The sequence below is a fragment of the Mixophyes fleayi genome, chromosome 5 (genome assembly GCF_038048845.1).
Source record: "Mixophyes fleayi isolate aMixFle1 chromosome 5, aMixFle1.hap1, whole genome shotgun sequence".
In the NCBI taxonomy this organism is placed as follows: domain Eukaryota; kingdom Metazoa; phylum Chordata; class Amphibia; order Anura; family Limnodynastidae; genus Mixophyes; species Mixophyes fleayi.
In genome coordinates this window covers 40,334,807-40,623,164 of record NC_134406.1, presented here as the reverse complement: position 1 = coordinate 40,623,164, position 288,358 = coordinate 40,334,807, and the positions used below count along the sequence as shown (strand labels likewise).

The following is a 288,358-nucleotide window of genomic DNA, read 5'->3' as shown; positions in this document are numbered from 1 at the left end:
CCCAGTTCCCTTATTTTGTAAACCAACCTCTTTTTTTTTTTTTTTCATGTTGAACACCTGCAGTCCTACAACGAACCATTTTATACAAATGACTGATTAATCAATTGATTTGATAACAGTAATGTATAGTATATGGAGAAGAACTAGAATTAGAGTAAACAGAATTTATAAGGAGCTGTTTTAACCTTTACCTTTAATGGGTACACTTTTTATTACAGTAATTTATGTGCAGGTGAATATCAAGAACTACTAATATATATTCACACAGGCGATATTTCCATTTTCAAATCCATCCTTTGCTGTTCATGAGTACATACTGCAGCTGAATGTTGTTTACATTTCTGTACTTTATCATAGATTATTTTTATTCAATGATTTATTGTGACATATTAGGAATATTACAAGTGATTAAAAATGATATCATTAATGTTATTGACAAACTGAAGACGGAAGTCATGAATATGCATATAGGATAGCTGTGTCATGAATCGGGGTCTTAGTCCTGTTTACTCCACTCTGCGGTATCATATCATTGTGCATCTGCCTCCTGTCAGAATACAGCATTCCAAAATTCTGGAACAAAGGGTGACTTTTGTCTGCTGCACTGGAGTCTGCCATTTTGGGTGAGACATTTTGCTACATCCTGTCTATTCTGAGCATCTGACTTCGTCCACCAATTAGCTCCCTCTGTAGACTATAAAAGTCACCTCCTACTCTCAACAAATTGCCAGTGCAACACTTTCCTAGTTCCAGCTTACCACTGTTGTCGTTTATTTGCTGCTGTAAAGACTCATTATTTCTCCTCCTGTCATCTAGTAGTCACGAATAGTGTACACCCTCTCTCCATGAGCAAGGTCCTTATCCGGCCTCCTAGCTTCCACTTTACCCCTACTACAGCTAGTCCCAAGGGTCCCGATATGGATCCCAGAAACCCTATTGCCATGACAAGCTGTAACTTTTATCATATCCAACATGTATTGCTGTGATCTTAGTAGCTCTAACATTTATGAAAAAGACATTTTGTGTTGTGTAGGGGTTAATCAGGTCCCAATTCTAGAAATTAGTTATGATGACAAGGGGAAGAGGGTGTTTTGGGGTGATGGCCATGGCCTTTGAATGGTGATAGAATTTTGCTATGGGGCCCACAAATGTTTATTAACTTTATAGTGTGTGAGTTTACTGAGAGCATTGTAGAGGCTTATTTAGGATTACAGCAATAAATTTTCAGATTAAGTATATCATGTCTTGGACTTAAGTGTGCCATGTACTGCAAACAAATCGGAACATTATATTTTTTTTTTCTTCAGACCTCAGTATTTTGGATTCTCCTGATTTTGGTGCTGGAAGATATGTCATGGTATTGAAGTCAGATAGCTAGGGAGTTTCACCAGCTGTGATGAGCTATATGTCTATTTTCCATTTTTCGAGGCAGGGAAAAAAAAGATTAAAAAATAATAAGTAAGCTCTTTTGAATGATTGAATTAGAGGCAATATTAAACATGGCAGGAATCCTTTTACTCACATTTTATCAGTAGTCAAAAGGACACTTGCAATTAATTGTCATAAAGCAGTTGTGCTAGTTAAACAAACTGTAACCAAAATGATTGACATTATAGTCAATGAAAGCCTGGTTTGTTTTCTAGTGAATTCGTAGCACGCTTTTCAGGCTGTGTGGATCTTTTTGGAAGACGTTTTTTGTGTGTTATTTATTTTTTTATGTTACAATATTTATTTTCCTATGTCTGTTGGTAAAATTGGAAAAATTGCTTTAAAAGATTTAAATAATTCCCTTGTAAACTGCACAGAAAACTCCAAAACTGTAATAATGGCAAACTAAAATCTCAAAAGTATCAAGGGCAATATAGAAATTATACTGGAATCAGAGTATACTCTAGTCCAGTTAAATCCTATAATTTGTGATCCCCGACAACATAAACTCTGTAATAAACCTATCATTATCAATCTGCTGCCTAAGAACAGACACTGACAACAGCTGACTCAACATATCATATTATTTTGTTGGTGCATCTTTGTATGCCATTATTGGACCTAAATTATTCTCACTTGTCCAGCACTGGAGCTTACAGTCTAAACTCTGTGCCACGCAGGGGCGGATCTAGAAAACTGTTGTACCTGGGGCGATTTAGGGGGGAAGGGGATTTAGGTCCCGCCCCCTTACTAACATCTTAGGCTGCCGACGTCTGCACAGTATGTGCAGGTCCGTCCAGCCGTGACAGGCAGGGACAGTGTGCTGCCCGGCTGCTCTGATTGTGTTTTAAACACAATCAGAGCAGCCGGGCAGCACACTGTCCCTGCCTGTCACGGCTGGACGGACCTGCACATACTGTGCAGACGTCGGCAGCAACTGTCTTCTAGGGGGGGCGATTGCCCCGATCGCCCCCCCCCCCCCCCCCCCCTGGATCTGCCACTGGTGCCACGTGAAAACACACACTGGGCTTGAGTCATTAAGGAGAGCAAGGCAAAAAATAAAGAGTAAATTTGATCCTGGACAAACCATGTTACAATGCAAGGGGTGTAAATTAGTTTATTATTTTGCTTGTAAGTAAAATACTGGCTGCTTATTCATGTAGCACAAAAATACTTGCTAGCTTTATTTTTACACTGAAGTTTAAAGTTGATCTAGTACATGCCCTATCCCAACTATAGATCTGTTCTCACATTTTTAATTTACCTCCCCTCCAATGCAACATGGTTTTGGCAAGGTGCAAAGTTACTCCTTTTTTTTTTTTTGCTTTGCTCTCCTTAATGAATCAGACCCACTATGGCCAATTTAGTCTAATGCCAATTAACTACCAGTATATTTTTGGGTCAGATATTACCACCAAATTCAGACTTTCTCTATTACATTTATAGCATGCATTGATAAAAACTGAAAATAACAATTTCAATTATCCATGAAAGTTTAATATAAAACTTTAGAAGACAAGAGGAAGCCTCTCCAGGTGAAATGTGTCTGCTTGGAAGTCGATGTGATAATAACTGATGCTAAGACAAGAACACACAGCTTGAAACGCTTCTTCGGAAATGTTTTTGTGATTTTTTTTTCTGTTTGTTCTCAAAGTGATTCAATGTTTAAAGGATGGATGTGATGCAAAAGGTGTACTCTAAATGGAAAAAGTTATCCTATCTCATGGTAGTTTAAATACAGAACACTTATAATCCACAAAACCTATTTTGGCTAGTAATTGGTGAGTAACAAGAACAAACTCCAACACACAGTATAATTTCCTATCTACGAGTACAAAACAAGCCCCAACTATTAGCTATATAAAAAGGCAGACCAATAACTGCACAGACTACTACTGTGAGATGTGCAAAAATAATTCAATTATCTTCATAATTTGACAAGGTGATTTGGGGGTGTAGAATTTTTATTTAATAAAACATGGAAAGTTTTATTAGCACTCCCAGCAATTTTAGGCATACTAATGGCATTGACATACAAATATTCTTCTACACCCCCAAACCTCAGATAAATGCATTTCACAAGGGTTTACTGAGGTCTATAGAGAATTACATGTAGAAAATCCCCAAAGACTATATACAGTAACTAAAGTATAGCAAATCCAAGTTCTTTAATCAGCTATACCAAACAATAGGTAAACTTTTAAAGCTATAATCAGACTAGAGGGAAGTAGAGAGACGTCCTACTGGATGCTGCAAATCAACAGGGCATGAAATCTAAACCTGCCAAGTTAACATTTCTTTTACAGCGAGATCCCAGTTAGCATGGCATCATTCATGCACCACCAGAATTATTGCTGTGCCGAATTTTACTATGACACTGCATGCCGCAAAAATAAGGTATTAGAATTAGAGCAAAACAATTAAATGAACATGGTATTAGGGCAAAAATGAAATACATGGCAAAACCAATTTCCTAAAGTAGTGTGACATAACAAAGTGACAAAAATATATATTATATACATACATTCAGTAGTGTCAAAAAGTTTTTGCCCCCTTCCTGATTTCTTACATTTTTGCATATTTGTCACACTTAATTGTTTCAGATTTTCAAACAAGATTGAATATAAGACAAAGAAACCTAAGTAAAGACAAAATACAGTTTTTAAATGGTCATTTAATTTATTGGAATGTATAGGAAAAAAGTTTTCCAACATCAATTGACCCTGTGTGAAGCAGTAATTGAGTAGTTACTCATTCAACTAAAGAACTAAATTGAATTCCTAAATTGGTTCAATTAGACTAGACACAATCAGGCTTGATTACTGCCAGCCCTGTTGAATCTAAACATTTTAAATAGAACCTTTCCAGCAATGCGCAGTTGACTAGAAGGAGCAGCGGCACAGTAATCAGGACTGTATATCGCGATCAAAGGAAATTCCAGAAGAGATTAGAAAGAAAGTTATTGAAATATATCAGTCTGGAAAGGGTTACAAAACCATTTCTAAGGCTCTGGGACTCTAGCGAACCACAGTGAGATTTACTATCTCCAAATAGAGAAAACTTGGAAGAGTGGTGAATCTTCCCAGGAGTGGCTGGCAAACCAATATTCCTACAAGAGCGCATCAACAACTCATCCAGAAAGTCGCAAAGTGTTTGTAATGATGACAAAGTAGTCCAGAATAGGTGAAGGATAAACCAGTTTATTGAAGCACAAACACACTGTTGCAGGACCAATGCAATAAAAAAACACAATCCAGGAATAGCAGGTAATAATCAGAACACAGTCCAGGTTTAACAGAATCTGGGTGAGGCTGGATAGAAAGAAACAGTCTCTGAACATAAACAGGATAACAGGTCATTTGCAGGAACAAGGAAGGAGACTTACAATGTAATAGATCACAAAGCATAGGCAAATGCCGCGATCCAGATGCTGAAGGAATCCGGATAAACTGAGAGTATGGAGTGATGGTAGAAGGTAGGAGTTTCACAGAATAAACAATGATAAGCTGATTGTCCAGAGCACAGGATAAGGCAAAAAGCAAACGATGACCAGCAAGGTGCATAGTGAGGGGCAAGAATAAATAGTCAGGGAAGCAGGTGATCCAACAGAGGAACAGCAGCAAAGTGTCCAGCAGCACTTCTGGTGACAAAGAGGTACTGCAAGTCTGATGCAGAATAAGGACAGAGTCCTAACACTCAGATGAACATCTAAGGAACTGCAGACCTCATTCGCCTCAGTTGATGTCAACATTTATAATTCCACCATAAGAAAGAGACTGGGCAAAAATGGTACCAATTGGAGAGTTGAAAGGTGAAAACCACTGCAAACGAAGAGGAACATAAAGGCTTGTCTCACATTTGCCAAAAAACACATTTTTAACCCCAAGCCTTTTGGGATAATGTTGTGGGGTCCAGCTATTCCCAGTGCACCCTAACAAGGCTCACGCTCTGCTCTTCTAAGCATGTGTGGGGGCAGACACATGAGCAGTGAGACTTCTGTCCGCTCACTTCTCTCATATGTCAAGATGTCTCACTGCTATCTCCTCGTGAATGCCCCAATGTTATCGAAAGCTTGATAGGTCTGAAATAGATCTCATCATCTTCCCTCCTTCAAGGCTCTCTTAACCTTCCAACATATCTCTTTCCATGGACAAGACTATGTTCTCCTATTTTCCTCATATCTGATGCCTTGGTGATATCCTTGACTACACTCTCCTTCACTTCCAATGTCCCTCTACCAATCCTGCACTGCCACCTTGAAACATTGCCAGGATTAGACCATGACGCTACAAAAACTCTTATGCACTCTCTCATTCTGCCTCAACTACTGCAACCTTCCTCTCACCCATCTCTCTCCAATTTGATCCACCCTCAACAAGACTGATTTTCCTCTCTCATTGCTTTGCTTCTGCCTCTATCTCTGCCAATGGCTCTCCATTCTCTACAAAATCCAATTCAAACTTATCAACTTAACCTACAAAGTCCTGAGCCTTTACTCCACCCCTACATCTACACCCTCATCTTGCTCCATACTCCCTCCTGACTTCTCCTCTCTACCAATGACAAGTTCCTCATCTCCCCACTGACAACCACATCATACTCCTGCCTCCAAGACTTCTGTGCCGCTCCATATCTATGGAACACACTCCCACCTCCAATCAGACCTTCCAACAGCCTTAGAAACCCTCCTTAGAAACCCACCTGTTCACCAATGTCCACAGTCTTCTTCCTAACGCCACCCTCACTGGCCCTGCCTCATTATACTCATATTCTCACTCGGTGTCACCTCCTATTGTCTCAGCCTCGTCCCTCTTCCTCCTGCTATTTTGTCTGCTTCGACCACATCCACCTGTGAACCCTTGTTTCTTGCCTCCAGCATTTATCTGTTGGTCCTCTACATCTTTGTTATATGCAGGCGCGTGCTGGGAGAGGGATGGCCGGGGGGGCACACAGACGGCTGCATTGCATGAAACTGGATGCGGCCGCGTTATTGATGACGCGGCCGCATCCCCTGCCTGTGCGCTGACGCGGCCGCATCTGATGTAATCAGATGCGGCCGCGGGTAAAAAGGAGATATATTGCATCCGGGGGGGCGGCCGGCCGGCCTACCCCCCAGTCCTAATAGCGGTCTGACCCACCGGGCCAGCCCGCCCCTGGTTATATGCTTTACTTCCCCATTATATACTGCAGATGTTTGTGGTGCCTTATATATAAACAATAATAATATTTAAGAAATGTTGAGCTTTGTCGGCTTTGTTGGCTTTGTTGACTTGTATTTTTTAATAAACTCTTTTCTCTGCTGCTGCTCTGCTGCTCTGTTTAATCCATTTACAGCCAATGTCATATTGTGTTACTTGGAGAAAATATATGTTTCACTGGACTACCATCCTATCTGGGGTCACCACTTGTTTCATTTGCATCCAATGCCATCATCTTGTACTAGTAGTAAATGTCTTGTTTATTAAACTGCCATCTGATTATCTCTCTGGGTCTGTTCTAACAAAGGCGTCTTACCGCTAGCCAAGCCGGTCCTAGGACCCTTTGCGTATTTCGGCTTAGGCATGCTCACAGGAACTGCATTCTATTAAAAAATATATTAAAGGAGTATTTATATAAAGGAAAAAAAAGAAAATTACAATTAAAAAATAGAAAAAAATAATTTAAATTTACAAAAATAAAGAATTTTTTATTTTATTTTAACAATAAGGCTAACACCTTGATTCTGTAGCAAATAGCCTTCCCCTGCTTTGCCCTGTGGTAAATAAGGAGAAACCCTAAATCCTACAAAAATGGGGTTTTAGGGATATTCCCTTTTGATAAGTAGACCCCTTGGTCTGTAGGCATCCATCGACCTGTTACACATATCCATTTGATATTGGGTGTCGACGGGGGCATAGGAACGAAAAGTTTCATGAGGGGGCAAAAGGCCAAGGACTACTATAGATCTTGGAGGTACTCTCACGTTTGGTACCTCGTTTTTACAACAGTTGTAACAGTGACTGTAGACATACAAAGACTCACAATCCTATGTCAATTTTTGCCAGTGTTACAGGGGTTGGCCAATCCCAGTTTATTTTACTGTAAATAATTATTTATACATTATTAAATAAATATTATTATTACTATTACCTACCGATTAGTGCAATAGCTGTTAGAAAGATAGATAGATTCAATTGTTCATCTTAAAAATGTACATTTTTCATAGTCCTTAACCTAGTTTTTAATCAAATTTCGTTGACCGCATAATCTTATTTGATTCGGAGTATTTTAAATCTATAGTCACTGCCTCACTGGTTATGGTATGTGCTATAAATTTAAATTGCTATATCTCATGTGTGTTACTGGACGTACTGCATGAATTTCAGGGTGAAAGTAAAGTAAAGAGTTGTTCATCATCAATACAGGTTATTTATTAAATGTTTATGAACGGAACACTTAGAGGGTTTTTTTAAATAAACAAATCAATCAATTTGTATTAAATCTATACTACGGCAATCTATATTAAAGAACATTTGGCAGTTATACTAAGACAATCTATAATTTAAAAGGTTTCACAAGTTTAGAACAGATACCATGACTTCAGGAAGCAGCATGAAGGCTTTTGTGTAGGAGTTGACAGTTTTAGCCCACCAGACAGAAATCATGGAGGGGCAACTGTTGTAGGTAATGTTTTCAGCCAGGCAGCTCACTCCAGCTAATCGTTTTGCTAATTGTGAGATAGTTATTATAAAATAGATTGTAACTAATGCAGGACTGAAAACAGCTATACATTTTTTTCATTTACATTTGTGTGTGAAATCTAAAATCAACACCAGCCTGGTTTTGCAAATACTACCATAAAAGTTCCACAATGGCTTTGAAAAAAAATCAAAACATGGGGAGGTTTGTGTTTCCCTACAATAAACAGTAAAGCCGTCACATTGTCTGCAACACTCTAAATAGCAGGTTTCCAGGCAACATATCATATACTGTATAGTGATACAGAACAACATGTATATCTAGAGAAACAAGCAGCTTGTTATTGTAATATTACAGTGTTAGATGTAACAACTGTGGTTAAAAATAACTTTTTTAATACACTTAATAGGCTAAATCTGTAATTATTATATTAAGTTCCAAATTCTTTTGTGGCAACTCATAATGTTAAATTATGACATTTTCAAATAATTTCAAGTTCTAAGTAAGAGTGGACTTCAATATTCCATCATATGTACAATAACTTCTTTAGACAGGAAAAAAAAAATCTAAATATTAATGTATCTAGATGCATGATTCATTATAATTAGCGAATATCATTTTTAAGAGAAATGTGGTAGCATGGAAAGTGACTGAAAGATGAAATAATAGATTAATGACACATGTAGAGGGAGAATGTATTAAACAATTGAAGGATAGGTGAAATAGAAAATGAAGCTGTGATGTGCATGCAGGATCAGTGATTAGTTTAATATATAATTTGCTTGTTCTTTCATGATCCATAACAGCGAGCAAACTTCTAAACTGCATTATCATCTATTACAGAGAGAACAAGTCTGATAACCTGTAAAGATTTCACTATTTCACTAATTGCATTTTCTCAATCCCTAGCAGCAACATCCATTTTATTGCAAAATAGACTTTTGTAATAGTATTTTGCTGCCCCCTAGTGTTAGAAATACATATTACATCTTTCACTACTTTTGTTTATCTCACCTTTTTATTCGCATTTGGTGTTTTTACATAGGTTAAATGATAATAGAGTAGTCAAATTAGTGATCATGTTATAGCATTTCTCAGTTACATTGTAATTATACTGACTTGTTTTGAACACAATAAAGAGTGTGTATATATATATATATATATATATATATATATATATACATAGGTCTACAGGTCCTTATAGAGCGTTAGTACTGCTGTACTATCATATTCATGCCCTACTATCCACAGCTCTTCTCCCATATTTTACAATGAAAAATACATGGCCATTAAAGACTAGGTAGTAAAAAAAGGAAATGTAAACAGTTAATAAGAGGAACGTAAAAACATGTCTATGTTGCCCCGTGATCCGTCATGTCCTTGCATGTGCCTAGATTGTTTACACGGTAAATACAGCCATGTGTGATAGATGCTTTGATCAAATGATGTTGCTAATAAAGCTAATTAAATATTATATCTCTTATCATCACTACAATATCAGTAACAATAAGGAGACTTTGGGAAAATGTTCAAATAAGCTTCTCCAAAAGGAGAAGGGACCAGGGGCGCACGCAGAAACCCCTCCCCTCCGCGAACGAACTGCACTGTACAGCAGCCGTGGCGCTGTCAAAGAAGCGTCCGCGGCGGTGCTGTATTGTACTACAATTGTACTACAATACAGCACCGCCGCGACCCGCGGACGCTACTTTGACAGTGCCGCAGCTGCTGTCCAATTCAGAATTGCCGAAATGGAGCTCGCGCTCTCTCTCTAATTTTTTTTTTGGGGGGGGAAGGAAACCCCCCTTAAAAATCCTGCGTTTGCCCCTGGGGACATCTGAAAAATACTATTTACATGGCAATCCAATGAGTCAAAACACCACCCCTTGGGCTTTTAGAGTATGACACAGGTTTCTGCTGACATAGAACACCCACCTGCAGACAGACCCGTTTCAGCCTGCTTTGAGCTCATCAGTGCAGGGCTGGGTGTTCTGGCTAGCATTGTAAGTCAGCATTTGTCATAAACCTTTGGCCACTAGATGGTACTGTTCTTTAGGTGACTATGACCAATGCAGTGTATTATTTTATAGCAGAAGTCCAAACAATTTAATTTATCAATGTAAATAAACATAAAAAATTGATCAACTACTATTTTTGATTGGAACACTGACTTTACCTTTCTTCTGGTGCTTCCTCCTCTTATCCTTAATTGAACATTGGACAGAATATATCTAGTTTAGCTAACTGAAAATATGTTGCATTCCTTAGTTAAATTTTCAGTGTATGTTTTTTTGTTATATTATTGTCTGCCTCAGCACTTTGTGGACTTTACTTGATTGTCATCTTTTCTACCATTATTATACCTGTTTGAGAGTTTCAGAGTTTGAGTCCAGAGACGCAACCTCGCTTGAGGACTGAACATAAAAACGAAAGCTTCAGGGCCACATGTAGAAAGAAAGATAATAAAGTAACAGCAGGAAACAAGCAATATCCAAGCAGCATGATCTGTAGACTTCCATCATAACCACAAGGCCAGAAGGAAGGAGCAGATGCTTTGATTTGCCTTTTATGGCAGCGACTTCTGTCTCACAAGAGGGATAAAAGTATATATATATCAAGGTCAGCAAGAGCACAGTCCAAGAGAGAAAATAGCTTTTAGTAATGTAGTTGTTTTATTTTGTGTGGGTTCTTTAACGTTTTCAATGCAAAACATAGGGAAAGTAAAGTTCCACATTTGCTATACTTACTATAGGTAAGACAAACAATTCAGCATACTTCAGTTTTGGGGATTTTGCCCTTTTAGGGGGGCTTTAATTATATTGAGAAACAAAATGCAGGAAGCAGTGAAGAACCTCTCCTCCAACAGGCCCCAATGCAGACGTTGAGCAGACCAGTCCCAGGTTACGTGGTTTCAGTTGTATGAGAAATATTACTGGATGATGGTATTTTCCATTATGATCAGCTCTCTATTCAACAGGGCTCTGGACTTGCATAAAGAATCACTTAGGCGCTTCCTCATTGTGCACACAGTGCTTACTATGAAAGCTTTATGTACTGTCTCCAAAGGTAACCTGCGGGCAGTGTCGGACTGGGGCATGAAGGGCCCACCGGGGGACTGAAACGCTAGGGGCCCACCAGAGGGGGTGTGGCCAGCCATCATAGAGGCGAGACCAGACACTAAAGGGAGAGTGGTCAGCCCACGAAGGACAGCAAGCACCATAGTGTAGTATATAAAGAATGCAGGGTGCTCATCCTTCTCTTTTAAAATGACAGGCTGACTGCGCACTTAGTTACTAACCTGCTCATGCTCCTCTGGGCGGTTGGATATCCGGAACTCCTACTCTCATCTGCCCTGCTCAAAGTGAAAAAACACACTACCGCACAGGTTCAGAGAGCCCAGACACGACTCTCTGCACCTGTGTGGTAGTGTGTTTAGCGGGAGTGTTTGGCAAAAACGGGGGGGGGGGGAGGAGTTGCGCTCTACCCCTACTGTTGCAAGAGCAGCATTAACACAGGTTATCCCTCCCTACGAACTAATAATATACTGAAAGTTAAGCGCTCATTGACTTATGTATTATTCCAAGTGTAATACTAATAATAAAATTTGTATTCTTTTATCTTGAATACAATTCGTATTTTTCTATATCTTGTATTAGGCTGTGAGCAAGAGGCTCGGTTCAATTAGTGGGATAACATTTAATGTTAGTTTTATTACAATTTATTGAATCCTGGTTAAAATACATAAAAATACATTAATATAGACAAATAAAATACTCCAATTAAACCACAGTATTTATATTATGAGGCATTGATTTCTATATACATACATATGGTATGGCATCAATTGAACATGCATAAAAAATCAGACAACCCTAGATATATAGACCTGGACTAGTCTAGCTACTGGGAGGCAAATGGCAGTGGGTATAAATGCTGCATTGATCCAGATATAACACAGTCACTGATATCTCAATAAAATAATGTTCATAGCATACAAGTCCAGTAGATGGGAATTGGTATTTCTTTAAGTCTCTGCTAGTGAAATAAAAATATTCAGATCACTGTCCACATATATCACATGGTTATTGCTGCGATGCTTTCAAATTTAACTTTATTTACTTACAGTTTCAATGTATATAGAGATGGTGGCCGGGTACCCAGTGTACTGAAATCAGAGGATGTTTCTCGTGGCCCGTGCTTGTTACTGTTGGAGAGGAAGGCGCCTGCGTTCCACTGCGGAACGCATCTGTCCCTTCCTGTTCTCGCATATGTCCAATAGATGAATTGTATGCAAGTCGGGAGTCAGCTGTTTTCTTAGCTCCTCCCTAACAACGAAGGGGGCGTGGCTATAACTAGGGATGAGCGCGCTCGGATTTCTGAAATCCGAGCCCACCCGAACGTTTCGGATCCGAGTCGGATCCGAGACAGATCCGGGTATTGGCGCCAAATTCAAAAGTGAAACTGAGGCTCTGACTCATAATCCCGTTGTCGGATCTCGCGATACTCGGATCCTATAAATTCCCCGCTAGTCGCCGCCATCTTCACTCGGGCATTGATCAGGGTAGAGGGAGGGTGTGTTAGGTGGTCCTCTGTGCTGTTTAGTTCTGTGCTGTTTAGTTCTGTGCTGTTTAGTGCTGTGCTGTGCTGTGCTGTGCTGTGCTGTGCTGTGCTGTGCTGTGCTGTGCTGTGTTCTGCAGTATCAGTCCAGTGGTGCTGTGTGCTGTGCTCTGTCCTTCTGAGGTCAGTGGTGCTGCTGGGTCCTGTGCTGTGTCCTGTTCAGTCCAGTGGTGCTGTGTCCTGTGCTCTGTGCTTCTAAGGGCATAGTTATTTCCCCAATATTCCCCTGTGTTTAAAAAAATAAAAAAAAGTTTTTTTAAAAAATACCAAAAACTACTTTAATATTTTTTAATTACCACAAAATTTTCACAACCAATCCTGCAGTATAAGCCCATTGGTACTGCAATATTACCAAGTTCACACATTCAGCAGTAAAAGTCCAGTGGTACTGCAATATTACAAAGTTTACACATTCTGCAGTATCAGTCCAGTGGTGCTGTGTCCTGTGCTCTGTCCTGCTGAGTTCCGTAGTGCTGCTGGGTCCTGTGCCGTGTCCTGTTCAGTCCAGTGGTGCTGTGTCCTGTGCTCTGTGCTTCTAAGGGCATAGTTATTTCCCCATTATTCCCAAGTTTTTAAAAAATAAAAAAAAAGTAAAAAATAATAAAAAATTTAAAAAAAAAAAAATATATAATAATTATAACCAAATTTGCAAAACCAATCCAGCATTATAAGTCCATTGGTACTGCAATATTACCAAGTTCACACATTCTGCAGTATCTTGTGCTACATATAATGGAGAGCAAAAATTTGGAGGATAAAATAGGGAAAGATCAAGACCCACTTCCTCCTAATGCTGAAGCTGCTGCCACTAGTCATGACATAGACGATGAAATGCCATCAACGTCGTCTGGCAAGCACGATGCCCAATCTCCTAGTACAGGGCATGTAAAATCCAAAAAGCCCAAGTTCTCAAAAAACAGCAAAAAAAGAAACTTAAAATCATCTGAGGAGAAACGTAAAGTTGGCAATATGCCAATTACGACAAGTAGTGGCAAGGAACGGCTTAGGCCCTGTCCCGTGTTCATGACTAGTGGTCCAACTTCACCCAAGGATCAAAGCCCTCCTCCCCCCCCCCTACAAAAAATTTAAGAGAGTTATGCTGTCAGCAACAACAACAAAACAGCAAAGAACTCTGCCTTCTAAACAGATGACATCACAAATCCCCAAGGCGAGTCCAAGGGTGTTGTTGGTTGTGAACCCTGACCTTCCCATCACTGTACGGGAAGAGGTGACTCCATCCAGCATTTGCAGCACGCCCTCTGCATATGCTGGAAGGATCACCCACAGTCCAGTTACAGATTTGGCTAATGAAGGTGTGAATGTTGTGCACTGGGAGGAGGATATTGATGTAGCTGGCGCTGAGGAGGATGTTGATGATTATGATGCAGACAGATACCAAATTGCATTTCTCAATTTCTATTTATATTCTAGATTATATAACGGCTGAAAAGTTTTCTGTTTTACTCCTAGTGGAGAGGGGATCTGATGCAGACAGATACCAAACTGCCTTTGTCCATTTCTTTGTATATTTGAATTGCTAGTTCTACAGTCTATGCAGGCTGCTTTATTTATATTCAACTACAAGTGTAGGGCGGGGGGGGGGCATAGATAGCCACCAAAGTAACGTGGTCCATTTAATTTCACTTTCTAGCTCCACAGTCTGTGCAGCCTGCTTTTTTTTATCTTCAAAGTATTTATATTTACAAGCCTTGCAATCTAAATTAACTAGAGGTAGTGACGTGGTAGAACTCCAAAAGGCAGTTTGGAAGCCCCTGTACAAACTGGCTCTATTTTTTAACTGAGTTGTCCCCCCTCCAGTGTGTACTCGGAAAGAGTTTTTAGTGCAGCGGGGAACCTGGTCAGTGAGCGGCGAAGGAGGTTGCTTCCTCACAACGTTGAAAAAATGATGTTTATAAAAATGAATAATCAATTCCTCAATGAAGTACAGCACTGCCCTCCAGACAGTACAGAGGGACTGTGGTTGTGGAGTCCAGCGGGGACGAATTGATAATGTGTGAGGAGGAGGAAGTACACACTGTAGGGGGAGAGGAATCAGAGGTTGAGGATAAGGACGACATCTTTCCTCAGTAGAGCCTGTTTAGTTTGTACAGGGAGAGATGAATTGTTTTATTGGTGTGGGGGCCCAAACAAACCAATCATTTCAGCCACAGTTGTTTGGTAGGCCCTGTCGCTGAAATGATTGGTTTGTTAAAGTGTGCATGTCCTATTTCAACAACATAAGGGTGGGTGGGAGGGCCCAAGGACAATTCCATCTTGCAACTTTTTTTTTGGCATTATGTGACCATTCAACAGTCGTTTGCCATGTTCAAAAAGTAAAAGAAAATGCCAACAAATTCAATAAATTAAATCAAAAGTTAAATGCCCTGTCATTATTTAAAACAAGAGGTTTTGACGTGCTAGAATTAGTGTAGTGTTAAGATGTTATAAACACTACACTTGGAAATTGGAGGAGGTAATGTGGCCCCGGTATCAAATTGGGTACCGGGGCCACCCCACTATGCAGTCCAGATACTTGTTTGGTGGAATTCCGACACGTGGAGGGTTTTTAAATTATATTGTGGCCTCGGTACCAAATTGTGTACCGGGGCCACCACACTACGCAGTCAAGATACTTGTTTGGTGGAATTCAGACCAGTTGAGGGTTTTATTATTATTATATTGTGTGGACCACTCTATCTATACCACACTACAACTCTATACCACTCTATTTCCTACTTTAATTCTATTTAATTCTATTTCCTACTTTAATTCTATTACTAATTAATTACCATAAAGAGGAACAAAAAAAACCAATTTTACCAAAAGTATAATATGACTTAGACTTACAAACACTACACTTGAAAGATCGTGCCTTTAAATGAAAAAGTCAGTCTTCATTGCACGACTATGTGCAAGTGCAACAGGGACATTTTTTTGGGTTTACAAAGTCAAACAATAACACTACGACCCTGTCTGTCTGGGGTCTGTCAATGACGAATTGTCTGGAGCATGTTTTGAGGAGGTATTGTGGCCCCGGTATCAAATTGGGTACCGGGGCCACCCCACTATGCAGTCCAGATACTTGTTTGGTGGAATTCCGACACGTGGAGGGTTTTTTAATTATATTGTGGCCTCGGTACCAAATTGTGTACCGGGGCCACCACACTACGCAGTCAAGATACTTGTTTGGTGGAATTCAGACCAGTTGAGGGTTTTATTATTATATTGTGTGGACCACTCTATCTATACCACACTACAACTCTATACCACTCTATTTCCTACTTTAATTCTATTTAATTCTATTTCCTACTTTAATTCTATTACTAATTAATTAACATAAAGAGGAACAAAAAAAACCAATTTTACCAAAAGTATAATATGACTTAGACTTACAAACACTACACTTGAAAGATCGTGCCTTTAAATGAAAAAGTAAGTCTTCATTGCACGACTATGTGCAACAGGGACAGTTTTTTTCTTTACAAAGTCAACTAATAACACTTGGACCCTGTCTGTCTTTAACATACTTAATGGGATCTCAATGACGAATTGTCTGTAGCATGTTTGGAGGAGGTATTGTGGCCCCGGTATCAAGTTGGGTACCGGGGCCACCCCACTACGCAGTCCAGATACTTGTTTGGTGGAATTCTGACACGTGGAGGGTGTATTTATTTTATTGTGGCCCCGGTATCAAGTTGGGTACCGGGGCCACCCCACTACGCAGTCCAGATACTTGTTTGGTGGAATTCTGACACGTGGAGGGTTTTTTAATTATATTGTGGCCTCGGTACCAAATTGTGTACCGGGGCCACCACACTACGCAGTCAAGATAGATAGATGCGTATCATAGATAAAGTACATTCAGTGGTGTGGGGCAAATTGAAAAATATTCAAAATGCACTGACATTATCAAAAACAAGAGGTTGTCACACGCTAAAACTCCAACATGTATATGATGGAGAGGATGGAGGAGCAGCCGTATGTGTAGTGTAATGCAGACCTGTTGAAGGTTTTTTATATATTTTATTGTGGTGCCCAGTGCCCACTCCTCTACGCAGTCCAGGTACATTTATTGGTGCGATTCATAAAAGTTCAGGGTTTTTAATATATTGTGGTGACCCACTCCTCTACGCAGTCCAGGTACAATTATTGGTGCGATTCATAAAAGTTCAGGGTTTTTAATATATTGTGGTGACCCACTCCTCTACGCAGTCCAGGTACATTTATTGGTGCGATTCATAAAAGTTCAGGGTTTTTAATATATTGTGGTGACCCACTCCTCTACGCAGTCCAGGTACAATTATTGGTGCGATTCATAAAAGTTCAGGGTTTTTAATATATTGTGGTGACCCACTCCTCTACGCAGTCCAGGTACATTTATTGGTGCGATTCATAAAAGTTCAGGGTTTTTAATATATTGTGGTGACCCACTCCTCTACGCAGTCCAGGTACATTTATTGGTGCGATTCATAAAAGTTCTGGGTTTTTAATATATTGTGGTGACCCACTCCTCTACGCAGTCCAGGTACATTTATTGGTGCGATTCATATAAGTTCAGGGTTTTTAATATATTGTGGTGACCCACTCCTCTACGCAGTCCAGGTACAATTATTGGTGCGAATCATAAAAGTTCAGGGTTTTTAAGATATTGTGGTGACCCACTCCTCTACGCAGTCCAGAAAGATACCTTTTTGCAACGTTTTGGACTAATAACTATATTGTGAGGTGTTCAGAATACACTGTAAATTAGTGGAAATGCTTGTTATTGAATGTTATTGAGGTTAATAATAGCCTAGGAGTGAAAATAAGCCCAAAAACTTGATTTTTAAACTTTTTATGTTTTTTTCAAAAAAAATCCGAATCCAATACCTTAAATCCGAACCGAGACCTTTCGTCAAGTGTTTTGCGAGACAAATCCGAACCTCAAAAATAACGAAAATCCGGATCCAAAACACAAAACACGAGACCTCAAAAGTCGCCGGTGCACATCCCTAGCTATAACGTGGTGGGGCCTACCAGTGGATAGTCCTGCTGCCCTGCAGGCCAGTCCGAGCCTGCCTGCGGGCATTATATGTGACTCTAAACTGGATTAACAGACTGCCATAGAGGGTCACAGGGTCCAGTGATGCCTGCACACAATGGGACTCATGTAGAGTTGGAAGGAAGTCCTTTTTTTGTTTAAAATATACATTTCCATCTGCGGCAACACACCAAATATACATTGTCTGCACATGTCCATATGCAGATTAGGTCGCATATTACACTTGCAACTCCTATGCTTATAGAGGAGAAATGCTGCAGGGAAGAGCATAAGTTGAGTACAGAACAGCCTAGAAGTAATTACAACACAATTAGAGGTGGACACTTCCGCAGATATACATGTCAACCCAGTGCAATCCAATACACAGGGAATCTCTTATTTCTTCTTTCTTGTTTTCCAGGGCAATCCAAGGGTTAAAAACACGTAAAACAACGTGAACTTTCTCCATGCTGAGATGTGTCATAAATGACAGACCGTGGGCCTGTCTGAAAACTACCAGTCGTCATCATCATCATAATTTATTTAGTTATATAGCGCCACTAATTCCGCAGCACTGTACAGAGAACGCACTCACATCAGTCCCTGCCCCATATGAGCCAGATTCAATCATCAGGAGTAAATCAGAGGTTATAATGGGCAGCCCTGTCGGGTGCCATTAGAAATGTTTACCAGATTTGAGGAAGAATGGCTTATATACCGATTAGGATATCTGCAGATCGGTCAAGTGTTTACAACAAATTGCCAACAGATTTGATAAATGGCCTACTCAGCGCCGAGTGAAAGAATACTAATAGCTTTGGATATCCCAGTTAACACTTCAGTCATTGAGTAGTGGAACACACAGAACGTGACTTCCCTTTCGCATTATTCAATATATAAGTCTTCTTTATACCAAATTTCTATTCTTTGAAACAAGATTTACAGTAATGAGACCATATCAATTAATGTGCGCTACCATTGAAAAAGACCCATTAATGAATAAGATGCCAAAACAACATGAGGCACTTATTGAAACTTCCCGTTATAGATTGAGTAATGCAAACTGGAAGTCACGTTCTGTGTATTCCAGTACTCAGTGAATGAAACGCTAACTGGAAGCTTTATTAAATGCCTTGACCTCTATTTATATTCATGATGTCTTTGGTGTAAATGTAATTTATATTTGTTATTATATTTTTTATATTTCAGAACAAGTGGGAACTGTAATATTTTTAGTGTTATATTGAGAGCGCCAATTCATACGCTTTTTGAATCTCTTTATCTTATTTTTAGTGGGGTGACATTGTGTGTATTTGTGAGGCACCACTTTTTGTGTGCTTGGGAAGTTTTATTTGAGATTACACTTGAGGATAATAAGGATTTTTAATACCTATAGTGCATTATATTGCGCCCACATTCCTGGGCACAGGTTCGTCTTGCTTTAGTTCCCCAACTCTCCTCCCTCCCTTTTCCAGTTTCTAAGTCTTCTGGAATTCCCTTATAACTCTTTGCCCAGTGTACCTTTCCTCAGCTTGGTTGATAACTGTATTGTCTTTAGTTTTTGCATACCCTGTATGCCATGTTCTGTTTCGTCCTATGCTCTCTGTACGGCTCTGCGGACCCTTTGTGGTGCCATATAAATTAAAGATATTAGTAGTAAAATAATAAATTGCATTGCCACACAGCTGGTACGATGTATAACATGCGATTAACCAAGCACAGGTTATTTCTTCTCTTGTTTTGTTTCAAAATATTGCTTTGTGTTATTGTAGTAGGTGTCTATCAGGTCTATATAAGGACTTTTAGGTGTGACTTACAATTCAGCCCTGGCTACATGTAAGCCCCTATACCTGAGAGGTGAGTACATCTGATTTTAACTGCATTTTAATGGTGTGTGAAGCATATAGGTCATTGCAGGACCTACATACAATGAGATACCCTTATGAATTGTTTGTTATGCAGGCTTAAATGTTTTCATGAAAATATCAACCAATGCATCATGTTTTCATATTGCTTGATACACACATATATGCAGTGTTAAGGGTACGGAACTGTCTTTCTGCTTTACCACATGTTCAGTCCTTGGGACAGCTGAGTATGGGTGAGCATATCACTCTCTATAGTAAAGGGGGCTCCAATGGGTGAAACCACATGTAGGTGGTTCAAGGGGACTCATCCCAGTTTCTGATGATTGGCATCAAATTTGGGGATAATGATTGGAGCAAAAATGCAGATGAACTTATTAATTTCCATCATCACCACCCCTTATTTTCAACATCTGTATTTTTATCCCAGTGTAAGTAAAATCCATATGTCCCTTCTTGTTTTTCCTCCCCCTCAATATCATCATAATTATCTGCAGATCAGAACTTTTCATTAGCTCTTCAGAATTGGGTAATTGTGCACTTTGACGTTCAATGATGTTAGCATTTTTTGTGATCACTGTAATGTGTGGTTTGTCTGCACTAGCAACACCAGTAAATAAATGTCTTCTATCTTAATCAAAGCTGCTGTTTTGATGCTTCTGAGTTTATGTCAAAAGGGACAGTACATGAGTGCAGTATATCCATCTGATTTGCAGGTGCTGCTGCTAAGGGAGGAAGAGGATTACTTAAACCAGCTTGTTCCATGGAACCTGTGTGGCTAATTTCAGCACAAATATTTTTCTCCTCCTTTTGCTCCTCGTTCCAAATGTATTTCTGCTGGGACTGCTCAAAATAACAGTACTGTATCTGCATTCCTTTGCATTTGATTGCTTACATTTTAGTCAATGAGTTCTCTTAGCAACAATGGTTTGGGTCTGCATTTTCACCACACTCCTTCTTCTGTTTAGTCATACTTGCCAACTCTCCCGGAATATCCAGGAGACTCCCGCATTTCACGAGATTCTCCCGGACTCCCGGGAGAGTGTGGCAATCTCCCTGATCTGCCCACTTCCTAGTGAAGTGGGCCGAATTTTGTTCACACGCCGCGATTCACCGGGAATCATGGCATATGGCCCCGCCCCCGCTGTAAAATTGATGCGATTTGCATCATTACATCACGGGGCGGGGCTAAAATGACACGATTTTTGGAGCCCCGCCCCCTACACGCCCACCTCTCTCCCGCAAGCCATATGAAAAAAGTTGGCAAGTATGTGTTTAGTAAATATTACTATTGATAGAAAAAACAAAATTATATACCGGAAAAGGTTTCTGAAACAATAAGAAATTACAATGTATGAAATGTCAAAACAATGACAGAGCTATTGTCCTAGTGATTAATAAATGTGTTAGCAACCAGTCTGCAGGCAAAAAATAAATAGCCAGTACTAGTAATTTTAATTCTGGTGCACAGAATTCAGATCAATTGTATGAATTTGAGCTGCTGTACATCTGAGTAACTATGCTGTTCTTAACAAGCAGTACTGGATGGCAACATGGCACTGTCTGAGAAAGTGATAATGACCAGCAAGTTCAACTTACAGCCATTTGTTCATTTGTAACCCTATTCTACTAGGGATACACTGACAGGAAGATTGAGGTAGTGTTGCGATAAAAGATGGTTTATTGAAATTCAGCAGCAGACAGGGAATAAAGACACAGTACTGTATTGGCAATAATGATATGCAGGCAGGGCCAGATTAGCAATGGGCCTGATGGAGCTGCAGTTGTGGTGGTCGAGTACTGATGGGAAATCCTTCCCTTTCCTTGTCTCCCAGACATGAGTCAGGTTCTTTTCTCTTTTGGATATCCAGGGGTCAGGACATAAATACTTCAATGAAAGGGACAAAGATTGGTCAAACAACTTGGGTTTATTGAGAATGCGGTAAGGATAGTTTTGGTAAGCCACCGCGCCACTGACCCCTTCAGCTCAATGGTAATGACAAAATAATGAGTCTGATCAGCATAGAGCACAATAGCATTTAACATATAACATACACCTGGTGAGTATAAGGCAGAATAACGATAACATCTTCAATACACATTTGCTAATAAGGCACACTGGTAATCACAGTTACTACTTTCACGTTAACAATATCTGACTGGTGATGATGCAATAACCATCAATAATAACCCATCAAGACTCTTGCGGTCACTACCGCGCCAACTAGAGGGCTACTTCTTATTCAGGTGTTTGGGGTACCGTGCTATTCCCTATGGGTCAGGCGCCCCACTTTTAGCATCTACTGCTGAGTTAACTTGAATTGCAGTGGTACCACTAACACTGAATGTCACACCTTCAATATTAATAAATCAATTCTTAGGTAACGTTACCATATTTTCCACTCAGTCCTGGGCTGACCTGTGCACAGGAATTTGGGTAGTGTTCCAATGTCCTGCAGAGGTTTCCATCAAGGGTTAAGTATTATAGTAGAAAGCAGAGCTGTTGCTCATTTCAGCCACAAGATGGCGCTGTTCTGTCAACAGTCAATGAATCTCTATCAGCACATGTACTCTGCAGCAGGGTATAATGTCCAGATATCAGCACACACACACACAGGATATAGCTGAAACGACCGTCTTAATTGTTCCCTGCAGCCTGTGTATAGGTATGATCTGGGGGAAAAGCTCTCACAATCCTTCCTTGTACAAGAATGCAATGTCAGTTTTGGATAGATTCTCTCATCACTCTTCCCTCTGACACTGGGGTGTGTGCAATACACTGCAGGCTAGGGTTTTACCTGGAGACGGTTCTGCAGTTAGTGGAGACTGTCTTTGGCGCCCCGCTGCGTGTCCCCAGCTGTTCTCTGTCCGCTTTGCTGGCAATATCACAGTTCTGGCAGCAGCTTATCTTCTCTCTGCTCGGCTGCACATCCTCCCCCTTGTTCCTTCCACCATGCTGCTCTCTCTCCCTCCTCCTTCCTGCACAACCTCTTCCTGTTACTCCCCCAGCCAATCAGGGCCTTCATCCTCCTCCTGTCAATCACTCCTGGGCACAAGTTTTCAGGAGCACAATTAACTCCTTGTAGCACTGCATTTTAAAAGCGTTTATGCACTCCTCTGTGCTGTTCAACAGGGCTTTGGGGTACCACACAGTCCCAGGCCTCTCAACAAAAATAGGCCAAGGTCAGCAGGGTGGAATCGCTATTTTTTTATGTTATTATTAGGTAATGGAAGGGGCGGGGCTATTCATGGCTAGTTCTGTCAGTTTTCTAATTGAGACAGGCAGCCAGGCAACAAATCAGGCTGCTGCCAGGCTAGCTGTTTGTGCAGAGCGCGGTCGTGGAGCTATTAGCCATCTAGAGATGAGGCTTCCTTTCCTGCAACTTTCACTCATGGATGTCAGCAGGTGAGTACAATGGGCTGGTGTTTGAGAGCGTTATATGGCTGGGGGAGCTGGTGTTATATATGCCTGTCATTGTGCATGTATATTGCAATGGGTTTTGTGTATGTATGTGGTATTCTGTGTATGTATATGGCACTGTGTGTATGTATACTGCATTGGGTTTTGTTTATGTATGTGGTATTCTGTGTATGTATATGGCACTGTGTGTATGTATACTGCATTGGGTTTTGTGTATGTATATGGCATTGTGTGCAGGGGCGCTGAGAGGGGGGAACTGAGTACAAATTACCAGGGTCCGGCCTGCCTTGGGGGCCTGATGTGTCTAGGGAGGTTATGCTGGGCTGGAGGGGTTTATGATGTGTGGGGTATAATGTGTCTGGGGGGTTATGATGTGTCTAGGGGGAGTTATGATGTGTCTGGGGGGTTTATGATGAGTCTGTGGGGGAGTTATGCTGGGCTGGGGGGCTTATGATGTGTCTGGGGGGCGTATGATTTGTCTGGGAGGGGGTTATGATGTGTCTGGGGGCTTATGATGTGTCTAGGGTGGTTATGAGGTGTTTGGGGGGCTTATGATGTGTATAGGGTGGTTATGATGTGTCTGGGGGTTATGATGTGTCTAGGGGGTTATGTGTCTGGGAGAGGATTATGATGTGTCTGGGGGGGTTATGATGTGTCTGTGGGGATTATGATGTGTCTAGGGGGGGTTATGATGTATCTGGCGGTTATGATGTGGATAGGGGGGTTATGATGTGTCTGGGGTGCTTATGATGTGTGTAGGGGGGTTATGATGTGTCTGGGAGGGGGCTATGATGTGTCTAGGGGTTATGATGTGTCTAGGGGGGTTATGATGTGTTTGGGGGGGTTATGATCTATCTGAGAGGGTTATAATGTGACTGTGGGGGTGGCATGTTAAATATTACATTTTATTTTAATGTATGTGTTATATTCCAGCCTGACATGTGCAGTTTATAGTTCTAAGAATGCTCTGTTAAACATATGAGCATAAGTTGTTCAGCACAATTAACTGTTTTTTCATTTACTAATATAATAGCATGCATGTTGTTTCCGTCACCATTGTACACTTTTTCCCGTAATGGACACAATATAATGACTAATATCTGTCATCATAAGTTAGATACAATCCATAGCCAACAATGTATGAAGGGGCATTCACATAGAAAATGATTTTGTAGGGCTTGGTAAATAAAACAAGTTGGCGCTGAAAAGAGGTAATTCATGTAAAAATTTATGCATGGAGTTTGGTAGCTGCCGATATATAATTTTATGCTGTGGGAGAATAAAATTGCTACTGTAGGAACATTGTTCAAAAAAAGAGAAATACAATTGTAAGTATATGTTGTATACATCCTCATTGTGGATGCACTGAATGTGTGTGTTCCCAGACAGGACATGTATATGTGTGGTTTCAGAATTTTCATACTTTTATATGTATTTGGCCAATATAAATGTGTTGTATATGTGTGTCCAGAGTGTGTAATATATAGGCATTGCGTATATGTGTGTCCAGAGCAGTTATGTTCTTTATGTGTGTGTCCAAAATGCATGTGTTGCACATGTGTGCTCACACTGTGTATGTTCTATATGTGTGTACACCATATGGATGGGTTTTGTAGATATGTCCAGTGTGCAAAGTGGGTATGTTCTGTACTTGTATCCTGATAGTGTTAGCTCTGCTTCTGTAGTTTTGACCAAGTAAATAACTCAGATTATTACACCTGCTTAGACATTGTGTAACTTACATTTTAAAATAAGTCATAAAAGTTGGGCTTAAACATGACCTTGCAAGTTTGTACCTAGAATACATGAGTTGCACACAGGTTGAAAATGCCACCAAACTGGGCACATATTTATATATCGTAGGCATACACAGTAGATGAATGACACAATGCAGAAAAAAAAAAAAATTATTCTGGGTTTGTTCACCATTAATGTGCCCTTGCATTACCAAAACTGTTCCCTAGCACAGTAGTCTGCTGAACAAATAATTTGTAGTTTGTTTGTTAAGAATGGATTTTATGACCAAATCTACCCTTCCTATTCAATAATCCAATTTATGTCAAGGGATTCTGTAGGTGTTCAATTGCTATTGCTTTGGATGCACTTTAACTTTAAATACAACTTGTCTTATGGGAAGGTGTGATGTGACATACTACTTTCTGTGTTGCTATCAGGCTGTGAATATAGTTCAGTTCAGTTTCACAGTTTATGTGTCTATGCAGAAGTGCTGTGCATGGTGGTGGCTGGGTCTGGTGGGTCAGTTCGCAGCAAAGCAGTGTGTGGGTTCCAGGTTGGACCCCGCAGTGGAGGGAGGGGGATATATTACACCAAGGGTGTGTAATTGTGAAGTTACTAAATGGATTGGTGTTGAAAATGGCAAGTGAATGCCAAAGAAACAGAAAAAGTCTAAATAACCTGTCATAGGTATACAAGTTATAATGGCTCTTGTTGAGTTATGTCCAAGGTATTTGACTTAGATCATACCATTTTTACTGAGTAATGTACATATCACAGGTACCTCTGTTCATCTAAGCCAAACACCTTGGACCTAACTCAACAAGGTCCATTATACCTTGTATACCTTGGGCAGTTTTTATTTTAGACAGTCATCATTCTATCCAGCGTGGGCTGATCTTCCTGTCTGTTTCATTTGCATCCAAAACCATTTTGTTTCAGTAGTAGTAGGAAAAACTTCTTGCCATTTTCACATTTCGCAACCAAATACAGAATCCTGCAACCCAAATATAATCTGAAATGCCACCAAGGTGTGGAAATCCACACTTTATATGTGTCCACAACGTCAGGAAACATATGAGAATTGCAACAATCCATCAAGAGCTTCACAGCAATCCATAAGAAAGGGAGATCCTACCCAAGGACATTGCCATCTCCTTATACTATTAAGAATGTGTGATGGTCTTTCCTTTCCTCGTTCCAGTGCTGTCTCCTTTGTGCCGTGATCGGCACTTCCGGGTAGCAGCTCACATGACTCGGCTGGTGGGCGGCTTTTTTAAAATCTGCTTCTATAAAATCTCAGCACTGACACTTGCTCAGTGTCAGTGCAACTTGGTTGCTGTGCATCTGACTCCCATTCACTGCTCCTTGTGTGGTGCTTTCTGCTGGATCCTCTGTGTACCATTTCTGCCTGTCTGACTATGTGCTGCTGGATCATCCGTGTACCAAACTTAGTCTGTCTGACTATGTGCTGCTGGATCTCCCTGTGTACCAAACTTGGCTTGTCTGACTACTCTTTGCCGGACCACCCGTGTCCCAGACCCTAGCCTCACTATTCGCTGCCTGATAATCAGTGTACCAGATCATAGCCTGTCTGACTATTCGCTGCCTGATAATCAATGTACCAGATCCTAGCCTGTCTGACTATTTGCTACCTGATAATCAATGTACCAGATCCTAGCCTGTCTGACTATTTGCTACCTGATAACCTGTGTTTCAGTTCCAAATCTGCCTGACCTTCTGTACTGGTTATTGTGTGTTCCTGATTTTACTCCTTGTAGCGGTCTCAGCTTTCTTCCAGGAATCCTCTGTCTTCCTCTTTGGGCCTTGTGTTACATTCTGAGGTCGTCCAGAGGGCCATGACCTGCGAGTTCCTGGCAACATAGTCCTTCCTGCCTTGCGGCGGTTCTTGGTGAATACCGGGGAATCCATTAGACTCCGCGTCTCTGGTCTGCTAGTGCTAATTGGGATCGACACCGGTACCCTTCGGAGTTGTAACAGAATGCCAACATGTATCTTCCATTAAACTGACATCCTACTATCTAGATGGGGCTGCTTTTTTCGACTTTTTCATTTATGTCCAATGTCATCATTTTGTACTATTATTAAGAAATGCTGGGCTTTGACTATGGGTATTTTTTATTAAACTTGTATCCCACAACGTATCTGACTCTGTTCTGTCCATCTGTTTCATTTGCATCCAATGCCATCTTCTTGTGCTGTCCTGGGCTTTGACCACTTGTTTTGTTTATTAATCTTTCATACTACTATCTATTTGCTTTTTCATGTTTTATTTACATCCAATATCATCTTCTTGTACTATGAAGATATGTTGGGCATTGCCCACCTGTATCTTTTATTAAATATCCTTCCGACTATCTAATTGAGTGTGCTCTTTTTATGTTTTATTTAGGTCCAATGCCACCTTCTTGTATGACTATTAACACATTTTGGGCTTTGCCCAACTGTTACTTTTCTTAAATTGCTATCCTATCTGCCACTGCTCTGTCCCTGTTTCACTCATTAGCTTTCAGTGCCATATTTGTTATATTTTATTAAACAGCCATGGAACTACCCATATGGGCTGTTCTGAGAGTCTATTTTATTTGTGTCCACTGGAATCTCCTAGTAGCACAAAGACAGAACATTGCCTTGCGGCTAGGAATTTGCTTAGCTACACATCTCACTACACTCAAAATGTTGCTTATTTTGAGGCGAACATTATAAAATACTCTAAATTATATACACACTAAAGTAGGAACAAAGAACATCTCCATATGAGATTTTTACTATTTACATTTTGGGGAGAAGTACAATAACAAAAATAAAACACCAGTCTCGTATTGCTATAAACAAAACCAACACCAAAATACAATTATAGTTTTGGAAACAAAAACCAAACACAGGGTGGTAAGCTCCTCTTTAGTTGTTAACACAATGCAAGACATTGATTTAGACAAATGTTTCACAAACCCAGTCCTCAAGGACCCCTAACAATGCAGGTTTTATAGGCAACAAGTCAAATAATTAGTATCATCCGGGGATCACTCAAAATGTGTCAGTCACTGTGCTCCAGCAGAGAGTTACTGTTAGGGGTCCCTGAGGACTTGGTTTGGGAAACAAGGCTTTAAACAAATTGCAAAATGAGCTGTGGCATGGCTAATTCAATGATATGTAGATAAATGTTAGGCTATGCATCTAGGCTGTGGAAATAACTACCCTATGTACATATTAAATGGAATACAATTAGTGAAAACGGATATAAATAAAGACTTATGGAAAAATTTCTGGATGGATAAAAAGGAACAATATGCAAAATATTACAAACAATGTATAAGGCACTAGTTAGAACACATCTTGAATAGTTTTGCGCATGTCACCATAAGAAGGACAGAGAAGAACTCAAGAAATGTCACAGATGGGCAACCTCAATAATAAAGGAAACTGAGAGCTAGATCATAAAGATGTTAGTTCAAGCTAGGTTTGTTAACATTGGGAAAAACACCTTTGAGGTGACCTAATTAGTGTGTAAATATATTTAACGTCAATACAAAGATATTTATGTGCTGCTAATTGGCTTCATACATTACATCTTCTAAGCTGAATTGTAGGTAAAAATCCCAGCCTAGAGCAATGGTGTTTGTTACTTATTTCAGGGAGGAGGAGGCAGGCTGTTTTTTGTTTTGTTTTGTTTTTTAATTCATTTATTTATTTATTTTGATCAATGTGATGATGTTTGTATCTTTAATCTGATTTCATTGAGATGATCATGATGTGGTCACATATATACACTGTATTTAGAGTTACCCAGATCTTACGATACATGCAATTCAAAATACACATGTAAGGCCACAATATTGTAGGCATATGCTTATGTTCAGTCTGTATTCTAATTAATGTCATGTATCACCACGTAATTAGATAAGGAATATTTCTTCTTCTTTCTTTTTTTTAGCACAGGATACTTTCTGTGACACAAAACAAATATAGTAACACAAAATACATATGGTAGCATAAAACAGGCTTTTGTAGTGTAATATATTTTTATCATGTACAATTAACTTTTATTGTCCTGCAATGTTTTTTCATGCAACAATTTGTTGTAAACTTTTATTCAGTTGGCAATGCCACGTAATATACCATGTGTCGAGGTGTTGCAAAGAGTCAGTATTTTGGGGATTAGTCTGCTGCTGTGAAATTGTCCAAACTTTCTAGCCTTACCCATACTTGCCAACTTGCTGAAGTTGGCTTCCGGGAGCCTAACGGGGGAGGTGGGCGTGATGGGGGCGGGGCTCCAAAAGTTGTGTCATTTGGACCCGCCCCCGTGATGTAATGACGCAAATGCGTCATTTGACAGTAGGGGGCGGGGCCAAATGCTGCGATTCCCGGTGAATTGCGGCATTTTGGACCTAATTATGCCAGATGCGGGAGATTGCCCCACTCTCCCGGGAGTCCGTGAGACTCTCGCAAAATGTCCGGGAGTCTCCCGGACATTCCGGGAGAGTTGGCAAGTATGGCCTTACCCCAGGCAGCAGTTTATTAATGTTGCCTTTTCTGTTCAAACTTAACTCACTACATTCTATAGTAATTTTAACTTTTTTTCTTTATTCAAACAGTGAATATTTCCATGCTTGTTTTTTAAAGTTCAATATCCGCATTGAAAGACTGTTAAAAATACTGTGCAGGGGAGTTATTTAACCTCAAACAAGCTTGAACAAGGCCAAACCTGCTCGCCTTGGTCAAATTTAGCTAAATCTTTTTAGTATCTCTATACTTTGAGAATCTATTGCAACGTTAACTTTACAACCAGTTCAAAAAGTACTTTCAAACATCTCAACCAACCCTCCTTTAGTCCATATTTCATTTGCAATTTCCATGATTATCCACAAGATGGGGCTGAATAAACCAAAGATTGTACCAACATAACACACTCCTCAAATATAAAATCAGAAATGTCTTACGTAATTTTCTTTGTTTTCTATTTTTCGACTCCCCAAAGGACAAATCAAATTGATTTATATATATATATATATATATATATATATATATATATATATACATACATATATATATATTTATATATATAAATACAGGTAAAAAAAAAAGAAAACCTTGGCATTACTGTGATAAATGATTTACCTGAAACAGGGACAAGTAAAAGATTTTTACAAGGGCATTCTAATTAATAATAATTAGAATAAATGCAAACCAAAAAACAAATTAATAAATATAATGAGAAAGTAAAACCACAGAAGACGAAAAACACACATAGAGATTGAACTGTATTGAGTTCATATAAACGTCATACTTACACAAGCAGCACAACAAGTCTGAAAGTTGCATTGTGATGCCACAAAATTGCATGGATTTGTGTGACAAAATGTCATCAATTGCAGAATCAGCAACTCAATTGCAGGATGATAGATGTGATAGATTAACTGAAAAGGAAATACTGTAGGTGGCAGAAGAAAATATTTACATGATTAGGAAAGAGATGGAGATTACACCTCTCAATAATTAGAAAGGTGGAACAGGGGAGGGAATTGATAGGCTAGCCAAGTACAATAAGGGTATTTCATTCAACTTACGTACTATGTATGCGTTGAAGCAGACTCAGATACGCCTCTAAAGAGATGCATGTGTTGCACCTGCTACTCCTCTGGTGCAAGATATGTGCTGATGATGGTGAACATTCACATGGATCCTGTTTTGGTTTTGGCCAAAAATCCTCAGTGTTTTGGTTTTGGATATGGAATTCATTAGACATTGTGAAAAACAGGTAAAACCATGTAATTTTGAGCTGATTTTGTTCCTATATTAGTATTTCTATAATTAACATTCATTTACAGTCATTTACAGTCTATTTTCTAATAACCTCTGCACAACTGTCAATATTTTCACCAACATTGGCCAAAGGCCGCAGCGAGCTGGTTGGCTAAAATTAGTAACAGAGCAGCGACACCAATACATGGCAGTTTAATAAAAGACGCAAACCCTATAAAACATAATGCCCAGAACAGGACTATATGCCAGTGAACGCAGCAATATCCAATTAATCTGCGAGCGAGTAACCCTTAATACAGCCTGCGATTTCGGGCCGGGGAAGGGCATACACACATGCATTGTCAGTGTACAATAAGGGCGTGCCGTGCTCAGGCGAACGGAGCAACGGCCGATTCAAGCTTTGGACATCTCAATGGTATGCGTTTCTGTCGTACCACTTGTACCAGCTACAGGGCAGTTGTAAGTGCCGAGTGATAGTGGTGACAATCACGTATGGATGCTCTTACATGTGTTTGTAATCAGTAGCAACTGTAAAAATGAATTTTTTGTACAGTAGACATGAATAACATTCTATTAAGGGGGGGGGGATTCGATTAGTTGCGGAGTGTCTTGTCTTGCGACCATTCCAGAGAAACTTCGTGGCAGAGATTTTGATAGAAATCTCTGATCATTTTTCCTTGCGCTCCATAAAGGTGTGAGGAAAAATTAGATTTGTACCGTAGTAGATGGGAAAATGCGCAATGGCGATGTTCTGAGGAACATCGCAGCTAATTGAATTCGCTCCATAATGTATTTTATGGAGAAAGAAATATGGGGGAAAAAACCTTTGTATGTATTGTTTTGTCATTAATGACTATGGGCCTGATTCATTAAGAAAGGTTAAGCAAAAGTAAGTAAGGCAAAACCATGTTGCATTGGAGGGGGAGTTAAATTTCAAATGTTGGGACAGATTTATATTTGGGGTAGGGCATGTCCTAGATCAACTTTAAATTTCAGTGTACAAATAAGCTATCAAGTATTTGTGTGCTACATGAAAAGAACAGACAGTATTTTCCTTATGTGCAAAATAATAAACTAATTTGCACCCCTTGCATTGCAACATGGTTTTGTCCAGAAAACTTGAGTAAGAAAACTTACTCAATTTTTTGCTTAACTTTCCTTGAATGAATCAGGCCGTATATTACTAACAGGTGACATTAATTGAATTAATTTTTTTTTCTGTGCGTTCTGCTGGGATATTATATTCCACGTAGATATTGAACGTATCCAGAAGTGTATTGTCTGTCATACAGAGCATACCTAGAATCGTATTGAAAAAGAGATGTTTCTGCAGATCCACTCCTTGCTGAATACAGATGTGTGTATGCCCGTTTTTTTTAAAAAACGCAATTACCGGTACTTTCGGTTTGAGTTCTTTAATGAATCAGGCCCGATGTTTGTTCCTTTATAGACAATGAGGAATCCTGTGGAGAGTCTTAGCGGTGTGAACCATTTTGTTATGACATTCATGAGTTTTTTTCAACAGATTGACACCGGTATGCTTCTTAGTGAAGAGTAGCTTCCCTATGTTCAACTCTGAGCAGCACACCCAAATCCAAACAACTTTTGCCAATCTCAAAGTAAACATAAGCTCTTGATGTAAGTATTAAGGGAAAGTTGCAAATTAAGGTGGTAATTTGTCTAAAAAAAGTAAAATAGCTAACAATCCATACACCACCTGCAGCGGCAAGGAAAGGCTCAGACCGACACCTCGTTTTTGTTAGTAGTGGTCATGTGACTGCTCTCACAAATACTAGAATGCCCATTGCAAAAGCGAGTGCCCCACATGGTACTGCATCTTCTGTAAGTTCACATGCACCACTGCTGATTGAAACTCTGATTTGATTTTAAAAGCAAGAAAGAATATTTTTTGTCCACTCCTAATTAGTTTACTTATATACTATTACAACCAGTGGCCACTGCTTGTCTACTCTTCACTTTCTCACACCCAATTTATGAGAACACATTTCCAGCAGACTGATCTGTAAATAAACTGTTAGGGTTTGTTCAGTAAAACCACAGCTATTTCAATATACATTGCCTCTTTCACCATGTCAACTCTTTACAAGCCACTTTATGACCACAGAATGGCAGCAATTGTCCTACACAATGCTTCAATTCTAAAACGGCAGCTGAGAACAGTAGGGAGGGCTATATAGAAGATTCTGTCATTCTACCGAAAAATACATTTTGCCTCATTTTCAGATCCAGATTTGCCACGAGAAACAGTGTCATTACTCTATTCAACTCAGTACCCCGAAAATTGGATCTGTCGGATTTCTCCGAATCCGAACCACTAATCTCTAGTATTTACTCCACTTTACTATGGTCAGTTGCATTTAATTTCCCATTAGTGTAATTAACTGTTGCCTATTTTATTGGACAGTTTCTTCAAGTCTTTCTGTCTCTTTGCATATTTAATTCCGCACGTTGTACTTACAGCTCTGCAGCTTGATCACGTAAATCTGTAGACATTCCCCTACTACAGTATTTCTGATCAGAAAGGACTTTCTGTTCCAATAACTCTTACAGTTATGTATGAAGAAACTCAGGTTGCTGTCCAGACTTGTCTCTAAAGCATGCTCAACTTGTTGCTTCTCCCTTTTTTTGTAAGGCTTTAGTCTTTTTATATATTTTTTTTTCTGATTTCCCCATCAGATATGAAATCTTCTTTTTCATTCTCTTGTACAGATTTTATCACTTTCTTTCTGCTTAGCTCTGTTCAGCTTTTTTCTTTATGGTAACAGCAATATGTACACAATGTCCTTGACCAGAGGTAAACAGATCAAACTTTTTCATTATTAAAGTAATTCTATAGTTTTCAAATAAGCATTGCATAAACGCTTTGTGTTTCCAAAGCACAAAGTAATTTATTTTAGCAGATGCAAAATTTAACAATTCAATACATAATTATAATACAGTACAGCCAATTCCAAAAAGATACATACACACCGCGCCCGCATGTGCTCGCTAAGCTGCGCTCCTACTGGTACCAGCGTACAGTACTTCACTCCAGAATACTGTGGTCAGAGACTGACTGAGGCCAGTGCCAGTTAGAGCTGTATTATATACACTCAGTGTTACAGTGAAAACAATGCAGATGGTGTGGCTTGCTTCTATTGGTCCAGGTATCAGGAAGGTCCAGAGTGCTGCAGGTCATAGGCCAGTTTAAACCAAAATATCCAAAGGTGTGGGTCATCTCTCCAGGGGTTGTGCTCTGACTTTCCCATCAAGAATCTAGTTACAACTAGTCTATTAGCATTTTATAGTCAGTATTTCTTTAAACATTTATTCCCTAACATCGCTAACTAGAGTATGCAATGTGCCATCTCTTCGGCGAAGCAACTGGACAACTGCTGATGAATAGGGGATTAAAATGATACCAGACATGACACGTTTCCTGTAGCCTGAACCTTAAATAACACTAAAGTGTACATATAATCATAATATATAAACTAATAATAAACTAAATACTATCTGCTAACAAATCACAGTGGAATGGAATCAATATAAATATGAAATATATAAATAACTAAATGTTGCAGTGCGAGTGTGTGCGTGCGGATTTTACCGTGTGATCGTGCCATGTCACGTGTAGCGTGGCATACCGATTGCGATCGCACAGTAAAATAATATTAACCAATATACTTTTGCTCATCCAATTATACGACTTCGACATCATAGACAATTTAAACACATTATTTATTCAACGTAGCAAATTTAGTCTTCTTTATTACTGACCATAGTCATACACACTGTCACTATCATACATCCTTCCCCAATACTTTCTGGACCTGCAGCTTGGTCTACTACATTATATGTGTCTTTAAGGATTTCTTTTGGAGGCCTTCCCTAAATGACAACTCACAATACCTAGGTAGTAATTAGGGATGAGCGCGCTCGGATTTCTGAAATCCGAGCCCACCCGAACGTTGCGGATCCGAGTCGGATCCGAGACAGATCCGGGTATTGGCGCCAAATTCAAAAGTGAAACTGAGGCTCTGACTCATAATCCCGTTGTCGGATCTCGCGATACTCGGATCCTATAAATTCCCCGCTAGTCGCCGCCATCTTCACTCGGGCATTGATGAGGGTAGAGGGAGGGTGTGTTAGGTGGTCCTCTGTGCTGTTTAGTTCTGTGCTGTTTAGTGCTGTGCTGTGCTGTGCTGTGCTGTGCTGTGCTGTGCTGTGTTCTGCAGTATCAGTCCAGTGGTGCTGTGTGCTGTGCTCTGTCCTTCTGAGGTCAGTGGTGCTGCTGGGTCCTGTGCTGTGTCCTGTTCAGTCCAGTGGTGCTGTGTCCTGTGCTCTGTGCTTCTAAGGGCATAGTTATTTCCCCAATATTCCCCTGTGTTTAAAAAAATAAAAAAAAATTTTTTTTATAAAATACCAAAAACTACTTTAATATTTTTTAATTACCACAAAATTTTCACAACCAATCCTGCAGTATAAGCCCATTGGTACTGCAATATTACCAAGTTCACACATTCAGCAGTAAAAGTCCAGTGGTACTGCAATATTACAAAGTTTACACATTCTGCAGTATCAGTCCAGTGGTGCTGTGTCCTGTGCTCTGTCCTGCTGAGTTCCGTAGTGCTGCTGGGTCCTGTGCCGTGTCCTGTTCAGTCCAGTGGTGCTGTGTCCTGTGCTCTGTGCTTCTAAGGGCATAGTTATTTCCCCATTATTCCCAAGTTTGTAAAAAATAAAAAAAAAGTAAAAAAAAATAAAAAATTAAAAAAAAAAAAAAAAATATAATAATTATAACCAAATTTGCAAAACCAATCCAGCATTATAAGTCCATTGGTACTGCAATATTACCAAGTTCACACATTCAGCAGTAAAAGTCCAGTGGTACTGCAATATTACAAAGTTTACACATTCTGCAGTATCAGTCCAGTGGTGCTGTGTCCTGTGCTCTGTCCTGCTGAGTTCCGTAGTGCTGCTGGGTCCTGTGCCGTGTCCTGTTCAGTCCAGTGGTGCTGTGTCCTGTGCTCTGTGCTTCTAAGGGCATAGTTATTTCCCCATTATTCCCAAGTTTGTAAAAAATAAAAAAAAAGTAAAAAAAAATAAAAAATTAAAAAAAAAAAAAATATATAATAATTATAACCAAATTTGCAAAACCAATCCAGCATTATAAGTCCATTGGTACTGCAATATTACCAAGTTCACACATTCTGCAGTATCTTGTGCTACATATAATGGAGAGCAAAAATTTGGAGGATAAAGTAGGGAAAGATCAAGACCCACTTCCTCCTAATGCTGAAGCTGCTGCCACTAGTCATGACATAGACGATGAAATGCCATCAACGTCGTCTGGCAAGCACGATGCCCAATCTCCTAGTACAGGGCATGTAAAATCCAAAAAGCCCAAGTTCTCAAAAAACAGCAAAAAAAGAAACTTAAAATCATCTGAGGAGAAACGTAAAGTTGGCAATATGCCAATTACGACAAGTAGTGGCAAGGAACGGCTTAGGCCCTGTCCCGTGTTCATGACTAGTGGTCCAACTTCACCCAAGGATCAAAGCCCTCCTCCCCCCCCCTACAAAAAATTTAAGAGAGTTATGCTGTCAGCAACAACAACAAAACAGCAAAGAACTCTGCCTTCTAAACAGATGACATCACAAATCCCCAAGGCGAGTCCAAGGGTGTTGTTGGTTGTGAACCCTGACCTTCCCATCACTGTACGGGAAGAGGTGACTCCATCCAGCATTTGCAGCACGCCCTCTGCATATGCTGGAAGGATCACCCACAGTCCAGTTACAGATTTGGCTAATGAAGGTGTGAATGTTGTGCACTGGGAGGAGGATATTGATGTAGCTGGCGCTGAGGAGGATGTTGATGATTATGATGCAGACAGATACCAAATTGCATTTCTCAATTTCTATTTATATTCTAGATTATATAACGGCTGAAAAGTTTTCTGTTTTACTCCTAGTGGAGAGGGGATCTGATGCAGACAGATACCAAACTGCCTTTGTCCATTTCTTTGTATATTTGAATTGCTAGTTCTACAGTCTATGCAGGCTGCTTTATTTATATTCAACTACAAGTGTAGGGCGGGGGGGGGGGCATAGATAGCCACCAAAGTAACGTGGTCCATTTAATTTCACTTTCTAGCTCCACAGTCTGTGCAGCCTGCTTTTTTTTATCTTCAAAGTATTTATATTTACAAGCCTTGCAATCTAAATTAACTAGAGGTAGTGACGTGGTAGAACTCCAAAAGGCAGTTTGGAAGCCCCTGTACAAACTGGCTCTATTTTTTAACTGAGTTGTCCCCCCTCCAGTGTGTACTCGGAAAGAGTTTTTAGTGCAGCGGGGAACCTGGTCAGTGAGCGGCGAAGGAGGTTGCTTCCTCACAACGTTGAAAAAATGATGTTTATAAAAATGAATAATCAATTCCTCAATGAAGTACAGCACTGCCCTCCAGACAGTACAGAGGGACTGTGGTTGTGGAGTCCAGCGGGGACGAATTGATAATGTGTGAGGAGGAGGAAGTACACACTGTAGGGGGAGAGGAATCAGAGGTTGAGGATAAGGACGACATCTTTCCTCAGTAGAGCCTGTTTAGTTTGTACAGGGAGAGATGAATTGTTTTATTGGTGTGGGGGCCCAAACAAACCAATCATTTCAGCCACAGTTGTTTGGTAGGCCCTGTCGCTGAAATGATTGGTTTGTTAAAGTGTGCATGTCCTATTTCAAAAACATAAGGGTGGGTGGGAGGGCCCAAGGACAATTCCATCTTGCACCTTTTTTTTTGGCATTATGTGACCATTCAACAGTCGTTTGCCATGTTCAAAAAGTAAAAGAAAATGCCAACAAATTCAATAAATTAAATCAAAAGTTAAATGCCCTGTCATTATTTAAAACAAGAGGTTTTGACGTGCTAGAATTAGTGTAGTGTTAAGATGTTATAAACACTACACTTGGAAATTGGAGGAGGTAATGTGGCCCCGGTATCAAATTGGGTACCGGGGCCACCCCACTATGCAGTCCAGATACTTGTTTGGTGGAATTCCGACACGTGGAGGGTTTTTAAATTATATTGTGGCCTCGGTACCAAATTGTGTACCGGGGCCACCACACTACGCAGTCAAGATACTTGTTTGGTGGAATTCAGACCAGTTGAGGGTTTTATTATTATATTGTGTGGACCACTCTATCTATACCACACTACAACTCTATACCACTCTATTTCCTACTTTAATTCTATTTAATTCTATTTCCTACTTTAATTCTATTACTAATTAATTACCATAAAGAGGAACAAAAAAAACCAATTTTACCAAAAGTATAATATGACTTAGACTTACAAACACTACACTTGAAAGATCGTGCCTTTAAATGAAAAAGTCAGTCTTCATTGCACGACTATGTGCAAGTGCAACAGGGACATTTTTTTGGGTTTACAAAGTCAAACAATAACACTACGACCCTGTCTGTCTGGGGTCTGTCAATGACGAATTGTCTGGAGCATGTTTTGAGGAGGTATTGTGGCCCCGGTATCAAATTGGGTACCGGGGCCACCCCACTATGCAGTCCAGATACTTGTTTGGTGGAATTCCGACACGTGGAGGGTTTTTAAATTATATTGTGGCCTCGGTACCAAATTGTGTACCGGGGCCACCACACTACGCAGTCAAGATACTTGTTTGGTGGAATTCAGACCAGTTGAGGGTTTTATTATTATATTGTGTGGACCACTCTATCTATACCACACTACAACTCTATACCACTCTATTTCCTACTTTAATTCTATTTAATTCTATTTCCTACTTTAATTCTATTACTAATTAATTAACATAAAGAGGAACAAAAAAAACCAATTTTACCAAAAGTATAATATGACTTAGACTTACAAACACTACACTTGAAAGATCGTGCCTTTAAATGAAAAAGTCAGTCTTCATTGCACGACTATGTGCAAGTGCAACAGGGACATTTTTTTGGGTTTACAAAGTCAAACAATAACACTACGACCCTGTCTGTCTGGGGTCTGTCAATGACGAATTGTCTGGAGCATGTTTTGAGGAGGTATTGTGGCCCCGGTATCAAATTGGGTACCGGGGCCACCCCACTATGCAGTCCAGATACTTGTTTGGTGGAATTCCGACACGTGGAGGGTTTTTAAATTATATTGTGGCCTCGGTACCAAATTGTGTACCGGGGCCACCACACTACGCAGTCAAGATACTTGTTTGGTGGAATTCAGACCAGTTGAGGGTTTTATTATTATATTGTGTGGACCACTCTATCTATACCACACTACAACTCTATACCACTCTATTTCCTACTTTAATTCTATTTAATTCTATTTCCTACTTTAATTCTATTACTAATTAATTAACATAAAGAGGAACAAAAAAAACCAATTTTACCAAAAGTATAATATGACTTAGACTTACAAACACTACACTTGAAAGATCGTGCCTTTAAATGAAAAAGTAAGTCTTCATTGCACGACTATGTGCAACAGGGACAGTTTTTTTCTTTACAAAGTCAACTAATAACACTTGGACCCTGTCTGTCTTTAACATACTTAATGGGATCTCAATGACGAATTGTCTGTAGCATGTTTGGAGGAGGTATTGTGGCCCCGGTATCAAGTTGGGTACCGGGGCCACCCCACTACGCAGTCCAGATACTTGTTTGGTGGAATTCTGACACGTGGAGGGTGTATTTATTTTATTGTGGCCCCGGTATCAAGTTGGGTACCGGGGCCACCCCACTACGCAGTCCAGATACTTGTTTGGTGGAATTCTGACACGTGGAGGGTGTATTTATTTTATTGTGGCCCCGGTATCAAGTTGGGTACCGGGGCCACCCCACTACGCAGTCCAGATACTTGTTTGGTGGAATTCTGACACGTGGAGGGTGTATTTATTTTATTGTGGCCCCGGTACCAAATTGTGTACCGGGGCCACCACACTACGCAGTCAAGATAGATAGATGCGTATCATAGATAAAGTACATTCAGTGGTGTGGGGCAAATTGAAAAATATTCAAAATGCACTGACATTATCAAAAACAAGAGGTTGTCACACGCTAAAACTCCAACATGTATATGATGGAGAGGATGGAGGAGCAGCCGTATGTGTAGTGTAATGCAGACCTGTTGAAGGTTTTTTATATATTTTATTGTGGTGCCCAGTGCCCACTCCTCTACGCAGTCCAGGTACATTTATTGGTGCGATTCATAAAAGTTCAGGGTTTTTAAGATATTGTGGTGACCCACTCCTCTACGCAGTCCAGGTACATTTATTGGTGCGAATCAAACAAGTTGATGGTTTTCTTATTATATATATTGTGGTGACCCACTCCTCTACGCAGTCCAGGTACATTTATTGGTGCGAATCAAACAAGTTGATGGTTTTCTTATTATATATATTGTGGTGACCCACTCCTCTACGCAGTCCAGGTACATTTATTGGTGCGATTCATAAAAGTTCAGGGTTTTTAATATATTGTGGTGACCCACTCCTCTACGCAGTCCAGGTACATTTATTGGTGCGATTCATAAAAGTTCAGGGTTTTTAATATATTGTGGTGACCCACTCCTCTACGCAGTCCAGGTACAATTATTGGTGCGAATCATAAAAGTTCAGGGTTTTTAATATATATTGTGGTGACCCACTCCTCTACGCAGTCCAGGTACATTTATTGGTGCGATTCATAAAAGTTCAGGGTTTTTAATATATTGTGGTGACCCACTCCTCTACGCAGTCCAGGTACATTTATTGGTGCGATTCATAAAAGTTCAGGGTTTTTAATATATTGTGGTGACCCACTCCTCTACGCAGTCCAGGTACATTTATTGGTGCGATTCATAAAAGTTCAGGGTTTTTAATATATTGTGGTGACCCACTCCTCTACGCAGTCCAGGTACATTTATTGGTGCGAATCAAACAAGTTGATGGTTTTCTTATTATATATATTGTGGTGACCCACTCCTCTACGCAGTCCAGGTACATTTATTGGTGCGATTCATAAAAGTTCAGGGTTTTTAATATATTGTGGTGACCCACTCCTCTACGCAGTCCAGGTACATTTATTGGTGCGAATCAAACAAGTTGATGGTTTTCTTATTATATATATTGTGGTGACCCACTCCTCTACGCAGTCCAGGTACATTTATTGGTGCGAATCATAAAAGTTCAGGGTTTTTAAGATATTGTGGTGACCCACTCCTCTACGCAGTCCAGAAAGATACCTTTTTGCAACGTTTTGGACTAATAACTATATTGTGAGGTGTTCAGAATACACTGTAAATTAGTGGAAATGCTTGTTATTGAATGTTATTGAGGTTAATAATAGCCTAGGAGTGAAAATAAGGCCAAAAACTTGATTTTTAAACTTTTTATGTTTTTTTCAAAAAAAATCCGAATCCAATACCTTAAATCCGAACCGAGACCTTTCGTCAAGTGTTTTGCGAGACAAATCCGAACCTCAAAAATAACGAAAATCCGGATCCAAAACACAAAACACGAGACCTCAAAAGTCGCCGGTGCACATCCCTAGTAGTAATACATAAAGTCAACACCCTCATCTCCACCTTGTCGAACATCACCCGCTGCCTCTTCACCATCGTCAACTCACTTCTCTGCCCCCCACCCCCATGACAACAGTCCCCTTACTCACCACCGAAGACTTTGTCACTTGCTTTAAATACAAGATTGGCACTATCCACCACAAAACCTCCCCCTACCAGATCCACTTCTAGCTGCTCTGTTCCTGGCACCTACTCTGTTCAATTTACACCACCTCTCTTGGTGAACTCATCCGATCCCTCAGTTCCCATACCACTGCTACACTGACAACACCCAATTCTACCTTTCTTCCCCCTACAACTCACTCTCTTTTCTAACACACATTTCCAACTGTCACTCTGCCACCACCAGGTGGACCCAATGCATTCTTAAACATGTCAAAATGCTCATTATTTCCCACCTTGACTACTGTAACCTCCTCCTCAGTGGCCTCCCCCATACCCACCTTTCACTTCTTCAATCCCTTCTGAATGCTGTGGCTAGACTTAGCTTCCTCTTCCACCGCAACTCATCCAATTTCCATATCTGTAAATCACTTTACTTGCTCACTATTGCCTCAAAAATTAAGTTCAAACTGCTCATTGTTAACAAGGCCCTCACCATTGTTTCCCCTCCATGTATCTCTGACCTCCTCATGAGATAAGCCCCAGCACATCCATTCCACTCTGCCTCTGACCTTCAACTCATTATCTCTTACCATTTCTGTCTCCAAGACTTCTCTTGCTCTGCTCCCCACCTAAGGCTCTCAATGCCTTGTCCTACAAGATTCTCTCCCCAACTTTCAAATGATCTGTCAAGCTTCACCTCTTCATGCATGCCTACCCTAAAGCCTTACATCCACCACCTCTGCCTAATCCAATCATCCCATTTACTTTGGTCCCATTTGCACCTACTTGCTCCGTTTACACCTTCTAGAATATAAGCTCTCACAGAAAGGTTTCTCTCCACTGTTCTTGAGAGCCATCATATTATCCTCTACAAAAGCCTTGACCTCATTGGCTAGTTTTTAACACTTACCCTTCTGGGCCTGGTTGACCTCTCCTAGGTTCTCTATCATCCATTTTCATTGTTCTAGATGCTAAACCACTTGTGCATGTTTGTGTTTGGGCTTAATGTATTCACACTTCTTCATCAGACCTTACCAAGTCCTCCATCTTTTCACTCAGTTGCTTGTTGAGTTTTCCTAATTCAGCCTTAAGCTTCAGGGAAGTGAGCCAATGCCAATGCTTCAGTTTCTTTATCACAAGACTCTGCTTCTGCACAGTCACATTCTTCTGCATATTTGGCAGATATAGTTATCCCCTCACTGAGTAAGTGAGAGGAAAAGTTTTTTTCTGAAATTCAAAATCACTGAAGGTTACTTTATTTTCTTTTTGCCCCATTATCAGGGTATCATTTAACATTTTTGTAACTGTCTTTCTCTTGTTCTCACTCAGGGAGAGTCTGTAACAAACAAAGGGATTTATTTTTTCCTCAAAGCACTGAGAGTCTCAGTTAGTGTTACAACATTATGTTCACACTCTCTGGGCTATATTTACTAAAGGGCGGTTTGCTCAAACCGCCGCTTTTCAGCTATTTTTATTTATTTACTAAAGCCCAAACCGACATTAAAATGGCCAGAATTGACATTTTTCAAAACCACCAGTTTACAAACTGCCATCCCGATTTTAACAATGATGAACATACAGACAGCCGGATTTACTAAGCTGGGGTTTTCAAAAACGCTGCAAAACAGCCATCTAAACGGCCAAAATGAAAGAGGTGGTTGTGAATGGCGAACAGCATGTTGTTTGAGCTATTTTGCCATTTAGAACATAAGAGAAAGCATCATTAACATTTTAATTATTTGGAAAATCGTTATTTATTGATAAGGGAGCAAAATAAATGTAATAACTTATGAGAGCATTTTTTTTTATATATATTTTTAAAGGGACACCATTATAGCATTATATTAAGTGGGGAATTTGAATATATAATATTACTAACTGATTGTTAAAGGTAGATATAATTAATTATGTTGCACAATCTGTCATTACATATTGTCCAAATAATATAATAATTAAATAATTTTATCCCCTTTATATAATGAATTTTTTTCCCCTCATAAGTTAATATTTAATTCATTTTGTCCCTTAATCAATAAATAATGATTGCCAACATAATTTAAATGTCAAACCGCCAGCAAACTCGATTAGTAGTAAATCTAGCCCCTATGTTTTACAGTAAGATTATATTTTTCTACCATACACTCCAAAAGCCTCAGTTGTAAGGATTCAATTAAAGAGTCTCTTTCATATATCATCAGAGGTTAATTGGCCCCTTTTTTCCTGTGACTCTCGGTTTCTCTCTCTTGTTCCTTTATTCACTCTCTTAATATATCCATTTCTTGCTGAACTATAGTATATATAATATAGTGTTTTTGTTCAAAATTATTTTATGCTCTCTATCTGCTATCATCAGGCTTCATTTATGCTCTCTTTTCAATACTTCATATTCCATAAGAGAATTAGCCATAACTATCTGCCTGTCTCCTTACAAGCAGGGATAGCTGTCTCTTTCACTTGTTGGCTATGAAGAACACTCTCTTTAACAAACTTAAGGATGACAAATCATTTTGCAATTTTTCAATAGTTTAGTCCTGTAATATCGCCCTCGCCCCTGGAATATACTGCAACTTTAAACCACACATTTCTTTTTTGACCATTTGTTTTTGCTCCAAACACCACACAGTTCTATTAGACAGATCTTGGTTCATATAATTAAACTTTTCCATAGTGATATAGTCATACTTGCCAACTCTCCCGGAATGTCCGGGAGACTCCCGCATTTTGTGAGAGTCTCCCGGACTCCCGGGCGAGTGTGGCAATCTCCCGAATTCTGCCCACTTCACTAGGAAGTGCCCCACTTCCTAGTGAAGTGGGCAGAATTAGATCCCAAACGCCGCGATTCCCGGTGAATCGCGGCGTTTGGCCCCGCCCCCGCTGTCAAATGACGCAATTTGCGTCATGACGTCACAGGGGGCGGGGCCGAAATGACGCGATTTCGGCCACCCCGCCCCTTCACGCCCCCCTCCACTGGCTGGCTCCCGGAAGGGAGCTGAAGAAAGTAGGTAAGTATGGATATAGTTCACTACAGGCAGCGTCCAACACCACACTGACCACAATTATTTTCAGATTTACGTTGCTGTTGTTCTTTCAAACACATTCCTCATATTCGATCATAGCACAGAGGTGCTCAAACCACTATCATGCTACAAATCTCCAGTCTGCAGAACCTGGTTTTGGATCTCTGTAAACTGAGAGTGAGGTGCTGACACCCCAGTGTGCAATCTGGCATTTTTTTTTAAAAACAGCAACTTTCTTTTTCTTGCTCATAGTTTATAATGGATTAAACATAACATGAAAACGCAGGTTGTTCTTGCATTAATAACTTTATTGTTCCAACAGGCATGGCACTAAAATAGCCAGCATGTATTACAGTAATTTCTATTAACAGACATTACTTATCTCAACAAAAAAGAGTTTTTGTTTGCACAGAGTTCCGAGTCACACCCAACTCTTGTGTATGCAGATTCACACACTTCTGAAACTCTCATTTAAGTTTTCTGTCCTAGCCCTTTCCTTTCAACTGTAACTAAACACTTTCAAACATCTCTGCTGCACTACAGCACTAACACAGCCCAGACCATGAAATCCTTATCAAGATTTTTACTTTCACAAGTTTAAAAACATTAGCTTTCTTGTTTCTTTCACTTTTACACACAAAGCATTCATTAAAGAGTACTTGGCAGTTCTGGCATTCGCCACTTTCCTTTGCTTGTCTCATAGTCACTGACGCACTTCTTTTATTCCACATGATTTTGCACAGATATTTACCTGCTTGCATTCTCCACCAGACCTTGGCAGAATTAGACTCAAAATTCTTGCGATGCCTGAATCTCATGAGCTTCAGACGGTGTTGACTATTCTTTACTCTGGTGTGTTTGACTCTTTTAGTCTTGTTCAAACATCATGTAATGTTTAACTTTAATATAATAATCTAATAATACTTAAAATGTAATAAATCAATATTTTGCAGCAGACTTTGCAGAGCAGCAAGCAACAAAAAATATTTTGCTGTAGGAAGAGGCAGATCAGGTCAGGAGAAGGTAGTCCTGCAGGAGAGATGGGCTGAAAAGTTCACAGTGACAAAGGGCTAGATTTACTAAGCTGTGGGTTTGATAAAGTGGGGATGTTGCCTATAGCAACCAATCATATTCTAGCTTTCATTTATTTAGTACCTTCTACAAAATGATAGCTAGAATCTGATTGGTTGCTATAGGCAACATCTCCACTTTTTCAAACCCGCAGCTTAGTAAATCTAGGCCAAAGAGTTGGCAGGGGGTTGAAGACTGGGGGGATATTAGAGATGAAAGGGCAGTCTTGTAAGATGAAAGGATGAATTTAATGTGGAGTGACTTTGGAGTGAATTTTCCTCCAGTGGTGCTCAGCAATGCAGCAGGTGGTGTGTCTGTTCGGTGTGCCATGGCTGAGGTTTAGATTGTTTGAGTCTATACGTGGAGGCTGCAGTTGCATTGGTTTGGGCTAATGTGAGTATTTGTTGTATATAGAGGCAGCCTGATCAGGACAGGACAGGGTTGTTATGGGAGAAAATAATTATTTTAGTGAAAATGAGAAGTGGATCAGTTCCAGAGTATTTAGGTGTCACTGCATATATGTGTATTTGGGTGCTGCCGCTCTATCTGGGTCTGCTCTGCCATTCTGTTTCTGTCGCATTTAGTGCCATCCCCTAGTAGCTGATTGAGATAAATTTAGGCAAAATATTTGGTTTATAGGCAAGAGAAAAAAAATACTAGGTTAATGTGTGAAATCTAGAGACAAGTCTAATTTCCCATTGACCTGTAACACAAATACACTTAATAGTGGGTGTGGGCAACATGTTCAGCCAGCTCACTGCAGCCTTTGGCCAATATTGCTAATGGTGGTCTTTACAAGGTCTTTATAAAATATACTTAAATGCGTGTAAACATTACATATACTGTAAATGTGTATAAACATTACATATACTGTAAATGCGTGTAAACATTACATATACTGTAAATGCGTGTAAACATTACATATACTTAAATGTGTGTAAACATTACATATACTGTAAATGCGTGTAAACATTACATATACTGTAAATGCATGTAAACATTACATATACTTAAATGTGTGTAAACATTACACATACTGTAAATGCGTATACACATTACATATACTTAAATGTGTGTAAACATTACATATACAAAAGCAGGAACAAAACAAAAGCTCAGAATTAAACAATTTCATGAGTTTGTTAGAGGGCACATGGTAGAAATGTATTCAGCAATTGGTCACCCATCGCTTGAAAATTACTAATAATTACTGGGTTTTAATTAATATTGTAGCCAATTATAATACCCATTGTAATCAAATATATTGTAAAATATATTGTTGTATTCAGTATGCTTAAATTACACCACATATAAAAATATATTTTACATCTTGCTTCCAAAACCTTCTTTCTCCAGTCTCAGGGGTATGCCGTACAAAATTTAAAACTCACTGCTAGGTCACTATTAAGGCGCCATGCTAGGTCAGTATACAGGGGCCATGCTAGGTCAGTATATAGGGCCATGCTAGGTCATTGTATAGGGACCATGCTAGGTCAGTGTATAGGGGCCATGCTAGGTCAGTATACATGGGCCATGCTAGGTCAGTGTATAGGGGTCATGCTAGGTCAGTATATAGGGGCCATGCTAGGTTAGTATACAGAGACCATGCTAGGTCAGTATATAGGGGCCATACTAGGTCAGTATATAGGGGCCATACTAGGTCAGTATATAGGGGCCATGCTAGGTCAGTATATAGGGGCCATGCTAGGTCAGTATATAGGGGCCATGCTAGGTCAGTATATAGGGGCCATGCTAGGTCAGTATACAGGGGCCATGTTAGGTCAGTATATAGAGGCCATGCTAGGTCAGTATAAAGGGGCCATGCTAGGTCAATATATAGGGGCCATGCTAGGTCAGTATACAGAGACCATGCTAGGTCAGTATATAGGGGCCATACTAGGTCAGTATATAGGGCCATACTAGGTCAGTATATAGGGGCTATGCTAGGTCAGTATATAGGGGCCATGCTAGGTGAGTGTTTAGGGGCCTTGCTAGGTCAGTGTATAGGGGCCATGATAGGTCAGTATACAGGGGCCATGCTAGGTCAGTATACAGATACCATGCTAGGTCAGTATATAGGGGCCATACTAGGTCAGTATATAGGGGCCATGCTAGGTCAGTATACAGAGACCATGCTAGGTCAGTATATAGGGGACATACTAAGTCAGTATACAGGGGCCATGCTAGATCAGTATATAGGGGATATGCTAGGTCAGTATATAGGGCTAGGTCACTATACAGGGGCCATACTAGGTCAGTATATAGGGCCATGCTAGGTCAGTATATAGGGGCCATGCTAGGTCAGTATATAGGGGCCATGCTAGGTCAGTATACAGAGACCATGCTAGGTCAGTATATAGGGGCCATACTAGGTCAGTATACAGGGGCCATGCTAGATCAGTATATAGGGGATATGCTAGGTCAGTATATAGGGCTAGGTCACTATACAGGGGCCATGCTAGGTCAGTATATAGGGGCCATGCTAGGTCAGTATATAGGGGCCATGCTAGGTCAGTATACAGAGACCATGCTAGGTCAGTATACAGAGACCATGCTAGGTCAGTATATAGGGGCCATGCTAGGTCAGTATACAGAGACCATGCTAGGTCAGTATACAGGGACCATGCTAGGTCAGTATATAGGGGCCATGCTAGGTCAGTATACAGGGGCCATGCTAGGTCAGTATATATGTGCCATGCTAGGTCAGTATACAGAGACCATGCTAGGTCAGTATACAGGGGCCATGCTAGGTCAGTATATAGAGGCCATGCTAGGTCAGTATACAGGGGCCATGCTAGTTTAGTATATAGGGGCCACGCTAGGTCAGTATACAGGGGCTTTGCTAGTTCAGTATATAGGGGTAAAGCTAGGTCAGTATATAGGGGCCAAGTTAGGTCAGTAAATAGGGGCCATGCTAGGTCAGTATATAGGGGCCATGCTAGGTCAGTATACAGAGACCATGCTAGGTCAGTATATAGGGGCCATGCTAGGTCAGTATATAGGGGCCATACTAGATCAGTATACAGGGGCCATGTTAGGTCAGTATATAGAGGCCATGCTAGGTCAGTATACAGACGCCATGCTAGGTTAGTATATAGGGGCCATGCTAGGTCAGTATACAGGGGCTTTGCTAGGTCAGTATATAGGGGCAAAGCTAGGTCAGTATATAGGGGCCATGTTAGGTCAGTATATAGAGGCCATGCTAGGTCAGTATATAGGGGCCATGCTAGGTCAGTATACAGAGTCCATGCTAGGTCAGTATATAGGGGCCATGCTAGGTCAGTATATAGGGGCCATACTAGGTCAGTATACAGAGGCCATGCTAGGTCAGTATATAGAGGCCATGCTAGGTCAGTATACAGGGGCCATGCTAGGTTAGTATATAGGGGCCATGCTAGGTCAGTATACAGGGGCTTTGCTAGGTCAGTATATAGGAGCAAAGCTAGGTCAGTATATAGGGGCCATGTTAGGTCAGTATATAGGGGCCATGCTAGGTCAGTATATAGGGGCCATGCTAGGTCAGTATATTGGGGCCCTGCTAGGTCCGTATACAGGGACCATGCTAGGTCAGTATACAGGGGCCATGCTAGGTCAGTATATAGGGGCCATGCAAGGTCATTATACAGGGGCCATGCTTGGTCAGCATACAGGGGCCATGCTAGGTCAGTATACAGGGGCCATGCTAGGTCAGTATATTGGGGCCATGCTAGGTCAGTATACAGGGGCCATGCTAGGTCAGTATATAGGGGCCATGCTAGGTCAGTATATAGGGGCCATGCTAGGTCATTATATAGGGGCCATGCTAGGTCAGCATACCGGGGCCATGTTAGGTCAGTATATAGGGCCATGCTAGGTCATATTCAGGAGCCATGTTAGGTAAGTATACAGGAGCCATACTAGGTCATTATATAGGAGCCATGCTAGGCTAGTATATAGGGGCCATGCTAGGTCAGTGTATAGGTGCCATGCTAGGTCAGTATATAGGGGCCATGTTAGGTCAGTATTCAGGAGCCATGTATTCAAGATACAGGAGCAATACTAGGTCATTATATAGGAACCATGCTAGGTCAGTATACAGGGGCCATGCAGGAAGCAACTATTGCACCATGTTCAGAATGCAGGAACTTGTAACAAGGAAACCATGTTTCCTGAATTGGGAGCTCTCCTAGACTCCTGCATAACTTTAGACAATGTAGAAGAAAAGTTAACAGTCTATACATAATATCCCTGTAGACCAGAGGGGACATTCATCCTACCAAAATGATGTGATTGTATGACTGCTAGCATATATTTATCACAATCAAGATGTATGTAGGTATATTAGTGTATATATTTTGTTAAATTGTGTATATAGTACCAAAATTGAACAGGGTGTCTTAAATTTGAAGAAGCATCCCGGGGTAAATACGCTTACATTAAATTTTTAAGTTTGAAGTTGGTACTGGGGTGTCAGAAAGTGTTTGAAACTACCACAAATTAATATATAGTACACTTTTCAGTGGTCAATGATCACACATATTACAAGGGTAATGATTCCTAGGAATAAACCAGAGGCCACCTCAAGGTGCAGTAATATTATATATCTGACTGGCTCAGTGCATTGAGTTTTGTAGTGATTAACCGTATCATACCCATGATCGCTGATTAACCACTTTTTTGTTGATTGAAAAATATCTTAATAAAGTCTTGCCCAATCAACAGCAGGTCTCGTTTAAATAATATATAGCCAATAGAATGTGTATAAATGTGAATAAGTTTTTAGTATGTAACCAAGGAAAAAATAAATTAATAAATCTTATAACAAATCATGATTTTAACAGTCACATTATACAGAAAAATAGTGTCAACGGATAACATAAAACCGTTTAAAAATGTGCATATTATATATCTTAATAAAGATTTTATAGAAATGCTGAAAAGGTAAACATTTAGTCATAGCAGGAAAAAGGTGATAATCACAATAAATTTCATTGTCCAATAATCTAACGTATTCAAGATTCTAAAGGATAAAAATCACAGGTCTTAACAAAGGCGCATTAAAACAGAATTAATTTAAGTGATAATAATCAACTGTGCCCAACATACTATTATCTGGAATACTATAGTTTCTCATTTCACTCCACAGCCCCCCCCCCCCCCCTCCCACACACACACATCTCCAACCTCATCCCCACACTCCCTCCTGCCCTCTCCACTCAATCATCAACCAATGCATCAACTCCCCAGTGATACACACATCACACTCCTGTATCACACAAGTATCTGTGGCCGCAAACACGGATTATACACTGATTATATCACAAACACACCTTTAATATACTCAGTCTCTGCTTGCATACCCCTTCCCTCCCCTGTTCCACCTCTCCAGGCACAAGTCAAGGGAATGCAAAAATGTTAGTGCGGACATACACATTGCCATTTTTGGTGCACTAAACCAAATGAAAATGCATATCTAGCGCAAAAAACTTGCATCCAACAGAAGGCAATTTAATCAGGTATAGTAAGATTTTGCTAAAATTCAGAAGTATCCAATATTCTAAAAAAATTTAGTAAATCTTGAAAGACGTATCTCACTCTGGATTCTACAGGGTAAACATTTAAGGAAAGTTTGCGAATAGTAGTTGTGTGACTGTAATTTTTAAAAAAAAGTAACTTGAAGGGTTAAGCCCCTAATATATGTATATATAGCCTTATGATAGACCATTTCATGTAAACCTCTTTCTTAATAATTCTATTTACCCACAATGATATTCAGGAGATGCAACATAAAGAGTGAGCTAATGTCATATTCTGACAAGTGTTTTCCTAGAGACCTATTTTGCATGAAAGCACTATTGCTGCTTAAGTTACATGCATGAAAAGCTGAGAGCTCAAACATTATCACACTTACTTGTGCGTGCACATCACTGGCCTCCAGGGGCCTCTAACAGGGTGGATGTGCGGAATTTCCTGAATTGTCTAATTTTCTTGTAACTAAGCACCTTCTTCTCTTCTGTGCTATAAAGCAAAACGTCCAGGTGTGTCTTCCACTGGAAACATGACCTGTTACATGACAAGAGGGCATTGATTATTCAGCTCTGCTGCCCGTATCCTGCTTAGCCAATGAATGTCGCAGTCTCTTTATAAGAAACTAGTCATAGCAATTAAAACCTTATTCCTACCCTCCAGTGTAGATAAATGGTGTTCTGCTCTTGCTCCATTTGCCAATGAGAGCGCTTGTATATTAGGCTAACTCAGTTCCTGAGTCGCAGTGCACTGTATATTCTTCACTTCCCATTATTGTTCTTTTTGTTAAGTAAAAGTGTAACATTTTAACCCAAATAAATAATTGCAAATATAAATATCGATATATACAATCTGGGACAATTATTTTACACATTGGATGACAACAAGGGGACTCTTTCCTTGTGTTTCCCTTCCTATCACTACACCTCTAGGCCTGTCTCCCCAGCCATGTTTCTCAAGCCCATGCTCCTGAGGCCAGGTCTACTTCACACAGGTGCTACTTATCACTAAGGCTTATCCTTATAACGAACTAAGGATCAAATAGGGCTTTGGGTTACCATAGGTTAAAAAATAGGCAGACTAGATGGGCCAAGTGGTTCGTATCTACCGTCAAATTCTAAGGCTCATTGTCAATAGTTGGATCTGTAATTTTGTGTGCCTTATGGAACCCTTGCAACTAATAATTGTAGTACCAATGCTGTAATGATGATGCTAAGATCCAATTAGCTCAACTCTACAAATGCAAAAAGTCAAACTATACTGAATTTGTTGCTTGATGGATTACATGGACCCTAATAAGTGTAGATAGCACATAGATCCAGAACTAGCATTGGCAATCAGATTTTTCAATCTAGCCAAACATATATGATAAAATTGCACTTTTGATCATATCAGATGTGGCAAAACGAGTTACAATGGTGGTCTGCTTGGGTCAAAACTGACCATCTTGGCTGACAAAATCTGAGTATGTGTCCAGCATAGATGTGATAAATTGATTGACATAGTAGCTATAAATAAATCCTAGTACTGAAGGATTCAGTGACTGGACTGTGAAATGTGACATAGAAGCTATTGCACTCACGCCGTTCAAAGGAAACTACTGTCTTTATTACAGTTTGATGCAAATAGTATCAAGGGTAAAATTAGGTTAGCAGGTCAGCTAGAGGCCTAACTAGAGTTGTGCCTGCAATGGCGTTTTCCTCAGGGGCATGAACTATGATATGTTGGTGCAAGAAAAAGGGCCCCTTAACAGCACATTATAGTGAGCTTCCTGTGAGCCTAATGTATATGTTATACCAATCAAGGCAACAATTGGCCATATCATGACCCATCTAATATTTCCCTCATATTTCCAGGCACACTATCAATCCTACAAACCATGATTTAATATAAGAGAGGCCACTTCCTCAAATCAAGAGACGCCACCACCTTTTGTCAATGGTAAATCCGGACTGCCCGACATAAATTGGCACTTTTTTATATCTTGTCTAGGAAGACTCAGCTGTTTGAAGTACTTTTCACATAAATGTCCTATGCAAACAGAGAGTGAGGGTCTAGACTTTGGATCCCGGTGTGAGGATCATTAGGGATCCCAGAGTGCATGCTTTAGGTCAAGAGGATGGTTGGGTCACAACTGTTGTTTTGGGATTGCTAGAGTGAGATCTCTAGTTAATTTATTAAGTCAAGTATGTGACTGCAGGAGCAGTTGTTTCATGGCCAACACACAAAGTCTACACAACCAGGGCCACTTTAAAAGACTAATAGGCCATATAGCTGTTATGGGGCTCAGAAGCACAAGAAGCCCCAGTGATACTCAGGCCCCTAAGCCTAATGGCTTTGCAAGTCCATGTACATTAGCCTAGGGAACTTTTTTACACTGTGTTTTCATGCACAAATAAGGTATACGCATTCAAAGTGGTCTGAATGCATATACTGCATGGTCTGGCATACCAGGACTTCCTGGACATTGTAGTGCACCAGCAAAAAAATACTGAACTATCAATATGTTACCCCACACCCACTGCCCCAGTGGTGTTTGGGAAAGGCCTTAGTGCTGTCTTTCGGGGGGGGGGGGGGGGGGTTGCACATTATTTTGCCCATGCTGAACAGGCTATGGCTGGTTTTCCTGTTATAGTGTCAGCAGCCCAACCTGTCATAGTATATCGCTGGTAGCAGTGGGTAGGCTTTGAGCCCTCAGACACCTGCAACAGATTCGCCTAGTGACAGACATATCTGCATGACCCTTGTCTGCATGTGTGTAAATATGCCTTTACTGTGCTCAGAAACTGCTCTTCCCTCCCTCTGTGTTGCCTCTCCAGTCTTAAGGATGTGCAAATGTCAGATGCAAAGCAATCTGTATTTGCGCATATGCATGCGTTCTCTTTGTGTTCTCTTTCTGGCCATGCGAAGGCGTAAGTCCCACTCTCTATCAGCTACATCTCTGATGTTAAATTGAAAATATCATCTTTTTTTCATTTTCAGGCAAAAAACTTTTTTTCTACCCACTGGAACATTCATAGCTTTTCGTATACATTCAAGATTTTGTTTTGCTATATATATTATGAGAATACACAACAAAAGGTTTCATGCTCCAAGTATTTTACAATAAAGACCAAAAATACAGAAACCCAGTTCTTTGCAGCAAATCCTCGCCCCAAGATCACTTTATCTTTTAGTTCACACACATCAGAGTTTGGGAATGAGAAAGGTCTGAGTCCAATTAGGTTGAGTCCTGGGCTACCACACTAGATGCTGCTTTTATAATCCACTACTTAGCTACAGACTTCTACACGTTATCTGTTGTCCTACTTGGTCTATTCCCGTAACATTGGATTTTTTATGAGATACAAGCCATCCACAAGTATTTGGCACATACAGGGTATAACAGATGCAGGGAAGGAAAACGTTGTCACAATATAAATCATGCAATTAAATATTCTTCCATTGTAGCTTAACTGTCACCACTCTCAGGTCTATTTTGTCCCTGGAAGCGTTTGTCCATAACCATGTCATCACTGTGCAGCATCCGATCCATCATTCCTCCACTCTTTGATCATACTCAGACATATACTGACACAACTGCATGATATGGATACAAACTGTCCACAGCATTTATGTAACATAAAATGGGGAAGCAATTAGTTAACAAGCAATTTAACCTACTTCCATATACTTATTTCAAATACCCTTTTAAAGTCAACTACTCATTAAATAACCCTTTTCTTTAACCTACTGTCCCACTATGTGAGGCCCAGATATAACCAACCAATACCAGGGCCCTCTTAACAACATTATGGGCCCCCGGGCAAAGCAGTGCTCCGGGGCCCCTATATATATATATATATATATATATATATATATGTAAAAAAAAAAAAAAGTGATATATATATATATATATATATATATATATATATATATATATAAATATATATGTATATATCACTTTTTTTTTTAACTGTTTTATTATACTTACCTTGCGGTCAGCTGGCGATCCGGCTCCCTCCCTGGTCTCCTCCTCCGTGCTGCGCTCCACAATGGATGTCGGGTGTGATGATGTCACGCCCGACATGCACTGCGAGCGCCGCACGGAGCAGGAGACCAGGGAGGAAGCCGGATCGCCAGCTGACCGCAAGGTAAGTATTTTATGGGGTTTTTTTTGCAGGAGTTTTTGCTTCAGTGCTGCCTCGGACAGGCCCCTGGGCACCTGCCCATTGTGCCCAATGGAAGAGACGGCCCTGACCAATACCAACTTTGACCACTCAGTTGCGATATACCTAACTCAGGGGGCCCATCGCACTAATCACATTCCTCTATAATGAGCCCTGCCGTTAGGGGTAGTTTACCAATAACAAAAGGACTCCTTATTTAAGAGAGGGTAACCCACCTTTACCAAAGATCCTCCAGGACAACTGCACATCAAGCAGATTTGACCTCTTACATCTTAATGCCTCCATCCACCATAACTGCTTTCTCCAACACACCATATAGCCAGGCCAATCTCTGTGATATTGCCCCCTTTACTTCAAAAAAGGCATGTCCTTCAAGCTGCATTTGCCTAATGATCACACACCCATGATCTTGATACACACATGGTCCACAGGTTTTTGGGAACATCTTCAATCTCATCCTGGGCACTTTTTTCGGAATAAACAACTTCAAATTGGGAAACAGGGACCATAATCGCAGCATATGCTCATAATTTTTTTAATTAAACCCCTCATTGGCACCAGGCCATCACATTCCCCCAGTGTGAATGACCAGCACATCCAGTTCCTTAGCCACTTCTGTATGTTGCATACATAGCGATAAAATCATTTAACCACTGTGTCATCTCTCCTATATGCCAGCTGCCGGCTAACTGGTCAAACCACTGTCTCCCATGATGGCCAGAACACTTATTCCACACCACATTCTTGTGTAATTTTGACTTTCAATGCAATCTGATCTCATCCAAACTGTAATTTTAAATATAGATAATCTAATTAAACATAAAACACACATCATTTTTAGTCGGTCATACATTTATTGAACACACTGAGGGTTATTAATTAACACACATTGCTCAAAGTTAACAATATCTGCTAAAACCATAGTAATGAACAAGCAGGAGTTTGCTACCTGTCTAGTATAAGTGAAGGACCCACACATGTATCTTAGGTGATATAGGTTAATTGGTCTCTTATCTTACCACATGTGGGCCGAAAAAGTCCAACACATGATAACCATACTACTGAAATCGACAGTATCATTATTAGTCAGAGCTGAAAATACAGTCCACAGATGACCGCAGATGGCCTGTGTGCGATCATCTATCAACTGCACCAACATTGAAGCTGGAATGACCCTAATGCTTCAGACCACATCCAATTTGGCCATCAACGAACCTTGGATCAAGCAACAGAATCATTCTATGTGTGGCCAGCTTTACACAGTTAAAACAAATGTCTGATTGGTTGCTATGGATTTTGCACAGTATTGCATCATTGAGTGATGTTAGTACATAACCCTAACTCAGAGTTTCTTAACTCCACTCCTTACGCATCCCTAACAGCTCATGTTTTCAGGATTTCTTTACTCATGCACAGGTGATTTAGCTTGGTTGGGTTAGTAATTACCCCACCTGTTTCCACAGACAGAAATCCTCAAAACATGAGCTGTGAGGGGTGTGAGGACTGGAGTTAAGTAACACTTCTCTAACTGATCAACCAACCAAGTCCAGGATAACCTGTTGTATTAAGAAGGTAATTTAAGTTTCACTTCATGACATGGCAATGTACGTTGAGTTCCCTATCCCAATAATAAATAAAAAATAAACTTTGGTGGTTATCATCAAAGTATGTTCTTCACAAAACAGGTCTGTGGAAGTGACTATCTGAGGACCCCAAGAAAGTTATTGATGTTCATGTGGCTTAAAACAGTTATAAAACAGTTTATAAAGTCTTTCACCTCCATCAGTCAAATGTTGATCAATGTGCAAAACATAAACTCAGCACTGTGATTACACTTGTTTAGAATGGTCATCTAAAAAGAACTCCATCATCAAGAGTGTTCACAAAGAAGCCTAGGTTAATGGGATATTTAGGCCTATGTTACGTTGTCTAAAGTAAGTGTTCATAAGTCTGCCATAAGGAATACTGGGCAAGAGTGGCTTTTACTGAGGGATACCAAGCAGGATGTCACTTCATTACAAAACATTAACACCTTCCTCAGATTTACCAGGAAAACATGGATGGTGTATATGATATGGAAAGAAATTGGGCCTGATTTATTAAGGAACTTAGGCAATAAATTTCTTACTTAAGTCTCCTGGACAAAATCATGTTGAAATGAAAGGGGTGAAAATTAGTTTTCTATTTTGCACATGTTAAATACTGTCTGTTTTTTTATGTAGCACATAAATACTTGATAGCTTATTTGTACACTGAAATTTAAAGTTGATATTTGTGTGCTACATGAAAAAACAGACAATATTTAACTTATGTGCAAAATAGAAAACTAGTTTTCACCCCTTTCATTTTAACATGGTTTTGTCCAGAAGACTTAAGTAAGAAATTTCTTGCCTAAGTTCCTTAATGAATCAGGCCCAATTGTGTGGATAGATGAGACAAAAGTAGATATTTGTGGCATAAATTAGAAACATTATTTTACAAGAAAGTTTAACTCTGCACTCTGAAATTACCCTTAGCCCATCCACAAAGCAAAGAGGAAGGAATATCATGGTTTTGGACTGCATTGAAACCTCAGGTCCTGGACACCTCAAAATCTGTGAGGAAAAATAATAAATCTGGATTGAACCAGAAAACTGTACAGAAGACAATTAGAAAGTGGGTCATGCAGTATGGCAACACCACTAAACCAAAATAAAAAAAATAAAATAAAATGGCTTAAGCAGAAGCAATATTATGTTTGGAAAGGTTGACATAAGATACTGTCTTAACTCATGTGAAATATTGTGGCAGGATCTGATATGTGTTAATGCAAGAGAAACCAAAACTATCAATGAGTTGCAGAAGTTCAATAAGAGGCATGAGCAGAAATACCTCCAAGCTAATATGTGGTATTTAGCAACATGGTACAATAAATATTTTGCTAACATTATTGCTGCTAAAGCAGGTGCAACAAATTACTAAATCTAACAGTTCACATATTTTATCCAACAGTAAATGGAGGATGAATGCATTCAGTAAAGACATGGAAATGTAGTTTTGTATGTAACAGATTTAATCGTTTCCCAAATATCTATAAGGAAATTAAAATAGAGTATCGGGAATGAGGCGGCCGGTCGTAGCTGAGATCCCGAAAGGTAACTGAATATGCCCTATTGTAACAGATCCACAGATAGTATAAATATTACCGTTGTCACCTGGAAAACCTGCACTGTTAGGAGTCTTGAGGACTGGGTTTGGGAAACACTGGCACAGAGGACTTACGCTCTTTCCCTTACTACTATATGTAAATTTACATTTTACCATTCATTCTTTTCTCACCTAAAAATAACATTCCGTAAAATCACCAAACATACTGTAGGGATCAGGGATACAGGTGTATTTGTTAGGAAATGCATGAACATGTAGGGCCTGATTGAACAAGGGACATAAATGCCAATTCTGTGGGTACACATTGCAAAATCGCTCTTCCCATTCCCAGAACCAAACCATACACCAAAGAATGCAGCAATGTTCAATTCAGTTTCGAGCGCGAAGGACCCTTACTACTATTTCAGGGAGGGAACAGGGCGGGGAAGGGGCGTTTGCCCAAAGTCAATGTGCAGTCAGGGGCTGCCAATCTGGAGTGCACGCAGCAGCGTTTGATTCAAGCTCTGGCCATCTATAAGGTATTTGTTCTCTTGCTCCTGCTATAGGTCTAGTCTAAGTGCCGATTACTATTGGTGACTCTAGAATGTAAGCTCTCGCTGGCAGCGTCCTCTACCTATTGCCCCACGTCTGTCTACTGTCTGACTCGCTCGTACATCCTGTCATGTATTTTGCTGCACTCTGTGTGAGTCCCCATAGCATTGCTCACACTCATCTGTGCAACTTATATGTATTACCACATTTATGCTTCACTTGCTTCTGTGTTCTGTGTCTATGTCCAGTGTCGGACTGGGGCATGAAGGGCCCACCAGGGGACAGCAACGCTAGGGGCCCACCAGAGGGGGTGTGGCCAACCATCAAAGAGGCGAGACCAGACACTAGAGGGGGAGTGGTCAGCCCACAAAGGACAGCTAGCACAATAGTGTAGTATATAAAGAATGCAGTGTGTATAAAGAGTCCAGTCTTGATCTGCACCTTAGATTGGGCAGAACAGTCACCAAAAATCGGGATTATCCCACTAGACCAGGCTTGACTAACCTGTGGCACTCCAGGTGTTGGGAAACTACAAGCCTCAGCATGCTTTACCAATATATAGCAGCCTATTGCTGGAAGGGTATGCTGGGACTTGTAGTTTCACAAAACCTGGAGTGCCACAGGTTAGCCAAGCCTGCACTAGACTCAGAACATTTGACAGACTGTCCTACCTGTTCTTGTCACCACCTGTGGCTGCTGGTTTCTTTAGCTGCGGCTTGTCTGGATCCTGGAATGTTGAGGGGTCCTATTTGGAAAAAATAATGGGTACATTTAGAAAATTGCAACCAGCCCCGGCGTTAAATCAATAGGACCCACATTTAATACTTAGGACTTCCTCCAGCCCCAACATAAAAGTAATAGTATTCCTATTTAATAAACCTATTTCCCTCCCAACAGACAGCCCCTGCAATAAATTAATCACATTTACATATAATAAATATACCTATTTCCTGCAACCGTCACTGCCATTAAATAATTCATATTCACATTTAATAAATATACCTCATGCTCCTCAAACTCAGCCCCACATTCAATTAATAGCGCCCAAACCACCCCATCTTAAATTAATAGTCCCCGCTATAAAATTAAATTGCCCCATCTTCACCCTACAAAGAAAAGAGCACCCATTATTTAGCCACCACCTACCACACACACATTACATTGCCACAAGCCCGTTGTGCCATCACACACACATTACTGCGCCCCTTCATCACTATGATGTGCCTCCTTATAATCACACTGCACCCTCCATGCTGCTTTTGCTCCCCCCTTCTCCTGGCTCCCCTTCACACACTGCCATACTGTCTGTGCTCCCCCTTCACTCTGCCATGCTCCCCCTTCTCTGTTCCATGCTCCCCTTCTCTGTTCCATGCTCCCCCTTCTCTGTTCCATGCTCCCCCTTCTCTGTTCTATGCTCCTATTTCTGTTCCATGCTCCCCCTTCTCTGTTCCATGCTCCTATTTCTGTTCCATGCTCCCCCTTCTCTGTTCCATGCTCCTATTTCTGTTCCATGCTCCCCCTTCTCTGTTCCATGCTCCTATTTCTGTTCCATGCTCCCCCTTCTCTGTTCCATGTTCCCCCTTCTCTGTTCCATACTTCTATTTCTGTTCCATGCTCCCCCTTCTCTGTTCCATGTTCCCCCTTCTCTGTTCCATGCTCCTATTTCTGTTCCATGCTCCCCCTTCTCTGTTCCATACTTCTATTTCTGTTCCATGCTCCCCCTTCTCTGCTTCATGTTCCCCCTTCTCTGTTCCATACTCCTATCTCTGTTCCATGCTCCCCCTTCTCTGTTCCATACTCCTATCTCTGTTCCATGCTCCCCTATCACTTACCTTTTCTATCTGCTTCTTCCTTTTCTTCTCCTCTGTCTTGCCGGCGCTCCTCACTGAACGTCGGGCGTGATGACGTCACGCCCGGCATTCAGTGCGGACGGAGCCAGCGCTGCGGTCACGTGAGTTTTTTTTTTGTTTTTTTTCTATTAAAGTTTCTAGCTCCCCCCACCAACGAAGAGGGGAGCGATTCAGGGTCGGGGCCTATCGGTGGATAGTCCGGTCCACCGGCGGGCCAGTCCGACCCTGTCTATGTCGCCTTATAAATAAATAAATAATAATAATAATGACGGCTGAGTATGCAGGCAATAGCTTGCGCTTGCAATCAGGTGCAACTGTAAAAATGTATTTTATTTAGAGGAGACATTTATAACATCCTAATAAATTTGTTTTAAAACAAACGCACATTGCACTCAGTCTGCGTGCCTTGAAAACCTCAGTGAAGAAATACCCAGACTCCTTGACCTCCTTTACTGTTGACATATTTGTCTATTTCTATTCAGTATCCATCCAGTTTTCCAGTGTGACTTTGAGATGTCGTTCAACGACATTTAAAAGTAGAAACCACCTGTTGTACCCTTGACAGAAGCTCAGTTCAAGAGCAAGTAAACTCTGCTTAAAAGCCCCCACATACCATCATAAGACTATTTCCAACAACTATAGTGGTCAGATGCATTCTTGCTTTACACTGGTTTTGTAATCTGCCTGTAAGATAGTGCTAGTTATGAACCAAATGAGTAGTGGCTCTCCTTTCATTTATATATGGATATCCTAATCTGATGCAATACATACACATTTGTACACTGAAGTCCATGATGCAGATCTTAAAAAGATGGAAAATATAAAGTACATGTTAATACAATACGGAAATGTCATCACATCCACATACATGCCAGCAGCAAATTCAAGTCTTGCTTTTTTGCCTATGTAGGATAGCATGTATAAGAGTGTTTACATTGCCTGCTGTGTGCAGGCAAATGAACCTGTAACCACCAGCGGGTAAATGTATCAAACTGAGAGTTTTCCGGCGGGTTTGAAAAGTGGAGATGTTGCCTATAGCAACCAATCAGATTCTAGCTATCATTTTGTAGAATGTACTAAATAAATGATCGCTAGAATCTGATTGGTTTTTCAAACCCGCCGGAAAACTCTCAGCTTGATACATTTACCCCCCTGCTTTCCTGGGATAACATATGCAGGCACTCAAACCACCTGTGACAAGCAGTCAGCAAGACACTTTACTACTCATTTAAAGGCTTTATCCGAAAAAGGGTTAAAAATGAACTATGTACTGTCCATGGGCGGTAGGCAGTGATAGAATCATAGTTCCACTTTTCAGGAGTGGGTTCAGTGTTGTTTTGACCTGTTAAGCTCAATTTTAGCCTTTGGCTCATTTTAAACACCCCTCCAGCGCTGTTTGCTCTTTAACCGTTTCTCACAAACATATAGTTCTGTGACTGTGTAAAAGCCAATCAGGTCATAAAACCAGTAAAACCTGAAAAAACAGAAATTGCTTTGTTTATATGGTTAATTACACTACAGTCCACCTCCCAGAGACAGCTAAAATAAACGAGCTATTACTGATGGTTCTTGAGCAAAACACCAGTATGGTAAAAAAGAAAGAAAAAAAAATGGGTGAATATATAGGGGGGTATTCAATTGTTAGCGAGTTTGTAATTTCGAGCGAGTTAAGTCTTTTTTTCTTATTTTCGAGCGCGGAAACTTCTCCCGCAATTCTAATCTTTTTTTTTTTTTTAGCGAAACGGTTTTATCGCGCTCCAACCGTTTGTCAATGTTAAAGTATAGACTGGATGCGAACCCTCAGCAGAAAAAGCTATTCAATTGTTTTTAAACGCTGTGGGTGAAACAGGCAAATCTGCTGTTTCATCTCGCACCTCCTTGGTCTGCTCAAAGAAATTTTTTTTTTATTAAGTTAAGAAAAATATACATTAAACTGAAAAAATAGGTGTGAAAGTTCATAAAAATAACCTAAAAACTGAAAAGTACTATTTTTTTAAAAGAATAACAGTGTAATAATTAAAAAAAAAATTCAAAGTTCCCCCTTTAAAAAAATCCATTAGTGGTGCATGTATTTAAACTTTATTTATTTTTTCTTGGGGGGGGGGGGGGGATGTTGTGCCTGACCTCAGTCAGCTTTCATCAAAATTGTGAAAAGTAGCATGTTATTTATTTATTTTTTAAAACCAAAAGCGTTTGCTCCCCACTCTATACTTTAGTCTTAACCCTAGTGCTGGCAGGCTATTGCTGTGTGTGTTTAAATTTGAAATTTTTTGCCTAGGGTTCCCCCTGTTTTCATTGAACCAGCACTAGGCAAACCAGCCGGGGTGATAGGCACTATAACAGGGGGGGGGGAAACGCAGTTTGGGTCCCACAGCCACAATGACTAAACACCCACAGACTGTTCAGCGCTGGCCTGGATTCCCTAGGGAGTGTGGTCCACTGAAAAATGTAAGCGGGCCACCCCCCTAGGGACACCCAGTCCAGTGCCGATAGCACTAGGGCTCTTCCTACTACCCCTGGGCTGTGGGTAGTAGGGTAATAAATGGGGATTTTGTATGAAAAAAAAACTAAAAAATTTTTTTTGACTTGTGAAACTACATGTCCCAGCCAGCCATGTTGGCCTAAATAGTGTGGGCATGCTGCTACTTGTCTAACTACAAGCACCAGCGTACCCATGGCACCCAGCGCATGTTTGCACTTGTAGAACTACAAGTGCCAAAATGCTCTTACACCCACGGCTGGCTGTGATCTGTAGTCAGGGCCGGTGCTAGGGTCCGTGGCGCCCTAGGCACACTTACAAAATTGGCGCCCCCCGCCCAGCACATTTTCAAAATCGGCGCCCCCACCCTGCACACTTGCAAAATAATGTGTAAGTGTGCAGGGTGGGGGCGCCGATTTTGAAAATGTGCGTCTTTTCTTACCTGGTTCTAACTTGCCTCCTGTCTGCTCCGTCTGCTCCCCTCCACTCACTGACACTGTCGGGCCGTGATGATGATGTCACGCCCGACAGTCAGTCAGTGAGTGGAGGGGAGGAGACGGAGCAGAGAGGCGGTGGTGGTGAGCAATAGTCCCCCCCCCCTCCCTGTGGATGTATGTGAAGCTGTGCGGCGGCCGTGAAAGGTATGGTCAGCGGTCGCCGCACAGTTTTAAAGAAATTTTTAATCTGTGGCGCCCTCCAGAGCCCGGCGCCCTAGGCTAGTGCCTAACCTTGCCTAATGGGAGCGCCGGGCCTGTCTGTAGTTCCACAAAGCAAAATGTTAAATAAAAGCACAACACCCTCATTACAACCACAAATCTTTATTAAAAATAATAAAACCTCAAGAAATACAGTAAACACCCTCATGTACACCATAGATTTTAATTAAAAACAAAATACTCACCATGGACGAAATCCTCAGTTTTCTGCTGCTTTACCTACACACACTCATTTACGCAAAGTCCCAACAAATATTTGTACCTTATAAATGTCAATGCTTGGCCAGTGTTCACGAAATGTTTGTAAATGGCAAAAAATTTACCTACTTGTAAAATCTATCTGCTGTCAGGGGGGGGGGGGGGGGGGGGGGGCATTGTTGCTTGCAGTGCTGGGGCCCTTCTTGATTGCAGTGTGGGGGCCCATTCTCTTGTGCAGTGCTGGGGCCCTTCTTGATTGCAGTGTGGGGGCCCATTCTCTCGTGCAGTGCTGGGGCCCTTCTTGATTGCAGTGTAACCACTCCTCATTTCAAACTCGCTAGGACCAATAATAGAGCGCGAGGGGGTGGATGCAGTGTTAACAATTGAATTGAGCGGGTTTTTTTTTTAAACGAGCGCTCGAACAGGAAAAAACGAGCGCGGGTTTTTTGGTTTTTTTCAAGTGTGGGATTTTCACCCGTCTCGCTAACAATTGAATACCCCCCATAATGTATTATAAAATAAATTATGAAAATCAGTATATATTTAAATCCCATAGATTTGTTGTTAATTAAGCCTAATTTTACACCATAAATTGCACCAAATTGATGAAATCTTTGTGCACATTTAAAAAAAATAAAAAGCAGAAAACTACATAAATTGAGCACTTTCTCAAGAGTATCTTGAACGATATATGATTATAAACAATTGTACCCATTAGCAAAACAAGACATTTATTAGAGACTGTTCGACCAAGATGGTTTATATCTTGTTCTATAATATGCCAAGGCTGCTTTTCTTCATTTTATGTACTCGTACGTCTCATTGTGACCTTCATCTTTATACATTGATATACTGGTGTTCTTTTAATGAGGAGAAGCAGCAGTGGTATATTATAGAACAGGATCATTTCCACTTGAGACGATCGGCCCCTAATAATCAGGAGCAGGTATTTGTAATGAACAGCAACACTGGCTTTTATGTTTTCATTTTTTTCTCACATTGGATTGAAAAGACAGAAGAATTTCCCATTGTAATACAAAGACAGAAGAATTTCCCAATGTAATACAAAGACAGAAGAATTTCCCATTGTAATACAAAGACAGAAGAATTTCTCATTGTATTACAATGATGAACAATTGAAGATTTTATTGTATAATAAAGTGGTGAATGAAGCAAAAACAGTTGGGGAATCAGTCCAGCTCACAGTTAGAAGTGAAGATTTGAGTTTTACTTGCAACTTTCCTGTTCTCCAAATCCCACACTTTCTTGTGACTTCCAGCAAGCAGACAATTCCATTGACCTGGGTGAAACTTCTAGAGCAATAATTGGAACTTTGGGTGTGAAAAGGTTCTGTGTTTTTGCCACTACACCCTATAGTGTTGGACTGAATCAACCCCTATGTATGCATTTAAATCAGTTGGCCTAGACGATTACTCCTGTCTTAATTGAGAGTTGATATAGATTTGCACTGCAACAGCTTTTAATTACAGTACATTCCAGTAGCAGGAGATTATTGAAGTAGAGCCTCCTGGGCAGATAGCAATGTGTTTATTTCAACCTGTACTTGGTGTTCTGTACCTTGCAGACTAGAGGAACTCATCATTGTTTAACTATAGCCAAGATATTGTATTTTTGTAGAATATAGATTGTGTCTATGGTAGTGGATTGGATAGCTGCATTCCTCTGAATATTGGTTCAGCTCACAAAATGTTCAGAAATGTGTTATAATTGGAAACCTATCTAATTAATTGTGCCCATTGTTGAACAGTATGATTTCACATATACACTCTGTACAGCCATAGAATAATATGTCCTCCAGCATGATATGGGCATGAATATAATTGCTTGTATTCGATATTAAATGTTCACTATATATAAAGGTCACAGCATCTAATGGAGGAATATTTTGAAAACTGAATACAGTTAAAAAGATCAGGGATCTCTGTATATTGCCAATTTATCTCCTTAACGTGTCTTTAATTTAATTCTGGTGTCAATGTATATGACACAAAGCTGCTCTCTAAATACAGTTATATTCAAGGGAGAGAAAACAGCAGAACTGAATCTTACCGGGAGCCATGGAACTAACAACAATGCTTGATGATGTGAATACATAACTGAAAAGCACAGATGGTGCCAGAAGGAGAAGCTCAATGGGCATGTACAAACCATACTTGCCCACTTTTAAAAACTCTCCTCTGGGAGATCCTGGAGGGGTGGTCATGTGATAAGTGTATGAGGGTCGTGATGATGCCACTGCGTCACCATGGCCCTGCCCCTGCTATAAAATGCTGAATTTGTAACATTGAGTCCCGCCTCCACCACGGCCCGGGAGAATGCCTACTCTTCTGGGAGCCCAGGAAGTCTCCCGGAAATTCCCGGACAGTAAGCAAGTATGGTACCAACACAATACAGTCATACTGTATACATACAGACAGCCCTTCATCATTTGAAAATGAACATTTACAACCTATATACTGAAACGCAGCTGTGTTCACTTTTGCCAAATGAGGTTTGTTTGAGCATGAGTCTGTCCTCCTGCGGTCCCCACTCTGCTCTTGTCCTCCTGCGGTCCCCACTCCGCTCTTGTGAGCATATGCCAGGGCCTGCATATACACAGTGAAGTCCTGTATATTTAATGCGCTTGCTCTATGATTTTAATAGGCAGTGGCAAAACTATTGCTGTTTCAGAATATATGTCGGCAATGGGCCCACCTTCACCTCTGGACCCTGTAGTCGTTGTACCAACTGCAACTGCGGTACTTTCGCCACTACATGTAACTCTCCAGGTGTTACGGAATTACTAGAATGCCCTGCCAACTTCTGGCTTACACAGCATGTAGAGGCCTGTAGTTCCATAGCGGCCTCTTCTGTAGTATTATATACATTACCATCTGTGCTCTATATCAGTGCTCCTCAACCAGTGTGCCACGAGATGTTGCTAAGTGTGCCACCGCGCAATGCCTCCAACAGGAGAAAAAACATAAGAGTGATGGCAGTAGACGCGTCATACTATGGTAACTGGAAGGAAATAATTTCACCAATTTTTCCATAGGTTTTCATTGTAAAATATTTTGGTGAAATAAAGAGTTATTTATTATTATTGTTTCGGGGGTGACACTCGTGAATGTATCGCGTACGTGGGACGTTCCTGCAAGCGTGTTCATTATCTCTCTGCTGCTATCGCTGCCATAGTTGCCAATTCCACTTATAACAAGCATAATTGGGCTTGTGTTTTTTTTTGCAGGTTGCGGGTTATTTGGTGAGTTACACGGGTTGCAGGTTATATGTGTGTCAAGCTCAGGTCTCTCTCGCCCTTGCTTTAGGTACTGCCTGAGAGTCTGAGATACTCCTAAATTTCTGCCCCTCCTCTCTCATGTATGTTCCTATCCTAACTTCCCCTCCCACTGTACCCAGAATTCCTGCTCTCCCCCCTACTTATCCTTTCCCTGGGATTGGAGCTGGGACTGCCCCTTTCCTGTTTCTTGCTGTGGTTATCCCAGTTTGGTGAATTTATGTTCATATAACTTTCTCTCTTTTAACCACTGATCTCTTCCGTCTCTTCCCCCCAGCAGTCTCTTCCTTTCTCTCCCACATCAACAGAAAACCGACAGCACAACAACGTCGGCAAGCAGCGGCTCTCTTTGTCCCCAGGCTTAAAGTGCTTGCTCTTCGGAACACGGATGTCTGCAGTCACTTCCTTTAGAATGTTTCATATTGTGCAATGAAACTGGTGTACTTATCAGAGTTCATGTAAACAGGGCTCAGCCTGAAATACCCTCTGCAGTTCAGCATCATCATTTAGGCACTGTTAAAATGATCACATAGAATATTATTGCTTTTGGGAACTATGTCTTTTACTTTATACTGCACAAATTATCTGGTTTCCAGCTAATTAGAATGTACTGTATTTATGCTAGCTGTAGAATATGTAGAAGGGCCTTGACCAAGAACTTTGAGTTGCTCTGTCAAATATCGAGTTGAATATAAATCTATAGTGTTCATTAAAACAAGCACAGGTATCACATTAGCTGTAGTTAAAAGTTAATATTATAGTTATAAGCTAACATAATGAATATTAGTTATAAGAAAAAAAAATGTTATTAGCTGCGATGTTAAATTTATCACATAAAAAATAACAATTAAATGTAATTTCTGTGTATGCACTTTGTAAGTCCTGCTTTTTTTGTTTATTTTTGCTTTTGGTGTGCTGCGGAATTCTGGGAAGGGATTAGGTGTGCCGAGGGTGAGAAATGGTTTAGGAGAACTGCTCTATATTATGATATTTAGCAAATAATGCACCATGCTTAATATAACTGAGTGGGTATGCAGCCCTCACCAGACAAAACGCACAAGCTATAGACATCAGGCTAGAGTGGAGCATACTGGAAGAGAGACAGTGATCGCTTGCCACGACAAGCAATGGCAAGTTCTGCAGGCACAGCTGCACAACCAACACCCCCAGGATTATAATATGGGGAGGGGAGCCCAAGCCCGGGTGGTCACCCTATTTGTCCCTATTATAATCTGCTTGTGCTGGTGCTCCAAAGCTAACAATATTTTGAAGGTAAGTTATCAAAGCTCTAAGCGAGTGTTGTTTCCTTATAATAATGACACTTTCAATTTTGATATGTAGCATCTTATTAAACACCAACTCATGATTGCAACTTTGATGGCTTTGCCTATGAAAAATTCCACCACCTCAGACCGTCCGAAATTGCATAGATGTCCTCTTCCTAAGCAGTGGTCCCCTTTGCGATAGTGACCAAGGGGAGAACAGTTAAGTTGTGATTAATCGTTTCCCCATAGTCTTGGATGGCTAATGCCAGCTTCATCTATGATATCTGCTGCAATGCCATATTAATAAATTACAACTTTACTTTAAAATGCGGCTGGGGATTTTGCTCTAAAAACAGATTAATAAATAAGCCCCTAAGTCTGTGACTCACCTTCACTAGCCATCGATCAGTTTTTAGTTACTAATGTAATTCTTTTTAATTATTTTAACATTGACTACAAACCAATTATATTATTGTGAAACAAATGTAAAATGTGGGACATGTACAAAAGAATATTAAAACAGGATTAATAATTCATTAGTCATCAGAAAGACAATAATTGCAACCTAATCATTATCATGGCAACCTACTGCTCTATACTGTGAGTCCACAGTTACCAACATTTAATATATTTCCAGCTACACTGAACAGTTGAGTCAGTGCATAAAAGCAAGCAATGCATGATCCTGCCTCAGTGGACCTCTAAGAACAATTCCTGGCATGCCATGTTTACAGAATTTGAGTCTAGCAAACTTTTTAAATTTTAAATATTTCTACTCAGTAAATATTAACTTGCAAAGCCGAGAGAATATGAATGAGCAGTAAGAATTGCATAAAACATGCAAAAAAGAGGAATTTGTTGATCACTAGTACAAGAGGTTCCCTTTCACTGTTCTCAGGGCCATAAATATTCCAGTGTCAAATCTTTAAAACATTTGAGTGTCCTAGACAATTAGGGACGTTTAGCAACTATGCAGATCCATGTTTTGGCTCCAGACCTATAGGATAACCGCTTCCAGAGCCTGTAACTTAAACTTCTAGCACATGGAGCGAGAAGTAAAAATGCTGCACCCAATTTTAATTAAATTAATCTAAAATATTCATAAACCGCGCTCCCCTTTAGCGTTGCACCCTGGGCGGTCGCCCCTATCGCACAGCTCTAATTACAGCCCTGACAGCTCCTAGCATTCAAAATTATTTATATAGAGAATTTCAAATTACAGAAGTGGAAGTTGCTCAATCAATTTATAGGCTCATAGCAGGTGCTTGAAGGCACCTTGAAAGCAAAGTGGGGTTATCCTAAAAGGAACAAACACACAGAAAATTACTCCAGAACACTGCTATAGCCAGCAAAAGCATACCTGCCAACTACTCCCGAAATTCGGGTCAGTCTCCCAGGCTCCTGCGAGAGCTGCCATTTCTCCTGCATCCCGGAATTCACAGAGAATCGAGTCAAATGACGCGATTCTCGGTGAATCACGCCATTTTGGAGGGCGGGAGGGGGCAGGGGCGGGCAATCGCATCATTTTGGCCCCACCCCCGTGACGGTTTTTGCGGGGACGGGGCCAAAAAAACGCGATGACATCGCCCCGCCCCCTCTCCCGGAAACTTGGCAAGTATGAGCAAAAGACCTGCCATTTCTATTGTAGGTAAAAATGCAAAAGCCTTAGTTGCACACATTTGCAAATGTATATTAAAGCCACCTGCCACTCCACGGCACTTTTGCTAATAGGGTGATCCTAACTCTAAACAGCATTTCAAATTAGTCTGTAAATTAATAAACTATCAATACATCATTTGAAGCTCGGTTTGAGTCATTGTTAACCAATGCTGCAAAAAGATATGTTAGTGCTGCCTATACATAGTAATATTCTAAATCAATTAATCAATTATTATTCAAAGTTAATTAAACATAGCAAATACAAGAGCTGGATCATCCACATATGCCCCATACATCCAGGGCCGGATTAACCCGAGGTCTAACTGGGCTATAGCCCAGGGGCCTCGGGCATCCAGGGGGCCCTTCAAACTCCTCAGCAGCATTATTGATCGGTCGGGGGCGGGGGCGCCCCCGGCCCGATCGATGCTGCTGAGTACTGTCAGTGCAGTTCTCCGTCCCGGCGCGCTGTAGTCTGCTTACTGAGGATAGCTCGCGAGAGTTCATGAACTCTCGCGAGATCTCCTCAGTAAGGAGCTTACAGCGCGCCGGGACGGAGGACTGCACTGACAGGTAAGTGCTTGGGGGGGTCCTCGCGGGGGGTGGGGGCCGGCGGACGGCTCACATTGGGGGCCTCGCGGGGAATGGAGGGCCCCTTAGCCCAGGGGCCTCCATTCCCTTAATCCGGCCCTGCATACATCCATTAACATGACTCTGACAGATTTATAAACTACAATTTTTCTGCTACCCCACACTTTATCCTTTACATGTTTTGGATAGCTCAGTTGAGATAACAAGCAGCACGTCAGTGTCAGAGCTCTCCACTCCTGGATGTCTCTCTAGTGCAGCCCTGTTTACAGCTGACTAGAAAGAGCCTCAAGGGGATGTAAGCCCCGCCCACTTCCCGGCATCTGCATCAGCAGCCAATCACTTTCCACTTCGCATTCTCCTGGTCGCTCTCCACTTCTGACAGATACTCTCCAGGGGGCGTGGTTAGCTGGGGTAGGGTGTGGCTTCGTGTCGGTCTCTCGGTTGCTCAGCAGCAGTAGTGTCACAGACACGGCAGAGAAGAGGAAAAGGAGGAGTGACAGGCTGCTGCCACCCTCACTCCCTCCGTGCTCATCACAGCATACTTTATTTATTTAATGAACAGTTTTATTTTTTCTTATTGCACGAAAGTAATTTTAATGCTATGAACCTATATATTTGCAGAACAGCTAGAACTGAACTTGTTATATAGATACGTTATATATAGAGAGATATATATTGAGAAAGATATAAGAGTATATGTATATTTATTACTGATAGTATTTAGTGAAGGGAATTGCAATCATGGCACAGCCACAGAAGTTTTTTGAGAACCTGTCGGGAGTCGGTAAAGCGATAGGTGTCCTGACCAGCGGAGGAGATGCCCAAGGTAAGGAAACAGCCATTATGGATTGCTGATCACTGTGTGTTATATCCACCATAGAACGACTGTAAATTTACAACATGATTAAATCCATGGTTGTCTTTCATAATGATTATATATACACTATACTGTGAGCAAGATATTTTTGCTCAGTATTACTGACCCATATAATCCCTGTGCCCCAGTAGGTTAAGTATGTCATGCCATGTGCCCCAGGTGCATTCAGACTGGACATTTTATTCTGCCGCTGGGAAATTGCCCCCTCCCCAAAAAAAAGCTCCCTCTGCGTCAAGTAGCCCTATAGAAATGTGTGGACCTGGAGACAATTCCTAACCCACCCATAGGTGTAATATTGCCCAGTGGGCATAGTTTGCTAAGTGGCCTAGGTACCAATGTGGCATATGGGGTGATGTATGTAATATTTTTGGCCAATCAACTTGGCCCTGCCCCGAGTATACTGATAAAACATCTCAACCAAGGCTCAAAATTGCATCTGTCCAGTGGTCTAAACATAGATATGAGTCCTGCCTGACAGCCCAGGAAATATCCTTCATTTCTGAGAACTAGCCTCTTTCAGATGGAGGATGCTTGTACCTTCCTCCAGTGAAGTCTTCTGTCACGTCTGTAGAGAACAGAAGACCTGGAGTCTCATCACTTACATGTTACCATCCATAGCCAGGACATGGTCCCATCCATAGCCAGGACATGGTCCCATCCATAGCCAGGACATGTTACCATCCATAGCCAGGACATGTTACCATCCATAGCCAGGACATGGTCCCATCCATAGCCAGGACATGGTCCCATCCATAGCCAGGACATGTTACCATCCATAGCCAGGACATGGTCCCATCCATAGCCAGGACATGGTCCCATCCATAGCCAGGACATGTTACCATCCATAGCCAGGACATGGTCAGGTGTGGCTGTGAGGTCCATATGAAAGCAGTCACATAGACAGGTCATGTATGACAGGAGGCGGATCCCAGTCTGAGCTGTGTTCTGGTGACTCGATGCTGCACTGCGGGCTTTTCCTGCTATGACTAGTAACAGATATAAATACATGGACTCGGCAACATGTGGATCTCCTGTTGTTGTGGAACTACATGTCCCAGCATAGCCGTCCATCCAGGAACGCTGGTACTTTTACTTTGACAGCAGCTGCCTGTAAAGCTACATGAATTACTGCACAGTGACCAGATGCACCGTAGCGTCACCTCTGTAGCACCCAACACGTTACAATAGCGCCACTAATTACATAGTCTACTCCTGGCTACTAAGTAGATTGCATTAATACAATCAGACCACTACCTACCGCTAGCAACGTATCTGATATAATTCTACACTGCGACTTGTAAGTCTGTGTTAGGATGTAACACTCTGCATGCATAGATACAATGTATAGATACAATGTATAGCACATCAACCTTAGTGTAATAAACCTTTTCCTTTACTCCCTTTTCTATACTCCCAAATCGGTCTAATCCTATTATTATAACGCCAGTCTACCATTATGTCCTTAATACCGATGTCATTACTCATGTCATGTACATTAATACATGTAAATAAGGCATCTCTTGGTCTCTACGTCATACTGTAGCAGGCGGCATGGTGTTGGGAAGTATGTCCCAGCCTTTGCATTAAACACCCAGTCACAGTATCTTCCATGGAGCTTCTTCATGCTATAAATCTCCTCCCTGTTCCCATCCTCCTCCCCCCGACTCTTGATGTGTGTACGTGCGACGATGGTTGTCCTTGCAGGGCTTCCTCTGAGTCACACATTCCGGGAGAAAGCTGTAGCTGGGTAGCAGCAGCAGCATCATCCTCATCACCTCTAAATTTCAAGGTCTCAGACTGACCCACCATGCAGCACCACCCCCACTGACTGCCCAGGAGCCCTCTCTGATTTACTACTAACACACAACACTATGCATAATAATTATTAAATCACCAGACATGCCTGATTGACTAATATTTTGGTTTAACTTATTATTAGCTGGAGGGTAGTTGGCATGAAGTTGTGTAATGTGATATACAAATGTTTATGTGCTTTATGTTCAACCCCTTGGCAGTTCATTGATAATTAATTAACTGTTGTCCTTGAGGTAGGGACACAGATTTGAAATATTAATGTATGTATATCATCTATGTAAGTGGAAAAATGACAGATAGTAATTTCACTTTCATTGTGTCTCACTACCTTTTTCAAACAAGGAAGTTAGATTGGCTATTTACATAACTGAAACTAAGAAGAGAAGTCTTTTTGGTTACTGTTACCAAACTCACAAATTGTTTTTGTGAAATATGTAGTTTTGCCAGGAAAGAAATCTAAAGTGAACGTCAGAGCTCAGGAGGTTGAAATATTAAAATAATTAGATTATTGAACTGAAAAAAAAAGAAGGAAAGTCACTCAAGTCATTAATGCCTCTAAAGATTGAAATACTTTGAAGGTGAATTGATCAGTGGAGGAAGGACAGTGGATAAAAGGATGCATTCAGGAGGAGCATCAGGTGTCTTAGTTTGTGTACAATCATGCAAGGTCATTAGGACTGCAGGATGGCATATTTAGAAAAGAGATTGCATTGTGGAGGTGGGGCTTATTCTGTCATTGGAGCCTGTTGGGAAAAATAAACCAGAAGGCCCTTGGCTTAAAATAGACCTTTTATCCTCCACATTTAGAATAAGGATATATTGTTCTACTGCCCAGACATTTGAAATTGAAGCAGAGCTCTGCTTTATTTCCTCTGCTAATATATACTTGGCAAGTATCCAATGTATGCATTTAATTAAATATTTTAAAATGTATGCTCTACATAAATGCCCAATGTTTTTTAAAAGCAAATACAAAATTACCATCAGGGATCTACCAACATCTGCAAGGTAAGGGAGTATGCCATTCGCATAAAGTTATATTACATAATATTTTAGAATTTTCATACCTGTATTGAGAAGATTAATCAGTTTATATTACTACTTAATGAACTCCAGGTACAAGTGCAGCATTATATAACTCCAATTGCCTGGGGACTAAGCCTTTGCTCTCTAATTTATATACCTCAATTAGGACACCATCTGTTTCTGGGCAAAGTAATAGTGTGCCACATGGCAGGGCACAAAGAGGCACCTTTTGCAAATATAATAGATTAAAAAAAACAACAACAACTTGAGCGCTCCTGTAAAAAAATATTTTTATTAAAAAATAGTAAAAGATCTGTAATCCGTCACAACCCTGCTCAAGGGTGCCAAACCTGGTAAACCTGTGGATATACCACATACAGGTGTAAGCTGCCGGAAGATATATCACGTCAATTTCATCCCTACGAAAGATTTCCTGCCTATGTAGACCGAACATTGGGCTGTAAGCAATTAATAAGGGGCGGGGTTTTCCCCCAAACAGCCTGAGTTCCCACTACACACTGCCAAGACTGTGGGCTCCAAGAACACATCGGGCCTGATTCATTAAGGAACTTAAATTAAGAAGTTTCTTATTTAAGTCTCCTGGACAAAACCATGTTACAATGCAAGGGGTGCAAATTAGTATTCTGTTTTGCACATAAGTTAAATACTGACTGTTTTTTCAGGTAGCACACAAATATCAACTTTAAATTTCAGTGTACAAATAAGCTATCAAGTATTTGTGTGCTACATGAAAAAACAGACAGTATTTAACTTATGTGCAAAACAGAAAACTAATTTTCACCCCTTGCATTGTAACATGGTTTTGTCCAGGAGACTTAAATAAGAAACTTCTTAATTTAAGTTCCTTAATGAATCAGGCCCATCGTGTCCACTCATCATACTACTGCTTATTCGGGACCCCTGTCTTTGGATATACTATTAACATTGTACACAGGTTACACATTATCCTGATTATTACCATTTTGACTTATACGTATGTCCAGGATTTGAGTCACATATATAAGGTGTACTGGCCACACACCTTGTTACCATTTAATATGAGAACTATATTCAAGTCTAATAGACAGTACTTTGTTTATTTGGACATTTTATTTGAGATTAGAGGTATTATGTCATTGCATTAGTGGGTTTGGCACATTCCACTGTTGTTTATTTTATTTTCTATTTTATTATAATAATAAACTTAACTATGTATAACGGAGTCCGCCATCAGCTATTGTTATTATAGAATATTGACATATGACCTGTGAATTTGACATACGCTTATTGTTTATTTATTCTACCTTTTGCAAATATTTTTGAATATCTAAGGGGTCTCATCTATCCTAGTTGTATATAAATTAGCATAAACTTGGGTGCAATTTTTTTTCAGGGTCAACTGTACCTTGCCCCCATTTATATTGTATTTGGATTCCCAATATTGGAGCAGATTCCTCTGTAGCTAAATATGCTAATAAACTGCTTGCTTTATCACCATGTTGAAATATATTTTGTTGTGTTACCAACAAGTGTTTACACATTCTTTTCTGCAGTCAAAGGACATATACCCTTGCAATGATTTGCCCGTGTGTTTAATTCATACTTGCCCATTCTCCCGGAATGACCAGGAGACTACTGAATTCTGGGTAGGTTTCCCGGAATCTTGGGAGAGCTGGCCATTTTTCCGCATCCTGCCCATTTTACTAGAAAGGGAGCCCCCATGACACGTTTTGCGGTGAGTCGCGTCATTTTTGCCCTCCCCCTGTAGCAAAAGGGGGGGTCCAAAATTACGCACTTTGTGCGCCCCGCCCCCTCCGTCCTCACACTTCACCTCCCCTCCAGTAGAAGGAAAGAGTAAAAGGTTGGTAACTATGGTATAATCTATCTTTGGAGGTAATACATTTTGTTGAACATTAAAATGATCGAACTCCAGAGGGTAAATGTATCAAACTGAGAGTTTTCCGGCGGGTTTGAAAAGTGGAGATGTTGCCTATAGCAACCAATCAGATTCTAGCTGTCATTTTGTAGAATGTACTAAATAAATGATAGCTAGAATCTGATTGGTTTTTCAAACCCGCCAGAAAATTCTCAGCTTGATACATTTACCCCCAGGTCTTTCCCTTTGCCTGTTTGATTGTCCTGAGAGTCTAAGGAATATATTGACAAATACCACATCCTGCTATACATCTCAGACTATTTGTGGGGGGACAGTGATCCTATTGATATTAATTAATCAATAACCTCATTCCTGGTTCTGTTAGCCAGGTAGGATTTATGATCAACATACAGTCTCCGCTAGGTTGATCCTTAGTCAGAGGTGCCCTTGTGAAAACTCCAAACCATGAAAAGCAAATCGGATGTTACCAAGGTGTAATCAGTCCTTTAAAAAGATTTACGAGTAGCAGAGAACCAGGAGTGAACAGCTGTGTGCGCATGTTTATGTCTCCATGCTTCCTGTAGATTGTAAGCTTGCGAGCAGGGCCCTCTTATCTCTCTGTAATACCCAGTCTTGTTTTATTACTGTGTTTTTTCCCAATTGTAAAGCACTACAGAATATGTAGTAGGCGCTATATAAAGAACTGTCAATAATAATAACTAGGCCTGATGACGCGAGAAAGGCAGCATGTCCCAGAGGGGAGGGGGCGTATAGTATTAATTTGTTTAGAGATTTAGCAACAATATTGTTAAAATCTCTAATAAGTAATATTAGAACTCTGCCACTTTATTAAATATATTTAAAAGCATTATATTATCATATTGAGTTGGAAAATACACATTCATGAGGATGGTCTTAACTCCCCCAATTCCTCTTGCATTTAAAGAATAAGGAGCATGATAGCACTTCCAAATCCAGGGTCACACCTTGGTACCAAAAGCTGCTTAATAATATCAGGGAAGTTTCTTTTAAAGTAGTCAAATACGTCACTTCTTTTGAATTTATGCTTTAGGCTCCTGACATTCCAGGAGATTATTATAGTATGAAGGCCATAAATCAAAGGGTGAAGGAGCCTTATATTGCATATCTTGTTGCCTGTGGCAATTACAGTTTACTTGTTGCTAATAATATGTGCATATAAGAAAGGAGATAAGGGAGTAATAGGTACAAAGGGACAATTCAAACAATGAAAGAAAGGAGGAAACATTTTTAAATTTTAAGAAAGTCAAGACACACAATAAAGAAGACTCTGGACACCCCCATTGGTAAACACTTCTCTGGACCAGAACACAGTATGACAGATTTAAAAGTCTTAATACTGAAAGGTTATTTTAAAAATGACAAGGAGAGAAAAATCTGAGAATTCAAAGTGATAAGAACATTCCAGTCATTGACTCACATACTCAACCTAACACCTGGATTTAAGACCCACTACATGGACACACTACACACCCCAGAGCAGATTGACTCCAGATCTCTGAACTCCTAGGACTTTTACTCTTCCATCCATAACGAAAACCTCTGTTTTATTACTTTAGCTTATATTAATGATGTATCCCCCCCTGTACAAATTGCTTGATGTAACATCTCTTAAATGTTGTGCCCTTTTCTCAGTCATTCATTTATAAACCTGGCTGATGAAGGGGCTTCTGTGCTCTGAAAGCTAGCAAATATAAACATTTATTTTGGTTAGCCCATAAAGGTATCACTCCTATAATACTTTTGTCTTTTTTGACACAAAAGAATTCAACATCACAAAGAAAGTCAAGCAAAAGTCATGGGTAACATTTACCCACTTTACCTACTTTGTATCGTCTACCCCAACCTGAATAAGTTTCACTTCCAGCATAACAGCCGTCTATGCCTCTCATTTTGGTGGTACTACGTCAGCTCACACAGGCCTACAGAGTTCACCAAACACCTGTAGATGACCAGTAAAAGAGTTTTGGCCCATTGTAGTCGACTATCTGAAACATGCAGAGCTACAGCCAAATACGTCTGTGAACATCACGTGACCACCTTAAACGGGTATTTTTACAAGTTGGGCACAATTTTCTGATGCTGAATATTTTTATACTTATTCCGTCAACACCAAAATGGTGACACGGTAAATGTCGATTTAGTCTATCCACATGTTTAAAATGTAGACATTGTGAATGTTGACAGTAGTAATGTCGACATTAAAAGTGCAATACGCTGGCACAAAACAGTTATAAAAAAATACACAAATTTTAAATAGACCATACACCTCGTTTCTCTATTAAATTTATTTAAAATAAATTTTTAAAAAAACAGTAATACTCATCAACCACTAGGATCTTTCTTCATCTGTAAGAGTTCCAATCTTGTAAACCTAATAAAAATAATCCTAATGGTCCAATGTTGTCCAAAAAAACACCTAATAAAATTAATTCCAGGTTGGCAAAAAAAAACTTCTTTTGTTCCAGCTTGATAAATCCAAATAATCCACCATAACATTGGCCATTTAATTTCGACATTGTGACTGTTAACATTACTAACGTCACAATGTCTACATTTTAAACATGTCAGAATGAATATATCAACATTTACACATCACCATTCACATATTCAGCGTCGGAAATATGACCATTTATATGATCATTTCTCTGCATAAGGAATAGCTTGGCATGAGTTTTAAATTAGGTGTCACTAATAAATGTATGCAATTTAGAGGGTAGTTAGTATAAGCAAATACACTTTAGATCAATAATGGGGAACCATGTGCGGCCCTCCAGCCTTCTAAACCACCACCGTTTTAGGATGTACTTGGTGGACATCATCATCATCATCATTTATTTATATAACTACACTAATTCCGCAGCGGTGTACAGATAACTCACATCATGGAGTTTACAGTCTAAATTCCCTAACACAGACAGACAGACAGACTATGGTCAATTTGTTAGCAGCCAATTAACCTATCAGTATGTTTTTGGAGTGTGGGAGGAAACTGGATCACCTGGAGGAAACCCATGCAAACACGGGGAGAACATACAAACTCCACACAGATAAGGCCATGGTTTTAATGCTACAACCAATTTTTTTTATTTCATATCCCAGTCTCTGTATTTGGTGGGTAATGCCAGACATCTGTAATCTCCTACACTACACTGTATTCAGATCTGTCAAGAAGAATTAAAAGCTGATTACAAAAAATATAGTCTGTTTTCTTTCGACACCTAAAGAATTGTGTGTTTTTAAGTCGTGGTAAACAAGTTGTCCTTTACTATAAGATATGGACGGGTCCAGTTCTCTTCTTTTGAATCAGGAAAACATAAGGCCCACTACAAATCCCATAATCTTATTACACAGGCATGTAACCTGCAGAAGTTGTCAGCATTACAACTACTTAGGATACAGTAGACTCATTGTATTTTTTTTTAAAACCTTTCCCTGAAACCTTTAAATTCTACTTTTAAATATACAAAAATGAAAGCTAGTATGCATTGGTTATATGTTTCTAATTAAATATATAAGTGTTTATAGTGGTATTAAAAGCATATCTCCTAAACATCGAAGCTCTTATGTGACTAGTGTAATTTATATTTATAACTTCCAGCCACATGTACTACAGAGCAGTCCTAGCTGAGCACCTTCAGTCTGTGCACAATGACTCACTGCTAAATTGCAAACTTTCATCCAACCTACAGCCCATAAAATTAGGTACAGAGTTTGGGCTGGCTTTCATCCAGCATATAAACACAATAAAATCTATACAGGCCTGCAACACTGAGTTACTGGAGAACAGAGGGTGTGATTTAGGCTGGTTACCCACTAGTGTTAGGAAAATGCCAGTGACTCTGCATGTCAAACATGATCGCATTTGACATGTGGTAATGTACGAAAAAAATCTTTTAAATAAAGTTTTTTGTCTATTTTTTTTACAATTTTTTTATGCTTTATTATTATTATTTTTAACGAATCTGGAAGTTCAGTGCGCATGCGTGAGCCAGCAAGCTGGTTCATACATGCACAAAGGAACCCTGCAGTGGCCTGGTGAGTGACAATAGTCCTCTCACCGCTGGCAGCCAGCATCACCAAGGAGCTGAGCATTGCTTTGCTGTCCTGGTGGCATTTTATTGTTAAATTGGGCTATAGAAGATTTTCTGGGATACAAAATCTTCAGTATCACCCAACATTGATAAATGGGGGTCTAGGGCAGAGGAATAGAGAGAGAATACTCTATCACACTGTTAGACTGACGGTCTGATCACCAACTCACAGAACAAGATGGCGGAGGTCTTCACCTATAGCAGCCGCCTTTCCCTTAGAGTTTGATATGCTCACCGGTACTCAGATGCCCCCAGGACTTAACTTCAGGTGTAGTGTGAGTTGGTAATACAGGCCCGTACCGGCAGGCCGGGCGGCTGGATAGAAGGCAACGGATAGTCAGATGGTAGCCGAGGTCGAGGGTCACAGGCAACCAGAGTAATCAATAAACACGCCAAAGGGTCAGGGTCACAGGCAAAGTAGCAAAGTCCAAAGTACAGGCCAAAGGGTCAGGGTCACAGGCAAACAGGCAGAATTCAAAGTCCAGGCAGGGGTCATACACAGAAAATCCAACAGAGTATCCACAGGATACAACAGACAGGAGCAGGTCAGCAAGACTGGGTCAGAAGCGCTATAACCGGCAGGAAGGCTAAGCCCTCCCTGCTTTAAATACTTAGAGCAACCAATAGGAACCTGTCCTCAACCCACATTCAGGTGCAGGCTAACAAATGGAGTGAACTACTTAATCAGCCAACAGGCTGTGAGTGACCCTGCACATGCACCCGGCTACCCAGCTTGCCGAAGCGCATAGAACTTGTCTTCGACGTCCGCCCGTTGCCCTGCAACTTCCGGAAGTGACGTCCCGGTCGTCATAGCGATGGTCGGGATGCCAGAGAGAGGGCCGGTGAGTCGCAGCGGTGCCCGCGGCCACTACGGCTCTCTAACACACACTTTACTTTTTATTATAACTGCAGTGAGCAATATCGAATAATGCAAGAATAGTTACACATTTTTTTAATAAGAGCCTTTTGCCAGTTCTTTGAAAAATGCATACAATGAACTGTACCTTGTATGTCACTTAAATGTACATTTGAAGTCTAACATGAAAATTGTGTCAGTAATCTAAACAAAGTAATTTAAAAAACAAAATTATATATTTAACTGGTATTATCATAACAGATTTTTCTATTTCTTCCAGGTATGAATGCAGCTGTTCGTGCTGTGGTTCGCATGGGAATCTATGTAGAAGCCAAAGTTTACTTCGTCCATGAGGTTGGTTTAATTGAGTCTACTCTGTTTGTTTTTTATATGATTATTTAAATGGAACTGAGTCATAAAATATTACTGTACAAAGTCCACTTCCTTTGAATGTGTGGTATTGTGAAATGCAGATTAATGTTCTAGGCAGCATTGTGTTTGTTCTTTGAAACTTTTCATGTTCATTCTTTGTAAGAATCCCAAATTTCAAGTGCCACCTCGGGCGACATGTCTCAGTGCAATTTACCGGTATTTGAGGTGTAAAAATCATCACTCATTTTTGCTTGCACCCAGGCCCGGCGCTCCCATTAGGCAACCTTAGGCAGTTGCCTAGGGCGCCGGGACCTGCAGGGCGCCGCTGACTAGATTTTCTAATCTAGTCAGCGGTTCAGCGGCACGAGAGATGCACAGCGGTCGGCATGATCACTGACTGACGTCAGTGATCATGTGATAGTCTGTCCGGCAGCGCCTCTGAGGTATCACACTGTCTGTCACTGACAGACAGTGTGAATAAAGTTCTTCCCCCCTCCTCTCCCCTCTCGGCATGCATCGCGAGCAGCAGCTAGAGAAAGAAAAGGTAAGTAAAATCTAATTTTTTTTTATTTAGTGTGTTCGGGGTTCGGCGGCGAAATTTTGCCTAGGGCGCCGAGAACCCTAGCACCGGCCCTGCTCGCACCTCTATGGGGGGAATTCAATTGGCTGCGTTACTGTTAAAAGTAACGCTGCCTGCGCATTATTACCGTTGTTACTGTAATAGTGCACGTAATTACCATTATTACGGTAGTTTTAACGCCGGCTTTATGCTCGCAGCTCAGAAGGTCGGGTTAATATTACCATAATAACGGCAATATCTTTAGTGCGGCGGTACTTCGGGTGGAATTGAATTCCCTCCTATGAGACACATCAAATGGAAGCACATCATACTGATTATTACCATAAGCATCAAACAGAGACACATAGGGGGATTCAGTTAGCCGTCAGGTGACGCGATGTGTCTCTGAAGCAGTCCGCTAAGACGTATTGCATCAGAGTTTTATCTAAAATCTCAGCTCATTATCCCTCACGTCCCATAAAGATGCAAGGGAAAATGAGCGGATGTTTCTGTACTGTATTAGCTGGCAATGTACGCATCTGGACATTGAGGCGACGTCCGGCGGCACCATGCGGCTAATTGAATTCCCCACATCCCTACGAATTGAATCAGCCCCAAAGGCATATGACCATAGTAGCAGTGGATGCAGCTACTATGGGAATACAGGTGGGGTAGTATCATCTACTGTTAAAGCATGGGGGTCTGACTCATCTAGGCATCTATCTGCCGATTTTTATGTATCGTACGCGCATGCCCAGAACCAGACCATACACCAGTAACTGCAGCAGTGTCCTCTCCGTCTTCATACGCAAAGGACACTTACTACAGCCTATGTTTTTGGAAGGGAACAGGGCAGAGAAGAGACGTTCACCCGCAGACTATTTACAGTAAGGGTGCGTCAAACTCATGCGCAAGAAGCCACGTCCAAATCAAGCTGTGGGCATCGCAAAGATACTTGTTTTTCTGCCATATCTCTTGCTCCAGATACAGCCCTGGTCTAAGTCCTGAGCAGTAGTGATGTCCCGTAAGCATTCTATAATATGTGTTTGCAGTCAGGAGCAAGTGTGAAAATATATTTCATGGAAAAAAATAAAATGAAAAAACAAACACTTTTTTGAACTGTTTTATCATTAATGTCTACATTATTAACAGGTGACATTAATTCAATATTGGGGTTTTTTCTGTGCGTTCGTTTGTGAATTTATATACCATATAGGTATTCGGTATATTCTGCAGTGTCTTGAATTCATTAGCGCACATATCTTGAGATCCGTTCCTTCTTGAATTCAGGAGTGCATAGTGCCAATTTCCGTGAGTTTTAAAAAAATCAGTATGCGTGCCTTGATAAATCAGGCCCTGTGTGTATACATGTTTTAACCCTTGGCAGAGGTACATGGGGGCCCTTATATAATGGCTTTGTGACGCCCACAAATGTCTGGTTACAACCATGATTATTCAGTATTTTATTCTCTAAACTGCTGAAGTTGCTCTCAGGTCATACGGAATACACTGTAAGGGATAAGATCTTGTACTTTGGAGTTGTCGTACTGTAAGTGATTCAGAGCTTCTGTATTGTGCGCTCTACTTGTCATTTATTAAACCTACTATTGGCATCAACACCACACAATATTTCATCTATTTCTCAGAATTATTTCTAATTGCTGACAATAAAATGGCTTTATGACATGGAAGGTTTGTTTTACCCTTGAAGTGTTTAAGCGCAGTGCAGGTTATTTCCCTGCCATTGTGGGAGTGTGTCTTTGCCACATTCAGTATCTGAGTCTTCCAACAGCACTACATCTCCCAGGATGCTCAGCAAACTGCTTCATTACTTAGCACATGATGCTTCTTGCTGGTTTGAAATGTTATCATGCGTTCCTTTATTTGGTTTGTGGGCACCGCCCAAAGCCTCAGTGCTTGCTCGTGTCTATGAACTGACTATGGGCAGCACGATGGATTACTGGTTAGCACTTCTGCCTCACACCACTGGGGTGATAAGTTCCCGACCATGGCCACCTGGGTGGAGTTTGTATGATCTCCCCATGTTTGCGTGGATTTCCTCTCACACTCCAAAAACATGCTAGTAGGTTAATTTGACCCTAGTGTGTCTGTGTGTATGTTAGGGAATTAAGACTTGAAACTCCATTGGAGCAGGAACTGACATAGTTTTCTTACTAATCTGAAGTGAAATTATGTTTCTTGAATTTGTCAGAATAGTTTTTGTGAAGTCAGAAAATCTGTTGTGTGTGTATTCGGTGACTCTGCACATCCCAGTGTTAGAAGATAGCAGTATCACCTGTAGCAGCTTCAAAGGCCCCTGCGGTGAGATATATCCTGACACAAATTAGTTTTTGGTCACCTGAATAGACTTTGTGGGGCCGGTCACAGCTTGACATCGTTGCAGACAAAGGCAGCATTTGAAGGCAGACTATACAGGTATATAGAAATATGAACTTCAAAAAAGGAAAATGTTTTCATATTTTGGGAAATCTGTGTGCTACTCCATACTGAGGGGCAGAAATCACACCAGAGATGTGAATGACAGGTACTGTCGGTATCAGGGAACAGTTATAATCACATGTCTCTGGGTAAGGTATGCCACATTGTCATAATTCCATCATGGTTGGTATTTAAATGTGTGGGAGATTATGACCGGCTTATTGAAGGGGGAGTTATGTATCTGGGATGTAGAGTTACCAAAGTTCAAAACTTTTGGAATATTTGTGAGCAAACTATAGTGACACAGAGGGGACATCCCTGGCCCCCTATTAGCATCAACACTACCCCTGTGAAGGCCATGCCATTTCATTTTGCTTAAAAAACCTGTGTTGGGAAGGGGCAGTCTTTTGGGAAAATCAATCCACATTGATAAGCTGTCCATCTTCCAAGTCAATTTTCCATGGCACAGATTACACAATTCATGTAAATTATACTCTGATTGTAATCCCTTTTATTTTAAACTGTTTTGCTTGTGTATGTAATGTCAGTTGTTTATTGTTTGTTATATCAGAATGCCCTGTACCTTTGTATATCTATAAATGTAATAAGTGGCGTCCTTGATACTCTAACAAATCTATTAGCCTGTTAAGAAGAATATAGCTTGACCAAGTTAACCCTTTGAATGCCAGTGTGTGATTTGATAATGCATTTGACTAAGAAGCCTAGTGTGTGCCTACATTTACATTTGTTTAACAGTCTGAAGGTGTGACGAGTTAATCCTTTGATTGCTGGTGTGGGCTTTGCTAACCTGTGGGTAGCCAGAAGCTTTGTGTGCCAGTGTGGGACAGTATATTGGGGTCCTATTGCCTGTATTTAATAGGTGGTGGCAAACCTGAAGAGTGTGGGGGGTGTGAGAGTGCTGTTGTGGGGCGAATCAGCAGGTCTATAACCTGTGTGATAGGTAGAGAGAGACTTGAGTGCTGGAATCGTGTGTAACCTCATACAGTAAACACCCAAAGTCACAGAAGCTGGGAGAGTGTTCATGAAATTAGCATTTAAAAACAACAACTCTTAAGCATGTTTGCGATGAATGGCAATTAATTTGATGCATGATCCAGTTTTGGCAAAATAATTTCTGCTAAACCAAGGCATTAAAACTAGCGGTAAAGAGACATCAATAATATGGCGAGGAAGATAAAGATTCAATAGAGTTCTTTTAGAACAGAAAACCATATTTTAATCAACATGACCTTAGTACTGATTTTATATTTCCTACCTGACTTTTAGTTTTATATTAAACAACTGGGGGAAGAAAGCAAGAAAAGTTTTATGTTTCATTGGAGGATCAGTTGTTTTATCATTACACGTTTTGCACAAATTGTTACCTAAACTTACATGAGTAACTTTACATACATGTGCATAGTCCAATCTTTGTTTGATAGTCGTGCGCATGCAAGGTTCTAAGTGACAAGTGCTTTGTTTGAAAGATCAGGCAAGTACAATAGCTACATTTGGTTTTTGGCAAAGCACACTTCCTAGGAAGAAAATGTGATGTTTATTTTATATGTATTTAAACAGTTGTGAAAGTTTACTTCTTAAATAGCTTGTGTTCTGTTTGGCATGGAAGGCATGACGTATAAAAACATAGAACAAATTTAATAAATAACTTTTTTTAAAATTACATCTGTGAAGGTTCATCACATAGAGATGCTCTGTTAAAAAAAAATTATAATAGATTTCTATCTGCATGGAGCTGTAAAGTGTCAAACTTGTACAGTATTACAGGTGGCAGATAACATTGTTTAATTTGTCTTATGATCTTATCATTCTTATCGATAATGTTAGATCTTTTATACTTCATATTATCAGGGCCATCTTAACAACATTATGGGCCCCCGGGCAAAGCAGTGCACGGGGGCCCCTAGATATAGATATAGATATAGATATAGATATATAGATGTATACAGATACAGATATAGATATATAAAGATAGATAGATAGATGTACTTGCTCAGTGACCCTTGTAGGTTTTTTTGCAGATTTTTTTTCTTTTGCAGGATTATTTATTCTCATTAAGAGCCGTGCCTATGGGGCCCCCTTGCCTGTGGGGCCCCCGGGCAGTTGCCCATCGTGCTCAATGGAAAAGATGGCCCTGCATATTATGTTTGCAGGGAATAGTGTTCCTTTGTAGCAGTAGTATATTAACTGTTTGCAAATGCAGGGCCCAAGTTGTCACACTCACCTTGTTACAGACATGTGTTGATAGTCATGTTTCTGTTTTTCTTTAACTGAGCAATTTATTTTCAGAATGGTATATTTGGGTAAATCATACTTGCCAACTTATGGCAGTTGGCGTCCGGGAGCTGCAGGGGGGATTTGGGCGTGTTGGGGGCAGGACTCAGAAAATTGTGCAATTTTGGCCCCCGCCCCCATAATGTAATGATGCGTCATTTTACTTTGGGGACAGGGTTAAATGTCGCGATTCTCAGGGAATCACAGCATTTTGGATCTAATTCTTCACTAGGAAGTGGGCAGATGCAGGCGGCTGCCATACTCTCCTGAGAGTCCGGGAGACCCATCCGGAATCCGAGAGTCTCCCGGACATTCCAGGAGAGTTGGCAAGTATGGGGTAAATATGCATTATTAAATGTGCTCCAGGGCTCCATTTTTCCAGTTTGTTTATGACACATTACAAATGGCACTAATCCTCTAGCTCAGGGCACATTGGCTAGCAGATTCGGAACTGCCAATTCTCTGCGTTTTGCCATAATTTTTTAAAATGGCAATTTATTTAAAAACATAGCCCATTGGGTTTTGTCTTTACTAAAATTGCTGTTTAAAATAAATGGTGGGAAAGTGCTGAGAATCGTAACTGCCGCTTAGTAAATATACCCCTTGGTCTTTTTGGTGAAGCTCCGTCTACTTCAGTGCCACCTCTGCCTCTTTTGAGGTCTGCTAATCGGGACTGTACCATCAAAATCGGGACAGTTGGAAAGTATTTATTTCTGCTGTTAAGGAAACCCTACTGATAGGATTAAAGTCACCAATTGTTCAGTTTCTTACCCTAATTAGACAAAAATTGCATTTATTAAACAGGGCAATTTTCCATCCATGTAGTGTGAAAATGTCAGAATGACTGTACCAATAATCTTTCAATTAGTATTTTTTTTGTTTTTGTTTGAACGCACCAATATGGCCTGGATAATGTTACATCACACTGCTGACCTGACTGATTCTGGTGTTCTATGTAGAAATGTTTCTTTGAACTGTTCTCATGACATTTAGAAATAGCCTACAGTAATAAATATATTAGTGTCAAATGACCACCTGCATTTGTTATAATGTTGTAACTTGCTGACTTTTCATATTTTTACATCCGGGAGATCCCGGACGAGGGGGTGTGGCTGGAGGGTGGAAGGGAGCATGGCGATGGAGTGATTTGGCCCTGGCGACGAAATTAGCATTTTGTTGCAGGGCAAAAATAACGCGATTCCCCACAAATCTCGTTACTGAGGTTCACATCCTGCCCTGTTCACTAAGAAGTGAGCAGGATGCGGGAAAATTGCCTGTTTCCCGGGAGTGCGGGAGACCTACCTGGAATTCAGGATTCCCACGGACATTCTGGGAGAGTAGGCAAGTGTGGTGTAATTGCTGTTTTTGGTGAAATGATTATTTGTCTGGCCTGCCTTTCTGTCTCTAAGGAAGCTAAATTTAGCATCTACTAGCATGACAAGTAATATTCTTTAAGCAGCCTCAGCTATTTACATAATATAATCAAAAGTCTTGGGTCTTAAAGTATAGAGGACAACCTTATCAATTTTATGTTACTAGAGAGTTTTCAACTGTTAAAAAAAGTCTCACAAAAGGAAGTGGTGCACAGCATCAATTCCAGAAAATGTAGACAAGTACAAATACAATGTTATAACTGAGGGTATTAAGGAGAGCATTAAAAAAGTACTGTTTAATGTAATAATCCTAGCATTAACCATTCCTTGGCTAAGCAAAAGGTGCACATATATTAAAATACACTTTTATTATTTTGTTTCCAAAACTATGTAACATTTTTAGGGATATGTAGGTTGTTTTTTCTGCATTCGTTCCACTGTTCCTTAAAAAATTATTGTTCTCTTTCTGGGATTTTCGTGCCCCTTCACCAATATCTTACACACCGAAAATATACAACTGCTGCAGATTTATAACCCACTCTTTCTGCTCCATAAAAACCTGTCAGCAAGTTTAATATGATTCTGTACTTTCCAACATGGCCCCTTTCACTTGGTACACAATGCCCCTTTTAATTTCAGTTATTTGTGCTGAATTAATTGATGTGGAAAAACAGCCTTAATATGAATTAATTAGTTCAGCACAGATTACTATCACTGAAAATGAATTGGAGAGAACGGGAACAGAGCATTGTGAAATGGGTGATGTTGGGAACTCTCTTACTCCTGTGTTTTCTAAAATACTTTACTAAATGTGACAGATGCTAATCATTCAACTTTCAAAGATGAAGGATTAATCAGTAATAGTTTTGCAAAGTCATCCTTTGTCATGTCTTCACAAGTAATAGATTGCATAACATTACTTAGGTAGATAATCCATATTTAGTCCTAGTATAGTGCATTTAGCCTTTAAAGTTCTTTAGAGATATTCTCTAAAAAGAAAATCTTTGGCAAGTTTTTTACTCCACCAAATTGGCCCCAGAACTTTAGCCTAGAGGAGGAGAGAAGTTTGACCTTGCTGTTTTCTAGACTTACATCTAAACACAACGAAATGCCTAAGTGGAAATGGATAAAATGGGGTGAGGTGAGGGACAGTAAGAACACACAGCTGATATAAACAAAAATGTCAAAGCGGATTAAATCAGACGACCATGCAAGAATAAAATGGGGCATTTAAAATTAGAAATTTGTGCTTTGACGTTAGCAGTGAAGAATGATTTCCTAATCATCTTTAAATGACATCTTCTGCATCTTATTTTGTATTATATTTATTTAGTATTGGTATATTGTTCCCCGTTTTGTATGTAGTAATGTTTTCTATACTAGTTATGCTCTCATTGATCTTATTTTTTTTTTTTTTTTACGTAAGACATTATTGTACAATCATTTAAAATGCACTTAGTGAATGCAGCCAACTCAAGAAAGAGGATTATAAATTCACTAGGAACCGGTGATATCAAACAGCGAATTGATACGTTGCTTTCTCAGTGATGTCACTGGTCCCTAGGGAATTGATAGGCTGATTCGTCAGTTATAGCAACGCTTCTCATAAAATTGATAGGCTGCATTCTCAGTGATGTCACTGGTTCCTAGGGAATTGATAGGCTGGTTCGTCAGTTATATCAATGCTTCTTATAAAATTGATAGGCTGCATTCTCAGTGATGTCACTGGTTCCTAGGGAATTGATAGGCTGGTTCGTCAGTTATATCAATGCTTCTCATAAAATTGATACACTGCATTCTCAGTGATGTCACTGGTTCCTAGGGAATTGATAGGCTGGTTCGTCAGTTATAGCAACGCTTCTCATAAAATTGATAGGCTGCATTCTCAGTGATGTCACTGGTTCCTAGGGAATTGATAGGCTGCATTATCATATATACTAGAGATTACAGAGAGTGTCAATTGAAAGTACCTGGGCCTCCCTCAGAGGTGCCTCAGTGGCAGAAATGATGGGGTATTTTGCCAGCACCATCAGAGTCGGATTGTGGTTGGGGGGAAAGTGACTGCTCAGACCAACAGCCTGGTTTAGGGTTCCGAGAAGCGGTTGTACTGGGCTCAAAGTTTCTATTCGCTGCCCTGTATATATTGGTTAATCCCAGGAAATGGCTGCATTCCATGTGTGTTTGAGTCACCAATTGTTCAGTTTCTTACCCTAATTAGACAAAAATTGCATTTATTAAACAGGGCAATTTTCCATCCATGTAGTGTGAAAATGTCAGAATGACTGTACCAATAATCTTTCAATTAGTATTTTTTTTGTTTTTGTTTGAACGCACCAATATGGCCTGGATAATGTTACATCACACTGCTGACCTGACTGATTCTGGTGTTCTATGTAGAAATGTTTCTTTGAACTGTTCTCATGACATTTAGAAATAGCCTACAGTAATAAATATATTAGTGTCAAATGACCACCTGCATTTGTTATAATGTTGTAACTTGCTGACTTTTCATATTTTTACATCCGGGAGATCCCGGACGAGGGGGTGTGGCTGGAGGGTGGAAGGGAGCATGGCGATGGAGTGATTTGGCCCTGGCGACGAAATTAGCATTTTGTTGCAGGGCAAAAATAACGCGATTCCCCACAAATCTCGTCACTGAGGCTCACATCCTGCCCTGTTCACTAAGAAGTGAGCAGGATGCGGGAAAATTGCCTGTTTCCCGGGAGTGCGGGAGACCTACCTGGAATTCAGGATTTCCACGGACATTCTGGGAGAGTAGGCAAGTGTGGTGTAATTGCTGTTTTTGGTGAAATGATTATTTGTCTGGCCTGCCTTTCTGTCTCTAAGGAAGCTAAATATAGCATCTAGTAGCATGACAAGTAATATTCTTTAAGCAGCCTCAGCTATTTACATAATATAATCAAAAGTCTTGGGTCTTAAAGTATAGAGGACAACCTTATCAATTTTATGTTACTAGAGAGTTTTCAACTGTTAAAAAAAGTCTCACAAAAGGAAGTGGTGCACAGCATCAATTCCAGAAAATGTAGACAAGTACAAATACAATGTTATAACTGAGGGTATTAAGGAGAGCATTAAAAAAGTACTGTTTAATGTAATAATCCTAGCATTAACCATTCCTTGGCTAAGCAAAAGGTGCACATATATTAAAATACACTTTTATTATTTTGTTTCCAAAACTATGTAACATTTTTGGGATATGTAGGTTGTTTTTTCTGCATTCGTTCCACTGTTCCTTAAAAAATTATTGTTCTCTTTCTGGGATTTTCGTGCCCCCTCACCAATATCTTACACACCGAAAATATACAACTGCTGCAGATTTATAACCCACTCTTTCTGCACCATAAAAACCTGTCAGCAAGTTTAATATGATTCTGTACTTTCCAACATGGCCCCTTTCACTTGGTACACAATGCCCCTTTTAATTTCAGTTATTTGTGCTGAATTAATTGATGTGGAAAAACAGCCTTAATATGAATTAATTAGTTCAGCACAGATTACTATCACTGAAAATGAATTGGAGAGAACGGGAACAGAGCATTGTGAAATGGGTGATGTTGGGAACTCTCTTACTCCTGTGTTTTCTAAAGTACTTTACTAAATGTGACAGATGCTAATCATTCAACTTTCAAAGATGAAGGATTAATCAGTAATAGTTTTGCAAAGTCATCCTTTGTCATGTCTTCACAAGTAATAGATTGCATAACATTACTTAGGTAGATAATCCACATTTAGTCCTAGTATAGTGCATTTAGCCTTTAAAGTTCTTTAGAGATATTCTCTAAAAAGAAAATCTTTGGCAAGTTTTTTACTCCACCAAATTGGCCCCAGAACTTTAGCCTAGAGGAGGAGAGAAGTTTGACCTTGCTGTTTTCTAGACTTACATCTAAACACAACAAAATGCCTAAGTGGAAATGGATAAAATGGGGTGAGGTGAGGGACAGTAAGAACACACAGCTGATATAAACAAAAATGTCAAAGCGGATTAAATCAGACGACCATGCAAGAATAAAATGTGGCATTAAAAATTAGAAATTTGTGCTTTGACGTTAGCAGTGAAGAATGATTTCCTAATCATCTTTAAATGACATCTTCTGCATCTTATTTTGTATTATATTTATTTAGTATTGGTATATTGTTCCCCGTATTGTATGTAGTAATGTTTTCTATACTAGTTATGCTCTCATTGATCTTATTTATTTTATTTTTTTTACGTAAGACATTATTGTACAATCATTTAAAATGCACTTGGTGAATGCAGCCATCTCAAGAAAGAGGATTATAAATTCACTAGGAACCGGTGATATCAAACAGCGAATTGATACGTTGCTTTCTCAGTGATGTCACTGGTCCCTAGGGAATTGATAGGCTGATTCCTCAGTTATAGCAACGCTTCTCATAAAATTGATAGGCTGCATTCTCAGTGATGTCACTGGTTCCTAGGGAATTGATAGGCTGCATTATCACATATACTAAAGATTACCGAGAGTGTCAATTGAAAGTACCTGGGCCTCCCTCAGGGGTGCCTCAGTGGCAGAAATGATGGGGTATTTTCCCGGCATCATCAGAGTCGGATTGTGGATGGGGGGAAAGTGACTGCTCAGACCAACAGCCTGGTGGAGGGGTCCGAGAAGCGGTTGTACTGGGCTCAAAGTTTCTATTCGCTGCCCTGTATATATTGGTTAATCCCAGGAAATGGCTGCCTTCCATATGTGTTTGAGTCTGAGGGGAAGATGAAAGTAGAAATAAACGTGTGGCTTTCCATGTTCCTAATAGTGGCAACTAGTTCATTTATTGACTATAATTTACTGCTCAGGGTTTCTTGAGTCACATTGAAACTGCTCTTATTTCTGTCAGTTAAGCCCCTATACAGTAACTGAACTTGAAGTAAGGGAGTGGCTATAGTTCAGTGAAACACTAGAGCCTGCCCTTAGCACATAACACAGAGGCAGCACTGAACCCCAGACAAAATGTATACAACACTCTGGTCTGCCAGACACCGAGGAAACAATGATCTGACTAAGATTATGCCCGTTAGTACCCCCAGAGTCACTTCCCTATCATGCAGAGTCTTGTGACAGAATAAAACCACATTATGCCGCCTCTTTTCTTCTAATAATAGTGATAGTCCTTGTGAAATGTCGCCACTACTCCCATTCCATTTTGAATGCTTGTCCTGCTGACATGTCACTGATGACTGATAAACTAATGCTCCACTGAAGAAGCAGCTTATGCTGATATTATGTGTTATGCTCTTGTCCTCTTTGTTTTACAGAACAGAGTTTTAGTATTTTAAAACAGATTTTAGTAATTACATGTTAAAACAGAACTTTTCTTTGGAGGACACATTCCAAGAAAACTCAGATAAGCTTTGCCTCTACTGCACAAACAGTTGCATAAACCTCTGATATTCAGCTTAGCATAGTGCTGACTCATAACTTGTTGTAAATAGCAATAGAAAGGGGTTTTCATTTCCTAGAAAGAGCTTAAAAATAATCCCATGGTTTATATTAAATAAACAATTAACTTAATGGCAAGGTGATGCATTTATTCAAACTCACTCATAGGTTTGGTGTCTTTGTAAGGGTTGAGTACGCATGCGCAACTGTGTAATGCTATAGGTCTATTGTGATGACGCGTGTATACTTTTGCACTTGGTCAGCACGGTGGCTTAGTGGTTAGCACTTCTTTAAATACAACTGGAAAAAGTGTGATTTAATTTATTTCAATTTCCATGGTGTAATGTGACAAAATGATTTTGACATGATATGATTATTTTCTACTGCACAGTATATAGAAAACATCTCTTTGCATTGGGGCAGAACGGTGGCTAAGTGGTTAGCACTTCTGCCTCACAGCACTGGGGTCATGAGTTCGATTCCCGACCATGGCCTCATTTGTGTGGAGTTTGTATGTTCTCCCCATGTTTGCGTTTCCAGGTGCTCCGGTTTCCTCCCAGAATCCAAAAACATACTGGTAGGTTAATTGGCTGCTATTCAATTGACCATAGTCTTTCTTTCTGTGTGTATTAGGGAATTTAGACTGTAAGCTCCAATGGGGCAGGGACTGATGTGAATGAGTTCTCTGTACAGCGCTGCGGAATTAGATAAATGGTAATAATAATATTACAACCAGGGCCGGTGTTGGTGTTTCCAGCGCCCCACCCTGCCGGCAATTTGCACAGTGAAGCTCCATTGGGTCTTTACTGAGCTTACTGCATTCCATCGGCCCTGATTACAACACAGTGTGATTGTTAACTTGCATACAAAAATAGTTTAGGTTTTTTATAGAATTTACATTTCCCATTGGGTACAGTCTAAATTCCCCAACACTCACACACACAGACAGACAGACACACAGACTAGGGTCAATTTGTTAGCAGCCAATTACCCTACCAGTATGTTTTTTTGGAGTGTGGGAGGAAACCGGAGCACCCGAAGGAAACCCATGCTAATACGGGGAGAACATACAAACTCCATACAGGTAAGGCCATGGTCGAGATTTGAACTCATGACCCCAGTGCTGTAAGGCAGAAGTGCTAACCACTAAGCCACCATGCTGCCCCAATACACACAAATCTTGCCAGGATCGGATACTGACACTGTCATACAATGTAGGTCAGTGATGGGCAACCCTGGAAGGTTGGAGGGCCGCTATTGCGGCCTCCCACAAAGAGAAAGGTCCGCACTGAGGAAGGAGGCAGAGCACACTGCACTCCCTCCTCCTCTGTTATGCAGCCTAACCTACCTGCGTCACGTGAGGTCACATGAAGCAGAAGTTGTCTGCCTACGGTCTGCATTAGTCTCTACTAAAGCAGGAATAAGATCGGGATCAGCTGACTAGGGGACCACAGGTGCAGACATGGGGGGCCGCTGGTGGCCCGCAGGCCGACTCAGGGGCGGATCTAGAAAATCATTTTACCGGGGGCAATTTTAGGGGGGGGGCGATTTAGCTAAGGCTGCCTGCGGCTGCACACTATGTGAAGGTCCGTTCGGCAGAGACAGGCAGGGAATGAGTGTGCTGCCTGGCCACTTTGATTGTTTTTAAAACACAATCAGATCACCCGGGCAGTACACTCTCCCTGTCTCTTCTGAACGGACCTGCACATAGTGTGCAGCCGTAGGCAGCAAGTCCCTGCTAGGGGGGCGAATGCCCCGATCACCTCCCCCTGGATCCGCCACTGGGCCGACCGTTGCCCACCATTGGTGTAGTTCATCAGATCCATAACATACAGTATGTGTTTTACAGACCATGCACTTTTCAAAGCTGAACCTTTTGAAGCCTTTTATAGGCATTATTCCCTTTAATAAATCCATCAGGTCACAAATAAGGTTTGAAATGTGATGCTTTATTTACGTCTCATCAACAACAGCCGTTATTCTTAATGACGATATTGTGCAAATAATTTCCTGCATCGAACAGCCAAGTTAGTGTTTCCATTCTGGAAACTTACCAAGGAAATGTTATAGCATGATGAAAACCAGTGCTACAGGTTCTAACACATACTAACGTAAAATACCACAGTGAGACTGAGTGGTAATTGTAGACTATAACCTCGTCTCTATTATGTAAACAGTTCCTGCTTCAGCACGAAGAACCAAACAGAATAAATGTGTGAAGGTTTATTTAAGTCAGAAAAAAAGAACTTAGTGAATTTATAAGCTTTGTATACAGAGATATAATTGTTGCAGATTGGCCTCAAACACTGCTGAGAATTTAAACCATACAGGATGTCACTTTCTTTAAATGTAAAGATGTCTATCTCATTGTATTCAGCAAATGCAACACATTTTCAGAATATCTTTGTCTAGTTTGAAATTGCCATATTTGGAATTGGTCTTGCTCACAGCCATTGGCTGATGCAAATTAGATTAGTCAGTGATTACTGATTGGGTGCTGTCACACATCGTAGTTTCACGCAGCCATTCAAGAGCAAGAAGAAAGCTGATACCAGATGGAAACAAAGTGAATTAAATTGTTTCCAGGATCATGCAAATAGTTCAGAAAGTAATGACTGTGCACTATTCACATTTTTAGATCTGCTGCCCCGCTGATCATGTAAAGGCATTGACTGCGCAGTCTATGTACAATTCAATTAAAGTGGATATGTCACTTACACTTAGTGAAAAAAGCATTAGGATATAATCTGTCAGTTTACTAGGGACTAATCAGATCACTGAGACATGAGGAAAAAATGAGAATCACTGTAGTGAATTGATAGGTTGAATATTGGTTTAGATCTCAAAATGACCATTGTGTGTAGGTGATTGTTTCCTATAAATATTATAACGTAAAAATTTGCAGTTCACAATTATTAAAAAAAGTGCCGCCAATATATTAATATCAGACATATATATCTTGGAGTGTCTGTGACGTGGTGTTGTTAAACCTCCTCAAGTAGAATCTATAAAAGATGTAACAATATCTATGTACATGTATATTGATTGTATTTACAATTGAATGTTTCTCTTTCTTTATGAAACAAACAGTATTGTATGATGGATGTCTGAACATCTTCAATAAAAATGTTTTGAAAAAAAAAAAAAAAAAGTGCCGCCTAGGTGCACAGGTGAGCACAGCTTGTGGGTGAGATTCTGTCTTGTATTGTAAGAGTATTTAAATGAGATAAATAGTTGGAGAGTTTGCATTCTTATGGGTGTTCCTAGTTTGTTGAAGGGCAATTTGCCTTTTCCACTCTGCCAAAAGCTTGAATTTTTAGAACTGGGCAAGCGAAATGACAATTCAAGTCAATTATTGAAAAAGTTTATTGATACAATAATAATAATGTACATCAGAACCTATAGACAAGAAGGTAACATTGACTGATGCTTTCCCCCCAAAAGAGAGCTCCCCATCCCTCCCCTCAAATGAGGGATATTTAGGATCTTTAAACACGGGATTATTTAAAGATGTCGGGCCTGAGTCATTAAGAAGAGCAAGCAAAAAAAGGAGTAAATTTAATCCTGGACAAACCATGTTACAATGCATGGGGTGCAAATTAGTTTATTATTTTCCACATAAAGAAAATACTGGCTTTTTGTGTCATGTAGGATCACACATACTTGATAGCTTTATGTTTACACTGACATTTAAAGTTGATCTTGGACATGTCCTACCCCAACTATAAATCTGTCCCCACATTTTAAATTTACTTCCCCCTCCAATGCAACATGGTTTTGCAAAGGTTGAAAGTTACTAATGTTTTTGCTTTTCTCTCCTTAATGACTCAGGCCCATCATCTTCAACCATAGCAGCCTATCTCAATTCTTGGGAACATAATAATTACATATAACTACATTGGTAAACAAAGATTTTGATAGCTATCAGTGGCCTCATACATTTCACACACTAATAATGTCTTCTACTATTTAAGGGTTACCAAGGAATGGTTGATGGCGGAGATAATATTGTTGAAGTATCGTGGGAAAGTGTGTCCAGCATTTTGCAAGTGGTAAGTACTTGAAAAAACTGACATTTATTAGTAATATTTTGATCTATGTCTAACCTGGTGTCACATATTGGGTTTGTTCATCATTTCGCCTTCTTAGACTAATGACTTAATATAAGGTGTAATGGAGTAGTTGTCCTTCCACAATAGCATAAAACACATTTAGAGTTGGACATAAGGCCATTTGCATAACATAAAAATGCTTTTGTGGCCCTGAACATCCACCAAAGCTTGCGCCTGTAGTTAGAGGTACACGTGCGCCTGTAGTTAGAGGTACACGTGCGCCTGTAGTTAGAGGTACACGTGCGCCTGTAGTTACAGGTACTCGTGCGCCTGTAGTTAGAGGTACACGTGCGCCTGTAGTTAGAGGTACACGTATCTGGCACTTGGGCCCCTTGTGATAGGGGGTTTGTGGCATTCACATGCAAGCTGGTTACAGTAAGGACATGCACACGCAAACCAAACAACTTAGAGATGTGTCCTATTTAGAGCTGAAGGTGTCTTAAAATACTTGAACAATAAGCCTGGTGCAAGTTGCGTATTGATAATGATAATTTGCATATAATGTTCTGTTCAAAATAAATAATAATAAATAATGTATGCTGCCCCTAAACTGCATAACCAGCACCACCTCTAGGCACCACCTCTAGGCACCACCTCTAGGCAGCTTGGGCTGATTCCCACTACAACAGGTGGACAGTGAGCATGACGTCCTCCTGCTACAGTGGAAAATCAGGCTGGAAAATCAGGCTGTGCTGGTCACACCATGAGAGGGAAACTCGGAGTGTGGTGACCACCTGTCATAATATAACAGCTTATGGGGGGGTATGCAGTCAGCTATGTGCCCCCCCACAAACTAAAAGCCCCATCCTCAACAACGAAAGGGCTCTTCCCAGCAGCCCCAGGGCAATGGTAGAAAATGTGACAACATTGCCACCCCAGTGGTCCCAGTATGAATGCATTGGGGTCACCCAGACCCCTTTCCTGTTGTAGCAATATATCATCAACTTGTAAGTGAAAAGCACACATTTAAAAAAAAATACATTTCAGTTAAATAAAAGACTCCCTGATGCTCCTCATTTTCCGCTTTCCTGGATAATCCAGTGGGAATAAAATAAAAAAAACTGTAATACACAACAACAGCTGCTCACTAAGGGCCCGGCGCTATTCTGCAGGATCAATTTCCGCTAGGGCGATAAGATATGCCTGATTAAAATATAGGGAGATACGCAAGTTTTCGTGTACATTCCTGGATCATCTTTAAGTGCCACCCTCTGTATTAATATAATCTTACATTTCTATCTCCAAATCTATACTCTATCTCAGTTTTGCATTTGTCCCACATTGGTTCCTGAGGAGTTTTTTTTACTTTCTTCTCTGCTGACTACTGTAAATTATCTCCCACATAACAAGTTCAAACCCATGTATTAATTATTAGGATTGCTCAGACTGCAATCAGTTGACCTTAAAATCTCTTAATTGTGGTATGTGTGGAATCTGTATCTTTATATAACATAGTAGTTATTTAGATTAAAGATCCTATAAGCTGTAACATTTTCAGGTTATCTGTCAGAGGCATAGCCTAACAAGGGGAGTTAGCAGTGATGTGGCTACTGCCGGAGCCCATGTGGCTTCTATGTGGCCCATTAATAATGGGGCCCAGTGATACTGGTCCATCCACTCCAGAGCATGTGCGGGGGCTAAGTGCTTCACTGCGCATTACTGACCCCTGTTCAGATGAGTAGAGCAGGGGCCTCTAGAGTGGATGGACTCATATAATTGCCCGCCCAGCCCTGTACTATGGGGCAGAATAACTGCACAATACTAAATTAATGTTTAAAAACAGTAATATAAAAATATCTATAATAGTCAAATTATAGAAATCTAGTTACGATTTAATGTAATCAATTTTTGTTTCTTTGCACCTTTCAATCTTTTCTAAAATGTATTATATGACCACATCTTTTACATAATAACTTTAGTATTATTATTAGAGATGGTGTGTGAAATGAAAGGCTTTATATGTTATAAAGCCATAAACACAATGATAGTATATTTTAAGCAATACCGTCAATACCGTCTCCTTTCTCTGTTTATATTGTCACGTCCTGTTGAATAAATTGAAGTTCTAAGGGGGAATTAAATACATCTAAAAACAGACCAAACACTAAAAATATAAGTAAATTCAGAATTTGTGACCTGGCTGTTTTGTATGTCCTACCTACACCCACCATGCTCAGTTATTTGTAATGTTTTTATTTATACAGTTTAAACTGTATACATACACGTTACATTAACCCCCCCCCCCCCTCAAAACAAAACACAACAAGCACACGCTCATCCTACAACAAAACATTTTGTTAAAAAATAAGTGTCCCACCACACTATCACTAAATAAAGGTTATCCTGAGGTTATCCTAAGTAATTAGTGTATCTTAAATAATAACAAAACATACTGGTAGGTTAATTGGCTGCTATTAAATTGCACTTAGTCTCTCTCGGTATGTGTGTGTGTCTATATTAGGGAATTTAGACTGTAAGCTCCAATGAGGCAGGGACTGATGTGAGTGAGTTCTGGATATTTATTTCCTTAACTCTTCCTTAACTCTTCCTGTATCTGACGTTAAACTCCACACCTACCTAGGTGCCCCTCTCCCTGAACTACGGGTCGGCTACAGGCAAAGCCACTATTTCTGGGGCTCTGGTTAGTTCAGCTAACTAGCATTAAATGACGGTGGAGGGTGAGGGGTGTTAGCTGGAGAACCAATCACAAGCTGCAATCTCATGATTGTTGTTTGTGATTGGTCCTCCTGCTCACAACCCCTCAATGTTTTCGGCTGGGCTGTAAAAGGAGCGGAGGGGACCTTGGTAACCTCTTTCCCTGCGATAGTGCAGCTTTAAATGTTTGTCTCTTTTGTATGAGTAGCAGTTTTTGTTTGTTTCTATTACAGGGGGGGACTGTCATTGGCAGCGCACGTTGTAAAGCTTTTCGTTCCCGAGAAGGACGTTTACAGGCAGCTTACCACCTAATTCAGCGCGGGATCACAAATCTTTGTGTTATTGGAGGAGATGGCAGCTTAACAGGGGCTAACCTTTTCCGTGAGGAATGGAGTGGACTTCTGGATGAATTAGTAAAAAATGGTAATTCAAATCCAATGTTTTCGAAATCACACACTCAACAGCTTCTTGGTCCATTTTTTTTTTATTCCTAATCAGTTACATTTCTACAGTATATATAAGAGAGTGGTAGAACTCTGAATCATACATATTAAAGAAAGGCTGTGTTATAAAAGTTATTACTTGGGAATTCAAAACAAGCATACTATAATGTTCCAGGATATGTTGGCTTGTTAGTGGTACTGTTCTGTGACAAGCTAAATGATGCCTTTCACTCATATTAATATATGCAAATATTTGGTTAAATAATATTTTTTGTGCCGAGCACCTCATGTCCATATGTTGTACGGAAAGATTGTAGAGAAAGAAGAATTGATAAAGTAGACAATATCAAAATCACACCAAAAATAATTTTTGATTTGTGGCCGAGAAGGCCATTTCACCCAGCTGAAAAGTTGCGAATTCCACCTTTCCCGTCCCATTCCATGCCATTATGCATATAATTTGTAAAGTAGCATTTTCTGGAGTTTGTAGCCTATGAATAGAGCTGGGATGACTACGGTCAATTTATTCCTCTGTCCGGTCGGGGTAGGATCGGGAAAACTGAAGGACAAATTCAGTTTGTGAAACACTCATAATTTATCAACCAAGGGGTGTGTTTACTAAGCGGCGGTTCCGTAAGAGTGTAATGAGGCAAATATTTCATAGAACATTTTACTCATTTCTACAATAAACCTAAAACATGGGGCATGTGCAACCTGAGAGACATTCAAATTATATGGCTCTGCTGATTTATTATATACTTGGAATCTCTAACTTCGTGAAAAGTCGTAGACTAACTGCGTGCATTAAAGTATTTTTTTAATTAATTGAAAAAAAAATACATAATGTGCAGAATGAATACTACACAGATGGCCTGGAGTGGACTGAACACCTCCCTGTTTATTTACGCCAAATACCACTTTATACCAGGAACCATTTGTCTTGGACTATATATTTCAGCAGTTTTGGCTAAACCAGTGTTGTTTAACTATCTTAAGTGATAACTTTGACTCATTTAATTAACCAGCATGTAATAAAGAAGCGCTTCTCTGTAAACCAACACACCTTAGTTATTAATTACAAGATAATGAATGGAATCCTAAACCTCTTGTGGGACTGACAGCAGCTGAGGACTGGTTTGGGCAGTATAACGTTACACCTGTGTAATCTGCTCTAACTTTACCCTATCTTTTGTTCTATACATTGACATTACATTTTGTCCTATACATTGACATCCTATGACATTAGTCGATGTTTTAAACCGCGGGGCCTCATGATTATGGAGACATTAGATAAGAATAATGTAGTCACTAATTAATACAATTTGTATGTGATGGAATACACTCCACCAAAACGGGTTTTAAATTAATATAACCGTCTTACCTACCTACTCAAACCATTTACTGATAACCTTGTGTAACATTTACTCTGTTTTCGTCATTATTTACCCCTACATGTATCCATTTCTCCCCGAATATAATTATTTTTAGTTTTCCTCTTGTGCAGGGCGTAATGATCACTTCTTATTCAGGCACAAAGATACAGACTTGTTAAAAATCACCCAACACCAAGAATTTATTCTCAAATCCATGCCAATAGGTGCATGGAAATAACACGTTAAACAGGTGAAAAACATAGAAATTCTATGATAGAATGCAGTATATACCTTTGCTTCATGTTTTCTTCACGTTGGGTAGAGAGCAGCTTGACATCAAACCGCTCCTTGCCATCAGGGCCGTAACTAGGGCTGTGTGACAGGGGCGACCGCCCAGGGCGCAACGCTGAAGGGGGGCGAAATTTAGGAATATTTTAGGTACATTTGGTTAAAATTGAGGGCTAGGGCGGCGGCATTTGTCTTTCTCGCCCCAAGCGCTAGAATTCTAAGTTACGGCTCTGCTTGCCGTGCTTACTTCCGTATACGCAGTGTGCCGGGAGAGAGAAGAAACATCACAAGCGGAGAGCAGAGCTTTGACCGTATCACAAGCTTCAGCCCTATCGTTTCATAATATATTGCTGACACAGGATGAACATTATAATTTATCTTTAGGAGGTCTATATCTGACATATTGACAGCTAAAGACACACAATTCTTATTGAAACTCCTATGGCTATGTAATTACATTGTTAGTCCAGAAATCTTATTTAATTTGTTATAATCAGGCGGACTACTGTAGCAATTGTTTCCACTTATTACAGCAGATCACACACACTTGACATTTAAGCATTATTTGCCACAATTATTTTTTGTATTTTCTCATAGGTAAAATTGAAGCTGTAGCTGCACAGCAACATTCCCACCTAAATATCGTAGGAATGGTGGGTTCCATCGATAATGACTTTTGTGGAACTGACATGACAATTGGAACTGACTCAGCTTTACATAGAATCATCGAGGTTGTGGACGCCATCATGACCACGGCCCAGAGGTAACATAATGCACATATATTATACTGGGAGATATGAGCAATGTCAAAGGAGCATTTGATAAATGTCTGGATATGATTCTAATATTACTTTTTTTTATACTGAAATAAATATGCCGTGATGCCTGGTGTTGATGACCGTTCTAATTGTTTTATTACATTTTCTGGATGACTACAACCATGACCCTATATATTCATTACCCCACTTTTAGACACTTGGCTTATGTAATATGAAAATATTCAAATTTGTAACAAATTTGAGGTCAAGTTGGCTCAGATATTAAAAATGAGAGTCCAACAGGCATGCTCAGGTCCAAACTACTGGTGTGCATCATGGTATGTGTAGCTTGGTCATGTCTTATTTTGCTGGTTAATATGTTGTCATTTTTTACAGAAATGTGCTTTGTGTTCACTAACTCTAAATGTATTTACTGGCAATTCCCATAGGTGTCCATATACTGATATCAGCATTGAGAGAATTAACTCAAAGAGAACTATTTATAGGAATTACAGTTAATTTGTTTCAGTTGGTCCCTTTTATCCCTCCTTTGTCTATGAATCCATATGTCTACAGGGAGTACTGGGATAAGAAGGTTTAGGCTCATGCATGCTCATCTGTCCTTTCGTGGGTTTGTCACGCCATGGGGAAAATTTATCAAGCTGCAAGTTTGGAAAAGAGGAGACGTTGCTATAGCAACCAATCCTATTCTAGCTGTCATTTTGTAGACTGTACTAAATAAATGATAACTAGAATCTGATTGGTTGCGATAGGCAACATCTCCACTTTTTCAAACCGCTTGATACATTTACCCCCATGAATAGCTAGACCAGAGTTTATCAACATGTACCTCAGTGTATTTGTATGTGTTTACCAAATAACCCATAAAGGGCATTAACTTACACTAAGGGGGTCTTAATCTGGGTCATTTGTACAAATCCATCCTTATGCGCTTACATGATTTACACCCCCTCTGATTAGTTTTCTTATTGAATTATTTATTTTTAATCTGCTTTATTTAACATTTTTGCCTGGGATGGGGAGACCTCAACTCAAACATGTAAACAAAAGATATAGTGTACACTTAGTGTAAGCAACATCACTGTAATAAAATACCATCATCACTGAATACCACCATCGTTGTGGTGTTTTATATTTTTCTAATTTAGCTATTGACCTTAGTGTTTGGTAGATTTATTCATTAAAAGGTAATTAATATGCTATTACTTATTTAGGCTCTCCAAGTTTTATTGTATTTCATCTTATAACCTCTGTGCTCATAAGTTCGTATTTTCTCAAGTTTACCACATTGCTCACCGATATAATCATTTACTAATATAATTTAATAATTTAATAATCATTTAATAATCTATTCGGCCAGAGAGTGGGATTTGTTTGTCATCCATAATTTTGCAACTTCTTTCTGGCTAAAGCAATAGCCCTCCTATAGCTCAAATCTTTGTATGGCCCGTATTGCCAGTTCATCTAGCCTCTTCTAGCAAGTGGGCTGTTACCAAGTATAACTCTGTATGTACAATTCATTTCTTTGGATGCATCTTCCCAATATCTCTTGAACTTGTAACATCTCCAAATCATATGAATCAAGGGTCCAGTGTTCAGGTGACATGTAACATGTTTTTTGGCTTTAGAGTAGCTATATGGGGTGTAATATGTTGTCTGAAAAACAATTATTTGGGTTAATTTATGGGAATAATCCAAAGAGACTTGCCCAGTGTTGTCTAATATATACTCCCAATGTTCATTATACTACACTTCAAAGGTGAACAGGGCTGAAGATAAATGCCAGCTATTATATAAAAGATTGTTATCAATTGAACAATAATAAAATAAATCTCCCGTCCTTGTTTTTTTTTGTCTAGGATTTACAAATTAATAATCTTCTTAATTAAAAAAAGAAACTCCACAATAATGAAAACTCCAACCAACTGATGGACATTTATTATATTTAATCTGATACCGATCGACATGGGTTACTTGCAGACATAGAACATACATACATTATAGTGCATAACAGAATGAAACACCAAGATTCTATTGAACGCATCCTCTTGGTGTATGCAGGGTAAAATCAGGGACACCTTAGTAGCATTGATCTCATTGATTTGTGTGCTTCAATGTGAATACTTGAATGGCTTCCAGCTGGCAGAGACAATGTCTATGCTTAACTAAGTATTAAACATTTGCACAATGTGACACCATTGTAAATTCTATCTCCTCCCTTGCTTTCCTGAGAATAATATCGCAATCATAGTAATTTAGAATTTTTGGAAGTAATGGTCTGTGTGTGGCTCCTGGTGATGGGGCCCTTATTGGTGGACTATTAGCATATTAAACTAAGGAGGTCTTATAGCTGAAACCAAATAATTCCATAAAACTGGTAGGATCAGACCTGTCATCCCATTTGTGTAATCTGACAATTCTTACAGTACTTCTACTGGGGGATATTATTAAGATCCTCTGCTTTGATGTTCTAAGCTGCTGTAGTTTATTTCAAGAAAATCTTGTCTGAGGAGACAGACGAGCATTTATCTTGCAGTACACTTGCTCTTAATTCTACTTCTGTAGTACGGTCGTGCACAGTGAAAATGTCAACTGAGGCCAGTATTTGACCAGAAGTATGTATAGTATTGTGACACTGGTGTATTGTCTGGAGCACCATACCTAGTGTGGGATCAGAAGAGTCATGTGCGGGGCTAGCAGTTCCCACTGACGCTTGCACTTTTGAAGCAGACAAGTTGCCGCTATGGTGCCAGCAGGAGCCACCATCTTTAAAGATTTTGGGGTATAGTTTCTAAACTGCGGGTTTGAGAAAGTGGAAATGTTGTCTATAGCAACCAATCAGATTCCAGCTGTCATTTTGTAGAATGTACTAAATAAATGACAGCTAGAATCTGATTGGTTGCTATAGGCAACATCTCCACATTTTCAAGCCCGCAGTTTAGTAAATCTAGCCCTTGATGTTATCTGTGTCAATATTTCCTGGTGATTGCCCTCAGATGTTGAGGTCCGAATTATGGGTAAGCTGTTGCCAGTGGTTTGTTTATCTGGTGGGAAGATTGGCCTATGTTGCCTTTCCTTTTCCTTTTGCTGTTCTGTCATGGCAGCAGAGGACTGAATAGTTGTAGCTGCATTTTAGAGAGGAGATTGGGGTATTTCTGTCAGGGACACCAAGGATGTAGGTGGGAGCAGGTGCAAAGTACCTGTATAGTGGGAGGAGTCACTGACCTAGTGTGGCCTGTCCATTTTGGTGGTTGTGGAAGGGGCCCCAAGAAGTTGCTGTACCGGGGGCCTGAAATTTCTCTTGGCAGCCATGGAGCTCTGATCCATGGCAGATAAATGGTACAAAACAGCATCCTTTGTCCTTTTACTTTAAGTGGCAAGCTCTGCCTTCCATGTTTTAGTCTATACTAATAAATTTACACTTAATTTGAATTAAAAACCCCGTAAATCTTTGTGAGGTACCACTTGGGGTAGACACACCACAGGTAAAGGACCTAGGAACTAGATAGTGTGCTAAGATGCCAAATGTAGCTTTGTGTCATGTTCTGCACTGTAACCCAGCAGGTTCTATTTATGACACAGTAGAAACTTACATCATAGCGTAACCTTGATACAACGTATTCATTTAATATTAGTGCATGAAGATGAAATAACTGTGGAACACTCTACAAGTACAATTGTATTAAAATATCAGTTTTTAAATTATGTTGTTTATTAATTGTTTTTTGGTAATAGTGCGCTATAATATTTTAGTTTAGTCTTTTTGTTTTATAGCTTGCAGGTGTCCCTGCTGTTCATGGAGACATTTAGGGTAATCACACAGGATTAATACATGTCAGTAGATTGTATCTAAAAAAAAATTAATGTCTGCATTTGCCTCTTATTATAGTCTGTGTAGATTCAGGATTCCTCTCAACGAGCATTCTACATCATACTTGCCAACCTTTTTAAAATTCTTTCCGGGAGATCCCAGGCAGCGGGACGTGGTTGGAGGGCGGAAGGTGCGGGGCGCGGTCAATCACGTCATTTTGGCCCCGCCCCCCACGACAAAAATGCTGTGAATCACGTAATTTTGACAGCAAGATGCCCTTTGCGGGATATTTGCCTGCTCTCCCAGGAGTCCAGGAGACCTACCCGAAAACTTGTGCTGTAATATCATAGGGCCAAACTATGAAGTGACATAGGACAAAAAATTTAGCACAAACTCAATGAGGTGGGGGTATACATTGGAAGTCCTCAGTAGACCTCACCTGTGATGTCTGATCTCCCATTAGCAAACTCTAAGGGGGTAGATTTACTAAACCTTCTAAAAAGAAAAAGTGGAGGTCTTGCCTTCAGCAGCCAATCAGATTCTAGCTATCATTTATCTAGTACATTCTGGAAAACAATAACTAAAATCGGATTGGTTGCTATAGGCAACAGCTCCACTTTTTGGGAAGGTTTGATACACCTAGCACAAAGACTTGCATACATGCACGTATGAAGTAGAAATACTTTAAAGTTTATTATTGGAACTTTCTGAAATTCTTCCTCCTCTCTCATCCCAGAGATTCATGTGCTTCAATGTGAATACTTGAATGACTTCCAACTGGCAGGGACAGTGCCCATGCTCAACTAAGTATTAAACATTTGCACAATGTGACACCAGTGTCCTGGAGCTTTAGTTATTTGTACTTGGCACACACTGTCATATTTGGTATTCTAGCAAAATAAATAAATGTTTGATCCAAATTCTCATTACCGGAGCGGAGAGAATGTTTTTTTCTGGCAGGGTTGTGAACTGTCTCATTGATAACTCTGGTTCTTAGTGCATTGATAGGCAGCATTTTCAGGTCACACTATGGCTGCCCTCAGTTTATGTAGGTGACAGGTGCTCTTTATGATGTTGAAAACTACATCTATCCTATGTGATTGCAAGAAAATTGTACTCTGTAATGTTCCACAAGGATCTCCAAATTGTCCTTCCTTGTCCCCTTACATAGTATTACAGATAAGAAGTCTCATATTCATTGGATAAATGTTCTTCACATGACTCAGAGACGTCTCTCAGAAAGATTTCAATTTGACACTTTTCTGAAACCTTTGAATATGAATTATGAGTGATATTAGTTGATGCAAATACAGTATTACAGTACAAAAGACAAATGTATTTTACAGTTACAGAGTCTTTATATATATATATATATATATATATATATATATATATATATATATATATACCAGTATATATATATATAGGCCATGATACGGACATAAATTGGTCTCTGGTAAAATGGAAATGTCCCCAGGCTGTGAGTCTATACAGGGCACAGCCACATCAGTTAATCACAAAGGGCATGTAAGATGACAGTTCAGAGATAGCAATGTAACAACACACAGACACTGCCATGTTCTTGGCTGAACTAATATTTATGACAGTCTTGATGTTAGCTGTAATCTATTGTAGACATTACCTGTAAATACCATTTAGGTATCCAAATAGTGCCAACCATCAATACAGTTATTGCCAGTAATAAATATGTACACATATTTAATATATTTCCATATTATCTAACATTGTGTCAGTAAACTATGGTGGTGGTCATTAGGGATTCCGGGTTTGGTTTTATCTGAAACAGCCAGAAAAACTCACTGATCTGATTACTAGGTAATGCTTTAGGAGCCTCTGGGAGCGGCAGACTGGAACACACACTTCATCCTGGTATATAATTCAGGAATCAGCGTTCCTGAGTACATCTGCTGCTTTTAGAGGCTCTTTCAAACGTCGCTGAGCAAAGTTGTAGCTCTGCTGATGAGGATCTACAAGCCTTTAGCTTTGTGAATGGCCCATCAGCTTGCCTCTCTCTGTCACCCATTCCCTGGGACCTTCTCCTGTGATACCCTCTACCCTGACCCAGGGGCGGATCCAGAAGTTAATTGTACCGGGGGAGATTGAGGGGGGGAAGGGGCGATTTAGCCCTGCCCCCTTTTTGACACCTAAGGCTGCTGACGGCTGCACACTATGTGCAGATCCGTTCAGCAGAGAGAGTTAGGGAGAGAGTCCTGCCCGGCTGCTCTGATTGTGTCAATCAGAGCAGTTGGGCAGGACTCTCTCCCTAACTCTCTCTGCATGAGCGGATCTGCACATAGTGTGCAGCCGCCGGCAGCAAGCTCCTGCTAGGGGGGGCGATCTCCCCGATCGCCTCCCCCTGGATCCACCACTGCCCTGACCAGGGGTGTATTCCATCACCATGCCACAACCCTTCAAGCTGTCTGATGTATAGAAACATAACACCAGAAATGACAATATATTTTTTTTAGTTGTTTAATAAAGATCAAAATGTATGTCTGTTAAAGAGTTGCAAAAGTCTTGCCTAGCATATTATGGGTTTGGAAAACAAATGGTATATCATATTGCACATAGTAAACTTCAAAAAAACAGAGTTTTGATTCCAGCTTCTTATAACAATGTGATAACCATTGTCACTTACCAGAATGCATATACTCTTTATTAGGATAATATATATTACCAATGGGTTCATTGACCATATTGTTCCAGAGTTTTTAGGACAGGGGTCCTTCCTATTTGCATTTGTTGCTATGTTATTGTAAATAATTATTTCATGCTATTACTTATTTTTGTATTGAATGATAAAACATACAATGCCATTTATTTTTCAGCCATCAAAGGACCTTTGTTTTGGAAGTCATGGGCAGACACTGTGGGTATGTACTTCTATTATCTGTATACACATACACTCCCTCACACACACATTCACCTCCTCTTACATGTATATTTATCTGGCTCTGCAGGTACCTGGCCTTGGTCAGTGCCTTAGCTTGTGGGGCTGACTGGGTATTCCTTCCTGAAAGCCCACCCGAGGAAGGATGGGAAGAGCTCATGTGCACTAAACTTTCTGAGGTAAAACATTTTAAACTTATGTAATGTCTTTATGTAATTTACTGGAATATTATAAGGCCAAGCTTCTATTGAAATGGAACCTGAAATGAAAGAATTAACAGCTTACTCAAAGAGCTCCACCTTTAGGACTGTATTGTGAAACTATTGTTCAGCCCAAATCATCACAATGGATGTTTCCTGACACATCAGTTTTAAAGTGTATCACTAATTATCATTTTCTGATTTAATAGAGTCCAACTATCTGTCTATTTACCAGTTTTAGTATTTGTTTCACTGCATACTGTTTAAGGCATTTCTTTTTTACAATCTGTTTCCTTCCTATTCCTGCTTAATGCCAGTGGCTCAAGTATGCAAATGGCAGGAAGAGACAGATTCAGCAGGACTGTGGTAGTGTAAAAATTAAAATCATCCCTGCTAATGTGATTAGTGGAGAAGGTGGAAAATCTAATTTTCTAATCTAGTTACAGTTCATTTGTGTTTAAGAAAACGCAGTTTTGTAGACAATCCATATTTGATGTTTAACAGATCCACTTTAACATATTAGTTTTCAATGCGCCCATCTTAAAGGGAACTTTGCTTTTGGAGATTGTAAGAGCATGCTGGAACTTGTAGTCCTACATGAACTGGAGAGCCACATGTTGCCTATTCCTGGTGATTTACCAACTAAAGTTTTTGTTCGTTTTCTTTTTTCTTAGAACCGTGCAAGAAAGAAAAGATTGAATATTATTATTGTCTCAGAAGGAGCCATTGATTGTCATAACAAAGCAATCACTTCAGAAAAGATTAAAGATGTAAGTACTATAGTGTTGCATTTGATTTTTTGTGCATGGACTAGTGCTAGGCAGTTTAAATCAAGCTGGATGAAACGAAACATGGTTCCAGCCTGGAACTAGCTAGTATGGAACAATGATTGCAAGGTCTGGTCTTAGATTGCTAGGTTGTCAAGTTGTTTGGGCAAACTGGCCATTATCTTCTGTTTCATTATGACATTACTTGCAATTCTCAGTAAAATGATATGCTTATCGTATGGCACAGTGCAATATGTTGGTGAAAAAACAATAATAACATTGATACTGTTTTAATTCTTAATTTATTTAAAACATGTCAATTTAAAATAATTTATAATTTTTATATAATTATATATATATATATATATATATATATATATATATATATACACATATATACAAAAAAATATATAAATATACATACATACGTGTATATATTTATACGTTTATATATATATATATATTTATATATACATACAATGCAAAAAAAGGATAGCGCACAATAGTGTAGTATGTAGGAGTATTTTAAAACCCTTATATACAATATATGCGTACCAGATTTGTTGATGTGCCCAAGCGTAGCAAAAAACCTCATCCCCGAATAATCAGGAAGATCAAGAGTAGGTTTTGTAGTGTATACCCAAAAAGAGAATAAACAAACAAAGCCAACGATAGTGCGTTATCTTTTTAAGCAACCAAGTGCACACCACTCCCACTCCAGTGTATAGCTGCGTGCCCTGAGGATAACATTAAAGGCTTATCTGTGTAGTCCAGTAGTGTGTACACCTTTACTTATATCCACATACTGATTTTGTACATAGTTTGAAATGTCCTTTCTCACAGCAAACACACAGGGTTTGTCTGTGTCAGGGCAAACATATATCTATATATATATATCTATCTATATATATATATATATATATATATATATATATATATATATATATATATATATATCCCTCCCAACAGATTTAAGCAGGCAGGCGCTTATAAGTGCAAATGTGATAATGAAAGAAGTGTATACTCAGTAAACGAGATGGCAGCTCCCCATAACATTCAACACTTGTCTGCAAGTGTCAACCTAGTACAAATATAAAAGAGAAGGGGCGCCAAACATAGTGCATTAAATGTGTGACATCACAAGTGTGTTTCACATATATATAGTTCCCGTACCAGAGATTCTCGTAATAACAGCTTGATATGTATGCTGAAACATCCACTCAGGTACCTTCTATGATCGATCAATGACCACGTCCTCTTAATCAAAAGACTTTTTTCAAAGGTTATTCCTTGAGAAAGTCTTTTGATTAAGAGGACGAAACGCGTCTGGTCCTTTTCTTTTGCTGCTGTCTTGGATCCGTGCACTAGTGTGGGCGTGCTGGCCAGAACTTGCCCTGCTTGAGATTCGATCCTGCATGTGGACAGGACAGATAAGCTGACTTTTAACTTTTTTTATGTACGAGCATATTTTACTAGAGTTGCAGTGTGAGGTTCTTCGCCTCTCTGTATATTAAAAGCTCTTTTTATTATTGGCCTGTCATTTTTATGTTGATAGTATTACACTATTGTGGTCATCTTTTGAGTTGTAGTACACTTCGGAGCTGTGATACACGTGGTACCTGAGTATATGTGAAACACACTTGGGATGTCACACATTTAATGCACTATGTTTGGCGCCCCTTCTCTTTTATATTTATTTATATATATATATATATATATATATATATATATATATATATATATATATATATAATACGGGTTTATTTAAAAGATTTCTGTACCCAAAGTGTTAAATTTAGCTTTGGGTGCTGATTTCAATAAATTGTGTTATTTGGGTCCGCTGTCTCCCCCTGGATTGTTCAAGTCTTTAGCTAGATTTGTGTAATACTGGTCCCCAGCAGGGGTGAGCTGACAAATTTTAGCCCGGGAGGGTGCAAGACTCGATTCATCAGTCTATTTGGAACATTTTAAAGGAAAAACAATGCAGGTGGTCCAGTGACCCAGCCCATGCCCACTATGGGACTGGCCCAGAGGGGCGTTGATTGAACAAATCCCCCCCTGCTGTGAGATGGCCCCCAAATATAAAAGTATAGACTACAAAATATAGACTAAAAAATAGAAGAGTTATTCTTGATAAAACTGATGCATCTTCAAAATGTAAACATTAGCCTGGTCATAAAGTAGCTAAATTCTCTGATCATTAAATAGTTAATAGTTTTAATGCCGTAAACACTCAATATCAGCCAAGAGATGTTTGAAGAGGAAGGAACACTCAGCACTGTTCAGGGTGGCATCTCATTGGTTTTGAGCTGCCACCCTCTACAGTGACGTGCACCCTGATCATTCAAACCTCTGCCGTCCGATCACAGCTCCTTTATACCTTTACATCTCTTACAATGAGCAAGATGTTTTATATTCCACTTTGCGTTCCATTACAACCATGCTTGTTAGTGTATTTTATATTTTTTTTTATAATTTATATTTTATAATAAAATAACCATAAGTAGAACAAAACAGGAATTAAAAAACAAAAAAATACAAGCAAAGGATATAAGGGAGTTAGGGAGTTGTGGCAAGGGGCAGAGACAAGTAAGGGCCCTTCTCTAGATGGTAACACACTCAGAGGGAATGTATGAGATATGGGTAGGGTAGGCTATAGTAAAGTGGTGGGTTTTGAGAGAGCACTTGAAAGATGGAAGTTTGAGGCGAGTCTTCTCAGGTTTGGTAGGGCTAAGAAGGAAATAAAGAGGATCTTGTGATGAGGTCAGATATGTAAAAGGGTGAATAGCAGATAATTGGATTCTGGAGGTTATGGGGAGTCAGTGTAGGGATTTGCAGAGTGGTGCAATGAATGTAAACCAGGAGAGATCAGTGCAGCAAGGACCAGTGTGTGGGAAAGTTGTCCAGGAGAAGAGGGCGCTCGACAGAATCGAAAGTGGGAGAGAGGTCAAGGCCTATAAATAGAGACACGTGACCATGCGACTTACAGTGGATTGTTGGTCACTTTGGTGAAGTAGAGAGCGGAAGAGTTGGGAGGGATGAAACTGTAATGTCCTCTATTCCTTAACATTTTAATTTGACATTTATTATAACCTATAACTCTGCAGGATAAACTGTTTGAATTAATAAAGCTTTTCCTCTAGGAAGCTGTAGTGTCTCTCTCGAGGAATATACCTGATGCAGACTGTCCATCATTAACTTAAGCACTGGCTTATAATGACACACCATCTGGCTGCCATCAATGATGATATTATGTGTAATCCTTATTCCTTAATTAGAATTAGTGTGGTGAAGCAATGTGATCGGTATATGTATTATGTAACCAGTAAGCACAACATAACAATATTTGTTCAATTAAATGACATGAATTCATTTAGGATGTGTCCTTTGAAACTACACAAATAGATTTATTTGCTGTTTGCTAACCTGGCCGACAATACCATAATAAAGTGAATAGAAATATCACTGTTATGTTTTATCTTAAACAATGATGACGAAAACTAAGCAGAATATCTGTTGTTTTTCAGCTTGTGGTTACATGCCTGGGGTTTGATACCCGAGTAACAATATTGGGCCATGTCCAGAGAGGAGGAACTCCGTCTGCCTTTGACAGAATTCTAGTAAGTTCGATTGTGGATATATGTTATATTCTAAGGTCATGTTAGATTCAGAGGGTCTGGACTTTATCCATATTTATGGATACATTTTGAACCATTTGAACCATTTTGGTTCATTTAGCGACATAGGTACAAAGGTGTAAATGTGCAAAGATACAAAAACAGACACCTACATACACTACACTAACTACATTAGACTGATCAAAGCAAATACAATTTGCTGTCTCTTTATTGCTGTTTATTTCCATTTTTATACTAGTGTCAGTAAATGGTCTTTATTATTTATATTCTAAAATATATGTGGTTTTGTGGTGTTTATACAATTTGTTTTACGCTAAGATATAAGTAATATTTTAAAGAATAAAAAGGAAGGAATGTGTAAATTCATACAGTATATGTTGGTTTTGCCCCCATATTGAATGTGTTTGACCATATTAGTCTAATATCTTCCAGGGACACATTACTGTGGAGCTGGTGCATCTAACATCTACGTACATCACACACTGCACATTGGAGCACTACAATCTTCAGCATGTCACGTTTACTAAATCTGATAGTTACATACTGTTTGTATTCTAAACATTCCTCCTTAATAAATATTAATTTATAAAGTCCAGACATTAAGGATAGATGATAAGATTTGGATTTAGAACACAGAAAAAATTAAATTTTATAGGTAATATTAAAAAATAGGGACTTTCCCAGGACAAACATTTTCCAGGGACAAATCAAGAAAACATCGGACTGCCGCTGGAAATTGTAGTAGCTTATAGCTGAAAATGTGGTAGATCAGTAGTTGGGATTGTTATGTGTTTGGGGGGTCACTAGCCAACTTCACTAATGGGAGTCATAAGATCTGGTCATCCAGACTTACTGCTAAACAAGTGTAGGCATAATTAGACACAGACCTGGTTGTTTCCTGATTAGCTTGAAACAGGTGAAATCCCAGAGCAGAGGAACTATCTGTCTATCTATCTATCTATCTATCTATCTATCTAATATGTATTTATCTATCTATCTATCTATCTCTCTATCTATCTCTCTCACATCTATCTATCTAATATGTATGTATGTATGTATGTATGTATCTATCTATCTATCTCTCTCATATCTATCTATCTATCTATCTATCTATCTATCTATCTATCTCTCTCACATCTATCTATCTAATATGTATCTATCTATCTATCTATCTATCTATCTATCTCTCACATCTATCTATCTAATATCTATCTATCTATCTATCTATCTATCTATATCTCTCACATCTATCTATGTAATATGTATGTATGTATGTATCTATCTATCTATCTATCTATCTATCTATCTATCTATCTATCTATCTATCTCTCACATCTATCTATCTATCTATCTATCTATCTATCTATCTATCTATCTATCTATCTATCTATCTATCTATCTATATCTCTCACATCTATCTATCTATCTATCTATCTATCTATCTATCTATCTATCTATCTATCTATCGTATTGATTGATGATTAAAGGAGCATCTCATAAACTGCAGAACAATGTGTGGATGTCCGTGATGATAAATTCCAATGTACATGAAATGGATTCTCATGTAATAGTGAATTTATTCAGAAATAAGAAAAATACTTGTGTATACTGTGTGACACTCAGACACAAATGCGTAAATAGAACATCACCTACAAAACTCCGTGTTCAAGTGATGTGTAGGAAATAAATCATTACAGTATTCAGATATTCAGTTTTACATTTTTATTTTCATGTGTTTCATGTGATAAAACCCAGAACAGATGTATGTAATTGTTCTTGTATCAGCTGCCGGTCCTCCCCCTCCTCATAAATGATCCTCAGTGTTTCTAATACTGATTATGATATTTATTATCCACACTCACCAATTATTAAAAAAACATGACCTAGTATATATTATTACACTAATCATGTTACTGTACTATTAGGATTATATTATCATTGTAGGTGTGCACCAGATGTGCACATAAATGCCTCACAGTTAGCGTGACGTGATTCTGGTTAGATTCTGTTGTGGAACATCGAGACAGACTTTGTAATTACACTATGACTGTTCTCCTCTTTGCAGGCCAGTAGGATGGGAGTGGAATGTGTCCTGGCCTTGCTGGAAGCCACTCCAGAAACCCCCGCCTGTGTGGTATCTCTATGTGGAAACCAAGCCGTGCGCCTGCCTCTTATGGAATGCGTACAGATGGTGAGTTGTTAAGCCACTTTAAAGCTGGGTATTAATAAATCAGTGAGCAATGGGAAACAGTCACTGGCTGTGTTCAGTTGCAGCACTTGTCTGGATAACATGACAGAGTGCAGTTTAAGGGCACTTCTAGGTCCTGTGCATACTCTGCCCACTTATCAAGAGGCACTTTGATCTAGCTGGAATTTCCTTGAAGCCTGATAAACAGGATTCCTCTGGATTGTGACAATTAAGTGTGCTATTTCTGTTTTACATTTATCATCTTGAAATCCACAAGTCACAGCCTGAATGACCAATGCTTGTCCTGTGGTAGTGACATTACAGGACAGATTAGGGAGTCCGTGTGTTAAGGGCTCTTGTACATGACTACAATTGTGGTCAAGTAAAGATTCTGTGCATTTATTCCTGTTGTCATGGACACAGATTTGGGCAGTTTTGGCCCTTTTTTCCACTAGCTAACATGATTTATTCATTAAAATGCACCAAAATCTTTATGGACACATTTTGAATCTCGGTGGCTTCTCATATGACTTTAAAATAGAGATGATTGAATCTTTTCGCCAAATTTCTGTTCATGTTTTGCAGATGGTGAATGAGTTTGCAAAAGTTTGACAGAAAAAAATTTCAGAAGATGAATAAATTGACTTTTAAAATGTCTTTATAAACCAAATTTGAAATTTGTGAATCAATTCTCTGAAAATCAAATTATTGGCCAAATCTTGTTTCTGTATTCAAATGCACTTACTTATCAAGCACATTTCATGGTACACACCGGCTTTATGATCTTTGGAACTTGCATCTGGAGAATCAATTTGCACCTATCTTTGTGGATAATGGGCTGATTCATCTTCACACGCAAGTCCATTTATGTGCAATATGTGAAATTGCTCTGCGCATGCATCAGAGCGGGACTTGCGCCGGTAGACGCAAATGCATGCTCATGTGTGCACGCAAATGACACTTCCGACTGCCTACAACTTGAAGGGCGGAACAGGGGTGGGAAGGGTCGGACTATCATAGCCAATGTACAGAAATGCATGCCGAGGGAGAGTGTATGCACAGTTGTCCGATTCAAGCTCAGGGCATCTTTTAGGCACGTGTTTTTAGCAGTATCACTTGTACCAACTACAGGTCAGCTGTAAATGCCAACTGATGACACGTATGCATGCCAGAACATGCAACTAAGAGAAACTATAAAAATACATTTTATGTGCAGTACACATTAAGAACATGTAAAAAAAACAAAAAACAATGTTTATTTTTTTTTGCATGCGTTCTGATGGAACTTTATGTTGCACATATGCATTGTGTATATCCTGCACTGTGTTCTGTCTACATGCAGCAAGTAACGTATAGCCTGAGCGTACTTATACCCAGATTCATATGGAAATGATTTTTGAGATCCACTTGTATTGAATGCAAGTTACATGTGATTTTTTTTAAACGCAAGTTGCATTCACATTGTGTTCGAAGATGAATCAGGCCCTGTGTGGATAGAGGCCTCCCTCTATGCTGTATCACCCAGATGCAGATCAGGCTAGATAATGCACTCTGCTGGTTTTCTTTAAAATAGTAGTTAAAATGCATTAAAGTGCATTAAAAGAGCATTAAAAGAGCATTCAATGCAGGCATTAGTTATGTTGCTTGCATCAGGATAGGGATAAAACGGTTTCATAATAACTTCAATAATGTACATTTTCGTCCTTGAGTTTATTCTCCCCCTTTACATTTAATGTGTCCCTTGCTGAGTTTTGTTGACCTTGGCTTGACTTTTTGGGCTGTATTTACTATTAGGCGGTCAGTAGAACCGGCGATTCCTGGCACTTTGAAGTCCTTTTTTAAAACGGCACTTTTATTAAAGACAAAGGCCATCTGGATTTGAGTTAAATAAAAATACAGTTTGAAAAAAGGGACTTCAAAGCGCCGGGAATCTAAGGTTCTACTGACAGCCGCATAGTAAATATACCCCAAAAAGTCAAGTTTATACATAGTAAATATACCCCTTTGTGTTTTTTGACATGCCAGCATGAACCACTTTAAGTAATTGTGATATTTTATATATATATATAAATATATATATATATATATATATATATTGTAACAAAAGGAGGCATTTAGCTGGCAATATGCAGAGAAAGCAGGGAAGTAGAATAAAACATTTGTGCAGTAATGCACCTAGAGTGAAGACTTATGTATGAAAAGCAATAGTTTAAATTTGGTTAAACTTACAAGATCTGAAATCCTTCCTCTCAGCAAACAGAGCCAGTGATGGGTGTTTTCTTTTAAAGAGAAGGTGGGTGTGTCACCTGTCCATCAAGCTAAGGCTGGGGGAGGAGCATCATGTATAAAAGCTTGTTTGTTTCATTTGTTCAGAGAGATCAACGCTGAGGAAGCTGGCTGATCTTGAGAGAGAGCTGAGCTATGTCTAGCTAGTGTTTAGGGTCTCCAAGTATTGCTGTGAAATCTCTACGGTGTCAAAACATTTACCATCCTGACAATAAAACTACATAAACAGGAAGAAGTTGTTCGCGTGTGCTTCTGCAGTAGCGGGCTCTTTCCACAATATATATATATATATATATATATATTGTAATAGAAGACAGGCAGGGCGCCTCAATGTGTATTATCACTTGTATAGCGTAAATAGATGTAATATCATGCGTACCATGAGGTATTGGTAGGTCGTCTAATCGGAGAAGGAAGATCCTCTTAATAGATTGTTCCTCCCAGTTGGTCAGGTAATGGACAATGCAAAAAACAGAGCACAACATAGAGTAGTATTGTCAGGATGTACAATCACACCACCTGTGAAATATACACCACCTATAGGGCTTCCTTATCGTGCAGAAAAACACTTATGCCCAAAAATCAACAATTATAATATATAGGACACCCGTGTGTACCAGCCATAAAAAAAGGTAAATATAAACTGCGTACCAGATGGTCCCTCCAAGTTGGCACAAAATTAGTTCTTTAGAGGATCAGTTGTATAATCCCTCTCTTCCAACCTCAGTCATTGGCAGCAATAATGACAAGAAAGGAGGTGTAAATAGTACAATAGCGCTTTATTAAAAAATAAATATATGCACTTACATCAGGGAGTGCAGATAAATGCTAAGGTAGTAGGCTCAACGGGTTTCGTCCCGATAAAACGGGACTTCATCAGGAGCGAGAAATAGCAGATACATATACCGCTGAATTACCGGCTTTAAATAGAGCCCAAACGCCATCTTGGCGCATGCGCAGATGCCGCCACTTACTGCGCATGCGTCAGAACAACTTTATTGATCTCCACAAATACACTGGACGGATCAGTACTGAAATTCCGTGTGTATAATATAATACTCAAGTGGAGCCACATATATGCCCCATAATAGACAATAATGATGTATCAAGATATTAACTAACATCTCATCAGCAAAATTATATAATTAGGAATATGATCACGCACGCTGCATAATTCCCATAGCGCCAAAGGAACTCATGGTATAGCTACTACATAAAAACATTAAAAACAATTATACACAATATACATATACAATATATAAAAAAACATATACAATATATAAAACACACATATATGCATGCACATACACACATATACATACTGATCAGATCTACCAAACGGTAGGTCAACCTATAGCTGATGGCTAAACTAAAACCTGGTGATAATATACCAGGTACAGATACCAAAATAACTGCTAAGTATATGTGATCAACCTGACTAAGCACTAGCAGAGATTATATCCTAATGCTATAAATTGAACCTTATAACTATATCTCTGACCCTTGAATAATAATATCTAGTAAAAACGATAGAGTTACTGGGACTATTACCACCCATAAAATAAATGTCCTATTATTAAACCCAAAACTACAATTGTACCTTATATTAAAAGAATCAAACATCATATGTTTAGAAACCCCTGCTGTGTGACCTGGGTTTGAATCATATATATATATTCATATATGTCATTTTTTTATTATTTACATTTTCAGAGCCTCATGTGAAAAGCATAATATTGCAAGTCACATATTATTGCACACACGTTCAACACTTTTTTACCATTGCAACAATGAATGAGAATGTTATAATATAAACTATTAGCAAGTATCCAATTACATTAACAGTAAAGATACAACAACATGTACTATACTCAGTGAAATACATTTAGTTAAAGAGAAAGTATGCACATGGTTAAATATTCTATCTTTTTTAAAGACTCAAGAAGTGCAGAAGGCGATGGATGAAAGGAGATTTGCAGATGCTGTAAGGTTGCGTGGAAGGTACAGACCATATTGTATATTATCCTTAATTTATCTTTTGTTTTGAATCTCTGTGGCTTCTCATATGACTTTTAAATAGAGATGATTGAATTATTTTGGCAAATTTCTGTTAGTGTTTTGCAGATGGTGAATGAATTTGCAAAAGTTTGACAGAACAAATTTTCCCATGATAATTAAAGAAAATGTTCTGTGTTTTTTCTTGCTGCAAGAGCAGTTTGTACTATGTAAAGGTCTTCATTGAAGCCCAGGAGACCATTTTATTTGCAGTGCCCCCTGCTTGTTCAATCAGCTGTCGTTGATCCCCTACATCAGCCACAGGGGTGTTACTATATTTTTAATTCTTGGAGAGGGGAACCCACTGTTTTATTTGGTAGGGTGGAAGGGGTTCAATTTTTTTTAATTTGAGGTCTTTGAGTTGTGCTAAAGAATGAACAGTTATGTAACTTGTTATTGATCTATTGTTTCCTTATAAAAAATACTCCTTCTGAATACTCAGCAAATATTAAATTGTATATCTTCCTTGGAATCAAAATTTATGATGGATCAAATTAATCTCTGGTAACAGAAAGGCAAAAAGTTACATGAACAAGGTGATCCTCATATGTAGCTCTGCTTTGTCCCCACTGACAACTATACCAGGCCCCCCACATCATCCCCAGACACCTGCAGCCTTCCCTGAGGCCCTTTCTGCGTATGTGCTGGACGGCAGCTTCTCAGAGCAGAGTGGGGGCCTCAGGAGGCTGCAGCGACATCACTGGGCTCCTACCAAAGTATGGGGTCCAGCGATGTGCTGATCCGCCTTGGTCATGTGGGTCCTGTTAAAGGCAGAATTATAGGGACGCAGATAGTATTGGCAATGCATACCTAAAACTTAGTCTTAATGTACATTTTATGTGAAAATCACCAGTGTGGTCAAGGGCTGAATGTGAAATCAGAACACTGGACGAAAAATGGGACATTTAGGGAGAGGGGGGATACAATTCCAGACAAAGTTTTGTCTGAGCTCCGCGGGTTGTTCAGTACATAAAACATAGCAGATATATCAATGTGTGTACTATAATACCCTGACATAGGCGCAGCCGCACATTGTACGAGGCTCCTACAGGACCTTACACTGAATTGAATTCCTCCCATAGTGTATCTACTTGTTATTTATTTAAACACGTAGCTGTGCTGCTGTCAATCTGAGCCAGGCTACACTAGCAGCTTGCCATTGCCGTGCAATCACTTCCTGTATGATCAAATAGCAATTGGTTAGTATAGTCTAGACCAGTGTTTCCCAACCCTAGTCCTCGAGTATCCCTAACAGGGCATGTTTTCCATATCTCTTTGCTGGAGCACAGGTGTAATCATTACTGACTGACGCATTTTTAAAGATCCACAGGTGGTACTAATTATATCACTGGTCACCAGGAAAACCTGCACTGTTATGGGACCCTGAGGACTGGATTTGGGAATGACTGGTCTAGACCTTGATGTTTTGATGTCCAGTATCTACAGAACCTTCTACTAAGACAGGGTTTCCCAAACTCAGTCCTCAGGGCTCCCCAACAGTGCAGGTTTTCCATATCTCCTTGTTGGAGCACAGGTGTATTCATTACTGACTGACACATTGTAACAGATCCACAGGTAGTCCTAATTATGTCACATGTGATCCGGAAAACCCCGCACTGTTGGGGAGCCCTGAGGACGACTGGGTTTGGGAAACCCTGTACTAAGAGACAAACTTTTTTTCTTTAATTTTATTCCTTTGTACCCTTTACTGCAATCTTTTCCATATGCTTATCGGAAACATAACCTTGACTTACATTAGTGATCCCAAATTTGTTTTGCTCATGTTTTAGGAGTTTCGAGAACAACCTCAACACTTACAAACTCCTTTCCCATAAGAAAAATATATCGGAACTTCCAAAGGTAATTTCTACCATGAAATCCTCTCTTTATTAATGTTTGTATTTCTACTGCTGGTATAACCTTATTTAGAGCACTATTATAATAATAATATTCTATTTATTTATACTTCTTATCTCTGATTTTGGTTGTTATGTTTTTGGTATAACTGCATCAGTTACAGAACCTCAGGCAAAGCTAAGTCAAACTCACAATGGTACAAACTCAACAACAATCACACATAATTCAGTCTTTTGCTCAATAAAAATTTACTGTATAACTGAAGGAATAAAATATTTTAACACGCTATGGAATGTGCTGGCGGCATATCAATATGTTGATGATGTTGATGATTGTAATGTTGTGATGAATATTTAAATATTTCAAATGTTCTTGTATGTCAGTGTAAATGTTACTCATATTTCAGGTTTTATACAGTAAATATGGAGGGAAAATTAGTGTTTAGCATAGTGGTTAAATGATAACTTATAATGTTTGCATTGATTTCTTTAGCAATTTATATTTTTTTAAGTTGGTGTGGGACGGTAATAGGGGATAATTAATTATTGTAAGTGATGTAGTGGGCAATGAGGATATACTGTACAGTTGATGATTGGGAGTGAGTTTTTTAATCTTGTTACATAAATCCCAGATTAGTAGTTTTCTGCTCTGTAGCAGAGAAGAAAATATAACTATCCTCCCCTTGGCAGCTTTGTGATTGGCTGTAATCTGTTTATGCAAATAGAGAGAAAAATGTGCCAGTTTCTCCTATATTGATGTGAATCTCATTCTGTCTCACTGTAACAGACAGACCTGCATGAAACAGTTCAATTCAGAATTTGCAGAGTGTCTTAAATCAATTTGTGAACCAGAACTCAAGGCAATTTTGGGGCTTTATTTGATAAGCTGAATTGTTAGAAGTTGTACTTTAAAATATTATTTTGAACAACAACATTGTATTAAATAAATATGTAAATAACATGTAAAAAGTAAACACATTTTCATTATAAATATGTCCCTTTTTCAAACCTATTCAGTGCAAATGCAAATGTTAGTTGTAGCACTGACTGTTCTTGAGAAATATGATTTACAGAGATGTAGGGGATCTGCAGATCTTCAAATGACAGATATAATATTAATCTAAAAGATTGTGGACTAGAATGTGGTCTATGGTATGTGTTGTCATGTGTCGTGCCACAATAAAGAGTCTATGTAGATTACTTTAGTATACACAACTTGGTGTGTTGTGACAACTGAAAGCAGCAGTGTATCACCTAAATGGGTCAATATTTATGTACAATGTGTGTGCTGTGAGTATCACCAGTATCTGAATACTGAAATAAATTACTAATGGATTACTTACACATACAAAATAATTATCTTTCCTTCTTTCTAACAGGATAACACCTATTTTAGTGTACGTAATTATATGCTTAGTGCTTAAGACTGATCAACATTTCTATACAATATGCTTTAATACTGCATGTGGTATAACTTGTCTGAGGTCTTTCAGCTTGCACGTATCCTTATGCATGATCAAAGTGGACGTCAATCTTATTGCTACTTCCCATAAAACCATTTAACTACTCTGCTAGTGATCACAGCTAAATGAACACATTTACTGCATTCTAAAGTTACGTGTAATCTATGCGGCCAATGGTGAGGGGGTTAACTTACTTTGCCAACAGAGGCACATACGGCATGCCAACTTATTGATAGTTATGGATAACTTCCACAGAATGCAAGTGAAGAAAATTACAGATATTATGATTCTGAAAGCAACATCCGAGATAGAAGGTTTTATTTCTTTAAATAGCAAGTTAAGCATACATATGATTGTCATTTTTCTTAGGTGTCATCCTACAAATCAATATCTTCTTTTCAAAATCACTCTAGATGGGAGTCTAGTATGACTGCCGGACACACACACACACACACACACACACACACACACACACACACACACACACACACACACACACACATACACACACACAGGCACACACAGATTCACATAGTACAGCATGTCATGTAAAGGCAGAGGAGAGAGATGGAGGGGAAGTATAATCCAGTGCATAATGCAGATAGAGCTCAGAAGGGCATTCCAAAGCCTCTCTGCTCACTACATCATGTGTCCTGTGACTATGGTTGCTATAACAGTCACATGATACTGTGCAAAATTATACATCAGTAATAGCAGCCGGAAGATAGAAACCAAGGAAAAATGGTAATTACCAAGAGTCTTCTTATAACCCGCCACAGTGATTTATGTTGAAAAATGCATCTAATTTACATTATTAGCTAATTAATTGTATTATTTTCTATTATGCTAATAATGAATAAATTAAAAATACACAGATGTGTCTTGTGCTGAGCTTGCTCTATACAAGGAAATTAGTAAATCGCAGCTGTAGACAAAGGGATATTGCTAAATCCCACCATAGACAAAACACACTGAGAAATATACAGTGCTGAAAGTGCATCTTGGAGAAGATACAATTAATAAAACCAAATAGACTGGTCCAACTAAGCAGAATCCACAATAAATCAAATTTAATGTATGAAAACCATAGAGCACAGCCGGTAAAGCAGTGATGGGCAATCTGATGCAGTACAGGGGCCACATGGGGGGCCCTCTAACTTTCAAAAGGACCGCACAGTACCGTTAATCTCAGAAATAAGTTAAAATAATACATTTAATCAAAGAAAGAGACACTTATCTGTAATAACAAACCAGCAGGCATCTTAAACATGTTTACAAGATATAACAAATAAATCTGCCAATAAAGCAGGACAGGGCTGGGGAACGCAGGGGAAGGCATTCGAGGGCTGTATACGGCCCTAGGGCCACCAGATCACCATCATTGCATAGAGATTTTTATCACACGTTTTCCATTTTTAAAAAAATGTGTTACAGTGATGACGTTCTGTGACTTCTCTACCCTGGTGCACTCCGTCAATATTCTTCATTTAGGTCCAATGATAAAAGGCAAATAACATTGACAGCAGAGAATGTGGTAATGATCACTATGTTCATACTTGTTCATATACAGTCATCGAAAAATGTATAGCCTTAGGTGCTAATGGTGTATTCAAACGTAACAAAGGCCAGAGATATCAGCAGCTGACAATGCACTAATTATCCCAGCAAATCAACCTCCTCTACAATAATTATGATCATTAGATATGACTCTTAATTAGTATACAAAAATGAGTCATGTATTATAATTTTAGATTAAAATATGATTTTAGTTATATATATATATATATATACAGAAATAAAATCTAAAATACAATGAATCATAGAATATAGTGAGTGTCTGGGCATTAACACACTGGTTATCCTACACTGCATTATAAAGTTCTGATCATGTGCTTGGGGAGTATGGAAACTAGAGGGATCTGTGATTAAATGGACAGGTGAGCTGTTATTAACGCTATATATATATTCAGCATATAAAGATCTCCATAGATAGCGAGACATTTTTTCCTAAAGGAGACTCTGCCGTCTGAGGCTTACTAATCCTCACCATATGGAACAAGCATAATGATCCCATATATGGCTCCCTTACACTAGCGTTTGATTGGGAATTACAGAATATGTCTGTACTTGTATGATATATATATAACAATTTATGCAGATTTGCTTGAGAATGCCCAGTTATTAATTATTGTCTTTGAGTATATTTGATGTATCTTATATTTGAATTTATTTATTAAGTTAAAAAAAATGTGAAAAGTTTTTCTTGACTCTATGAACATGGCCAAGATCTATAAATGTTGGACTAGTAATGATGGAGGGGCAGGGGCTCCTTTTATCAAGAGGTTGAACTGCATACTACAAAGGACATTAAATTGTAACAAAAGGGACACACACACACACACGCGCGCACTATTGATAATCAGATAAATTTAATCAGTTCCCTTATGGCCTCTACTAGAATTCCATTGCATGTTGTGCTCAGCATGTGTATAGCCAGCACCTGGACACAGTTCAGCTTCTAAGCCTGATAAGTATTAACCTTTAACAGTACTAAGCTCTGTTACATAGTATGTGTTGGATAAACTCAGTTTCTGTTTTGACATTGTATATAATATAAATTCTACTAAATCTGTCTGGCCACTGTATCAATTCCCTTATTCCCACTAGAACACAAGTCAAAGATCACTGGGATCATGTGAAGATGTAAGCACACGCTATGTAAAACACTGGGGAGCCTAGTTTATTAATGGCTGCATAAGGCCCCCGTTAAATATCATCCCTTATCACAATTAGACAGAACAGGTCTTATGGCTAAACAAAGATACCAAGTGAAAACAAGACTAATGACTTAAAGATTGATTGTTGCAGTTTCTTGATGTTACCATTGGATGACAATCTATTTCTGTCATCTAAATACTTTAAAGGAGATTTGGATACATCCTCTTCATGGGAAAGGCCCCTCCAGCCACAGGATATGTGCTAGGTTGAGGTTCGATACCTGGGATCTTAGCAACTACGTATATTGCAGCCGATGTCCAACAAACACAGAGCGAAGGACACCAGTAACAGTGAAACATTCAGGAAGCAGGTAGTGACGGTGGCATCCCATTGGATGACCACAGCACCAGTCCAGGGAAGTGTGACCTTCACTACAGATGTCCCTGGAGTGTGTCCTCAAAGCTTCAGTCCTCCAGCAGTATGAGCATAGTGGGATTGTCAACATAATCAAATGGAAGAATTCTAACTAAGGGGTAGAGTGCACTGCGTAGGGTGTCAGAAAATATACATCTAATTTAGAACAGTAATAAAAATAATCAATTTATTAAAAACAGAGAAAATGTTATATGCATTTAGGGTTCCTTGGAGAAATAGGCGATTCACTTATGTAATGGCTATGCTATGATTCTGTATACATGTTAGCCTGCTTGGCTGGCTCTGTGCCTGCCTACTCGGCTCTTGTTGTCTTATGTTGACCTGAACTTCCTCTCTCCTTTACAGAGTAATTTCAATGTGGCAGTATTGAACGTGGGGGCTCCGGCAGCTGGAATGAATGGAGCTGTAAGATCCGCAGTGAGAGTGGGAATTACTGAAGGACATAAGATGTTTGCAGTTAATGACGGATTTGAAGGATTTGCTAAGGGACAGGTGAGTATTTCCGACAGCGATAAAGCACTGAATCATCCTGTATGCTGTTTTGCATCCAAGAAAATGAACACTGCCAAACATTGCTTTTGTTCTCATTGGTTGCAAAGTAAAGGCTTTGCATTATCCAAACATTATTCATTTACCTTGCTCTTGTACATGACACAGCCTGCTGTGTGCCCTGTATACCTGCATGCCAGGGTATCCAGTCATGATATATTGATATAAAGGCCACAGAAGGAAGCTGTACATATAAAGCAATGTGTAGTATTTAGTAAAGGTTGCAAGACAGTACCATGCAATAAGTCACCTGAAGATGGAAAACCACTTTCAGTATAATTATAAAACTTACATATTAGCCCTTCCATGTTTAACTATCAATATCCTTTTTAAATCACATTGATTATTAGTAGTGACTGACACTCGGCAGAGATTGCAACTTGAAAGATGTATAAGTAGTTTTGACTAGTGAGGAAAACTGACTCATGTTTTGTGAGCAATTTTCTGTCCCTTAGCAAAGGAAGTTTCACACATAACAAGGTTCTTTTAGCACCTCATTACGGTTTTTAATATATATATATATATATATATATATATATATATATATATATATATATATATTTACTTATATATATTTACTATAACCGTATATGTAGAATATATTTATTGGTTTTGAAAAAATATCGTAAACAGTTACACTCCCATCCCAGACATTTGCTTCATTCATTCAACATCCTGAAAGTAGACAAACACTTAAGAAGGTGTTAAAGAAAATGCATTTCATTATTTTTTTGGGGGGTGGGGGGGGGGGGTTAGGAAGGGGCACATGTCCAGGGTATCAGACTGCAGAAAACATTCTGTTCACTGGGTTCATCAGAAATTTACAAAATGGAAAAATTAGTAAAGTGAGTTAAAGATTTTGGGAGGAAAAAAAGGGGCCTGACTTGGGAAAACTGGGACACATGGAAGTCCTGTGATTAAACATTTAAGAAAAGAGAACTGGAAATAATGCAGTTTTGTGTGACCTTATGTGATTAATCCCATGAGAAATAAAGACCCTTCCTGTATTCTCTATTTAAAAGAGCGTTTCCAACCCATCGTCCCCCCTAAATTTCCAAAGTGAGCAATCCATCCCACTAAAATCTATGGAAGAGATTGCTTGCTGAAGTTTGTGCAACTGAAGGAGATAAAAACACTGCAAGTCAATTACAAACTGCTAGTGTAGAAAACCACACAACTGCATAGCCTAGCCCTGCTAGGAAATACCGAGAACCTGCTTTGTTGCAGGCTAATGAAAATCTAAAATAGGTTATTTTTAATAATAAATCCTTCTCTGCTTTAGATAAAAGAGATAAAATGGGGAGATGTTGGCGGCTGGACCGGCCAAGGTGGATCTCTCCTAGGAACCAAAAGGTAATTTTTACATTATATTTTCAGAAATAGATTTTTTCACTTTATATACATGAATATGCATGGTTGTAAGATTTTGCAAACGGTGTAAGTATAGTATAAAGTATACTAAGCCAATGTGTACACTTTTCTGCATGTTTCATTTCCCAGCGCTTAACTTTCTATTCTCATTTTAGAACTCTACCTGCTAAATATTTTGATCAAATTGCTGACCAGATACGCGTTAATAACGTCAACGCTCTGCTCGTCATTGGAGGGTTTGAGGTATATATTTCTTATACATAATTCTTATCTTTTTTCTTATTATTTTGCTTCTTAGTTGAAAGAATTATGTTTTAAGAAAGTAAAAGTAGTTATGTTTTCAAGCAAAATGTATTATATATACTAACTCTATCTAATTTCGTTAAAATAGTGCATGTGTAATAAAACGCATTACAGCATCAATTATAAATGCTGTAAACTATTTCCTTTTGAAGTTGTGACAGCAAATATTATTACTCTTTTTAAATATTTTGATATAGAATTCTTGTGTTGTTTTATATATGATGTTGACTTTTTATACTATGTATTTGTTTTTATTTTATTCTGTTGTGTTATTTTATGGAAGATGTTGATTTTATTCTGTTATGTTTTGGTTTTATTCTGTTGTTTTCAAACTTATGTATTTATTTTATGTTTTATTTTGATTATCTGTCTTTTATTATTACTGAGTGTAGTGGTTCCTTTCCAAGTATATCTGTGTGCTGTGGTAGAAATGGCTCTCCTCGTGGCCCCTTAAGATTTTTCCCCCCCCTACAACGACTGTATCTTCTTTTTCCTCCCCACACTGTGCCTGTGCATCCCAGGCCTACTTGGGACTGATGGAATTGACTGTTGCCAGAGGAAGATATGGTGAATTCTGTATCCCAATGGTTATGGTTCCTGCCACTGTCTCCAACAATGTACCGGGTTCAGATTTCAGCATTGGCGCAGATACTGCTCTGAACACTATAACAGATGTAAGTTTAATCAGACTTTTGAGTGCACTTACTAAACCTACGCATCGCTATGACCCCCCAGAATGTCGTCTTTATCTATCAGAGCAAAGAAATAATATCTACATAAATCCATACAGTAGTCTTCCTGTGCTCATGGACTGGATGTCCGTTCATATTCTGTAGTGCACAATAGTGCCAAAGCTACAACCAATGAATTTTAGTGGAGCATGTTATACTAAAGACCTCTCTAGTTGGCGCTAATTGATGATTCCGGTGAATAAAATGCTTCAATAAAGAATGTTCCATCTGTATATTGGTCGATTTATGGAACAGTTGCAACCATAATACATTGATAATCTCCTTTTTCTTTGAATAGTACCCTATTCAAAATAATAGATCCTCCTGCGGCTGTAAAGAAATGCCAGACTGCCCCATTCACATGGCATGAAACAACACTGAATTATTAATGGAGGATTTTCAAATACATTTTATTTGGAGCATCTGAATACATCTAGTTTTCACCACAAATATTTCCAACAGAAAGCACCAAGGGGTATATTTACTAAAGTGCGGGATTAAAAAAGTGGAGATGTTGCCTATAGCAACCAATCAGATTCTAGCTGTCATTTTGTAGAATGTACTAAATAAATGAAAACTAGAATCTGATTGGTTGCTATAGGCAACATCTCCACTTTTTCAAACCCGCAGTTTAGTAAATATACCCCCCAATATATGAATCCCTTGGAATGTTTTGTTCAGTAACAGCTCTGATAAATAAATAAACGACAGAAAACACAGGTAAGTATTGCATGCTGCATGCCGCTACTTTATGCCTCCTACTATTTGCTCTTTATTTAATCCACCCTTCTCTTCAATGCTCCTGCTACTCACAATCACACCATATCTGCCTATTGCTTTGTAATGCAAGCTTGTTAGATCTCTAGGCTGCCAGCTAGTAAATAGTGTTTAGTTTCTTTGGTAACCGGCGGCAGTTAAATGCTTGAAAGGCTGTCACATACAATATTAGTAAAGGTATTGAATGCTTGATAGGTGTCACATACAATATTAGTAAAGGTATTGAATGCTTGATAGGTGTCACATACAATATTAGTAAAGGTATTGAATGCTTGATAGGTGTCACATACAATATTAGTAAAGGTATTGAATGCTTGATAGGTGTCACATACAATATTGGTAAAGGTATTGAATGCTTGAAAGGCTGTCGCATACAGTATTAGTAAAGGTATTGAATGCTTGATAGGTGTCACATACAATATTAGTAAAGGTATTGAATGCTTGATAGGTGTCACATACAATATTGGTAAAGGTATTGAATGCTTGAAAGGCTGTCGCATACAGTATTAGAAAAGCTATTGAATGCTGCCTAGTGGCATTCCGCCAAAGGTATCCCGTAAAACCAGTTGCTGTAGAAAGCAAAAGGTCACCTTGAATAATAAATACACTTTGGAGTTAGTGAGTGAGCTGTTCATGTGTTCTCGCTTTCATATCAACCCTCCTGACATCTTACTTTACCTAATATGAGAACAGCCAATGAAGAGATAGGCAGTGTCTGTATACCGTGACAAGTATACCTACATGTATGGATCTCTGTAGCACCGCATTTCATATTATTTGAGAATATTCAGCTCAAGTCACTTAACCACATCTGTAGTTATAAACCTTTAGGGAGAAATCACTCAGCATTCAGCACAAGTAGAATCATTTCACAAAGTATTAAGTACAAAGGATCTAGGTAGACGTCTGCCATGTCTACAGTCCAGGCTAGTTTTATAGTTGAATATAAATTTTATTATACAAATTGACCTCCTGCCATGGGACATCCCAGGTAGTTGCCTGAACTCCTGGGTCTAGGATAAGTGGGCTACTAAGTACAGGTGGGCTACTGGCTTTACCTGGCTCACAGTCCATGATGGACCATGTTCTTTCCCAGTGGTTTCTCATCTGCATGTCAAAACAGTTGTTGTGCCTCCAGGATTGTGAGGGATTACACCAGGTTAGGTAACCTGCTGATCGTTAGCGGTTGTGGAACTGCATGTCCCAGCATGTCCTTCCACTCCCTGGCACTTGTAGTTCCACAACAGCTAGAAAGCTAAAGGTTGCCTATCTTTTGACCAGGGTGGCATTAGCAGGTCCACCAGCAAGCTGGTACCGATCTTCCTATTAATGATGTACTTTGGAAAGGATATTTCAATAATAATAAAGAATACTACTGAAATTTCCTTTGAAATCATCATCATCATCATCATCTATTTATATAGCGCTACTAATTCCGCAGCGCTGTACAGAGAACTCACTCACATCAGTCCCTGCCCCATTGGAGCTTACAGTCTTAATTGCCTATGTAATAGTGAACAATAATTCCCATGTCACCAGCCCCAGGACTCAGAATGCCTGCAGAGGTGTTGGACTATTTAACATCACTATAGCACCTGCTTGTATTAGTGTTCACTGTTTATTATTTCCCACAGCCACTGAGTGTGAACAGGGGTAGAATTTTTATTTCTCAAATCTGGCAAACACAGCATCAGTTATTAATACTGTCTGTTTGTTTGTTTTACATAAGTAAAAAAGAGAAACAAAATAAATATGCAGACTTGTATAATGTATTTTATTATACCTATAAAACCTTCTGAATCACTGAAATCTATTATAACCATTAATATGGTGACAGTAGAAAACACGGAGGCCAGTAAATAGTTCAAATGAAATGATGGTAGAACAGACAGGATTAGAAGTTTTATGTCTGTACACTAAATATTTCACACCCAACATGTTAGCTGCACAAATGGCTTAAATTCAGTACATATTCCGTCAGTGATCTGTAGTGTTAATGCCGGGTTTGTGGCATCACGCACCTCTGCATGATCCATTGTTACGGGAAAGCACATGGATTTGCAGGACATCTTATGTGAAGGGATGGGTGGATCGGGGTGTTCCTTGCTACGTGTGCGTGGGGCCCATGAATGCTCCAGCTCACACACCCACATGTGCAATCCAGCTCAATCCAGGTGCACTTTATGCAGGAAATTACATTTCAACCAATATCATAAAACATTCAGGGTGACACATAATAAAGATAGTCCCAAGGAAAAGTTCAAATTAATGGAGCGAGATTTTAAAGAGACATATTTACCCATTTCGTCTGCTGAATGAAAGCCCAAAACACAACCCCACAAAATTAGGGGCAGATTGATTTTGTGCAAGTACAAAGGCTATTCTCACTTACACTGTTTTTTTGCACATTTGGAAATGACCCCTTTGAAGCAGCAGTTACACTCTTTTATTCTCACTGCGCTATATAATGAACCAGAGTTGTTTTATTAATGTACTGTACCCTGCCTCACAGTGAGGGACGTGCAGGAGAGGAGGACAAGGTGCCAAATGACATCCTGCCAAGATAAAACCATGCCACGTTCAGTTTTCTATGGGAAATAAATGAGAAATGCCTACGAGCACACATCTCCTTGTGGTCTGCGGTATTAGACAGCACGTGTTAACCCTTTACTGTTATCCTCTTTTTACCTACTAATTAACAAATTATAACAATATAATTATACTCCCTAAACTAATGTTGCTTTTCCACCTCTGCTGATCTCTATGCTTAAAACATTGTGATCTTTTCATAATTTTTAACTTTTTTTTTGCTCTGCATGGGGAGTTCTTCTAAATTCACTTCAGAACTTAATTGCGCCAATGTGACCCCAGTGCACTTTTTTTAAAAAATTAATTTGGGCAGTACAGTTATGCTGAACATCATCAAACATTTCCATTATGAAATCAACAATGAAATTCCGAACCCCTGACGGTTCAGGGGCCATTTTGTTCTCTCACCTGTGGGAAGCCAAACCTCCCACCACACAGAAGGAGCCACTAACACTGCATACATTAACAACCTGCTAAGCTCATATTCATGCCGCCACTTCAGGCTTTTGAAAGTATGATGCAGTTAGCTGAGGCTCGAGGCACTTATCAAGAGTTTTGCATCCCTATGTGCATAGTGCCTGCCACCATTAGCAACAATGTCCCTGGCACTGACTTAAGCATTGGCGCTGACACTGCACTCAATGCCATTATGGAGGTAAGATGTCTTGCTTTTTCTGCACATAATCAACATCGAACTAATTTCAATTATATGGATACCAAATAGTTTGATACTGTTTATGATTTTCTCATAGCATGTAAAAGTGAACATAACGTATAAACTACAAATTTTTGGTAAATAAATTAGATCACATGTGTTCTTAATAACAGATTATACTTAAGGCGTGCTTGTAAAAAACAGTTCCAACATTACCTGAACATTTTACTATTATGCGTATGTCTCAAAACATTGGGAACATTTATAAAAACTGGTGCTTATATGCCTATGCAAAACTCGTGCTGTAACCCATAGCAACCAATGAGATGCTTGTTTCCATTGTCTAAACTAGTGAGGGCACAGAGTACCGCAATGCACCCCTTCCTCCTCTGGGTATGCTGCGTGAACTCCCTGCACTGTGCAGAGGAAGTCATGTGACGCGCTGCAGAGGAGGTCATGTGACGCAGTGCAGAGGAGGTCATGTGATGAGGAAATCGGCTGCCCCATTCTAATAAGTTCAGGTGCAGCTGGCTGGGGGGCACAAGAGAAGGCTCGGTGGGCGGCCTGTTGCTCACTGCTGGTCTAAATAGCATTAGAGAATAGCAGTTACACTCTGATTGGTTGCTAAGGGATCAATGTTATGTTGGGTTGATGTAAGTTATGAAGGCTATTGAATTTAGGTAATTAGTGGTGGGGTTTGGGGAATCATCCATGATGTCCTGACCAATAAGTGAACAGCTGTTTAACGCCAGAGAGAAGAGGTGCACTACTGCTGCAAGAAACTAAAAATACATTATATATTATACTCCCACTCAACACACTCAATGCAGTTTTCGTTTCCTGGCTTACCCAATAAACCAAAAGGTAAATGACTAACGCATGAAAACTTATGATAAATTTCTGAAATATAATAGCTGAAGTTCACATTTTCCCTAATTTTGGGTGTATTCCAGTGTTACTAATAGTACAGGCACACAGATGAGTTGAGTGCAATATTAGTAAAGCACTTATCAACAATGAACTCAACCATAACAACTGATCAGCAGTTAGCTTTTATTTGTCTACAGCAAGTTATACAACAAAAGTAAATGTCTAAAGAGTGTATGGAAAATAACCCACAGTAATGATAAATGACTGTGTGATACCAGTAATATTTCCTGCCTGATAAAATATGTATTGGGAAAAGATCTCCATCATGTAAAATAAATATTAGAACATACCTCAAAGTAGTTCTACTCATTCTAAAAAGAGCAATTACCAAAAGTTCTACAAATCAGGCATAGGCAAGCTGTGGCTCTTCAGATTTTGTTGGCAGGGCATGCTGGGACTTGTAGTTCTACCAGATGTGGCGAGCCATAGTTTGCATATCTTGTAGGATGAGATGAGAAATTAATTGTAAAAGTTAATAACACGCAGTACAATCAACCATAATTTAATTATGTGGCTTTGAAATCACAATGGGATACATTGTATATAGCAAAGGAATCTGAAAATGTTCCTAAAAATCTTTGATGGAACGAATATATCGATTTACACCATATTCTATTAAAAATACTAAAGGATATAAAAACTCTTTTAGTGGCTAAAATTTGTTTTTCCCCCTTTTTAAGAAAAAAAAATGTTTTTATAGTCATTCTCTTTTCTCTTCAGACAGGATAAATTCCAAATAGAAAATGCTTTTATTTCAGTGTTAACAAAACCATTCTTACTTTGTACTCATTAGCACGGGAAGAGGCACAAGGGGTGATACATGTTATAGAATACAGAATATAAATAAGATCTTTAATACATTATCCCTTAACATAGGAAAAAAATAGCAGAGAGTGCAAATATCTAATGTCCTGATAGTATCACAGCCTCGTGCACGAAGGGAGATGTTGAAAGAGAATCACATTTGTAAGAATATTGCAGGAAAGCGATAGGCTACGTGGGAGGATATTACATAGCCCTCAGCAATGACTCAGAGATTTACAATGTTTCAAACTGACTCAACACAGCCACAATCTCCAGCTCCACATTAAAACGGAAACATTAATAACTTGTCATGTAACCCTTTCGGGCTACGTTCACATGTCTGCATTTTTATTTTGCATTCTTATTGGATTTAAAACGTATCAAATTTGCATGCAATTTCCAAGTGATTTTCACATGATTTTCATGCATTTTCTTAAAAACAAAAAAGAATGCCCCCTCCCACCAGAGGAGCTGTGGGATACATTCTGGCTACTAAATAGTCATTCATTTACATAAGTGGGAATAATTCCGTTTAAATAAACAAGATTTATTTTACAGACATTTTTCAGGTGTTGAGAACAGTGGATAACAAAATAGTTCCCAATCCTGTATACAACAGAAAATGCTGGACTGACAGCGTACAAAGGGGCATATTCAATTGTTGACGGTTTCCGCCGCGGAAAAACTATTACCGTTATTACGCCGGATTTCAGCTCTAAAAATCCAGCGAGAAAACTACCGTAATAACGGTATTTACGTATTTACGCGCACTATTACCGTAATGACGGTAATAGTGAGCGGGGCGCGTTAATTTTGGCTGTAACGCCAACAACTGAATATGCCCCAAAGAGTGGAATCTGCTGTATTATCTAATCCCCATGAGCAAACCCAGCTAAGGGGCCAAATTTGCTCCTGGACAAACCATATAGTGCCGCAAGAGTTGCAAATGCAATTTTATTTTTGCATGTACTGGCTGCTTTTGCATGCAGCAAACAAACACTGGTAAACTTTATTTTCAGACTGCAACTTATATATGAACAACTCTAAATCTGTCCGTACATTTTAGATTTGCCCCGGCAGTGCAGCATGGATTTACCACGGTGCAAAATTGCACCTTTTAATTTGATTTACTCCTAACTCTAAACCAGGCCATGTCTCTTCATCCACACTTAGGGCTTGATGTAGAGTTGGGTGCAGTTTACACTGAAATTGTAAGTGTAAATCGCATCCCGTAATTTACACAGTATTCATAGTAGCACAGGTCTTTAGATCTGGGCGACTTAGAATACTATGCAAATTGCACACACACACCTCTTTATCTGCCGTATCTGTCAGAGCGGCCCTGTAAAGCAGACAAATGAATAAATAAATTAAAGAAAAACAAAAAATTTCTTCCCCTCCCAACAGCCCTAGGGTTGGTTAAGATGTTTGGGAGGGGTGCACACCTTTTTTTTTACAATTAATTATTTTTACTTCTTTTTTTTTAATACAGCAATGTCTGTTGCACCTGGAGAAGCTTCTCCAAAAGATACATCTCTAGAGATCTATCTGCGGCTGCGTTCAACTCAGCATAGCATGTACAGTGCGTGGACACCATTACATTGCAAGGCTCGCCCACTACCTTCCCCGTTCCACCTCTCTAAGCGCACGGAGGTGCAAGGGGGAGACTTTTAGCCAAGGGTTTGCACTCAGTTTGCACTATAGACTGAGACAGATCCTTGGCTAAAAGGGCTTTTTGCACTTATCAGTTGGACCTGCGTCCAACTCTACATCAGGCCTTTACCGTTACCAAAAACTCACATTGTTCTACAAAGTGTAAACAATGATATTAAAAGAATGACTTACAAGCAAATCATTTAGAATTGCAGTCTTGTGCTATATAGCCTTATATACCAGAATGAGGCATATTAATTATAAAAAATAATATATTTCACTTAATGGCAAAAATAAAAAGTCATAATTAAGACAATAGATTTATCATTTTAATTAGTCACAGTTTACTATCTGAAATACTGTATAGTAACTGTATAATACTGTATAATACTGTATAATATCCGCCTGATGCTTTAGTCTAGAATGATAAGATTCACAAGGTATTTACTATAAGAAAAGAGTGTAACAAACAATGTTTCCCACCTAGAATGTACATTTTCCCATACATGTTGCATATATGTATTTCCCAGTGTCTAATGCGCTTGGATAATAAGATTATGTATAGGCCCATCAGCCTCTAAACCGTTCAGGGCACTCACTATCGGACATACGACATTATATTCTTTTGTAATTATGTCTGCTTATAACGGTGATGTATTTGTGCACCATACATTTTGATTAGACGTGTGATCGCATCAAACAATCTGCCAGTGGAACTAAGAGACGCGTCTTCATCATTGAAACAATGGGAGGATACTGCGGTTACTTGGCAAACATGGGCGCTCTTGCCGCTGGTGCTGATGCGGCCTACATCTTTGAGGAGCAGTTCGACATCCGTGAACTCCAGGTAATTACTTATAAATTAGTGGAACTGCACTTATGAAAATAATTTTGTCCATAGTTTTGTTATCCAATTTCCCATTTCCATGTGAGTCTATGGACCACCTGATGATAAAGATCAATCATTTCTATTTTGATTTGCTGAAATCTGGATGTCAAACACATCTACATCCCCACATCTGCTTTACATTAAGCTCTGTTATAAAGGTGCGCTTAAATATAAAAAATAATAAAAGTAGTATTTTTATTACCAAACTTAACTCAATTAAAATTTAGGAGTGGATGACATATGAGTCATATATTCACCTTGATTTGACATGAGCAATAATAATAAACAACTCTGGCAGATGTTATAAACCAGGAATGGGCAACAAGCAGCCCATGGCAACCTGATACATTTTGGGGGCCGCATGGTGCGGCCCTGTAACCATCAACAGGGCCGTACATTACCCTTAATCTCAGTGATAAGTTATAACAGCGCTTTAAACAAGTGTTCTCATCTATAACAAACAATTCTGACAAAGCAGTAAGGAGCTGGGTGCAGCAGGTGACAGTTCGTAGGGCCGCCTGTTGCCTATCACTGTTATAAACATATGACTACAACGCACAGAAGGAAGATAGGCAGCTAAACAAACTATTTACTATAATTTGCTGTAGGATATGTATGTCCATAAATAAAAGTAAGCAGATGGTGTACAACACCTTAAAGACAGCAATACTAGATCAACCTATATGCTGATAAATAGACTTAACAATTCTTACAGAGAAAATGTTTGAATGAAAGTTTAACAATTTGCCTTTTTTTTAGTTTTGTGTACATGGTATGACGTACTGTGGCTATGAAAAGTATTTTCTTCCTATATACAATCAAAATAGATGTATTTGGCTATATTGTGCTATATAGCCTTATATACCAGACTGTGGCATATTAATTATAAAAAATAATATATTCCATTTAATGGCAAAAATAAAAAGTAATAATTAAAATAAATGGATGTATTTGGCCATTCTTATCACTGATATCACAAAATACTCTTTAATGTGAAATGATAAAACAACTCTAAGGGGTATATTTACTAAACTGCGGATTTGAAAAACTGGAGATGTTGCCTATAGCAACCAATCAGATTCTAGTTACCATTTATTTAGTACATTGTACACAATGACAGTTAGAATCTGATTGGTTGCTGTAGGCAACATCTCCACTTTTTCAATCCCGCAGGTTAGTAAATGTACCCCTAAAACTTTTTCTTAATGACAACTAAAAACGGAAAATAATTAAATGCAGAAGTCATCTCTCCTCATTTGTTTTAGTACTTGGTAAAAGCACCTTTAGTTAAAGTTAGAGATGTGAGTCTATTTTGGTAAATATTCACCAGCCTTACAAATCTCCAATTTTCTTCTATACATTATCACTCAAACTCCATCAGGTTTGATGGACACCATTGGTAATGAATTTCCAAATCATTTCTGAGATTCTCGATGGTATTGAGATATGGGCTTTGACTGGGCCACATCAAGAGAGTGATTTTTTTTATTTAAGCGACTCCAATGTGGCTTTTGCTGTGCACTTTGGGAGTCTGTCCAGTTGGAATATAAATCTTCACCAAAGTCTTAGGTCTCTTGCTGATTGCAGCAGATGTCATGTGCAGAGTTAGGCTTGTACGAAACATATAGCCAAGCCATAACACTGAGGCCAAGAAGTTCAAACTTGGTCTCATCAGTCCTTTAAATCTTCTGCACTTAGTATGAGGATCTTCCAAATTTATTCTCCCTAACACTGGACAACATTTCATGTGCGTTTCTGTTTTGTTTCATTTAATCCACCCCCCCATAAAATTAGATTTTTTTAAGTTCCTGTCCAGCGGAACACATTAAGACCGTTAAGCTCGTCAGAAGGACGCCGCGCTTACTGGGGCCCTACCAGCACAGAACAAAATATTTTTTGGGTGGGAAGTATGTGTGTGGGGAGGGGGAGACATGCGTTGAAGCCTCAAAGGGCTTCACTGGCATGCACAAATTCCAGGCAGGGGGTCACTGGAAATCCCAGCGCTTGCCCTATTGGCTAATATTGTCCTCTGGTCAGTTTCTACCATCTCTGCCATGGAATATTGTGACTCTGGTGATCTCCCTAACAGAAGCCCTTCATATGTTAATGTTCTGTTTTGGAGCTTAGCCTGTTTTAGATAAATTCACAGTTGTGCTATTTTTAAATTTTTTTATGATGGGCTTGAGAATGCTGTTAGAGATGTTGATAGACTTTAAAGTCTTATATAGTTTCCCTTACTGGTAGTTTTCACTAACCCTTCTTTTTTTTATGTTCATTGTGAAAATTCTTGCTTGGAAATGTACTAATCAATCTTAGGACCTCGCACAGATAGTGGTCTTTATTTTTCAATCAAGTGAAACACTTTAATTGTACACATCATATATATGACCACTGAAAATAATTTAAAGGGTTTATTTAGATGTTTCCTAGCAGTGAATATTCATGAATCAGATATATGCAACTCATTAAGAAGAAGCTTCATACCAACTAGTGTTTTGATTTTTTTTTTTGCATTAAGCACACAAGTGGAAATTCAAATGTGTTTCACATGTGCCTGATACTAGCATGTTGAGGTCATTGTGAGCTTCCCCAATGCATTTACTTGTGGTAACGACTGTGAATGGGACAAGATCCGATTGGCTATGTGGTAATTAAAAACATTTGGTTCTATTTTTTTTCTTTTGTAAAATGCATAAAATCAATATCAGTGAGTGTGAGTTTATAGAGCTTTTTTTTCTTTGATATTACAGAATATTCTGTGTTGATCAGTAGTAAGAATTTCCGAATAGATCCATTTTGGATCCATGATGTAATTAAATATAATATAACCTCTAGAAGCTGATTCTTTATTATAATTGTGTTATCATTTCTTTCAAACAGGCAAATGTGGAGCATTTGACTGAAAAGATGAAAACAAGCATCCAGAGAGGCCTTGTTCTAAGGTACACAATATAATAGTAATAGCAAAATCATTTAATATACAGTGCCTATAGAAAATCATCATACCCTGTCAAAAGCATTATCTTTTGTCATTTTACACCATGAAAATTGAAGTAAATTAAATAACTTTTTCCAGCTTTATTTACACATTTTACCTTACAACATTCAACTAACAGAAAAAGGCAAAAGTTCTGAATATTAATAAAAAAATTGAAATACTAGAATAATAGAAAAGTGATCAGTCCCCTGATGTAATACTTCACAGAGTTACCTTTTGCTGTAATTACTGCCATCAGTCTGTTGGAGATGTCTCTACCAGCTTTGTACACCTAGATCGGGGAATATTTGCCCATTTTTTATTGCAGAATTGCTCAAGTTCAGTCAAATTTTGTGGTGATTGGCGATGTCCTGCTGTCTTCAAGTCCATCCACAGATTTTCTATCGGATTTAGGTCCGGGCTCTGACTTGGCCAGTCAAGAACATTCACCTTCTTATCATTAGGCCACTGCGTTGTTTTCTTGGTGTATGTTTAGTGTCGTTGTTTGTGCTGGAACGTCAACCACCTGCCCATCTTCAGCTGTCTAGCAGAGGGCCGCAGGTTTTCCTCAATGATTTGGGAATACTTGGCAGCATCCATCTACCCTTCAATTCTGGCCAATTGCCCAGTCCCTGCTGAAGAGAATGGATTGGGTTACTAAATTTCAGCTTACTAAAAAACTACAGTACTTACCACAACTCGAGGATCCTGAAACTCTGATGCCAGACATGCTGACATTGACGACTGTTTGAAAAACTGAAGTGCAACCATTTTGACGCATGAAGATCGTGGCTCCCTGAATTACGTCAGTTTCCATGGGGACAGTTTGATCTAGGCAAGATGTTGGTGGTGCTATACGCTTTCCACTTCTTAATAGTGCTTTGAACGGTACTCAGAGGGAGGATAAAAGCCTTTGATATCTTTTGGTATCCTTCTCCTAACTTATACCTTTCCACAACTTTATCCTGGAGCCCTTTACAACCGTGGTGAATTCTTTGCCTACCGTGCACTAGTAGTAGCGGAATCCTCAAGGAACAAACGGTTTTATTCTGAGGAAACCAAAGTCACTAGAATTGATGCCAGGTGGTGGCCAGTTAGCCTGTTGTGTGATCTGGAAGGTCACTGGTTGTACCTGAGCAAATTTATAATGATTAATTACTATAAGGGCGTGATCATGATTACCCAAACCAGGTATTTAAGTAAATAAAATTAATTGTTGCAAAGTTTTGTAAATTGTATTTTCACTTTGATGTTGAGAGTTATAATGTGTAAAGACAGCTGGGAATTTCAATTTCCATGGTGTAATGTGACAAAATGATTTTGACATGGTATGATGATTTTCTATAGGTATAGTATATAGAAAACATCTCTTTGCATGACATTGTAATTATATATAAGTGATTCGGTCATATTCATGTCATGTCGCATTAGTAGATGTAACCCGTTTCTGCAAAGCAGAATTATTGTTTCTCTTTTTTAATCCAAATAACCTGATTACCTAACCCAATCAAGGTGCTCCAGCTTGCCGGCCGTTGTTTTAGACTTGAGGACTATCCCTCTAAAGTACCCCCAAAGGTTTTTAAACTGAGCATGGCCAGATATATTACATCGTGTCAGGGATTGTCCAGGGGAGGCGGAATGATACAACTTTAGATAACCAGGTTCATAAATTCTTTCAGATTTTTTTTTACTGTTTTGTGACTAAATCTGAAACAAGATGGTTTGTGTTCTGTGATTTCATTGCTTAAATTAGGAGAAAGGTCTCTGCCTCCACTCAGAGTAGAGCCATAAACTATGACACTGGATAATGCTACAAAATAATATTTACCTTTATGTATCTTACATTAGGCCTTTCTGGTATAGCTTCTACAGATTTAATGACCACATTTGCCATTAATTTAGAATTGTGTATATTTGATTTATTTCCAAAGGAATGAAAACTGCAATGAGAACTACACCACAGACTTTATTTACCAACTGTACTCTGAAGAAGGGAAAGGTGTGTTTGACTGTAGAAAGAATGTTCTGGGACATATGCAGCAGGTAATGTATCCTGTGCTGTATGCCAAGTCTACATGTTATGTACAAGTACACATTCCTTCCTTTTATTCATCATTTCCACCTGGCGTATTCATTATGTGTTATACCCTCCTTGTGGCCCTGCCCATGTGATCTTTACTGGTTGTTAGGATGGTTTAAAGCTGTAGAATCTTGGTGCAGTCAGACAAATGAAATCAGTTTCCATGGCAACTAAATTGTTTGCTGTTATTGGCTGTTTACTGTTTGAAATCACTGTAAAGTCTCAGCTCACCTAGAACATGCAGGGAGCGTGTCCACTAGAAAAATGGATGGGACTCTGATCCAGCAGCTTGCGTTATCGCCCAGGTCACCGCATGAAACAAAATGCAGTGGGCACAGATGCTTTCCTTTCCCATAAAGTTCTCTACGAGCAGATCCGATCATGCTGCCGCAACACATACATTTGACAGCGCCGCGGCTGCTGTATAGTACAGTGCTGCCTAAATGGAGCTGCTGCTCATGCGCGGGCGGCAGCTCTCTCGCTTTTTTTTTTTTTTCGGTGGAGGGGAAACCCCCCCTTAAAATGCTCCGTGCGCCCCTGAAAGTCTGTCTACTTTATGCAAAGACAAGTGGGCTTCGACACAATGCTGGAGTGCCCTCTGCAGCAAGGTTATTTAATTGTCTTTCATTTTCACTGTCTGCTATGAATTCAAACATTTTCAAAATCTTTAAAAAGTATGTTCTGTCTCTTGGTCACCAATGAACTAAAAGAGCTCTGCAAGTGTTTCTTGCCTTTGACAAATCCACCACAATATCAATGCTCACATAAAGACATCACTAACTTAAGTTCCATTTCCATGTGGTCAGGTCACACAACAGGCCAAGCTACTTTTATACACATAGTAGATGAATATTGTCTCACCTTCCTAACCATGTTTTTAAAGAACAAATAAATGTAGCAAGTGACATTTGCTATATATTAAGCACCATCACAATCACTGTAAGAGAAAATGTGTATGGTGTAAACAGTGAAACAGTAAAAAGAACATTCCACAGTTCAAATAATCTACGATTGTGCAGAATGTCAAGCTAGCATTGCAAATAGCCTTTTGTGACATCACACACTGTATTATCCTTGTGCTCTCTGCCCATTACCTCCACTCCTCCAACTTACTTGCACCTCTTTCTGTGGCTCTAGACCTATTAATTGCGCCAACGCTAATGGGCATAGGATTGAGCCTGCGCTGAATACACCCCAGTAGCTGTGTTGAGAGCTGTAGTGTTATTTGTTTACTGTATTGTAGTTATACCATTTCTGTCTTGTTGTTCTCCTTCTGTACGGCGCTGCGGACCTCATGTGGCGCCAATTAAATAAAGTATAATAATAATTATAATAATAATATTTACGGTAAATGCGTGGATTTTATGGGAGGAGGTGTGCAGATTGGGGATGGGGTTGTTTCTTGGCGAGTGTGATAGCCGTAAAAGTGCAGTTATTTTGCAGGACGATTATTAAAATGAGCTCACGGTGGTGCAAAAGGCGTTCCCTGGTTTATGAACAGCCCTTTACTCAGGACTTGAATTCTTGAGCTCTTTTCTATGCTTCTAACCGATGCATTTTGCACATTCTAGCTGCACCTGTACTTCAACGACTGTAATAGTGAGTCTCAAACACAAAAGTGACACATGTAATAATGATGGTCCTGTTGTCCTCTCACTTTCCTTGCCACAAATTAGGCTAAACCTAGCTGTGTTTAAGGAGCAAAAATGAAAAAGAAATTGATAAAGTTGGTGGTTATATACTGGAAGCTGGTTGGCCTTTGTAGCGATGTATTTAGTTTCCACAATGCACTTTTTCTGGAGTATTCACCAAACAACAAATATAGTTGCAGACGGTTGTTATGGGTCTGCAAATTGAATTGCACTTAGTGGACAAGTAGGCGCATAGGCACAAATAAAGGAGCAGTTTTTACGGTTTAAATGAGCCTTAATGACTAAAAGCTGCTGATAGTGAACACAAAGCTGAAATAACAAAGCTGTACATGTCAGTTTCCTTTCACACTTTGAGATAAATTTATCAAGCTGCGCGTTTGAAAAAGTGGAGATGTTGCCTAGAGCAACCAATCAGATTCTAGTTATCATGTATTTAGTACATTCTACAAAATGACAACTAGAATCTGATTGGTTGCTATAGGCAACATCTTCATTTTTTTTCAAATCTGCAGTTTCAATCTTTAATAAATGTACCCCTCTGTGTCACTGCAGAAGTAATAATGACAGAAAACATTATCTTACAGGGTGGTGCACCGTCTCCGTTTGACAGAAACTTTGGCACAAAAATCTCAGCAAAAGCTATTCAGTGGATCTCCAGGAAGTTGAAAGAAACTTATAGAAAAGGTAAACAATTTTTAACGTTGAACCTGTTTTATTTTTATTTAGAAATTGTTTTCTAAATATATTTTTTTACATGTTCTCCCTTCATCATCACCATTATCATCTATTTATTTCTATTTGCTTCCAAATAGAAATATTTTCTATTGTTAATACTTTCTGCCTGTTTTTCATGTACAATGTACATAAGATAAAACATATTTATCCTAGTTTTTTTTTTTTAACTCAAAAGCTTATTATTGCATTTTTTTAGAAAAGCATATTACAAACATAGCAGTGGTTGCAGAGTACATACAGCAGATCAGTTATATTGAACAATCCACACTGCTTAGATAAACAATCAAAACAAGTAAATAAAGATGAGAAAAAATATTGGTACAGACAACAACATCCTAGTTTTTTTTATTAGAAGATTGCTGTATCTCATTTCGGATTATTTTGGGTAGACTAAAAAATAAAACATTATTGCTGGAAAAGCCGACACTCCACAAAGACATGCAAATTGGTCTGCTCATTCATAAAAAAGAAAACGTGTCTCTTTGTGGAGTTTGTAAGTCTTCTTTTACTCCCTGTACATGACGGATGCCACCTCATATGCAGGTACCAGTCTGACCCTACCCTTTGGTAAAGGGACTTTCAGGTAGCTGAAGAATGAATATCTAATGACTGTACTTATAACATTACAATGTATAGGTAGTTTTCCCTTATGGTGACTTATGGACTACACTGTGTAAGTAGTTTTCCTTTTCAAGTTTTATGTGACAATGACAGGTGTCTTACTAAGGTGCTGTCTTCAGGTATCATGCTGTATATATGTATTGTTTATTTGTGTATATATTTCTTTAATGGGTTGTAGACCACTGATCTGTGACATGATTCAAGAACTGCGTTATAACAAATGTTAGAAGCCTACAGTCATGGCCAAAAGTTTTGAGAATGACACAAATATTGGTTTTCACAAATGCTGTCAATCAACTTCTGGGCCAAATACTGACTGATGGCTGCCCATTCTTGCCTAATCTGTTATTCTAACCCAATCAGCATGACAGAGTGATCTCCAGCCTTGTCCTCTTCAACACTCTCACCTGTGTTAACGAGAGAATCACTGACCTGATATCAGCTGGTCCTTTTGAGGCAGGGCTGAAATGCAGTGGAAATGTTGTTTTTGGGATAAAGTTCATTGTCATGGCAAAGAGGGACTTTGAAATTAATTGCAATTCATCTGATCACTCTTCATGACATTCTGGAGTATATGCAAATTGCCATCATAAAAACTGAGGTAGCAGACTTTGTGAAAAATAATATTTGTGTCATTCTCAAAACTTTTGGTCAAGACTGTACATCATACTTACCCACTCTCCCGAAATTCCGGCTTGGTCTCCTGGACTCCCAGAAGAGTAGGTAATTCTCCCGCTTCCTAGTAAAATGGGTGGGAGGGGGCTCCATGACGTGATTCGCTGTGAACTGCATTATATTGACCATGCCCTCTGCGTCGAAAAGATGCAATTGTGACATGGAGTTGCGGGTGGCAGGGCCTAAACAACTATATATATATATATATATATATATACACACACCGTATATACTCGAGTATAAGCCGGCCCGAATATAAGCCGAGGCACCTAATTTTACCACAAAAATCTGGGAAAATTTATTGACTCGAGTATAAGCCTAGGGTGGGAAATTACTTGCTTCTTTTAATAAGCTCAGGCTCCCAAAATGTCTCCAAATGTACCAAAAAATCAGCAACCATATTAGTAAGGTGTATATATAGTGTAATATAGTGTATATAGCATTCACATGAGATAGCAGATGCCACAGTTTGAAAAATATTGGAGAGGACATGTTTGTCATTAATAATTACTAGATAAACTGCTCACCCCAGGTACTATGCCCGTCTCCTACTAGGCTGTCTTTAGGACAGTACACACATCTTGCATCTCTGTCTCATTGACGAGGAGCCAGTGGCGGATCCAGGGGGGGCGATCGCCCTCCCCCTAGCAGGGGCTTGCTGCCGGCGGCTGCACACTATGTGCAGGTCCATTCGGCAGAGAGAGTTAGGGAGAGAGTTCTGCCCAACTGCTCTGATTGACACAATCAGAGCAGCCGGGCAGGACTCTCTCCCTAACTCTCTCTGCCGAATGGACCTGCACACAGTATGCAGCCGCCGGCAGACTTAGATGTCAAAAAGGGGGCGGGGCTAAATCGCCCCCCCCTACATCGCCCCCGGTACAATGAAGTTCTGGATCCGCCCCTGCGAGGAGCTCTGGATGTGTCCCCCTGTGTTTACTCTCCTCTGCGCCTGGTAGGGAGGGAGGGATTTTCTTCAGCACTTAACTTCCGCAGTGGAACGCATGCACTAACAGGAAGTTTCGGCATTTGGAACGTAAATGCCGAATTTCATGTCAGTGGAACGCACATGCGTTTCACTGCGGAAGTTAAGAGCTGAGAGAACGGGACTCACTCGAGTATAAGCCGAGGGGGGGTATTTTCAGCATAAAAAATGTGCTGAAAAAGTCGGCTTATACTCGAGTATATACGGGGTGTGTATATATATATATATTATATATTATATATATATATATATATATATATATATATATATACACACATCTACTATAAAAATGCCTGGTGGCGTGTGTGGAAAAAAAAACCAAAACAAGCTGCAGCGCCACCTGCTGGGCAGAGTTATACACTGACCTATATATTTCTTGAAGGAGAAGTGACAGTTGGGAGTGGTTGGTGGTTGCTGGGGGTGACAGTGGGGAGTTTTTAACACCTTAAGTAGCTTGATGAAGGATGTGGCGATGAAGATGAAGGATGAGATGATGGAGAAAAATGATGAGATGGTGACATGTGGACAAAACCACGTTAAAAAAGGGCGCTTGCGTCGGGAAGTAACGCTCTTCCCCTGAGGAGGCCTGGGCTAGGCCCAAATGCATGACAAGAACCTTTTTAACACCTTAAGTAGCTTGATTTGACTAGAATGCATGAGTATCATGCACGGGTTAACTTGTATATATATATGTGTATATATATTTTTCAGACCGCAGACTGACAGTCTATACTATGTGTAGGTGATGGGTGCGGTTTATTTCTGGCTTTGGAATTCTATTGTATTTTGTACTGTATAACCATGTTCTCTAATGTTTAAACACACATTGTTCAGATTGTGCCTGCTACACTTTGCTTCCCATTGATGTCTTGTCAAGCCGCTTTGCACAGTGCATGCAGCTAGCTTTTAGATTGTAGTTACATTAATTAGCTAAATATACTTTCTTTTTTGCTTCTATATTATCTTTACTTTGATGGCTACTCTGGATACTTAGAGGAAGGTAATGTTTCATTATTTATCGGTGTACATGTTTCATATTCAGTTCACAATAATATAAAATATAGTGAGAAAAAACTAGTGCCATTACTTTGTTATCCATTTTCTAACCATAGTATACCAAATATACTTTAAATTAGAATTACTGCCTATAAAACTATATTTACAGAGGGGTGTAGTATGGTGATTGATTGGGATTGCTGCATATCTGTTTCCTTAATTGGATTTTTCCTATAAAATGAAATGATGCTACTCATAGCTTGTAGTGGAATGGCATGCTCTTGTTGAAGGACAAGTAGTCCTCTTTAGCACCTCTGCTGGTTGTACAGAGATACTGCATCCCATGAATATAAAGTTCAGCACAGGGATGCAACACCAATTAATGGCAAAACCAACATTTCAATAAGTAATTAAAGTTGATATCGTTTATGGGTGAAGACTAAGCTTTCGACCCCCCCCCCCCCTTAGAAATAAAACTCTGCCAATGGCTATATTTATTGAGCAAAAGCATGAAAAGGTTCATCTTATCCAGCTCTTATGAATTAGTTCTATGATTGTTGTAATGTGAACTGTGCAGATTTCTGAATTTAGAGGTCTTATACAATTTGAGGTCTTTGTAAATGTGTCCCCCGTCTTTTCATGTTGTAGCAAACCATTTTCACTCAAAAAGACTACTGGTTTACAAAGGTTATACAAAACCCTTTACGTTAATTATGGTTAAACCAAATGTTAATAACATTTCTGCTTGGAGTCACAGTGGGTTAATTAATCATTTTTCTACCATTTCCAGGCAGAGTATTTGCTAACACAGATGACAGTGTATGCCTGTTAGGTATGCGTAGACGAGCTCTCCTCTTCCAACCAGTCATGCAACTCCAAGATGAAACCGATTTCAAGTAAGTGCTAAAAGCAATCCAGTAACAATTTTAAAATACTAGAGTATCCCTAGTGAACCATGCACAGTGTTAAATGTTATCTCTCTATGAGATATAAAGCTTTAGTAATTAGTTTCTTTAAATATAGGAATCTTTAGTTATTAGTAGGTGAGAAAGGTAATTTTAGTCCAAATATTATACTTTACATAGCACCAACATGTTACACGGTGCTTTGAAAATTATATAAAAAAAAAAACCTCTGCTGAAATACTGTGAAAAGTAACGCCGTCTGCGCACTATTACGGATATTGTGGTAATAGTGCGCATAATTACTGTTAATACAGTCATTTTAATGCTGGCTTTTTGCTCGCCAACTGTATTCCCCCCTAAGAGTTCTGTACATAGCTATATTTGGAGAACCATTAATCAGTGGGTGCACTTCCTTGTAATGTTAGCAGTTCTAGGGGAGTTCCTCCCTATTCAGCTAATGACTTTGTAGTGTTAGACTTCATCATCTCTTTTCATTTACTCTGGAATGACCGACTACTCTATGCACACATATTACCTATTAGTAGAAGTTTGCACAAATAGTTGCATTAGATAATCTTTATAGAACTCTTCCATAGAGCAGCTGCAGCCTAGCATTAACAATGTTTGTATTAAGACAATGGGCAATTGACAGTAAGTGACTATAATGTGTCCCAGTAGGATGTGACCTTTGATGTTTTATCCTTAAATGTAGCCCTCTATAGATATGTTTGTGGGTGTGTATAGGATAATATTTCATTCTTCCTTTCCAAATCCAGACACAGAATTCCAAAGGAGCAGTGGTGGCTGAAACTGCGACCACTCATGAAAATTCTGGCCAAGTACAAGACCAGCTATGACATTTCAGATGCTGGGCAGCTGGAGCACGTTCATGTGCGCAGACCAAAAGAGTCAGAAGCTGGAGCCATCTAAAAGCCAACTCTCATCATCATGCCTAGCCATAGCCTATCTCCATTGTGTGCTTTACCGCAATAGAATCACCACTTTTATCTTTTGTAATTTAAATTATATTGTTCCAGCACTTTATTTGCACACAATGTCCTTTCCAGCTCATGTTTGAAAGCTAGGAAGTGTTTAGTAAAAGAAAATCTATATATTAAAGAAAATTATAAGAAAAGATACATAAACACAGCGTTCACTCTGACATAGTTTATTTTATTTCCCAATATTTTGCCAGATGTGAATAATTTCAAATGTTCTCTGTGTGTTGTGTGTAATTTATACGTTTATTACACTTTGTGTTGGAGATGGAATGGATCCACATTTATGTATGTGCAATTTCTGTTTCTATTTCCCCAGTGTCAAGTTACAAGATACAGTGATGTAATAAACAATAAAGTACTGTTGCAAAGCAACATGAAGTGTTGGGTGTTTTTGTGGAAATTACACTAATCAAATAGATCAAAAAACATTTCTTTCTAAAATCAAAGGGTATGTTAATAAATAAAAATCAAAAAAACAAAACTGGTAGAGATATTTTTACATTTTTTCTTTCCTGCCATTGGGGGACACTGCGAGACATTGGGTAAAGTAGGTGGGACTAGGAGTTTAGACACTCATCCCCTACTATGCCCCTCCTCTCCAGCTCAGACCTAAGTGCCTAGGAGATAGGTCACTTCGGTATAGGCTCCTGCCTAGACTTGTATTAGTTGTAGGTTTTTCATGTTTTTATTTAAATTCCTTTTCAGGTGCAGCGCAGGACTCGATCCAGAGACCCACAGGAGTGAATAAGACTGCAGCTCTGTTTACTCTGGGTCCCAGCGTAGGTAAGCGGGAGTGAAGCTGTAGCAGCCTCTCCTACCCGCCCACCCAACATGCCGGCAAGTTCACTCCGCCCCTAGACACAAGCAGCTGGGGAACTGAGACAATCGCTCTCATTAGGAGGCGATTCAGTTATTGTGTGGAGCGTATGCAGCCTGGGCAGTTAACAATGCGTGGGGACTCTGAAAGCCGACAGCTATATGTTAATATAAGCTGATCGGCGATACATGGAGGCAGCCAAAACAGGGGAGGATCTAAAAGGGTCACTTCCTTCCCCTCCCTATCAGCTTCCTGGCGCGGATGGTGGCCATCTTTGGAACTGGAACACAGACACAGTAAGGGCATGCTGCTTCCCTGCTCTGCCTCTCCTCAGTTACTATTCTGGCATTGTGTTTCTATACTTCTCTATATACAGTGAATGGTAGCCTGTTTATTCTGTTGTAAAATACACAGGACTAGAGGCTGGGGATTGCTGGCTAATGTTAGGATTAACTTGTATATACACTTGGTAAACTCCTACAATACTGATATAATATACATGGATATTTATATATATATATATATATATATAAAGTTTTTTTTTCTATTGCGATTGTTGTTTCATATAGAATTCAAAATATGTTCAAAGAGAAACCGTCCAGATATCCTCGGTTACATCTGTGCTGTCGTGTACATGTGCCAAATGCTATTCTTTATTATCTTGTGACAGCTTTCCTACTATACATTATGTCTGAAAAGGGGACTTCCACGGGTAAGAGACCCGCTGGTATGTCTGCACTGCATTGTATATGTACCACATCGATAATACTCGATTTATCTCAAAAGTAGGAAACCAGCTACTACGTCCATATTGCTATAATATATATATGCCCAAAACATTAGATTTATTCTGTAACCCCTTTCCTAGCATTGTATTGTCTAAGAAGGGCACCCCCAGAGGTAAGATACCTACTAGTTCATCTGTACTGCATTATATATGTACCAAGATTACATACAGATTTATTCTGTGACACTTTTCCTGGCATTGCCTTAGGTTTATATGGTCCCGCTAGTACATCTGAGCTGCATTACATATGTGCTAAATATAATTTCTATATTTTTAGATTGTCCTTTGAACAGCTTAGCCCAATTGCTCAAGTCTGCAAACCAGTTGCTCCCACTTCGGTGTCAGCACTTCTGGACAAGCCACTCTAAGCTAAGTCACAGCCAGCATCCATGGCCGAACACACTAAAGTAACGTTGGGGGTCTAAAAAGGCACGCAAATTCCCCTATTTCTCACGCTTCTACACACCCACCCCACTCAGATCAAATCTGTCGCAGGCACATCTTCCCAGATAGAAGCGGCTATGTCTCTGTCCCGGTTTGAGACCACCCCGACATACACACATTTTCTTACCATTTCACAGGAGTAAGCATAATTTTGGTTTTAAGAGTTATCAACAGTCAGGATCAGGATATCGTCCATTTCTCGGTAGAGGATGGCTAGTTGCATCTCAATTTTCTGACAAAAACATTGTTAAGTCTGAAAGTTCTAGATCCCTCTCAGGATGGTTAGTCTCAGCTTAAGCATCAAACACACTCTAACCCTTGCGGAGCTTGAGTCTGCGGCCCTGGGCAGGGGTGTCTGACCATTGGCATTAAGCCAAATAAACTATTATTACACTGGCAAAATTCTCATCTCCTTTTCCCCTCCGGGCAGAGAGAAGAGTTAGATGGGAAGGAACCCCTGGGGTTAACAACTCTGACTCGTCTATTCATTTATTCTGCTATTCCTACATAGGGCAGGCGCCCATGGAAGGTGTTCTCGGACAGAAAGAATAATCTGGCCTCCACTCAGTCTCGGCTGGCAGTGTGTTTACACCCAAAAGGGTCATAACTGGGTTTTCAGAAAAAAAACTAAACAAAAAAAGAAGGCCTATTCGTCCATGGTCAGAGTAGTTACCCAGAGGTATTCTGGAGAACGTTCCAATAACGGAGCTTCTCAAATTTTACTGAATTCTAGTGAAGTGAAGGTAAGAGTACATCTCTTCCTGTCAGCTCCACTAGACCACGTCTAGGGCCATCGTAAACCCTCCTCCCCCTTTCTTCTGGGGGCACTGCCCTCCATCACATACTCACTTCTTGGCTCCCATAGGAGAATATAATACCTACACAGGTGCAATTAAGTGGGGAATACCACCAGGTATTTAGGTTCCTAAGGGTTGGGGCATTTTATTATTACCTCTTCCTGGCCCACAGATGGATCCTTTTGTTCCATTTCAGCTGGCAGTCCCTCAACCAGCAGGCCTGCATTCTCTTGTTTCAGATGTAGTCACTACACACAGTCATTGCAGGTAGTGAACAGAGGGAGCCCCTAGCCTCAATATGCATCATGGAGGTCTTCATACATGTACCAGTCGGGAAGGGGGCACCGGTGTCTTTTTCCCTTTGGCATTACAGAAATCTCAGTTCCTGCCTTTTCATTCTGCACATTGGGGGGTTCCGAGGTTATGTCGGTCATGGCAGGGCTACGGCGAATCACGATAGTACCCTGTCTGGGCGACCACTTTCCGATTGCTCCGTCAGCTCTCACTCACTGATAAATCACCATCCGGTTCCTAAAAGCACAGAAAAATGCAGAAACTTCATGGAGGTCTGTTATTCCAGGTCCTCGACCCTGGTCCTGACAGGCTCTAGTCTGTTAGATGTTAGCAGATTAATAAGATCATTAGGGTTCCAGGGGCTTTTTGAGTCCTCCCAAAGACTGTTTTTTCAAGCCGGTGCTCAGGGTTCACAGGACACATACGCTAGACAATCAGTCAGATAATGCCACGGCGGTTACATTTCTGTAGCATCACGGGGAAACACGCGGCCCGAGAGCAGTGTGAGAGTCGACCATGCTAGCCTGAGCAGTGTCGTTCCCATACCTTTGTCCATTAGTCCGGCATTAATAAGTGGGAGGCAGAGTCTCGGCAGGCAGGCAATTTACCATGGGGTATGGTCTTTTCACAGACACGTCCTTTGCCCTGGAGGCTTGGGTGCACTTTGGACTTTGTCCCCAGGGCGGCCATACTTATTTCTCAGGTCACCGGGGTAGGTGTGTTCCCTTACATATCGCCCCTGTTCGCAGGGGTTTGGTGGAGTGTGTGGATTTTAATCCCACATTTTACTTTTCCAGGAGGATAGAGAGGGGTGTCCCTCCGGCCACTATTGGTTCAGAAGATATTATCTGCATTTCACTTGACTCAGAAGCTTGTGGTCAAGCATTCATTTATTCTTCCTTCTTTTCGCGTGACGCGCTTATTCGACTGTAGGCAGTTCGTGCTCTTCAGTGTCAGATTGACCGCAGGGTTTCTACCCCTGTAACTTATGTCTTCTTCGTCCTTTTGGACACTTAATAGCGGGACTGGTCAGTTTCCAGACAGTCTCATGCCCGCTACATCCCTTCCTCCGTTCTGTGGGATGTTCGTGCCCCTTATCCGGTTCTGGTGACTTTAGAGCTCACTCTCCAGAATGGTTGGCGCTTCTTGGACGGCATGTCAGGGTGCTTCGGTAAAGCTGTTGTGCAGGATGGCAACGCCTACTTCTCCAGTTTCTTTGAAGCGAGCTTTGGGCGCAGGATGTTGCGAGCAGCCGTTCCAGAGCAATCCCTCCCTTAGAGTAAGCTTTGGTATGTCCCAAAGTCTCGCAGTGGCCCCCAATGGTAGGAAAGAGAAAAGATTTTTATTCACCATAAAATCAATTTTTCTTACTCCATTGGGGGACACTGCGCACCCTCCCTTGTTCTGAAAGTAGTGCTGGTTTTGGTGCTATTTTCTATATTACTTCTCCTTTCTTCCTGGCTTGGTTATACAAAACTGAGGTCTGGAGAGGAGGGGCATAGTAGGGGAGGAGTGTGAGTAACAAAAAAGTTGATAAAGTGCCTGAACTCCTAGTCCCACGTACTACACCCAATGTCTCGCAGTGTCCCCCCAATGGAGTAAGAGAAAAGAGGATTTTTATACTTATGATAAACCCATTTCTCCGATTCCATCTAGGGGACACTATTACCATGGGTTGTATGAACGGAGCGTGGAGTTGGCACCTAACTAGTTAACTTGTTTAATGTATCAATGCTGACAACCCCACCCCTCTACAACCTTCCCCCTGCAGTTCCTCAGTTTAACTAGAAAGTCCCAAGGAAGATAGGCCAAACAAATAAAGAACAAAAGGAAGGGAACGCAGTGTCCCCCAGATGGAATCAGAGAAACGGATTAATCGTAAATGTAAAAATCCTCTTTCATCTTATCTGGGGGACACTGCTACCATGGAGACGTTCTAAAGCAGCCCCCTAAGGGTGGGACCATTCCAACAGCCTGGCACGTAGAGCACTACGGCCAAAATTGCCGTCTGTAGACGCAAAGATATGGAATTGATACATTTTTGTCAAAGAATGGACCAAGGACCAGGTGGCTGCTTTGCAAAGCTGGTCCGCTGAGCCCCCATGTCTCGCTGCTTAAGATGCCCCCACCAAATGGGTAGCATGGGTAATAATTCAACCTGACACAGGCCGGTCAGCACCGATGTAAACCTGCCTAAATGATTGCATTAATCCATCTTGCAATGGATTGCTTTGAGGCTGGCCATCCTCTTATATGAATTAAAAAGGATAAGGAATCTGTGCGTCAAATGTGGGAGATCCTCCCCACAAAAATTCAGAGAGCCCTGACCATATCTAAACACTCCATCGAATTCTGGTTGGAAGACGAAACCCCTGTCTGAAACAGTGAAACCACAATCCTTTGGTTCATGTGAAATGCTGAAGCCACCTTCGGTATGAAAGAATAGTCCACAGAACTACTTTTTCCTTGTGAAAACCAATATGGCTCCCATCAAGAAAAAGCTCCCAACTCTGACACTCTGCGAGCCGATGCTATCGCCAGAAGGAACGCTACTTTTCACATGAAGAACCTTAGATCTGCTGAATGTACCAGGTGGAGATTCCATGGTGCGGTAGGCGGAATAAGGTGGCTGGATATGCAAGACTCCACGTAAAAAAACGTCCTTATATCCGGCGTGTCCACCAATTGAAGATTAAAGAAAAAAATGAAAAGCCTGATATCTGTACTTTTAAAAGGAGCACAACCAGAGACCTGGAACCAGGCCATCCTGGAGGAATGCCAGGAACCGGGAAAGACGAAGGAACGCCAGATGCGGCGGAGGATACGAGCAGAAACTGGCTTACGAGCTTGCAACGTGTTCACATCTCTAGGAGAGAATACTCTAGACCATCAAAGTTGGCTTCAACAGCCATGCCTTTAAAGTCAGCCGAGGCAAGTCCTGCTGTCGGAATGGTCCTTGGAGAAGGAGATCATCCCACCGAGGTAGACGTAATACTTGCCCTACTATCATTTGATATGTCTGCATACCATACTATCCACAGCCCGGCAGGAGCCAGCAAAATCACTGGGAGTCCCCCTTTTCTTACTTGTCTGAGCATGCATAGAATTATGTGTATAGGGGGGGGGTAAATAGATATCCCAACCTATAGTCCTAGGGCAATGTCATGACGTCTACTGCCAGGGCGTCACATGCCCTTTGCGCAGACACTTGGAACTTTTCTGCTGTGCATTGACGCCATGAGATCCAGGTCCCAGAGACCCCATCTCAGAATCAGCGACTGGAAAAACCTCCGGATGGAGTGATCATCCCCCCGGCATCACATACAAACACAGCCGACACTATGACAGAGATGACTCCAGAGTCGACCAAAGTTCTTGCAGCCGTAAATGAAGGGCCATCTTTACGCAGCCCGTGAAGCTGGCGTCTGTGGTCACTATGACCCAGGACCATGGGCAAAGGACCTGCCGACTGCCAGGTAATCCTGGACCAACCACCAAAGAAGAGACACCCTCGCTTATAGAGACAAGCAAATCTTCTGGAGTTCATAATGCAGATGGGAATCTGACCACTTTGATAAGAGGTTCCACTGGAAACAGCGGAAATGGAACAGACCTCAAGGAATTGTTTCGAAGGTCAACACCATCTTCACTAGGAGAAGCATACATAAGTGGATGGTCGGACTGTAAGTGGCCAGGATCTGTGTAGTTACTTCTCGTAATGACCTGGCCCTGTCCTCAGGGAGAAACCAGAAAATCATTCTCTGGCAGGAGAAAGAAAGAGAAAGAGAGAGAAAGAAACCCAAACAAAAACAACTGGTAGTGAGCCAATTCTACTGTAAATCCGAGAAGTGACCTGTCCACCCTTAGGTGTAGATTTAACTTTATTAAATATAAGATGGTTTTGAATGGTCTATCCGGCATCAGGATCAAACACAGGCTTGAATAAAACCCGTGTCTTGTCTGGTATCCTGCAAATGACTCCTGCAGAAAGAGAGAAACGACACAGAGCTGCATCACCCGTCTCCTTTCTGGCTCGCAGGGTAATGATGTTGCAAACCGACGAGGGGCTGGACTTGATAGGTCTATTATGTACCCTCTCGTCATGATACGAGTCCCAAACCTCTATCCACTGTTCTTTGAACAGACTCCATCGTCCCCCAACTGCTGCCGCAAGAAGGGTTGGATAACAGGATGCTGTTTATTTTTCCGTAGCTTTTGCAGACTGCCGTCTCGTAGAGAGGGAGGACCTACCTCTATAAAAGTGTCCCCTGCTACCAGTCGGTCTGCCTCTAGTTGTCTGACCACTATCAAAGGAGCTCCCCAAAAGGTCTGCCTAAAGGAGCCAAATCCAGGTTTTTCCTTCGAAACATTCACTGGCAGAAAAGTGCATTTGCCACCCGTGGTCTGGCAAATTATATTGTTCAATTTAGGGCCAAAGTTTCGCCTGAATATGATAATGTTTTAATAGATCTTTTAGATTCTGTATCTGCGTCCCAGGACTTCAGCCATAGGGTCCTTTTCGCTGTCACCGCGGACACCGGTATGGAGAAAAAACCCCCCAAAAAAACAAAAACCAGAGGCTGCATATTGGGCCGCCTAATATAAGTATCTAGAGGCTTCCTATAAATGCAAGGGGAAGCAATTCTGAATCCTGCAGTCCCCCGGCCAATTGATCTGCCCATGCTTTCATCCCTCTGGCAATCCACGCAGATGAAAACATGGGTCCGACAGAGGCGCCTGCTCCCAGCGGGCCAGGTTGTCTTCCTGAAGCAAGTACAGGGTAATGAATCTCCCCGAGATCGTAAACTTTTGGTTTGGTGTTTCCAAGCTGCTTCTGCTATTCCTCTTAATTTCACTGACAGAGGAAAACAGATAGACCCTGATCCGAATATTTGGACTCATCCAAATCCCTAAAAGGTCCAAGGCTTTCGTCACTGCTAAGACCAGATCATCCATGCCCTGATATTTAGACAATTCTTCCAGGCTCATGACCTGCGTAGAATTTGAGTCAAAAATGGCCTGGCTCCGTTATTCTGATGACCCCTCAGAATTAGAGAGGGATAGGAGAGTATTTGTAGACCAAAAGATCTATAATTTGTAGAGAGTCCAGATTCTGGAGCCTCTAAAAAATGGCTTAGTATATCCAGGCCTCTGACCAAGGACCACGCTGGTTTTCCAGAGGTAAGACCTGGTTCGAGTCAGCGGATGATGGACCTGTCACAATCACTTCTGATGTCCCAGCTGTCACTGGCATCTCTAATGCCACAGGAAGGGCAGTTTGCACTGAATTGGCAGGGAGAACAATATAAACCATGGTTAACCCCGTAGGCTTAGTAAGTAGTTGAACCAGAGAAGTAACCGACCGCGCGGGTTCCTCTGGTAGTGGTTGTGCTTTAGACTAGGGCTGCGTAGTGAGCGACCCTGCGTCACAGTCAGTACAAAGTGCACCCGGGACCAATTTTGGTCAATAGGCAACTTAGCCTTACAATTTGAACAAGTGAAATATTTTGTAAGTAGTGTTTTTCCCTTATCTGACATATTTGTTTAAGAGGAAAACCACATTTAAGCAATAGCAATACAGTCACACAATATATAGCTTGATTAAATACAAGTATAGCAACTAATAACAGTAAAAGTTGTATATTGTAACCAGCATATAAAAGGATGTAAGATGGCTAAGTAGAAAACAAATTGATTTTATTACTACTTGCACACATAAACCAACATATCCCTCCATCTAATATGAATAGAAAGGTATATCATAATGGTACTTAGCTTCGATATGCAGGAGAGTTGTCAATCAGCAGCGTCCCCGGAAGATGGTGTCAGCTGAGGAAGTCTGCCTTCCCGGGCAATTCCTTTGGGGCGCAGATGGGATTCTCCATGTATATGGAAGAGGTGGAGGAGTTCTATATTCTTTAGCTCCTCCCCCGACATGTCCTGCTGCTGCTCGTTAAGTCAGTGCTGTATTCCTTATATTGAGGCAGTCACCGAATGATTTATCCTCCGATGTCCTCACAAAAACAAATCCTGCAGCTTAAACCAAGTATCCCCCCCTCCTTTCTCCGAGGGGGGAAACTTGGTATGCCCCAGCAAGATGGTGCCCACCGAGTACCGGAACTCTATGCCTGTGAAAGCAGCGCCGGTTTTCGGGAGGCTGTGAGTGTGACACCGGCTTAATTAAGCCGCCTGTCAGCACTTTTAAAAACAGTGCCAGCTCTATCAGTGAGAGCCGTTCGGCTCTCACAAGACAGAGTAGTTTCACTGCCCAATAGGAGTGTGCTCTTTATCTGTAGAACATACTCCTCAGATCCAAGTAAAAAATAAAAATAGTACCCTAAAAAAATAAAAGTAATATAAAAGTAAAATAAAATTAAAAATCTACTAGCACAAAAAGTAAGCCCAACTCCCTTGGGCACCTAATCTAAGCTGAGGAACTGCAAGGGAAGGGTTGTAGAGGGGAGGGGTTTTCAGCATTGATACATTAAACAAGTTAACTAGTTAGGTGCCAACTTCACGCTCCCCTCATACAACCCATGGTAGCAATGTCCCCTAGATAGGATGAAAGAGAAATGATTTTACGGTGAGTAAAAAATCTTTGCCTCAATTTCAGTTACTTCCATGTGAATAATTTATATAAACTTGTTTTGACCAATGCAATCTTAAGGCAGTTTTTAACCAGGCTCACCATATGGAAAAAAAAGATGGATTTCTCCTCATCTTGGATGAATTGTCCTGATGAAATGAAGTCACTAAAGGCATCACTTAAAGTCACTTTTGTAAAAAATAAATAAAACAAGCCAAAAAAAAAAAAAAAAAAAAGAACTGTCCTGTTAACACCCATTATACTACAGCAGGTTTTTGCAACTCTTATGTGTATATAGTTGCTACACTTACCTAAAAAATGTTAATTGCAGCAAAGTATTTCTGTTGTCAAATAAAGGTTTGATCTCATATACAGCAGATAAATGATCCTAGCAGTCTCCAGTTAGCATAAGTGCTTTCATTTACTTTTGCATTTAGTTCCACTTCCACATTTGAGAAGACTTCCTCTGACCCCAGCTTTTCATCAAATAGACTACTAAATTGTTTAGGCTACAAAAACTGTATAAAAAGATTTGTCCACCGATGACAATATAAACATAGTCCATTGGGTTTGACACAAAATGATGTTGAACTGCCAATCCAGTATAATGTTCAATAAAGGAACAGTACATTCAATTTATGAGCAATGTATGGCACAGGGCTTAGACACCAGTGTTCAGGAGATTTACAATGAGCTGTAGCCCAAAAACGCGTCAGTGCTTATTTTCTGTACCCCATATCCTTGCAGAAGTTTTTCAATAAAAAATTTATGAAACGCGTCAGTAGCCGATATAGTCTGGAGGGACGGTGAATCTGACTCCAGCCCTTCATACACAAGTACACTTGAGAACAGCCCCACAAAATAACCTGGTGCTTGACACTTGAAACAGAAGAGGAGCCATTACATATTGAAAAGTTTTATTAATCTGAAAAGTCTTATATTACTTACCAACATTTTGGATTTTTTTTGTTAAACTTTGTGATAAAAATGTGGTACTTGCTTTCTTCATGGAGGTGGATGTGTGCGCTATAGTAAGACAATGTGAGAGGACAGACCAGTCAGAAGCAACTGCTAAAAGACACATTAATGTAGATTGTGTTGTCAGATTTACTGTTTGGCATTACAAGAAGTGTTAAGAGTTTAAAAAATAAAATCCATAATGACTTGATAAGCATTTAAATAGATATCCTTTAAAAGGACTAATAAACTTGAAATTCCATCTTCTTTGTGAAGAATAATCTCATCTAATAATCCAAGATGGATCTTTTGCAACACTTGCGTTTTCAGGCCCCAAAATAGCTGCTCCATGGGTGCACTGACCAATAGCTAGATACCTACAGGAGAAAACACACAAACATATACCAGTAGTAATTATAATATCACTTGACACATTAACTCCTACCCAATGTCTTTTTTTCAATGATGGCAAGGGCTTTAAATCTAAACACCTGGGTCTGGACATCCATCAACGCAGTAGGTCTTTATAAAAAAAAAAAATACATTAATTAATTCAAACTGCTTCTCTCTGCTGGTTTTGACTTATCCACTACACATTACCAGCAGTTTAACATTCCATCCTCAAACCGCCCTAAATACAGTGGTTTGAAACACTATACATAGGCAAACTGAGGGGGGGGGGTTTCCTAGTGTCTGGAACCCCCCTCCAAGCCTGGGGAACTGTATAATTGAGGTGGCTGGACCCTGTCCCCGCTTCACACAGCTCTGCTTGTAAAGGGAGAGCTGCGAGCACCTAACAGTAGTGCACGCAGCATTGCCCATGTATATTATGGGGATAGGAAGAGTTGGAGAGCAGCCAAGCACTGTCTAAAATTATAGCCATATCCCATGCATGCTGATCACGCCCACTGGCGGCATGGTGTGGAAACCCCCCTCTACAAATCCTGCGTTTGCCCTTGCTATAGCGCAGTGGATGTGCAGCAATTTAAAACCACTGCCAAACACGATTTTTAATAAATCTAATCCAAGGTGCCAAAGAAACAATTACTGCACCCTTAAATGTATTCCTTTTATTCATCCTGTTAGAGTATAAATCAGGGAAAATATTTTTTTTATTTTTACCATGCACATCTAAATTAAGCTTATTCTAACACTAAAAAAATAAAGACTATTAAATAAGGCTTTTTGGTAGTGTTTTTTTTTGTCACAAAAAAAAAAAAAAATATGCACTCTGCTGCCCAAAAAAAATAAAATAGAAAATAAAATATTGTCATTTAACCAGCACTTTGTAGCTTCGAAGAAAATGCTAAACTGTGTCTTGTCACAAAGTACCCTGGCAAGTAAGGGGTTAATATGGGTTCTTGTGCATTCCTTTTTAATGCCAAAATTCTACAAAAGGTTAGCAACTACAAATGTTGCTGTTAAAAGGTATTGTTGATCATAATGAATTGTATGGATCTGTAGACCCACTTTCCCATGCAGTTCTCCTGCACTGTATAATAAGCTATAAGTCATTTCCATATAACCAAAGAATCCGGCAAATCTATGAATGGCTGGCAATGGTCATGAGATATATCTATCCAAAAAGATGTAAGGTGAGGATTATTATTCCTCATCGGTAGGAGCATAGGTTATCCTCGAGAGGCACATTGCCAACTGAAGGAACAAACTCACCTGCCAACAACATTGGTCAGATCTGAATGGCTAACTGCAAACAGTTGCTCTCTATGTTTCTGTCGCATCTCATCACTTACGCCATGGAGAAAAAGACTCATGCCTAAAATATAAAAATGTATGTTCAACACAGGATGAAAACACTGGTGAAGTCACAGTTACATAAATGATGTTACAGTAATGAAACTTCACAGAAGGTACATTTCTCAGTAACTATTAACTGGGTACCTGTTGCCCAAACAATGGAAGCTGATTTTCTGTCACTGATTTCGTCAACTGAGCTGCATTCTAATGAATAATGGCTCAACTCACAAAATGTCTGTACGGTGTAGGCGAGAGATGTACTTTAACCTCCTCACACAAAAGATGATGTGCAATTATGTTGAATGTTCTCACATGTAAAATGTGGTATTAGCAGGAGATTTAATAACTTCTGGGAGCAGGTCATAGAAGGTATTATCTGTTACAAAAGTGAGTAGTCATTAGCATATGTCAGAATTACCACAGCTGTAAAAAGATTGCACAATCAAAAAGCCTCCTAGACTGGAGAAGTTAAAGGGCACACCTTTTACTAAATGTATGGCTGCATAATGAGAGTCTGCATGGCCACCTAGTGGCTATAGTGAGATAGAACAATAAAAGGACTAAGATGAACAGAAAAAATGGTCAAATGTCAAATACAACAGGCCCATCTTTTGGTCTATGCATCAAATCCCTTTATAGTTTCTCAAACAAAGTAAAACATCAAATTCTTGCTCTGACTGGTTTAGTAAGTTTCTGAAAGAACCCCAACATCGCTTTGTTTTAATTGATATAGTAGTTTGAGGTACAAATGAATAACCATAAGAATGTAGCACTTGTTACCATCAACTCGCATGAAGACAAAGTGCCTAATGAATTCATAGGCTGCATGCTCATAAATGTTGATTCAAGTTACAAAACGGCTGCTTCTTGCTCCATAGTGAAGTGCTAGGCTGCGTTCTCATGAAGTGGTTCAGATTACTTTGTATGCGTCAGGTGCACATTAACGCTCCAAACTCCAGATGTACCTTTGTCAGAAGGAGCAACAGGAGAATCCACTGCTGAAAATACAGACAATTTGGCTTCATCTATGTCTTCTAAGGTAAATTTTCCAGATTTGGCCCAATCAATTGCCTTTCCAAACGTGGCCAATGTTGACAGAGAATTTGGATCACTGAGAAATAAGTAAAAAAGAGAAATGTATAACAACTATATAAAACTCTGTATTTACCACAATTTTCAAGCTTACAAAAATGTTTCATATTCTCACCGATAGGAATAGAAGGTGAACACGCCATCAAAGCTCAGTTTAGCACCTCCCCCATAGGCTCCTCCTTTTTCCCGGATTTCCCCATGGAGAAACTTAGCAGTCATTATCCGTGCAAGTATACGAAGCCTAAATGAAAGTGACAAATTCTAATTTTCAGGTTTCTCTCGACGAGACAAAGAGGCAGATTCAATTCCCCACGTTATTCTTTAGAACGCAGGCCGCGCATTACCTTTATTACAGTAATTTAAACATTTTTTGCTTGCAGCTGAAAGAACGGCTAGCAAAATCAGCATTGAAATTACCGTAGTAATGGTAATACACAGCTATTACCATAGTAACGGTAATAGTGTGCGGCCCACAAAGAACACGAGGAATTGAATCTGCCACAAAATATCAAAACAGAACACACCGAAATGTAGTCTAATCTAGAACAGAAACCCCCCAGAAAATAATTTGCTAAAAAGGTTTGTATAAAAGGATGACTGCGCATTTATGTAACATGAACATTATTATTTTATTTTATTTTTCAGATCCGTTCCACCTTCTGCTTTTTTGTCCTTTGGGTCGGTCTACGTGGAGGTGCATAAAATCACAAAGCAAAGAGCATTCTACATGATAAAAATGTTGCACAACAGCAGCATAAAATCAAGTTTGGGTTGACTAGGGATATTTTTTTATTTTAGGTTACCTGGCGTAGTCAGCATGCATGTAAGGGACAGTCCTTATACATTCACCAATATAGTTTACTGGAAATGGCAAGGAAAAGTGTGTCTTCATCTGACAGGGTTTAAAGGTTGGGTCCTAAAAACAAAAATCAAGAGACTCATTAAATAGTGTTTGTAAATATATAAAGCAATACTCCCTACTGTAAAATATAAATGATATTAGAAGAAACTAAGGAATTTCAGTAACAACTTCAGGTCAATGAAATCCAAATACAAGGATTTTACAGGAAGAAAACAAAAACAAAAAACAAAAAACCCCCCAAAACCCATAAAACTTGACTGATTGAACTCAAGGTACCAGCCAGCCGTCATAGCATAGATTGTAACAAGGGGTGGAATTTGTGTCTCCTAATAAACTCAATATGAAAAGACTTTACGATAAGTGAAAAAAAAAGCCATAAACAAAACAAGTCTCGTTCTTGCTACTTTCATCGCGAGCGTGGCTTTAAAGGTGCATGGTTCCGAGCAGCATCGGACGAGCCTAAATTATTGCCGATTGAATGACCTTATGGATGAAACTAGTGCCCAAAGAGGTCGTCATGATAACTCTGTCGAATTTAGTGAATGCGGTAATGATAGCGATGAAAAGCCCATGAAATGTTGACATGGAAGGGTGAGTGAATACACCTCGTCAATAGGGCAGATCCAACTATCAAACATTCTGTGATCTCGACGGAATTAATTCTATGGAAGGAAGCTGTGATGGACAGGTAAACACGAAGGGCTTGCACTACATTCAGTTTACACAGGGCCATCTCCCAGGTGAGACACATAAGAATGGACAGATGACATCTGTGAATCGGAGAAAGCACTTTTGCCAAATAGTCAGGAAAAAGGCAAATTATTTCCCTAACATGATAAAGCACCAGGAAGGGAGTCACCAGCTCAAACTCTTCCGGTGGATATTAAAGCAACTAAAAAGGCCACCTTCGAGGGAAGAAGTTGAGACGAAACTATCTAAAAAGAGTTAGAACTGATCTCTTATAAGTCGTAAATCTAACACTAGGTCTACAGGTTATTATGGGGGAGGGAGAATACGTCTTCCTCTCCCTGGAGAAAACTATGAACATGAGTGTTGGAAGATAAGAGTCATTGAAACAGAACTGACAGAGCAGAGCAGAAGACCTGGTCAATCAAGGAGTGTAATTCAAGCATCTGATCCAGGGCAGATTAAAAGAAACCAATAAGTCTGACAAAGGCAAGGGTGTGAGGACATTATGCCTGCTTCTCACACCACTGGAAGTGCATTTTCCAGGTTCAATGGTAAATGCAAGATGAAGATGATTTGGTTTGTGAGCCTTTGGCAAAGCATGAATGAAAAATTCTCAGAAAACATATGCTTCAAAGACTGGTTTCAAAACAACCATGTAGTCTGTCATCGTAAACACTTGTGGCCGAGAGGATGGCCAGAAGATTGAATACACTGGCATCCCAGGCTTCAGAGCCAATGAAGGTGTGGAGAATAATTTTGTTCACTCAGGAAAGGAGAGCCAGAGGAGAGAATATGTAAATTAGTTTGTACTGGAACCATGGCACCACCTGGACATTAGTGCTGACTTTTAGTGGTTCCCTAGATAGGGTGACAAACTGTTTGACTTTGTGATTGTAGCCTAGTGCCATAATGTCTAGGTCTAGCATCCCCCAGTGGTCACATACACTCACTTGGGTTTCTCCTGTATGACTGGAAAAAAGCTGTCCAACCAGTTTTTGATTCCCAGGATGTGTATTGCAGGAGAGTGGGTACATGGTATTCTACTCATGTCAGGATTCTTGACACTATGCTACTAGAGCCCCTTCGGTAAATTGTATACAGAACTCCCATGGCATTGTTGAACTGAACCACCAGAAGCAGCCCGAACCTGCATCACATTTGAGTAAGGACTATATGCCAATCCAAGGAGAGCCAGAATGTGTTCCATTGTAATAGAATAGCCAAGTTCTCATGTGGAGCTGGAAATATGTTGCTTAAACGCTTAGACACCATAGTATCCAGAAATTTCACGTAGCCCGATTGATGCCGCACTGCATTTCCAGAGGTCTACAATCCATAGCTGTAGGGTCAGCTTGTTCACTGTATCCCCAAGACCATCTTTTGAGAAGGAGCTATGGAGGCTTTACTGCTGTTAATAATCGAAAAAAGAGTGTCCAGGGTGATTTGAAGATTGAGTAAGATGGCCTCACTGGACGCTCCATTGGCCACTGGCCAATCACGTAGGCTATCACTGTGATCCCATGGTTTACATGAATACTCTTGGTGCTAGTAGTTGCCTGAATGATAGGACAATAAAAGTAGAGTTCCAAGATGGTAAAGTGCAGAAATAATTAGTGGGAGTGATGTACAGTTACTAATTCCGGGTATCCACAAGGAAAGAAATTCTTACTGTATCAAATACATAAGAGATCGTAGCAATTTCATGTGGAATTTATAGACGAAAGTGTATCTGTTGAGAAATTTAATGTCAAAAATGAATCTGCCTTGACCCAGGTTTCTTGGGCACTACAAAGACATTGGAATACTGGCCTTGAAAGCTATCTTCTGGGGGATAAGAGTTCAAGGTTCGTAAAAGAGTTGAAGAGTGCTATAAGGAGAGGGGGGGACTGAACTTAAGAAAATGGTTAGCAGAGACTTTTTTTTTTTTCTTTCCTACCTCCAGGAAACTACTTGTGACTTGGGTATCGACGACTTGAGAAATAATCACTGAAAACTTATTGCTGATTGGTTAATTAAGGTTACTGCACATTTTTGTTAATTGTAATTCCCATGACTAATACAGCAAGTAGATGTAGTACAATGAGCCCAACAGAACAGGGCAACAGATAAATCCAGATTGTAGTTTATGTACACGCTGTTAATGTCACAGATTACTTACATGAACCAACTTTCTGCAGCCACGCTGTGAAACTTCACTCCCATCTGTTGTAGGATTTAAGGATTTCTAGAAAATGAAACAACTGGACATGAAATATTTTCCAGAAAAGAAAAAAAAAAAAAAATTCTACAAAAAGGAAATAGAATTTTAAAAAAATGGAAGTTGTAGGTCATGTTAACATATCTTTACATGAGAGCTTGGCACCAATGCATGATGTGTCAGCGTCATGGAGAACATGGTTTTTAAATAACATTTTACATTTATGACTTTCACCAGTAGCATCCTTATCTACATCAACTCTCCATCACTGCTGTGTATAACCACTTGCAACAGGGAGGTACACCAGACACATGAATCATGGCCCACCTCTAACAATAGCCCCAACCCCTACTGGAGGCAGCCAATGCACGGTGCTGTCAGAATCACTTGGTTTCTGCAGAAATTACAATTAAACAGCTTTTACATTGAATTAGCAATTAAGTATCCGGGAACAAAGAGAGACATTATTACAGCTGTTGCCAACAAGCTCTCTTACATAGGGCTTTCAGCTAAGCTACGGTGAAATCAGACGAGGAGTGCTACTTGTTAATGACATCATTATGAACACTAACTTTTTTATTCCGTAATGTATTCATTCATTTACATACTATACACACACATTTGACGGCTGTGTCCAGATAAAGGGATAAAAAGAAGTGATATGACCAATAGGCAGGAGTACTTTAGTATCTAACAACAAATGCATTGCTGTGTACCTCAACAATATGAGGGCGAATGGCTTTCCGTTCTTTTTTACTCCGCTGGATTCCTGCCACAAAGTGTTCAACTTCCTTTGATGCTGCAGACATCTGCTGAGGTGTGGTGTTCACTGAACACCTGTTGAACAGGAAATTAAAACGTAACTGGTACAAGCATTTTACATATATGAACTAGAAGTTTGCAGCAGAATTTACCTACTGCCAAGTACAAATCATACAGTATTTTAATTTTCTTTCCCACCATTGGGGGACACTGCAATACATTGAGGTATAGTAGGTGGGACTAGGAGTTTAGACACTTTTAAGTGCCTAGGAGATAGGTCATGTAGGTATAGGCTCCTGCCTATACTTGTGTTAGTTAGTAGGTTTACACGCTTTTATTTTAATTTCCCCTTCAGGTGCAGCGCGGGGAACGACCCAGAAGGGTAAATAGCCTGTCTGCTCTATTCACTCTGGGTCCCTGCGAAGGTAAACAGCAGCCTGGCTCACTTACTTTGCACCTCTTTGCCAGCGGTCCTCTCCTAGAAACGAGCAGCTGAGGCCATATTTTGTTGGTGTGCCATTAGGGCTTTAGGTGCCCCATATAGGAAATTGGCCAGTTTATTCGGCCACAGTCACGCAGGAGGGAGACTGCAGCAACCTCTCCTCCCCACGCTACGGATGTGTTGGCAAGTCACCCCACCCATAGACTACGAGCAGCAAGGGGTCAGTGTAACGATTGCATTCCTCAGGAGGCGATTCGGTAGCTCCGCTACTGTACACGCTACCTGGGCATTAATTCATAGCGTGCGTGCAAGTCACGCTGACTGCCATACCAAACCATCGGCGGTTTACGGAGGCGGACATCTTTAGGGAGGTTCTGTAGGAAGGACGGCCCCCTACTTTTTCTCTACGTCCTGGCGTAAAAGCGCCCATCTTTGGACTCTGGGACACAGAGATCATCGTGCTGCACACTGTTCCTCTGCTCTGCCTCTCCTCAACTAGTATTGTATCATTTTTAGAATTGTGATCTATAGAAACGAATGTCATACCTTTTAGGGTGTTTACACAATCAGGACTATTGTTTCAGTGTCTTGGAATTGGTGTATATGCAAAGATATACCTAGCATAGAGACTTGGTAAGATCTTTTTATACTATAGACAGACTGTAGTTCTCAGACTTATCACAAAACAAAAAACACATACATACAGATTTTAAATATATATATTTCTTTTTAATATTGTAATTAATCTGTTATACATTTAAAATATGTCCGAGAAGGGAACGTCCAAACATAAGAGAGACCCTCTTGTAGAGCTGCGCTCTATAATACATGTGCCAAATGTGAGCAGCAGCTATGGAAAAACCGCTCTGGGCTAAGTCACTAACAGCAGCCACCGCGGAACTCACCAGGGTGACGTTACAGTCCGCAGAGGTAAGTGAGGTTCCCGTTTCTCACACTTCGACAGAGTGTGTGTAGCAGGCACATCCACTCAGTCCGATTCAGTTCAGGGAGGGGAAACGCCTGCTTACAGTATCACACAGGGCCAAAAGGATTATTTCTGATACGGCCCAGGGCCACAATCATGATTCAGAGCATTTCTCAGAAGAGGAGGAAGGTGAATTAGACATTGATCTGCAGGAAGAGGACACTTCGTTCTGTGGATTCTGCCCCTGCCCATAACATTGATAACCTCATTCTGGGTATCAGACATACCTTAGATTTTGCAGAACCGGAAGCCCACAGCCCCATCGGGGTTCTCCTTGTTTAAAAAGACCAAGGCGCAGGTGGCTGCTTTCCCACCAGAAAATGTCATTTAGGTGGTCACAGGAGAAAAGAGCAACGCTCTTCCCATGGGCTCCAATAGACCATGACAAGAACTGCTTTGGTCCTTTCGTTCCTTAAACCAAGCCCGGGGTACCCCATTTAGAGACCAATCCTCTGCCACAAGGGGGGGCGTATAGCAAAGGTAGGAGAGCGCTGTTAGGCGAGGAACCTCAAGACCGGGTGATAAGCCCACATCACGACAGTCTTTCCCCAGGGGAATTTGTGTTGGTGTCGGACGTCTTCTTCGCTTCCAAGGCCAGTGGTGGGTACGCACCACGTACGTTTGGACACAAGGAATTGTGTTCTGGGGCTATGTCATAGACTTAGTTCAGTTTCCACTACGGAGGTTCTTCACCACAGCAACCCCCCTTTGTCCCCTCAAGTGCAGGGCACTTCAGGAGGCAATTCAGAATTTGCTTGCTGCCGGGGTTATTGTTCCCGTTTCAACGCAGGAAAGAGGCCAGGGGTTTTACTCCAGCCTCTTCCTGGTGCCAAAGCCAGACGGATCATTCCGTCCAATATTAAATCTGCAGTCTCTTAACAGGCAGGTTCAACCTTAAAAGTTCAGAATGGAGTCCCTTCGGACTGTCATTACCGGAATGGAGCAGGGAGAGTTCCTGGCCTCCATAGACATTGAAGATGCCTACCTGCATGTTAGTATATGGAGGGGACAGCATTGCCTTCTCCACTTGTAGGAAACTCCCACTTTCAGTTCAAAGCCCTAATTTTCGGTTTAGTGACTGCTCCCCAATTGTTCACCAAAATCCTTGTGATCATGGCAGGAATCCGCGCCAGAAGGGAGTCATGATAGGGAACTATCTGGACGATCTCCTTCTGAAGGCGCCATCGGCGTTGCTCTCGACACATCACAATGCAGTTTCTGGAAGCTCACGGGTGGGGTCTGAATTTACCCAAGTCACCTCTTACTCCGGCACAGGGAATGCATTTCCTGGGACTCATATTCGACACAGTGACACAGAGAGTAGATTTACTGGAAACCAAGGTCCTCGCAAAACCAGGACCTTCCTTGTTTGGAGAGAAGTCTCTCTCCTCAGTTGCATGAAACTCCTGGGAACGATGGTATCAGTGCCTTTTGCACAATTCCACTCTCGCCTGCTTCACAGGGAAATTCTTCAGAAATGGTCAGGTTCCCAGGTGCATTTAAGACAGGCAGATCACCCGCCTGTCGAAACCCACTCGCCTTTCCCTCGCATGATGGTTATTCAAACAAAATCTGGAGAAGGGTCAGTATCTTCGGGCCTGGCCATGGACCTTAGTTACGACAGACGTTAGTCTGTTAGGTTGGGGAGGGAGAGACGGCCAGGATCATGGTATGGGTGGAGTGGCATGTTCCCAAATTATCGTCCATTTACTTACTGTGCGTGGAAAATTTGGAGGCCGACTTCCTCAGCAGGCAGAGGGTTCACCCAGGCTAATAGCCCCTCAACAAGCAGGTCTTTGATCTCCGGCCTGCCCCAGCATTCCACTAGGACAGCAATCTTATGGCATCCAGGCTAAACTATCAGGTTCCCCTATACTGCTCAAAGTCTGGAGACCCTTAAGCACAATTCACAGATGCCATGACAGTTCTATGGCACGCCTGGCTAGTCTACCTATTCCCGCCAATACTCATGCTCTCGCTTGTACTGAAAAAACTAAAAAGATCGGGTTCCCACAATACTGACAGCCCCTCAATGGCCACGCAGAGCATGGTTTTCAGACATTGAAGTTGGCGGCAGCACTCAGATGCTCTGATTGTGTTTTAAACACAATCAGAGCATCCGGGGAGCACACTGTCCCTGCCTGTCACTGCTGAACGGACCTGCACATAGTGTGCAGCCGCCGGCAGCCTCAGATGTAAAAAAGGGGGCGGAGCCTAAATCCCCCCCCCCCCTACATCGCCCCGGGTACAAATATTCTCTAGATCCGCCCCTGAGTATGACTGCATCGGTCATGCCCCCTTAAGTACTAAAAAACTGTATTTATACTAGTGGATCAAATATTTAAAATGTGTCTAAAGTGTTCATCTTTACAGAGCACCTTCCCATGAAGTAGTCATTCAATGTTCCCACAAGGCAGAACCAGCAATGTCCTCTGCATAAAACAAACAGCTATCCAAATCCACACTCACAATAATGTACAGTCTTGGTTAAAAGTTTTGAGAATGACACAAATATTAATTTTCACAATTGCAATTAATTTCAAAGCCCCCTCTCTGCCATGACAATGAACTTTATCCCAAAAACAACATTTCCCCTGCCACAAAAGGGCCAGCTGATATCAGGTCAGTGATTCTCTCGTGAATACAGGCGAGAGTGTTGACGAAGACAAGGCTGGAGATTACGGTCCTGCTGCCTGAGTTAGAATAACAGACTGGAAGCTTTAAAAGAAGGGTGGTGCTTGAAATCATTGTTCTTCTTCTGTTAATCATGGTTACCTGTAAGGAAATGCGTGTAGTCATCATTGCTTTGCACAAAAAGGGTTTCACAGGCAAGGATATTGCGGCTAGTAAGGTTGCACCCAAATCAACCATTTTTTTTTTTTAGTCTTTTCGGGTAATTTTTGTGATGTAGACCATGCATAATTTTAGTTGCCCTTCTTTGTACAGTCTAATGTATTAATATCCTTCTGGAGATATGGCCTCCAGAATTGAACACCTGTTCAATTCAACAGGGATCTCCTGTTTCCACCACTTCTAACTCTGCTCTCCAGCTACTTAGCCCTCCTCCTCGAGGCTCCTCCACCCCACGTCCACTCTCCCTCCTCCCCCCTGGGAGTCTCCCTGTCTTCCGCGCCCTCCTTCTTGGGCCCCGTCGTTTGCGGATCCTCCCTCCCCCTTCCCCGCCCTCTCTAGCTGTGCATTGAGCGTACTGAGTTGCTGTGTTTACTGTACTGTGCTGTCTCCCATTGTATTGTGATTTTGTTTGTCTCTGTACGGCGCTGCGGATGCCTTGTGGCGCCTTATAAATAAATATTAATAATAATAATAATAATAATAAATAACTTCAAGGAGAGAGGTTTAATAGTTGTGAAGAAGGCTTCAAGGCGTCCAAGAATGCCCTGCAATTACCAGAACCGTTTTCTAAAGTTGATTCAGCTGCGGGATAGGGGCACCTGCACGTACAGTGAGCCGAAGTCTTTTGGAGGATGGCATGGTGTCAAGAAGGCCAGCAAAGAAGCCACTTGAGGACTGGGGTAAAGTCATTTTCTCTGATTAATCCCTTTTCAGATTGTTTGGGGCATCTGGAAAAAAGCTTGTCCGGAGAAGGAAAGTTGAGCACAACCATCAGTCCTGTGTCATACCAACAGTAAAGCATCCTGAGACGTGTGGGGGTTGCTTCTCAGCCAAGGGAGTGGGCTCCCTTACAATTTTGCCTACAAACACAGCCATGAATAAAGAATGGTACCAAAACATCCTCCAAGAGTGACTTCTCCCAACCATACAAGAACTGTCTGGTGATGAACAATGCCTTTTCCAGCACAATGAAGCACCTTGCCATAAGACAAAAAAAGTGATACCTAAGTGGCTCAGGGATCAAAACATCAAAATTTTGGGTAAATGGGCAGGCAACTCCCCAGACCTTAATCCCATTGAGAACTTGTGATCAATCCTCAAGAGGCGGGTGGACAAAAAACCCCACAAATTCTGAAACTCCAAGCATTGATTAGGCAAGAATGGGCGGCCATCAGTCAGTATGTGGCCCAGAAGTTGATTGACAGCATGCCAGGGCGAATTGCAGAGGTCTTTAAAAAGAAGGGTCAACACTGCAAATATTGACCCTTTGCATAAACTTAATGTAATGGTCAATAAAATGCTTGACACTTATAAATGCTTGTAATTTTACTTTAGTATATATCATAGCAACATCTGACAAAAAGGTCTGAAAACTGAAGCAGCAAACTTTGTGAAAACCAATACTTGTGTCACTCTCAAAACTTTTGGCCATGATTGTTGAACATGCAGCAAACACGTGAGCAGCAGCATTCATGACAACAGAATACAGAGCCGGATTGGTGCTCAACGTGTGTCTTGACCTTACCTCAGACAGTCTATACAGTCCGTTGTCATGGAAAGAATAACCCACCCTATAATGTCCTGGTTTCGCTATTCAAGCAAACTTAGGTATACACACAATTATTAGGGTCTTACCTTAGGCTGTCACTCAGTAGTAAGTACTTCCGAATACGAGATAACTTCCGTAATATCGGACTCAAATCAGGCATTTCTGCAATCCTTTTCATCATTCTGACCTAATGTAAATGTCAGAGATTGACATTCATTAGAAGCATGCAAAGATGTAAAATAAATTAACTGTTTAATCTGTAACAAAACAACTATAGAAACCGGATATACATCTACGCGTTCATATATGCGCAAGACAGAAGGACCTAATTTACAGCATGCAATGCACACCACATTGGGATTTGTACTAGGTGCCTCTTTGATCCGCCAAGTTGCAGCACACTGTGGACACCTCAGTAAATGAGAAGTGAAAAAACTCTCATGAAGTGTACTGTGCAAAAGTGTAACCGTCACATTAAACTCCTACCTCCCACTTCCCCTTACATCAAAAATTAACTTTTCAATTTTTTCTCCCAAAATACTGTTTGGTTTATCTTCATTTGTGGCTTCTATTATTCATAAGAGACTGCCTTCAAAAATAAAACCCCACAAATGTGCCACATGTAATAAATTGGGTAAAGTGCACCTAAAAATGTACATCTTCAATGAAGTGCAAACAGTAAATTATAGGATTACACCAGGTGTTTGCCACCTCTGAGCTGGTGCAAAAAATTTTACAATTCTCTGTGCAGATTAAAAATAGCTGTGCTCCCTTCTGCGAAGCCAGAGGCGCCCCTAAAAACTGCAGCCTTCCACCACCCAACTTCTGTCGTTTGAAACCGCCACCATCTTGTGCCATACACAAATGCACTCTGCTGGAAATCCAAACATACCAATGCAAATTGGAGGTGTGCCACATAATGACCTCCATAGTAAGGACGTTCTGTACTCAGCTGCAGGAGAGGAAACTGCATTGCTGATGTTTAACCTTCTCACCTGATCCATTCCACTGAAGAGCTCTTGAACTTCACCAGCTGGTGTCAGTGTTCTACTTGCACGTATTGAGGCGTATAGATGTCCAGAACTCGGTATCCCATTAGACAGATCTTGTGCGATCATTCGCACTAAAACCTGCAACCGTTCCTCATCGTCAAAGTGAGTACTATAGAAAAATTAACAAAACCAATTAATTTTGTTTACAACATATCCAAGAGTAACAGAATAGGACACGTATGCTGCAGTAATTTAAATATGGGAACATAAACGTCATGAACCATAAAGTTACTGGCAAGTCAACCAAACAGTGAAAAGTCCACTTTTAAATGTCATCTGTGTCCATATACTAAAAGCTCAAAACACCTTCCCCTACGTAATACTATTAATTTTGCAACATCATTTTTAAAAATATATCCATCAGCAGTGATAATCGATCAATTGGCAAACTACTTGGGACCAACTATTTGGTACTAGATATGGATCTGCACATTCGTCTTGGCACAAGCCTCTAAACCTAGCCGTGCGTCCTTCTGCATATCTGCACACACACATTGACGAGATAAGCAGGTTCACCCTGAGTTTGCCTCTAGTCGAGTGTCCTGCATTTTGTGGTGGATATTTACACCATTAGTCAAGTCTGTCCACCCATAAATTGACTAGCAGGTTATGGGACATTTGCTCCATCACAGGCAACTCTGCCTTATCGTTTCTTTATAGCCAATAAAGAAACTGATTGTATAGAAAAGCAAAATTAAAAAAATACAAGAGGCAAAAAATACACCATTTATACAATATGGGTCTGCAATGTGTGTTTGACCTGCAGCTGAGCACCTTATTATATGCAATTATTTATCTCCAGTTTGTTATGAATGTCCTTAGTTTAGAAGTAGCAGGAATAGTACAACCAGCCAATCAGATGGTTGAAATGAACCTAGTGTGATGGAGATGCCTGCATGGGAGATCAGCAGTGTCACAATGTGAGAAAGGTAATGAAGCGGAGCAGGAAGCTACAATGGGTGAGCTAGTGGAAGGAGCAGGGTGACTGATAGCACAGTATGGACAGTGTTCAGTAGATATGCCAGGCTACAAGGAGACTGGTGCAGGAAAAAGTCATGTTAAGTGCACTTCTATAGGAATTTAATTTTAAACAAATGAAATAGGATATAAGCAATGGTTGAAAAGTAGCCCAGTGGAACTCCATGTGTTTTGCACTCAAAGAAAATGCTATTTAATGAGGTAAAATTACCTGTTAAATATTTCACTCCATAGATGCATCATGTCAGGCATATTCCGGTCTAAGCACAGCGATGAAAAGAGCACAGCCTAGTTGAATAGGAGCCAATGTAAGAAAAAAATTAATTTTACAATTCGTATTCTACATTTTTTTCCAGTTGAAGCAAGTTTACCCAGATATAACTATTGAAAGTCGAAAATATAAAATGCAATTACGGAATCTTAAAGTTCACCGATATTACATAACAAAAGATTTACCCGATATAATACAATTAAGACGTTCTGATCCATTATTACAGCTGGAGAATGAAAGGTTGTATTCAGTCATCTGAACAAAATAAGGGGTGCCGCCATAGTTCATTTGTGTTGTGGGATTAATTCAGGAGTTGTCACCTGTTCATAACTGTCCATATTGGAGTCATCTGGTACGATGTGTGGACTGACGGACATCCCTCCAGTCGTCAGTTCCATCTGTTGTGCTTGTTCCCGGTAATTATAAACACCACAGCCCATCCTGCAGAGAACAAATTTGTTAGTCACAATACTTTAATAGGAATGGTTTTCAAAAAAAGAAGAAAAAGAGATTGAGCATTGACATGACTGGTTACAGAATGGGCAAGCATCCCAGCCCTCAATCCACCTGGCGCCAGTAACCACCACCAAGTTCTGGAGGTTTGGGGTTTCTGCGCACCTTGTTTGCATGGTTCACCCAACACACTTGCAGATGCTCTCGTGCTCCCAAGAAACGTCTCTGCAACCCAGAAGTGTGCCTGGGTATGTGCAGAGCTGGAAGATTAAGGTCCTACAGAGCAACTCAAGCAAAAGTCTTGCTAAACATAGCCCTCTTGCAAGACAACCAATACTACAGAACGGAGAGCCAGCTTGTGCTTAATGCACGGTCTACTTTTTGCCCAGAGTGTGTGTGCTAGGTCGTGCATCACCCTATATACATAATATCAACCAGGGAGAGGAAATAAGTACCTCATAAGTGTGAATCAGCTGTACAGCTAATCAGCCTCTATTTGACCCAGATTTATGGTGGAAGAAATAGACAGAATCAATAGGTTATATAGGAATCGATACGATCGATCGATTATAATTGACTTCATCTCATTAAACGAGGAAAATCAAAAGCCGTAATAAAGTGTACTAATAATGTATTCAAGAACTATTTAGGAAATATAGGTTCAATTTCAAATGCAGTAAAGAATTTAATAGGCAAAAATAAATACAAAGGGGAAATAATTATAGCAGATCTATATTAATTATATTTATAGCAGAGGCATTTCTTAGCATTAAAGCTTTAAAAGAAAAAAGGGGCATTGCGATAGAACACATGGCTAAAGAGGAAAAAGCCGTGGCTGATCAACAGAGATCAACCAGAATTGGGTCATTTCAGGGTGACGAGTGAGCCAACCTTTAACCTTTGCTGTTCTGTCCCCTTGAAGATCACTTGAAAAATCGGCCAAAGAGCAAGCCCATAGGTGGAAAACAGGCTTTTGAGAAAGACATCGATATCCTCTTGTCAGAAGTGTTCTTGAAATATGCAATATCTGGGAGAGGAATTGTAGTTCTATTGCTCTGGAGCTCTAGATAGTCATGACAGGGGTTGGTACATGGGTGGAGTGTTTCCCTAATCTTGAATTTCTCTTTGAGGAGGGGTGTACCATTATCTCATCCATAACAGTCCCCGATGATATAATAGGAAGGGAAGAAGGGTACTTGAACTAGGGCTTTGGCCCATGTGTGTTCCTGGATGGGTGCAGTTAATGCACCCTTGCTACTCCCTAGAAAAGCACTAGGGAATCCTACATTAGGAGCGGAAAAATAGGGAGGGAGTTTCCAATATTTCCCGCCCCACTCCAAAAGGAAACAGAGGCTCAGGTTGTGCTACATGATCTACAGCTGTTCACTGTGACGTAAAGTATTAAGCAGTTTGCTTAAAGAATCCAGATACAAGTGTAATTTTTATATAACTAGAAGAGTCAATTTATAGACATGAGGAACATCTGCAATGAATGAATATATAGAAAGATGGTCATATGAAAAGAGAACACCGACCAGAGGAAGGCTGGGTACACACTTAAGTGTTTTCAGCCGATTATCAGGCCAATCAGATGATAAACGACCCGATATCACAGCAGTGTGTACCCTGCAAAGATAAACTTTTATCGTTCCAGAGCCCATTGTATCATTGAACAAAATTTTTAGTTCAGTTTAAAAATTTCCTTCAACGATGTTGTTCCAATTCTGCAGTGTGTATGTATAGAGTTTACAGAGTCATGATCTTTTCAGCTGATTGTTATGACAGATGAAGAGCACAGATCTGAAGGTAAATTTTGTAAAACGTGTATAGTGTGTACACAGGAATCAGCATGCTCATCAGGACTTTTTGTTTTCATCAGTGGGTGGTAAATCGTTACAGATAACACATTGGAAGAAAATTTCTGTAGAGTGTACACCCAGCTTAAGACATCATATATAATAAGCCCCTTACTTGGTAACAACATTGCAGAAAAGAGGCACATAGGGCTTCAGCTCCTCAGGAAGTGTATTTAGGCTGGAGACTGCTCGGAAATACACCATGCCATTTGTCGGCTGTGCACAGTACTGTACAGGAACCTTACCTAGAGGCATATAAACCATGTTTAATACATTAAAACAGTTTACAAAGAAATAAACAAAATGGAACCATCAATTCAAAAGGAGAACCTCTTTAATAATAGATTAAAAGTAAAGGCTATCCTGGTTAGGAATTATAGCATGTAGTAGCAACTACATTGTGTGACTGAAGTGTTGCCAAGAGTTGGAGAACTGTTAATAGAACATTTATACTATAAAATGTATATATCTTACACAGCCAAACTGTGGTTTATACATAGTGTTATCCAAGGCATCCTGGAGCAGGAAAGATGTGCCAGATAGCTCTGAATTAAAGCTGCCCACTCCAACGAGTGATAACGCTTGCCCGGTGTGTTGATTGTGCCTCTTATCTCAAAGAAGTGTGCTCCATCTGCGCATGTGAGGTATATAGTTCAATTCTGATATGCATTATATACTTTTGCTTTATATTATGATCACTACTATTACCTTTCCATTGAATGCATTTAACTATTTGAATTGCTGTACATGATTTTTACTATGTGCATAAATTCTTTAAATCTTGACATGTAATACCTGTAAATCATGTTAAAAATGTATTCTCAACTCGAAATGTAATATATTGATTTGAGATACTTTTTTTTATAATTCACAAAAAAGTAACCATCCATCAATTTAAAGAAAACATACAATTACTTCTACTTGTCACTTAAGAAAAAAAATCATGTAGCTGAAGTGTTAACAGTACAGATACTTATCATTGAAAACATCAGGAAAACACATGGAAGTGACAATGTCCAGATGAGCCAAGGTACACATAATTATAGAGAATTTATTTCTGTATATATTAATAACCTGCATATGCCAATTCCAGGTCTGTATATGGGATGGATGGCTCAATGTCAGACACCTTGAGTGCAGGAAGACACGAAGCATCCTGTGGTTTACTCTGTAGCTTTAGTAATTCTAAACCTGTAGTTGGATCAGAACACAATTATATTTATGCCAAACTCAATAAAGAAAACAAAAACAAAAACATAGAACAAAGATGAAACATTATAAGACATTTAAAAAACAGGTAAAATTCAGATTACAAATATTGTAAAATGGGACAGCTTATTATTTCTATCACTCCCCTACTATTTGTTCTATGATCCCCTTAGTGTTTTTATGGTGCGCATTTCAAGCGATCCCATAGTCTCAGATGACACATTGCTTTTCAGTCTACTTAGCTCCCGCCAAGACTGTAGAGAGAAGTGATTTATGTAGCATTTGAGAGGACTAGTAAATATAATGACCCTTATTAGACCAACAGGAAGCCAGACCAGTCACCTCCTGCTGCCAGTAGTAAGGATACTGGATTCTGGTTGCTGCAACGCTACAAATACTTAAGCGGCATGAACTATTTCCATACTTTCAGCCTTCATTCACATTAAACTAACATGTAGTTCTTTATATAGATCAATGACCCTAATCTATATGCTGCATTTCATGCACTGCCTGTGCATAAATAATCTGAAACAAGTGCTCAATACCACTACTACATGAAGCCCAAGTTAATATGAAACAAACGTCAGCCTTTGAGTTCATGTAATAGTAGCTGCTCAAACTGGTATAAACGTTGCAATCACCAATACAATCATTCAAGGGTCAGATCAAATGAGTAGATTTTAGTTTGGTTGGCGAATGCCCACGAATGGCTACAAATCATCAGTAATTAGATATTTGGATCTGTGCTATCATTTGAAAAGATCGGATTGGTTTGGGTCCACACAACTGGTCATATCCTAATTTTCCTTAAAAAAAATATGAGAAGCAGAATTTTTACACTTGCATTCAATCTGTTTCTCAGAGTTCACAGGGGGGCCATTGGAGACCTTGTTTTATAAAGAGTCAGCCAGGAGGGCGGACACTTAAATTTCTACACTAAGGTTTGAATCTCTTGCCCCTTTATACCCTTCTGTCATCAGGAAGCCAATTATTTTACAAACCAAGCCCCGCAGAATAGAACATAGCCGAGGAAAAGCAATGTACTCTTAGTGCAAGAACATCATAACATAAAAGCAGAACTAGAGCCTAAAAGGTTGCCTACCAATGGATTCAAAGAAAATATACCATCTTCTCTTTCTTCCAAATGGGGGACACTTGTGATGTTCCAAGTTTTCACTAAAAGTGGGCACACGTAGAACTGGAGTGAAGCACCTTCTGTCCAAAACTGGTATCCTTGGACGCAAACACAATAAACTTGGTAAACTTAGTAAATGTGTGGACAGAAGAGCAGGTGCTGCCTGACCCAGCTGCTCAGCTGGAACTGTACAGTGCCATCCAGGACACACTCACCGATCTGGTAGAATGCTTCCTCACATTTTCTGGAACAGGTTGCCCTGCTCAAAAGTAAGCCTGTCAAAAAACCAAAGTAATCCACCAAGATAAAAAGAGGAGCTAAAGATCTGCCATTTTGTGCACATTATGAGTCCTATAAACACAAGTGCTCAAAGTCCTGACAATGTCTTCCGGAGACCTACCACGGTCCAAAATCAAAATATCACCATGAGATATGAAGACTTACATGACAGCGTTCCCAGCTCAGAAACTCGACTAGCTGTAGAGAGAACAAAAAGTTGGTCTTCCAAGTAAAGAACTTTAACTCCATTCAATCAAAGTGTCCAAAAATAGGAAGCTGTAAAGCTGTCAGCACGAGATTTTTTATCCCAAACAGGTATAGGGGAGAGGTATGGAGGATGCACATGAACCACTCTCTGTAAGAAAGTCTGCACTTCAGGAGTCAGTTTATCTCTGAAAGAAAACTGAAAAGGGCCAAAAACGAAAATCTTCAGAGAGCCAAGTCTCAAACCGCCATCCGGAGCCTCCTGCAACAACTGCAATAAGCAGGTCAACTGAAAGAAAGATGTAGGAAAACCCATCTTTTCACACAAGGAGATACAAGTCCTCAAAACCACATAGTAATTCTCAATTTAAACTGTTTTCTGGCATTAAGCACTGTTTTAGGCGATACACAGTCATTCAAGCCCTTATCTTTAAAGATCATTGCTTTCCACAGCCAAGGTATTAAAACCAGCCACATGAAACCTTAGAGACAAAAAGATCCCTGACATACCGGATCTAGTCTTAGAGACAGATGCCAAGACATGCCTGCTGCAATGTAGAAAATATCTGTTGTATAAGCTCATTGGCCAATCCGGAGCAACCAGGATTACCCAAACACACTTTCCTTTTACCTTCATCAGAAGCCACAGGAACATTTCTACCAGTGAAATAGTCACTTGAAAGTTTCAAGGAACCAACACGGCGTCCACCATCATCATTTTTGGAAGTCATGTTCCGGAGAAGCGTTCCACATTGTGGTTCAGCTGAGTTGCCAACATCCAGCAGACCTATCGTTTCACAATTTGTTGGAAGACTTACAGGTGATGGGCCTGCTCACTGAGAAAGGTTTATTCCCAGTTTTCCAACACAGGAATGAACACTGCTGAGATAGCTGGAACACTGTGTTATGCTCAATGCATTCTTTTCTGGGTTTCCATCATGGCGAGAGCTCTTGGTGCCTCCCTGATGGTTGAGATATGCCACTGCTGTGGCATTGTCTGTCTGAATCTTTATGGCCCGTCCTCCCGAGGGATAATGTCCTCTGAAAAGAGAGTTGAACATCGCTCTTCGTTGCAACATATTTATTAGAAGCTTGGACTCCTACTAAGGGCAAAGATACTGAAAGCGGCCCTGAGGAGAGACAGCCCTCCAGCGCTGAATGCCGGCATCCATTGCCATCATGTTCAACTACAAAATGGTCAAGGCTTGAACCATGTTTAGGAAGTTGACTCTCAGACACCAGGGGAGCGACTGAAGCACTTTTGGACACAGTCCGATGAACCAGCTGGTCAGATGATGGTGTGACTGATCTGGAACTCCCCTTGAGTGTAACTGTGCAAACTACACCTTCTTGAAGTTAAAGACCATCTTCCCTAAAGACCTTGATGCAAAAACATCCATCTGCAATCTTTCAGATACTTTGCTAGTCCTAGTAAAGAATATTGTCCTCCAGTAAGAACACCTGCTGTTTTCGGGTAACGAACAAAAAAAAAAAAAAAACATATGGAGCTTCTGTGCCTGTGAACATTGCAGAAAACAACCTTTACCCCCCCTGTGGTCTGGCCAGTTTTATCCAGGTTTGCTCCAAATAAGACATTACCTGATAATGCCTGGGAAGCAGACTGGATATCTGCCATTAAGCCAGAGAGTTTTGACATTTTCAGCCCTACGAGTCCAGCATCCAGAGCATCGTCCACCAGAAGCCTCACAGACATGCTCCACAAAGGTCAGCAATTCAAAAATTTGTCTGCCACACTGCAATTCCTCCCTACTACTTTCCAATCTATTACTTCTCGGTCATAGGTGTATAGAAGGAAAGAGCTGGAGACAGTCAAACAGCTGTCCGTTTCGGGGGGCCTTCTCTCAGAGTGAGAGCCCACTAAAAATGAAGAGCTGGCAGTGAGGGGATTGGCTCCAGGATCCAATACAGAACATTGCCACCATTCCTAAAGAGCCCAGACTGAATAGTGGGTGGGTTACCAGCCTCCAATGTGCAGTCTGTGCACCCGGGGTCATCCCTCATAGGGAGGGGATAGGAAGGTGAGCAGCCACAGGCGGTATTAAAACAGTACCTCCTCACTCCGCTTCAGACCTTTCAGGTTGTGCAGATGCCACAGAACCACTTAAATGTTTAAAAAAATAAAGCAAAAACGAATTAAAAATTGTAGAATTTTTTTTCACACCCCTATTGGGGGTAAAGGGGGAAGAGTTTCAAGTCTTAGTGTAGAAATTTGGAGTGTCTGCACTTCTGGCTGGAGACCTTGGACTATAGAGGCGCAATGTCCCCCAAATGGCTGAAAACAAAAACATATCAGATGCCTTTATCTGTAGTGTTCTCTAACTTGTCAAAGTCACCAGCACATAAAACACAACATTCATTGCTGGAATAACAAGCAATGCATTAGCCATACATGAATTTCCATAAAGAAATGTGTAAATACTATAGAATTATTTTTTTTTTTTTTAAACAAACTAAATAAATAAATGATCTGGTTGGTGCAATAATGCACTCTATCAAGGAATCACTAAATGAAGTAGCTCCTTAAAGACACAGTCTTCGTACTACTCATATACAGAATCTGTGAGTTATTGTATATTAGAGATTTAATTTAGCCTGGTAACCTTTATCATATATTTGTTTTCGCTCTTCTTCAGACAAAGCTTTGACCTTTTGCCTCAGTTTTTCATTTTCCAGTCGCGCCTGCCTCTCATAATGTTCTTCATCGGGACTCATAGACAATGTCATCCTGTGCAGATTATCCTGTAAAACATGATGCTAATGAGAAGACCAAAAAATATACTCAGATAATGAGGTGAAAGGACTTTAAATGCTCACTAGTGCTCCATCATCAGTAAAAACAAAATGCAGATGATTCATGAGACAGAATACATATTTATATTAGTTTATACATTCTAGTCAAATCAAGCTACTTAAGGTCTTAAAAAGGTTCTCATCATGCATTTGGGCCTAGCCCAGGCCTCCTCAGGGGAAGAGCGTTACTTCCCGACGCAAGCAGCCTTTTTAATGTGTGTTCATGAGGTAAAATTACCTCACGAAAATGAGTTTGAGCCCTACCAAATTTCAGCCCTTTTTGAATTTTTTTCCCCACACACACTAAGAATTTAGTAGATCAGTGTATAACTCCGCCCAGCAGGTGACGCTGCAACTTGTTTTTTTTTTTTTTCACACACACACACACACACAGAGACGCCACTAAGCATTTATATATTAGATATATAGCTAGTGATATATTATTTTAAAAGTATCAATATAATGCACTTTGATTAAAGTGACAAAAACGTTTAACAATTAAAAACAAGCTTATCTTAATACAAAAGATAATACGAAAACAGAACATAATCTGTATAAAAATATGTAATTGACCACCAAATAAAATTACTATTGGAAACTGCAGAATGTATGTTTGACGAAAGTTATTTTTCTTACGTGAAATACATAGACACAAGGAAAAGTAAGAATGCTCCGGATATTGGATTTGTTTAAGGCACAAGAAGCCAACATAGTCTAGCCAACCAATCCTGTCATTAGCTACACTGCACCAAGACCAAGTGAGTGAAGCCATTATCAATGCAGGATTACCTTTATAAAAGATGTGTGTTCATACTGAAACATCGATTTACTTAAATTAAATGCAGAAGGAAAAAAATCAGTGTGTTTTAGTTTCTTTTTCAACTAAAGGTACATACACACACACACACACACACACACACACACACACACAATTACCTGAAAATACTGCTTGACTTTTTGCTGAAGGAAAATCGGGTTGTCTTTAAGACACTGTCTAAATTTACTTATTTTGTCTCCAATTTTCAACATATCAGCGGGGTCTCCGTCATGATTCCAACATGATGCAATGTACTTGAAGAAAAGGAGAATAAACATACAGAATGATAAATAAAGTAGGAACATTTAATATAGTAAAAATACAGTACTTTTTAAGTAAACAATGACTAAATATTTGCAGCGAATCAATTTCCCACAATAGGTTCCCATAACTCTTAGAATAGGGAAATTTGTGCAACAAGTATTTCAGCTTGTGCATAAGTATGATAAGGTAGACGCTAGACAAGATAAAAACATATACAAACTTACCGAAGCTAGAGAGAGACCAAAGGCGGACGACTGGTGTTTCATCTGGATTTCCAGCTTGTGAAGAAGAGCTTCAATTCTTTCTGGCTCAAATCCCTTCCTACAATAAAGACAACATTTCACAGCGCAAATCAGTCACAGTCAAGGAACAGAATGGTCCAAACAACAGCTCATAGGCCAGCATCTCCTCATCCCAATAAACATATCCATAGCCTATTCTGCATATTATAATAAGGCAAAAGGAAAATAAAAGCTCTACACCAGGCCTGTCCAACCTGCGGCCCTCCAGGTGTTGTGACACTACAAGCCCCAGCATGCTTTTCCAGTAGACAACCTGTTGATAGCTGGAAGGGCATGCTGGGACTTGTAGTTTCACAACATCTGGAGGGCCGCAGGTTGGACAGGCCTGCTCTACACTATATTTTTAAGGCATAAAAACGTGCAATACTATTAATTGAACAGGAAATAGACACGTAATATTTAATGTATGCAAGAATGGATCTGTCATCAACACAAAAGTACACTAGTGTTAAGACTTTAAATAAAGTTTAGCAGACAATTTATATATACAGAAAGGAACTACTGTATTTATTTATTTTCCTTTCCCTAAACCTACAATTGTAAGGGGTCATCTTTTTACACTGTAATTAAGACTAGTACAAAGGTAATGGTGTAAACAGTTAAGATGTAGGTTTACACTGGCCGCATTCTCACGAATAATGGTTCAGTCACACTATACCTGCCTATAATGTTTATGTGAATGGCCAGTTGGAACAGTATAGACAACTATGATTAATTAACAAAATTAGTGAAGTATCATACTTACTGAATGACCTCATCAATAGTTTTAGTTATTATTTCTTTCACCGTGTGAACATCATCTTTTGCTATTCCCTGTAATCCAATGCTGAAGTATGTATCTCTGGTATTGTTATTAAACCTGAATTTGATTGCAAAGAGAAACAAAGTCATCACTAAGCCAGAAAGGTTTACAATTACATGTATTTAAATCACTCATAAGACAAAACGCTTTTGAATTAGCTAAACTAATTTGTACACAGCTACTGCAGTGACAAGTTTGAAAGCAGCCACACATGTTATGCTGCATACCAATTGTCATTTAAAAGCATGTTTATTGTAACGGTAGCAGAAGCGCATAACAAACACAATGTAGGCTCTCCAATGCATTTCTGCATTTAAATGCAACATATATATTGTTTAAAAAAAAAAAACGCAATGCAAAAAGCGCCGTTTTAAATGAAAAACACTAGAAACAATAATTTCTGGCGTCACACATGTGAACATGTGTTTTACAGATGTTAAAAACACATTTTAAAAAATACAGTAGAAGCTAAACAAGGCTAGAATTAAGAAAAAGGAGACACTTAACAGTAGCTGAATACTTTATTGTATAATAATTTAACAGTATGCTTGAGTCTATTTTCATATACAGTCCTAACTTTCGTGCACATAGGGTTTTTTTTGGGCATTTTCTTCCCGGTTTACTTTTCCCCATACAAACTTTAATAACTTATACCAGCCAACCACAGCTCAAATGAACAGTGTGCATTTTGCATACAATGTATCGGGGAAATATTTCTAATCACTCTATAGACTACTGAACAGAAGAGAAAAAGCGTGAAAGACAGAAGTAAAATAGAAGACAGAGAGCATACAGATTAACAAAGGTTTGGACTTACCCAACATCAGGAGAGAAATCTGTCCCAAGTTTTGATTCTATTAAGGCTTTGTAGAAAGGAGAATTTGGTCCATCAACCAGCAAAGATGACAAAAGGCTTAATGTAAATGATTCAAAGGAGTCTGTGATTCTAGAGTAAAAAATAATTTAATGACTTTCCAAAGCAAGGTCTTTCTTCAATTAGAAATAAAAAAAATTAAACCAGCAATTTGATATTGATGTAGCCTTCACAGCTGTACAATACATACAAAAACTCCCACTGCATGAATGCGAGCTGATCTAAACAAGGTGTATACAAACTGTGGCTCTTGACCTCAACCAGGACCCCAGAATCTGTTTTTGTGATCCCCAAATGTCAGAAATGCAATAGATTCTACTGGTAACGGTCTATTTTAGGGTCTTAGAACAATGGCAATGAAAAATCCCTTGTGATGCATCAACTCTCATTTAGTTCAGAACATGAAAGTAATAGTTTAGAATGCCACAGAAAAACACAATTCCCATCTGTAGTTACTAGAGATGAGCGGGCTCGGATTCCGCTAATCCGAGCCCACCCGAACAGTGCGGATCCGAACGGGATCCGAGCACTGTTCGGATATTTCCGACGGGCAAAAAAATTGAAAACGAGGCTCAGTCGTCCAAGTCTCGCGTCGAATCTCGCGAGGGGTGGGAGGGAGGGTCCAGAACAATTCCATCTTGTACCTCTTTTTTTGGCATTATGTGCTCAAGCTACCTTGGTGCAACCTTTTGGCCTAAAAACAATATTGTGAGGTGTTCAGAATAGACTGGAAATTAGTGGAAATGATTGTTATTGAATGTTATTGAGGTTAATAGCGTAGGAGTGAAAAAAAAACCACAAAACTGGTTTTTAGCACTTTTTATGTTTTTTTCAAAACAAATCCGAACCCAAAACCTCAAGCAAATCCGAATCCAAAACACAAAACACGAGACACCAAGTGGCCGGTGCACATCCCTAGTATTTACCCCTTGCTTAGTCAAAGAATCCAAGTTTTTGATTGCACTAGTAATTCCAGCTGCCTAACTGGAGATCATAAAGTAATGACTATTGGGGTTTCCAATGGGGTTTTAATGCCATAAAATGAGCCAAAACCATTAAGACAGTCAACAATTCCTGACCGTGGTATCAAATGTTAATTAAAAGAGAGAGGAAAAATACAGAGCTCACGTGAAACAGGGGAAAATGCAGTTCAAATTATAATTAAAAAGTATTAGGCACACATGGAGGAGGTACTAATATATAAAAAGTATTAGGTGGAAAAAAAAAAAAAAGGAGGGGTGAGGGGCTTGGGAGTGGTGGTATAAAAAGCCAAGTAAAAAGGGGGCCTGTGTGAATTTAGTGAGGAGAAAAAAAAAAAAAAATGAATAAATATTATCTGGAGGCATCTATATAGATTAATGTATATTTTTCACTGCACTTGATACTTCTCCAGAGACTTAACCATCAGTTAGTTACATGGCTGTGAAGTAAGGCTGTAGAGCTCACTTTGATGAAAGGGTCATCCAGATAGAGGATCACTAATCTCCATGTTCTGCAGCAAGACATCATGACTTTAGTGAAGACTCTTGGGGTCGTAGACAACCCGAAAGGTAGGGCCCTGAAATGTAAGTCACGAGACTACACAGCAAACCTAAGGAGATGTTGGTTTCCCTCTCAGATTGGTACATGCAGGTAGATGTCCTTGATGTCTATGGACAGCATGACACTTCTCCGTACTGCTGATTACAGACCTCAGCAACTCCATTTTTAACTTATTCACCTGTAGATAGATGTTCATGGTCTTCACATTTAGGAATGGTCTGAATGACCCGTCAAGATTCTGGACTAATAAAAAACATTGAGGGAAAAACCCCTTCCTCTTTCCTTTTCTGGCAACTGACCAATAATTCTGGAAGACAGGAGAGATTGAATGGCCTCTCCGAGAGTCAATCTTTTTGTCTGGTCTCCTTTGGGGGAGACCCCTTGAGATCTATGACGTATCCCCTTGAGACTATGCCCCCAACACAGGCATCCAAAGACAAATTGCACAACCTGTCCTGGTACAGGAGCAGGTGGGCGTCCAAGTCTACCATGCTGTATGATTACCAGCAAGATTGGAAGCTGGGCACTTGGTTGTCTGGGATTGCTTCTTTCTCCGCTTGATTCCATAGGGTCCTGAAGGTTGGGCCCTGGAGGTGGTATGACTTCCAGACTTTCCTGGGGGACAAAAGGACCGAAAGGAAGGACCTTAGGTGTTAGAGCGTTAGCTGAAAGGAACACCCAACGGTAATCTCAGACAATCTTTTCTAACTCCAAATAAGACCTTCCCTGAAAAGGGTAAGAAGTCCAAAGTCTTTTTGGACCAGGGTCAGCCCACCAAGTTCTCAACCAGAGTCCACAGGACGAGAATCTGGCCCCAAGTAGGCTGGAATAAGTAGCAGCTTCGTTTAGATATTTTAGTGCAATATCAGATGTGTTCCGAGAAAAGCATTTCAGACCCAAGACTGCTGGCCTCAGGCCCTCTGCTAGCTGATCAATAGCCTTGCTGACCCAAGCTGAGGCCAAGGTGAGTCTGAGCATGGCCCTTGCAGCTGATAAAATGGGTTTCAGGGTCACTTCCATTATTCTATCTGTGCTGTTCTTAAGGGTAGCTGCCCCTAGAACAGAGATAGTGGGAGGTTTGAAAAGGCGCGCCACAGTGCAGAAGCACCTACAAGAGGGCAGAGAAACTAAAGCCTGCGCGATACAAGAAACCTGCAATCTGGGTGTCTCCAGGCTTCACATAAAAGATGTCCAAATGGGAAGAAGATGGGAAAGTGATCGACGTTAGAGAAATAATGGTAAAGTGATTAAGTTGAAATCAATAATACAAGATAAAGAGGCTTCATTAAAATATAGCATAGTATTGCACCTAATACTTTTAATATACTCATACCCTTTATTTTCACCTAGTAATTTTCATTATTAGATGTTATTTCCCCATTTTAGCATCCTTTCTTTGTGCACTCTATAAATTGATGTACTTCCTGAGATATGGTGTTCTCTTTGCATCATCTGCAGAAATGCAATCTGTCCCTTCAATGCCAATAGTAAAGTCACAAATAAAGATATTAAAGACGATGGGTACAAATCCTTGGGGTTCTCCAACTCATTTATTGGCCTTCAATGTGGGACAGCCAAAGACCATACTAAAACCCAAACTACATCTACAGATCTACCTTGACATATGCCTTAGTTACTACTAGGACAAACATAAAAAAATATAAAACAATAAGAATTCTTTGATGTGACCATGCCCCCCCTTCACCTAGAAAATATACGCTTGTCAAATTGTATACTTCTTTATTTCAGCAGTGACACATTTTTCCTCCACTATGAACGTCAGGCTCACTGGCCTGTAGTTGCCAGCTTCCGCTTCAGTCCACTTTTGTGAATCTGAACTTTTTTCCCCCCCCAGTCCTCTGGGACTATGCCTGTTAATAATGGCTGGTTGGATAATTTATATTTTACACCAGAATCAGCCAACCTGAAATCAAACACCTTTTTATGCCTTATCTGTCTTTAATCTAAACCACATTGATAGAAGAGCACTGGAACACGCTTACTTCTCATACTGTGCCAAATATTGCAAGTACTAACCTCACACCAAAAATATTTTCAGTTTGTCTGAAAAAATATCTAAACCTCATTCTGCTCACCTGTCTCACCGTTCAGAGTAATTGGGATACTTACTCTGACAATAGGAAGCTAAGGCTGACCATTGTCTGTTTAGCTGGATCAGATGCAAATGTATCCACGCCACAAGTTATGTGATATTCTCTCTGCAATGCACAGACATCTTAGTTATGATCTAAAAATGCAACAATGTGGTATATAAAACATACCAATGAAGAAAAACAGTTCTACAGTTAGTCAAGAGGACATATTTCCTACTTCTATTTGCTTAATTCAAACTAAACATGGGAACTGGCTTTATAATAGTCATAAGTAAACTGTTACCATATTTATCAGAATAGAAACCACTGGTTCCCATACTACAATCCATGAAAGCCTTGCATTTAAACTAAAAACAGGAGCTCCTCCGGAATTAGAAAATGCATATTGTGGTGAAGCATGACAATGAATTTTACGGATACAAATTACTTTTAAAAAAACAAGCAAACAAAAACATAAAACCAAAATAAAGAGAATACCCTCCACAACAATCTTAGTTCTGTATCAAAAGATGTAAAGTGCAAAGCGCATAATACAAAGAATAATGCAAGTATATGAGCACTATCTTCAGTTTCAGTGTCTGCAGATGTAATCAAAGTTGTCATTGATATCTATGGGAGAAAATAAATGGCACTGTAGTGCCACCAGAGAGGGACAGTGATTGAAGCACCAGTGCATACATGAGAAGGGAGATGAAGACATAGTTGTAATAAGTCACAGTTTTGCACACTTTAGCAAGTTACAAAAGCAGCTTACACTGAATGCTCTAAATAGATACTGGAGGAAATTATCTTACATTAAAAAGACCATGAACATTTGACACATACAAAGAGAAACCAGAGCTCACTGATATAAGTATACAAGTGATACCCAGGATTGACACACAAGTAAAAGGTTCCAGTAACAAAACAAAAAAAAGCAAAATAAAAGTGACAGCATATAAATATATTCACACATTTAACACACCTACCGGTGTATCCCAGCGCTGCTGTGCAGGAACCGCAGTCTGTGGATCTGTGCACTCAAATTTGCTCAAGGCATCTTCATGTATTTGTTTTAAATGTAGCTCCAATGGGAGATTACCATAGGTAAAGAACCTGAAAGTGTGATCCATTAATATCTGCTTCACAGGTTACATTATTAGTCTTTTATTACATGTTTCATTCGTGCTATGAAATAGGCCAGAATCCCCTTTAATATACAATGACGACTGCACTGTTCATATTAAAACCAATGATTTACAAAGAAAAATCCCAAGCAGGTTTCAGAAGAAATATATTTTTTATCATCTCTTAATAAAACTGGAGGCACTCAATCCAACTTCAGTAACTTCTTGTCTAGCTGCCCATTTACCAACCTACATTGTGCCAATCCTAAATCTAACTACTCCAACTGCCTCATTCATACCATCACTGATCATTCATTTTGTATTGTCCTCTCAGTTGTTATCTTTTTTTCTCCCAGCAGAATAAACAAGCAAAGAAATAAAAACAGTTTATTATTCACATCGCACAGTGCTTACCAGTCATAATAAACATACGAATGGGAGGAAGGACAGGAGACATAAATAAGGCTGTCAAAATAGCTGCCGTTTAATTTGGCAGAGGGATGAAATAATCTCAGTGTGTGTTAGGGATAGGGGACTGCTGCAGCCATGAAGGTGCTGGATTGATAATCATGGAGTACATTGAGAAGCTAAAGGCTTCTGTACTATACCTGGCATTACTTGGGTGATAGTGAGTGGCATGGAAGTGCTTCAGCTGCTGCCAGGTGAGGTCTGGAATGTTTAATGGTTCTCCTCCAGAAACAACAGAATATGTGTGATCAGGAAGAAGCTTATTCTGCAGTTGTTCTGCAAATACTCTCTCAGTATCCGTCTAAAGGGGAGCAAACAAAAGAAAAACCAACTGGTATAAATGGTAACAAGCTATATAAGCCCATAAAAGTCACAGTGAGCTAAACAGATGGCACCATACAATACAAGAGGCGATGTCCCACTAGCCAAACAAACAGTCCACTATGCAATAGTATGCAATGATTTATATTCCTTAGAGGCTAAACATCAGACACCCAAACATTAAACAGATGATTGATTAAATACAGCAATAAAGAACATGTCCATACATTTAAACTAACCAGTTTCAGTAGTTTAGTGGCAATTACAAAATAAACTATAAAACTGTATCATCTACTCAGGCAGTGACACCTATCTGTTTGACTTGTCTCACCACATGAAGGAACTCACAGTTCATACTGCTTATTTATTATTCTCATCTGCTAAACTCATTTATCATTTATGCAGTCACAATATTACGACGTGCTAACAGTACATGCATAAACGTATTTCTGCTAGTACAGACAGCATTCACCAAACCACCATTACTAAAACTGACACACAAAGCAAGAACAACTTACAAATGCCCCCTTCATTTCATTAAATACAATCCCTTTAAATATTAATGGTGAAGTAGAATCAGTGGGGTTTTCATGTTCTAATCTCCATCCTTCTTGCCTAGAAAAATTAAAAAGGGAATTAAATAACCAATGATCATAGAAATAATCTTTGCTGAATAACTTATGTATTTGATCTGTGACTATTTGTAAATTAAGGTTACCAAAAATCCAGTTCTCTCAGGCATGGGAAAAACACAGCATCTAAATACACAGATAGGAGATTCTGGAAGTCCTTTGCATTCTGAGTTGAGAACGGGTACATAGTGTAATCACTCGCTGCAAAATGATAAAACAAAAAGACATGGAATAAAGAGTAGGCTCTGCAAGATTAAAGCCTGGAGGCACATCTACATTCATGTGTGTAAATAGCGCCATAAGGACTAATTGATATCAACATGGCGAATGTTCTGATAACAGCGAGGGGCGTATTCAAATGTTAGCGTTAACGCTAACAAACGAGCGCTCAAAAAATCTTACCGCGGCGAGCTGAAATTCCGCAAGTAAACTACCGTATTAACGGTTTTCGCACGCAATATTACCGTATAAACGGTAATATTTTTGAAGCGCTCATTTTTCAGCATTAACGCTGACAATTGAATACGCCCCTAAGTGTTCTAGTTAAACTCCAGTCGTCTTTTGCGCTTATTCATGGCTTAGAAAACGGATACAAATAGGTATACAAATCTCAAACTGAAAGTCTGTTCAGGACATTGCCAGATGCTGTAGATCTTTTTTTCCCCAAAATATACCGCTCTCCTAATATTTACAGGTATATCATCATCAATTTATATAGCGCCAACGTATATAAAGTTATATCAAATCTCCCTTTCAATTATCCTGCAAACAATACATATTAAGTTTTATCCTTAAGACCCTAAAGCAAAAGATGAGGTTAATCTGTATTAGATAACAGGCAATCGCTTATATAGAACTAAATCTTTGCAGTCACTATAATCTACAAAGCCTTTGATTGCTTCAATGTCAGCAGACCTAAAAGCCTCTATGGTTTTATAAAAATAGTGGGTAAATATTATAATGTACATATATTCATACTTTTGAAATAATGTGCTCAAAACAATGACGAGAAGAAATTTTCATGATCAGATTTATAGTCTAATTAAGTTGCATAACCAGAGCATCATGCCCAAGATATAGTATACTTAAAAGCGGTGCATAAAAGCAAGCTCAATCTGAAGGCTGGATTAGGTCCCCACACTGCCTATCTTTATGGAATACAGGTATTTAATTAGCAAAAGCATTTTTATTTTTTATTTTTAAATTGTATTTCAATTTGGAGGGACAAAAGAATCATCCCTTGTTAGGAGATACCAGATCTCATTCTCCAAACTTCCAGGAGGCCTAGAATTTCTCTGTTGATTCCATTACTTTTTCTATGTTGCAAAGTTGTACTTGGTGTATGCTATTTTACAATATATTCATATAAGCACAATGTCATTATCGCAGATCACGGAATAGAAAATTAGATTTAATAAATTCTGTCTTTGAGCTCTGATTTAGAACCTATTCCTCACTGTCTATTTCTCAGACCGATTGGATTTACTTTACTAAATATGTGGTTTTAGTAAGATCAGGGGTGACCTACGCCTGCTTTGTTATATTATCATATAAAGCAGAGCCGTGGAAGCGAGTTAGAAGTGTGACACACTGATCTAAGGGATATATATAGTAATGTGTGACTTGAGGGGAAGCGACTGGCATACCTCCTCCCCTCCGACCTCTCTATCACTGTTAACAATACCACTATCTTATCTGTTCCCCAACTCACCCACTTGGGTGTCATCTTCGAATTCTCTCTCTCCTTTGCCCCCTACATTCAAACTCTTGCCAAATCCTGCTGCTTCCAGTTACGCAACATTGCTCGCATCCAGCCCTTCCTCTCCCAGGATGCTACTAAATCTCTCATCTGGAACTGTAACCTTCCGGTTTCTGGCCTCCACTGCTCCCATCTTGCACCTCTTCGTTCTATACTCAATCCGCTGCTAGAGTTATCTCCCTTTCTCGCAGCTCCACATCTGTCTCCCCCATCTACTAAGCCTTACACTGGCTTCCCTTCTCCTACAGAATCCATTTCAAAGCTTCTTACCCTCACATACAAGACCCTAAGGCCCTTGCCAACTCCACTGCTCCCTACAACTCCAACCTGCACACTATTCACACTCCATCCCGACCGCTGCGATCTGCCAATGGCCAAAGCCTCTCCTCCCCTCCCCTCCGATAACCTCATCTCACTCACGTATCAATGACTTCTCCCGCGCTGCCCCCCTCCGTTAGAACGTTCTCCCTCGTTTTATCAGAACATCCCCCAATCTGTGCAGCTTCTAACGGCATTAAGATCTCACTTATTCTTACAAGCCCATCATTCATCCGCTCAACTACTTCACCTTATCTGCTACCTCTTCTCTCTCATGCTTTGTTCCCCTGTCCTCCTTCCCTCCCTCTCATTCCTCGCAACCTTATCCCAGTCTCATCCCTTGTTTCCTGGTATGTCTACCCTTCCTTTTCGATTGTAAGCATCTTCAGCAGGGCCCTCTTCTTCTGTATACACCACTTTTAACTTTGCTCTCCAGCTACTCTGCCCATCTCCCTCTTGGGCTTTCTGCCCTCAGACTCCACTCTCTTAGCACCACTTCAATGGCTCTTAACCTGTTAGCTGCGCCCATATTCTTCAACACAGGTTTCCAGCATGTGCTGAATATTCTTTGTTCATCCTTTTTTATTAGCGGTGCTTTGAGTTACCAGAGTTACAGTGTTACTTATTTATTGTACCGTACCGTTCTAGCCTGTACGGCGATATTTTGAGGCGCCTTATAAATAAAAAATAATACTATAAGGGGGTATTCAATTGTTAGCGTTAACGGGGAAAAACGAGCGCTCAAAAAATCTTAGCGTTAATACGGTAATTACTCGCGGAATTTCAGCTCGCAGCTGAAATCCCGCGAGTAAACTACCGTATTAACGCTTTTCTCGCGCAATATTACCGTATAAACGGTAATATTTTTTGAGCGCTCGTTTTTTCCCGTTAACGCTAACAATTGAATACCCCCCACGTGTCTAAATGTCATTAACCCTTCAGATCCATACAGGAAGCATGGTAGTGGGAAGCAGTGACAAACAACTATAGCATGGTAACTTTTTAGACCATGTTAATCCACCTAGTGACAGAAGTCTGAATAAAGGATAATTTTACGCTATTACAACAACCCATCCACCCTAAATTTATATTTTTTCCAGGCCCTGACAAATACATTTAACCTATTCTACTTGCATATTAGGAAACAGAAATTCAATATAAATTATCAGCACAAAAAAAAAAAAAAAAACCTGAACATATAAAGCAAAATGCACTTACCTGTGAATGCATTCATAAATGTAGATAACGATCTATTTAACATTTTAAAGAAAGGGTCCCGACATGGATACTTGTGGGAGCCACACAAAACTGTGTGTTCCAGTATGTGTGGAACACCTGTGCTGTCCAAAGGAGTTGTCCGGAACTGTACACTGCAGAAGAGACACAGTGTTATTTTGGGGAAAGATTCAACGTTTGTAGAACACAGCTAGTAATAATGCAATCATTTTCACAGTTTACCGCAATCGTTTTACATAGTGCATATGGATAATATATTTAAACGCTTTAGCTCATATAATCCATGGATAGAAACTGGTTTATTATAAACATTCAACAGGAAAAAGTTGAATATCCAAGATACCTTACTTGCAATGTTTGTCAGATTTGCTAGGGATATGGCTGTAGCGGTCCCACATTACATTCCTCTCTACACTTACAGTTGGGCAGCATCGACACCCTATAAACTTCTGGGAACAGGCCGAGCAGTAAATATGGAAAGAAGTACGGCGCGGGATCGTTACAACCACTGATACCGCCAGCGGTGAACAGTGCTTCAAGGTAAGTGTGCTTTGTTTTTTTATTTTAACTCCTTCACTTCCACCCAAAACGACATTTTTTCATTTTTGCGGTTTTCATTTAAAGAATTACATATGTGCGACTTTACATATATATTTATTTTTTTTTTAGCAAAAAGCTGAAAACCCCTCCTGGAGAATTCTGTCCCTAGAGTGAACGGTCTACATATACATAAACTTGAAGCGATGGCTGCGGTCACCAGCAACTTTCCACTGGCAGTTTTTGAGCAGCTGCTCAAATGGCTTAAAATTGCTAAAAAAAAATTCTCTATGGTAACAATGTATCATGATAAAACTATTGCCATTCTGCTAGCCAGAGATTCCATATTATCCCCGCAAAACCTTAAACATGTGTACAATTTCAATTCTAAAAGGGCAAAAACATATCTGATATTCTGAGCTCTGAATAGATTAATAAGGAATAGGAAATATGTGCTTATAAACTGTATGCATAAAATTATCAATAGACAGAAACCGCTTATTCTGTTTATAGCAGTCACAAGTAAATTGGAGGAAAAATCCTCTAAAATAAGATAAATTAAGTATTACTAACTGGACCACTAAGGCACCAAATTAATTAGTTCACAAATGTCTGCAAGATTAAATAGGAGACTTCTATGGTTACCATGACCTGCTATATCTAAAATATATAAATTTCACATACACTTATTGGCTAATGAGTAAAAGCCAATGGTATATTTTTACAATGTTAAAGCCACACAAAATAATTACAGTGTTGGTGTACCTGAATAAGTTATTGGAGTCTTCTCTTGCGACATGTAAATATTTTGCTCCTGTAGCTTCATGGCGAAGCTTCACTGCAGTTAAAAAAAACTCAGGAACAGGAGTGATCTGTAATGGATTAAAAATGGAACTAGGATATTAACATTACATTTATAGCAACAGACGTTCTAAACAGATATAAAAAAAAACGGTCCTCGACTTAGCAGGCTGAAGCAGTAGACGCCGCGACTGACCCACCACCATGGAGAGCACGCCAAAGTACTAGCCACTCCTAGGCCAATCCGCATTACCAGAATGACCGGAACGCATTCTCTCTTCACCATCTTCAAGACCCTCAAAAACATGGATATTGGAGGAAACAGATAAACCAGGAGGAATCACTAGGGAATGGACATGATGTCTACCAAGACTGCCCGAGGTTCTCTTGCCCTGGAGCAGAAAAACTCGACCTTGAGGTTCAACTGAGATGCCATCATATCAACATCTGGTTGACCCCACCTGTCCTCCAACTCGACCCCACCTGTCCACCAACTCACGGAAAACCTCCTGATGTAGAGACCATTCGCGGGGTTGAAGAGTCTGCCTGCTCAGAAAGTTGGCCTCCGAATTTTGCACCCTTGGGATGAAGACTGCCATGATGGGCCGAATGTCATAAATCTATGAAAGTGTATATAACTACAGTAAAATTTGGCCAAAGCAGAATTTTAGGGGCCGGGACTTTTGGTAAAGTAGAAGAAAAAAAAAAAAAAAGAAATTAAACAAAAAAAAAAACCAGTAAATACAATTAACACAAATATTCTATGTTGTTCAAAGTATAGTGTCTCCTTAAGAATGTTAATTCTGTGCTTATATAATAAACACGGTTCTAAGTGAAGTTAAATACATCATGGACCCGAGTCAATAAGGAGAGCAAGGTAAAAAAAAAAAAAAAAGAGTAAATTTGCTCCTGGAAAAACCATGTTACAATGCAAGGGGTGCAAATTAGTTCATTATTTTGCATGTAAGGAAAATACTGGCTGCTTTTTCTTGCAGCACACAAATACGTGATAGCTTTATTTTTACACTGCAACTGAAAGTTGTTCTAGGAGATGCCCTACCTCAACAATAAATCTGTCCCCACATTTTAATATTACCTTCCCCTCCAATGTAACATAGTTTTGCCAAGGTGCAAAGTTACTCCTTTTTTTGTTTTGCTCTTCTTAATGACTCAGGACAAATGAGTTTAGATACAGGCATTATCCAATATTAAAACACTCCAAACCTTAAAGCACACTTTATGATCATGTTACCGAAATACCTCTTTCACTGTAAATCCATGAATAGTTTCGCCTGGTTTATACTGTAAGGCTCTTTCACTTGCTGAACTTGTTTGCCACCGCCACGAATTCTTAAAAAGAGCACTATAAACAAAAAAGGAAAAATAATGGATTAGTTCAATGCAGCTATGTTGCATTAACAAATTACAAACTTTTTTCTGATGAGATTCTGCAGATGTAAAAGGAAAGTATTTGCCGCCAATACAGTTGATAACATATGGCTCAACTTAAACATGGCTACTCCAATGTTAGAGAATATTCCATTCTAAAGGAGCAGACTCCTAAAGTTCATCCTATATTACTTTTTTTTATGGAATCAGCTTGGTGGAGGCTCTGCAGCATAACAGTCAGCAACCAGTATAAAACACAAGGGATGCAGTTTAGTAATAGGTATAGTATATGCAAGTTTCAATTTACAATGCCAATACTTCTAGAAGAGCTGTATCACTTTGCTGAGTCAGTGAAACAAGAAGATAAATAGAAAATATAGTGTTTGAAAAAGTGTTGTGCTTGTAGTATGTGTCAGACTGAGGTATACTAGCACAGGACCCCACTAGAAAATGCTGCTCTAAAGGCTTAAAGCAGACTTAAAAATAATTTCTACAGCACACATAGTTTATGCTCAATGATCTACAGACGTTCATTATTTGGTGGATGGTTTTGATCAATAGAGGGGAATAAAAAGTCTTTACCCACTAACCGTTTGTGCATTTATAAAGAGGAGACCTACAGTATCTAGGTTGAAGTGTGCCATTCTCGAAGTGTACTCCTTTCATGCAAAGCCTTGAATTAGTAAGTTAGTAACTCTGGCTTTATTTCATTTTTTGTTTATGAAACTTATTTGTGCAACTTATTTTGCATTTCTTGTAATTAAGCCTTGAAAACATTTTTTGCATTAAATACATTTAGCATATTCCCATGATTCTTTGTGAACTTACGAAGCCAAGTGAGGCTTATACATGGGTATGTGATTTAAGTGTGTAATATTAATAAGTGGTTTTGGTGAACGCAAAGACTCCATAGTAATCCTTCGTGGTGGCAGAATAGGTGTATTCATTGGCAAGTGACCAAGGTATATTAGACATCAGTTTGTCACAAAACGCCCAGCCTGTCTCAGATACAGCTGGCTGTGACCAGAGTTACCTTGGTCACTTGTCAATGAATACACCTATTTTGCCACCACGAAGGATTACTAAGGAGTCCTTACGTTCACAAAAACCACTTATTAATATTACACACTTAAATCACATATAAATGTAGCACGAGCCTCACTTGGCTTCGTAAGTTCACAAAGAATCATGGGAATATGCTACATTAAATGTATTTAAGCTGAAAATGTTTCCAAAGCTTAATTACAAGACATACAAAATAAGTTGCACAAATACGTTTCAGAAAAAAATATAGAAAATAAAACGAAAGTCACTAACTTACTAATTTAAGACTTTGCATGAGAGGAGTACACTTTGAGAAGGATGACACTTCAACCTTGTGGATCTTCTGGTAACTATACAGACAGTATGATCTAAGATGTAATACACACTGGCTTAATAATGTGAAACTTCTGTCAACATAAAACATTCAACTACCTTTCTTTACACAGGAATCTTGTAGCATTCCTTTCACACATGTGCTTTACAAGGTTAAAACAGATGTTCAAAATAAACTGAATTGCTGCCATAATGGACCATGGAGTATAAAAGTACCAATTTAATTATAGATTAGAGTTGTTACAAATATCTTTATTTTTAAACAAAAATAAGCACTTAAATAGTGTTCAATGGAATGCTTGCCAATTGTCACTAACCCATTATTAAAATAGATTGTAATGTAATCATTTTTATTTCCCCCTTGCAAATAGTCTAATGTAAAACGAATGAAAGCATAAAATATTCTTATAGGATTATGAATAGTTTTAGAGCTCTCCGTATAGATTAATGCTATAGTTCTATGAGCCTCATTTATTAGCAAAGTAAAAAAAAAAGGATTTGCATTTTGGCAAAACCTTGTTACGTTGCAGAGAAAAGGGAGAGGGGTGGTGGTAGACAGATTAAGAGGGTGAGTATCCTAACTCAACTTTAAAATGCAGTTTAAAAAAAGAAAAGTGTCCAGTATGTGTGTGCTTCATGCAAAAGCAGACAGTATTTTGCCAGCAAGAAAATAAATGCATTTACACTCCATGTATTGCAACATGGTTTGTCCAGGAGTGTGGGTCTGGTCAGCTTCAGATTAGTGTCCCTTTAAACTGAGATTACACCAAAATATATTTCTTCTCTAACCCCCATCTCGAGCTCAGTAAAACCACAGTTCTTGTTTGTTACATATAGGAATGCAATGCAGAATTAAGTGCATGTCCTAAAGGATGACAGTACCAACCACCCTCACATACTTGTCCAATTCCCACCAATTTAAAAGGACCATTCATCCACAACATTTTTAGAAATAACAGTCCCTCCAGCTACATACTCCTTATTAACACACTATTCTCAATAACCCCTCCTCATCCCAAGTCATCATTAACCCCTCCTTCCCGAATCATCTTTAATGTGCAGCCACAGACACGGAACATCAATTAGATGGCGGCTATCTGAGCAGATTACAGAGGCGTTCTACTGCCAAACACACAGAGCCTTCTCTCTCCAGTGCAGCAAAAGAAGTCCAAACTTAATAATCCATGCAGGGCACGGCTACACGGGAACTATGACCCCAATTTTTAAGCACCACGATAACCTGGCGCTAGTCTATCTATCTATACACACACATATAGATCCTCTCTGTCTGTTTGTATTACCCAGCATCATTTGCTTACTGTATTCGTTCCAATTTGCAAAGCGCTACGGAGTATGCAGGCTCTATTTAAATAAATGACGAAGATGGACAGATGAACACACACATACCAAGGATAGGATGGAAACAATCACAGTTCTGAACTAACTGATATAAAAAAATTTAATGAGCAATACCAACACCACTGAAGTGTCAATGTAGCTCATTAACATATTTATTTTACTTATTTAAGCCATGCTAGTGCTTCCATCTTATTTTTGGTCTGTTTAAAACCTCCCTTACAGGATAACACCCAGCGATTATGTCCTGATTCTGACTGCTCTACCACACTTTCAATATTTTATATATACATATTTTGTTTTAAACTATAATGCTGACTGTTGCCCATGGACCCCTATGTAATGTACACAAAATTGAATACACACAGAGAAAACATGCCAATTAAATTTTGGGGTAAATAACAGCAATCTCACTAATATAATGGAATAGGAAATTTTTCCCAGTTTGCTAATTTTCTTTATATATTGCCATGAAAAAAAAAATATTCCACTATTTATCATACAACTATTCTATGGAAAAAAAATACAATTAATTTGTGTATACTGAAATAAAAAAACACTTTATTCCCTGTGAAACAAGTATATATTAGTGACAAATTGGCATGGTCATGAAGGGGAGAAAACCATCTGTCTGTGAAATAAAGTACTTTAAGGAGTAATTTGATTAACAAAAGCCTAACGCAGGAGATATCCTCTTAGACAGCTCCCACATTAGACTAAGTATTGCATTATACCACAGTCTTAACAGGGACTGCGATCTGGGCCACCTTATCAAGCACCCGAAAAAATCTAGCTTTTCGTAGTTCAACCTTGATTGCTAAAGCCATCTGAAGATGACTTTAGCTGTTCTGCCCTATGAGAAAAGCATCACAGGAGAGGGATCTTTGGATCCCTGTATGGCAGGCTTCATGCTCTCCCCTCCCTAAAATACAGAAAATTGCTCTGTGCAACCTAAGACTGCAGAGTTGTTAGTATAGTAATCTCATCACTGGGACCGCTTATTATTGGATGTGCTGTCCCGGAATGATTTTTTAATAAATGGCTGCGGTATACTATCCTTTAGGAATGATAATTAACAGGGACATGTGGCCATTAATAAATAGGCCCCTTCAACTCATAAAGAATTCCAAGACCAGTATGGAAGACTACATTTAAATTTATGTTGATGTCCATGCTATTGTTATAATGTACAATTCTAAAGGGGGGAATTCAATTGGGCGAGAAGTGCCGCCGGACATTGTCGGCCTATACAGTACAGATATCTCTGTTAATTTCCCCTCATTTCTCTATGGGACGCAAGGGAAAAGGAGTGGAGATTTTAGTAAAAACTTCTAAGAGAGTCTGATCCAGACACACATTGCAACACTTTTCAGCCAACAGAATTCACATATTAGCTTCAAATTACTTTTGGAATCTCATGCCAACAGTTTATAAAGCTTTACTATAGGCTAGCTATAGCTTTAATTTTCTACAATGTACAATAAATAGGTTATGCAAACTAATATTATGCACACAAACACATTAAAAACATACAATTGTCTGACCAGAATACAGGCATCCATCCAACTGACAGATGCAGGAATGACACCTGATAAGAGAAAACAAAAATGCTTTCTCATGCTGATTTAGGATTTAAGACCCCAACAAACACCAGTCATTTAGACAACCTACCACACATAAATGGAATTTACATTAATACATTTTTCCCCTACTGCATCTTCATTGTAAACATATTTAGTTTGGAAAAAAAAAGGTAAATACTATAGTTCAGAACAAATATTGTTTTCTGGAATTAAGGTAAAGTTCTACTGTCTACTGCTGTGAAAGTTCTCAAGTGGAGAGTGAATAATATGTCAATATTTAGTAACAGTGTCAAGAAAACAAATACACTCAATCATCATGAGCACACTGGGAATTTTAGCATGATATCTAAGATAGCAGATAGAGAGAAACAAGTTGTCTAGCAACTGTACAACTACAAGCTTTAGCTTGCCCTGTCATTGAATGACAGTACATGCTGGGACTTCTGGTTCCACAACAGCTGACATGTTACGTAGACCTGAGACAGAAGTGATATGAATAACACACACAGTCCATAGACAACACATTGTGATCAGCTCACCGGCTCAGCAGCAGACCCGCTGCACGCTGTCTTAACATGTCTGCCCGGTACACCCAGCCTGCCCGGCTTCACACTAAACACGAGGGAATAGCTAGATCCACAACCTCAAAAGGACCTTCTGACATCACCAGGTCATGTGACTACAGCTGTCACGTGGTACACAGAGCAGCTGCAAACCTACTTGTTCTTGTGTAACTACTGAAAGTAATGTAACATCAGGTAGAGCAGTGTTCTAGCAACAAATGAACAGTATATGGAAAAATTGTCTCCCCTGTCAGGCTTACTCACATGTTTGGTGCTTTTCAGGCATTATTTAATCCCACAGAAGAGTCTTAAAAAAAGGGCACATTGAAGTGTATTAGTTAATTTACATGTCAGCAATTTGAATATTCCAACATTGTGAATGAGTATTTCCAAAGTTGCATTGCATGTCCTATGTTTTTTTTATTGCTAACACTAATTGAGATATACTTAATAATGAACAGTGATTGAACCTAATTGTGATTTGGCTTTGCTGTAGTCCTCTTATGAATCCCATAGTGAATTCCACAGTGGGCCCTGTCCCAACAATGGAGGGAGGTAAATTTACTTAATGCTTTAAGATTTTAGTACCTCAAAAGCAATACATTAAAGGTTAAGGGGAAGGGAGGTGATAAGTGGGGCAAGTACTTTCTTATAAATTTGAGGGGTTTTTACAAAAAATTCATATTTGAATACTACTTAATTTTTATGCTGACCAAATAGTATACATAGGCTTTTTAAATTTCCTTATGATAACAGAACATTTATATTTATTTATTTAACAGGTAAAATGACAGGTAAAAACCACAAGCAAATAAAACATGTATTGTGGATAATGATGAGCAACATTGGATATCCATAGTAAATTACTGTGGTAACAGCCATGGTGGTTTGTAACAGGAAAACTCGTTAGAGAAAACTAAGAACATTTTGTCCTGTTAGCAGTTAATGGATAATCATATGCAATATCCTTGCATTTCATTCCATTCAAGGTGATGGAAACAGACAATGCATAGCAAAAGTTTACCATTCACAGCCCTAATAAGCTTTTTGTGGTCTCGGCTTTACTGTAGTTCACTAGATGACCTTTCCATAAAAGCTTTAGCCCATCCTGCACAAATATTATGGGGTTCTTTTATTCATTAAAAGGAAAACACCACTTTCTTAGCATTTGGGATAGACCATATGATTTATTTTGCATATGTAACTGCTATATGTAAGCATTTGCTCTATAAACGCATATAGTATACATAGTATAATGTGCCCTGCAACCCCTGCCATCTTCAAGGGGGTAGCTGCTATGAGTTCTTGTATGGCTAGTCCCTCCACTATGTAATCTTGTCATATTAATACCGTTAAGAAAGTAATATGTGCCACTCAGTTCAAACCTGGTGACATAACCTGGTTATAGCAGTGTGCTGGGGGATTTTTCTCTGGATTTGTTCCTTGCTGGATAATCCCACCCTTCCAAGCACCTGCTGTCAACCTATAAATTCTATGTGCAGCTTCCACTTTTGTATTGGACATCAAGTTAATGACAAGGGGGGAAGGGACTTGTAGACAAAGTACCTACTAGGTCTGAAAATGCCAGGAGAGGCAAGTGCTGAATACACTTTACTAGAGGGTCTATTTAGCACATCTAACCTCAAGTGAAAAAATAAAGCAAACAATTTAGTCTTTCATTTTGATTTTGGTTTTATATTATATATATATATCTATATATATATATATATATATATATATATATATATATATATATATATTTATATATATATTAATCTATTGAAAGCAGTGAGCGCACAACAGACCAAATATATTCCTTCTGGCGCTTAATATGGCTGTGGTTATGGATCACTAATTGCAATCCTCAAAAATAGAGAATATAAAAAAGAGGTATGCAGTAATGAATCTATAACCATAAAAACAAGTGTGAACTACGACTCTATTACTAAAACATTTATTTAGACATTGAGAACATCACATGCAATACGCATCATTACAAATAGGATAGAATAGATCATATGTGGATTTCTTGAAACCTTCATGTTATATTTGTCTGTATGCTGGAATCTAATGGCATAAAATTCCTAATCAAACACTAAGGACCTCATTTAGAGTCGGACGCAAAGTCCATTTTAGGCGCATCCCAAAAAAAAATACTAACACGCATGTGCAGAAAACAGCAAATCCGCCTGCATCTTGGACGCAATTAACACTTGCGACAGCTTGTGACTCACTACGAGAGAATGGGAGGAACGCGGAATTGTGAAGGCGTGACCATGAAAATAAATCCTAGTCGCAGTGAGGCGCAGACGCAACACACGTCAAAACAGGGCTAAAGCTGTGCGGCAGGAATTAGGTGGCGCAAGCTGTTAGCTAGCTGCAGGAACTGCTCGCAGCTCGATAGGGTATTAAGAGTGGGACGCAACTGGGGTTGCTTGCCACTCGTAATACCCTACCTAGCTGCGGCACTATATTAAAACATATTAAAAACATATCTATATAAATATATTCAAAATAGATTAAAAAGGTGACAATGAAAGGGTCATATATACCCATAATAAGTATCAAAAATAGACAATAAATCACAAATAATAATTCCTAATCATTGGACTATTGAAATTCTTCCAAGCAGAATGAATCTCTAGAACTTAATGAGATTGTTTGAACAGAGTATTGTAAGGTTCCTTCTTACTTTTATGTTTATTTTTGTTTTTATTTATTTATCTTTTAAGTACATTATTCAGATAATGAAGTGAGCTAATATAATACATTAATGGAACAGTATATGCACCCTGGAAAGTTAAAAACTAAAGGTGTTGAAAGCTGTCAGATTCCCACCTTTATTGTATATTTTACATTATATATAAGTTGGTAAGCTGTCATATTGAATTTATAGTGTCCTACATTTTGTTATGTGTCTCTATTGAGGATTAAATATAAAGTTTAATGATTGAACCAAGAAGATAAAATTATCTGCTATCTCTATATATATTTTGAAATGATAAAAGATTAATATTTAGGATATGGTTTTTGTTTGAGTAATGTTGTGTGAAAATATTTTTCTGTGTAAGGTTGAAAAAAAGAAAAGGAAATAGATTGTAGAGGATGCACGGATGCTCTCACTAATAATATCTGTAGAAAAATTGATAGAGCAAGGGCATAAAACTTAACCTTTATTAGCTGAATAGCAGCGAAATATAAAAAAATTAAATTTAAAACTAACTGTGTGCTTTAAAATCCGCCGGATGAACCTTCCAATTGTATATGTACGTGGGAAATACACTGTAGCAACACTGTGCTACACTAGATGTGAGATCTCAGAAGAAGCAATCTTAATAACTGTCTATCAACGAGCTCATAATCCTAAGTAGGCTATTAAATCCTATATATCTATTGCGCCATCCGTAAACAAGCTGGAATAATTAAATGATTACAAATTAGATCTCACAGAGCAAGCACTATTGCACTGGTCTTGTCAAAAATAACCATATATTACTGGCTGCCTATCTATGCTCAAACTATCTGTGAATTATGTAGAGCATAAGTTGATTCTCAATCAAAGCACTAATGCTGGCTAACAATGAGCATGTCTGGTCAGTAAATGATGTTGTGTTGCTATCTGTCTATCTATGCTCCCTCTATCTGTGGGTTTTACGGAGCAGAGGCTGCAATAGCTCGTACATGCGTACAAGGAAAATAATAAAGTGTCTTGCTATCTGCCTATCTGTTGCTCCCACTATTTTTGGGTCTGATGGAGCAAACAGATTCAAATTTCCTCTTAATAAAGAATTGTATCAGGTTACAGCCGGCGGAACGCCGACGCGCGTTTTGCTGATTGCTTAGTCGTGGCCTTCTTGATTACACGAGCCACGACTATGGGAGGGGATATCAGATCTCCATGATTGTCGTGCAATAATATTTGACCAGCAAATCTCAGTTGTTGGCCAACGTGCATGAATTTGAAGCAGACCCTCCCTTATCAGAATAATGAGTTCCAGTGCTGTACATGATCCCACATAATTTCTGCCAAGATGTACTGTTAGGATATCCGGGATATAATTTCCTGAGTCAGCATGGGCATAAGAGTTGACTCAGGGCCCTTCTTTCCAACCCACTTAAAGTTGACGGGGGTAGGGATAGCAGACCAATCGCTGGCTAACTTGTGCTTATCAGCCCAAAAAACATAGGAATGCCCAATTACCCATATTTGCGTACAGTTGACAGGCATGCTTGGACAAAAGATATATAAATACATTTAAACTAAGCCCTAAAACGTAGAAAACTTGCAATTTAGGTTAAACATTGAAAACTGTGAGCGGGGAGCCATCCTTGTGAATCAGCCATATTGGACTTTGGGGGCGTACATTAGCGAGACTAAGGCACAATGCAACTGGGCAGAAGTTTTGCTTAGCTTGTGCTTTCAATATTAACCAGTGGCCCTTACCCACCTGAGCAGTTTTGGAGCTAGATTTCTTACACTTCAACATCAATGGTAGACATTCGGTGTGCTTGGTTAACAGTGCTATACCTAGTGATTCCCTGGATCGTGCAACCAGCTCACTGACTCTAAAAGCTCCCTAAAAAGCCATAGAAAAGGGCATGCTAAATAGCAAAGCTTTGTATATGTCACTGGTGATATCTGTCAGCGCTGATATTAGTCGGGATAGTACGGTGTGGTCAATTGGTCTACTACTGTTGGCTACGATGTGGTGGAGTTTGGCCTAAACTTTGAAGGCTTTGTTTATAATAAATGCGAGGTCTGGGTAATCTTGGAGTTTTGCTATGAAAGAGATTCCTGCCAGGGTGGAGGCAAAAGTGGCTTTAGAGATTCCTTCCTTAGAATTCCCACATGAAATCACTCATACCATCAGTCGGGTTGGAGGTGTTGGAGGGGTGTCTTGTCTGGAACAGTAGCCAACGTTGCCATGCAACATGGTATGTTTTTCTAGTGGCTGGGGCCATGGATGTTTCGGCAAGGACACTTATGCAGGCTCTACCATCTGCCAAACATTTTGAGGACACGTTAAAGCTACCCGCTGCGCTGGAACCGGATTGATGGCTGCTTAATCTGGGCAGAAATAACTGAATAGACTGCAGACAGCTACTAGAAACCAGGTTGGCATCTGGGGAATCAACATTGGCAATGGGTTAGAGCTCCTTTTACAGGAACTGCTATCCCCTGATTTGAGTCTGCGGTCAGCTGAGCTGTAGCATCCCTCTGACTGACTGAGAGGGAGCAGGTGACTAGATTCAAGATGGCGGCCCCCATGCATCGGCCCTGGAGGGATCCCAGGTGTGGAGACAGACCCTGCAGGCAGACCTGAGAGCAGCAGAGCCTGCGCACTGCAGGGACAGTCAAGAAAGACAGCAGAGGGGCAAGTAACAGGATCTGAGAGCCCGGTGCATGACAGTACCCGCCCTGCAGTCTTTCAAAGCTTTGTGAATGAGATAATCAGGGACCTTCTTTATACCTGTGTGGTCGTCTATCTCTATGACATCCTCATCTTGTCTCAGGACATCTCCACTCATCGTCTTCATGTGGCTGAGGTACACTCCAGACTTCGTAAAAACTGACTCTACTGTAAACTTGAGAAGTGTTCCTTTGAAGCTTTCAAATGCCCATCCTTGGCTACATCGTATCAGGCTCAGGCTTACAAATGGATCCTGAAAATATCCGTGTGATCCAAGAATAGCCGCTCAAGCCCATTCAGCATTTGTTATGGTTCGCAAATTACTAAAGACAATTTATCCAGGGCCATTCCACCATAGTGGGCAGCACGGTTGGCTAAGTGGTTAGCACTTCTGCCTCACAGCACTGGGGTCATGAGTTCAATTCCCAACCATAGGCTTATCTGTGTGGAGTTTGTATGGAAGAGTTTGTTTACACAGAACACAACACAATGCCTGTAGCTTATTTTCACAGGAAAGCTCTTTACTGATTAATCAGTGGCAAATAACAATGATGTGGTACACTGTCAACTATGTTTTGCGTTTGCTATTTAATCGCTTTTAACTAAAACACACATTGCTGAAGGCCTTTCTGTGTTTTGGAGTTCAACTCGCCGTATAGTATGCAAAATGCATGGACATGGCTACATTAAAAGCACATGAATAATGAATATATAAAAATGTATGTTGTACTATAAATCCATCTGGGTTTTCAGGAAAATACATAGCATACTATTCCATAAAGGATAAACACAAGAGTGTATACAACCTCCACACAGATAAAGGGTTTGTGTCTGGATTAGAACTCATGAATGATTTAATGGAAAGTGGGACAGCTAACCACTAGCACAACCTGAAATTTGAAAATATACAAAGAACACCAACAATACAGCCTGCATGCTACACAGGCAACTGACAATTACTGACAAAATAGGAATTGCACAGGTAGCTCAGTGGTTAGCACTTTAGACTCACAACACAGCAGGCATGAGTTCAAATACCAAGCCTACCCATAACTACTGTCTGCAAATTGTGGACTGGAATCAGTATGCTAAAAAGAAATGCAGGTAAAATATGCCCTCCTATTTATCCTGTATTGTAAGAAACTAATTTTTGGGGTAGAACTTTCAAAAAGCCTCAGGGCCCACACTTCACATGCACATTATTATGTGCATGCTGACATTTATTACTATGAATGGACTAAGAGGGGGGGGGATTTGGAGGGGACAGCCTCCTTGGAGTTAAATGCAACATTGCCTGCGAACCGACTTTCATCTGGATCCACGGCGTACAGGTTATGTGATGTACTCAGCTTTATCCAAACTGAACGCTCACCACACTCCAGTACCATGGAGCTTTTCAACGCTTGCACTTCTGCCTTTCACCACTTACACCACTTCTGGGTACAGTTCCATGTTCTCTTCAATGTGCGACTGGCTTTGCTCTGATACTTGAAAGTAATCTTGGACTATCACTACAATGACACATGATTTGGGGAAATTGTGAACTAGCTAGGGCATTTGACCTTTGGGAATTTATCTTGCACACAGGGCCTACAGATGCCATACCGCTTAGTGGGGTGGCTTGTTGGTGGAGGGCACATGTTCCTTTTGGATGACATGCAAAGAGCAAATGAAAATATTTTATGCTATGGAAATGATGAAGGAGTTCGAAACAAACCATCTTCCTTAAATGTTACTCTTTTCGGATTATTATATATATTCTCTTTTATCCTTACACCCACATGTTGTGTAATGAGATGAATAAAGACACACACACCAAGGTTTTTTTTTAAACAACTTATATATTTTTAAAGTGTTGGAATGTTTATCAACTATTTACAAAAAAAATAAAATATTTACATTACAATAAAAAAACATAAATAAAAAATTAATTAGAAAAAAGAGGCCCAGTAGGCTAAATTAAAGCGAAAATCGCCAATCAATTGCCGTTGCCGGTTGTGGAGGGCTTCCAGGTCCTCCACAAATCGGCCCATGTGGGCCAATCAGCTCTGCTGCAGTCGTTGGTGGGGGAGCCCACATTTGGCCTTCCTCCATGGGTGCTGAAAAAAACAAAAAAAATAAAATAAATATACATCCCAACCTAATTTGTCAAGCAGACAGGACTCACTAGAGATGTGTACTGTTACATTACTTTCAAATGTTAGGCCTCTAGATACAAATGCACTGGGCCGCACATTAGACGTTGATAAGGCTTTGGTGTAGCATTTTTGGTGTGCCCTGGGGAGAGAGGCTCGGACAGGGTGGTCTTAACAGCATTATAGGCCCCAGGGCAAAGCACTACAGTGGGGCACTACCAACACAACCACTCACAGGAAATAAAAATAAATTGGTTTAGATTTGAATTGAAAAACAATAGAATAATATACAATGAAAATCAAGAACTCTTGCATTTGCAAATAACATGGTATATTAAGCATAGTACATTTGAAGTAAAGTCCTAATGTCTCGATTCTAATCATGATAGTAATTTTAGGGAGCAATTAAAGTTGATATTCATTAAGATAGAGCAATGTAAGTAAACAAATAAGCTTTAGCAAAAGACTTTTGCACACTAGTCTATATGTGTGTTTGTATATAGATATACAGGGTGTTCAGAAAGTCACTGTGCACTTATATATATTTATTAAAACACATGTTTCAATATACAATGTATAATACATGATGTAAACACGAATGATAATTATAAGCAATGTTGAAAATGACCACCGTTAGCATCAAGTCAGGCTTGGATCCTATCCTATCAGTTGCTTGCTTGAAATAGACTAATTGAATGCTGTTATCGCTGCTTTCAAGTCATCCAGTGTGCGTGGATGATCTTGATACACTGCAGATTTTGCTGCTCCCCATAGGTAAAAGTCTGGTGGATTTAGATCTGGTGAGTGTGGTGACCACCTATCTTTCGAAATAATGCAATCTCCAGAAAATTCCTTAAATAACTGCATAGATATCAAAATGGAAGGGATTCTATCGCACAGATTACTAGGAGTCTACCCTTTATTTAACTCTTTACAAGTCTCCTCTAATTAGAGAAATAAGGGGTGCGACCAAAGGACAACTAAGAACAACATACTAAAATAAAACACTAGAAAGTTGTATCTAAATAGGTGCACTTGAACTCCTAAGAGCAATGGATTGTAGTCAATGGGGTACCATAAACAAGACTATTAAAAAATAAATTAAAAAAGTATAAAATTAGCGAAATGTCAAAAGGTGAATAAAGTGAAATTAAAATTACGCTGGAAGCACTATCTACCCAAGGTGATGATGAACTAGCAGGTAAGTGGATCTATGTAAGCGAAGCCAATTTGGGGTACCTATATAATAGTAGGCCCCAAGTAGCAATTTATACGTTCCTATATAACAATAAGCTCCCCATAAAAATACCTCCAAAAGTAGTAAACAAATATGTGCTGTCAATGAAGCAAACTAATCAAGCGCATAAAGGTAGCCAGCTGTTTAGCAGAATCTCTGTATCAACTAGAAACTAAGAAAATCCACAATGTACATAGATATAAATGCAGGCAGATCTCTCTCTGAATGAACACACATGTCAGGCAACGCACATAGTCACTGCCTATATTATGCCAAGCGCGGAGAGTGTATATCTAACTGCCTGCCAGTGGGAGAGCTAAAAGCAACAATATGCTAGTAACACAATATGCTCCTTATAAATATCTATCTTAATTCAGTGTTATCTATATATGCATTGGAGGTGTATCTATGGATACATGAAGTGGTTAATCTCACTATCTCTATCTGGTTTCCCATAAACTGATCTCTCATGGGAATCCAGAGTTCCCTGAACAAAATTTCTTAATATAGGCACATGCAGTAGTCTCCCTAGACATTCACAAACAATTCAACACACATGCGCTCGCTCCCTGTAGTGTACCAGTTACAGGAGGTGCTGACTACCTATCTTTTGCTCCACTACCTCTGGATATAAGGAGCCTATAAAAAGTGACATAGAAATCCTGCTTAAATATACGCTGGAACAAAGTGCTAACAGCGAAAATGCCAACGCGCGTTTCGCTATGCTTTATCAAGGCAATCCGACTTTATTTTATAACCACCAGGGCACACACCCACTACATGATGTCATTTTATTCAACCAGTAATACATGATATTGCATTCATCGATTGACACAAAATTCAACCTATAGAACCCCAAATACAGTTAGACCTGCCCCTAAGAGCACGCTATTGGTCCGTATACGATATCATTCATTCATGCTGGTATGTGAATAAGATACCATAGTATAAGGCTGTCAATTCATATGTGGTCCTAATAAAGTATTATTATGTGTAAGAAACCAATTCTATGAGTCAGTACTACTTCAAATAACGTCATGTGTCCGGATGTGAACTTATTCATTCATGCTGATATGTAAGTATGAGTATGTAAGAAAAAAATGGGGACACATCCATAACATACCAACCTAGTGCATAGCTAATGATACATAATGTAACGGTCATAAATTAATAAAAAGATTCAGGCTGGGATTAAACATCCAATTGGACCCACCCCTAAAGACATGTTATAGATCCGAACCCAATCCCATCCATTCATACTTATATGTAGTTATACGGCCGTACTGTAAAGTTAAAAATTCATGCATAATCCTGATAAAATAATATCATATAAAATAACATCTCTATGGATCACAACGGCTTCTAAAGGGATATACTCAGTCTCAATAATTCTCAATTTTTTTTATTTATTTACTGAATAAAAGTTATGTTTTAATAGTCTTGTTTATGGTACCCCATTGACTACAATCCATTGCTCTTAGGAGTTCAAGTGCACCTGTTTAGATACAACTTTCTAGTTTTTTATTTTAGTATAACTCCATAGATCTGTAAGATGTGTGGACAGTAGCCCTATCCTGTTGAAACCATGAGTAATTGATTTCATCACTTGTCATCTGACTGCTGAAGGGGTAAATAATCTCCAAACAATAGCGCTCGCTGTTTATTGTGTTCATAAAGAAGATAGGGCGCACAATTCGACGTCTGGAAATCGCAACCCACACACCAACCTTGAGATCATTTACGGGTGTTTCATGCGCAACGTGAGGATTATTGGATGACCACAATCTTGAATTTTGTGAATTAACATAACCCGAGAGATGGAACCACGCTTCGTCTGTGAAAAAGGTCACATCCAACACATTATCTGTATTCTCTGTGATAAATTGGTTAAACCGTCTGCAATAGTGTATTCTTTTCTCATGGTCAGTTGCTTTCAGTTCTTGTACCACCATTATTTTGTATGGGAAGAGCCGTAACTTCTTTCTCACGGCCTTATGAGCAGTTCCAAGACCAATATCATGCTGCTGAGCTGACTTTCGTAATGATTTTGATGGACTCTGCAGCATACTGTCAGACATATCCAACAGTTCTCCTCCGATAGCTTTGCTGGCCTTCCACAGCGTTTGGCATCAACCACAGATCCTGTTTCATGGAACTTATTGATAATGTTACGAATTCCATTGCGATGTGAATTCTTCAGCAAATCGCTGTCGCACCACATCTGTGTATCTAGCCCGTTTTCGGAATACATGTTTGATTAGCCATACATGCTCTTCAGTTGTTAAAACCATATTGGGATCAAAATCTGAAACAAAATATGGGGTCTTTTCATAAAGCAGTGAAAACAGTGGAGAAGTGAAGCAGTGGAGAAGTTGCCCATGGCAACCAATCAGCTGCTCCGTATCATTTTATAATATGCAAATTAGAAATGTTACCTCAATGCTGATTGGTTGCCATGGGCAACTTCTCCACTGCTTCAATTCTCCACTGATTTCACTGCTTTATGAAAAGTGCACAGAGACTTTCCGAACACTCTATTTCTATAAAGTATATACCACCTTCATTGTTTACATGCAGTGGTGAAATGCAGGCAGTTGAGATGTAACAGCTCACTAGCTTGGTCATGTGACTGGCTTATATCATCAACAGCCTTTGTGATGACACCCAGCTTTGGTATAAAAGTCACTGCTTGGTACAAAACAGTCAGTTATCAACTGAGTGTGAGCTGTATATTACACGTAGTTTACTGCTGTGTCTGCTGATATATCTTACAGTCTAAGGTATGTTTATTTTAATCTAAATGCTGTACAAAAATCTTTGTGATATGTATGAAAATATAGTTTAACATCTTCAAAATGAAAGGGAAACTCCCAAATTATTAGGCTTAAACAGTTCCATCAAATATTGGGATGTTTTTAATATCAAAGAATGACATTGCCACGGCCATCAACTAGTACTAGTATTAGTATTTCCCCGACGAGGAGAGGATATATTAGTCAATTGACAGATTTATCTACAATTCTATTTTTTTTAATCTATATAATTGGGAACGACTGTGGCCTCACCTATGTCATTAAAGCAAAGGGATAGTTAAAATTAATTTTAAAAAATATTTAAAAAAAATAAGTGGTTTTCCACCCATTGTGTTTCAAGTCTCTGTTTAAATATAGTAAAACATTGATGGCTTTAGTTTTAAGAGAATTGAACAAATACAGTTAGTATTTAGAAGAGTCAAGCATTCATTGGCCCTTTCCAAAAGGGGATGGATCTATGAGCTCACATCTAGACCTAGGTGGCCTTTATGGTGGTAAAGATATAGCCTAATATTTGGAAAATGAAAGCCATTCCCACGCATTGTTGATCCTATTTTATAGAAAATATTAATTTTCTCATTCTTAGTAGAATTTATAGCTACTATTTAACTGTAATTGTTTTAGTACATTGTATTCAAATGGTCTATTATAATTGTATTTATAATGCGCCAACATTTTACCCTTGCTGTACATTGAGGGGATTGTGGTACAAATAACATACAATGAAACAGAATCTAAAAATGATTCTGTCAACACAAGCTTACAATCTAAGACGGGAAACACTTGATATGTAAGGTAGCGGAATAGCAAATTGTAGCCATTGGTTGGGATACATGTTTAGGGATACAGGAAATATGCTAATTTTTAGCTCCAAGCAGTTAATGGATACAGTGCTAGTTCTTGGCTCTGGCAGTTGGTTATTGCAGATATAGGGCTTATTCTTTGTTCCAGACAGTTGATAATTAGAGGTGCAGTGCTAGTTCTGGCTTAGGGCAGGTGCAGATGATAATTGTAGGCACTGTGTGCTTGATCCAGGCACTATGGCTCTGGTAGTTGATGATTATAAGCACTATTTTAGAATGTATTTTCAAGTTTTAACAATAATTGATACAATTAATATTTATGTATTTAGAAAACTTTCATGATTGTTCTTTGCATATCATAACCAAACCATACTGCAACTGTTTGTACTGTGGAACCTCCTCATTAATACAAAGGAGGGATTATGTATTTATCAAAACCCATTCCAATGTTTCCATTATACAAATATTAGTTTATTTTGTATAACTTTATCCCTGCACTACAACCATTGCAAATAGTACTCCATCCTTAAGATAATTCTATTCCATAGGAGTTGCTATTATAGATTTTGATTTACAAACTTTATTTACAACTTTAAACTTCATGGTTACCATGTAACAGCAATGCGAGGGTACAGTGTCTACCATTGGTGACCTTACTTGTGTCAAGATGTTTGGATGACTCCTTAGCCATTTAGTCAGTGCTTTTTATACAAGACATGTCTGGGGTGTTGGAAACATGATAACCAAAGTTTTTACTAACTTCACCTGGCAAGATACTTCCCTGTTAATCAGGTGCTGGGGTTGAATATCTCACAAATATCAGTTTCTGGATAGCTGTTCTCTGTGATTCAGCCAGTTGGAGTAGGTTGGCAATTTGCACTTTGGATTAAAAAAAAACACTGACATGTATACAAGCACGCCCTCTAGAAGACAGAAAATGTTCAGAGATTAAACAAGATAGACTGCAATGTAATTCTAAAGAAATACCCTAGTAATTATAGTAATAATGGTAATTATTTGCTATATTTTTGCTAGTACAAGGCACAAAAACCAAGTCTCAAAACGGAACTCATTGCTTCCAATTACCAAATACCCACTCATGTGGGTAAATGTATTAATCTGCAATTCTAGCAAATAGCCTATATTCGGTGACTTTGCTGGGCAAATTTAAAACAGCAATGTGTTTAAAGGCAACATGATGTTACTCATGTTCTGGTTGCAGTTTTCTGAACGCTGCCTGCTTCATTTAATGCGTTTGATGCAAACTAAACACATTAAGGTCATAGAAATGACCTCCCTGAATGTTAAAATATGCTCTATAAAAGAGATTGTCAAACTGGAAGTACACCTTTGTCCGTTGAACCCCTAACTGTGTTTGGGTATCCATAGAATGGAGGATCTCTTCCGAAACCTTTAACGGGGCAAAAACAGTTATTCCCATCAATGGAAACTTAGGGCTAGATTTACTAAGCTGCGGGTTTGAAAAAGTGGGGATGTTGCCTATAGCAACCAATCAGATTCTAGATTTCATTTATTTAGTACCTTCTACAAAATGATAGCTAGAATCTGATTGGTTGCTATAGGCAACATCCCCACTTTTTCAAACCCGCAGCTTAGTAAATCTTGCCCTTAATGTTCCCCCTTCGGTGAAGGACTGGTTTGTTAGGCTGAATCTTTACATGACAATGGACGACATTACTATGTCTGCCATGGATGAAATTACTGAATTTGCCTCCATTTGATGCTTGCAGCTGTAGTATAAAGAATCTCCTAGTTATAGATCTTATGTCCTCTTACCCATGCAGAATATCATGGAATAGAAGTAGAGACACCTCAGGTAGTCTTAGGTGCTCATCTAGAATTCTGTCACAAATGATGGATATAAAAGACATTCACCATTTCCAAGTAGTCCTTGTTTCTTTCAAAATGACCAGAGATTCTGGGTAAGCACATACTTTTCAGGAATCAACAAATACTCTATACCTTTTAGATCCTTAATTTCCTATGCAGAACCTAAGGCCTGCAACTTCCAACCTCAACCTTTTGTTTTATGTGTTTTCTTTTTCTTGAGTATGCATTTCTCTTGTTAACTAAAGAAAAAAGGTGTTTACCGAAATATCTTGGACCATATATCTTCTCCGCTCTCATGGTGGTTTTAAAGATCAGCCCCCCCTCCCTCTGAAGTCACTCAGAAGGTAAGTGTACATGCTAATAGAAGAGAACTTCACACCTGGGTGTCAATCATAATCTGTTCAGGATTAGCCAGAAATGTTTATATAGACCTTAATTTTATTCTCAAACATCACCGAACCTTAGTAACGCATGCAATCAACAGAGCATAAATGTACCTATGTGTAGACTTGAAACATCACTATAAAATATTGGTTATTTGGGACACTGCTCTGTTCAGTCGTTACCAGCCAGATAAACCTTTCTGCTTGACAAATTATGTTTAGTTCATTCTTCTGAGTATGAATATGCACAAGGACTTGCTCAAATAGGAATGCTAATAAAATACTTTGATGTGGGCATATTTTATTCGACATTATAGATATGACCATGTGATCTGATAACATTGCTAAGGAGTATGCTCACTGCCCTTGTGCTGGACCATAAAATTGGGTTGTGTGGTAATCCGCCTATGTAATTTGTCCACTTCCCTGGTTAACCAGGTAAAAGGGGTATCTGTGAGCTATGTACATTTTGGGCCACACCCTTAGAGCTGCTCCTTTTTCAGCGCCCAAACAAGTTTCCCCCATGCTTATGGTATTATATCATAACAAGCTATCATTTGAGGCAGCAGCTTTCTGCCTAGGTGAAAAATGGAAGGCTTCTGTTTACAAATTATCTGAATAAACTGACATCACACAGATTCTCTGACTTTAACACATCTCTTTGAAAAACCTTAATGTGCAATTATACCACTCTTGGTCTGTGCCCCTTTGTTTGCCCTAGTGAAGAAAAGGTTCTTAATCAGGCTGTGGTTTGTATCAGGACTGCTGGGTATTTTAGTTGACCCTGTTCTATCAATTACCAGCTAACTGTGCTGTCCTGTGAGTGGCAGGGTCCCTATAGGTACTTCTTTTGGTGGCTAGTTGAGAGAACACCTTCTGCCACCCTCGTTCCTGTTGGATTGTAGCAATTCTGGAACAGAAGAATTCACACTACACCGCTTCCCTCCCTCCTGCTTAGTCAGTTCCCCATTCACATTTGTGAATGGCATTCACATTTTATAGATTTAAGATTCCATGTTGAAGCTAGTTAGGGTAGGGGAGGGAGGCATAGAGTGTTCACTTATTGCTCAGCTTTCCATATTTCATCTACCTATACATCTTCCAAGCAGGCCCTAGCATTCCAAGATCCAAGCAAGATACCAGAATTAGGTCATGAAATCCATAATAACAGGTATAACAGCTTTGTCTTTTAGCCTTCTTAATTTTGATTCTTGCTCTCTCGCTCGTTTCCACTTTTTCTGTCCACTATCTTTCACCATTCTCATTGTTCTGTTCATCCTTCTGCTGTGTTTCCACCTTCCATTTATTTGCCTCCTCCCTCCTCCTATCCACTTTACCTCCTCCTTCACTCCCCCTCATTCCCCCATGTTCACTGCTTACTACTCAATCCATAGGGGGGAGTTTTATTGGACCATAATCAAGTGTTATGTTTGAACTAAACAAGTTAATCATCCATGGATTGTTAATATATTTTATTGTAATACAATTTTGTTGATTTTTCAAAACCCCAACTTTCCAGGAGTCAGTCAAACGGCATAAAAGCTGCAAGAACAGGTAAGAGAGACCAACAGTCTGCCACAGTTACTGGTGAGTTTTAATGCGTTGTAGAATACAATATTGTAATATAATTTGTTACTACATTGTAGTATAAATTGTTACATACTACATTGTACATTCCATATCTATCTATTGTATATATTATACTGGTTGTAATCTTTGTGGATAATAACAGAATAATATCACAGTCTAATAACAAGATAATAACACAGGGAAGTAACAGAGACTAGTAAAATAATGCTAAATTAGAAAGATAACAGATTAATAACATCGGGGAATAATATAATAATAATAGCATGGTGATAAAAAAGAGAAAACCATAACAATAATATACAGTAATAAAAGAATAATAACTCAGGGTAATAACAAAGGGTAATGACAGAGTGTAAAGAATAACATCACATGGTAATAACAAAGATTAAGAACAGAATAATAACACAGTGTAATAATAAAGAGTAAAAACAGGTTAATTATATAGCGTAATAAAAGAGAGTAATAACTGAAAAATGTTGTACAGAATAACAACACAGGTTAAAAAGAAGAAAAGAATACAGGGGAAAAACAAAATAATAACAGAATAATATCACAGGCTAATTACAGAAATGAATACCGTAAATTAACACACTAATAACAGATTGTAATAATAGATTGATAATGCAAGGTAATAACAGAAACATAGTGTATTAATATAGAGTAAAAATATAATAATATCAGAGTGTAATAACAGAATAACACATGGAAATAACAAATATAATAACATCGGCTAATAGCAGAGAGTAAAATATGGTTTCACACTGTATAGTCTACTGTTAGTACTGTGTGCGGTGCTGTGGATACCTTGTGGGGCCTAACAAATAAATGATGATAATAATAATAATAATAATAAAGAATATAACACAGAGTAATAACACAGGGGAAATGGAGGATAATAACATAGTTAAATAAAATATATCACAGAGTAAGAAAACAGAGTAGAAGTGCAAGTTAAAACAATAAACACAGAGGGTAATAACAGAAATAATGGGCAAAATAATAAAACAGGCTAAAAAATAATACTGAATGATAAAACAGGGTAAGCACATTGAGCAATAATAGAATAATAACAAAAACAATAATAGCATAGAGAAGTAACATAGAGGAATGACAGACATATACAAACAGAGAGCAAAACACATGGCAATAATGGAGGCTAAAAATAATAAAAACAAAGGGTAATAAAAGAGAGTAATAACAAAATAATTGGTCAGGCTAACAAAAGACAGTAATACAAGTAATAACACAGCAAAATAACAGGTAAAATGTTGGGTAAAAAACAGAGTAATAACACAGGATAATAATAAGTGTAAAAGGCGAACAACAATAGAAGTAATACAGCGGAAAAAAATAATGATAACTCAGGACAACAGCAAAGAGCATGATAGTATAACACCACAACACCCTCTCCCCATGTTGTATTGTTGATGAATTTTATACTATGAATTACTTTAATTATTATGTAGTTGGATTTCTATTGATTTTGCATATATAACTTGTAACAACCTTTATCTTTTAGTGCTCTATGTATATGATATAATTGTTCTGAAAATTATATACTTTTGTTTATCACTTCTTAATCAGCGCAGGACTTCTGATGTGATATGATATATTTAACCGCATGTTGTATGATGTTTATTATTTAGAATTTATTGTATGACAATGCTGTTTTTTAATTGTTTCTTGTTCTGTGTATTAAACTTTATTGTAAAAAATCAACAATAACTAGAGACTAAAAACTCAATAATAACAGAGAATAATAACAGAGAGTAATTACACAGGTTAATTACAGAGTAATATCAATCTGTCATAACTTATAGCTTAATAACAGAATAATAATTCAGAAAGTAAAAATAATAATAACACAGAGTTATAACAGAATAATAATACAGTATAATAATATAAATTATAAATATGATAATAACACAGATAAAAATAAACAATAACAGAGTAATAACCTTGATTGATAACAGAGTAAAAATGGAGGGTAAAAATAGACCACCCCTGCCCTCAAGAAGGGGGTGGATCCTCTTCTTGGGGGCAGGGCCTTTCCACCATCCTAGGGTCAGCAAAGAAAAACTGAGATTAAAAATTAAATAACAAAAGGTAGTAAGAGAGATTCATAACAGAGAGTGATAACATAGGATAATAAGAGAACAATAAAACAGGCTAATAACAGATTGTATTTACAGGGCAAAAGCAAGGGCGAAAAACAGAGGAAAAATAGAATAACACAGGTTAAAAACAAATAATGATAACAGAGGTTTGTAAGAGAGAGCAATAACATATGATAATAACTGAGAATAATAAGTAATTATTATAACAGAGTAGTAACAGTTTAATAACACTAGGTAAAAAACAAAGACTGAGATAGAATAACAACATAAGGTAATAACAGATAGATGTAAAACAGGCTAATAACGGGATAATAACAGTGTAATAATATAAATTAAAAACAGAATAATAAAATAGAGCAAAAACAAAAATAACTGAGTAGTAACAAAATAATTATTCAAAATATAAACAGGCCACCCCTGCCCTCAAGAAGAAGGACAGAGGGCATTGGGAGGGTGGATCCTCTTCTTGGGGGCAGGACATTTACACCACCTTAGAGACAGCCTAGTTAAAGTGAGATTAAAAACAAAATAGCAAAAGGTAATAAAAGAGAGTCATAACAGAGAATAATAACACAGTCAAAAAAACAGAACAGTAATGCAGGGCAATTACAAAGAGTTCTAACGAAGGAGAATAGCCAAGAGTCATAACACAGAGTAATGACATAGAGTAACAACAGTATAATAACACAAGGTAATAATAGAGAGTAATATAGTATAATAACACAAGGCGATAACTGATAACAGTAATACATGGTAATAAAATAATAATGACTCAGGGCAAAACCAAAGAGTATGGTAGAATAATACCTCCACACCCTCTACCCAATGTTGTATTGTTAGATGATTTTTATACCATGAATTAGTTTAAATATGATTTTGTTTGAATTCCATTGATTCTGCATATATAACTTGTAACACAGGTGCTGACATGCTGTTTACAGCAGTAGTGTTTGAACCAGCCCTAATGATTTCTTTACTGATCATGCATATTTTATGTTTTTTTTTGATTATGTACGCAAGAAGTAAGGTTATAACTACTGTATTACATGAAGCCTAATGGCATACTTGCCCACTCTCCTGGAATGTCCAGTGGACTCCCGCGTTGCAGGTAGGTCTCCCGGACTCTCGTGAGGCACGCCATTATCCTGAACTTTACCCGCTTCCTAATGAAATGGGCAGGATGTGGGGCTCCTTGACGCAATTCATGGCAAATTACGTCATTTAGCCCCATCCCCAGGATGAAATGAAGCTTCTCTTGTACTTCACCTGCCCTCTAGGATCTCACAGAGAGAAGGAAATAAAAGTTGTTAAGTAAACCTAATAGCAAATGTGTGTTTTACCTATGAAAACAAATGCTTCAGAAGTTGGTTGTCTGTATGTGGATGTAAGTACGTCTGCCGTAAACCTGGCACAAAATGGGCTGAAAATATGCTATTTTTGTATGTACATTTTTGACCTATAAAGTACAGCAAGTTGCATTCATCACTGCATTAGACCATATGTGGTTCAATTGAGTTGCATGAAAATAGTTTTGGAAAAGAGGTAGACCCAACACCACTTCTTTCAATGATTGGTTTTGCCAATTTCACTCTTCTGAGTATAGGTTTCTTTACTCCCACACAAACTTACTGTATTGCAACTACATATTTATCCACATTACACATTCACAGTTCTACCAAAATATCCAATTAGTCACTTTCACATCTTTTGAAGTTCATGCTATTCTAATTTTTAATCCATTCTCCATGAATGTTGCTGTGTTCTATCACCCCCCTGGACCACACCAACATTTTCGTGAAAATTTCTCTGCATGGTTTTCTCATTTTGTATCTTTGAACACCCCCACCATCATCATGGGTGATTTCAACATCCTCATTGATACTCCACTTTTCAATTTTGCTTCCAAACTACTCTCTCTATCCTTCTTCCTAAGTCTCTCTCAGTGGACTGAATCCGGTACTCATTGGGATGGCCACTGCCTTGATTTTGGATCATCACCTTATCAGCTGCAAGCTCTCCCCCAGTACTTTAAACTCTCTGCTGTCAGGCTCTACCAAGCCTCCGCATAACCGCATAAATCTTGATTTTCAACAGTTCTCCACCTTTCTCCAACACCTTCTTTTCTCAATTTCTACTTTTTTCTCTCCTGATATGGCAGTACCACATTTTCACCAAGCCCCGGCAACAGCCCTTGATCCAGTGGTTCCAGTAGCTCTTCATACTGACTTTGATGTCAGCAGTGGCAAACTAAAGTAACACGAAATCTTCAAAAACTGTCTCGTAAAGCAGAGCATCACTGGCATAAATTTTGTATCGCTAATGATTCCTCACATTTTCTGCTATCTACCAATCCTATTGAAATGATCTGAACACTGCTAAACAAATATTCTTCCAATCTCTCATCTCTGCTCAGATCTCTGCTTTAACCACAAAAGCCTTTTTAACACATTTAAATATCTTCTCAACGCTCCCAACTGAAACAATCTGAACACTATCAGTTGCTAAAATCTTGCTTCCTACTTCAAGGACAAGTTTGATAATATCTAACTTGAAATGGTATTATCTTCCTCGACAAACAACCAGCTCAATTTCTTCCCAGCACCCTCTGACACCCTCTCTTCATTTGATTCCACAAATGAGATTAAGTATCTACTTTCTTCTTATCTTCCTATTCTACCACCTATCCTCTTGATTCTACACCCTCTCAAATTACTGTCCCATCTCTCAGCTCCCATGCCTCTCCAAGCTTCTCGAGAGAATTGCCTACACTTGCCTCATATGCTTACTTTGCTCACACAATCTATTGGATCCTCTTCTGTCAGACCTTCGTTATCAACATTCCACAGAGATTGCATTGACTAAGGTTGCCAATGATTTAGTCACTGCTAAATCTAAAGGCCATTACTCTCATTGAATTCTCCTGGATCTCTCTGCTGCATTTGACAGCACACTCTTCTCCTACAAACGCTACAATCCCTAGGTCTTCAAGATGGTGTCCTATCTTGGTTCTCATCCTATCTATCTAATCACTCTTTCAGTGTTAGTCACTCTGAATCCACCTCTGCTCCACTTTTTTTTTTAATCAGTTGGATTACCACAAGGCTCAGTACTAGGAACCTACTACTCTCTATCTACACCACTTCTGTTGGAAAACTCATAAGCTCCTTTGGATTTTAGTATCATTTCTAAGCAGATGCAACACATATTTATCCTCTCCGGATCTTTTACCATCTGTGTTGGCCGTTTTACTGACTGTCTTGTTTTCATCTAAGATGTCCTCTCGCTAACTTAAACTTAATCTTACAAAAACTGCCAACAAAAGTTACCTACCTGACATTTCTATTTCTGTTGACAACATGACCATAAATTCCACCTCAAGCTCGCTGCCTAGGTGTAATCCTTGACTCACAACTATCCTTTGTTCCCCACATCAATTCTATATCTAAATCATGTTACATACATCTATAAAAACATTTCAAGAATACACACATATCTATCTATATACAAGACACTGCAAAACTTTAATTCATGCGCTCATTATTTCCTGCCTTGACTATTGCAATTCCCTCCTTACTAGTCTTCCCCAAATCAGACTCTCACCCTTACAATCTAAGTTGCATACAATGACTAGACTAATTTTCCTTGCAAATTGTTCTTTCACTGCTGAGCCCCTCTGTCATTCAATCAGTCAATACTTCTACTAACATAAAAGACCATCAACAAGACTTCACCAACATACATTTCCTCATTTGTCTCAAAATATCCCAACTAAACACGTCCATTCTGCACAAGATTTGCCTCCCTCATCCACATTCATTACCTGCTCCTATTCCCAGTTACAGGACTTTATGGAAATCCTTTCCTCACACAATAAGACTTTTCTTGTCTTCAAACTTTCAAGCATTCTCTGACAACCCACCTCTTCAAGCAGGCTTTAAAAATTCCTTATCCACCCTCTTAACCTCGCTCAGGTACTCTATTTTCACCCTTTACACAATTCACACAAGACAACAGCTGTCTGACCCCCTTGGTACTGCTGAACTTAGAGGCGCAGAGTTTAACGTACCTCTAGTCTTCGCCAGGGACCCCCGCAAGGAGGTATGGATTTTTCCCCAAGGGACGCGCCGGTTGCTGTTCTCCAACACAGTTACCATTGAAATAACAAGTAAATGAGATTAGTTAGACGATCCTAGTACGGGATCCGTACGGGATATGAAGCACAAAAAGTTAATCCAGGAGAGTAGTATGGAAGCCAGAGGTCAAATGCCAGGAGGAGAGAACAGAGCCCAAGGGAGAAGCCAAATACCTAGTCAGGAGAAGCCAAATCAGTAACTAAGAATCAGAACAAATGCAAGAGGCAGGAACACAGGAATGCTGGAGCATAGGGGACTTAACACTCTGGCACCCTTGTTTATTCTCTTCTCAAAGTTATCCTATATTAACGTCATCATCCAATTCATTATCTCCTTAATATGTTCAGGCGGTTGAGTAGCATCAATATTAGTATTGGGAGTACATGTTGTACAGAAAACTCCAGCATAATCATTTGGTAAGGGATTATTACATGCTCCACAAACTGAGTAATGAGACTTGCAGCTTCTCTTCCCTAGACCAGGCTCCAAAAGAGTACTAAAAAGAGTACTAAAGAAAAGAGAAAAAAGTACAGCTAACAACTCTAAAGAACGGGTATCTTTAAGCTTTTGGGGGTGGACTCTGGTTCCATATCTGTAGATTCATGCTTCTCATCGTTGCTCAGTAAAAAATTCATCTTGACTTCAGAGACAGCACTGCTCAAAGCAGTGAAGAAATGGCTGCCCTTTATTATAACAGTAATGACCCAGAAGTAAAGTCACACACATAACCACACAGCGGTAATAAGCACTCCCATATAGCTGATCCATAAAATCTGTAATAGAAGGAGAAAATGGCACACTGCTTCTGACCCTCCTTACTTTTGTTTTTTCGTCCATCTGTGCTTCTCGCCCATCTGCGCTTCCTTGTTCTTTACTCCTTGCAAGCTCTCTATTTTGCCAATTATTCACCTCACCTATTACATCTTTTGCACTGTTTTTTTGCTTTTATGCTTCCTGCTTGTATACTGTATTATGTTGTATATTTACTAAACTGAGGGTTTGAAAAAGTAGAGATGTTGCCTATAGCAACCAATCAGATTCTAGCTGTCATGTTATAGAATGCACTAAATAAATGACAATTAGAATCTGATTAGTTGCAACACGTTCACCTTTATAAACCCGCAGTTTAGTAAATCTAGCCCTAAATGTCTGTCAATGTGGAAATTAAGTGTTAGTCATCTTGTCAGCTATAAAACAGACAACACTGTCTGGTGCTCGGATACTGAAAAAAGATTAACACAACACACTATGGTTTAGCAAGCAACAATATGTAAAAAAAAATATAATGTATCAACAGTGAAAAGCAGGTAAATAAATTGAAATAAAAATACAAAAAGAAAATAGAACTGTTATTAAGATAAAACATAGTATAAATAATTTATATGTGCAATAGCCACTGTAGAAGGTAATAAATAACTGTAGTCTCCTGCAATTTCGTATGTAAGTAAAACTGATATCTATAGGAAAAAACAGACAAGGAGAGAGCACAGATAGTGCAGTATTATATGCATTGAATAGTAAGTGCTTAATGCGGTTTTATTTGATAAATGAATAAAAATCTTATCTGATACAACAAGCAGGTTCATTGTAGCCAGTACTACCAGAGGCCAGCCTAGAAATAATGAAATTACGACCCCATAGAGTAGTATTTCATAAAGTTTTAATAATATAAAGGTTAAAAACTCATACCTTTTAATAATATAGAGGTTAAAAACTCATTCCGAAGAAAAAAAGCTTGCAGGCTTATCTGGATGAATAATGTGAGACAGTAGGAGACCTTCCACACACTAGTGTGTGGAAGAACTAGTGATCAGAAAGGTTAACGGACTAGAGAGAAATATCTGAAGCTGTCCTACACGTTTTGTTCTGAAACTATGTCTAGGTTATTTCTTCCTGCTTAGGGGGGCACGGATGATTTTTAAGGAAGGGGTTTCCTCTCTGCCGAAAAAAACCCCAAAAAGCGAGAGAGCTACCGCGCATGCGCAGCAGCTACGTTTAGACAGCACTGTACTATACAACAGCCGCGGCGCTTTCAAAGAAGCGTCTGCGGCGGTGCTGTATACATGTAGGGCACTTCTTTAAAGGAGGGGAGGGGTTTCTGGAGACCCAGAAACCCCCCATGCGTGCGCCCCTGCTGCTCTGCACTAAGAGACATTAAGGAGAGCAAAGCAAAAAAAAAAAAGGAGTAAGTTTGCTTCTAGACAAACCGTGTTACAATGCAAGGGGTGCAAATTAGTTTATTATTTTCACATAAGTTAAATAAGGGCTGTTTTTTCATGAAGCACACAAAGGGCTAGATTTACTAAGCTGCGGGTTTGAAAAAGTGGGGATGTTGACTATAGCAACCAATCAGATTCTAGCTGTCATTTTGTACAAGGTACTAAATAAATGAAAGCTAGAATCTGATTGGTTGCTATAGGCAACATCACCCCTTTTTCAAACCCGCAGCTTAGTAAATCTAGCCCAAATGCTTGATAATTTTATTTTTACACTGAAATTTAGTTGATCTAGGACATGCCCTACCCCAACTATGAATCTGACCCCACATCACAATATTTATCTCCCCCTCAAATGCAATATGGTTTTGCCCAGGTGCAAATGTACTCCTTTTTTCTGCTTTACTCTCCTTAATGATTAAGGCCATGGTTGTCCAATCCGCGACCCAGCATGCCTGTAAATGTGGCCCAGCAGGAGTTTTGGTTGTGGCAAGGGGGCAGCGCTAAAAAAAAAAATCCTGCAAAAAAAAAAAGAAAATACTTACCTTGCGGTCACGTCAGCTGGCGCTCCGGCTCCCTCCCTGGTCTCCTCCTCCGTGTGGCGCTCGCAGTGAATGTCGGGGGTGAAGTCATCACACCCGACATCTATTGCGTAGCGCAGCACAGAGGAGTCACCCACGCGGCAGCAGCAGTGAAAGATTATCCAGTATCTTATTGTTGTTACTCTGAATTTGGACTTTCTGCACCATGCAAATATGAACTAGCTGTGTTCTCTGTATGTATCTAATATAAATATTAAGAGATAATTGTATTTTATATATTTTAAACCATTTTAAATGTGCAGTGCTGAGTAGGGTGAAAATATCACTCACTGTTACCCTCATCGGAGGCTGCTCCATGAGCCATTTTTCCCGCCACCCTATCTTTAAATCTCTGTAGATATCTATTAGTCCTCCTGATGCTACCTATATCCGTGACCATTTCAAACGGGTCAATAAAAAAAATGATTCATGGGTGCAGAAAGAGAGGAAAAAAAACGTTTTTGGCATTTAATTCCCCGAACCCCACTAAGGGGCAGATGCAGGTAAGTTAAATTGTAGCTGGTAATGGGACTACTGCTTTAATCATGATTCTGCAACAGGTTTCCTAACTCTTACTAACTTCATTTCCAAGTAAGTTTAATATGTTAACTATGTTTTCTATGTTTTTTTTTGATGATCAGCTATCGTTAGTGTTAGTGTATTTTATGTGCGGCCCAAACCAACTCGTCGTCTTCCAATGTGGCCCAGGGAAGCTAAAAGGTTGGACACCCCTGATTTAGGCCCTAAGTGTATTTATAGCATTACAATGTTAATTGATTGACCCTTTTTTAAATTAGGAATTTTGGTCTCTGTAAAGAAATAATCCATATATGCAAAGGTAAAATTAGCAAATAATATTTTAGCAAACTAATTACAGACTGAACATTAATTACTATGATCAAATGAGTGCTTTTTTGAGGCAGCTCTCATTGGTCTCACCAACCTTTAATAATCACAATTTTCCAACACCTATTGTTACATCTATCAAATTCTGTATGTAAAATCTTGTTCAAATGTTTCCGTAACTGTTAAATTGAGGACCAGAGCTGAACATATTGCATAGTTATTCACAATGCTATAAATTGTATTGTTATTTATTGGATTGTTCTCCTCTGAAAGCCATTGTAAAGGCTTATACATTTATGTTTTGGAAATTGGAACATGTAAATAAAAAATAACATCAAATAAAAATAAAGTAAAATAAAATAGAGATGAATCTAACTTATTCAGTGGCACCACACTAGGTGGCAGTAGAGATTTATGTTTGCTGTAACATCATGGAAGTTGACAATTGCTTAAATAAATGGAGTATTGGTCTGACAGTTCTCTCATCTAAACTAACCATGCAATTTTTTTATAGATGTTTGCAAAACTCCATTAGTTGCCGACTTTGCACTTGGAAAGCCCAGAGGGAAGAAAAATGCATTGGAGTAGCATTTTATCAATATCAGGGAGTTAATGGCTCCTGGTAATTTACGTTATTCATGGGCTTTGGTATGTTGTAACATTGTTTTTGTCGAGCCCTGGAACTTCATGTTCTGAACCGAAGACTTTCTGTCTTGTAATGTTTGCCAAGAGCAGAATACCTGTGAGCACCTTTCCTTTAATCTGTTGCTGTCTTATGCACCGTTATTGTACGAACCTGTATTTACTCTGTTCAGGGCTATTTAAGTTTAACAGTGTATTACATTTTTGTGATCTATAAAATGATGACCTCACGATTGTGTAAAAGGGGTACGAAAGGGATACTATGCATAGGAGAATGAGTTAATGTCCTCGTATATAGGTAAAACACTTCTGCCAGCAGTGTTCATAAGCTAGCAAACTTAAAATTATAGCGCCTGGGACGAGAAGGACAAATGCCGCCCCCCTAGCCCTCAATTTTAAGAGCTTACATCAAAATAAGAGCTTACATCGTAAAGGGAGGGGAAACAGACGGCCGGCACAAAGGGAGATAGAGGGGGGTGAGCAAGTGTGCACCCCAACAGAGGAGGAACAAGGGGATGGGAGCGAGCATGGAGAGAGGGTTAGGTGGAAGGCTGGTAGGCTTTAAGGAAGAGATGGGTTTTGAGTGCCCGTTTGAAGGAGCACAAGTTAGGGGACAAACGGATGGAGCGGTGGAGGGGGGCAGCTCGGGAGAAGTCTTGAATTCTAGAGTGGGATAAGGTGATCAGAGTGGACAAGAGGCGACGGTCATTGGCCGAACGCAGGGACCGGGCGGGAGTGTGGATGGAGGGGAGATTGGAGATATAGGGGGCAGTAGAGTGGGAGAGGGTCTTGTAGGTGAGGGTAAGAAGTTTGAAAAGAATACGGTAGGGGAAGGGGAGCCAGTGAAGGGCAAGGCAGAGAGGTGAGGCAGAAGAGGAGCGGCGAGAAATGAAGATGAGCCTCGCAGCTGCACTGAGTATAGAATGGAGGGGGGCAGGGCGAGAGCGGGGGAGGCCGCTGAGGAGAAGGTTGCAGTACTCCAGCCTGGAGATGATAAGCGCATGGATAATGGTTTTGGTTGCTTCATGAGAAAGGAAGGGCCGGATGCGGGCGATATTGCGAAGTTGGAAGCGACAGGATTAGGCAAGGGATTGAATGTGGGGGGCAAAAGAGAGGGAGGAGTCGAGGGTGACGCCCAGGCAGCAGAGTTGGGGAACAGAGGAGATGGTGGAGTTATTAACAGAGATCCAGATGGGATGAGGATTTAGCTGGAGGGAAAACAATGAGTTCGGTTTTAGCGATGTTAATTTTAAGAAAACGTGAGGACATCCAAGAAGAGATGGCAGAGAGGCAGTCAGATACTCGAGAGAGGAGAGGGGGGAAAGATCAGGAGAAGAGATGTAAAGTTGAATATCATCGGCATATAGGTGATACTGAAAGCCGAATGAGTTGATGAGAGCACAGAGGGAGGAAGTATAAAGTGAGAAGAGTAGAGGGCCAAGAACAGAGCCCTGAGGGACTCCAATTGGGAGGGCAGAGGGGGGGGGGAGGATGAGCCGGAAATGGATACAGAAAAAGAGCAGTTGGCGAGGTATGAGGTAACTTAAATTGTAACTTAAAGAATAATTTCATCCAAAACTGACAACTGAATGTCACATGTAGTTTGTTATGTAAAATTTTTCTGAAGTTATTTTATTTACCTTGTTGATGTTGGTCGTCCACTATCCTATGCCTCTAATGGTCCCTGTTCATGAACCACACATAAGGGATATTCACATGCACTCAGCCTTTAATTGTGCCTGAGATACATGGGAGGAAGCAGACAGCCGGTGACTGCCACTGAACTATTACAGGTTGGCATCCGGCAGGTATAGGGTGAACAACAGTATTAAATTATACACCACAAGTAAAATAAACATAGCAAACTGCATTCAACATTACATTGTCAGTGTTGAGAATAATTTTCATTTGAATGGTAAAATAAGCAAAACTATCATTTTTAGCCAACTCCGCCCCTCCCCCAACCAGTAGAACAGTGGGGGTCACCCGGGGAACCCATAGTTCTAAACCTTTGAAGAAGGTGAATGTGGGTTACATTGTAGTCAGAGTGAAGTTTAGCCCTTAAACAACAAAGTATTAAACAATAGAAGTTGCACAAACAAACAAACACAAATACAAATACAGGATCTGTTATTGGTACTTTTTTGCAAAAGAGTTTTTCCGTAATAATGACTCACTAAATTACATATAATGGTGACTCATGTTTCCTAGCAATGCCCTTGGTACTTCTCAATAAATAGTTTATCGGTGCTCCTCACAGTGAATATAGGAGGAAGAGGTGATCATGTCTGTGTAAATGATATTATTATGGAAACAGCAATTATTAACTTTATTTTCTTACTGGTTTTTCAAAACTTCTTGGATAACGGGTTTCTAGATAAGAAATCCTGCACCTGCATAACCAAAATTATTTCTACTGCTATACATTTCAAAGCATAATTACACCATACAAACCTTGTTTGACGACCATTTGCGGTACAGTTGAGATGATTTACTTTTACCCTTTGTCAAGACTATCTGTTCTGCTTTATTATTATTATTATTGTAAAATCAGACCTGCCAAAATAAATTCCCCTTATTTTTCAGTTTCAATAATCAACCTCGGAGTGTGAGCCTAAGAAGAACATATTCTTTGTTACAGTAGACGCTGACTTGGCAGGATAAACAGAACTTGTACATAATATATATTTGTCAGCACTTATCACATAATACAACATGAAAACTTAGGCACAGTAGTAATATTTACTCCACATTTTCAGTGCTACTTTCTTAAAATGAACAAAAGACCAAATTGCCTTTCAAATTGCATTTCTAACAATGGCAGTTACAGTTCCCACATAATTTAGCTGGGCTTTAAAAGCTGAGTCAGCTGGTGTGTAAAGTGCTTCTGAAGTGTCGTTCCACAGCCAGAAATGGTCATATTTGAACACTGAAGCAATAACATTGCATTGCGCAGCAAGCCCTCCAGTGGAAATGATGCAGTTTCATTGCAAATTAACAGATGGCCAGATATTTTATTCTTTAAAAATTGCCTAATTTGAATATAAATGTTAACCATGTTATTTGTCCCTTGGTATTCCTGCCACTTAAATTAATTGCCGCTAGAGCAGAAAATCATATGTAATCAGTCATCGCATAATGAACAAAGTGTTCCGCTGCATAGCACATACTTTTTCTATTACTCTCCTCCTTCTCGTATGTTTAAACAAGTTTCTACTTTTTGAGTTACTGTATTTGCCTTTCTCTGGAATGGATCATGTGACTTCTTTGACATGTGACATTTTTGTTATATATATTACTCTGTTCAAAAGTGGATTGACATAACCTCAGACCTTGGGCTGCCTATGACGCATAATCTGTGTCACCTAAGATGCTGTACCTGTTTTGTACAATGATTTTTTTTCCCTAATTCTCTTCTGCTGTACTTTCTCATATATATATATTCATTCTGGATCATTCTGGATCTACTCTGCTCCCATAGCTTCAAGATAATTAGTAAAGATGAAGGAAAATGTATTTTTTAAGGTCAGTGTTTGTAAATATCACACTAAAAGATTTCAGAATTCGTAGCAAAATTGTATTTAAAGCATAATTTTGTTGCTTTAACATTTAACTGTAAAAATCATAAAAATAACAGCAAACATATGTTATAAGTAACTTTTTTGTACACTTATAGGGCCTGCGTCATTAAGGAGAGCAAGGCAAAAAAAAGAGTAAATTTGATCCTGGACAAACCATGTTACAATACAAGGGGTGCAAATTAGTTTATTATTTTGCACATAAGTTAAATACTGGCTGTTTTTTCATGTAGCACACACATAATTGATAGCTTAATTTTTACACTGAATTTAAAGTTGATCTAGGACATGCTCTACCCCAAATATAAATTTGTCACCACATTTTAAATTTATCTCCCCCTCCAATGGTTTTACGCTCCTTAATGATTCAGGCCTGTGGTGTTGTTTTAAGCAACTTGTTTTGATTTAGGTCTCTGTGGGCACTTGTAAAAGGAATAATGTGGGAAATATTAATCAGATTATGTTAGGAATAATTTATGAGCTTTTATCAAATGATTTTTTCAAATTATGGGAGGGAAGGGTTCACCCCCAGGATATATCATACCTGCCTACTCTCCCGGAATTCCCGGGAGGCTCCCAAATTTCGACTCCCTGAAGAGTAGGCAAAACTTCCACCATTCAATGCTGTGAATTTCGGATTTTTATAGTGGGGGTGGGGCTATGGTGATGCGCAATGTCACCACGCCCTCCTCCTACCCCATGTCACATGACTTCATAGTTCACTAAAAAGTGGGCATGTATGGGGTATATTCCTTTTACCAGAAGATGGGAAGCTTGATTGTGCCACAGATCACATCTCTGGAGAAGTCAATGCACTCGGTCTTCCATAGAACTTTACTTTAAAAGACTGGATTGATTGTAATATTTGTCCATAAGTTGCAATGGCGCTGCAGCGGCAGTGTATGAATCTAAGGTGGGAAGAAACGGAGTGTTCCATTTGCTATATAGTAGGGGGAAGGGTTGGAGGTCCTTATCTGGACAGCAGGGATCAACTTGTGGTCTTCTACTGTTGTTAGAACATTTAAAGGGCAACTCTGTACTTTTTTATTTTTATTAATATTCTGCCAGTGAAAATAATCTAATTTGCAAATTATTTTTTATCAACTTTTTTAATGTCTAAGTTTTTCTAACCTATCTACTCATGAGCTGGAGATTTAAGATGAGTTGTAGTGAGACTGTTTGAAACGTTACTAGCTAAAGTTGTCAAACCCCCTCCTTTCCAGTTTACTACTATGAAATATTGCAGACAGACAAAACTACTGTTTGTTCTGTTACTGTAATCAAAAGATATTGTTCTTATATGTCTCATATTTTATGTATTTATTATTATTATTATTATTATTATTATTATTATTAATAATAATAATAATACATAAAATACATAAAAATACATAAAAATACATAAAAAATTAATAATAATAATAATAATAATAATAATAATAATAATAATAATCTAACGTTTGCTTTTGCCCAGATATACATATGCATATGTCTTCATATACCTCAGCAGTAGCAGTATAATAGAATACGTTTTTAATGCTAATTGTCCTCTATGTAATTTATAAAACAATTATTCAACCTTAGTTATAACCTTACGGGTGCAGTTATAAAACATGTCACTAGGTGGCAGTGTTTTATTAACTAAAACCACAGCATTAAAAGCTAGACAGAAAAACAGTAAATATTAGAAAAAAATGGTGTTTCAGCCTGCATTTCAAGCACTCTCGCCAGAAGAATATTCTTGCTGCTGCCCAGATAGTAAAAATATATATGCATAACTATGTGCACCACTCGTTTGAAAACCAGTAGAACCTTTCAAACCTGATTTTTGGCATTCTAAGGATTCCATATTAAATTCCTGATTTGTTTAGTTGACAGTCTGCCTTGGATTCTCAGCAATAATAATGAAACTATGCAAATGCATTACAACTCCCAGCACTATTCAAGTTCAGGGCAGCCACTGCTTCTCATTGCTCCTAAACAGCTGCCTTTAACTGCTACCTTAAAAGTTGTTTTTTTTTTAACCCTGTGCGATTGAAATTATTGTTCAGTACATTTCACGTCCTTCAGTATAAATACCATGCTATTTTTTTGCACTTGTAATACCAGTAAATAATAAACGATAACAATAAATACGGCTAATTTTCTTTGCTTTCTAAACCTAAGGCTATGGGGAAAAATTATCAATCTGCGGGTTTGAAAAAGTGGAGATGTTGCCTATAGCAACCGATCAGATGCTAGTTATCATTTATTTAGTACATTCTACAAAATGCCAGCTAGAATCTGATTGGTTGCTATAGGCAACATCTCCATTTTTTTTTTAAACCCCCAGCTTGGTAAATTTACCCCTATGTGCCATTTGCACCTCATATTCTGAATTGTACTGAAAGAAATACATGACCCATTTTACATCTACTATCAAACAGTTGGTGCCTTGACCCAGGCACACTCTACATATTAGTGAATGTAGCAAGTTACCTGTGATCTTCAGTTTAGAAGACACAACAATGCCTGGCCTCTACTGTGCATGTTGTTAAATGCAGTCTTAATATGACTACTTTGTGGCCATCTTACAACCTCACTAACAGGCTCCTGTGATTTGTGCTGTGTCAGACCACCAGGATTCATTGGTTGAATAAAACATGCTATGTAAAATTGGCACCATAAGATTCTAGACCAATAAAACTAATAAAAGACTAAGTAAATACAATTTTAAAAATATGATTTTATAGCATTGACTGCAAGTCAGTATTCTGAATTTAAAAGAGAAAAAAGGTGCAATTAATCTCTGTAATTTATTCATCTGAATTTGTTATCTGATCTGCATAGTGGGCAAAAAGATCATCTCACTGTCCAGTAGATTTAAAGTCAGGGTTACAAGAATTCACAATTACTGGTGATATTTCAATTGTCAGAAACGTTTTGCATAAGGCAGCAGCCAAGTGGCAAATGTCCAGTCAGTTTTACTAGCTGCGTGTTTTCCAGCTATTGTGAATAGGGTTTTGTTTATTGCTAAAGCTGACCAAAATATAATTAGCCCTGCAGTTTTACATTTTTTCCTGGAGAGGAAGGGGTTGCAAGAACTAACCAAGACTATTGCTGAATGTATTCATGTTTAGCAGAGCACTAAATTGATGTTCTATAGCCAGTCTCTTCAGCATAACATTTTAGTTACCATGGAAACAGCAGTGCTCCATGTTTCACTGTGATTGGTGATACTTAGACTGGTCTTTAAACGCGAGCCCTCATCATACAAGTGAACTAAGGACAGTAGAATGTTGTTACTAGGCTAATTGTCACAAATAAATGTTTGCGGCTGCGGAGTAATTATGTTACCATCTCTAATAGAACTCAATGAGCTGATACAGATATAGCAGATCTTGTTTGTAAACTCATATAACTACTATTTGTATATCATATATTAGAATTACATATATATGAATGGCAAGTAATATATGTATGTGAGCCTGAAATACTGTCTCTATACAGCTCAGTGAACTGCTAACACAAAGGGGGTGATTTAGAGTTTTGTGTTGCAGGGAAGAAAATGTAAAATGCACAACCTCATTTAGAAATTTGAGGGGCTAAAATGCAGGTAAATATAAAGCTGGACAGTATGTGTGTGCAGCATACAGGAACATGCAGTATTTGCCCTGTATGCAAAAAAAATAATATATATTTTTTTCATTTGCACCCTTTGTATATGGATTGCTGGGTTGCAAATTGTGTATTTGGATTCAATTTGCAGCTAATTCTTAAGTAGCATCAAACTGTCAATCCTGTATCTAAGAGTCTGACATTGATATAGCAAGTTTCTAATTGTATTTCTGTTAAATATTAGACAAGAAAGCACCACCTGTAGCTACCTGTATAGTTCTTGCCACGGATGGAATCATTTCAGGCTACTGAACTGGCAAACACTGCATAGCCCAACTTAAGGTTAGAATCCACCTGCCTATGTATCATGGAACATTGGCTTACTCACCCTCCCTTTTCCTGCCAATGGGCATGTACCAGCCATACCTCCCGGCTTTCATATTTCCCGGCTCTCCCCCTAGTAACTAAGATGTGTGCAGAGGGAAGTATTCCCTTGTGAAAATGGCCTATTATTACCATGGCAAATTACAGAATTATCATAAAACATATACATGGTAATGTGGTTGCTTACAATGGTTATGCCATTTTTCATAAAAACTGGGAATTAGGAATGTAGGGCCTGATTCATTAAGGATCTTAAATGAAGGGGTATCTTATTTCACTCTCCTGGACAAAACCATGTTACATTGCAAGGGGTGCAAACTATTTTTCTGTTTTGCACATAACTTACTACTGACTGTTTTTTCATGTAGCACACAAATATCAACTTTAAATTTCAGTGTACAAATAAGCTATCAAGTATTTGTGTGCTACATGAAAAAAACAGTCAGTATTTAAGTTATGTGCAAAACAGAAAACTTATTTTCACCCCTTTGCATTGTAACATGGTTTTGTCCAGGAGACTGAAATAAGATACCTCTTCATTTAAGATCCTTAATGAATCAGGCCCGTAGTTACTCAGTGCTTGCCTCCACTGCTCTTGCTGTAGAGATTGCCTGAAACCTTAGGATCTACTATATAAATGCCTAGTAGCGTGTGTGTGAAAAAAAAAAAAAAGCTGCAGCGCCACCTGCTGGGCAGAGTTATACACTGACCTATATATTTCTTGAAGGAGAAGTGACAGTTGGGAGTGGTTGGTGGTTGCCAGGGGTGACAGTGGGGAGTTTTTAACACCTTAAGTAGCTTGATGAAGGATGTGGCGATGAAGATGAAGGATGAGGTGATGGAGAAAAATGATGAGGTGGTGACATGTTGACAAAACCACATTAAAAAAGGGCGCTTGCATCGGGAAGTAACGCTCTTCCCCTGAGGAGGCCTGGGCTAGGCCCAAATGCATGACAAGAACCTTTTTAACACCTTAAGTAGCTTGATTTGACTAGAATGCATGAGTATCATGCACGGGTTAACTTGTGTGTGTATATATATATATATATAAAACGATGGTTATGCCTGCAATTTTGCCGCCACTTTGATTGAAGCTCTAGCGAAGAATAACAGCAACTATTCAAGTATTCTGGCCATACCAAATGTCTTTGCTGCCAGCTGATTGACAGTTACACTGGTTACTGTGAAAACTGTGAGAAAAAATGTCTCCTGCATTAAATTCTACAGTTGAACTTGTTGTTGTCACTCCTTTTCTTCCTGTATGGGGTCACCTATTTGTCCTTATCTTCCCTCTGTAATTGTTGTTGTCAATGACATTAAATTAATTATTCTTCACTCACCTAGATGTCATCATTGAGACCAATCCTCCATTCATCAACTTGATTCTAGCTCTGGCCCAATGATTGTGGATCAAGGAAAAACACATACCCATAATCCTTTGGTGCTTATATGACATCAATTAAATTGTGGTACTTCCATCCAATGAAACACAGCCAAGTACTGATGCAGTAGCCGTTCTTCTTGAGTACTATAAACAGCGACTTTAAGTGTGAGAGTGAAGGGATGTGGTCAGAGAGACTGCTGGGCTTTGGCTGCAGAGTGTCAGGAGCTATCTAATCATTTTTACAAAAGCTACCTGTGACATTTTATTTTACTACCAACATTGGCCCACTTATTTCTGGTGTTAGCTTCAATGAATAATGGCCCGCTCACTACACTATGTCTATGAATGAAAGGACTGGCTGTGGAAGCTATAAATATCAATAATAGCACTTGCACTACTCCTAGAGCTAGATTTACTAAACTGTGGGTTTGAAAAAGTGGAGATGTATAGCAACCAATCAGATTCTAGCTGTAATTTTGTAGAATGTACTAAATAAATGATAACTAGAATCTGATTGGTTGCTATAGGCAACATCTCCACTTTTTCAAACCTGCAGTTTAGTAAATATACCCTCTAGAAACAGGAGATGATGTTAAATTAAAGCACAGAAGAATAGGGCTTGCATTTGTCCTGCATGCAATCGCCTGTTATGTCAGTTTTAATCTCTTTATTTCAAAGATGCCAAGTATGTATAGTACATTTTGTGACCTAACATGTTATAGTTTTTGACAATTGTTCGATACTTGACTCAAAACTTGAACTAGGGTCTCCTGGCTCATAAATAGTAATTTTACCAATGCACTACTAAGATCTTTTCAATGCCTGCGTTATTGTTATTTGCACCTGCATCCTCCTAGTCAGAATAATTGGCTGGTTCTTTAATCCCAGTACTTCCTTCCTCCTCTGCCCGATTAAAGATTTACTTTGTGAGGACTCTTATGATCCTGATTGTTTTTGTTTCCAGTCTTAATTATAGTTAACTCGATAATGACTTTGGATGATCAATTCTGAACATTTTCCACTTATTCCTGGATTCAGAGGTCCATGTTCTCGGACTAAATTAAATCTAAGTAAAATAAGACGGTATTGTCACTAAATCCACCTGGGGACAAATTACTTGGACAGGCAAGATGAAACGGAAGTGCAGAAAGTATTCAGAGTGCTAGGGAGTGCTCTTAGACGTACAGTAGAGGCAATGTATTTTTTAGAAGAATTAGCAGCATATAGGATAGGGGAATTTAGGATTCTTCACACAGAGCATTTCATGTGTGATTGATTAATTGGTGTAATCAAGAAGGATTTAGGTTTGCAGGATGTAGTTGTAATATTCAGTTGTGTTAAAGGGATAGATAGATAGATAGATAGATAGATAGATAGATAGATAGATAGATAGATAGATTGCCTGGAGGGCGTTTGGAGCTGAACCAACTTGTTAGGTTAACAGTTTAGATGTTCGAGAAATGAGCAAGGAAATATCACACTGTTCTCACTGCATAATGCATTAATAGGACAGGGCTCAACAACAAGAAAGGTATCCAGGGAAATAGAGACCAACTTATTCAAATATATGGTCATAAACAGACTAAAGGAGAATTAAAGGAAGAGATTGGAAAAACATTAATAAAAATCCTCAATCTATGTCTACAAATGCTCATAGTTTAGGAAGTAAAATTCTAGAACTAAGAGTCATAATGTCAAGGGATGATCTAGATATTGTGGCTACTGCAGAGTCATAGTATAATAAAAATCATGACTGGGACATAATTATACCAGGTTATACTTCATTTAGAAAGACGAGGTGAATTGGCTTTTTTCATAAAAACAGCAACATTTAAATGACTTAATACAGAGAATTGGATATGAATCTGAGAGTATTGTAACCATAGAAACAGAGGGAATTATTGTTCTTCTGCTGGGTAATCTATAGTCCTGATGACAGGAAGAGGAGTTTCCGAGACATCCACAATTAAAGGAGGGGTACTAATTATGGGATATTTTAACCTACCTGATATGGACATGAGTGGTTTAACTGCAGACATAGGGTCATTATCAGGAGGCTTCTGTCAAGCAATTGGTGAGTTCAAAATGGGGAAGGATCAGTGAGCCCAAAAGCGGTTTCTGCACAAGGTTCCTCGTGGTACCACGAACCCCTACACCCAGTCACTATCTATACTGAGACCCTCACTAGGAATGAATGGCATGAAATCATACCCTTCTTCATCACACTGTGCCTCCTCATTTATCACACTAAGCCCCCTCCATCCAACTGTGCCTTCTCATTTATCACACTATGCCCCCTCCATCAAACTGTGCCTCCTCCTTCATCACACTATGCCCTCATTCATCACACTGTGCCCCCTCCATCACACTGTAATCCCTCCATCACACTGTGCCCACATTCATCACACTGTGTCCCCTTCATGACATTGTGCCCTCATTCATCACAGTCTGTTCCTTCCATCACACTGTGCCCCATCCATCACATTGTGCCCTAATGCAGCATACTGTGCCCTCATTTATCACACTGTGTCCCCTCAATCACACTGTGCTTCCTCCTTCATCACACTGTGCCCTCATTCATCACACTGTGCCCTCATTATTCACACTGTGTCCCCTCCACACTGTGCTTCCTCCTTCATCACACTATGCCCTCATTCATCACACTATGCCCTCATTCATCACACTGTGCCCCCTCCATCACACTGTGCTCTCTCCATCACACTGTGCCCACATTCATCACACTGTGTCCCCTTCATGACACTGTGCCCTCATTCATCACAGTCTGTTCCTACCATCACACTGTGCCCCATCCATCACATTGTGCCCTAATGCAGCATACTGTGCCCTCATTAATCACACTGTGTCCCCTCAATCACACTGTGCTTCCTCCTTCATCACACTGTGCCCTCATTCATCACACTGTGCCCTCATTATTCACACTGTGTCCCCTCCACACTGTGCTTCCTCCTTCATCACACTGTGCCCTCATTCATCACACCGTGCCCTCATTCATCACACTGTGCCCTCCATATCACACTGTGCCCTCATTATTCACACTGTGTCCCCTCCACACTGTGCTTCCTCCTTCATCACACTGTGCCCATTCATCACACTGTGCCCTCATTCATCACACTGTGCCCTCCATATCACACTGTGTCCACATTCATCACACTATGCCCATATTCATCACATTGTGCCCTTATTCTTCACACTGGCCCCCCTCCTTCTTCACCCTTTGCACCCTCCTTCATCACCCTGTGACCCTTTAATCATCACACAGTGCCCTCATTCATCACCACACTGTCCCTTTTCCATCAACACACAGTGCCCTCATTCATCACCATACTGTGCCTCCTCCATCAACACACAGTGCCCTCATTCATCACCATACTGTGCCTCCTCCATCAACACACAGTGCCCTCATTCATCACCATACTGTGCCTCCTCCATCAACACACAGTGCCCTCATTCATCACCACACTGTGCCCTCATTCATCACCCTGTTTCCCCTTATCACGCTGATATGATGGATGCAGCATCGGTGGACAAGCAGGGAAGGCAATGGAGCGGAGAGCCTCTCAGGCATGGCGCTCACACACCTTGCCTACGCTGCTTACCGCTGGTCCTGGCTGCTTGTGAAAAAGTGAGGCAAGGAAGTGCCAGTATGTAAAACCTGCACATACCGCCCCACTTCGGACATTGATTACATGTTATGCTCTGTGCACTGCGTTTTACTAAAGTTTTCATGCTTGCATACTTCCAAAATGTGTTCTCTTTCTGTCTGCGCTGCAGAACTATATGGTGCCTTATAAATAAACAATAAGAGTAACACGCAAAAAATAAATTTTAGACTTAACACTTATAAATGGTGACAGATTCTCAGATAAATATATATAAAAGTGATTATCAATCAGTGGGTTTGGTATAAAGACTTGGGATGACCCATACCACACAAAAACAAAGATGTTGGATTTCAGGAGGACTGACTCTGAGAGAAAGAATATCAGGTTTTCAAAGGAGGTAGGAAGCATTGTAAAAGCAAAAAACATTGCTTTAAGAAATATGGGCACACTCAGAAGAATAAAGATAAAGTAGTACATCTGATAAAGCAGAATAAGGCTAAGAAAAAAATCAGATGTGCATAGGCTAAAGAGCGGGAGAAAATGGCACAGTCTGTAATTAAAGGGGACAAAACATTTTTTAAATATATTAGTGAAAGGAGAAAAATAATAGTGGACACGTAAGACTAAAGATGGAGGGACAACGTCTTATGGAGGGAGACAAAGGTATAGAAGATCATATAAATAAATATTTTATTTCAGTATTTACAGGAGAAAGAAAGGTATCTCAGTTAAGTAGTTGTAATAATGATACAAACAAGGTAGACATAATTTCATTTACATAGGAAATGATCCTTAAAGATATCTAAATACTGAAAGTAGATAAGTCAAAGGGGCATGATAGTAAAAATCCCTAGAATGCTAAAAGAGCTTGGTTACAACAGATGGGAATTATTCAATCATTCACTAATAACATAAATCTTAGAGGTTTGAGAAAGAGCAAGTATATTTCTGCTTTTCAAAAGTGGAAGTAGAGCTGATTCTGGCAGCTACAGACCAGTGAGCCTGATATCAGTAGTGCGTTAATTAATGGAAACACAGATGCAAGAAAAATTTGTATAATATCTCAAATACAGCAGTTTATAACACCCCAAGCAGCATTTACTGGGGAGATCATTCCAAACAAATCTGATTTTTTTTTAACTGGTTGATGTAGGTAATATATCAAGGCAGAGCTGTATATGTAACCCACCTAGATTTCAGTAAGGCATTTGACAATGTCACACTGTTGAACACTGATAAATAGTTTAGAATTTAAGAGTAAATAGAATACATTCCGAAAACATCTGATCTAGATTAATTCATTATGTGGTATTTACAGTTCAATGCCCAAAAAATGCGAAATCACACCCTTGGGTCTCAAAAATCTAAAGGCTGATTTTAATATTAGTGACATAAAAATAGCAAAGTGAATTAAAGGTAAGCGGACAATGTAGCAAAGCAATGGGGAAGGCAGTTGGATGCTAGATTGCATAGAAAGAGCCGAAAGAGAGAGTTGGTGATGCAACCAGACCACTATGTTCTGTTCTGGAGGCCATATTTCCAGAAGGATTTAAATAAACTTGAAACTGTGCAAAGGTTGGCTCTTACAATGTTACATGGACTACCTAAGAAAACTTACCAGGAAAGACTAAAGGCCTTATTATTACGTATAGCTTGAAGTAGGGACGGGAGAGGGGTGACATGGCAGAAGCTTTCAAATATATCAAGGGTTTTAACAAAGTACGGAAAGAAAGCATTCTACAGAGGTAAAGACAGATGGAATAGCCTCTCAACAGAGGCAGCAGAGGCTGAGGGATTAAACATGATTGGGATAGACATAAATCTGAAAAACTTCTAAGGCTCAATTAGAGTCTGAGATATATAGGGCTTAAATAAGCAGACTAGATGGAACATGTGGCTCTTATCTGCAGTAAGAAATCTACATTTCTATGTTAAATTCAGGAGAATGTGGAGTAGCCAAGGGAAAAGTTATTGACAGAGGTGGCACACAAGTGGGTAAAAGTCATTGACAGTGGTGGCACTAAGACTTATAGTCGGATCTCCTTGAACATAAAGTAGCCTTACAGTCATTGCTAGGGTGCTTCATTCAATATTATGTAGTTTTCACAAACCCATTACTACACAAGTATTCATATCTATAGTATACAGCTTTCATAGAACGTTGTGTGTTGTGGACAACCACACTAACAAGCCACAGTAAGGCCAGAAGTGGTCTGACCCCTTTATCCGGGATTTAAACAGCAGGATATGGTCCATTTTGGCCACCAACCCACCTGGCTATATTGAACAATAATCTGTTGCTTGGCTCTTGGGGGGAGCGGCAGGATTGGTCTGTGTTGGGCACCCTCAAATTGTTTTTGTTTTCTTTTTAGTAAACCTCCCCCACAGTATTTCCTCAGTACATTTTGTGATTGTAACACCAACCAAGCATTGAGATGCTTATTATATTAGTTTTTCTTCCCTCTTTGCTAACTCACATAATTTATGGCACTTATGAATGAAAGCTGAAGAAACAGATTGTCTTGATTTACCACGCAGCTTTACTTGATCGTAGAAACCAATTTAAACTTGTATCTTAACAACCTCATTAAATGGTGCTTGATTTACTGTGTCCTCTTAATCATTGCTCTGGCAACATCTCAAAACCACTTGAGTTTTGTATTATTTTGCATATATTTAGAGAGCTCTCAATGTATTGTCTCTCAGTACACAAATACAACAATTTCACAACTTAATTAACTGTATTTTTTTCTATTCTGGTTTAAACTAAGTAGACTTTTGTTTGGTTACATATAATTATATCTCAATTAAAAATGACTACAAATTACAATACATTTAATGTCTTGAATTGCTATCTTGTGATATGCCTATGGTCAATTACAACCACTGTGCTCCCTGATTCCATCCGTCAGTTGGTACTATATGTACTTACAATAGAAAACTTCTCTACTCATGTTGTGGCAGTGTATTGAGCGGGCCTAGAAGGATTGTACCCAAACAACATGTGGCATCTTTTCTATAATATTCTTCTTATTATTATTAATAATTGTTATTTTAAAAGATCTACACATATTCCTTAGACTAGACAAACATATATTTACAAACTGGCAAACATGATAAAGCAGGCCCTGTTGATCAATGATTAAAATAAAAATGGCAATAACATATGAAAAACAAGTGCTAGTAGGACAGATAGGTATTTATATCGGTTCCATATAGGAGGTATAAGCAGGTATAAGAGAAATTAGGAGGTGAGTTTAATGAGACAAGGTAGGGAGTTGCAAAAACTAAGGGTAGCACTAGAGAAGTGTGCTGCAACAAATATACATATATATATATATATATATATATATATATATATATATATAGCTACATATCTATCTATCTATCTATCTATCTATATATATATATATATATATATATATATATATATATACACACACACATAAACACAGATCAGCAACAACAGTAAAACCACTGACAAGTGAAGTGAATAACATTATCTCATTACAGTGACACCTGTCAAAGGGATATATTAGGCAGCGAGCGAACAGTCAGTTCTGGAAGTTGATGGGTTGGAGACAGGAAAATTGGGCAAGCGTAAGGATCTGAGCAACTTTTACAAGGGCCAAATTGTGGTGGCTAGATGACTAGCTCAGAGCATCTCCAAAACGGCAGGTTTTTACCAAAGATGGTAAAATGAAGGACAACTGGTGAACCGGTGACTGTGTCATGGGCACCCAAGGCACATTGATGCTCGTGGGGAGTGAAGGACAGCCCATATTGTTCAATCACACAGAAGAGCTACTGTAGCACAGATTGCTGAAAACGTTAATGCTGGCTATGATAGAAAGGTATCAGAACTAGAGATGGGCGGGTCCGGTTCTCCGAGAACCGAACCCACCCGAACTTTGGGTATCCGAGTACCGAGCTGAGCAGCTCGGTACTCTCCCGCCCATTCCGAATCCAAATCGAGGCCGAACGTCATTGTGACGTCGTCGGATCTCGGGACTCGGTTCTCGCGATACTTCAACTTTATAAATACACGCCTCCACAGCAATCCATCGCCATTTGACAGAGGGAGAGAGCAGGGTGTAGTCATAGGCTAATTAGAGCAGGGACAGAGAATACAATATTGTTCTTGCAATTGCTCTAACCAAAATCGCTAGTGCAGAGAGGAGGATAGAGGTTTATTATTTTTTCTTCATATTTGGCACTCCCCAGCGCTTTTGGGGTGTCCCCCATAATTGTGCATTAATATTTCTGGCTGTCAAAAGTCATATCTGTCAGCAGTATCTACTAATTAATTTGTAGCACACCTCAGTGTTTTTGGGGTGTCCTCCCTAATTGTGCATTAATATTTCTGGCTGTCAAAAGTCATATCTGTCAGCAGTATCTACTCAATAATTTTTAGCACTCCTCAGTGTTTTTGGGGTGTCCTCCCTAATTGTGCATTAATATTTCTGGCTGTCAAAAGTCATATCTGTCAGCAGTATCTACTCAATAATTTTTAGCACTCCTCAGTGTTTTTGGGGTGTCCTCTCTAATTGTGCATTAATATTTCTGGCTGTCAAAAGTCATATCTGTCAGCAGTATCTACTCAATAATTTTTAGCACTCCTCAGTGTTTTTGGGGTGTCCTCCCTAATTGTGCATTAATATTTCTGGCTGTCAAAAGTCATATCTGTCAGCAGTATCTACTCAATAATTTTTAGCACTCCTCAGTGTTTTTGGGGTGTCCTCCCTAATTGTGCATTAATATTTCTGGCTGTCAAAAGTCATATCTGTCAGCAGTATCTACTCAATAATTTTTAGCACTCCTCAGTGTTTTTGGGGTGTCCTCCCTAATTGTGCATTAATATTTCTGGCTGTCAAAAGTCATATCTGTCAGCAGTATCTACTCAATAATTTTTAGCACTCCTCAGTGTTTTTGGGGTGTCCTCCCTAATTGTGCATTAATATTTCTGGCTGTCAAAAGTCATATCTGTCAGCAGTATCTACTCAATAATTTTTAGCACTCCTCAGTGTTTTTGGGGTGTCCTCCCTAATTGTGCATTAATATTTCTGGCTGTCAAAAGTCATATCTGTCAGCAGTATCTACTCAATAATTTTTAGCACTCCTCAGTGTTTTTGGGGTGTCCTCCCTAATTGTGCATTAATATTTCTGGCTGTCAAAAGTCATATCTGTCAGCAGTATCTACTCAATAATTTTTAGCACTCCTCAGTGTTTTTGGGGTGTCCTCCCTAATTGTGCATTAATATTTCTGGCTGTCAAAAGTCATATCTGTCAGCAGTATCTACTCAATAATTTTTAGCACTCCTCAGTGTTTTTGGGGTGTCCTCCCTAATTGTGCATTAATATTTCTGGCTGTCAAAAGTCATATCTGTCAGCAGTATCTACTCAATAATTTTTAGCACTCCTCAGTGTTTTTGGGGTGTCCTCCCTAATTGTGCATTAATATTTCTGGCTGTCAAAAGTCATATCTGTCAGCAGTATCTACTCAATAATTTTTAGCACTCCTCAGTGTTTTTGGGGTGTCCTCCCTAATTTGTGCATTAATATTTCTGGCTGTCAAAAGTCATATCTGTCAGCAGTATCTACTCAATAATTTTTAGCACTCCCCAGTGGTTTGCGCTCAGAATGGATTCAAAGCAGTCCACATATGATCTAAATGAGCAACCAGGTTCTGTCACCAGTCCTGATGTTAGTGTTCCCAGTACGTCATCTGGCCAAGGCGATGTCAAACAACAGAGTGTTTTCAAATTAGTGCAAAAAACAAAAACCAAAAAAAAATTTACTGTATTGAAGCGAAAAAGAAGTGTAACTGAGCAAAAGTTAAGTGACGATAAAAAAAAAATTGCAAGCATGCCATTCTACACACGCAGTGGCAAAGAGAGAATGAGGCCTTCACCTTTGGCTATTAGTGGCAGATCCCAAAAAGTTACCCAGGCTACAATTGGTGCACAACTACTGTTACGCGTCAAAGCTGAGCTGCAAGATACCAGTGAGGCATTACAGGAGAATATTTGCTCTGATTCACAAATGACAACAATCCCTGTGGAGAGTCCATCCAACAGTGGGATGTCTAATCGTGAGCATTCTGCTGATGTGTGCCTTAATAGCCCGAGTGTAGCCGGTGATACCCAAATTGAGGATGCCACTTTGGAATTAGAAGAGGATGAGGGGGAGATTTGTGTAGGCGACGAGGGCGCTAATGAGGATGTTGATGAGGATGAGGTTGTTTGTGTAAGTCCTGCACCAGTGGCAGCAGTTCTGGCACGTGACAAGAAAAAGGCCATTGTCATGCCTGGGCATAAAACAAAAAAATCCACTTCTTATGTGTGGAATTATTTCTACCCAAATCCAGACAACAATTGTATAGCCATTTGTAGTGTATGTGAAGCCACAGTCAGTCGAGGGAGGGACCTTAACCATCTTGGAACCTCGTCTATGTTACGCCATTTAACGAGAGTTCATGGCAAAGTGTTGGGAAAAGCTGAAAGTTCTTCCCAAAAGAATACAAGCACTCCCTCATCAGCTAAGACCCTCCGCTCACCGACATACCGACGGCTACAAAATACACCCACCACACCATCCTCATCAATATCCTCAGTAGCGCTCGGAGTTAGCCCGGCATCCCACTTAAGGCTGGATGACTCCGGCACTATTATTGATTCCTCTGAAGAAAGCGTTAGTCCTGCTGCTGCTGTTGCTGCTGCTGGGGGTGAATCGTCATCCCAGAGGCAGGTGAATAAAATGAGCAGTCCTACATTTCAGCAATTAACTGTGAAACAATCATTTGCGAGGGGAAGCAAATATGACAGCAGTCACCCAGTCGCCAAGCGAATCACAGACGCCATGGCTGCAATGTTAGTGTTAGATCTGCGTCCAATCTCCACAATAAACGCAGCTGGTTTTTCACAGTTAATTGAGGTTTTGTGTCCGCGTTACAGAATTCCATCGCGACACCATTTCTCCCGTAAAGCTATTCCACAACTATACCAAAAAGTGTGTAAAAATGTAGAGATTGCGCTGAAAAATGCCATTCTGCCCACTGTTCACTTAACCACAGATATGTGGACAAGTGGAAGTGGCCAAACCAAAGACTATATGACTGTGACAGCCCACTGGGTTGGTCATTCACCTTCACCAGCAGGAACAGCAGCAGCATGTACACCACTACGTAACATTTGTCACAGGCAGGCCACTCTTTGTATCACCGGCTTCACTAACAGGCATACGGCTGACAATTTGTTACGCAAACTGAGAGATGTGATTGATGCATGGCTTATACCACTCGGACTCTCCCCAGGGTATGTCATTTCAGATAACGCCAACAATATAGTGCGAGCATTACAGCTGGGTGATTTCCAACATATTCCCTGTTTTGCTCACACCATCAACTTGGTGGTGCAGAGCTTCATACGAAATAACCGTGAGGTGCAGGAGATGCTTTCGGTGGCCCGTAAAATTTCAGGCCATTTCAGGCATTCAGCCACAGCATGTAGGAGATTACAGCAGCTCCAAGAGCAGTTTAACTTGCCCTGCCACCAACTTAAGCAAGAGGTGGTAACTCGGTGGAATTCCACCCTGTACATGCTTCAGAGGATGGAGGAACAGCGCAAAGCCATCCAAGCATATTGCACAAGTCATGACATTGGGAAAGGAGGGGGGATGTATTTCACTCTTGCACAGTGGGGAATCCTTTCAGTGCTGTGCAAGGTGCTGAAACCATTTGAAGTTGTGACATGTGAGGTCAGTGCAGACTCTGCTAGTTTGAGCCAAGTCATTCCTTTAATTAGACTATTGGAAAAGCAGCTTGAGAAAATGAAGGAGGAGCTGAAAGCAAGCAATTCAGCAAAGTATGTTGGCCTTGTCGATCAAGTACTTAATTCGCTTCACAATGATCCTCGAGTTATTAAGATCTTGAACTCGGATCAGTACGTTTTGGCCACTGTGCTTGATCCAAGGTTTAAAACCTACATTGAGTCTTTACTTGTAAATGAGCGAGATGTGAACTTTTGCAAGGAGCTATTGCTCAGCAAGTTGGCCGCTGAACTGGGCCTCGGCTTGACGACGTGTCCTCCTTCACTTTCTCAAGCTGTTGCTCGTAAAAAATTAAATTTCCAAAAAAGAAGCAGGGAAGACACAGGGGGCAGACGAGAACAATTTAACATCTGGGCTGGTTTGAAGGATTTTTCAAAAAAATGTGTCACTTTGCCCATAACTCCATCCAATATGAGTATAAACATGCAAAGGATGGTGGAGGATTACTTTCAAGAGGTAGTTGATATGGAAATGTCAGACAGTCCCTTTCCTTACTGGGAAGAAAAGCAGGCCATTTGGAAACCCATGTACAAACTTGCTTTGCAATACCTAAGCTGCCCACCCTCCAGTGTGTACTCTGAACGAGTGTTCAGCACAGCAGGGAACTTAGTCAGTGATCGCCGTAGAAGGTTACTTCCCAAAAATGTGGAGAAAATGATGTTTATAAAAATGAACTACATCTTCCACGAGGAAGGCCTTCACCATCCAAGACATCCAAGCACTGACTGTTCTCTAATGGCGGATTCAAGCGGCGATGAATTGATAGTCTGTGATGATGACGTACACACTGATGAGGGTGAGGATGAAGCTGAAGATGATGCCGATAACATCTTTTTAAAACTTTCTATGTAAGTGTAGGGTGCAATCTACCCCCAAAGAGGAAAGGGACTTGTGGCATTTCCATATCACATACCATCTTGAAAGGCTGCTGTTAGGGCAATTTATCCTTAAGGGTAGGGTGTCATAGACAGAGTGACCCTAAACTGGCTTTGTCCATTTTTCATAATATTGTACAGTCTATAATGGCTGAATTTTTTAGTATTTTATACAAGTGGAGGGGGGCCTAGAGAGACAGAAACCAAACTGGCTTTCTCCATGTCAATTAATATTGTACAGTCTATAATGGCTGAATTTTTTGGTATTTTATACAAGTGGAGGGGGGCCTAGAGAGACAGAGTGACCCCAAACTGTCTTTCTCCATGTCAATTAATATTGTACAGTCTATAATGGCTGAATTTTTTAGTATTTTATACAAGTGGAGGGGGGCCTAGAGAGACAGAAACCAAACTGGCTTTCTCCATGTCAATTAATATTGTACAGTCTATAATGGCTGAATTTTTTGGTATTTTATACAAGTGGAGGGGGGCCTAGAGAGACAGAGTGACCCCAAACTGTCTTTCTCCATGTCAATTAATATTGTACAGTCTATAATGGCTGAATTTTTTAGTATTTTATACAAGTGGAGGGGGGCCTAGAGAGACAGAAACCAAACTGGCTTTCTCCATGTCAATTAATATTGTACAGTCTATAATGGCTGAATATTTTGGTATTTTATACAAGTGGAGGGGGGCCTTGAGAGACAGAAACCAAACTGGCTTTTTCCATTTCTTTACATATTTAACTATAAGTGTAGGGTGTAATATACATTCAAAGACGATGGCTGCATTGCCAATATGCATAGATGGAGAGGAAGACAATCTGTTTTGTGTGTAGAATAGGCCTACCAACGAAGAATTAAACTGTTTTTTTGGATGATTTATTACCTCAACAATTAGATTACTTGTCTCTAAAACAGTTGGAGCACTAAATTGGGTTAATTTAGGCCCAAAAACATGGATTTTCCCAAAAAATAGCAAAACAAAACCAAACAAAACCAAAACCAAAACCAAAACACGCAATGGCGGTTTTGCAAAACCAAAACCAAAACCAAAACACGACGGTAATCCAGATCCAAAACCGAATCCAAAACCAAAACACGGGGGTCAGTGACCATCTCTAATCAGAACACACAGTGCATCACAGCTTGCTGCGCATGGAGCTGAGTAGCTGCAGACTGGTCCGAGTGCCTATGTTGACCCGCCATGTGAAAGCACATGCAATGTACATGACCTCTGGTGTATGGCCACACTCACATTGGGCATGGTCACACGCCCATCCCGCTACATGAGAGACAAACATTGGGGGGGCAGGGGCAGGCTGGGCTGGTGGGGCAAAATAAAGTGTTTTTTAGCAGCAGTCAGTGTGTTGTAAAAAATACACCGTTTGAGACAGAAAGCAATATATTGCTTGGGCATTTGAGCGCCTCACATCAAAAGCCACACTCAGAAATACTAGCTTTACATATGTTTTCAAATGGATCAATCCAGGAAGAATGAGTGACAGAGAGGCTATAAGCTCCTTTTATAAGGCTATAGACATGTGACTATTGACATGTGACATGTTGATCCCAGCTCAGTGGTAAGTTGTACCAATATGGACTAGAACAGCAAATATAGTGATTGTTCTTTATGAGGATATGGTTTAAAGAATAGTTAAGGGGTAAAAAACAGAAATTGTTACATTCAGTTTAGAAGTAATGAACATAAAATTTGCAAATGAAAAAATATCTGTTGTTGCTGTTTCGTTCCAAACAGAACGGCAATTTCAAAAAGAAGTAAGTTGAGGTTTTTTTTCTAGGTTAATGTACAACAATGTGCGTGATGTTACTGTGGGAGAGTATTGTGTATTTCTTTTGTATAATTTAGCTATCTATTTACTGTTAGAAATATGCAGCCTTTATGCTGACATAAACATATAAATCTAATTGGAATGAGTATGTGCTTCATTAGTTTTCCTAGAGATGCTTGTGTAGATTACATATATATATTTTTTTTACAATATTTCACACTTGGCAAGCAACGATCCCAGCTGATAATTATCACATTAGCCTATTACAGATGGCAAATCTCTTTTCATTACTTATACCAAGCGTTAATTAAATTTAGTTTTTGGAGAAAAACTCAAGACATTAAATTGTTTGGGAAAAAAATGAAACAGCTTTGCATATATATATATATATATATATATATATATATATATATTTTGCATTGGCGAGCAGCATGTAATTAATGAGGTATATTAATGAGCTAAAAATAAAAGCAACAAAACTGTTCTCTTGATTAAATCATTGGACATCATGGAGTGAAAATACACTTGTTTTTTGCTTTGTGCATTTCCTGGAGAAATAGTCTCTTTGCTTGAGGTAATTATTACCAGGGTTCCTAACTTTTTTAAAACAGAGAAGTTGAACCTCTGTGTTATATTATGTTTGTACAAAATAGGAGAACTGACTTGTGTGTCTTAGTGGTTAGCACTTCTGCCTCACAGCACTGGGGTCATGAGTTTGATTCAGGGCCCTCTTAAGAACAACTTGGGCCCCCTGGCACAGCAGTGCACCGGGGCCCCTATATATAAAAAATAAAATAAAATGATTATATATATGGTTCCTGCAGCCCAGGGGGGCCCGTCGGAGGCAGCAAGAAAAAAAAAAAAAAACCTGAAAAAAAAGAAGAAAATACTTACCTTGCAGTCAGCTGGCGATCCGGCTCCCTCCATGGTCCCCTCCTCCGTCGCGCTCCGCAATGGATGCCGGGCGGGCGTGATGACGTCACGCCCGACATGCACTGTGAGCGCCGCACTGAGTAGGAGACCATGGAGGGAGCCGGATCGCCAGCTGACTGCAAGGTAAGTATTTTCTTCTTTTTTTTTCAGGTTTTTTTTTTTGCTGCCTCCGACGGGCCCCCCTGGGCTGCAGGGCCCCCGGGCACCTGCCCATTGTGCCCAATGGGAAAGACGGCCCTGGTTTGATTCCTGACTATGACCTTATCTGTGTGGATTTTGTATGTTCTCCCCGTGTCTGTGTGGGTTTCCTCACCACACTCCAAAAACATACTAGTAGGTTAATTGGCTGCTATCAGATTGGCCTTATTCTCTCTCTGTCTGTGTATGTTAGGGAATTTAGACTGTAAGCTCCAATGGGCAGGGACTGATGTGAATGAGTTCTCTGTACATCGCTGTGGAATTAGTGGCGCTATATAAATAGCTGATGATGACTGTGTTTTCAAGTGGGTGTCAAATGCAGAAAAATTGATTTTAGACTATATTTACAATCATTCTGTTAATTTAAGTGCATCAGGAGTCTGTGAGAAAATAAGCATTAAAAATGAAAGATTATCAGTATGAAAAACTGGGACTGTCCAGGAAAAACAAGAGAAGTGGGATTCCTACTTATGACATTTAAGTTTTTCATTCCAATAAAATAGAAGAACTATCAGCTTTAGTAGCAGAAGCTGTAGCCGAATGCTTGGCTTTAAAGAAGTGCATCAAATCCTATGAGCTGGACTTTTTTACCCTTTGATAAAGGAAGATGTATAACGTAAGTTTGAATAGTACTGGTAGATATTTTAACCGGAGTTAACCCTCAGGTCCGGGCATGACAGCCCTTTATTTTGCTTACATCTGGATAGGCTTCAGTCCATATTTTATAATCAAGAGGGGGAGGATGACATTTTATGGGAATTCAGTTTAGATAATTATGTAGAAGGTCTGATGTAGAATTTTTTTTTTTAACAGGTAAACACCAAATAAAATGCGGTGGCTTGGTGCTTCAAAGGGGCAAAGTTGTAAGGAGAAAATCATCTTATACTGTGTGAGTTTTTCTCCCAAATGCTTTACGGCAGATATGTACTTGTACTGGCCGCAATGCCTCTTCTGTTATCTGAGTAAAATAATGTAAAAATACTTTATTCTTCCTTAAGCTGCCCCAGATATATTTTTTTTTTATAAATGTAGCGATAAAGGATATTTTATTGATGTGATAAGTGACAATAAAAAAATCTTACATTCCACAATAAATAGGTCCAACAGTCATGGCCAAAAATATTGCCACCCTTGCACATTTTTCAAATGACTTACAATATCAACTAAACGCATACTTGCCGACCTTCTCAAGTCAGCTTGCGGGAGCTGCCTGTGGCAGGTGTGCGTTTTGGGGGTGGGACTATGCAAATCACATATTTTGGCCCCGCCCACACAATGGAATGACACAAATGCGTCATTTTATAGGGGGGGGGGGGCAAAATGGATCTAATTCTGCCCACTTCGCTAGGAAGTGGGCAGATGCAGGAGTATGGGATACCTACCTGGAATCCGGTAGTCTCCCGGACATTCCGCGAGAGTTGGCAAGTATGACTAAACATAAGTTAAAATTAACAGTATTTGGTCTCCACAATTTTTTCTCTGTTAATATTACAGAACCTTTGTTTTGGATTCTGAATTTAACACTGTGTATCCTTTTAAGTCAGATCCTGGACTTAATATTTGTTAGCCAGACTTTGGTCAAAATAACTGCAATCAAACACTTCCTATAGCCATGGATGAGCTTCCTGCACCTCTCTACTGGCAGCTTGGTCCATTCTTCTTGTGCAAACTGCTCCAGTTCTCCCAGATTTGCCAACTGTTGTTTCCAGATCTCTCCACAGGTGTTTTATGGGAATTAGATTTGGACTCATTGCAGCCACTTTAGAACAGTTCAGTGTATTGTTTTGTACCATTCCTGGGTGCACTACCTAATGGTCTGATATTATGGATCTCATGATACTATGCACATTTTCAAGGCACCCAGTGCCAGGTGCAACACGGCACTGCCCAAAACATCACTGAACCCCCTCAATGTTTGACTGTAGAGACAGTGCGCCTGATTCCTTAAGGATCCTAAATGAAGAGGATTCTTATTTCAGTCTCCTGGACAAAGCCATGTTACATTGCAAGGGGTGCAAATGAGTGTTCTGTTTTGCACATAAGTTAAATACTGACTGTTTTTTCATGTAACACACACATATCAAATTTAAATTTCAGTGTACAAATAAGCTATCAAGTATTTGTGTGCTACATGAAAAAACAGTTAGTGTTTAACCCTTGTGCAAAACAAAAACACACATTTGCACCCCTTCCATTGTAACATGGTTTTGTCCAGGAAACTGAAATAAGGATCCTCTTCATTTAAGATCCTTAATGAATCAGGCCCAGTGTTCTTTTATTTGAAAGCTTCATTTTGCTATAAACTGGCATTACAAAAAGGATGTTGCTATAAAACACAAATAAACAATTTTTTTTATTTTTAAATTTAGTTCTTTTGACTGTTCTTTTTTTTTTTTTTTTTTAAACAAATAAGACTTACAGATTACAATATAAGGAAAGAATCTGCTTCTCTGCGCTGCTCTAGAAAAGCTACAGAAATGAAGCAGACAGGCCAGAATACAAGCTGCAAGATAGGTAGGTCTTCAACCAATATATAACATATATAGTCATTTTAGACAATAGGGCCACCCTTGTCTTAAGTGCTCCAGGCCCCTCCAAGCCTTAATCCAGCTCTGGCCTCCAGAACTAAGTTATTTTGGTGTAGTCTCACCAATAACCAATATATTGACAACGCCACCTCTCTTTTTCTACTACTTGTTCCTCTTTCTATGCAACCTAGACTCCGGCTAATCTTCCCCATCGATACAGGTTTGGGAATTCTACCATAAAAAACTACACCCCATCTTCAGTGCATTGAAGGACACAGTATGAGAAGAATACATGATATTTAAGAGATTACTGTGCCTGTGTTTCGTTGTGGGAACCGCTAAGTACCTGTGAACTACACATTTACTCTCCTTACGATAAACTCTTCTTTTTATTAATTGGTTGATTTGCCTTTCAAATGATAAACAACATCATGGAATTAATATGTTTTGGACATTTTGGACTTCAGTTCATATACCTAAGTGTGCAATTTTGTAACTCAACAACTGGAAGTCTACATTTCATATGATCTAATTTGATTAAGTTGACTCTCCTAGAACTCCTCTCTTGTAGAGTTTTATCTACGTCTGTTTTATTTTTTCTTAAGTCACTAGGATTAAGCTAGCAGCTTCAGCATATGTTGCTATAGGAGAAATTCCTAAAGTGAGACATGTACTACTCAACACTACCCATTTCTAGAGACATAATTAAGACATTCAGAAATGGTGTAATTTCCAACCTTCAATAGCATGACTACATTGCTCTCACATAGTTTATATATTATATAAGTAGTTAATTTTTTTACCGTCCCTTGTATATAAACATTCCATCTGGCACTCACTGATAACATCAAACACTGAAGAAGTCTCACTGCGGTGCACTCCAGGAACTCAGATCTTCCAGCATAGATTCATTCAACAGTAGCAATAGCAGAGTAAGAACCTCACAGGCTTCAGCTAAGGCTACACTTAGCCATATTTATTCACGTTTGACAGCTTGAGGCATAGACGAGATAAACAGTTTCGGAGTGATCTCCTTCCTTAAGAGCAAAATACTTTTCGCTTCGTATCCTCATTCATAGAAGTGGCTTGATTGGATTGTTCTATTTCTTTAAAGGTTTTAACATATCATTGAAAGACACATTCCTTGAATTATAGTAGTGTGACTCCAAAGTGGAGTAAATGTAAGATTCAGAATTAAACAAGACATACTGAAGTACAGTGAATCAGATGTGATTGCAGCTGAAATGGGGATCTGAGTCCCAACAATTCCAGCTTGCTCTGCTCTGTCTTCACTGGGTTCTCTACGGCTGTCAGTGACAGTCGGGGAATTCAGTGCTGTTTATACTAGAGATGGTCACTGACCCCCGTGTTTTGATTTTGGATTCGGTTTTGGATCTGGATTACCGTCGTGTTTTGGTTTTGGTTTTGGTTTTGCAAAACCGCTATTGCGTGTTTTGGTTTTGGTTTTGGTTTTGTTTGGTTTTGTTTTGCTATTTTGTTGGAAAATCAATGTTTTTTGGCCTAAAATAACCCAATTTAGTGCTCCAACTGTTTTAGAGATAAGTAATCTAATTGTTGAGGTAATAAATCATCCAAAAAAACAGTTTAATTCTTCGTTGGTAGGCCTTAATTTATTTTACACACAAAACAGATTGTCTTCCTCTCCATCTATGCATATTGGCAATGCAGCCATCATCTTTGGATGTATATTACACCCTACACTTATAGTTAAATATGTAAAGAAATGGAAAAAGGCAGTTTGCTTTCTGTCTCTATAGGCCCCCCTCCACTTGTTTAAAAAAACAAAAAATTCAGCCGTTATAGACTGTACAATATTAATTGAAATGGAAAAATCCAGTTTGGTTTCTGCCTCTATAGGCCCCCCTCCACTTGTCAAAAATACAAAAAAATTCAGCCGTTATAGACTGTACAATATTAATTGACATGGAGAAAGCCAGTTTGGTTTCTGTCTCTCTAGGCTCCCCTCCACTTGTCAAAAATACAAAAAAAATCAGCCGTTATAGACTGTACAATATTAATTGACATGGAGAAAGCCAGTTTGGTTTCTGTCTCTCTAGGCCCCCCTCCACTTGTATAAAATACCAAAAAAATTCAGCCGTTATAGACTGTACAATATTATGAGAAATGGACAAAGCCAGTTTGGGGTCACTCTGTCTATGACACCCTACCCTTAAGGATAAATTGCCCTAACAGCAGCCTTTCAAGATGGTACGTGATATGGAAATGCCACAAATCCCTTTCCTCTTTGGGGGTAGATTGCACCCTACACTTACATAGAAAGTTTTAAAAAGATGTTATCGTCATCATCTTCAGCTTCATCCTCACCCTCATCAGTGTGTACGTCATCATCACAGACTATCAATTCATCGCCGCTTGAATCCGCCATTAGAGAACAGTCAGTGCTTGGATGTCTTTGATGGTGAAGGCCTTCCTCGTGGAAGATGTAGTTCATTTTTATAAACATCATTTTCTCCACATTTTTGGGAAGTAACCTTCTACGGCGATCACTGACTAAGTTCCCTGCTGTGCTGAACACTCGTTCAGAGTACACACTGGAGGGTGGGCAGCTTAGGTATTGCAAAGCAAGTTTGTACATGGGTTTCTAAATGGCCTGCTTTTCTTCCCAGTAAGGAAAGGGACTGTCTGACATTTCCATATCAACTACCTCTTGAAAGTAATCCTCCACCATCCTTTGCATGTTTATACTCGTATTGGATGGAGTTATGGGCAAAGTGACACATTTTTTTTAAAAATCCTTCAAACCAGCCCAGATGTTAAATTGTTCTGGTCTGCCCCCTGCGTCTTCCCTGCTTCTTTTTGGGAAATTTAATTTTTTACGAGCAGCAGCAGCTTGAGAAAGTGAAGGAGGACACGTCGTCAAGCCGAGGCCCAGTTCAGCGGCCAACTTGCTGAGCAATAGCTCCTTGCAAAAGTTCACATCTCGCTCATTCACAAGTAAAGACTCAATGTAGGTTTTAAACCTTGGATCAAGCACAGTGGCCAAAACGTACTGATCCGAGTTCAAGATCTTAATAACTCGAGGATCATTGTGAAGCGAATTAAGTACTTGATCGACAAGGCCAACATACTTTGCTGAATTGCTTGCTTTCAGCTCCTCCTTCATTTTCTCAAGCTGCTTTTCCAATAGTCTAATTAAAGGAATGACTTGGCTCAAACTAGCAGAGTCTGCACTCACCTCACACGTCACAACTTCAAATGGTTTCAGCACCTTGCACAGCACTGAAAGGATTCCCCACTGTGCAAGAGTGAAATACATCCCCCCTCCTTTCCCAATGTCATGGCTTGTGCAATATGCTTGGATGGCTTTCTGCTGTTCCTCCATCCTCTGAAGCATGTACAGGGTGGAATTCCACCTAGTTACCACCTCTTGCTTAAGTTGGTGGCAGGGCAAGTTAAACTGCTCTTGGAGCTGCTGTAATCTCCTACATGCTGTGGCTGAATGCCTGAAATGGCCTGAAATTTTACGGGCCACCGAAAGCATCTCCTGCACCTCACGGATATTTCGTAGGAAGCTCTGCACCACCAAGTTGATGGTGTGAGCAAAACAAGGAATGTGTTGGAAATCACCCAGCTGTAATGCTCGCACTATATTGTTGGCGTTATCAGAAATGACATACCCTGGGGAGAGTCCGAGTGGTATAAGCCATGCATCAATCACATCTCTCAGTTTGCGTAACAAATGGTCAGCCGTATGCCTGTTAGTGAAGCCGGTGATAAAAAGAGTGGCCTGCCTGTGACAAATGTTACGTAGTGGTGTACATGCTGCTGCTGTTCCTGCTGGTGAAGGTGAATGACCAACCCAGTGGCCTGTCACAGTCATATTGTCTTTGGTTTGGCCACTTCCACTTGTCCACATATCTGTGGTTAAGTGAACAGTGGGCAGAATGGCATTTTTCAGCGCAATCTCTACATTTTTACACACTTTTTGGTATAGTTGTGGAATTGCTTTACGGGAGAAATGGTGTCGAGATAGAATTCTGTAACGCGGACACAAAACCTCAATTAACTGTGAAAAACCAGCTGCGTTTATTGTGGAGATTGGACGCAGATCTAACACTAACATTGCAGCCATGGCGTCTGTGATTCGCTTGGCGACTGGGTGACTGCTGTCATATTTGCTTCCCCTCGCAAATGATTCTTTCACAGTTAATTGCTGAAATGTAGGACTGCTCATTTTCTTGACCTGCCTCTGGGATGACGATTCACCCCCAGCAGCAGCAACAGCAGCAGCAGTGGGACTAATGCTTTCTTCAGAGGAATCAATAATAGTGCAGGAGTCATCCAGCCTTAAGTGGGATGCCGGGCGAACTCCGAGCGCTACTGAGGATATTGATGAGGATGGTGTGGTGGGTGTATTTTGTAGCCATCGGGATGTCGGTGAGCGGAGGGTCTTAGCTGATGATGGATTGCTTGTATTTTTTTGGGAAGAACTTTCAGCTTTTCCCAACACTTTGCCATGAACTCTCGTTAAATGGCGTAACATAGACGAGGTTCCAAGATGGTTAAGGTCCCTCCCTCGACTGACTGTGGCTTGACATACACTACAAATGGCTATACAATTGTTGTCTGGATTTGGGTAGAAATAATTCCACACATAAGAAGTGGATTTTTTTGTTTTATGCCCAGGCATGACAATGGCCTTTTCTTGTCACGTGCCAGAACTGCTGCCACTGGTGCAGGACTTACACAAACAACCTCATCCTCATCAACATCCTCATTAGCGCCCTCGTCGCCTACACAAATCTCCCCCTCATCCTCTTCTAATTCCAAAGTGGCATCCTCAATTTGGGTATCATCGGCTACACTCTGGCTATTAAGGCACACATCAGCAGAATGCTCACGATTAGACATCCCACTGTTGGGTGGACTCTCCACAGGGATTGTTGTCATTTGTGAATAAAGAGCAAACATTCTCCTCTAATGCCTTACTGTTATCTTGCAGCTCGGCTTTGACGCGTAACAGTAGTTGTGCACCAATTGTAGGCTGGGTAACTTTTTGGGATCTGCCACTAATAGCCAAAGGTGAAGGCCTCATTCTCTCTTTTCCACTGCGTGTGTAGAATGGCATGCTTGCAATTTTTTTTTTATCGTCACTTAACTTTTGCTCAGTTACACTTCTTTTTCGCTTCAATACAGTAAAATTTTTTGGGGTTTTTGTTTTTTGCACTAATTTGGAAACACTCTGTTGTTTGACATCGCCTTGGCCAGATGACGTACTGGGAACACTAACATCAGGACTGGTTACAGAACCTGGTTGCTCATTCTGATCATATGTGGACTGCTTTGAATCCATTCTGAGCGCAAACTGCTGACAGATATGACTTTTGACAGCCAGAAATATTTATGCACAATTATGGGGGACACCTCAAAAGCACTGGGGAGTGCTAAAAATTAGTTGGTAGATACTGCTGACAGATATGACTTTTGACAGCCAGAAATATTTATGCACAATTATGGGGGACACCCCAAAAGCACTGAGGTGTGCTAAAAATTAATTGGTAGATACTGCTGACAGATATGACTTTTGACAGCCAGAAATATTTATGCACAATTATGGGGGACACCCCAAAAGCACTGAGGAGTGCTAAAAATTATTTGGTAGATACTGCTGACAGATATGACTTTTGACAGCCAGAAATATTTATGCACAATTATGGGGGACACCCCAAAAGCACTGGGGAGTGCTAAAAATTAGTTGGTAGATACTGCTGACAGATATGACTTTTGACAGCCAGAAATATTTATGCACAATTATGGGGGACACCCCAAAAGCACTGGGGAGTGCCAAATATTAACAAAAAATAATAAACCTCTATCCTCCTCTCTTCTCTAGCGATTTTTGTTAGAGCAATTGCAAGAAGAATATTGGATTCTCTGTCCCTGCTCTAATCAGCCTGTGACTACACCCTGCTCTCTCCCTCTGTCAAATGGCGATCGATTGCTGTGGAGACGTGTATTTATAATGTTGAAGTATCGTGAGAACCGAGCCCCGAGATCCGACGACGTCACAATGACGTTCGGCCTCGATTTGGATTCGGAACGGGCGGGAGAGTACCGAGCTGCTCAGCTCGGTACTCAGATACCCAAAGTTCGGGTGGGTTCGGTTCTCGGGGAACCGGACCCGTCCATCTCTAGTTTGTACACACATGTACCATTGGATGTACGTCTGCTTTATTAGGGTAAAATATGCTATTCCATACTGCGCATGCACATCAATAAACACTCATACATCCGTAGACAGATTTGGTCACATCTTACACTTATGAATCCTTCAGACTGGGGAAATGGAATGGGGGAGGGTAGGGGCAAGCATAGGCCAAGTACAGTAAGGAAGTGTTCTCTTAATTGGGACTGGGGTAGACCTGTACGCAGGCACATACACACTTGCCATTGATATTTGTTCTACTGCAGTAAAGAATTCTTATAGGGGAAATAATAGATTTGTTTGTATTTAATTTACTTTTACTTCATTGAATTAAATTGAATATATTTAATTATATTTTATATGGTAAATGCGAAGTTTGCATTTATTAATAAACACTGTCCAGATACTATTATCTGGTCTGCTGTGTATATAATGCTTCATTACATTATTTTATTATGTATAAATAGGGTAATGTAACTTTTACATCTACTACTAATACTGTCAGGCCACATGGCTACGCTACACTGGTTCCTCCAGGCGTATATTGTAGTGTGGTAGAGTTCAGTTGTGATATGTGTCTGTCTGAGCATATACACATGAATACTCTTTATCTTGTGTGCATCTTTCCTGCTAATGTTAATAGAGCAAATGTGATCTCTATGTGATGGAGAGTGTTCCCCACAATATTCATAATACAAGCTGCGTCACTATGCATAAATACCAAAAGCATAAGCACCCATGGGTGTTGAGAGGTGGGGAAGCAGGTACAAAGTATCGGGGCCCGGGCCTGCCTGGGGGCCCGGGCCTTCCTGTGCAGAGGGTCACCAACCTAGTTTGGCACCACCCTTATTGGAAGCTATGGAAGAGACCACAAGTAGTTGCAGTACCTGGGCTCGATATTTCTCTTGGCGGCCCTGGCCATATTACCACTTGCTGGGAATTATTACTGGTCATAATAGACCTTGCTGAGCATTATTACTGGCCATATGACACGTTGCTGGGTATTATTACTGGCCATATGACACGTTGCTGGGTATTATTACTGGCCATATGACACGTTGCTGGGTATTATTACTGGTCATAACACACCTTTCTGAGCATTATTACTGGCCAAATGACATCTTGCTGGGTATTATTAATGGCCATATGACACCTTGCTGGGTATTATTACTGGCCATATGACACCTTGCTGGGTATTATTACTGGCCATATGACACCTTGCTGGGTATGATTATTGGACATATGACACATTGCTGGGTATTTTTACTGGCCATAGTACACCCTGCTGGGTATTATTGTTGGCCATATGACACCATGCTGGGTATTATTACTGGTCATATGACACCTTGCTGGGTATTATTACTGACCATATGACACCTTACTGGTCATATGACAAGTTGCTGGGTATTATTATTGACCATATGACACCATGCTGGGTATTATTACTGGCCATATGACACCATGCTGGGTATTATTATTGACCATATGACACCTTGCTGGGTATTATTACTGGCCATATGACACGTTGCTGGGTATTATTACTGGTCATAACACACCTTTCTGAGCATTATTACTGGCCAAATGACATCTTGCTGGGTATTATTAATGGCCATATGACACCTTGCTGGGTATTATTACTGGCCATATGACACCTTGCTGGGTATTATTACTGGCCATATGACACCTTGCTGGGTATGATTATTGGACATATGACACATTGCTGGGTATTTTTACTGGCCATAGTACACCCTGCTGGGTATTATTGTTGGCCATATGACACCATGCTGGGTATTATTACTGGTCATATGACACCTTGCTGGGTATTATTACTGACCATATGACACCTTACTGGTCATATGACAAGTTGCTGGGTATTATTATTGACCATATGACACCATGCTGGGTATTATTACTGGCCATATGACATCATGCTGGGTATTATTATTGACCATATGACACCTTGCTGGGTATTATTACTGGCCATATGACACCATGCTGGGTATTATTACTGACCATATGACACCTTGCTGGGTATTATTACTGGCCATATGACACCTTGCTGGGTATTATTACTGACCATATGACACCATGCTGGGTATTATTACTGACCATATGACACCATGCTGGGTATTATTACTGACCATATGACACCTTGCTGGGTATTATTATTGACCATATGACACCTTGCTGGGTATTATTACTGGCCATATGACACCTTGCTGGGTATTATTACTGACCATATGACACCATGCTGGGTATTATTACTGACCATATGACACCTTGCTGGGTATTATTATTGACCATATGACACCTTGCTGGGTATTATTACTGGCCATATGACACCATGCTGGGTATTATTACTGACCATATGACACCATACTGGGTATTATTACTGACCATATGACACCTTGCTGGGTATTATTATTGACCATATGACACCTTGCTGGGTATTATTACTGGCCATATGACACCATGCTGGGTATTATTACTGGCCATATGACACATTGCTAGGTATTATAACTGACCATATGACACCTTGTTGGGTATTATTATTGACCATATGACACCATGCTGGGTATTATTACTGACCATATGATACCATGCTGGGTATTATTATTGACCATATGACACCTTGCTGGGTATTATTACTGGCCATATGGCACCATGCTGGGTATTATTACTGACCATATGACACCATGCTGGGTATTATTACTGACCATATGACACCATGCTGGGTATTATTACTGACCATATGACACCTTGCTGGGTATTATTATTGACCATATGACACCTTGCTGGGTATTATTACTGACCATATGACACCTTGCTGGGTATTATTACTGGTCATATGACACCTTGCTGGGTATTATTATTGACCATATGACACCTTGCTGGGTATTATTACTGACCATATGACACCATGCTGGGTATTATTACTGACCATATGACACCATGCTGGGTATTATCACTGACCATATGACAAGTTGCTGGGTATTATTATTGACCATATGACACCATGCTGGGTATTATTACTGGCCATATGACACCATGCTGGTATTATTAATGACCATATGACACCTTGCTGGGTATTATTATTGACCATATGACACCTTGCTGGGTATTATTACTGACCATATGACACCATGCTGGGTATTATTACTGACCATATGACACCATGCTGGGTATTATTACTGACCATATGACACCATGCTGGGTATTATTACTGGCCATATGACACATTGCTGGGTATTATTACTGGTCATATGACGCCTTCCTGGATATTGTTACTGACCATATGACACCCTGCTGGGTATTATTACTGACCATATGACACCTTCCTGGATATTGTTACTGACCATATGACACCTTGCTGGGTATTATTACTGACCATATGACACCTTGCTGGGTATTATTACTGACCATATGACACCTTGCTGGGTATTATTACTGGCCATATGACACCATGCTGGGTATTATTACTGGCCATATGACACATTGCTAGGTATTATTACTGGCCATATGACACCTTGCTGGGTATTATTATTGGCAATATTACACCATACTGGATATTATTACTGAAGCCAGACAAAAGTAGAGAAGAGCTAACAAATTTCTGCCAGGAAACCCTATTAAAGCCATAGAAAAGGGATCTAACAGTAGCTTCTGTTAGGTCCAGTTTTCATGAATCTATAAGTGTTGGCAACATGGGAGACCTCTTGAAGTCCTCTGCTGTTGTGTGTTAACCTTTTTAACTTTTTAAGTAGATATATAATCAAAATGCAAGAAAAAGAGGAATAACTATGTTACATGAAAAATGCGTGTGGCATAGAGGGATAAAAATAAAAAGTTGCATAAAATTTGCATAAAAAGAAGAGGGGCTGAACCGATGACAAGCAGCTGATGAATCAGTCTCTAAAGGGACTACAACCATCACAGAGGTCTCAAAAATAAATAAATGATGGGGGTATAATGGAAAGCACATATTTGGGGTGAAAGGTCTAATATTTACCACTGGTCCATTGTAGTTACATTACTAATAGTGGGAATTGGTGAGGGAGTCCCTTTGCAGTGTTCTCTGATCTATCAAATAATCACATTGTTAAATAATTAAGAAAAGAACAAACAGAAATAAAAAAGTATACATGCTAAAATGACATTGTTGTGATGGTAGGTTCACTGACAATGGAAATAAATGCATAAAGGAAAAATTATCATTTTAATAAATGAAGCAGAACACATTGAATTTGTCACATCTGCCATGTGCTGGCTTCTGAAATGACACCTCCATACTCACCTTGGCATTATTAATTAGGAGAAACAAAGCAGATGTGACAAATCTATTGTGTCCCATTTAATAGAATAATGCTTACAAGCCACATCTATTGTGTCTTATTGATGTAAAGGACAAAGCATAATAAATGACAGAACACAATGTTTTTGGCATATCTGCTGTGTTTCATGCAGGCTAGTGCATCATTTACTTACAGTAAGTTCTTACTTTATATTATGCTCATAATTCATCTGTTCCACATCATCCCCGCACAAGGAAATTTTAAGCCTCTTGATGACTACAGAGATTCTACATTAATCTCTAATAAGGTAAAACATTTGTAAACTAAAAAGCTCTTTATAACTCATGATCTTTTATCTGAAGTTTAACAGGTCCATTCCTCAGGGTAGCAAAATGCTTCTACCTATACCCATGTGATAATATCACAGGTATTATATTACAACTGTATAAAACTTTTTATTTATAATGCACCAGCATTAAATCAGATCTATGGTCTCTAGCTCTGTACATAATGGGATAAACCAGGACTAGTGCATGGGTTGTGGGCTCCCTAAGGTGCACTCCTAGTTGAATGCTGACCATTCCCCGCTCCCTGCCACCTCAGCGCTGCCCACCACTTCCTACCTAGTGTGTAGTAGGAGTTGGGCAGCATCTTCTAATCTTGGTAGTGTGAATCTGGTCTGTGACATAATAACCAATCACCACAGTCCCCAGCCCATTACAAAAATGAAGGAGGAGCAGCAGCCGATAGCTTCAAAGGTAAAAAGCTACCAGCTGCTGCCCCTACATATCAGGATCTGGCACTCAGTGTGAGGGTGCCCTAGTGACAATCAAGACACTAATTGCGTTATTCATTCAGTGTTTTAGGCACTCTCTATACCTTGACATTTAGTGTTTTAGGCACCCTCTATACCCTGGCACCCTAGGCAACTGTCTAGTTTGTCGAAGTCGTATAATTGGATGAACAAAAGTATATTGGTTAATATTGTTTTGCCGTGCGATTGCGATCCGTACGCCACGTAACACGTGGCATGGTGCGATCGCACGGTAAAATACGCACGCACACACTCGCATTACAACATTTAGTTATTTATATAATTCATATTGGTTCCGTTACACTGTAATTTATGAGCAGATAGTATTTGGTTTAGTATTAGTCTATATATATAATGATTATATGTACACTTCAGTGATATTCAAGGTTCAGGTTATAGGAAAGGTATCATGCCTAGTATCATATTAAAACCCTATTCATCAGCAGCTGTCCGGTTCCATCGCCGAAGAGATCGCATATTACATACTCTAGTTATTGATGTTAGGGAATAAACATTTGTATGATGCTGGCTATGAAATGCTAATTGTAGCTGGAGCATTGGCGGGAAGAAAGGAGCTCATCCCCTGGAGAGATGACCCCCACCTTTGGATTCCTTAGATTGAATCAGCCTATGACCTGTTTAGCCTGGACCCATCTGATGTCTGGACCTATAGAAGCAAGCCACGTCATTTGTATTGTTCTCTGTAACACTAAATGTGTATATATGATCATAGCTGCGCACCCATGTTCTCAGTCTTCACTGACCGCAGTATTCTAACAGACATACGGTCCACAGGGTCCCGTGGGTGCGCAGTGAGTGCATGCGATAGCAGCGGTATGTATTTATCTTTTGGTATTGGTTGTACTGTACTGTATCATAATATAATAATGTATTGAATTGTTGACTATTTACATCTGCTAAAATAAATTACTTTGTGCGTTAGAAACACAATACAATCGCCTATGCAATGCTTATTTGAAAACGATAAAATTACTTTAATAATTTTTACCCAGTCCCAGTGATAATCAATTATACACAAGACATACTTGCCTATATTTACATTAGTAAAAGGGAGTGACAACCCTTCCTGCGAGAATTTACAATCAAAGAGGTATACGGACTGGCAAAATGTAAGCAAAGGGAACAGTGCATTTGACACAACAGTAGAAAGAAAACTGATCATATTTGGACAAAGCTTCGTGACTGTTCTGCCTCTTTCTACATTATGTCCAGTGTCGGACTGGCCTGCCGGGGAGCCGGGCTATCCCCCGGGAGGCCCTGTTGCCTGATAACCCCGTCCTCTTTGTTGGTGGGGCGGAGCAGAGAATTACTGAGTTGTGGTCAGTCTACATATGAAACGGAGACTGTCAAACTAATAAATCCCTTCCTACAGCCAGCACGTGAGAACACTTCCTGCTCCCGAGACAGAAATGCTGCACAGTGACACAGATCTCAGATTACTCCTTCTGTTGTAGTTGCAGGCGTCCTGTAGTCATAAAGTTGCCGTCCTAACTGCAGTGTGAGTCCGTGTAATCAGTAAGTGTAATAAATCGTGCAACTTCTCTAGAGCTCTCAACTGTGTGACCTCGGAGGGAGGGAGATAAATTAGAATGGCTTCATGGCAATATACGTCTTCAGTGCCTCTATAAAAGGATCCTATTGCAGCTGACCAATGAATGGATTCCTAATAAACTAGTACCAAATTCACTGTTTATATCATGTTTCATGTTTATTTGTTTTCAATCAATTTTGGGACTCTATTCCCTATAGAAGCATATCTTAATCAGAATAAAACACATTGAGACAGTTAGTTCCTTATAGGATTGCATCTGCTATATGCTTTAATATTAATGTTTTGCTTTTGTCCTTTGTAGTGGCATTGGATTATTATTGATTGTACATTTTGTGGGTAGATCATTTTTTAGAGTCCTGTTTTTATTTGCCAGTGTCTAGAGTGTAGGGAGTGTGATTAGTTTTATGTAATATTTTAAATGTGCATATATTTTTATGCTAATAAATTTGTGGTTTCTATAGTGCTTCATGGATATATTAATTTTTAGTCTATACCCTTATATTGTGGTTTTCATATGATGAATGGTTGATCTCTAGTGCTGTACTATAGCATTTCTTTTCTGTGTACACTATGAGAGAAGAGAACACTAACCACAAAGAATGGACAGCACACAGAGGGGGAGTGAAAGGGAAATGTGAGCAGATGGACACAGAGGGTATAGCCTTGCATTTAATATGTATCTGTCCCTAGTGATACAAAGCATCTAAAATGAATTCAATGGGGGCCCCTACCGCTGCATTTCCCCCGGTGGGCCCTTCATGTCCCAGTCCGACACTGATTATGTCACCTCCTCTTTGGATGCTGGCTTCACTGTGTCAGATATTGCCTGCAAAGGGTTACATTTTGTAAAAAGTACTAAATTAATGAAAGCTAGAATCTGATTGGTTGCTATAGGCAACATCCCCACTTTTTCAAACCCACAGCTTAGTAAATCTAGCCCTAGGTATACTTAGGGCTGTACCAAGCCATATTGCTGCTTGAGGCTTTGGCTCCCTTCTCCTTCCTTACAACCCAAACCACCATAAACATTTGCATATGAGTTGTGTGCACTTTTACTAAAAATTGTAGAATGAATGTTTTATTTTATCTGCAAGCAAAAAATACAATTAATTCAGACTTATGCATTAACAATAAAATTGGCATTTGTTAAAATAATCCCCATGATTTTGCTGCTTGATACAATTGTCACAGGTTGTTCAAAGTAGACATAGGCCTGAGTACACTGTGCAAAGTTAGTGCTGGAACAGGTTGCTTGAAATAGCAACGTTTAAAGGATAGTTTTACCTTATAATTAATAAGTAAAAGATTAAATATTTTTAGAAAAATTAAATATAATTAAACCTGATATGTTTTCTTTGCTGTGATACTCTTCTTTTTAAAATATTGTCAATGTCGTCTTGAGAAATGACTGAGGTCTGAATACGTCAGTGATGTCACTGGTTCCTAGTCAATTGATAGGCGACATTCCTATGAATTTTGCTTCACCCCATAAAAATAACTGCCCCCGCTCTACCTAGGTGATGGACGCACTGTAAGCAATAAATCTATAGTTTAACAAATATAGGTATATATTAAATCACACATCTGGCTTACTTTTTACTGATATAATAAATGACAACATTTAACTGCATTTTCCTTTTACTCAGTACTAAAAATTCTATAGTGACAATGGTATTCCAGGAAGATTACATCAGAAAGTTATTACCTTATTTTTTTTTTTTTCTGTAGACTAGCAAGGCTAATGTGAAATGTTTATGATTTGTCAAGGTCGGAATCTTATTTTCGTTTTACTATAACTAATTATCATAATTTGTTTAGGCTTTTTATATTGTTGCTTTTGGGACAAACACTGTATTTTGGAACAACATGTGGACTGTGGGGTAGACTTTCTCCTACCGTGTGTACACTCAAAATAGCAGGATATTATTTTGGCATAACGTTGTCCAGAACTACACAGGAAAAGATGATTCATTTTGCTTGTAATGTTTCATCTCCACCCTTGGCTGCTCTCCTGATGCTTGAACATATTTTGTCCTCGATGAATAATATTAGGATTCATGTCTTCTTACTAACATATATAAAAAGAAACTCACAAAATACAAAGAGCAGAACAAAATACATGAAAGCCAGCAGCAGAGACTATAATAATACAATATATCATTCTCCAATGAAACATGTGGAAAATAAATTTAGAGGTTGTTGGGAAGATATCCTCCCTGTACACAAATATATTACACAGCTGTTTTATTAGATCACACAGGCAAGAAATATGTTTTTTTTGTCTTTGCAGTGCAGAAATAAAACTCATTTTTACCCAGTAAGTAATTATAAGTCAACTTTTTGTAAAAAAATTTCCACCTTAGGGTTTTCATTTTTAGAAATGCCTTCTGCTCCTCTTATTTGTAAAATGTACCTCCTTGTGCCGTGCCAGAGGAACAAAAGGAACTTCCACAAAGGAAGACCCGTTATGCACAGTAAGGGGCGTATTCAATTGTTAGCGTTAACGCTAAAAAACGAGCGCTCAAAAAATATTACCGTTTATACGATAATATTGCGTGCGAAAAGCGTTAATACGGTAGTTTACTCACAAAATTTCAGCTCGCCGCTCAGGGGGCTGCAAGCTGAAATTACGCGAGTAAATACCATATTAACGGTAAGATTTTTTTGAGCGCTCGTTTATCAGCGTTACCGCTAACAATTGAATACGCCCCTAAGAGTCATAGAGCATTTTGTTGGGTAATTTCAAAGTTCCAGAACCAATAGTTACCGCACTGGAAATATCTCAGAATGGTGTTAGGGCGCGCTTGACAAAAAGCTCGACCACACACAACACTTCATTTTGAGACTTCCTTTTTTAAAAATTAGATTTCTTCAAGGGACTTCTCTGGCAAAAAGAAAGGGGCTTCAGAGTATGTGTCCTCATTATCCAAGTAGAGGAGGCATTTTTAAAAGGACATTTTCTAAAGTGGAAGGCTAGAGGGTAGGTGCAAATATGTGGCAACACAAGCTATCCGCTTGTGGTTTACTGATTGGGAATTCACCTCTGAAGCTAATAGGTGCTTTCTACATTGATTGTACTTATATTAAAGGGTTTGAGGATGTATTTTTATGTATTGCAAATAGTCAATCTTCACACAAAGTAACGAATCAAAACTTACCTGAACGTAGGTGAGGATAGCCACAGAGCATTCCACAATGTGTCAGAATCCCAGGTAATAAAATAATATTTATTTGTCCCATCATAAATAAAACAGAAGAAAAAAAAGACATTATAATGTATATTATAATGTATATTGTATAAAAAGTAATTAGGTATGAAAGTGGATACGCTTGTATAAGGATGTGGACAAGGAATTGTAATATACACCATATTTGTTTCCTCTCTCCCTGGGGTTCCAACTGAACAGAGGAATTTCTCTATAAGAGAGACAAGTGAACCAGACTGTAGGCCTGGAGGTGAGGTGAGAACCTTTTTCCTGTTGCCCCTAGAATTGCTCTGCCTGAGATGAGGTTCTTGCTGCTACTCATGTTAGGAGTAGCAGTGGCAAAACCAGGTTTTATTGCTTATTCGCAAAAGAATTGTAACAATTTGAGTCAGACATAAACTCTGCACCAGAATACATATGCAAAATATAACAATTGATTAAAAACAGAATGTAACAATACAAATCATTAAAACTAATATTCAAATGTGTATCTCATACTTCTTATATTACATGTAATTATGCAGTCTGAATAGATATAGTTAAATGTCTATATTCAAAATTCATTAAAGGACACAGCATATTTCAATCTTTGAGGATCCCAGATAGCTCATAACTTCACCAACCTCTATATGGGACTTTTTGAAGAGCGTCACATGTGATACCCAGAAACTGCAGGGCACTAGGACCCAGTGGAATAGGACTGTCTCACAGTATGATACAGGAGAGACTCTAGGATTCAGTAAGAGTCCAGTCTGTAAGACTGCTGGAAAGTTCCAGAGTTTTGTGTCAGTGGCTGTTGAGAGGAGGAGCCTCAGAGTGAGTGAAGTCTGAGGAGACATTTTGTGAAAAGAGACAGGTTTTTTTTTTGCTGCAGAGGGCTGATATGTGTTGCTAGCCAGAACCCTGTATTTGTAAAAACTTGAAGACAAGGACTGATACCAGTGAGTCAGATTGGAGCTGACAACTATCTACATAGCAGGAAACAGGTCTGTGTAATCAAGCTGACTGTGTGTTCTCACACACTACACAGTATATCATAGATTTTAAAAGCTGTGAGCTAAATTTACAGAGACATTTGCTTAACAAGTGGATTACCTCACCTAACCTTCCAGTACATACCTGAGACAGTAACTACTAGTTTTGATCGCTGTACTGAAGTTATAAGACTGCCATTATAATTGTGTGCCTCCATTATAATAAAAGTGCCTCCTGTCCAGTTCTAATGTGCAAATTTACAAAAGTCTGGCCAGTGGAAACATCTATGCTAATTCACTCTGCTGAGGATGGACTTCATTAAGGGGGATTCATAGACTGTGATATCATTTGCTTGTGGTATATTTTTTTAAATTCATTTTCATTATGATATTAGAGAGTAGAACTGTATTACTTTATTCTTAGACTGTTTATGTAATGGCTATAAAAAAAGTACTTAGAATACTGTAAAGCATTCTTGTAATAAAATTGTTTAAGTTATAGAAGTATTAACATATAGGAATATTATTATTGCTTTTGTTATTCTGAATTAAAGTCCAATAGTGTTGCCCATAGTAACGGCCAAGTTAAATGCAGTCTAAGGTACCATGACTGACACCTCTATTAGCTCAGGCCTACGAATACTGTGTTTAGATTTTACTTATTGCTAATCATTCTTTGTTAAGAAATATTTTAGTGACGCATTGTTCCTGTATAATAAATCTGACGTCACTTCACATATTTGGTGTCCTACTTGTATTGGGGACTCTGGGGTTCTCTGTCCCACGGCCATGCCGTGGCTGAGAGAAAAGCATCCAGAGACCAGGTACGATCCGCACATAAGGGGTGAGCCTAGTTCTCTATGAAAGGTACATAGATAACCTATTTTTTGTTTTGGATGGGGATTTTTCATCTGTTATCACTTTGTAGATTCTCTTAATGAAAATAATTTTTGTTAGAAGTTCATTAGTACACACAGCTATATGCATGCTAATTACTTGGCTATTGTTTTAACAGGAAGTAGTAATAAGACCATCATTAAAACCTTTGTTAAAAAGTAATCATCATAAACATGGAACAATATACCCAAAGGTCAGTTCCTACAGTTATATAGGAACTGCTCTACTAGAAATAATTTTGTGAACAGGCATCGGAAGTTAGATTGTGACTGCCTTATTAAATCAAAATCGAAATGGAAAGAGATGGACAATAAAACAAATAGGTCCGACTCTTTTGTCACTAAATATAATTCATATAAATCTGAGATCAGGAAGATTATAGAGAAGAATTTTGAATTATTAAAGATAGATGAGATCGTAGGACCCCAAATAGATAGTGGTAGAAGTTTTATCTTTTTGAGGTTGGATAATCTAAAGTAAAAACTAGCTCAGAAACTTTTTAAATTGAAATGTGAAGTGCAATACATAGGACAAACAACCAGGGCCTTGAATGATTCCTGGAACATAGACGGATTGTGATGAGAAAAATAAAGATGCACAGCCTACCAAGGCATGTTACCATCTGTCAAAATGGAGACGCGAATAGCATCTCACTGAAAGCCATTGAACAAATCCAAGATACAAGTGGTGGGGATGGGGGAGTACAGATTGTTCTCTAGAAGGGAAGGCTTTTGGATATTCAGCGTCTTAATGACATGGTAGAGTATGGTGGAGCTCAATAATGTTTGAATAACAATGGGTCATGGATAGTGCTGACAGTCTTGTTTTAAATCTGCAGTCACATTGTACTGTGTTATATATCTAACATACAAACAGGAGAGCTTCATTGGTCCATTGCTAATTGTCATTGCTGAAATAGAAATAATAGGGCTGGCAGGGTTCTTCAAAATCTACAGTCACATTTCACTGTGTTATCAAAATGGATTCACAGCAGACCTTGTCATTCTGACACCAAAAGTGGTATCCAAATACTTTTACGTGTAAAAGCCGAGCTGGAAGAAAACAGTAAGGCATTAGAGGAAACTGTATGTTCAGATTCAGAAATGACAAAAATCCCTGAGGAGAGTCTATCCACGAGTGCTATGTGTAAGCCTGACCTTTATGATAGTGTACCCATAAAGAAGGCCCCTTTCAGCATTTCTGCAGATGTGTGCATGAGCAGTGTAGCCGGTGATACACAAATTGAGGATGTCACTTTGGAATTGCAACAGGATGAGGGGGATATTTGTGTAGCTGACGAGGGCGTTAATGAGGATGTTGATGAGGATGATGTTGATTGTGTAAGTCCTGCATCAGTGGAAGCAGTTCTTGCATGTGATAAGAAGAAGGCCATTGTCATGTCTGGGCATAAGACCAAAAAATCCACCTCTTATGTGCAGAATTATTTCTACCCAAATCATGACAATAGTTCAGACATTTGTAGTGTTTGTAAAGCTACAGTCAGTAGAGGTAGGGACCTTAACCATAAAGGAACCTCATCCATGTTACGCCATTTGAAGCAAGTTCATGGTAAGATGTTGAGAAAATCGGAAACTTATGCTAAAAAATAACAAAAAGCAGTCAGCATCAGCTAGGTCTCCTCTCTCAGCTAGATCCCGACACCTGCAATCTACACCCACAACACCTTCCTCATCAATATCCTCAGTAGCGATTGGAGTTAGTCCTGCATCCAAGTTGGTAAGGCTAGATGACTCCTCCACTATCCTGGATTTTTCAGAAGAATTCTTGAGCGTTAGTCCCACTGCTGCTGCTGCTGCTTTGGGTGGATCTTCATCTCAGAAGCAGACTAATAAGAAGGCTACTAGTAGTTTATAACAATTGACTGTTAAACAATCCTTTGCAAGAGGAAGCAAGTATGAAAGCTGTCACCCAGTCGCAAAGTGGATCACAGACACCATGGCGACTATGCTACTATTAGATCTGCGTCCAATATCCACTATTAATGCAGTTGATTTTAGACAGTTACTTGAGGACTTGTGTCCCCGTTACCAAATTCCATCACGACACCATTTTACTAGAAAAGCTATTCCTCACCTCTATCAGAAGGTTTGTAAAAATGTAATTATTGGGCTACAAAATGCCATTTTACCCACTGTACACTTAACCACAGATCTGTGGACAAGCGGAACTGGGCAAACTAAAGATTACATGACTGTGATAGCCCACTGGGTTGGTGATTTGCCTTCAGCATCAGGAACAGCAGCAGCATGTACCTAAGAACGTCACATTTTTCAGTTTCAGGCTACTCTGAGTATCACCGCCTTCACTAAGAGGCATACAGCTGACAATCTGTTACAAAAACTAAGGGATATCATTGCAACATGGCTTATCCTGCTTGGACTCTCCTCAGGATATGTAATTTTTGATAACGCCACCAATATTGTGAGAGCATTACAGCTGAGTGAATTCCATCACATTCCCTGTTTTGCTCACACAATAAACTTGGGGGTGCAGAGCTTTTTAAAAGCTGACAGGGACGTGCAGGAGATGCTGTCTGTGGCCCGTAAAATATCTGGACATTTCCAGCATTCGGCAACAACAGCATGTAGGAGATTGCAGCAGCTACAAGAGCAATTTAATTTGTCCTGCCACCAACTGAAGTAAGAGGTTGTAACAAGGTGGAATTCCACCCTGTATATGCTTCTGAGGATGGAGGAATAGCGAAAAGCCATCCACGCTTACTCCACAAGCCATGACATTGGGAAAGGAGAGGGGAAGTATTTTACTCAATCGCAGTGGAGAATACTTTCCGTGTTGTGCAAGGTGCTGAAACCATTCAAAGTAGTCACCTGTGAAGTGAGTTCAGACACTGCTAGCTTGAGCCAAGTGATTCCCTTAATTAGACTTTTGGCAAAGCAGCTTGAGAAAGTGAAGGAGTAGATTAAACAAAGCAATTATGCTAAGTATGTCAGACTTGTAGATCAAGTAATTTATTTGCTTCGCCAGAATCCAAGAGTTATCAAAATCTTGAAATTGGATCACTACATTTTGACGACTGTGCTTGGTCCTAGGTTTAAGAGTTATGTATTCTCTTTGATTCCAACTGACCCAGATGTGAAGAGATGCAAGGAAGTCCTGGTGAGCAAAATGACAGATCTAGGGGTAAATGTATCAAAGTCCGGTTTTGTCATCCCGCGGGAGATCGGCGATTTTTCAACTAAAATTTAAAGCGGCGATGGCTTGTAAAGGCAAGTTTGCCTTTACAAGCCATTGCCGCTGCACTTTACGTCAAAGGTACCTAACTAACTATATTATAATTTTTTGGGAATTGGGGCTGATTTGAAGCTCAGTGATGACCTTGCTTTTTGTTGTGAATTTCAATGGCTCTTTTTAGTACATTGTCTGGAACAAGATCCGATATACTCATGTCAGAGTGATCACAGCCAATTTTTGGACAACTGGCGGATTTACCCTTCTGAAGTTTGTTTTCAATCATCCTTTCAATTCCTCCTTTCTCATACGTGTGACCCCATACTTTGTTTTTTATTGGGTTCACCATCTCCAATCCGCCGGGGCACCCTGGAGTGGTGTTGGTCTGAAAAATGCATGCATCCCAGGGCGGTCAGCGTTCGTCGCCATGTATTAGCTGTAGAATTACCACAGTTATCCAAGGAATGGGTCGAGCAATGTTAGCCTATATGTCTTGAGCTGAATAAACACGGTCACACAAATACTTACCTGTAGGGGCCGTTCACCTGTGTAACAGGCATATACTATTTTGTCATATAAGAATATATAAACTCCTTGAGCTGCACATAAAAATAAGCTTGCTGTATGACAAATATGCAAAAGTGTGTTTTCCATAATGTGAGATATACAATACTTGGGTTGTTATATGTGCAAATAGCTCTGCCTTGAGAGTCCACCATTTTTTGACGTAATTTAGAGCCAATGAAGGAATTTATAATCTCCCGCATCAAATATAATCTCATGATATAAAACATATATAAAAAAAGTAATAATAATATATAACAAACACAATCATATAAATATTACATTCCTATCCATGAAATAAATAAATGTCATATATATATATATATATATATATATATATATATATATATATATATAAAAAATCTTATATAAGGCTAACATTGCTCCTCACCTTTATAAATATACAAACAAAACATGCAAACAAATTTTGTAAAATGTTTGCAAATGACTCCATAAAGAAATTTTAGTGAAATAGGAATTGTGCAGTGGATTTGATCCAAAGGACTTTACGTGCAACCAGATTATTCTGTAACTGCCTGAAGTCAGATTTGGGGTCCAGAGTGTAAAACAGAAAACAACCCAAGGAATGTTCACATATAAGCCTGGGGCTCAGATTGGGGAGATGCAATGTAGTCAGTAGTAAATTGATTGGTAGTCACTAGGAAGTAGGGATGTTCACTGACCCTGATATTAACTCCGTATTTTGGTTTTGGTATTGGCTAAACCACCCTCACGTGTTTTGGTTTTGGATCTATTGGATTTTTTTATTTTTTATTTAAAAATGCTAAAATCACATAATTTGGCTCTTTTTTGTTCCTACATTATTATTAACCTCATAACATATATTTCCAGTCATTTCCAGTCAATTTTTTTCAAGAGACAAGAACACTGCTACTCCTCCTGTTTCTGTGTGAGCAATGGCGCAGGATACTCTGGGGAAGGAGGTACTTATGGAATCCAAAACCCGCAAGATCCGAAGATGCAGCGATGACGTTTTGCCTCGATTCAGATCTGAGGAAGCAGGAAAGTACCGAGCCGGCTCAGCTCGGTACTTGGATTGGCTATGTTCGGGGGGGTTCGGTTTTTGGAAAAAACGAGCCTGAGCATCTCTACTAGGAAGCCAAGTTCAATATACTGCCTTGCCCTGCAGAAGTGTATAGCACCAAATTAGATTTCATTGTGAAGCACAATAATCTGTCAAAGAGAACTTTGGAGGAGACTGGCTGATATAGGAGGTCAGGAGGCAGAGCCATGGGAGAATATTAATCACGATGAGCTAAATGCAGGGCTTAAAGAAGGAGCTGTCCAGCAGCTATGATAAGTCAGTCAGTAGAGTTTGGGTGTCTGGCAGCAGCAGCTTTGGGTTTAAATCCTTAGAAGGCAACGCACATTTCAAATGTGATCTTAGTTTCCTATAGCCTGATATTATTAAACATGATGAAGCTGTGATTAGTGAGATATGCAGAAATTAGCATGGTTTTGATGAGCCTCATAATTTATCAAAAACCGGAGAGCCACAGATTGCCTGAATCTGTCTAACAATGTCAATGCATGCTCTGTTTACTGTCACAAATTCAGACTCATTTAAATTAATAAAGGACTAGATAATTGCCTTTAAATGTAAAAGTTCCTTTTTAATTACATTTTTGAAGGTCAGCTGAGGCACTGCAATAAAATATGTTGCACATTTACTGTAAATGGCGAGGTAAACGTGCAGTGTTGAACTAAGGTACAATTAACATACAAATATCTGCTGAAAGTCTGTGCTTCTTCAAAAGGGTTTTTACTGCTGAATCAATAGATCTAAGCTAATAAAACAATCAAAGCACATTGATCCCTACATGTAAATACCCATATGTTTTTATGTAGGAATACCCATATATTTTATGTAGGTTATACTGTTTCTGTGCTGTTAGTATCAGTCAGGGCCTTATAGTGAAAATGAAAAGTCTCTTCCTGTTATATTTTCTTTATATAGAGAAAATATAGACCTATAGTGTGATAAGTGGTAGAAATCTGTATGGTGGTTAAGATTGGCATATACATATACGTATATAAATGCAAATAATATTTCAAAGACACATTAGGCAGTTTGTATAAAGTGTTTAAAAGCTCTTTTGGTGAACAATTTGTAGCGAAAAGGTCTGATGGTAAGAAAGCAATCTTATAAAAAGAAGTGTTTCTTACCATAAAGCTTTCCTTAGTGCAGTTCCTTTCGTGCAAGCAGTGTAATTTCTCTTATTAGGATCTTCTCCTCTGTCCCCTTGAGTGGCCAAATAAACAGTTTGGTACATTCTGAGAAAAAAAAAGAACAAACTTGTGAGCTTGGCAAAACAAAAAAGCCTGGTCATCCACGGAAGACAACAGTTGTGGATGACCGCAGGATCCTTACCATGGTAAAGTAAAACTCCTTCACAACATACAGCCAAGTGAAGAACAATCTCCAGGAGGCATATCATTATCCAAGTCTACCATAAAGAGAAGACTTCACAAGAGCAAATTCAGAAGGTTCATCTCAAGGTGCAAACCATTCATAAGCCTCAAGAATAGAAAGGCCAGATTAGACTTTGCCAAAAAACCTATAAAAATGCCAGTTCTGGAACAGGTTTCTTTGGACAGAAGAAACTAAGATCAACATGTACCAGAATGATGGGAAGAACAAAGTATGAAGAAGGCTTGAAATGGCTCATGATACCTTATTATATGTAAAACACGGTTGAGGCAGTGTCATGGCATGGGCATGCATTGCTTCCATTGGCACTGGGTCACTAGTGTTTATTGATGATGTGACAGAAGAGAAAAGCAGCCGGATGATTTCTGAAGTGTATAGAAATATACTGTCTTCTCAGATTCAGCCAAATTCAGCAAAGTTTATAGGACGGCGATACACAGTACAGATGGACAATGGCCCAATACATACTGCGGAATCAAACCAGGAGTTTTTGAAGGCAAAGAAGTGTAATATCTGCAATGGCTGAGTCAATCACCTGATTTCAACCTGATCGAGCAAGCATTATACTTGCTGAAGACAAAACTAAAGGCAGAAAGATCCATGAACAAACAACAACTGGAAACAGCTGCCACAAAAGACTGGCAAAGCATAACAAAGGAGAAAACCCAGCATTTGGTGATATCCATGGCTTCCAGACGTCAGGCAGTCATTGCCTGCAAAGAATTCGGACACAGTATTAAAAATTAGCATTTTATTTATGTTTTTGTTAATTTGTCCAATCATATTTGAGCCCCTGAAAATATGGGACTGTGTATAAAAATGGTTGCAATTCTGAAACGTATCATACAATATTTTTGTTTGGACTCCTTGAATTAAAGCTGAAAGTCTGTACTTAGTTGCATATTCATTGTTTAATATCAAATCCATTGTGGTAGCGCACAGAGCAAAAATGATGAATATTGTGTCACTGTCCAAATATATATAAGTATATATAAGTGTACATTAATTGCAAGCCCCATATTTGGAGTAACATCAGATGGATATTTATTACAAGATAATCTCTTCATTTTACTGCCTATTATAATCTACTTGTTTATTTATTTATAATCTACTTAGATTCTGGGTTCCTGCAGAAATGCTTACCATAGTGTAGGACAGGGGTGTCCAACCTTTTAGCTTCCCTGGGCCACATTGGAAGACGACGAGTTGGTTTGGGCCGCACATAAGATACACTAACAATAACGATACCTGATCATCCAAAAAACCATAGAAAACATAGTTAACATTTATATATATGAGAAAAAAAGTGATATATATCACTTTTTTTTCAAATCCCCCTATACTTACCTTTCAATCGCCCTGTTCAAAAAATCCTCTCTAGTTATTATACTATAATCACTTTTTGTATTGTTTCAATGCAATATCAATAAAGTGCATTTAAATCAGGGTGCCCTGACCAGGCCTGCGGTACCTGACATATACATCACTGTGACCCCAAATTGTGACCTGTTTTGCTAATAACACCACTATGTTAGTTAAGGGATAACAACTTATAATGGCCAAAGAGAATAATATATAATGCCCCATTAGTATTACAAGTAGAAGTATGTAACAGGGAGATAAGGTCCATGATGCTCCAGGACCAGGTGACTTTTATTCACTGGTCAGCGTCCCTTGAAATAATAACAAAAATCCCCCTTAACTTACCTTTTAATCGGCTTGTTCTCCTGTCCTCTTCTCTTCTTTTCTCCAATTCTGTGCTGCTGATTGTTCTTCTCGCACGGGTGACTCCTCTGTGCTGCGCTCCGCAATGGATGTTGAGTGTGATGACATCATGCCCGACATTAACTGCGAGCGCCGCAAGGAGGAGGAGACAAGGGAGGGAGCCGGAGTACCAGCTGACGTGACCGCGTGACCGCAAGGTAAGTATTTTCTTTTCTTTTTTTTGCAGGATTTTTTTTTTCCATTAACAGCGCTGCCCCCTTGCCACAACCAAAACTCCTTCTGGGCCACATTTACAGGGGTGCTGGGCCGCATGCGGCCCGCGGGCCACGGGTTGGACAACCCTGGAGTATGAGAGCCGCATTGTAAAGAACAGATTTTTGTTATGCTCTTTGTTTGTGAAAAATGTAATACTTCAGCAGGAAGTAAATTTGCAATGCAAAGTTATTAAAACACATAGTATCCTTTTACAAATCAGCTATAAGACTGTTTTCTCTCTCACTGTAGTACTTCCTGCTACAATTTCCTAGGTGTTATTTAAATTAGCTGTTTGCTTACTGTGCTGTCACACTAATATCATGTGATCGTTCACAGCAAAAAAACCAAGTGTAAACCAGCAGTGTAAATGCTCTTTTGTGGTTAAGTGGTACAAAGTTCTCCGGTGTAAGAGCATACTTGCCAACTCTCCCGGAATGTCCGGGAGACTCCCGCATTTCTCATGAGTCTCATGGACTCCCAGGAGAGTGTGGCAATCTCCCGGATCTGCCCACTTCCTAGTGAAGTGGGCAGATTTAGGTCCAAAACGCGACGATTCACCTGGAATCGCGGCGTTTGGCCAAAATGACATGATTTTCGTAGCCCCGCCCCCTGCACACCCACCTTCCCCGCCAGGCTCCCGGATCATACTTGCCATAAGTTGGCAAGTATGTGTAAGAGATGGAGTAGGTAAGATGCTGTAAGACAATTAAGTCTGGCAGCTAGTAATCTGGATATGTGTGTGAATAATGTTTAAGTAAGTTAGTACTTCTTTCTTCCTTAGACTCTACCTTCTTTGTTTAAAAATTCTCCTTCCCTGGATGGAAGAAGGAGACACCATGTACACATATGGGCAGGATTACACCTGACACATCCACCAGTAAACATAAACTCTAGTAAAAGAAAGGCTTTATTAACCTCTGCAATCACCTTCAGCACTCCAGTGGATGAGAAAAAGATTTAAAATACGTGGTGACACAGTGGTTAGCATTATTACCTCACAGCGCTGGGGTAATGGGTTCCATTTTAATCAGATCCCTATCTCTGTGTTTTTATGTTCTCCCCATGTTTCCCCCGTAGTTGAGTAAGGTACTGAATCCCCAATCTGAGGCTACTGTCTCGGTTTATTCTGGCCTGGCTCGGAGAGCTATGATATCTGCCCCAAGAGAGGACTCTTGCACAGATACCTCACTCACGGGACCATGACAGCCAGAGGTGCACTTAGGGGGGTTTCCTGTTGCCCAGATCCCCCCTTACCTTGCTCATATCACTAACTCCTATCAGCAACTGCATAGTTGCAGTATGTGGATGTTAGTCGCAAGGAGGTGGATGACCCCATTAATCAGTGTGAAGGCAGTGGTCATGCAGCATATTACTAAAGCGACCGTGCTCTAATAAGCAATGTCATGGGATCCCCCTTCTCTGTATCTGTATCTGGCTATTGCCACAGAGAAGGCAGTGCACGCCCATTTTGCATGCACCTCTATTCAGGTGAGTGGCACTTGAGCACGTATCCTCCTTCCCTGTTTCTTCTTTTCCTCTTCTTACCCTGATTCCCTCCCTCCCTATGTTTAACCATGAAACTGTTATTTAATTCAGCTACACTTATTCAAAAGCACAAATGTTTGGGGGGATTCATAACTTGGGAAACTCAAAATAGAGGGCTCTTTGGGCACACATTTTTACCTAACAACAGTACTGATATACAAAGGAGGTGTGACATATCAAGAAAGGGACTTGGAACTAGAAAGGGGTGTGGTCTGAGCAGACTAGGGGATGGCCTAGTTCATCCCAATCTTCCTGTTTTGGATATTGCAGATTAAGTATATTGCCTATGTTTGGCTATAAAAGGATTCTACTCTGAGAGAGATTTGATGGGTTATGAGTTACTAAATTGTACAAAGCACTGATTTAACACAGTACACAGTATTGCAGAGTAATGTTTTGTTCACAAAAATGTAAAAGGCAAGTATATTTGTAGGTACAGTTGGTGGTCTCAGCACAGCACACGAGATTGTTGGGGATATTATGAATAGTACTGTTCTCAGAAATGTCAAGGGGAAGTGCAATTGTAGATACTCTTAGTGGTTGCATTCTCTGCCATCATCATCATCATCATCAACATTTATTTATATAGCGCCAAAAAATTCCATAGTGCATTACAATTGGGAACAAACACAGTATTAAAACAATACTGGGTAATACAGACAGAGAGGTAAGAGGACCTGCTCTCAAGCTTACAATCTATAGGACAATGAAATTCTGATACATGAGGTCTAGTTTCACACATTGCATATTAATCCAGCCAGTATATATATTGTCTTGGTTTTACTGTCACCTGGGGGTAAATGTATGAACCTCCGGATTCTTCAACTCCGGCGAGTTCAGCGTCTTCAGTGCTTAAATTTAAAGCGGTGCTGCCTTGTAAAGGGAAGTCTCCTTTTACAAGGCAGCGCCGCTTTAAAGTTTAGCGCTGAAGCCGCTGAACTCGCCGGAGTTAAAGAATCCGGAGGTTCATACATTTACCCCCTGGTTTAAGAATTGAAAGCCCAGATTTTGGCTTTGAGTTCCACTAATGTAGAAATTTCTGTTTTTTTTTAAAGTTTATAAGATAGTTTACATTTATAAAAAACAAAAATATTAAAAACCTTCATTGATTAAAAAATGCTTTATTCAAAGAATAAAACTTTTTTGTAATAAAATTACTCTGTTATTGCTACCCTGTGATGGCAGTAACAGAACAGGTATTGTGGCAGTATGAATACCATTGAGATGCTCATTAAATAGCTTTCCCCATGCAAGCACATGTAACCCTTCTCTAGAAATCCTTTGTTTGATCCTGAGA

At 39.5% G+C, this 288,358-nt stretch overlaps 2 protein-coding genes across 4 annotated transcripts; one reads left to right on the top strand and one right to left on the bottom strand.

Annotated features, from left to right (window-relative positions):
- Nucleotides 1–71,175: 71,175 nt before the first annotated feature.
- Nucleotides 71,176–151,981, top strand: PFKP (phosphofructokinase, platelet). 3 transcript variants are annotated; one of them, XM_075212075.1, is made up of 23 exons: nucleotides 71,176–71,547; nucleotides 81,585–81,658; nucleotides 97,731–97,808; nucleotides 100,757–100,946; nucleotides 103,225–103,390; nucleotides 110,067–110,111; nucleotides 110,199–110,307; nucleotides 111,003–111,098; nucleotides 114,623–114,715; nucleotides 116,799–116,924; nucleotides 121,144–121,208; nucleotides 123,053–123,122; nucleotides 128,080–128,226; nucleotides 129,566–129,636; nucleotides 129,810–129,897; nucleotides 130,479–130,631; nucleotides 134,557–134,709; nucleotides 138,779–138,943; nucleotides 141,866–141,927; nucleotides 143,894–144,005; nucleotides 146,279–146,378; nucleotides 150,494–150,599; nucleotides 151,385–151,981. In XM_075212075.1, the coding sequence occupies exons 1-23, from the start codon at nucleotides 71,463–71,465 to the stop codon at nucleotides 151,536–151,538; spliced, it is 2,508 nt and encodes an 835-aa protein (XP_075068176.1). In that variant the 5' UTR covers nucleotides 71,176–71,462; the 3' UTR covers nucleotides 151,539–151,981. The 3 variants fall into 3 exon arrangements, with proteins under 3 accessions (XP_075068176.1, XP_075068174.1, XP_075068175.1); XM_075212073.1 differs by lacking the exon at nucleotides 130,479–130,631; XM_075212074.1 differs by lacking the exon at nucleotides 134,557–134,709.
- A 10,253-nt stretch (nucleotides 151,982–162,234) lies between these two features.
- On the bottom strand, nucleotides 162,235–205,990 carry PITRM1 (pitrilysin metallopeptidase 1). Its single transcript, XM_075212072.1, has 27 exons — nucleotides 205,867–205,990; nucleotides 200,883–200,985; nucleotides 199,587–199,693; nucleotides 198,267–198,418; nucleotides 195,058–195,172; nucleotides 194,858–194,954; nucleotides 194,159–194,319; nucleotides 193,413–193,539; nucleotides 192,461–192,549; nucleotides 188,732–188,860; nucleotides 187,858–187,971; nucleotides 187,035–187,131; nucleotides 186,666–186,800; nucleotides 185,540–185,678; nucleotides 181,166–181,282; nucleotides 180,207–180,336; nucleotides 178,103–178,223; nucleotides 177,723–177,799; nucleotides 176,477–176,642; nucleotides 175,568–175,668; nucleotides 169,607–169,727; nucleotides 168,852–168,917; nucleotides 165,945–166,057; nucleotides 165,257–165,382; nucleotides 165,015–165,160; nucleotides 163,966–164,068; nucleotides 162,235–162,668 (listed from the first exon to the last, which is right to left on the bottom strand). The coding sequence occupies exons 1-27, from the start codon at nucleotides 205,902–205,904 to the stop codon at nucleotides 162,575–162,577; spliced, it is 3,084 nt and encodes a 1,027-aa protein (XP_075068173.1). The 5' UTR covers nucleotides 205,905–205,990; the 3' UTR covers nucleotides 162,235–162,574.
- Between the last annotated feature and the right edge of the window lie 82,368 nt (nucleotides 205,991–288,358).

Coding starts and splice junctions, on each gene's coding strand:
- PITRM1 (XM_075212072.1), bottom strand. CDS start 205,904: ATGTTAAGACAGCGTGCAGCGGGTCTGCTGCTGAGCCG. Junction 199,694..200,882: donor ATGGATTTACAGTGAAAGAG/GTATTTCGGTAA, acceptor AATCCATTACAG/ATCACTCCTGTTCCTGAGTT. Junction 169,728..175,567: donor CTACTGAGTGACAGCCTAAG/GTAAGACCCTAA, acceptor CCTGTTCAACAG/GTGTTCAGTGAACACCACAC.
- PFKP (XM_075212075.1), top strand. CDS start 71,463: ATGGCACAGCCACAGAAGTTTTTTGAGAACCTGTCGGGAGTCGGTAAA. Junction 141,928..143,893: donor CAGAGAGGCCTTGTTCTAAG/GTACACAATATA, acceptor TTATTTCCAAAG/GAATGAAAACTGCAATGAGA. Junction 144,006..146,278: donor TTCTGGGACATATGCAGCAG/GTAATGTATCCT, acceptor ATTATCTTACAG/GGTGGTGCACCGTCTCCGTT.